Source organism: Phocoena phocoena, chromosome 8 (genome assembly GCF_963924675.1).
Source record: "Phocoena phocoena chromosome 8, mPhoPho1.1, whole genome shotgun sequence".
Classification (NCBI taxonomy): Eukaryota; Metazoa; Chordata; class Mammalia; order Artiodactyla; family Phocoenidae; genus Phocoena; species Phocoena phocoena.
In genome coordinates, this window is record NC_089226.1 from 12,991,086 (window position 1) to 13,277,229 (window position 286,144).

Here is a 286,144-nt window from a genome sequence, read left to right on the forward strand (position 1 = left end):
TACATATGAATTAAAAATCATTTTAAATGCATAGATCAAAGTTGTAGGAAAACCTAACTAATTTCTGAGGTTTAAACAATAAGAGCTATTATAACTTACTGAACTCTTTAATGTACTTAAGTACATTCTCGTTTAATCTTCATGACGACGCTAAAGGTAAGTGATATTATTCCAATTTTTACAGATGAGAAAACTAAACTGTTGTTCAGAGACGTAAATTTGCCTAAGGTCTTCCGGCTTGTAAGCAGAACAAGTCTGACGCACCAAAACCCAGGCTCTTTTCTCTACATCATCCTCGTTCATTTCCCTTTTACTACTCCTCCCTTACAAAGGCTAAAAAATTAAAATTTATATATATATATATAATTAAGTGCTAAAATAGCTTTTCCTTTAAAAGCTACTTTTAATCTCTAACGAAGAGAAAATCTCAAAAAGAATTCTGCCAGGGAAGTCAAAATTAATATAATTACTAATATTTATTAATAGATATATTTTAATTAATTCTTTTTTTGGAAACAAATTATACCTTGTATCCTGTTATGCAATAATTGCATGGTAAGAACCTTCTCTCTCTCTTTTTTTTTAACTATTCACATCCATTTACTAACACACCCAATTTACTTTTAATCACTGTCTCAAGAATTCTGATCATGTAGGGCTTCTGGATAAATACACAAGAAGCACAAGTAAACACAAATACATAAGTTACAAGAAACCACAAACCGTTCCCCAAATTACGCAATAAACAAATGCAACTAAAATGCAACCAAAGTGCAAGTATATTATTCTGACAAAGGTACTAACAAACTATTATCTCTGAAAATGAATGTTTTTCAATCATGAGACAACAGAAAAATAATATGAAAAAAAGGCAAATCAAAGAGTTATTCTCCATGGGAAAAAACTGCTTATTATTATTTTTATTAAAAATAGACTGTATTGCCCCAAAGCCAGAATCAATCCAATGCCAAGAAAAAATCAAATTTAAATAAAATTTTATGTGCAAATCAATGATAGCCAATTTTCTACTTCAGTCACTACATGGATTCTGAAATGAGATTAGCAATAGAACTTAATTAAAGAAAACGAAAACTACTTGGATACCTAGAAAGACCAATTTAATCTAAGTATTTCTAGGCACAGTGAAAGAAGCCAGTTAAGAAAACATAATTAGATAACACTATACTAAAATAAACTATTTTCTTCATGTTCTATATAATAATTTATTCACTAGCCTGCATAAATCCTCTCTGATCACCTCACTGTCACCTGCCAATCTACAAACTGAAGAAGAGATTATATCGGTTTAATTTGATTCCCACTGTTACATAACTCCCCCTCCCCAAAGTATGTCCTGTGAAACTTAAGATTCTAGATCCGTAATATAATGTCTATTACTCCCATAACCATAGAAATGATAAGTAAACTTACTGTATTACACTATATGCTAGTAAAATCTATGAAGTCTTGAGTCAAAATGGAGGCTTTAAAAAGGCCCTCAGATGAACTAACCTGAGCAGCTGAAAGTGACTTTAATTATTTCTAAACTAAAATGAGACAGACTCACTTCCATACTTTTATATCATCTTAGGGATCTCCTTAAAGATTTGATAGAACCTTTCTCTGCACAGCAAACAGCAGAGGTGAATACAGAATTTTTATAAATGATTCTGATGTTCGTCTCCAGAGTAAATAACATCACTGACTGGGAACTCCCAGAAGACTCAGTGCTATTAAGGGCTGGGATTCCTTTCAATTGGCATCATTCCAACAGAGGCTCAGTGAGAAATGGAACCTCCTGCAAATCAAATCTGTTGCAATGTTATTTTTTTCCAGAGGTTAATTACCTGCTTATACCACACACACACACACACACACACACGCACTAAAGTAGAGAAGAGGAGGAATTGGAAAAATAGATGACATTCTGCTGTAAGCCTCCTCCAGAAATACTCAAAATGAAATCAAAACAACTTTCTAGCTGTCAAATCCTAGACATACTTCATGAACATCCTTTCCTACTTGACACCTGTCAGTCCACAGTACCATTACCTCCAACTAAATAGTAAGAATTTACTAAAAGAAGTTACACTTTCATATTTTATCTTTCAGAGATACTCAGTGAAATATTTATGGGTGAAATTATGATATCCAGCAACTGCTTCAAAATAATCCAGTGGAGAAGCAGGGAAAGGAAACAGATGAACCAAGATGGTCCGTACATCGAATGTTATTGATGCTAATGATGAGAACATGGAGGTTTATCATACTATTCTCTGTACTTTTGTATATGCTTGAAATATTCCATAAAAAAAAAACTTTCACATTTAACAAGCATTTATTGATCACCTCCAGTGGTAGACTATATTATTGCTCCTAATTATTCACTCTCCCATTTCCTTCCTTAAGAGGATTATACAGCCTCACTCATTATCATTTGACTTGCAATGCCACCTGTGGGAGGAGTATACATCCGTGGCCCACTGACAATGAGCGTGACCATATGACTGCTTTGGCCAAGGACACGTAAGTGATGTAATGTACACCTTGATTGAGTAGAAGTTTTAAAAGCCATTGTATGTTTGCATGAGCAGTTTTCCTGCTCTTTCCCTCTGCCACAGTAATGGCATATTGGGTTCCAAAAATGCTTCAACCAATCCACAGCAAGATGCAATGTAAGCAAGAAGTAAACCAGTAAGCCACGGATATGTGAAGGTGTTGCTATGGTAGCACAACCTAGCAAAAGCTGATAGATACACCTCCTACAGGCTAGGTACCAAGAATATTAAAATATTCTAAGAATGTTTAGGAAAGTAGACACACACAAAAATGAACTACAGTTATCTTTGAGGGGAGAGTCTGAGAACCAGAGGGTGTATACGAATAGGGCTAAGATCAGAGGGAGACTTTATATAGTATTATATCATATTATCTATCACTTGAATTTTCATGCGTGTGTACGTGTGTGTGTGTGTGTGTGTGTGTGTGCGTGTGTGTGTGTGACTTGAATAACGTCATCTGGATAGCTGGATAATTTGGGCGATTTTTTTTTCTTCCTTATGCTTTTTAGCATTAAAAGGGAATAAAAATATAGTAAAGCAGATAATAATTGATTAAAAATGAATAAGAACTATCCTCCTACCCTTAAGGAACTCGAAAATTAGTTGCAACTTAGCTTTAAAGAAAACTTCTTTCCATAAAACACTCATTGTTAATTCTTTAAAGTGGCAAAGGCTAACTGGGAAAACAACGTTTTTAAAAATTAGGAGTATAACACATGCAATTCTATCAGTTTGCTCATCCTAAGGTTTCAGCAAAGCAAATACAGGGTTTTGTATATGGGTGGTGCAGCTACCGATCTCAAAGGAAATTCTCTCAATTACATTATTTTAGTATGCCAGTTAAGCTGGTGAAGAAGCTCGCTCTAGGTGTTAAGTTTTGTGAATAAGCCTTAACCACAGACAAGCCTTAACTATAGACAAGGTATCTACTCCACTAAGTTAATCCATGTAGGGTAAAATTATTTTAAAAAGCATTAGAAGAAAAAAGAAAAGGAAAAATTCTAACCATGACTCTTGTGGTGATTAAACAACACTTGAATGGTTACAGAAGTCTCAAGGCCAATAAACTAATGCTTTACTACATGACTATGTTTTTACTTAAATTTGAGCAATAACCTGCAAATATGATTAGGGACATGTCCACACTTTTCATCTTAGGATCTCAAAGCACTTTACAAACATTAATTTAACCCTCATATCGCCTGAGAGTTAAGTATTATACAGCATTATAACCATCTATCCTGCCACTGCAAAATATTTAAATACCCCTTCAGCAGTACTTGCCCTGAGGAGGTCTTGCCCAAACAGCCAATAAGACAGGAAGTAAGCTGACAGTGCATGGCATGTGCCACCAACAATCTCTGAAAAGATCAGACCCTTACCCACAAGAACCACTTCCCCTGAGTAAACCACAGAGACTGTACAGGACAACCACAACAGATCAGCTTGTGTCTGGAACACAGGCAGAGTTTTCCATCTAAAATCTATGGAAGGATATGTCTAAGCACCTTCACAAGGTATCTTATATGTATTTAAGTACATATGTATATTTGGGGGACTTGTTACTCTTCTGGACAAGACATAGCCACCTTCTGCCTTGTATGATCAATTTCACATATAATTTATTCAGATGCTGAGAAGTCTCCAGTTTTGCAACAATAGAATAATCTACATTTTCTGAATCCACAGAAGACCTGCAAAATCCTCCTTAAGCTCAAGTGTGTGAACCTAAGATCAGCATTTAAATGTAATATTTAACCGAAACTGTAGTCTCAGAGCAATACCTTTAAAGGTCTACAATAGGCAACAAAAGACAAAGCAGTGTGACAAGTGGCTAAGAGTAAACGTTAACTAAACCAGGTTTTCTTACGTATTTCCAACTTCTTCATGAATTGTTACTCAGAGTCCCACGACAAGAAATCTACTTTTTCACTGCCATTATTAGATTTGCTTCTCTCTCAACACTGGGAAGCCACCCAGGCCTATCATGTGACTGTGATCTCAAAAACCAGGATTCAGCACTTGAATTAGTAAGAGATCCTGTTTTGGTATGAATCTAAACTGTCAGCTGCATTGGTGCATGTTAATTTAGTACGGAAAATTTAGTATATTTCTCCTTTTACTGAAAGTCACTAATGCATTCTTATGCAATTTAGGTAGGGCCTCTGACCTTTGGCACCATCATGAATTACCTCTGCAAAATCAAAAAGCTGAAAATTATTCTTGGTACTAGCTTCATAGGTTTGTCTTGGAGTTAGAAACTCTCTTATAAACTTCTTTCTTATAAGGCTATCTTGGTACTCTAGATATCCTAAGTAGAGAAAGTAAAATGCCCTAGATCTGGCCTGTTTCCAAAATTCTAAAGTTTGAGGAAACAAAATCACTAGCAAAACACAAAAGAACAAAGACATCTATTTAAATAATTTTAAACTAAGTATCAACGATAAAGGTCTACTAATACAACATTCAAAAGCTTTATAATCTTACATATATATATCTTATAATAATTTAAGTACCCACTTTTCCCTTCTGTTACTTATCATTAATAACAATTCTTGTAAATACAGTAAGAAACTAAAACATTATTTCAACATTAATAACAGTATATCTTACTCGAAAAATAGTGCTAAGCATTGAAAGTCTATTTCTTTTCACCAATATGTAGAAATAACAAGAAAAAATAAAGTAAAACCACACACGCACAAACAATGGAAAAAATGACACACAATTTAAGATAAGACTGAAAAACCACCGCAAAAAAAAAAAAAAGAAAGGAATAACAACTTACAGATGTATCTCACCATATGGTAACAGAGATTTTACTTTAAAGCTACAATCACATCTCTTCACTTACTTCTAAGTTCAGAGATGTTTCATCTTCATTTTTGATTAATTTTCAACCAAGGATGGCTTATCATTTGCTACACTTTTGACATATAACTGATAACACTGGTTACATTAGGGGCACTCATATTGGAAAGAATCACTTCGTAAACAAGGCTTTTTATAACATGAGTAATTGCTTAATTAGTCGATTTGCTAATTATGCTGTTTATATAAACCTGTTTGGTTTTTTTTTTTCGATGGTGACATCTCCCGCATCCATTCTAAAAACTATCTAAAGTAAAACTGAGTTAAAATGATCCTGAGAATCTCTTTACTCATAATTTTGGGCTATGCCGGGAGAAAACTGAAGACCCCTGTATTACAGTAAAACTAAACTGGAACTTGCTGTTCTAGCATATGGGTAAACATAAAATATAGAATATCATACTTTGCAGTAGGACAGCGCCAAAAGAAAAAAATCACTTTGCACTAGAAGAGCAGTTGGAGAAAAGTTAACAGAATATTAAGAGGAACAGGTTAATTTTAGACACGAATCAACAGAACATACAACTTGGCTAAGCAAAGAATAAGGGTGGGGGAAGGAAAGGGTGGTGGATAACCGTCTGAACCATTCACAGTCACATAAACATAAAATGGGAGGAGATCATTATTTAGCCTGGTAGAGCAAGTATATACAAGTAACAGGACAACTTAAAAGAAAAGTCTGTGCTAAAGATCAGGAAAAACTTCCTGACTACAAGATCTATCAGATTGTTGTTCAGTCTCCTGAGGAAGTGACGAGAGCTTTATCCTCTAGAGATACTTAAAATTAGAATGGATAAGGTACTAGAAAGCATCCTGTAACCGAAAAATCCAACTCTGATTTAGTCAGCTTGGAAAGTTACAAGAGAAGTAGAACAGAAAAAATATACATATAAAGACAATAATTTAAAGTGAAAAGTGGGGGACTTGAGAGCCAGAAAATGTAGGTCATATCTTGGGTCGATCCTTTGCAGTTTTATAATCTTGACCTAAGTGCTATGAGTTGCCTAAAGTGTAAGTGATGATCTGCCTCACGCTGAGCTGAAGAACTACCCTACTGTTGGATATCAATACATACATCAGGGTATTTCACACCAAAGGAAACAAACTATTTATAATTTTGCTGATTTTAAAACTTCAGTTCAAATACCACTATTCTGAAGACCCTTAATTATTAAAAGGAAAAGGAGCATGTCTTCAAATGAAGCTTTAATACATCATCCAAACCAAGTTTTAATGGTTGAGACTTAATGAAGTTAAGCTCCCTGTTTGTGAAAATGTGGCATGGTCAATTTCTAGGAGATAAGCAATTATATGATAAGAAACATTTTTAGTAACTTTGTTAGACAACCATGATGTAAAAGTGCTTCTCCAATTACCTCTGGAAAACCATTAATATATTCTGCTGCTTCTATAACCCGTATCAGTATGGTAGGCAATTCATACCCATTTCTAGACAGCTTTCAGAAGAGGCAATCACATTTTGTTTACTCAAAGATTTTCCAACTGTTTTCCCTAGAATCACAATGCTCCACAGAAAAATATGTAAAATCCACCATTTATGGGTTTCATCCATGTATGCCTCAAATATCATTTCCTAAATTGAAATTTTAAAAAAGTCGTACATGTTAACTCAATGTCATATGCTACATTTTAACAACTGGAAGCCACTAATGTGTTAAGTGGTATTACCAGGTTAACATATTTTTGTAATGATTCAAATAAAGCTTCTCTTGTCATCTCACTGAATACATATGAACATCTTTTAAATGTGCCATTTATCTGTAAGACTATAGCTCTGTACTTTTAAAAAAATTTACTTCGGACTGTACATGTTGACTCATGTAAAAGTGTACAAGTGAATGTACTACTGCATACCTGTATGAATCAGGATTTTAAACTGAACAACTAGAAGAAAAGACAGCACGAAATTGAATACGAAGCTAGCACTGTGATCCCGGTCCCCACTTTCAATTTGGTATTTATCAAATGACTGATTTTGTAAGTGAATGTGACAAATAATCTCACCTTGCAGATGACTCAAGCAGCCTTGAAGATAGCACACATACAGAATTTTGTTTTGTTTTGCTTTTTAACCAAAAGCATTCTTATATGGCAGTGTTGGCAGAAAAAGTATCATGAATGAAAACGCTAATTACTGGGTAAATGCATATAAAGCCACAGGTTTCCAGACTCACTTTAAAAACTTGCTTCAAAAAAAAACCAAAAAACACAAAGAACAAAAAATCTGCTTCAGTTAAACGAGCTTAAAGCTGACCTTACAGTGCTAAAAAAAAAAAAAAAAGCCAATATATTTAAAACCTTTATCTATAAATCAAAAACAACAAAATCCACAAGTCCTAGACAAAAGTTCATTTACTTCAACAAAGACCTTTATAACAAAATCCCACCTGTATTGTCCCTGAAAACTCATTGTTCTAGAAGATAGCCTGAAATAATTTACTCAGTCCATTGAAAAAGCATTCTCTCCTCGTATCCCTCAGAAGAAATTCCAATTGCCACACAACCCCTAAACTCTCAGGGAGACACAAGCATCTAGGAGGATCAGAAACAATTAGGATATATTTTAGGACTGAATGCAGCAATCAATGTAAACCGAACAGCAGCAATCAGATATTTCTACCACTTTTAAAGTGCTGGTTCTAAAAATTGAAAAACATAGTCTCCAGGTCTCAAAGAAGTTACAGAGCAAGACACTGGATGGTATTCAAAAGCTGGTTAGATTTTATTTTTTTTAACAGTTCAGATACACTACATAAAAACAGTAGCTACCGTGAACACACAGTTTGAGTTTTAAATTGATAACTACGCCTTTAAAAGGGGGGCTGGAGAGCCTGAGGAGTAGAGGATGAAGAGGAAAAAAATGGTAGTAAACAAATGTGTTAATTTAACTGCAAAATAATAACAGGATATAACAGAGTTCTGAGTATCCAAAGTAACCAATCAGAGCCTAAACATAGCTGAATTCCATCCCAGCCCCAGCACGTCCCTAACACAAGAATAAAACCCTTCTTATCTTGTTCAGCCATGTGTCGCCTGCCACAAACTGCAAAACAGAACAACGCCCAAAACCAGCTAGTCTGATTTCAACTGAGGACAGACAGACTCTGTAGTCAGAAGCACCACAATGAAAGAACTCTAACTCACACAGCTGGCCTGGTGGGTCAGCACACTCTACAAAACAAAGCCACACCACACACAGTACTTCAAACTTGAAAGGACCTTTAAAAAGGCACTGTTAATTTGCCAATAGCTCTAGAATCAGCAAAATATACCTACAGGTCACTGGAGTCAGACAATGAGAAAAGAGGATGAGGTAGGTAAGGCTGAGAAGAAGCTAGGAACTATTCTACACTCATAACTTTATTAAGGCATCCTGGCACAGAAATAACACTAAACCAGTACTTCCAGATTTCACCCCTACCTATGTTCAAATCAGGGACAGCTACTCTCCTAAGAGCCAATGGATGCTTGATATTTACAGAATAAGATACGTTTAAAGAAAAAGCAATGGTCACATAAGAATAAATCTTGTGTGTGGTGGGGGGAACTAGTAGTAAATTCCAAAGAAACACAAATCTATACTGTCTCAGCAATGCACATTAAATTAGGTGGCTTTTAAAGTCTTTCTTCTTTTAAAGAATATGTGAAATCAGGCAGCACCTGAACTCATCCAAGAATATTAATACCCAAACCAATTTGCAGATTCATCTTAGAATATTCATCTCGTAATCCTTTGTGCCTAGCACAGTGCCTGGCAAAAAACAGGCATTAATTAATTTCATGCTTATTGTACATTTTTATCTCATCTAAGTTACAGAAAATACAAATCCCAAGATTTTATTTCCAAGATAATGGAAAGAGGAAGAAAATCTCTGAGAAGCAAAGAAGAAACGTCATTACTTGGGGGCTTTTAGGTGATTTTCATGCGGAATGAGCTAGTGACCCTAGGTTCTGTTTCTACAAAATTAAACACCCCTACTATTGCAATGAAAACTACCAACACCACATTAGTTCCTAATAAGACTTGTCTGCAGGGTCAACAGAGAAGGCAAGAATTGAATGAACAAGGAAAACAATTACCCACACACCCATGAAAGTGATTTCTCAGAGGCAAAAAACACCCTGAAAGGAAAAGAAATGGGAATAACTAGAAGAAATCAAGATAAGCATTGTTGCTACTCGTATTAAATGTACTCTGAGAAGCTGAAAATTAAACACAGTAAAAAAAATACACAAACAAAGAATAAATAGTTTAAATATTTAATGGAATCTCTTAGGTGAACATTCACGTGATACTGAAAAGCATCAACAGGAACAGGAAATTCTGTTTCTGGAGTAGCTGTTATGGTATGACAATGGAATTTGGCCCTTTTAAAATCAACAAATGAGTCTTACAATTGGGTGAAACTCTCTTATTAGGAAATTCAACTACTTTCTGCTGGAGTACTATTGTTGTACTTCTCATCAAAGTGCTTTCTTTGGGCCCTTACTTCAGTTATTTGATCTTTTTTTTTTTTTAATGATGTAATAGTTTGAAGGTTGACCAAAAAAAAAAAAAAATAAAAGCTGACTGAAACTTGGGACCTGGATACAATGTCATAATTAAACTGATAAATAAAATATAGTAAAGGAATATGCTTTTATCACTTAACCTAATATTCCAAAGAATAACTCTTAAGAGTAAGGGAACTCCACTGAAACCACAAATGGTTTAAGCTCAATTCACCAACCACCACCAAGCAACACAGTTAAGTACTATAAAGGACTCACCCAACTCAACAAATCCACCTGCCAGCTTCTACTACATAATTCGCTTAGGCTTTACACCCCTTAAATGCAAATGTTTCTGGAATATGAAATCCTAAAAATGCAATAATTAAGATCAAGCCCCATGATGTTCCCGAGCCCTTTTTCAGTTCCTTGATACTGTTCCCACCAGGAACCTGTGATTTACTAGTACTTCCAACATTCTGGAAAACTATTAGATAATAAACACTGTGCAAGTCAATGCTTCAAGGACATCAAATTCATAAATCATGCGGCAGTCTCAGAGTGAAGTTCACAAACAGAAAGTCCTAAAATGCAACAGCCTCTAGAGAACTACAGGACAGGAGTAAAACTGACGATGCACCAATACCCCAGCCGACATCGGGCACTGACCTTCACCCAAAATGACCTTCCTCTCTCTGGTTCCAAGATCAGTACAGAATCCTAATGCACACTAAGGGCAGAAAAACACAATCGTGGCTTTACCTACCCCTCCTCCGAGAATCTGGAGAAAAGTTTCTCTCCAGAAAAAACAAAACAAAACTACGTTTCCAAATTCAATCAACCGGGTAACTTGGCAGCAACGCCAGACTAATTGCAGAGCTCGGAAATAACCCTCTGTCCGCTGCCTGTCAACTTCACTCGGCAAAGGCAATCAGCAATCACCGACCCTCCTGCTAGGTCGGGCCCCATCCTGGGAGGCTAAGCGCAGGGGGAGCTTCATACCAACCTGTCGGTGATAGTAGACTGTGTGCCACTCATTGGGGCCCTTTGGCGAGAGGTCCTCCTTTTATCCAACTTGCATTTTACAGTAACACCTCCACCCCACCCCCAGCGCTCTGGGATCAGGCCCGACTCCGTAGGGGACACAAGAGTCCAACTCAAAACTCCATTCAGTCATCTAGAACGTCCGACTGGAAGTGGTCAAGGAAAGGGGATGTGGGTGGGAGCGAGGCAAGTTATCTCCCAAATCAAGCCGAGCAAGTCCGCCAGCAGGCGAGTTCTAGAGCTAAGGAGCGATCCTCCTCGGGAAGGCACCGGAGAAAACTTTGTCACGGAGGGAAGTCGGCGAGCCTCGGGGAAGGCGGCCCGGGAGTCCCTCCGGGGCCGGGGTGGGATCCGCTCGGGGCTGGATGTCGGCTCCTCCTCGCGGCTTGGGGGCCTGAAAGTCTCCGCGCCGGGCCGGGCCCGCTGGGCTCCGCTGTCTATCTGGGGCTGCCGGCCGCTCTTGGCCGCATTCTCGGCCGCGTCTCGGGCCGCCCCGCGCCAGGCGCGCGCGGCTCCATGGCCCCGGACCGGGGGACACCGCTCGTTCTCCTCGCCGCCCCCACCAGACTCCGGGCGCCGGGACAAGCGCGGGTGCTGCCGGGCAAGGGGTGGTCCCGCAGCCGGAGGTGACAGGAACCTGGTCTCTCAGCGCCGCGGGCTGCTACCCATCCCTCGGAGGCCCGGGCTCTTCCGCGGTCTGCACAGACGGCGGCAGCGGCTCCTCCCCGACGCGCCGGTAGGCGGCGGTTCCCGCGAGGGGCGGGAGGTTCCCGTCCGACCCGGCCTGGAAGCACCAGCGCCGGAGGCCGGCGGCGACTCGGAGCGCAGGACCGGCTCGCCGGGTTCTGGGGCCCTCGCGGGAGCGCGCGCGGCAAGCAGAAGAGGCCGCCAGCGGTGGGGGCCGCGCGACAATCGCAGGCGCGCGCACGGGTTCCGGTTCCGGTTCTGACTTCCCGGCCCCGGCCGCATCCAGCGCGAGCTCTCTCTTCCCCTCCCCCGTCCACTTTTTTGGCCTCCTCCCCTCTGACTTCGGGAAGCCGTCTCACCCGGGATCCCTCCGCGGCGCGCCGAGCCGCCCCCGCCGCCCGCGCGACCGCGCTCGCTGTCCCGCGTACCGCCCTCCGCTCGCCGACCGCGGGTGTGCGCCGCCCCCGCGCGGACGCCTCCGCCGCAGTCTTGTTGGAGGGAGCGAAAAAGTAGTTCTGCGGGGCGGAGGGAGGTGGGTTCCGTCTGGCTCTGGGAGTTCCACCCGCCAACCCACCGTTTTCCCCAGGTCCCCGGGAATGTCGGAGATCTGTACTTTGGGGCGTAGTTTGCACCAACTCGGCTTTCGCCTGAGACCGCCAAAGAGCACGCCCCCAATCCCAAGGAGTTGTGGACAAGAGGCTTTTTGGAAATTACCCACCCCCTTGTCCTCGAAACTTGTATTCTTTAAGGGAGCATACTTGTTTTCCTTTTCCGATAACACGCACAGACTGCTTTTGGCCGATGGAAGCGAACTCAGATCCGGGTTGCCGGACTCCACTCCTCTCTTGTGAAACAAACCCCAGCAAAGAGTGGTTTTGGCCTTGCACGCTCACCTGGGGCACCTGCTGGCCACATCCCAGGGCAGGGGCCGCCGCGCACCAGTCTTGGCTGTACGCAGAGTGTTAGAGGATGGAGGTGTATAGGGCTGGGGAATTGGAGCCAGGATTTCTTCGTATAATGTTGCTTTTAGGCTGCTTCTGCCTTGGCAAAATGATATGTATTATTTGCCAAATTGAGCAAGCATGGTGCTTTCCACAGCGACTTAACAAGCTTGTTGTGGAAAGAAATGGGAGCAGAAAATAAAATATATTTATCCAGTAAATAGCATTACAGTTCTCTTTGAAGAGTTCCCCAATAATATTTTTTTTCCTGCTGGTTAGATAGATTTAGATAACTGTCCAGTTTTGATTGCATAATTCAGGATTACAGCGATTCAAGTACCATGTATAATGTATTTCTTCAATTCCGCCTGCAAACATCTGAAGTGGCTGTCTCTTTATCCAACTATTTTCAGACTTTTGAGTTCAAACCTGTATTGATGGGTAAGGGTCTTTAGCCTCTTTGTGGAAATCAAGTGGCAAAGCAAATCTAACAAACAGTGGACGTGGAGAGGGGAAACAATTACTTCTTAACAATGCTGTTTCTAAAAGTCAATCCGCAACAGTGCATAAAAGGATCATTATCCCTGAATAGATGCATGAGCTAAGGCTGACGTTAGAACGGGTAAAAAAAAGAAAAAGATAAACAGAGGCCAAAGATGACTCTTTATTGCTTGATTTTTTTTTTTTTTTAAGTTCAGCACACAGCCAGCTAATTTTGTAATGTTTATTTTGGGAAAGAATAGAAGCCGATTAGGGTTCCAAGCCACTTTCCTAATGATCCAACCAGGACACATTGCCACCTGCTGGTGTACCCTAGCATGATAATTCTATCTTGAAAACTCATAATCGCACATTTTCTATATGTAACTGGAAAGAGCTCCATCAATCTATAAAAAATGACCAAAATGCAAACCTTATCCCCAAACGTTTGTCTTTCTTAGACATACTAAATATCTTTTTGGCCCTATTCTAATAATTTTATAGTGTGGGTATCAAATTAATTGGACCCAATGACTCATCAAATCATGCATTTTAAAAATGAGTTCCCCTCTTCTCTTCAAGAATGCCTCACTATACGAACTTCAGGAATAAAACAAACTGGGAAAGTTTCCTAATTCACCTTCTCTTCCTTGCATACAAAACCTCTTGGCAGGCTGCTTTCAAGATCTTTCCAAACTTAAACAGACCCAAAGTTCTAGCTGTGAGCAAAGAGGGCATTTGCTGTGGGAAAGCTTCAGAAGATGGTAAGCAAAGGATTTAATTAAGTCAGTGGTTATTCACTCCAGAGCTATTTTTTTTTAATGATGAAAATCTCTATATTCAGGCACAAAGCTCTAATGGTAAAAAATGTCCCTGAAAGCTTCTTTACAGCCGTTGATAGCTCTAGACTGTTTTAAGTCTGTGTATAGAATACCTTCAGAAGAGTCACACCAATTTAAGCAGAACACACGCCCCAGGGACATTAGTCCTTTACCTAGAAAAATGACATTGGTGACACCATCCACTGTGCATGCTCTGTGAGAACATTTTCCAGTGGGGGGTAATTCTAAACTACATCCTCATGCTTTCATCCATTCTTTCCACCTGCATATTGAGCACCTACTATGTGTCTAACACTGTTCCAGGCATGGGAAGCAGAGTCCGAGGACAGCCGAAGGGCCTGTCTTTGTGGACCCAACTGGACATCATCATTCTGAAGGCAACTGCTCAAACAGGTGGCAAAAAAAGAAATTAAGTTCTTCCTCCTTCTTTTGGCAAACTGTTTTCTATATGTAGATTGTTGCCTCAAAAAGTAAGCAGTATTAGGAATGGTGGATGATAAGAACAGCTACGAAGTATTTTACCGATAAGTATAAATATGGGTCAACGTTTCTGCAAGCCAAAAGCCTTTTTTTTTTTTTTAAGCTTCTGGCAGAACCAGAACAAAGACATAAAGCCAGACTCTGGGTTGATAAAAAGTTGTTTATTTTTATAAAATTTAGTACAAATCTCACTGAAATATAAATCTTTCTCGAGCAGTGTTAATGACTATTACATAGTAATCTAAATGCAAACGCGTACTTCACGTGTCCAACCACACCACATGTTAATTAGCCCTTCATGTGCCTCCTCGTGAACAGACTCAGCATCTTAACTGCTGAGCCACCTTCATTTCACATTTTTCTCTCAGCGAGTTTCCTTCAGAGTTTTCAGCTACAACAGCAAGAAAAGCTGAAACGAGGGATTCTCCTTCCCTTATCACTAGATAGGTTTCTCGAAATTCAAGAAACCTAAGTACATTCCCCTAAAAGAGCAAGGTCTGCAATCCCTTCACTTCTGAGGTGGAAGGAGAAAAGAATGGTACCAGATTAAGTCTATTCATTTGTCTGGTATGGGACAGCTTGCACTGTGCCAAAACTCAAGAGACGGCTTTTTCCTTTTCTTTTTTTTTTTTTTTTCTTTTGTGCCAAGCCACTCTTTTTTTTTTTTTTTTTCTAACCAGGCTTTTGCTAAAATCAGCATTCCCCAGCATCCTACTTGGACCACAATTTTGTTGGAAAGAAGCTAACCAGCATTTCAGGGATACTGATAATAGAAAAAAAGAGATGGAGATGCTACTGTCAGATTATTCTCATGTCCAGCAAATCTCCTTAACCAGAAGACAGTCATTTTAAAAGACCCACGGTTAACATGCCTTTAAAGCCGCTTTTCCCAGAGCAATGATGACCTCATGCAGTTCCAACCACTTGGTCATACCTAGACAATGACGTCCATCTTCAAGACCACTCATTAGGTTAGGATTACCATCGAATGGGCTGATACTTCCTACTCACATCCAGCCTTGACTTCAACATCCCCATACCCTCGCTCATCAGCTGAGCTACTCGCTCACCACTGGTCTCAACAAGGCAATCAAATGAATAAATAAACAACAAACAAACAAATAAATAAAACTTCCCTTTTTTCCCATAAAAGCCCTACGTTAAAGACCTGCATTAATAAAACACCACCTAATGTCTCTGTGAAATTCACAACGGGGTATTTCCTTAATTGACAATGGGGTTTAAACTGAAGCAGAGTAAACAAGTGACCTGCCCAAATGATCTGGCAGGTGAGTAGCCAATCTAGTTCAAAGAAACGAAGAATTCTCGATTCCTAAGCCCTTCCTCTACACTTACGTTCTTGCTTTTCCTAGCTGAGAGACTACTGATTAAGAAATATTTTTTCCTTCCAACACGGACCTTGTCATAACATATTATCCAGAGAGAGTGGCACCTTTTCCAGAGAAAAAGTAGTAACAGGATGAACAGGTAATGCATCTGAAATGGAGAAAAGAAAACAGCCTCATCACCCTGAGGCCAGGACGTTTGGTCTTTGGTTCCGGTTTGCAGTATGTATAGCAGAGCTGAAACCTGAACTGGCATCTCAAGCCCAGTGGAATCCACATGGTAAATCCCTGTGGAATTCAGTCACAGCCTCTCATGCCTAGGAGATTAATGCGCAAAAGCCCTGAGAACTGGCAGAGTTTTCCTGGTAGGGCAGAACCCGTACAACAGGGCCCGGTAAATCTGCCCACACCTCATTCATCTCTCATCCAAAGCTCTAGCTCTATGGTTTTTGTGCAGAAAAGAGTTAATATAGTAGGCCTGGAAAGGGCTGTTTGCAAGGTTGGCCCTTGGCTGACATCTGAAGACTTCGATTTCATTGGGAAGGTTCCCACATGAACTGATGAGACTGGCTCACTGGCTCTAAACTGTTTCTGCAAACAATGTGGTTCACAGTGAAAACCTCCTTTCCTTCTGGGAGTCAGGAAAAGACTGCCTACATGACCAGCCCCCCATTAAAACCTTGGGTACTTAGTCTCTAACAAGCTTCCTTCTAGACATTTCACACATATTGTGAATAAATCGTTGCTAGGGGAATTAAGCACATCCTGCATGATCCCACTGGGAGAGGGCTCTGGAAGCTTGGGCCTGGTTTCCCCTGTACTCTGCTCCAGGTGCCTTTTCCCTTGGCTGATCTTCTGTTGTATCCTGTTGCTGTAATAAAGCAAAGCTCTAAGTACAACTGTGTGCTGAGTCCTGTGAGTCCTCTTAGTGGAGCACCAAGCCTGAGGGTGATCTTGGGACCCCCAAGTACAGGGAGTCCTTTATGGTATATACCAAGTATACGGTATAGGGAGGCTCAGTAAGTAGCCCCCCCCATCACGGTTTCACCCACATCCTTCTCTCATCCTTCTGTCCCCCCATTCAATTTCCTGATCCAATGCTCAGAATGCCAAAGGCATGTATCTTCCTGAAAGTTCCTCACTTTATAGTAAATGAGGTGCATTTCTTTAAGCTGCTACACAGAAAGTAGGAATAAGTATTTGTTGAAGGAGTCACTTCAAGAAACAGCACTAATGCTTTTTGAGTTCCTTTCTAGGCTGTCTGATCACCAAGCCTCCCAGAGACAAAGGAGCCAGGGTCACCACAACTTAAAAGGAATGCAGCATGCTCACCTCACAGTTCTGACTTACAGCTACTGCTGGTAGTCTCACTTTCTACAACTGCACAGCGGCAGAAGTTAGTGTTTTAATACTGGGATGTGTTCCGCTCCAAGACTGACCAAACGGATGGATAAATTTAGCCCTTTTTAGAAACCTAAGCTCGTCCTAAGCAGGATTCTGTAACAGCCATATCTCCAACCTGGTTCCCGTGGCTGACTTAACCCAATCCATCGTCTGGAGCAAGCCTTGGCTAGTGCGTCTTGAGATGTCCATTGTGTTTTACCTGCCGCTCCTCACTCCGCCTGCTTCTCCAGGTGTGGTACTTCTTGCTGCTTTTCCTCCATGCAAAACGCCAGATGCTAACCATGAAACACCAAGACACAGCATACATCGCAACTCCCCCGACCTTCACAAACCACTTGGGCTTGGGTGAGACCATTTCACAGAAGAGGAGGTGAGCTCCTACGCCAATCCTCACTCCAGTGAACAGAGCTGCAAAGAGGAAATCCACCACGTCTCCAGTGAAACTATGGTAATGGCCTGTTTCACGAAGAAACCAGCGCATCTGTAGCAAGGGATTGGTAATCTCGCTTCCAAAGAGGACTGCATTGACCTCTGTGCCTGACTCTCCAAGCACCAGGGCCATGATGATGCCCAAGATACTCAGTGTGTGGTGAGCCAGCATCAGGGCCCCCTCAGACTGGAAGTAGATACACCAGCCCAAGTCGAAGATGAAGTAGCCCAAGGTGAAACACAGAACGTGCACTTGGAGAGGTGTATTGGGTGAGCCTGAAATAAACCAAGACAGAAGCAAATTGAGTGGCTGGGAATCGTGCTACCTCACGCAGAGATCCTGGATTGCTCTTTCTCAAGCTTTTCTGAATCACTGAAAACAATTGCAGGCACGTGCTTTTTAAAGGCAACCAAAAAAAAAAACCAAAACACTAAAATCTAAAACTTTGGTCTTTATCAAACCAATGTTACAGGGCCCAGGAAATGCTGTTCTGATGCACCAGATCTCAATGAGTGATTTACGCACCAGCAATTATCTCAGCGTCCTCTCTGTGTAGCAGCATAAAATCCAGTTTTTTTGTTCTTTCAATTAAAATCCTACACACTCTCTTTCTTGTCTTTTTTTTAACCAGCTAAAGCTCTGTTTCTAGACTCTTTTAGTTATTCTCTCCCACTAGCAGCAGATGCTAACTATTATATATAGAATGGACAAACAACAAGGTCCTACTGTATAGCACGGGGAACTATATTCAATATCCTGTAATAAACCATAATGGAAAAGTTATTCTGTCCCAAATGTCAGATTAATTTCTTAGCTTAATGGGTTAGATTATTGGACATTGGTGGCCCTAACTCGTCTTGAAAGTGGACTCTGGAGAGAACCCCAAAAGTTAGTATGTTCCCATGTCCAAGAACATAGGGTGCAAGGACCTGACATGTTTTGAATCCATTAAGAGCCTTCATATAAAATATAAAGCTTAAGAGTTGCTTCCTATCAGTTTGACAGTTTGGGGGAAATTTCAGAAGCTCAATATGGGAATCTAAAGAAATTATAAAAAGAAAGAATCTAAGGAATTAAAAAAAATCATATTCTAGGGAACTTATGGACTGAATTATGTCCCTCCAAAATTCGTATGTTGAAGCCCTAAACTCCAGTACCTCAAAATGTGACTATATTTGGAAATAGGGCCTTTGAAGTGGTAATTAAGTTAAAATAGGGATGTTAGGGTAGTGTTCTTATAAAACAAGGACATTAGGACTAGGATGTAGATAGGCACAAAGGAAAGACCATGTGAAGACACAGCAAGAAGGCAGCTCTGCACGCAAAGGAGCAAAGCCTCGGAAGAAATCAAACCCGCCAACACCTTGATCTTGGACTTCTAGCCTCCAGAATTGTGAGAAAATCAATCTCTGTTGTTTAAGCTACCCAGTCTGTAGTATTTTGTTATAACAGCCCCAGCAAACTAATTCAAGGGGATATAGGTTTTGTATTCTAAGGGAGTAACACTTGTATCAGTACATCTAGCAGCTTAAAAATTAATATAGCTGCCCCCAAATAATGAGGCATTGGTTAAATAAAAGATAGTAAATGCATACAACACAATATTATATAACAACTGAAAAGGATAAGGAAGATCTATATATATAGACATGGAAAGATGATGTCCTTTGAATATACAATCAAGTAAAGATTGCAGGTTACCAAAAAGTATGTTTAATGCAGTGCATTAGTGTCTGTTTGGGGCTGGTGGTAGATGTTGATATTAGCTTTATTATTTATACATTTTGGTCGATTAAATTGTAAAAAGCAATCAAGATTTTTTTAAAAAATAGAGAGTTATGAAAAGCAGAAACAATAGGTGACACATACAAATCAGCATTAACAATGAAGATGAATGGAGACTCCCAAAGCACATTATAATAGTAATTATTCTTCAATATTCTTCAGTATTATACAAATTCTGTGGAAAAGTCCCATCCTTCGAAGACTACCCCCAAATCATAAATTCCTAAGGGAAAATTCTCTAATGTCTCCCACCTACCTGGGTGGGTAAAAGGCCAAGGGCCATCAATGAAGCCAATATAAGCTGAGAGACCTATCGAGAGGACTCCGTGGGTGAACGTAACCAGCCGGCAGCTCCACTCATAGCTTCGGTGATTATTCAGGCGACAGAAAGAAATGTAGAGCGAGAGCCAGCCCCCCAGGCTGCACAGCGCCTGCAGACACAGAGCTAAGGCCATCCTACGATGAAAAGACCAAAACCAGAAAAACAACGGATGCACCCTAAGAAAACAGCATTGGGTCATTTTGTGTATACGTCTTCATTTCTACTCTAAGACAGTACAAAAATATTGCCTTCCCGGAAACACTTTTTCCTTATCTACAGAGCCAAGAATCTTCTACTGAAGCGTGGCTGTATTTCTGATTGCGTGTTCCTTAGAGATAACTGGTCAAAACTGTAAACCGAAAAGCAGGAACTGCATTCTGAGTTAGCAGATAGTCTAATATGGTATATGTTGTTATGATGAGTAAATGTCAATAACCTCCCAGTGATGACTGACCTTGGACTACAATACACAAGTAATTTAATATGTGTATTAGATAATGTGTTCATATTTCAAAAATCTCAATAAGAAGCCCTCACGGAAAAACACCTCCACCACTTGTGGTCTCTGCTAGAAGTCATATGACACATGGCAGTTTAATGTGGTTTTAAGCTGATACTAAACTCAACTGAAGTCTGGGTTTGGATCATGGGTTTATCAGTCAAAATCAAAACTTGAGGTAAACCTAAAGACAGAACTAAACAAAGACCTAAATAGTTTGGAAGGGAAAAAAAATAAACTCCTAGTTCTATTCAGTTCTGAAATCCAACTCAAAGATTGACCAAGGGGGAAGCAGCATTTTGAGGTACAAGTGGGGAGTTTTTGTTAAGATATAAAAATATCTTTAAGACAATTATTTAGTTAAAAATGAAACAACGTCAGAAAGCCACTGACTGAAATTTTTACCGGTGATAAATATTTCAGGACAAGAATGAGTGTAATGGAGTCAATATAGTCAGATAGGACTAAAATCTGAAAATAGCCAAGATGTCCTTATTAATATTCATTAGCTCCTCTATTGAAAGTACAAATAAAGAAATAAAAAACATTTCACATATCTGTCTCATCTCAGCAGGAATTTTCTGCATGGCTACACTTATTGCTTAACCCTATTCTGACACGCGAAATAGTATCTGTGGGCCAACACACTTCAATACACAAGCCACTCCCAAGAATGCTATCCAGAGAGGGCTTTATGAAGGTCAAGTGCTGTACAGCTTTCATCTGAAATCAGATTAGAAAACAGCAGTCGTCAGTCATTGACCTGAGTTCCAGTTCTGTCTCTGCCCCTAAATAGCCATAAGAGTGTGAACAATCACTTTCACCTCCTGAGCCTCAGTTTAAAAAAAAAAAAAGAGAGAGAGAGAGAGAGAAAAAAAAGGAAAGAAAAAAGGATTGAAAAGAACTCTATGATCCGGCCCAGTTCTGACAAGGAGTTCTGAGATAATTTCGTAAAACATCCAGGCCAATTTTCAGAGCAAGGGCCAGAGGTACAAAGGACCCAGAGTGAAAAGAACTGTCCTCTCCCACTTCCTTTTAAAGGCCAGGGTCACCGGCCAGTAAAGCGGATCAGCTCATTTGGATATAACGATTAGTATTTTTAGAGTCCTCTTCCCTGAATCCTAATTCCCTGGCAGAACAGAGGACACGGTAGCCCATTTACAAACAAATAAAAGAATAGACATTTATAAATGGCAGATACAACTCTGTGACCTTGGGAAAGTCACTCCATCTCCGCGTTTCGGCTTTTCACTCTTGGGTGAAAGAATGACAGGGTATTTAGATGGCCGATGGCCGTTCCAGCTCAGAATTCCAAGGCTCCTGTCCTTGCTCCTCCCGGTCCAGGGCCAGATTCGGGAGGAGGAGCGCTGGGCGGGCCCACCTGGCTCTGGGCCTCGGAGCAGGCGTGGCCGGAGCGAGCAGCAACCTCGGCGCCTGGCAGGCACCGCGAGCGCATCTCCCCCGGACGCGCCTAACTACCCTGTGGTCACGCCCACCTACCCTGTGGTCACGCCCGGCTTGGGCACACCTGAGCCGGACCACTATGCCAGCATCCCACCCGGCGCCCGCGCCGGCGCCCAAAGGCAGAAGGAACTCCCCTCCCCTCAGAGGCCAGGCCAGGCCATCTGCCCGCTTCCTTCCCCCGCAGCGGACCGCGCAGGCCGGGCCATCCACGTCCGGAGCCCATCCCGGCCGCGGGAGCCGGGCGGTCCCCGCCGCGCAGTTACCTGGCCGAGCGCCCCGGGAAGCCTCGGGAATCCCGGCCCCGGGGCTCAGGGCCCGGATCCCGGGAGCAGGAAGCAGCGGAAAGATGGAGAGAGGACGAGGCTCTGACGGCTGTAGAGGAGGAGCCGGTGGTCTGGGGGCACCTGCTGGCTGGGAGGACGGAGCGCACAGCCAGAGCTGGACGAGAGACTGTTCAGAAAGCGGGCGGGAGGGTCCTCCTTCTTCGCGCAGGCCTGAGGGGGCGGGGCGGTGGTGGTGAGGGGGTGATGATGACCTAGTGGTGACGTGAGACCTGCAGGCTGTTGCCCTTGCTTCTGTGTTTGTTTGTTGTCTGTTTGTTAGAATAAATATCCATCCCCTCCCCCCACGATGGGACAGCCCATCCCATAACCAGTTGTAGAGCACCTACTGAGTGCTTGCACCCCTGCTAGGCACTGTGTGAGATGAAAGACATAGTCCCTGCCCTCACACCTGAGTCTAAGTTGTGAAACAAGCACACAAATAACTAATTTCCAGGGAAGCGCTCAGGCCTGAAAATTAGAGTTACATATTCCTTCTCATGTCAACCCTGTCACCAACTTGGCAGTAGAGTATAAGGCTTGAGGGTAAACCTGGCTCTGTTACTGACTGTGTATCTTTGGACAAGTTACTTTTCTGTGCCTCCGTTTTCTCATTCATAGAATGGGGATAATAATAATAGCTGTCTCATAAAGTTATTGCAAGAATTCTACACATGGTACATGTGAAAAGTGCTTACAGCAATGGCTGGTGCATGGAAGTCGTTATATGAATGTTAACTATTGTTGTTGTTACCTCACTTTGGGTTAACCCTCTCTCCTCTCTGGATCTGTTTTAATACCAGGGAAAGTAAGTTTGAAGAGATAACCAAACATAAGTGTGGAGATGCAAATGGGGTAAAGAGAGCATCTGAGTTGGTTGATCAGGACAGGCACAGGTAGGATGCTGAGGGGCCCAGACATTCTTAAGAAGAGAAGACCTTGAGCAGAATTGTGAGCATTTAGGCCATGTCTGGGAAATAATAAATAGTCTTGTTTGCGTCATTTGTCTTGCCAGCCCTTTAAGAGTAAGGATCACACTCTTTTCATTTTTGTTTCCCTAGTACCTGGTACAGAGGCAGGTGCAATAAATGTTTGCTGGTTGAATGAATGGGCAATGAGCCTGGAAATGTATACTGGAAGCATATTGAAGCTCCTAAACCTTAATGACCATCTAGACCACTTTGGAAGTGTTTTCAAAATACCCTTTGTTCAGGCCGCACCTTGAAGGTTGTGCTTTAGTAAGCTTGGTGTGACGCCCAGGAATCTGTATCTTTTAAAATCTGCCCATAGATCTTCAGATGATTAGTCACATTTGGGGACCACTGATGTTAAAGGACCTTAAGTGACTGATGCCAGCCTAAGATGCCAGGCTGAGGCATCTTATTATGCGGATAATAGGAAACCTATGATGATATTGGGCAAAAGGAATAATTTTACCATGCTCTCCAAGTCCTTGCTACTGAAAGTCTGGTCCAGGGACCAGCAAAATCTACATCACCTGAGAATTTGTTAAAAACACAAAATCTCAGACCCTAACCCTGGATCTACTGAATCAGAATCTGCATTTTGACAAAGTCCCCAATGATCTGTATGAACATTCACGCCGTGGTTCTCAACCTTGACAGAACGATAGAACCACTTGAGGAGCTGTTTAAAATCCCAATTCCCTGGGCCACATCCCAGACAAAGTAAATCAGAATCTGTGTGAGTGTCAATTTTTTTTTCAAGTTTCCCAGGTAATTCCCTTGGGCAACCAAAGTTGAGAATCACTGCCATATAGAGACTCAACGAAAATCAGTATAAGACTAGTTGGAGAAGACAGCCTGTCACAAGTGGGTTGGAAAAGACCAGATAAGAGATAGTAATAGCCTGCAGGAAGAAAACAAGGAAAGATCCATTTCACTAAATGAACATATAGTATGCACATCTCAACTTTTTCCCCATTTGTTTTTGTTGCAGTGTTGTTTTTTTCTTCTAGTATCTGAATCTGGAATTATCTTCTTGCTGCCACCATTTCCCAGGAAAGAACAGAGTACATATTAAAGGCTTCAGGAGTCTAAAGACTGAGGGGATAAGGGAAGGTGCTAGTTCTTCCAGTGGAGCCTTTATTGGGCCTTTATCCTGGGGTGACTGGGATTCCAGGTTCAAGCTCCATTACTTGGGATTAAATTTTATTAATTCACATATCTTTGGCCACAATCCTTGTTCCACCAAATCATATGCTTGTCAACTGTGGTGTCCCCCAGGAAAGTTCTGGGCTGTTAGAGCAGAGGACAGGAAACTCTCCACCAATTTATTTGAATAACAATAATATCATAATAGTCAGGATAATAACAGATAACACTTATTAATGTATCAGGCATTGTTCCAAGCACTTTACATATATATATATATAATATATATAATATATATTCATTCATTTAATTCTCACAACAACTGTACGAGATGGATACTGTTGTTATCCCCATTTTACAGGTGAGAAACTGAGGCACAGAGCACTTGAGGAAATTGCTCAAGGTGACATGATTAATAGGAGGCAGATTTGGGTATGAACCCAGGCAATATGGCACTGGAGGTCATGCTCTTAACCGTGAAGATAGTCTGCCTCCACTACAGATGGTACTATATTTTTCTGTATTCATAGCTCCTAAAATCAGTGAAAGGCACTAGAAGTTGTTTAGAGGTTAAAAGAAAGCATTCAACTTTTAAAAACCTGAATTGCGTATTATGTACTAGTCGCAATGCTAGTCATGGGAATACAGAGAAGAAGACAGACTCAGCTACAAGGAGCTCCCCACAGTCTAGCACTAGAAGCAGGTGAGTCAGCAAAACCGGTCCATGAATGTAGCATGGGGATGCAGAGTGCACAGGGAGAAGAGGCACTGAACCGGCAACCTGGGGCCTCAGGACAGGATTCCTAATTTGAGTCTCCGACTAAACTCATTCTCCGAGTTGGACCAAAAGCCCTTAGTATTGGGCTCCCACAGCTGGGCCCACCAGTCTTGAGTCAACTAAAGATCGAAGTTTTGCGTGTTCAAAAAAGCAGCGGCAACAATTCTTTTTCCCTTTCCTTCCTCCTAAACAATGACTGGTTGTTGCCCTTTGATTCTCTTGTGCCTAATTAGATGCTGAAGAAGCTGACCAGGCTTCTGTTAAACTTGACTGGAATGATGAGTTTTACAGAATCTTGCAGACGTGAAATGTGAATTGGTACCCACCTTCAGGTTTGACTCTGTTCAGCAACTGTCCAAGGCAATGGACAATGGAAGTTACGGGAGGCTGAGCAGTTAGACTGTAATTGTGTTTATTTCTTTCATGAAAACCATGGTCAAATAGACCCCCGTGAATACAGTCAACTGATCTTTGACAAAGGAGCAAAGGCAACACGATGGGACAAAGGTAGTGTCTTCAACAGATGGAGCTGGAACAACTGGACATCCACACGTGAAAAAATGAATCTTGACTCAGACCTTACACCATCACAAAAGTTAACTCAAAATGGATCACAGACCTAAATGTAAAACACAAAACTATAAAACTCCTAAAGATAACAAAGGAGGAAGCCTACATGATGCTGGGTGCGGTGATGCCTTTTTAGATACAACACCAAAGACAACCCATGAAAGAAAGAATTAGCAAGCTGGACTTCACTAAAATTAAAGACTTCTGTGAAAGACAATATCAAGAGAATGAGAAGTCACAGACTGGGAGAAAATATTTGCAAAAGACACATCTGATAATGGACTGTTACCCAAAATATACAAAGAACTGTTAAAACTCAACAGTAAAAAAAAACAAACAACTTGATTAAAAAATGGGCCAAAAATCTTAATAGACACCTCACAAAGAAGATACACAGATGGTAAATAAGCATGTGGAAAGTTGCTCCACATCATGTCATCAGGCAAATGCAAATTAAAACAAACAATGAGATACCATTATACACCTGTTAGAATGACCAAAATCCTGAACACTGACAACAAAGGCTGGTGAGGATGTAGAGCAACAAGAACGCTGGTAATGTTACTGGTGGGAATGCAAAGTGGTACAGCCACTTTGGAAGACAGTTTGGTGGTTTCTTACAAAACTAAATATTCTCTTACCACACGATCCGACAATCACGCTCCTTGGTATTTACCCAAAGGAACTGAAAATTTATGTCCACACAAAAACGTGCATGCAGATATTTATAGCAGCTTTATTCATAATTGCCAAAATTTGGAAGTAACCCAGATGTCCTTCAGTAGGTAAATGAATAAATAAACTGTGGTACATCCAGACAAGAGAATATTATTCAGCATTAAAAAGAAGTGAGCTAGCAAGCTCGTGAAAACACATGAAAGAAACTTGAAGGCATATTACTAAATAAGCCAACCTGGGAAGCCTGTATACTATGATTCCAACCATGTGACATTCTGGTAAAGGCAAAACTGTGGAGACAGTAAAAAAGATCAGGGCTTCCCTGGTGGCGCAGTGGTTGAGAGTCCACCTGCCAGTGCAGTGGACACAGGTTCGTGCCCCGGTCCGGGAAGATCCCACATGCCGCTGAGCGGCTAGGCCCGTGAGCCATGGCTGCTGGGCCTGCGCATCTGGAGCCTGTGCTCCGCAACGGGAGAGGCCACAACAGTGAGAGGCCCGCGTATCGCAAAAAAAAAAAAAAAAAAGATCAGTGGTTGTAAGGGCGTAGCAGGGAGAGAGATGAATAGGTAGAGCACAGAGGATTGTTAGGGCAGTGAAAATACTCCGTATGATACTCTAATGATAGATCTACATCATTATACTGTTGCCCAAAGCTGTAGAATGTACAACACCAAGAGTGAACTCTAAGGTAAACTATGGACTTTGGGTGATTGTGATGTGTCAGTGTAGGTTCATTCTTGGTAAAAAAAAGTTTACTTTCTCGTGAGTCATGTTGATAATGGGGAAGGCTACGAACGTGTTTGGGCAGGAGGTCTATGGGAAATCTCTACAGCTTCCTCTTAATTTTGTTGTAAACCAAAAAAACTGCTCTTAAAAAATAAAGTATTTTTAAAGGGTCAAATGAGTGAAAACCAGCCTCATGGACAGTGCAGGACATCAGCTTTCAGCACTCACCTGAGCAAGATGTCAAGGTGGCCAAGACTGCTGCAGGAAAGCATCAGCTCCGGCACCCATGAGTATGCAAGGGACAGTGCATACATACGTGTGTGTGTGTGTGTGTGTGTGTGTGTGTGTGTGTGTGTGTGCACAGATATGCACAGCTGGGCTCATGGGTGGCAGAGTAATTTCTTTACATACTTTAATTATTGCTGCAGGCTCCTCTTATCTCTTTGACACATACCAAGCCCCTTTCAACTGGATCTTTTCTTGACAAAGTAACCACTACCAACAGGCTTTCTTCCACTTCATGACATGAAATATGAGTCTTAGTATAAGCCCCATCCAAACATGAAAAGCACTTAACTTACGGTTATTTAGGTATGGATTTCTCCCTTGGATATTAGTATTTGCAACAAATGTTTAGTGCCAATTTTAGTTTCTTCCCTTCAGTCATTACATTTTTGAAGGGCTTCCCTTTCCCACCACAGGTCAATGTTTGTCTCAAAAATGGTAACGCTTTAACTTTTTATTAACCCAAGAAAAACCACAGGGATAGCTTCCTTGCCCCTCAACCCTCTCGTCAAAAGTCACAGTGCATTCCAAAGCCAAATAGATTTGACTTTTGAATTATCCCTTGTCTCAAATATCTATCACTTTCCATTGCGAATAATGAATAATTGACCTTCAGGACATCCTGAGATATGAACTATTAACCTCAGCCTTCACGTCTTAAAGTCTACAAATGACTTGACCTTAAACATTTTCCATTCTCCCACTTACAAAATGAAGAAGACAATCTCTTACCTACTCTGTCCTCAAGGCTGTTCTGTCAAAAAGGGTAGAAACTCTGAACTCTTTGGAGTCCTGTATTAATGTATATCATCTTTAGCATCAGTTCGGGAAGTCACAGACTTAATCCACCAATGTGAAACCCTTTCTCCATCCCGTTTCATTACACGCACTCACATGTCCTACACAAAAAAAGACCCAGAATAATCTAAACCTCTTCTTGCCAATAGTGGAATACTGTATATCATCACCATACAAATTTATTTAGGAACAGAGAGATTCCTTTGAATCTCATCATTTTCTTGGACATGCCGTCTCTAAAAAAAAACGTTACCACTTCTGGAACGGCTTCATGTTACATGTTTACACACTGGACCACAAAGAAGGAGACTCGAGAAAGAATGTTCCCGCAGAAATCAACAAGGATTCCCAGCCCACGTGGGAACTCTTGTGGAAGCTAGCATGGTATTTCACACTTTGGTATTGTTTTTCCTTTCTTTTTCTTTCTTTTTTGTTAAAGAAGATAAAATATTACAGAGATCTTCAAAATTCACACCTGAGTTAAATATTTTGCTGGAAAATTCCACACTAAGGAGAGAAGAACATAATGCAAAAAAAGGAAAGGGCTACATACAGGTATTTGCCAGCATAATTGTTGCGTGTGTGCTTTTGTGTTCTTCCTTCTGCACCAGGAGAAGGGATAGAGGACGAGATAAGGAGAAATACAGGAAAGGAGAGAAAGAACAAGCGTTTCCGAACTCTGGGGCAGACAGAGCAGACAGAAGAACACCTGTGGGCAGAGCAATGTAACCAGGGGGCTGAGTGCGCCTCAGCGTTCTGTAAAGAGGAGGGAATTCGGAGAACACAATCATGAATGGATGTGGTTCTGGAAAAGGGGCGGGGCTAAAGAGAAAATAGGGTGACGTGAAGACTCAGTCAGAAGGCTTTGCTGAACAGAGTAGACATCAGAGCTTTGGTGGAGACATCAGATTCAAATCTTTTCATAGATTCTAGAATCAGTTCTAAGTTCAGAGTCAAAACCTTCTCACCCCTCTGGTGGTTTGGCACCAGGCAAATGGCTGTGCCCAGAATGAGCTGGAGATGAGCTGGAGAATAACGGCAAGAGGTCCTTTTTTCCTGCGGTACGCGGGGCTCTCACTGTTGTGGCCTCTCCGGTCGCGAAGCACAGGCTCCGGACGCGCAGGCTCAGAGGCCATGGCTCACGGGCCCAGCCGCTCCGCGGCATGTGGGATCTTCCCGGACCGGGACACGAACCCGTGTCCCCTGCATCGGCAGGCGGACTCTCAACCAGTGCGCCACCAGGGAAGCCCAAGAGGTCCTTTCTGAAAGACCACTGTTGCAGTGAAGCCATCTGACATATTTGGAACGAGAGGAGAAGGGCACAGGCAAGGAAGGTAAAAATGGTCAACTCCTAGGCGGGCTGTGCATCTCAAGAGCACTAGGGAGCCAGCACACGGTTCGGTCGCAGTTTGGATCTCCAGAGGCCCTTGCTCCTGAACAAGGCAAGAGTTTGGGTTCATTGATAGTGGAGATTCTCTTCTACTGTGCTGAAAGTAATCTGTCCATACAGAGAAGGCGTGACTCCCTTCCTTCCAGTGGGGAATACAGGGCCAGGTGGCATAGGAGAAACTTTTTTGGTCTCAGTGGAGGTAGGTGGGATGGTTCCATCGGTACCAAGATCTAGAAGGAAGGAAGAAACAAGTCAGTTGGACAGCTTCCAATGAGGAGGGAAGATGGGAATGAGCAGTGAGTGTTAGCAGGTAGGTATGGGGTGGGGGGTAGTGAAAATGTTCTGGAATCAGATCGTGGTGACAATTGCACAAACTTGTGAATAAACTAAAAAGCAGTGACTTGTACACTTTAAAATGGTAAATTTTATGGAAAGTGAATTATATCTCAAGACAATTCTTTAAAATGTACATTATATGTTTTTCTCTCTCTCTCTTTTTTTTTGGTGGAGACAGCTGAGGAGCTCCAACCTTTAGGGCTGTGCAACAATTGGCCCATAAGAGGTGGCTGCCTTGCTGAACAGTCTGGGTGTGGACAAGCGGGTTCACTTCTTCCGACAAGCTCAGGTCTTCAACCCATCGCCTAACTTGCAAATCTCTGTTTTGTTCTGAATCGGGAAAGGATCTCTCGAGGCATCCGCTGAGAACGCTTCTTAGAGTAGATTCTTTCCTTCATTAATCAAAGCTTGAGAGGCTGCTTTTCCCGCTGCATCCCGGGTGGGGGCATGAGGTTACGGGGTAGCACCCTCCTGCTCTCACGGTGTCAGCCACGCTGGAGGCTCAGGCTCGGGGCAGAACACCCCAGAGCAGAGGCGCTGGCCTGGAGGGTAACTCTCCTCAGCCCAGTGAAGGACCTGGCCCTTTCTGACAGGAGGGTTTGGAAATTTCCACCCTCCCAGTGAGGAGGGAAATGTTGGCTTTGTTGACATCAGCTCCTTGCCAGGACTGCTCACTGGCTAAGGCTTCTCTTTTAAATCCCACTCCCTAGGGAGAGAGTCCAGTCTGGCGCTCCACCCTGCCCCCTCCCTGCCCCCCCATTCCCCTTGTCCAGCCCCGTGACAAGCTTTCCTTCCCAAGGTGTTGACCCAGACGCAGCTTCTCACATGTCCCTCGGCCCCGCTGAGGTATCTCTGGGCTTGCCCCTCTGCCTCACCCTGAAGAGTTAAAACTGGTGGAGGAGTTCACAGCCGTTTTGGAGTTATTTTGAGATGCAGTAGGGCTGCCGTCGTGGAGTCCTGGGCCAGGAGACGAAGGCCTGCTGTTGTTCCCAGAGGGGCAGGATGACGTTACTGAGAACAAGGAGAGGCAAAAACAAGGGGGAAACAATGAGGCTGGGTCTGGGGACGTCGTGACATTCAGACACGTATCCTCCGAGGGGGCTCACCCTGTCCCTACCCGCCACCCATCTGCCCAACTCCTACCATGTTAGCATCGACACCTGGCCCCAAAGGGGCCCTCCTCATACACGCTCTCCTCGGCCCGGGCCCTGGAGAGCGGCGTGGCTGGTTCTGCGAGTCCCAGACTAGCCGAACGCAGGAGATACAGATGCCAAAATCATCCTACTCCAGGACACGCCCTGGGCTGGGCATACACAGCCCCGGACCACGGGGCAGGATGAGCAAAAGAACCAGACGCCTTGGAAAGGAAGAGAGGAGGAAAGAAAGCAAAGTGCTCGGGGAGGAAAAGAGAAGCTGAGAGCACAGGTAAAGACGGCCAGCCTCTCTAATGTTGCCATCTCCAGAGGGTTCGTGGTCTTCCAGAAAGAACACAACCAGGAGTGAGGAGTCCTGGGCCATTCACTAAGCAGCTCTGTGGCCTGTGGCAACTTGTTTCACTTCCCTGCATCCCCTTGCATCCCCTTTTCGACCTCTGTAATATGGCAGATTTGGATTAAACTGTATTTGAGTTTCCCAAACAGCATTCCGTGGAGAAGGTGACATATATTTCACCCTCCAAGCTAAGATGCTTTGAAGGGTCGAAGGCACTGCTATTGATAATTATGTCAGGACAAGGGACTGTCATATGGTCATCCTCTCTAGCTCTTTGAAATGCTTTGGAATACTCTTTGAAAAATAGAGTTCTGTAGAAAATTGGTTTGGAAAACCCTGCCTTCCATACAGCTCATTTGTATGGAGAAACTGCGACAATTAAAACAAAAACAAACACTTGTTCAAACTTTGCCTACCCAGCATTTCCCAAACTTACTTGATCACAGAAGCCTTTTCTTCCTAGCACAGATTTTAACATCTTTTGAAATACGTTTTCGGAATGCTGACTTAGGTAGGTACCACTCAGTTCTAGTATCCCATTATTTAAAAGAATTCTGGTACTATTCAGAAACCTCGTTTTTAGAGCTCACCTGTTCCAGGCATGGTGCTGTGGACAGGAGGGACAGAGAGGGGCCCCAGAGACCCAGAGGGAGACACCTGAAAGGCAACAGAAGCTTATAAATGTCCACTTCTGCTTCCTTCTCCCACCTCTGGCACTTCTCCCAGGATGCTGGGCCCCAGACTCTGCAGAGACAGGGCTCAGCTTCCTGGATGATTTCCTAGTCCCAAACCTGCACTCTGTGCCTTGTTTCACAGGAAGGTCTCCGGACCACGCACAGCACCCAGCTCTGGCTCTGCCCTGCTCCCGCGTCTCCCTGCTGCTGACACCAGGCCCTGCCCTCCCTGCTGCGTGTCCCCTGGCAAGGTCTCTCGGGCACTGCCAGGCTGAAGCTGCCCTGCTCAAGTGCTCCGGTGATGAGAGGGGCATGTCTCCTGGACCCTGCTGTGGCTGACACTGCTGGATGGCTGCCTATTTTCCAGTCCCTTCTTCTTCCTTTTTAAAAAAAGTATTTATTTATTTTATTTATTATTTATCTATTTCGGCTGCACCGGGTCTTAGTTGCGGACTTCTTAGTTGCAGCGTGCGTGTGGGATCTAGTTCCTCGACCAGGGATCGAACCCTGGGGCCCCTGCATCGGGAGTGTGGAGTCTTATCCTCTGGAGGACCAGGGAAGTCCCTCTTCTTCTCTCTTAAAAGACCCCTGCACTCGCTCAGGGCAGCAGATCACCCAGCCCTAACCACCCTGTTTCAGGCTTCCCATCTTGATGCATGAGTAGACCATCCACTCTCCCGAGGTAACTGGACGAGATGAACTGCGGTCTCTGAAGCCTTTCATCTTGCCCTGGATACTTCACAGCATCATCAACTCTGAGTTTGGAAGGGACCTAAGATGATTTGGCTTAACCTCCCACACAGTTCAGGAATCCCCTCCCTCAGTATTACTATCCTAGCACAACCTGGAACAAGATATAATAAAAAGAATAGACATTGTGGCCCAGCAGATCTGGGGGTGAGCCCTGGCTCCACCACTGTCTGTGTGATTTGGGCAAGTTACTTAACCCCACTGAGATTTGGTTTGCTCATCCGTAAAAGAGCAGTAATACCTCCCTCATATTTTCTTTTAATTAAGATTTAATGAGATAATGTCCGTAAAGCTTCCAACTCAATGCCTGGCAAACAGCGCACGGCTGTTAGCTCCCTTCCTTCCAGCAGGAAGCTGTCAACTGTTGTGTGTTTCCAGCTAGAAATTGTTTATTTCTTCATTTGAGCTGAACCCTGCATACTTTTCCTCCCCCTTATTCTTCTCATGCTGACCTGGGACGCTCAGATCAACCCTTACAAAGGACCTTGCAAGGAAGTTCTGCTCAGGGAGCTGGGATTGGCGATCCTCCCCTCCCCAGTCTGGAACATCCCATCCCGACAGGATGCAGCATGTACTCATTTCCTAATTAATCAGCAATGGTTCTGCTGCTTTCGTTTACCTGCCCTTTTACAAGGAGCGTCCTCAGTCGGCTGGGGCCCACCAAGGGTGGAGACAGGTGTGGAGCAGCGTGGTAAGAGGTAAGAGATGTTATTGATAACCTCCCTCCCTCTTCTCCTCCGCCCCTCCCTGCTGCCACACCCCCAGACATTTGTTGTTGTTTTTAAATAAATAATTATTTAGTCACTGCGACCAGCTTCTTCTGCTTCCTTCTGGAGACGGACTATACATATGCAAGCAGACATAGATATGGTTCCTTTAATATTTTGTATATAAATGGAAGCATTCTGTGCACACTGGTCTGAATAATTTTGCCTTTTTCTTTTCCTTCCTTCTCTCTTTGTCTCATTCTTTTTTTTCCCCTTAACTGTGTATCTTAGAGATCATTTCACATCAGAAGCAGAAGGAACTATGTCTTAGTCCCACGGACAGTGTCCCAATGAGACCTGAGGAGAAGACAGGAGTAGAACATTTTCTCTCGTCTTCCTTCAGGATGCCACAAGTATTAATGTGATTGTTTATTTAACATCTTTCTCCCCCACTAGGCTGGGGAATTCATGAGGGCGGGATGATGCCTGCGTGGTTCCCTGCTGTGTCCTCAGTGTCTACTGCAGTGCCTGGAACTTTGCGGGTGTTAAGTAAATATGTGTTGAATGCATGATGAGAACCCATGACACTCCTTTACGGCACCTCCATGCCTCCCACCACTTTCCTCCACGTTGGTGTCCCAGGCTGGGGTTGAACCAAAGTGATAACTGCCTCCCATCTATTCTAAACAAAGCCCCATCTTTAAAGATTCTGACTCTCTTATGACATGGTTCAGGTTCCTTAACATGGTCTACAACGTCCTACATGATTTAGCCCCCGCCTACCACTCCAGCTTCCTCTTCCACACACTCTCTCTCACTCCTCGGGTTCCATTCCAACCTCCTTTGCTTCCTCTCCCCACCCACCCCAGCCTCAGAACCTTTGTACACAGTTTCCTCTGCAGAGAATGTTCTTCCCGACACTACCTCCACCCTTCCGTCCTGTCTCCCACCGCAACTCAGACCTTTTCCCCATTCAAGTCTACTCTTGCTTCTGCTGTCAATTTCAGCATCATTCCTCGAGAAGCCCCTGACGTCTGAACTAGGTTAGGTCCCTCAGATACCCACACATCTTATCTGGAGGCTTCATCACAAATTGCATTTGTTTAATGTCTGTTTTCCTTGCTAGACTCTCAGCAGAGATCACCAATAAGTATCCTGTGTACCACCATATCCCAGTGCCAAACAGATGGTGGGTGCTCAGTAAGTATTTAAGATAGGAATGGTGAATGAATATCACATGGTCCCCAACCTAAAACTGTCAACGGTTCTTCATATCTTTGAGAGTAATTTAGCATCCACGACCCACCATGATCTAGCTCTCATCAACCTCTCTATCTTAGTCCTAAACCCTTAGCTCCAGCCAGACCAAAAGGCTTGTGATTCCCCAAATGCATCACGTTGTTTTATAATTCCATGCCGCTCACACACTGTTCTTTGCGCCAGCTATGCTGTTCTTTTTGCTAACTCCTAATCTGTTCTCCAAACAAATCAGGGGGTTAGCCCTCCCACACCCCATTCTGATTTGGGGGTCTTTTATCTGTGTTCCCAAAGCATTCTTGCAGGGCTCTTCACATCTGTATCACCCCTCCATATACTTCATTGCATTTTTTTGCATTTTCTGGTTCCTCCTTCTCAGTTTCTTTCCTTGGTGCTCTCCCTTTGCCCATCCCTCAAGAGCTAGTGTTCCCCAGGGTTGAAACCTCAACTTTCCTCTTTGCTTCCTCTGTACAAACTCCACAGGTGAGCTCCTCCTTACCCCGGATTCCAACTACCACCTGTGTGCTTATGACTCCCAGCCCATTTCTCTACCTTAGCCTTTCCTCCTGAGCCCCAGACCCATTATTCCGAGTGCCTGGGGCATTCCCACTTGGGTGTCCCACAGGCCTCTCTGTATATCATAATGATGTAAAGAATTGAAATCATCATTTTTTCCTGCTCCTAAGCCAGCTCCTCCCCCTGTGTTTAATTGTTCCATCTACAGCACCAGCTTCTACCCAATCAGCCCAGCCTGAATGCTGAGAGTCATCCCAGAGTATTCTCTTTCCTTTATCGCTCTCCCTGCCCCACCCAGTTTTCAATTTATTAACCAAGACCTAATAATTCTACCTTCTAATTATCTCCTGAATCCCTCCCATCCCCTTCATTCTTACCAAATGGGTTTGCTTCAGCCCTTATAATGTCACTGCTGGATAACTGCAGTCACATCTAACTGGTCTCTCTGAAACCAAATGTGATGCCTCTCAAACCACCCTTTATAACTACAGTCAAAGTGATCGTTCTAAAAAGCAATCAGATCACACTAATGCCCTACTTCACGTCCTTCAGCAACTCCTCAGGGCTTCAAGTTCCTTAGCCTCGCTCATAGCCCCTTGTGTCTGGCCCTTGCTGATCTATCCAGCCTCATCTTTCAACATTCCTCCACGTGGAACCACCGGCCATTCCGTGCACGTGCTCTCTTCTCCCTCCTCCATACCACTGTTCTCATACTATCCCCCTGGGGGAATTCCACCCCTCACTTATTTGCCTCTTCACTCCTCCTTGTCTTTTTAGACTCAGCTCAGGTATTAATTATCTCCTTGGGGAAGCCTTCTCTAACCACCACCTCCCAAGGCTTTGTTAGCTGCTACTCCTAAGTTCTCCAAGAGAAATCATCGTGTTGTTTATCATTTGTTTATTTGTCTGTCTCCTCTGCTAGGCAGTGAGGTCCTCTGGGACAGGGAACAAATATTACTTCTTTGTGCATCCCCAGCACTCAGCACAAGGACCAAAACATAGTAGATGGTCTATAAATGTTTGGTGAAAGAATAAACAATAGTATAGTTTTATGAAGTCGCTATGTCCCACCCAGAACGAGGCTGAATTTCACCCATCCTTGAGTACTAAAAGACAGAGGACAACACCATTATCCCTAATTCCCTTAACCTTCAACCACCCCCATCCCTAGGGTTGAAGAAGAACCTTCCCCCTCCCCGCCCCCACAACCTCCAGGCACCATCTCTCTCCTAGATGGAGAAGACATTGCGTATCCTCCAAACTTCCCATTCTGCCTGAACTTCAACTTATTGCCAGCCCTGACTTCTCCCCTTGAACCCCAGAATCACAGATATAACTGTCTGCATGACCCTTCCTCTTGGATGCCTAGGAGGTAAGTCTAACTTAATAGGACCAGCTCTGAATACTTAGTCTTTTTTCCCCCTCAAACCTGTTCCTCCTGCAGTCTTCATCATCTCCGAAAATGGCAGCACCTTCCAACCAGCTGCTCATCCTGGCCTCATTTCTCACACTCCATATCTGAGCTAACAGCTCATCTTGTTGGCTCATGGTTGAAATACATTCAGAATCCAGCCACGTCTCCTCACCACCATGATCTCCACCCTAACCCAAGCCTCCACCACTCTCAGCCTGATGGTTGTTAATTCTCAGGCTGGTATCCTGCCTCTACACAAATTAATCTCCACATAGCAGCCCATGTCAGCTCTCCAGTGTCTCCTTTTTTCACTCAAACTAGGAGCTAAGGTCCTTTCGATGGCCTCCGAGACCACGGTGAATGGCTTCCTGTTACTTCCCCGTTACTTCTCGGACTTCACCTCCCACTTCTCACCTCCTTCCTCACCCTGCCCTGGCGACATTGGCTTCCTTGCTGTTCCTCAAACATGTCAGGTCTTCTCATTTTCTGGTTTCTCTACCTGGAACACTCTATCCCTCAGATATTTCGTTCCCTTTCAATACTTAGATCCCTGCTCAAATGTCACCCTATCAGAGAGGTCTTTTCTTACCCCTCTACTATAAAAGCATCTCCCCGTAATCACTTTCTATCTCCTTATCCTTCTTTGTATTGTATATATTTTGTATACAGCCTCTCTTTGTTTATATATTTATTCCTTGCTCCCCAACCCCCATCTTCTTTAGGACGGGGAGGACTCTTTGCCCTCCAGGCTTCATCTCCCCCAGTGCTTGGCAGGCAGCTTGGCTCCTGGCCACTCACCAGCCGGGAACTGTACATGGGTGATTTGATGGGTGTGGCCACAGGGCAGTTGATTCGCTTCTCCTTTTGGCGGCGGTTGCAGAACCAGACCCTCACCACCTCCTTCTCCATGGACAACTGCTCTGCAATCATGGAGATCTCCTCTGAGCTGGGTTTGGGGTTCTACAGAAACCAAAGGGATAGAGTAGTCAGGAGGAGAAGGGAATAGGATCAAGAATTGTGCGTGGGGAACAGATGTTCCGAAGAAGCAGGATAGAACAATAGATGGAGCAGAAGCTTTAGAATCGGACCTACGATGGAATAGTGGCTTGAGCACTTACTCTGTGGCCTTAGGAAACTTTCTGAACCTCTCTGAGCCTCAGTCTTATCTATGAAATGAGAGAAATAATGCCTCCCGTATAGGGTGATTATGAAGATTAAATGAGAAAATGTGTATAAACTGCCAAGCACAGGGCCTGACACAGGGTGGAGGCTCTTCTCCCGCTCCTTCTTCAGAAGTTCTGAAAAGAGGAGCCCACTGATGAGTTAGGTAGGGCAGGCAGAATCCCCAGAACACACACTCCCTTCTGTTCTTTCCTCAGAATCTGATACCCTTCTCTTGCGTCATTTCTTGCTGCTTACCTCAAAATACGAAATGATAAAGTTAAAACATGAGGACCCATCAAGACTATAAAGCACATCCATCACTCCTTTGTTCTGACCCCTCCCACCCCCACCCAGTCTTTGATCTTAGCTCCCTTCTCTCCTTTCTGCACCCTCCCTTACTCTTGCTGCTCTCAGAAACTTAATCAGAAGGAAAAGCCAGGTCTTGTCATCCTGCCAGCAGGATGCAGCCATCAAGTCCTGAGTCATATGTGCTGGAGAGTCTGCTGGAGAGACGGGAGTCCTGGAGGTCTGGGGCCTGCAAGGTGGAACTAGGCCACAGGCGAGCCCTTTAGGGGCCGTGTGGTGTGGATGGAAGCTCTGGAGGCTGGTATCTAAGGCATCCTGATTAGAGGCTGTTTAGACCACACCTGTTTATCCCTCTTCTCTTCCCCAGCTCCCCCGGGGCACATAACTGGTATTATTAGCGTCCACATATTGGCTCAAGAATATACTTTTGCTGCAAGTTCAAAAAGGTGTCTATGTAATATGACTATAAATATTTAAATATACATAGAAGAGAGAAACAGAAGGACGTGCATTTAGATGGCGTTTGGTGGTGGATTTTTTTCCTGCCTCCCTGCATTTTCCAAATTGTTTACAATGAGCATTTATTATATATATAATTTGAAAAATACAGAACAATGCAAAGAAAATAAAGAATTTATATACAATGCCCTGGTTTTGCTCCCTTTATCTCAACTGGATACAGAGATACACTCTCCTCTGGGATTCTATACCCCTGTCTTTAAATCTCCCGAGGGACAATGGGCACCAAACAGAGGTCAGGGCGAGAAGGGTCAGTGGGGGAGGAAGTTTCTGGAACCCAGCCTCTCATTCAAACACCGGGGCACCCGGAAAGGGAGCGTGTCTCCGTGTCCCGACCCTTTCCCAAGGCAGGTGTACGGGGGCTCAGGGGTGGCGCCGGGGGGCTTGTGTGCGTCTGCTCAACCCCCGTGCAAGTCGGCCCACCCATCGCCACCCAAAGGGCCCGCTCACATCTTGAAATCTCTTCTCCAGAGTCAGGCGGATGCTGGTCTCGATGCTGGTCCGCTTCTTCCTCTTCCTCCCGAACACTTCACTGAGGGTGGGGTAAGAGCTGGGGGTGCTCACGGAGGGGTCTGATGGAGAGGATTCTGTGGGGAGGGGAGAGCAGAGGAGGCTCAGGGAAGGGAAAGCAGCTGGTTCAGGCTCTGGCTCGATGGACTTGGGGTCCAATGACCCTTCCCGGCAGGTTCTGCAGCCCCCTCCCCGACACAGGGGAACCAGACAGACCGAGAATCCTGCTTCCCCTCGTTGCTCTGGGCAAAAGGTCCTCTATGCCTCTCACTGCCGTGCCTCCAGCGTTTGCGGTCATGGTTCGGGGACATCCAGACATCAGCGGCGCGTGTGGGTGTGAGTGGGGGCAGGCAGAGCGCCTACGAGTGGCGCCCATGAGCCTGTCTTTTACGAGTAGGCCTGGATGCGACTCCCGAGGAAAATGAGGACTGGTGTTTTGAGCTAAAGGCAGTGGCACTTGGTGACGGAATGTTGGTGCGGAAGCCACTTCCTTTTCAGTGTGAGTGTTGGGGTTGAGGCTGTATGAGGGGTCGGCGGGGATGTCCCTTAGGAAGGATTCAGGCGCAGCCAGGGAATCGCACAAGAAATGATCCGCAAGATCCCTTCCCGAAGATAAGACCTTCTGATCACCTCTTTCACTTCGGCGCTCCAGCAAAAACCGCCGAACGATCAGCCTTCCACGGGTGGGGGTGGGGCGGGGTGGGCTGGGGAGCTTCCTCACCCCCTCCCTTGTTTCCACGTGGAGCAACTTCCGAGAGGGTCACACCCTTGGCTGCCCACCCCCCGCTTTCTTCTCTCTCCATAGTAACCACTGACCCACATTAACTACAGATGAGAGCCCAGCCCTGACACTGGCTCTGCTCCTAGACCAGTGGTTCTCAACCTGGGGCGAGATTCTGTACCACCCTCACTCCCCCAGGGGACATTCGGCAGTATCTGGAGACATTTTTACACCTGTCAACAGGGGGTGGGTGCTCCTGGCATCTAGTGGGTAGAGACAAGGGATGCTGCTGAATAGCCTACAATTCATAGGACCGCCTCCGCCACAGATCAATATCTGGCCCAAGCTGTTGCTAGTGCCTTGGTTGAGAAACCCTGTCCCATGCTATGCCATGACACCAAACTCTTCCATTCATTATTGCAAACGTTTTGCCCTCGGCTTACAACCCGGACCTCCTGGCCCCCCACGCCTGACTGAATCCTCCTGCAAGCCCCACTCTTGCTGTAAGCCTTTCCCAACCAGTCTAGCTTGGAGTAACTCCCTGCCCTCTGAAAACCTACTCAAGAATTCGCCAGGTGAAGATCTTGCATTGTGCCTACTGCCTCCTCCTCCCAGCCATGAGACCCTAGAGAACCTACTTCCCTAACCCCGTGACCTAGACCTAGTCCAGACAGCATTCTGGGTAAGTGTGTTTGCTCTGCAGACCCGAGCTTCGTCTCTGGCGAGCTGTCCTACGGTCTAGGCTGGGTGTGTCTCGGGTAGGGAATAAAATGCGGCAAGTCTTCGTGGCCACAGACCTAAAGCTATGTCTTCCATGCGCTTTATCAGTAGTGAAGCTGACATTTTCATCTCTACTTGGCTGTCTCCTGTGTCTTATTTCTCAATTGGCTCCAGACTCAGGAGGAGAGGAAAGGGTGCTATGTATTGACTGCCAAAAGCCCCAACACAGAGGACTTCCCCGGTGGTCCAGTGGGTAAGACTCCACGCTCCCAGTGCACGGGGCCCGGGTTCCATCCCTGCTCGGGGAACTAGATCCCGCATGCATGCCACGACTAAGAGTCTGCGTGCTGCAAGTAAGAAGCTCGCATGCCGCAAATAAGCGTCCATGTTGCAACTAAAAAAATATATCCCGCACGCTGCAACTAAGACCCAGCACAGCCAAAAATAAATAAATAATAATTTTAAAATGTTGTTTAAAAAAAGAAAGAAAGGAAGAAAGAAAGCCCCAACACGGACCAGTCACCATCCCCTTCCCTGCAGACCTTCTAAGGCTCCATCCATCCTCGTGTCCCTGAGGCCTACCTGCATCATTCAGCCACTTCTCCAGCAGCGGCTTGAGCTTGCACATGTTCTTGAAGCTCAGATTTAGAGCTTCAAATCTGGAGATGGTAGTCTGGCTGAAGTCGTTGCCGTACAGCTTTCCCATTGCCAGACCCACGTCTCCCTGCACACGGGGATGGAGAGGGAAGAACTTTGAGAGGTAGGCCCCTTCTCTCCTTTGTCCACATCCCTCACCATCCTAGCGCCTATCCACACCCAGCGAACCTTTGCTCACCCTGGCTCCCTTCCAGTTTCTACCCTCTAAGATGGAGACTGGGTTATTTCTCTCCCTAGACTCTGAGTGCGCTGTGCCCTCGTGCCCAGCTCCTTGCCTGGCTCTCATTCCTCTCCCCTCCACCAGTGGTGTTCCTGTTTTCCCTACCAACGGCAACTGTGCCCCATTCTCAGGGGACACAGGAACACGGTGGGTTTGCCCCAAACACAATGAGCTCTTAAAACCTCCACTAGGGAACCCCAGTCTCTACTCACTCGACCCAAGTTCTTCCACCTCCTTGCCCCAAACCGAACCTGTGTGAAGCCCAGCTTAATGCGCCTCTGCTTGAAGGTCTTGGCAAACTTCTCCAGCTCCTCCAGGTCACCGGGCTCATCAGCTCCTCCAGAGCTGGGGAGATGCTTGGGGACTGGGAGATGCTGGGATGCTTCCAGATGCGGTTCTAAAGAGGATCCTGGCACCCCAGGGCACCCAACTGCCTAAGAGCAGACACACACCAAGCCAACGCACAAACAGTCAACAGATCAAACGCATTTCCTGATATTTTGTACGAATAGGCCCACTTAGAGGATGACAGACTGGATTCCTATGATTTCGATGGTGTGCAAGTGGAAACTGGAGTCTCCATGAAGGGACTGGCAAATAGCTGCAGTAGCTGGGGTAGAAACAGTAGGAGTGCGGGACAGGGAGGTGGCCTTTCCGGGTTTTAGTCTATGACTCACTATTTGAGTCTGAGCAGGTAACTTCCTCCTTTCAGTTTTCTACCATAAAAGGAGCTAGCAGACTCGTTTACAAAGATCCCTGAGACAGATCTCAGAACGGGACAAGGAAAAGGTGGTTTGCCTTGCCTGTTCTTTTCCACAAAGCAAAGTAACTGAGGTGTTCAACAGGCATTAACTGAAGACAACAGAGGGCATCTGAAATTCACCGCATTAATGGAATTTCCACAAAATTCCAAACTCTTGTGACCGCCATTTTATTTTCTAAACAATCATCTTCTTTCCGGACAGTATTTTGTTTTTTGTTTTTTTTAATCAAAGGTATTCCAGTGCTGTCTAAGTGCACTTTGGTCTCATTTGTGCTTGTCAGGAGATATTCTTTCTTTAGTTTATTTTCATAGGAGAACAGACCCTTATACCTAGAATCCATGTTGTGCCCATTTGGGGTCAGGAATAAATCCAACCCGTCCACAGAAAAGAAGCAGAAACCCATCAGGCTTGGGGTCCTAATGGGCTTGTGTCCAGGGCAGGGGCTGCTACCGATGTGGATGGCGTGGCCTAAGTCCACCCTCTTCTCACTCCTTTCCAGTTTACTCTTTTCCGAGACTGGGGTTAACTTTACTCCTTTCTTCCAAGACATTCAGGCTTCCCATTCAGACGGGCAGCCTTGTGATGACCAGAGAGAAGTTAAGGACTCTTTTCCCCCGAGGGAGGGTCTTTTAGAGCAGAATGATTTGAAACCACTAAGCTTTGATCCTGTTCCGTGGGAGAGAAGGCGGCGTGGACCAGACCCTCAGGACAAGGCCTCGGTCCTCTCTCAGCCTTCCTTTTCATGAACTCATTTGTTCTTTCACCCCACAAACATGTCTTGAGCTCTCTGCTAGACCTTCCCCCTACTCCCTTCACATCCGACCAGCGGCGTAATTGCATTGAGTCAACTTCCCCAACATCCCCTGTCAGCCCCTCCTCTCTACCCTTATTGCCACCAGCCAAAGCCAGTCCCTTTGCTGCTGCTCCAGGATGATCTTAGTAACCTTCCAAACAGTCTCTCTGCTACTGGTCTCGCCCGGCTCTCGTGTTATAAGACACGAGAGGTGATCTTGAACCCTCTCTCAGATCTCTTCCAGATCTAAGTCTGTGATGATGCGATTCGGAGACCAGTCAGGAGAAGGTCCAAGAGCTCAGGACTCTTGGTGTCCCCATTTCTATTAGCCACTAGGGGGCACCCACCCCCTTCCAGGGGCCTCCACTGGACTCTAGCCCTGTAAAGCCAGGGCCCTGAGTGATCCACGGGGATCTTAGCCCCGAGAAGGGACATTAGGGTCTCTGCAGTCATTCCCAACTGTTCCACACGTCCGTCTCTGCAGAGGCACCTCATGCAGCAGTGCAGGCATTAACTGCACCGGGTCACCCAGATAAGGGGAGGAGTGGCATCTCCAGTGTAGCTCCTGTTGCCCTCGCCAAGCCACACTCCCTGGCGTGAGGCCGCGTCTGGCCAGAGGAAGAGGTGCCTTTTTTCTCCCTGGAAAACAGGTGCTGTGTGGCACCACGGCAGCTCTGCAAAGGGCCCTCTCGCAGGCCTCCGTCCTCCTGACCCATGCTTTGTCCCCTCCAGGAAGCAGTCTAGAAGAGCAGTTCTTAAGAGAGGCCCAGAGATGAGAGGCCCTGGCTTGGTGTTCTCAGAACATCAGGTCTCTGGGCCTCTGGTCTCCCCCTTGGCGCTTGAGAGCACCTGGGCAGGGCTGGCAGTCACCTTGGCGTCGCTAGAAAGTTGGCTGATCCCAGGTTCTCAGAGGAGAGATGCCAGGGCCTGACTGGGGCGGGAGTGGAATGCCTGCACACAGAGCAGGCTAGCCCGGGAGCTGAAATCTCTGGCTTCTAATTCTGGCTCCACCAGTGATACTGGGTCCCTCATTTCCTCTGGCTGTGGCTTGAATTTGCCCCCGTGCCGACTGGGATAATCCCTCGCGATTCCCTCTTCCCAGAGGGGTAAGTGTACCGTAAAGTGGGTGGGGGAAGCCTAGGAGCTTAACTCTGTCAGGAGCTGAGACAGGAAGAACGTGGGTGTTTACCTGGGACGCCAGGCCAAGCCCCGTCTGTGGGAGGAGGAGAGAGCTTTGCTGCTGTGGAAAGGAGAGAAGATTTGACTGCAGACCTGGGTGAAAGGGGAGGAACAAAGGAGCAAACGAATCAAATCCAGGCCAGCTGAAAAGACATGCTCTACAGCTTTGGAACCATGAAAACTGTCCCCGCCCCACCGCCCCACTACCTAATCATGTCCATCCACCCTGCCTCCAGCCTTGTGGAGAGGCCCCCATGGGCACTGTCAGGATTGCCACACGCAGGTGGAGGCGAATCAGACACAGGGATACGCAGATGTAAACAGCAGTCCCCAAACCAGTCCTTCTGCCTGCCCGCCTGCCTGGAGCGGTGCAAAGGCTGAGGAGGGTCAAGGCAACCTGCTCTGGGATTTGAGAACCAGGCCTGGAGAAACCCAAGGGGGAAGGAGATGTGGGGATGACTACTAAGAATTCAAGCTGGAGCTGAGGGTTTCCGTTTTGCCTGCAGAAGCACCTGGGATGGCTACAAAGGCCTAGCCTGATGTGCAGAGATGCCGATCAAGGGAATGGTGCCATACAGCTCCAAAGGGCAGCAGCCAATCGGCAGAGGCTCTTGGCAGGACCCAGACATTGAACACTTGGGAGGAAAGGCTGAGAGAGAAGGGAAGAGCAGGGGGCAACTCTACCTGGTGGTATGGACTCTACCTGCTCATTGCACGGCCTGAGGATCGCTTTCTCCAGGAAAACTGTCCATGAAGGGCTCTGCCTGGATGGTGGTCGTGACAGTGGCCTCCCTCTAAGAAGAGCCACAGCCAGGAACTCTCACTCTCACTGTGGGAATGGGGCCATCAAATTACCGAAGCACACGATGAGGCAGGTCACCCCAAGCACTCAGCACACAGCAGAACTTTGGGCTCTCTGTCGTCCCTAAGCTGTTCTGGGTCACTGATGTGTAGATCTACTGATGCTGACCGTTTTGCTCCTCAGTCTAAAACAACCAGGGCTTAATTTTTCGTTATTAAAATACATAGGCAAAAAAGCTCTTGTAAGGAGCCCTGTACTGGGAGTCGGAAGCTTGAGTGCTAATAGTAATCTGACACTGACGTTGCCTTTTGAAATGTACAAAGCCTTCTCACATGCATTATTTCAAATAACTCTCAATAACCTTGTGAGGCAGAGTTTTACTATGATGCCAGTTTTAGGGAGGAGAAAATGGAACCTCAGAGAGGTTAGGTAAGTTTCTCAAGGAGACACAGCTAGCGGGGGACTTTTTTCTAACCAGTGAGTTTTTCTGATTCCAAATACTAAACTGTTTCTTTCCCCCTGTGTCATACACTGACCTCATTGGTTATATGCCTGGGCCAGTTTCACAACACCGCCTTTCAAAAAGAAACAGAGTGAACTGTTACCTTCCCTTTCCTATTCCAGGAGTATGATATGTACTGTTTAGCTAAGATAAATACTCACAGGTTCACATATGTTCTCGTTCATCATCATGAGAACACTCTGAGATGACTTGGTAACTAAGGATGACTATAACTTGGGCAGGTGCTAAGGACAGAAGGCAGAGTTACGTTTTCTTTGGGTTCTGGGTTTCCAAAGCCTCTCCTCGGGATTTGTACAATGGAGGGAAGCTTATACTTCATCACTTTCAGCCCTAGTTGGTGGAGATGGGAGAGGGAGAGGCAGTACAGTGCAATGCCAAGAACGTGGGTTTCCGACAGACTTTTATGGAACTTTCTAGTAGGTCACCGGTGACATAATATGACTACCTACCACACGAGGTTATTTTGAAAGATGTCAGGAAAATCACTCCGCAGAGCTCCTGGCATATCATGCTCAAGAAATGTTAGCTATTATTGTGAATATTCTAATCTGTTTGTTCTTGGCCAAGGAGAAGTTGTCTGTGAGCAACTTCCCTGCCAAAGAAAACCTGAAAACGCTCTCCACAGCCTGTGGGCGGCACTGCCGCTCTACCCAAATGGAATTCCAGCTTCCCAAGGGTGGAAGTCTGAGTCCATGTCCACAACCTGGGGAGATTTCCAAGGATCTGGGACTTATCTGGACTGTGATTCCCAAGGAGCTCCTCCTTCCTTGTTCTGCCCCAGCTCCTGCCACCCTTGCGCCTTTGGTCTCAACTGGCCATGAAATTGAGGATGATGGGAAGGGGAAGCAGAAAAGGAGACTCAACCTGGAGGGCCACACCAGGTCGCTTCCTCGGGCCCTGAGGTGGACAAGCCCTCTTAATACTAGAGGGTGAGCCAGTCAGCCACGCCCCACACTTGGGTCCCAGCAGGCAGAAGCATATCCTTAGCACACTCATCTATGTAGAAGTCCCCAGGGTTTCTCACCTTGCTGCCCAGGCTGGGTCTGAGATAGCAGGAACTGGGAGACAGACTGTAGGTGTCCGGGAACCAGCACAAGCTGCTGGAGCTGGTGGAGGGAAGCCATGTCCTGTGCAGGGAGATACAGGCATCACAGAATTTACAAGCTGCAAGTGTGGGCTCCATCTGCCCGCCACCCATCTGTCCTGTGGGTCTCCATAGGGACCTTGCCCTATGCCTCTGTATCCCTGTGTCTGACACATAGCAGCTACCCCATTAATGATGGTGTTGTTACACCTCCTGCACTCAGCCAAGCTGTGCCTCGCTTAAACCTTGCCTTGTTATTTAACTTTTTTGTGTATCAGAAAGGTCTCCCAGCTACAGGTAATGCCCCAAAGGCACAGACTGTGGGTATTATCCATCTCTCAGAGGCTTATCCTAGAAATGACACGCAATCCCAATTTTCTAATTTTTTTTTTTTTTTTTGTGGTACGCGGGCCTCTCACTGCTGTGGCCTCTCCCGTTGCGGAGCCCAGGCTCCGGACGCGCAGGCTCAGCGGCCATAGCTCACGGGCCCAGCCGCTCTGCGGCATGTGGGATTCTCCTGGACCGGGGCACGAACCCGTGTCCCCTGCATCGGCAGGCGGACTCTCAACCACTGCGCCACCAGGGAAACCCCCAGTTTTCTAATTTTTTAAAAAAAAAATCTCACGCCACTTGAGATGCTAAAAGCCGCTTTTGTCTTGGCCATTTCCTGGTCCTGAACCTTTCCTGGAGGAAGAGGCACGTTATTCGTTCTTAATAAAACCACTTTGATTAAACAGAAAGTCCATTTCCCTTGGGTTCCTCCCAATAGCCCCCAAAAGGGAAATACTACTTCCCAATACCTGGGGGATCTGGGAGTCCTCTGCGACCTAGACCCCCAGGGTTCTGTGACCCCACAGGACTGAGCTTAGGTCTGTGCACAAAGGAAAGACTTGGTAAACCCTTGCTGAATAAAGAAGTGAAGGAATAAATGCACGCTCTAGTCTTAAATATTTCCAGGGAAGGGTCGGCTCTTTCCTCCCCTGGGAATCCAGATCGAGAAAGGGGCTTGCCGCGTGGACACCCGCCTTCTCAGACATTTGTCGTTACTATTTCAGGTGCCTCTTTATTCCTTCTAGTATGACAAAACCTTGGGGGAGGAGAATGGGCTTACTGGTGATGGAGATGCTCTGTAACCACAGCAGCAGCTGTCATCATGGGGTTCCCCTGAATATGGCTGGCAGACCCCAGCCCCATTGTTGGGGGCTAGCTAACCCCACCGTAGGGGTTAGCTCCATCGTTTTGGCAAGATTGACTCCTTTTTCTTCCCGAGAGGTGGAGACCTCCTTCTTCCCATAACTAGCCAGGCTTCATCTTTCAGAGGATTTTTCTGTAACCCAGCCCCCCTCCCAATGCAGGCCTCCAAGTTTCCCTGCAGGGGATTTTTTTTTAGCCCAATCTGCATTCACTGAGAGCCAGATCTAGAGGTGAAGCATTTTGCAGGAGGCTTGACTTAAACTCACTGGCCCTCTGAGAATATCAGGGCTTCCCGACTCGGGCTGCCATTTACCCCAGACATTTGGTTTCCAGGTATCATGGCAGGTCCTTGACTCGGGTGGCATGGCCGATGGGAGAGGGTCTGCTGCAGAGAGTCACTGAGGTCCTCGGTTTTAATCTGTAAGTGGAGGCAGGGGGGAGAGCATCAGTTCTGGGCCTCCCCAGGCAGACAGAATTAGAAACTTAGAGAAGACCGAGGCAGGAGATAAGTGACAAGCCTGGAGAGTCAAAGAACTAGCTCAGCGTCTGCTGGGCTGCAGCTTGACTTTCCCGCCTGTGTGAGCCCTTCGGGCCGGGGCAGCTGGTAAGGGACAGAGGTGAGAGGCTCTCTGGAGTAACCATCCTCGAGATGGGGAATCCACCTGGATTGGTCGTTCCCGAACACCATTCCGGGGCACGTGCTGGCACATAGCGCAATATATGCTCTTCCTCACTGAAACGCCAAAAGACGAGGAATTTTTGTAGTGACTTTAGACATTTCTTTTAGATTCCAAGGTGATGTTCTTTTTTCTTGGGGGGTGGTATGTTAGAATTTCTTTTAGGAAATGATGGTGATCCTAAATGGTATTTTAAAAACTCCGCACTTTCACAAATTAAAAAAAAAAAAAAATTGGCAACCCTTTACCAATCTCCTTTATATTATGTTTTTTTATTTTCCTGGTCCACGAAATCCCAAAGTCTGGGAGCCAGTTTCCCCTCCGTCCCCCCTTGTTTTCCACACTTGTCTGCCCTCTGCGTGCTGAGCTACCTTTGCAGCTGGCCTCTTCACCCATGTGGCTTAGGTGACAGTCCTTGCCTGTCTCCCTACAGGCGGGGACATGTCTCCTTCACAATCACTGCTGTAGTTGCAGCCTGAGGGGACTGTGGTGGTGTGCAAACCCTCTCCAGCCTCCACCACCCTTCGGTGGCAGCACCAACCACCCACCTGTGGGCTTTCCAGGTGTCCAAGGGCAGGGCAGGAAGCACTACTCCTCCCACCCTGAGAACAACTACAGTAAGTCCCCTACATACGAACCTTCAAGTTGCAGACTTTCAGAGATGCGAACATGCATCTGGTTCCAGCAAGGAACCAGAACTGGTGCCATCGACGTCAGGCGTGAGTGAAATTGCAGCTTGCCCTCTGTCTCCTATCGCTGACGATCCGTCAGCTCTACCATCTCCCACCTCCTCTCCCTCCTCCTGTCAGTAACTCTTCTTGCCTGTTCACTTGATGCCAGCCCCTGTATGCCAGCGGTTGTATTGTACTACTGTACTTTTCAAGGTACTGGACTGTAAGATTTAAAATGTTTGCTTTATTTTTTGTGTTTGTTTGTTATGTATTATTTGTGTGAAAAGTATTATAAACATATTACAGTACAGTACTATATAGCCGATTGTGTTAGCTGGGCACCTAGGCTCTCTTTGTTGGACTTGTGAACAAATTGGACTTAAGAATACGCTCTCAGAATGGAACTCGTTTGTATGTAGGGGACTTACTGTACCGTCTTGCAGCGTTTCAGGAAGTCCATTGTGGGGATGGGGGCGTTGGGTAGGGAGTATGCAAGTGACTTTGGATTCATATAATATGGCAGGGAGCTTGGGATCTAGACCATACCTTATAAAAGACATTGGGCGACCCTCTGATGGAACCTCCTGGCCATAGCGACTCTGGCTTAAAGCATTTTCATGGTCTATACAGGGAATATCACTGACATCCTGGAATCTTTTCTGTATCAGTTTAACCCAAGGTAAAGGTTCAGACTAACGGTTCTACTTGTGTTTAATCGCTGTGGAAGAATGGTACTTTGGATTACTCAACCAAGAGTTCCCTTTGGTTGGAGAGTTAGGAAGATCTTGTTGAGTGACAGAGACTGAGGAGGGAGCTCACGTCCTAAATATGGTGCCTTGTACATAGTGGGAACTGAATGCGTGCTAACTGAATAAAAGACATAATCAGAATCCACCTCTCCATCCTTCAGCGGGATACAGCGAGGAAGACATCAAACAGGGAGCTAGCACTTGTTTCCAGTCCTAACTCTGACTCTAACTGACCATGTAACCTTGAGCAATCATTTCATATCTATGAGACTTGGTTTCCCCATCTGTTGTATGATTCTACATCATTTTTCTTTCAGTCCTAGAATGGAATTATAAAATTCCAATTCCGTGGTGTATTTGGCAGAATCTGGCTAGTCCATGTTGCTGTAGTGTTCTTAGATAAAGCAGATCTAAACAGCACTAGGAAGTCCTAGTTGCGCCCAAATTGGTAAGAGGATGCTGCTTTTAGGGACAGTCTTTACAAATCACTCCTCTCTTCTCTCACCTAAGGAGGCTATTCTGGAGTCTTGGAAGCAAAGAAGAGGAAGGGAGAGCGTCAGGAAGTAGCACAATGGGGGCAGAGAGTTAGACATCAGGAAAACTCCAAAGGCATTGCCCCCCAGGAGTGATCTCCAGGACAGCCGCCATCCCTACCCCCAGTGCCCTTCAGCTCTCCCCACCCACACTTGGTATCTCCATCTAAGAAGCTTGCTGTCCTAGTTCTTCCCCCAGAAATTAGAGTTTTCACATCCTAGATTCCAGGGAAACATTTGTTAGCAGGTTTTAAAAAGCTCAAAATAGACGGTAAACTACTTATTTCAAACCACCACCAATCTTAAGCTTTGCTCAGAGGGGAGATTTTACTTAAGGGAAGCCTCCCTCCCCCACATCTCCCTTCTGCAACCCCCTCCTTCTCCTGGACGGCCCTCATCCCGAGTGGGGATAGGTGAGGCAGGATGGAGGGGGACGGAGGGAGAACATGGAAAATTGGAGCTCAAAGCACGCTGGTGGAACCACCGCAGGCAGCTTGGCACGGCTCCAGTTCAGAGGCAAGTGGCAGGGTTCCTTTATAGACTCATTATGCGCAACGGGGAGATAAAGGGGTGCAGCTATGACACAGCTTGAAAACATGTGCTTTGCCTCCAACCTGGGTGCTATCTGTTAGAATCAGTGCCAGGTCTTCCTGCAAAACTTAATTTCAGAAACCAGCGCCATCATGAAAGAAAACTCACTCTTTCATCTGCTTCCTGGATCAATTGCCCTCCAAACTCTTTTAGGGGCACTGCCGACCTCCCACTTCTGAAAATGAAGTGTCTGATAGCAAAAATAAATCCCTCTGGGTGTTAGCCTGGGGCGTTTTGACAACTCTGTGTGTTCCTCTTCTCAGTTCTTGCTTTATTAACCTCTTACTCTTTCATTTTTCATAATTCATTACCCCTTGTGTGTGAGCTGCTGACGGTAAACCCCAAAGGAGACAAACCTAAACAAACCAATCTGAAAGAGAGTAAAGCAGACTACTTCTCCTGTGACAAATTCTAAAATCTCCAGTTTGGTCGGTGAGTCTCAGAAAGAGCAGAGCTGAACTAGGAGGAGGAGAAGATACAGCAGCAACTCTGCCTGCCCTCCCGACCCCGACACACTTCTCCGACGATTCTCTGAGAGTTCAGGGGCTAGCGAAGACAATAAGAAATCAAGTCCCTTCCAAATCCAAAAAGCTCTTTCACAGCTGTCGAATGGAAAAGATTGGAGCCTTTCCAGGCAACTGGGTGTTGGCTGTGGATTGGGAAAATGAGACAGACTTCTGTTGGATCTCATTGACTTCTAATGTGAGAACCGGAGGCAAATTGGATGAAGACCCAATTTCCCCCGTACTTGTGAAAACCCAACCAAACCCACAGCCTGTCTGGAACCGTGAAGATCATCTCCAGGGTCCCTTTGGAGCTTCTTCTCACGCAAGTGAAATATTTCTCCAGGCCCTGTTTGGGATGGACTAATCCCTGGGGATGTGGGCCACCACAGAGGCCTCTGCCTGGTCACAGCCATCGGTCATCCCGTCCGTATGTTAGACATGGCTTGTTAGTTCAGGATCTTCTCCACCCACCGAGCTGTGCAAAGGTGTTACACTGAGTCTTGGGCAGTGACCAGGGAGGTAGAAAGGTATCATGGGTGATTATCTTTTCTAATCCCAGCGAACTCCTTGACATCACCTGCTTTAGAAAGAAATAGCCTCATTCTGGGAAGAGAGAGCCCGTTCTGAGGAACTGGAAACCCTTCATACGTTCCTTACTTGGCTTCACCGCCCAGCCAGGAAGTGTGAGGATGAGTATTTATCTTCCCATCTCACAGAGACCAGGAGTGCTTCAGAGATGCGTGTAAAGTTACACGACAAGACACTGGCTAAACGCTACAAGAGAATGGTCCTCTGACACTCCCCAGGCACTCTATCTACAAAACAATACTACAAACATCTCAGGGATGGGAGAGAGAACAGACCATAGGTGATGTTCTGGCCCAGACCTACACTTGGACCTCCTTATTAACCATCTGTTTGGGGTCATGCAATGGGGCTGGAATACTTAGCCTTAGCCCCCTCCCCGGGACATTTCACATGGCACTCTCTTGGGGGGAAAACAACTCAACATTAATGAATATATCACTGGCGATGAAAATGATCAAAGCTGTAGTGCCAGTTGCATAACTCGTTTGTGGAAAGTGTTTCATAAACATTTCACAAGAAGGAGAATTTCAAAGCGTGAACATCTCCCAACCTGCCTTCAATTACAGGCAAGGTTTTTTTTCTTTCTCCCCCCCTTCTATACGTCTCCCTAGCAGTGAGGAAGAGTTTCTGTTTCGTAACTGATCTATAAAAGGGTTGACAAACGTTTTGCTCATGAAAAGATCCTAAAAATATATTCCAAGCGGTAGAGTAGGGCAGGCTGGTTACTTATCTCAGATGAACAAGGCTGAGAGCCCCCTAAGAGACGCTGGCTGTATTTTTGCTTGGGGGACTCTCCTTTCTCCATGGCTCCTGGCCGCTCCCTATGAGTCCAAGGCTCCTGCCTCTTTGGATGCTACCCTGAATTACCTGGGGAGATGGCCTCCTCCAGTCCCTGGTCTCTAGTCAGACCTACGACAGACCAGCCTAGGCACACCTTTGCCCATGCACGTTGGGATCTTCTGGAAAGCATCGAACTTCTAGACAAAAGAGTGATGGAAGTGAGGAGACATGGGGCCCTTTAATAAACATATGGTTTCTTAGGAGGCTGGAGCCACTTAGAGTTGTTCCCTCCCGAAAAGAAGCTTTCCAAAGAGGCATCCTTGTTTTTCCTGCTTGTACCTCCTCTGGAAAGGCAAAAAGCTTGTCAGTCATGTTATTTAATGCTTTGGCTTCAGTTCTTAGGGCACAGCACAGCTAGTGCTGACACATATCTGAAAAAACCCCATCATTTTAAGCCCATAAAAATTTTCTTCTCCCTTTGGCATATAGGTCCGTGCATTCAAGTTTTAAAACTCTAGGAAGGAGCTGTGCTCTCTTTGAGGACACATCCTCCCAGATATTTTTGGTGCCCAGGACTTGAACAGCTTTAGCCATTGTACCACTTCCCAACCCTAGGGAGATGCCAGCAGCGTCTGCTTCCAGTGAGGAGCTGGATTGATGCAAGTTCTCTTTTTTGACCCAGATCTTTTTTTTTTTTTGGCCACGCCATGCAGCTTGCAGGATCTTACTTCCCTGACCAGGGATTGAACCCCGGGCCCCAGCTGTGAAAGCACCGAGTCCTAACCACTGGACAGCCAGGGAATTCCCAACCCTGATCTGTCTTGAGTCAGAGTCTTCTGGTTTTCCTGGTTTCCTACCTGTTGGACAAGGGCACAGAGCTACCTTCTCTGGTTCTTTGGCTGGGAAGGAGCGCCACACAGAACTGTTGATTCGCCCACATAGATGGCTGTTCTGCCCCGCAAGAAGTGGAATGGCAGGAGGTGGGGTGGGGTAAGAAATGCTGAGCATGGTCTCAGAATCAAACTCTGAAAACTGTTCGCCAGTGGCTCTTCTTGGGAATCATCTTGTGTGTGAATGCTGGCTGTCATCACACTGGGTTCTTTTGTATACATTGGGTTGCCTATCACGGGAAGACTCTGTAATCCTTTTTAGAGCAGGGAATGGAGAAAAAAAAAAAAAAAAAGACATCCAGGAAACAACTACAAGGCTCAGAATCAACCAGGAGACCTGACTTCAGGCTCTGTCCCTGCCTCTAAAAACCTGCATGATCTAATATTTATTTACTTCATTCATCCATCTAGGCCTAGAATATGCCTCCACAAAAGGAGGAAAATAGATGAGATGGAATCTACTTAAGAAATTTGGAATGTATAGAAGAGAGAGTGGGCGTTGGCTTGTGAGCCTACAAGTATGTTTATTGTGTCACTAGACCCATTTTGCAGATGAAAAGACTGAGGCTTGGAAAAGTTAAGAAACTGGCTGAAAGTTACACTGCTGGTAACTAATAGATCTGGAATGTCAATCCACGTCTATTTGATTCCATAGTTCTTCTACATAAACCTGACTACCATGTGTGATAGAATCATAGACTCTCCAAGGTAGCTTAGCACGGATTGTGTCGGGTGCATGCAAGACATTCAACAAGTGTTGATTCCCTTCCTTCTCCATAGAACTGGAAGGAAATGTAGATATCACCTGGTTCAAATGGCTCATTTTACAGCTGTGACTCCTGATGTCCAGAGAGGAGAAATCACCTGCTCAGGGCAACACAGCTAGAGCTGCAGCCAAGCCAGGCCTGGAGACTAAGGCAGGGCCCCTAAGGACTGGTCTCCTAACTCTCCACCCAGTATTTGGTCCATTCCGTTGCACTGCCGCATGGCTCTGTCTTCTATTTCTATCACTCTGATGTTGTTGCCTATTCTGGCTCCTCAAGTAACTCAGTAGTAACCCTAATCCCATTGCTCTAATAAGATTTAATCTCAGTCCCGATTCAGAGCTCTCCATTACTACACAGGGTAAGGTTTAGACACAGATAAAGCACACATCTACTTGGTGTGTAACCTAATACACTTGGTTTGAGAACGAGCATTGTGTATTCCCTTGACTCTCACATGGATGAATTAACTCCAGGGGGTTGAAATTTGCTTTTTTCCTCCCTAATCACGAGGAAGAGAGGTAGAGAGGGAAAGACAAGGCTCAGCCATGCCATGAAATCCTCACGCCAGTGTACATTTTACTCTGGGGCCCAAAGGAGACTAATGAAAGGAAGGACAGATGCCTTGCTCGTCCCGGACACACAGGCACACATGCACACACATGCATGCATACACACCAACCTGCGACTATGAAGCGCTATACAGATTAGCTCCAAGAGCATCAGTTCAAGAAAGGGAAAAAGGAATATTTTTAAAGCATTTTAGAAACTAAAAAGCACTTTCAAAAGTATCATCATTTATTCTTCATGATGATTCAACGAGGGAAAAAATCTTATCCAACCATTTATACAGATGTAGGAACCAAGAGTAGGAGGAATTAATATGTCCATCACACAGCCAGGAAAAGCAGAGCCTGACTTTCTATTTGGGTCTTTGGCCTCCAGGCCCTCTTTTGCCTATACCACTCTGTAAGGCGGCCCCACTGGGTTGCCACCCAGAATTTCCCACGTAAAAATGAGCTTGTTGACCTCTGCCTCCCCACGTGCCATGCTGTTTTCACATGTGGTGCACAGTTGGTGTAAACATTTCCATCTACAAGTGTAGCCTAGGACTTTTACATGGATGTGAGGCTGACTTAGTTATCGAAAGCAAACTTTCAACAAGTCTGAATGAGATTCTCTTTGGCGTCCCCTGGGGAACTGCCTGTGACCTGGAAGCCTGTCTCTGAAAGCCTGAGTGTTGGCTATAAATGCACGTAAAAGGCTTTTCCCTGGTAAGATTCATATTTGAGAACAGTCTTCTAAGTAAGGCTGAGGCCCTTATCTCTTGTATTCTTCTGGTACCCCAAATAAAACGAGGCACCTCTGTGGCCCTCTGACACCAGGTCTGCTCCAACAGCAGTTGGAGTAGACAGTCCTCCATGTGGCATGCTTTAAACAGAGGTTTTCCTGCCCCATAAAGGTCCCCTTCCCAGTTTAGCTCAATAAATATTTGGTATACACCCATTGTATACCAAGAGGAACTGGGACACAAAGGTGAATAGGACCTTCCAGATTAATTAGGAGACCGCAAGTAAAAAAGCAATTACCTAGAGTGCAGTACTTACAGCAATGGGAAGGCGGTACAGTGGTCACGTGGAAAGGTTGTGATTTGCTTTGTCAGGGCAGAGGATAGATAGAGAAAGGGGAATGAGGTAGGAAGTCTCCACGGAAGAGAAGTGAAGCCTCTGAGGAGCCCTGAAGGACAAAGACAGTTTCACCAGGAGAAGATAAAGCAGGGCATGCCAGGAAATGGGAGCAGCTTGTACACAGTCACAGATGGTGAAACAGGGCTTCATGTTCAGGAGCGACAAGCTATTCAGCGTCACAGCAGCGTGGGGTGGGAGAGGCCTGGGCAAACAGCCAGGGCCTGACGACAGAGGTCCTGTGGGTCACACAAAGGAGTCGAGGCTGGACTCGGGGGCAAAGTGTAACTCAAGTAAAGGGCAGGGACACGCGAGAGTTTTGTTTAGTTCGATTATGTTAACAGCTGTGTGGAATATGGATTTGAAGAGAGGACAACTGTAAGTGGGACAGCTAGTTACAAAAGCTGTTTATTGCAATAGTCTAGGTAAAGAACTGATGAGGACATGCCTAAGGCCAAAACAGTAAGAACGGAGAAGAGGAGACAGAATGGCAAGTTTTTAGGATAGAAAATGTATTTCCACCCCTAAAGGCTTATCCTTTATAACAAAGGACTATTTCAGGAATTCTCTGTTGAATGCCTGCAGGACTGAAAGAACTAACACAGAAAAAATTCTGAAAGAACATAATCCAACTGCTAATAAGAGATGGAGTGGAGGGTATTTGGGGTTTCAGAAGGTATTCACTTTCTAAGTCAAATATTTCCGCAGTGTTCAAATTTTTAAAGGTAATTATTCATTTTAAATTAGAAAAAATTAAGATTAATCTTAATTTAAAATTAATACTAAAAATAGTAAGCACTCAAAATTTCATTAGTCTGTGTGGAAGTTCTTAGTTTATGAGGTATTCAAGTTAGTTACAGTTCCCTCCTTTACCTGGTGAAACGGAAGTCTTGAGAGGTTCAGGGGCACATTTTCTAAATAAACACACATACATGCAGATATGTGTATCCTGTGTGTGCGTGTGTTGTGTGTGTGTGTGTATTTTTTTTAGCAATAACTGGGAATCCATCTCCTTCTTCTGCCGCATCTTGAGTCATTGTCTACCAGCAGGCAACACCTGTAGGTCTGTGGCCTGCAGACCTCACTTATACCTTTCCATGATGTTCTACAGCTTACAAAGTACTTTCAAACATATCAGTTTGGTCTATTTTCAGAATGTTCCCATGAGATTGAAAAGGCAAGTGATGCTATTCCTGTTTTACTGTTGAGGAAAACAAGGTTCATGAAAGGTAAATGATTTATCCAAGGTACATGGCTGGCTAGCAGGAAAGCTCTGATTTGAACTCAAGTTATCTGATTTAAAATTCAACACTTCTTTCAAATTTCTAGGATTTTCTGAGGAAGTTTCCCAATAAGTGGATTTTCAGTCACTGAAATATATTTCTTACATCTCCAAACCCTTTATTTCAGTTTTGGATAGATACTTATTGGTTTCATTTTTGAATAGAGATCTTGTATTTTATACATCTCTACTTGCCCTTAAAGAGTACTTGACAAAGATATCACAAATAAAGAAAATTACAGGCCAGCATTACTGATGAACATAGATGCAAAAATGCTCAACAAAATATTAGCAAACTGAATCCAACAATACATTAAAAATATCATGTACCGTGATCAAGTGGGATTTATTCCAGGGCTGCAAGGATGGTTCAGTATTCACCAATCAATCTGCGTGATATACCACATTAACAAATTAAAGAATAAAAAATTATATGATCATCTCAATAGATGCAGAAAAGGCTTTTGACAAAAGTCAACAACATCCTTCTACAAAGATTCTCCACAAAGTAAATATAGAGGGAACATACCTCAACATAATAAACGCCATATATAACAAGTCTACAGCTAACATCATACTGAATGGTGAAAAACTGAAGGCATTTCCTCTAAGATTAGGAACAAGACAAGGATGCCCACTTTTATGCAACACAGTATGGGAAGTCCTAGCCACAGCTACCAGACAAGAAAGAAATAAGAGCTATCCAAATCAGAAAAGAAGAAGGAAAACTGTCGTCACTGTTTGCAGATGACATTATACCATACATAGAACATCCTAAACACACTACCAAGAAACTGCTAGAGCTCATCCATGAATTCAGTAAAGTTGCAGGATACAAAATTAATATACAGAAATCTGTTGCACTTCTATACACTAACAATGAACCATCAGAAGGAGAAATTAAAACAATCCCATTTAAAATCACATCAAAAAGAATAAAATACCTCGGAATAAATCTAACTAAGGAGGTAAAAGACATGTACTCAGAACTGATGAAGGAAACTGAAGATGACACAGACAGGTGGAAAGACACACCATGTTCATGGGTTAGAAGAATTAATATTGTTAAAATGACCAAGGCAATCTCTAGACTCAATGCCATCACTATCAAAATACCAATGGCATTATTCACAGGACTAGAAGAAATAAAATTATTTGTTGTATGGAAATTTGTACAGAAACACAAAAGACCCGAATAGCCAAAACAATCTTGAGAGAAAGAACAGAGCTGAAGGTATCATGCTCCCTGACTTCAGACTATATTACAAAGATACAGTAATCAAAACAGTATGGTAATGGTACAAAAACAGACACATAGATCAATGGAACTGAATATAGAAACCAGAAATAAATGCACACACTACAGTCAATTAATTTACAAAAAAGAGGCACGAATATACAATGGGGAAAAGGCAGTCTCTTCAATAAGTGGTACTGGAAAAGCTGGACAGCTACATGTAAAAGAATGAAATTAGAACATTTTTTTCACACATATACGAAAATAAATTCAAAATGGATTAAAGACCTAAACGTAAGCCCAGAAACCATAAAACTCCTAGAAGAAAACATAGGAAGAACACTCTTTAACATGAATTGTAGCAATATTTTTTGGATGGATCTGTCTCATAAGGCAAAATAAAATTTAAAAAAATTAAATTAAATAAAACAAACAAGACCTAATTAACTTAAAAAGCTTCTGTGCAGCAAACAAAACCATCGACAAAACAAAAAGACAGCCTACTGAGAATATCTTCTCCTATGGGAGAAGATATTTGCAAATGGTATGACCAATAAGGGGTCAATATCCAAAATATATAAACAGCTCATACGACTCAATATAAAAAAAAATCAAGCAACTCAATTAAAACCTGGGAAGAAGTACTGAATAGACATTTTTCCAAAGAAGACATAAAGATGGCCAACAGGCACATGAAAAGGATGCTTGACATTGCTAATCATTAGAGAAATGCAAATCAAAACCACGATGAGATATCACCTCATGCCTGTCAGAATGGCTATCATCAAAGACCATAAATAACAAATTTTGGTGAGGATGTAGAGAAAAGGGAACCCTTGTATGCTGTTGGTGGTAATGTAAATTGGTGCAGCCACTGTGGAAAACAGTACGGAGATTCCTCCAAAAACTAAAAATAGAACTACCATATGATCTAGCAATTCCACCACTAGGTATATATCCAAAGAAAATGAAAACACTAATTCAAAAATTCTCCAATGTTCATTCAAAGTCCCCAATGTTCATAGCAGCATTATTTACAATTGTCATGATATGGAAGCAACCTAAATGTCCATCAACAGATGAACGGATAAAGAAGAAGTGGTATATGTATACAATGGAATATTAGCCATACAAAAGAATGAAATTTTGTCATTTGCAACAACATGGATGGGCCTGGAGGGTATTATGCTTAGTGAAATAAGTCAGACAGAGGAAGATGAATACTGCATGTTATCTTTTATATTTAGAATCTAAAAAATAAAACAAATGAATGAATATAACAAAACAGAAACAGACTCACAGACAAAGAGAACAAACTAGTGGTTACCAGTGGGGAGAGGGAAGGTGGGAGGGACAAGATAGGGGTAGAGGATTAAGAGGTACAAACTACTATGTATAAAATAATCAAGCTACAAGGATATATTGTACAGCACAGGGAAATAGCCAGTATTTTATACTAACAAATGAAGTATAATGTATAAAATTTTTGAATCACTGTGTTGTATGCGGAAACTAATATAATGTTATAAATCAACTGTGACTCAATAAAAAATCATTCAACACATCTTTCAAATTCCTAGGATTTCCTGAGGAAGCCTCCCCAAATAAATGGATTTTCAATCGCTGAAACTGATCTCTTGTAGCTCCAAGTCTTTATTTCAGTCTTGGACAGATATTTATTGGTTTTGTTTTTGATATTTACTAATGTATTATATACATCTCTTCTTTCCCTTGAATAGCACCTGAAAGATAATTTAGTCAATGACTCAGTCTTAATTGTGAACTCTTTTTAGAAGCAATCACGCCCTCGGGGACACTGAAGTGCTTGGCCTCTCGGTTGGCAGTAGCACTAAATGGCCCCGAATTGCCTCTTTTTGTTTTTGCAGCTCTGCTTGATCCAGGTTTTCTGCCTCCTTTCTCACAACCAGGTTTTTATCCTACTGTTGGTATCCTTGCTTCTAGCAGCCCCTATTTCAGCTCAACTTCGCAACTTCTATTTGCTAAGGGCTAGAAAAAACAGATAGTTAAGTTTGTTATAACTGTTTCTAAAATAAAAGTTAGAGGCTCTGAGAAAGGGTTTGGCTCCAGGTCTCATTCGCTTCCTTCTTATTCTCAGCTGGATTCTAAATTGGTGAGGCTGCTGACTCTCTGGATAAGTGAGGCACTGCAGTGGCTCTGTGTAGCTGTTTGACATGGGGCTCGCCCTTTGGCTCAATTTTTACTGACTACGTATCAATCCTGTTACCCTTGTTGGCCTGCGACAGGGCTCCAGGCACAATGGTTGGCTGAACCCACACAATTGACAGTGTAAGCTAAAGTCTCTAAGGCTGAGGAGCAGTTACCAAATTTATTGCCAAAAGGCGGAGTAAACTTGAGCCAAGGGACTCTCTGACAGTATATGTTTCCCTACTTATAAAAGGAAAATCATCTCTGAGTCTTACCCAGGTCTCAAGAGTTAGGGCTAAATGTCTAACAAAACCTATTCTAGGAAGAACTTTCCTTGCTTTTGTCACCAAAACGATATGAAGTTAATGATCCTGCACATTTATTACCTGGGACACCTGTCTTGCTTGTCTGTCACTTAGTAAGTGCTTAATTAAATAGATGCAGAATTGATGTATAAATACTTTCAATAATCCTTGAATTTAGAAAACTGGGTCTCAGAGAAGTCAATGGATTTTCCAAAAGCCATACAGCTAGAAAGTGGCAGAGCTGGAATTTGAACCTACGTCTGACCAGATCCAGAATCAACCCTCTTTCTATTGTATCACACTGACTTAAAAAGGCATGCCAAACTAGGCTCATTTCCTTTTATACAGGGTTCTTAGAAATGAGGATCAAGTGAAGGCTGCAATTATTGTATGTATACATATATACATGTCCCTGGAGGTCAAGGTGGGGTCATAAGGGCTGAGACAGTGTTAGTTAATGAATCAATGCCATCCAGGAGGGATGTCTCCGATGGCATGTCATGGGACTCTCTTCATCGTCCAGTCTTGTTAAGAATGTTATCAGTACCTTCGAGTATGATGATGTATGTGCCCTGCATACATCTCTGTATGACGAGCAGGGCTAGCTAGTACCTTGCACAAAGACATCAAGGTTAAAAACAAATCTTGAAATTGTGCAAGGAAGGGAAGAAAGTAATAAGATAAAACATAAGAGGAACTGTAAAAATCTTTTACTAAGAATATGAAAATTAACTGTACAAGTTGAGGCAACAGTGCAGATTTTTTAAAAAAGACTTGAGAGGTGTTAACTGACCCTAAGAGCATGTAAGTTGAAAGTGTGATACAATTATCTTTTAAAAAATCTGTAGGGTAGGCTGTACCATCCTAGTACAGTAGAGTATGGAGGGAGGTTCCCCTACTTAACCATGCAAGTTCAGGCGGAACAAGGCCTGCCACTGTCTTACCTGGGCTTGGAAAGAAATCAGGGCATGATAAAGATATGGTACCCGCTCCACCAAGTTTTGTTGAATGAATAAATGGATGAATGAATGAACCGAGGGTCCCACTGTGCTCTGGCCTAGCCAGATGTCATCTGGGTATTGAAAGTTGTACGCTTGTGGATACTACACTTAAAGAGGGTGATTGGAAGACCAAAACCTATACATATAAAGGCATCAAGGCGCAAACAAGTTCAAAGAGTTTGTATAGCATTGTACAAAAATACTTGAAGCAACCTAATGCCCGTTGATAGGGCAATGGAACAGTAAAACTACATGGAAACAGTAGAACAGTATGTGGTCATTGACAACAATCATAATCAATCCTATACGTACTGCCATGAAACAATCTATAAATCTTATTTTTAAATTTCAAAAGGAAGTCTCAAAAGAATACACACTGTATAATTTATACCTACCTACATATGTACCTATATATGCATTTTTAAAACTCCACGTATATCTATACATTTCCGTTTGTATTCATATCCATGTACGTGCAGAAAGAAGATTCTTCTAAACACATACACACCACACCGATAAGAGGCGTTTCCTCTGGGAAGAGGGCTGAGGCTGAACAGGGAACAAAATTCTTCTTGTTTATCTCTATTATTAAATATTTTCACAAGCAAGTATACATAGCATTCATGTACTATGTGTGTAATTGCTTTAAACAAGGCAATCAGAAACCTGATACGTGAAACTATTGAAGGAATTCTGGATGTTTACACGGAAAAGGGAAGACTTAGGCGTGAGAACTCTTCTCAAATACTGAACGGCTGTCAGGTGAAGGGGATGGACTCGGGCCTTGGAGCTGAGGCAGGCAGAGTGATGACCACGGGGGGACCATCACAGGGAGGTTGATGGGGTCTATCAGGAGGAAGAATGGCCAAGCATTGCAACCCGCTCAACCCTGGAGGGGGCTGTCTTCTGGGTGGTGAGTCCCAAATTCCTGGGAGAGCTTTGGCAGAGGTGTGGAGCCAGCGTCCATCTGTCAGGGGTGTCAGCAGTAGAACGTGTGCCCCAGGAGGTGGGTTAGGCTGGAATCACACTGGTTCCTAAGCTTTTGAGGCTCCTGACAAGTAAATCTTTTTTTTTTTTTTTTTTTCAGAGTTCAGAGAGTACTCTTTTATTTTGCCAAATAATATTAAAGTAACCAGTATCACCTACTCAGGTCATCATTTCATTACATACCATTAATATTTTAATACCAAAAAAATGCAAAATCTCAGACTGTTAAAATTGAATACATTGAGCTTTATAAAAATTTGCTGTTTTCTTCTTTTAAGATGTCACTGTGGATGGTGAAAATTTAGCCATAAGATGTAATATTATGAATAAATAAGTGTATCGACAGACAGGATAGGAGAAAGGAAGAAGAAAGCCTTGGTGCCAGACTGCAGAGATCTGTGGAACCCTTCTGGGAACAGGGGGACAGGTGCTAAGGGACCCTTTAGCCCTAAGGGTTTATGTGTCTCTAACTCACTCTAGAGTTAGAAGCTCAACCCATATTTGTCTCCACAGTTGACGAAAAATAAAGTCACAGTGATATCAGATGTCACTGGATATCCCCAACCATACTTTCCATTGAAGTGGCCAGGAGAAGGCAGTCCCAGGAGAACCTCAGTCCTGTCTTCCCTAAGGGGCATTTGTAAAGGGCCTATTCTGGCTTGAGATATATAGCTTGGTACTGAACTCTCAACCTCAAAGACTTTAAAAAAACTAGGTTAGCCAGAGTCCTATGTGCAGACCCTGGATCCCTAGAGGGTAGGCCTTGGCACCCAGCACCCACTGAGCAAACAAGCTAAGGAGCCTCATCCAACAACTCCTGGGGCCCAGCCAGCAAGTGGCGAAGTTGGGAAATATTTACCAGAGCTGACTGGATGGCGCCCACCACACAGGCTACAGGCAGACACCCAGCAAGCTCACCTCCCTGGGAAAAGCGGTGCGTTTCTGCGGATCGCTGGCTGAAAGACGACAGGGGGCAGAGAAGCATGAGGAGCGGAAGGCCCTGAAAAGCAGAGAGATGGGAGTTCCTGGCACCCAGGATGGAGGGATGGGCGGATAGGTTCATTCCAGCTATCCACCAATCCATCTACTCAGGAAACACTTATTGAATGTCTGCTCTGCACCAGGCACTGCTCTACCATAATCAATACAATATAGACTGTTTCCTCAAATATTTCCCATCTTCTGGAGGGCTACCTGGAGAAGAAGACATTTGAGCTGAGTTTGCAAAGATGAACGAGGGGCTGGCAGGGCGATGGGGAGTGAGGGGGCGGGGCGGGGGCGGGGGGTGTGTGCGGGTAGAGAGGCCAGTCCTAGGGCTCATTCAAAACAGAGTTGAGCTGGAGCTGGGTGCTTTGTGACCGCCTGGAGGGGTGGGATAGGGAGGGTGGGAGGGACGGAGACGCAAGAGGGAAGAGATATGGGAACATATGTATATGTATAACTGATTCACTTTGTTATAAAGCAGAAACTAACACGCCATTGTAAAGGTGCTGCCTCTTCCTTTATTCCTCTCTGCTTCCATCATTTCAAAGAGGCTCATTTCCCGGCGGTACTTGTAAGTCCTTAGGACGGGGGAAGAAGGGGGCCTGGGGTTCCCTTGTGAGGTTAGACTCCCCCGATCCTTCTCCCACCCACGCAGGATGGGGCAGCCCACACTAAGAGTGCTGGGCCCTTGCTGAGTGGCCAGATTCTGGGCAAAGTCCCAAACCCCAGGTCCTGCCATTCCCCACCCTGCTTCATTGCGGAAAAGTGTCTGTCTCTTCTAGGCCTCGGGCCAGGCCAGGCTGGGGAGTGCCCTGAGAGCCAGGAGGTTGTTCTCTGCCCCGCCAGGCCCAGTGTAAGGGGAAGCACCAAACCCTCAGAAAGGAAGTTGGCTCTGGTTCACTGCAGAGAGGAAGGGACTCCTTGCCTTTGGGTGGCTGCACTGCTTTCTCCTCCAGAGTGGTGTTAACCCTTTCTGGCCTGGGGGCTCTTACCCTAGCAGCCTCACCTCTGAGAGTCCCAGCCCGGGACACGGGGCACAGAAACACTCCACCACTGGTCCCGGCACGAATCAACATCTATCCCCAGGGACTGGGTGTCCAAATCTTTCCGGGCCTCAGTTTACCAGCTACCCAACTGGCCTGCAAACCCACTTCCAAGTCCTCAAGTGAGCCAGTCCACAGTGATGGGGTAAAGTTTAAAATTTTCCTTGTTAGGATCACACACTTTCTTTGAGAAGATGTCATCGAGGGAAAGCCAAATTGATATGTAACTCACTTTAAGCAAACCCTATAAATGATGCTTGGCTCCAACTGACTGTAAAAGGGCATGCTTTATTCTCTGAAAAGATCCAGTGTAACATTTCTTTAAATAGCAGGCTCTTGGTGGAAAAAAAAAATAGAATTTAGTTGATAAAACTTTGACTTAGGTACAATATTTCGGGAACCACCCTTTTAGGTATGGTGAGGCATGCCTGTGATTTACGCAGCACCAACTGAGTCTGGCATATTTTTCTTATTATTCCTCTAGTAACAGGCTGAGTCAGGTACAAGGGCACAAGTAAGAGCACTCAGAGGGATGCCAGCAGTTGAGGGGAAAATGAGCAGAGCTGCCATCTGGAAAACGGTGAACCTCCGGCCTTCAGAGGATCCCAAGGGCAGAGCTAAGAGGAAGCACAAGCTGGAGCCAGGCTGATGTGAAACGGGGCATCTAGAACCAATACTGTTGCAAGAGCAACAATAGCCCAGTTTATTGAGCACTTACTATGTCCTGGACAGTTTACACTCAAGATTGCTTGTAATCCTCCTCCTAACAATACTATTAGGTTGACGCTATGATTTCCCCCTTTTTCACAAAGGCAGAAACTGAGGCTTGGGGAGGGTGAGTGACCGGGTTCCACAGCTTCTGTTGGTAGAGCTGAGATTCAAATCCAGGTCTGTGCGACGCCAGAGCTGGACCTCTGACCACTACTACACTGCCATCTGCAAGCCTAAAACCAGACACCCTGCAGCAGTCCATGCCAGTGAAGTCTGTGGAGAAAATGTTAGAAGATGCCGGCTCAGGGGAGGGGCTGCCAAGACAGAAAAACAAAACAGGGTGTGAACCAAGGATCCTTGGGGGTTGGGAGCCAAGGGTATTTTAGTGGCCTCGCAGGGGAGAGGGAAGGGAGTCCTGACACTGGATCTGAACAGAAGCAGCAGAGGCCCAGGCGGCGATGGGGGCGATGGGGTCAGCCGATTAGTAGAATAAGCTGGATTTGGAGACAGCAGACCAGCACTGGACACAGCGCCTATTATCAAGTAGACACTGAATAAAGGTAACATTGAATAAGTCCTGGCTCTGCCACTTAATTGAAGTCACTTTATCATTCTGAGTCTCAGTTCCCTTGTCAAATGAGAATGATAACACTTGTTTAATAGCTATTGTTAAATAAGTTAAAACTTATTGGCTTAATGGGGTCCTCTGTAAGTTGTCAAGCAGAGGGGGCCGTGAGATGGGATGTGGCCTGGTAGGGAACTGAGCAGCTACAAGGAAACAGCTCCTGAGCCCTAAGCGCGGCCTCCAAAGCCATTCTCAGGCTAGACTAGGAGAGGGAAGTCTGAGGTGGAAAAGTTTATTTTCTGCCGCAGCTGTGATTCTGGGAGAAGGAGAATCTCCCAGGTACTAGAGCTGCCTCGACAGCCCTCTGACAGGGGGGCAACAAGAAGGGCAGGTCCCACCCCCTGCCCTGCAGGCACACACACAAGAAAACGCCCCTCTCCTCCCTGCACCCTTCTCACGCACAGGCCCAGGGAGGCACTCCTCCACTTGGGGTAGGGGAACCCTCTGGGTAGGAACCCTTCTTCGCCCCACCCTTCCCCTGGCAGCCTTCCCTGAGCCTGCAGATAGCATCTCTGCCATGCGAGCTGGCAAGCCCCGGCCGCGAGAGGTCTGCGGTGTGAGCATGAGGGCTTGGGACCTGTGGAAAAGTACTGTGCAGACATCAGATGAGGGGCTCTGGGCAACATTAGGGCTTGTCGATTTGCAGGATCTCTCTGTCTCTCGCAAAAGCAGCCTGACACAGTGTAGAGTCAGACAGGCCTGTTGTATATCTGAGCTCCACCTTGGGTAAAAATTACTTAACCTCTCTGAGCTATAGTTACCCCAGCTATATAATGGGAATAATCATGCTTACCTCACCGGGCTGTCGTAAGGATGAAGTAATATCAAGTAAGATATGACTTTAGGTAAAGTGCCTCGCACATCCCATCAGCCTTGGTTTGAATCCTGGTTCCAAGCAAGTCTCTTGACCTTTCTGAGACTCAGTTTCCTCATCTGTAAAATGGGAGTTCTAAAAGCTACTGCTCTAGGTTGCTGTCAGATTTCAAGGAGATACTGCTTATGAAGGGCACGGCCCAGTGCCTTTCAACTCAGGGTGGTATTAACTTCTTCTGTCACTGGGGCCAACTCCAGTTTCCTTTTCAAGACCCCTGCTCCAAAAAGACTCCTATGTGAGAGGGGGATGAACTGGCCCTGCTTTACCAGAATCTATACCCACCAAAGGCAACTCATTAAAATCTCCAAAGAAACCCCCCTTTTGGATCCCTGCAGAATCAGGGAGAGGGTTCCGACACTTCCCTCCTCCTCTAGTGCCTCACCACTCTCCACCCCACACCTGAGCCGAGAGGAACATTCGGTCTCCACTCCCCATCGAGATGCACTGTGGGCTTGTGCCCGTGCTGCAGCCTGAATGAGCTGGCCTGACACCCAGTACCCCAGAGAGGCTTTGTACTGGTGTTGTGGGTAGCTGGGTCAACCAGGGTGTTCGAGGGGCAGGGCTCCCGAGAACTCCAGCCACTCCCATTCCTACCTGCTCCACACCGTGCTACTCTCAACAAGGCTCAGTCCATCGAACGTCAAGCCTGCTGCCCGGGCCACAAACAGGACACAGTTGACAGCTGAGCCCCAGGCCAAAGAGCAGAGCATGATTGGCAAAGGAGGACAAACTTCCACCTCTCCAAATGCGAAGACACGCATCATTTGCTTCCCACCCAAACTTGGGGTAGGTGGGGGAAGCTTAGATGGAGAGATCGTGGATCTCAGAAAAAAATTTCCTTTCTGATAACATCTAAACACCAGTTTACATGCAGCCCATCTAAACTGGTGCAAGCCCAGTGCAGCAGCCATCCAGGGAGAGAAGGGGAAGAGAAAATGATGGGTTCTCATTCATCAGAAGTAACAGCAGCTAATGTTTATTGGTCGATGACTGTATGTCAGAGCCTGTTCTAAGCTGTGTATCTTATCTATAATTAACCCTTACAACATGACTGGAAAGTAGGCTCTATGACTGTTCTCACTTTTGGATGAGACTGTGAGACGCGGAGAGGTTGGCCAACACAGACAGTCGGCTCAACTGCTACGTGGAACCGCCTCCTCCAAGAGGAGCAGGGCCATGGCGCGGGAGAGCCATGGAGTCTGGAGTCTGGCCAGCCTGGCTTTAAATTCCCCACTTATGGATGGAGTGATTGTGGGAAAATTCCTTAACCTCTCAGGGTCTCCGTTTTCTCATCTATAGAATTGGAATAATCCCAATGACCTCACAGTGTCGCTCTAAGTAATAAATGGAACAATAAACGTGGAGCGTTTGGTGCTCAGTGCCTGCACACAGGCAGGACCCAATAACTATTTCTATTGTTATGTTATCTTGACTACAATGGGGAAATCACTTTGGAGAAAGGAATCATTTCTTCTCACCAATGAGCTCCTGCCTGAAAATTCTGTTCTCCATCAACCCTGTTACTCAATCAGCCCAGCTTATTCCCTTTTGAAGCTGCACTGGTTTACATATCCCTTGTTCTGACATTTTCAGACCTGTCTCCTTCATTGGACAGCAAGTAAGTTCTCTGAGGGCAGGTCTGTGTGTATTATTTGGGGGTGCCTCTTCCCAGGGCAGGGGAGCCTCCATTTCCACCGCCTTTTCTTTCTGTGTGGAAGGATCACAGCTAGAGGAACATCTCGCCCTCTGCCTCCTGGTAGAAGTGACTTATGTCCCTGGTGAGTCTAGGTCAGCTGTCCTCACTGGGGATGACAGCAAACCTGAAGGTCATTCTCTGAAATCTATGTGATGGTTTTTCTGTCTTAATAATTAGGAGGCTCTATTTGCATTTACCAGGCAGAGGACAGGCATTCGAGACATCCTGCAATGCAGAAGACAGCACCAGACAAGAAACTCTTGTTCGTGTCCTGTACAACTCGCATCCGACTTTCAAACGCCCCACTGGACACTCGTGTCAGTAAAAAGCCTGCCTGTATCACATGAGCCTAGAACCCAGTTCCAGTTTTTATGCAGGCACAACATATCTTTGGCACACTTCTGATATGCACTGACTTTTTCCGGGATGCCATTTTCTGTATAAATTGAGGAAAGATTATATTTTATTTTGTTTGGAAGTTTACCAAGAGTTGTTTAACATTTTGGAAAATCATGGCTTTTCAGCTGCCGGCAGAGCATACCAATATCAGTCTGTACTTGTGTCTGTCACCTTCATATAGGCGCACGCATCCTCCTAGCTCATCAAACCTTCCAGAGGAATGTGCCCAAGCATCTCCTTGCTGAAATACATATTATATCATTTTAATTTTTTTCATTCTCCTTTGAATCCTTATTCAAATTAGAGTATCTTACCGATTTTTATGTATGTTTTCTATAAATTTCATTCTAGGATATTAAAGGGGCTTTAGAGCATCCTTGTTACAAGGAACATTCGGTCTGATAAGGCTAAGAACACAGGTTTAGAAGGAAGCGGGTGTGTGCGACTTGACACCTTCTGAGACCTGCCTGTTGGCCAGGAGGGTACTTTACGGTCTGTTCTCCACCAGCTCTATCTGTGCCAGGTGGATGTATTTAATTCTGGAGCAAGGCCTTGGAAAGTCCGTTGTGGCTACACATCAAAGCCATGTCCCCCAACAAGTTAAGTGAATATAAGTTCTGGCCTGTTGTTCAAGTGCAGCCTCTTAGAACAAATTGTACATTTTTAAAAGGGTATCTCCTAAAAACAATATTTTATTGCTCTCCTCTTCTCTTGTTTGACAAAGATATAAGAGCTATGTTTTGATGTCCACTCTACATTTTTTGTCCATCTAGGCTTTCTGGTAGAATTATCCACTATCTTTGTCATTACTTTGTCTTTATAATTTTATTGTTAAATGATTTTTATAGCAATGTTTCCTAGGGTAGCCGTGTCACTTGCTTTTTGGCGATAAAAACATTCTAAAAACAAACAAACAAAAAACCAACCCAGTCCCCCCTGCAGCTCTATCTGTCAGGCTCCTGTATCTATTTTTTTTCAACTGCTTTGGTACCTTGGAGGGGGAAAGAAGAAGGATGTTATACGTCAACACTCCAAAACCCAACCCTACCGCTTAGGGTTGAGCAAAGTGTGGCTTGCTGGCTCTGCATCCTCTTCTCTTAGTCTGCCCATCCACCCTCAGTAATCCTGCCTCAGCCCGGAAGTACAGGACCAGAAGAAGGATCTTGCAGCAGAGGGAAACAAGCCTCAGCGGGTCAGGAGTTTCGCCATCCTTAATTCTCATCCTCCAAGGTCTTTCACAGGGAGGTCTCAGAGTCTCCCTCTGGCTTATTGGGCCAACGACCCCTGGCTCCCCTAGACTCACTGAACCAGCCCCATCGGGTTTATTACAGTGTGGGGGCCCTCCCTCCCCTCCGCAGCCTCTGCTGCATTTTCTTCCCACCAGCTGGGAGCTCCCGTGGGCAGGGGCCACGTTCTAGTCCCCTCTGACCCCTCACAGCTAGACACAGGTTTGCGCAACTAAACGGTCAAATGTGGTCAATTAATTCCCTCCCTTGTCCTCTGGTGCTCAGCTACTGCGGTGCCGGCCCTCCTGGGGCTGCTCCCTGGGTGCCTGGGGGAGGGGCTCACTATGTCTTCACTGCAGACCTTCACTTGAGAGTCCGGTCCTGCCTCCCCTGTGTCTCCGTCATGGGCCTCCCCGGAGAAGCCTCTCCGTCATTCAGAATCCTCAGAGACCTTTCCTTAGTCTGAATTTTGTTGATTTTAGAGAAGATGTCCCATTGAGCTGATTAAACACTACAATCAACGCATGCCAGGAGCAGCCAGAATCCGTGGGACTGACATGTACACACTAATGTGTATAAAATAGGTAACTAATAAGAGCCTGCTGTATAAAAAATAAATAAAATAAAATTCAAAAAAAAAAAAAAAGAGTCCGTGGTAGCTCACAGTCGTGAAAACGGCGAAGGAAAATCCCATTTGATTCAAAACCAAACGCTCTGTGGGAGCGCAGTGGGACCACTGCTCTGGACTAGCTGGACGGGTTCCCGAGAGAGGCACTGGAGGGCTGAATGTTGCGGCCGTAGCAGAGCTGAGAATGCTGCCAGGCCTGGGGCTGAGATAGAATCCCAGGCCACTGGGTCTCAGCTTTGGGGGTAGGAAGCTCAGGGACAGAGACACCTGCCAGCTTGCTTCAGACTCTCTTCTGGCCTCAGAGAACTTTTGTGAAGTCTTCTAGCAAGACTTAGCTTTCAACAGCATAGGTGGAGACATCGCTCTGATAGGTCTGGTGGACACCCACAGCCCTGGATGACGAGGAGCCCAGAAATCACCGGCACAGAGCAGGGCAAGGCTCCCCAGGTGTGCATCTGTCACTGTGGACTCTCCAAGCCCCTTTAAGCCAATGATACTTCCTAGTGTTCTTCTGAAGTTAGCTGTTGGTTGAAAGAGCAGGAAACGGGGACTTCCCTGGTGGCGCAGTGTTTCAGAGTCTGCCTGCCAACTCAGGGGACATGGGTTCGATCCCTGATCTGGGAAGATCCCACATGCCATGGAGCAACTAAGCCTGTGCACCACGACTACTGAGCCTGTGCTCTGGAGCCTGCGAGCCACAACTACTGAGCCCGCAGGCCACAACTACTGAAGCCCACACGCCTACAGCCCATGCTCTGCAACAAGAGAAGCCACCACAATGAGAAGCCAGCACACCACAACAAAGAGAGTAGCCCCCACTCACCATAGCTAGAGAAAGCCTGAGCTCAGCAACGAAGACCCAATGCAGCCAAAAAAAAAAGAGCAGGAAATGGAAGTGGAGAAACTGTGAACAGGAGGCTGTCCCTCAGGCTCCTGACTTCACCCACAGGGCACTCAGCCTTTCCTCCCTCCCTCCCTCCCAGAAGAGCCCTTCTCTTCTTCTAGGCTAAACCCTGCACCCATGCTCTCTCTTTTCTGTCTCCTCTATGGCATCTCCTATCTCTCCCCAGGCCCACAGCCCACCAAAGTCTCCCTCATCCCCAAAACCTTCCCTTCACACTGTCTCCATTTTCAGCCAACATCTGCATCCCTTTATCATCCCACTCATTGAAACGGAATTCTGCAGTCCTCGTCTCCATCATTTCCTAACTTCTCCTTACCCCTCGACGACAGCAATCTGGCTTCTGCTCTCACCACAGACGCTAGAGACGCTACGATGAGGCCACCAGTGTTCACCTCGCTGCCAAACCGTGGCCACTTCCAGGCTGGGGCTCTACAATATCTCTGCGTGCTGTGATGCTGTCTGCTATCCCCACCTTCATATGAATATCTCTCCTTTGTGGGTGTGGTTCTCCTCCCATCCCTTTAACCACTCCTTCTTGGTCTCATCTATGGGTGCTCATTCCTCAGCCTGTCCCCTACATGTTCCTTCTCTCCAGGTCTGCCCTGGGTTCTCATCCCAGTCTGCGCACCTTCCCTGTAGGTGACCTCACTCCCTCCCATCGCTTTGGTTAACACGATTCGATGGTGACTCCTCAGTATGCATCCTGACCTGTCTGCTGGGCTCCAGGTCCAAATTTCTCATCACGTATTGAGCGCCTATTGTCCATTATCTGTTCTTTGTCCTCTTCCCACCATCTGGACAAACTGGCTGGACCTCCCGTTCTCTTGATCTCTGGTTACAGTCCCACTAATGCTCAGTATCCCAAGCTAGAAACCTAAGAATCCTGCTGGACCCTTCCCCTTCCTTAGCTGTCCATATCCAAACTGTTGACAAAATCCTCCTGATTTTATACCAAAAATCTCTCTCAAATCTGAGTCTCTCCATGCTTTCCTGACACAGGAATAATAATAGCAAATACCTATACAGTTTACACGTTCTAGACATTGTCTAAGAGGCATACACACGCATGCACACACGCACACGCACACACGCACGCACGCACGCATGCATACACACATGCTAACAACAGCCCTGTGGGATAGGTACCATTATTCTCCCCACCCGTAAGATGAGGAGACCGAGGAACACAGAATTTGAAGAACTTGCCCAAGGTCACGCCGCCAGGTAGTGCCAAGCACAGGAGTCAAACCCAGGTCGTCTGGCTCTAAGTCTGTGTGCTTAATCCCTCTCCTTGGCATTGCCAACTCCTCCTACCGCAATGGCATCCCATCAGGCCTCTCTTGCATCAGTGCGTCATTCATCCTTCCTTCCCTCCGCACCCACACCCCCTTCTAAGGCTCTTCCATTAAATCAAACGAGTTATGCTTGAAAATGCCCACAGGATAAAATCTAAACTTCTTGGGAATTCCCTGGCGGTCCAGTGGTTAGGGCTCTGCGCTTTCCCTGCCGAGGGCCCGGGTTCAATCCCTGATCGGGGAACTAAGATGCCACAAGCCATGCAGCGCAGCCAAATTAACAAATAAATAAATAAACTTCTTTGCTGGGTATTCAAAGGTCTGCACGATCTGGCCCAGCCTCATCTTCCGCCATCACACCCCATGCTGACCTTCTCACGGTTCCCTTTTACGTAGTGAGGCTTCACCCTTACTGTCTCCTATGCCTGGAATATTCTTTTTTTTTTTTTTTTTTTTTGCCTGGAATATTCTTGCCTCCCCTCTCTGCCAGTCAGTCAAACCCCCTTCTCTTCCCTTGTCACCTGCTTCAACACCATCTCTTTGGTGACATCCTTGGGCCCGATCTCAGAGCTCAGTACTCTTATATCTCTTACAGAATGCACTGCAGAGTTCATTGCCATTTATCTTCTTACCAATGACACACTCTCTCCAGCTCTCAGGAATGACTAAATATTCAAAGAGTGAATGTTTGGCCCTAGATCCAACCTGCTGGGTCCTCCTGTCTCTGCCCCTTGAATTTCAAAAGATTCTTTTCGCTGGATCACACAAGATCATGAAGGCTGGAAAGATTCCATGTGACATATTTCTCCTCACTCTCTACAGCTCAGGGTGAAGAAATGGACACTCTCTTCCCCATTTCTCTTCAAAGAAAAACATGAAAGGAAAGTGGAAGCAAAACCAAACAGAATATGTCATGAGAATATTGATGGGACCATAACGTACAGACTGCAGGGGCCTTAGCAATCATCTCAAGCAAGTGTCTTCCTTTTACTCATGAGGACACTAAGGCCCAGAAAGGGGAAGAGGATTGTGGTGGGTGGAAACAGCACTGGCATCCAGGACCTCTGATTCCCTGTCCAGGGACCTGGCCTTGTTCGGTTGCCTCCCAACTCCGTCTTAAGCTTTCCTGGGGACTGAGGGGTGGCCCTGTTTCTGGGTCGCTGGGTCAGCTCACAATTATCTCCCAAACAGGCTCAGGCTGCTTTCCTGGGACCAGGAAGTGAAGAGGCTCAGCATGAAACTTCCTGATGAGGCAGCGTCCCTCGCTCACGCAACCTTAGGACAGCAACCTTAGGACAGCAGTGCGCCCAGAGCCTGGCTGTAGTTCCCAACTGCACCGACTGGCTTGGGGCCTTCCAGTGTGAGCCTCACCAAGGGCAGCGACTCATCCTTTGCTCTCCTGCGTCTGTCACCCCGCCTCTGTACCAGACACAGAGGCCGCTCCTACACAACACTCCTTCTTCCCCTCCCCACTCCCTGCACCTCCCACTGCCTCCCAGTCAGTCATGGTGAGGTCACACTCAGCCGCCGGCCCCCAGGCCTCTCTCTAAGGACAACGTGCGTGTTCAGGAAGAGGGCAGTTGAGAGACTGCAGAGGCTGCTGCAAGGCATCATGGGAAAAGTGAGCTCTGGAGTCAAAGAGATGTGGGTTCAAGTCCTGGCTCTGCCAGCTGACCGATCGGAGTGACCTTCAGCAGATTACTTAACCTCTCAAATCCTTTGCCTAATCAGGTGGGGCTGCCTGGGAGGCGATTTCCTTACCTGTATAAGGGGGATAGTAACACTCGGTATACAGTGAGAATCAGATGAGATAAAGTGCCAACAGCACTTTGCCCAGTGGCTCGGGGTCGCCAACTTTGGTTTACTTCCCTTGTTATGAAGCACAAGGGTATCACCGTCAGTGCAAGGGCCTGAGAAATCCTGGCGCCCACCTGCAGGCCCGCAAGTGAACTGGTGAGAATGTGAGGGTGCGGGCCTTGGTATCTGAGGCATCCGAGAGACAGTGGGAGGGAGCGAGGAGGGCCTTAGGGAGGGCGTGGACATGTGTGCTTGTGCACAGAGAAGAGCTCCAGTCTAAGTGTGTAAATGAGCGTGACCAGCTGAGCCTCTCTTCCTCCAAAATTCCAACGTCTTTAAAGAAAAGATCTTTATGTGTCCGTTCTTGTCAGTAATGAGAAATCCAAAAACCCTTCCCAGGGGAGGGTGGAACTGCCCCCTTCCCACGAGGCTCATCGAAGGGAAGTGAAAGCTAGTGAGGCCCTCCCCTGACAGAAGCCAGGAAACTTTCTCCCAACTGGTGGGGAAATCATACCTCAAAGGATGTTCAAAGGGCCAGGGTCTCTCTGTAGGCTGCTGGGGCCAGAGGGGCTGTCCCTAGCCTTGTCCTAAGCACGAGGGTTTCCCAAGCTCTAGAAAGATCACACAGGCAGCCAAACCCACCGGGCCTGTGGAGCGGGCCACCTCCGGGCTGGGCTGGTGCCACCACGTCTTGGTGTGGGATGGGTTCCTCCACGTGCATCTCGTCCAAGGGACCATGAGAGGCGGACCCTGGGCTGGGACCCTCGGAAAGCACAGGCAACAGGCCACATCCCAACCTGCCGAGGGCTCCTTCAGGATCACTCAATCCTCGGGAATGTCCTCCATCCTCCTGCCCTGGAAACAAACCTGGCCAAACTATCCCTTAGATGAGAATCTGTCTCATCTTTAAAGACCCTGAGAGAGAAGCTGATTCCACAGTCTCCCTCCCTCGGTAGCTTTTCCATTGTTTGATAAGCCACATTGGTTACAAGTCCTTCCTCGTAGCTCACCTAGATGTGTCTTTAACCGAAGCCTACCTCTGTCTTAGGTCTTGAGGGAAGAGGGAGAGTAGTTGGCCTCCATGTGTTAGCAAACTTCCCCAATGAACACAATTGCAGAAGTTGCCTAAGAGGTTTTGGGTTAGGACTCCAGATTGTTCCTCTCCAACTGTGAAGGATGTACCCAGAGTTAAAAGCCTTTCAGGAAATGTTAGTAGGGACTTCAAATCACTCTACAGATAAAGGAGGAGAAGAACATATGTCTGAGTTTGACCTCCACCCCTGACTTGCTTCTAAACTTGGACTCTGGATATGAGTGGGAAGGACCCCCAGTGAGTACCAAATGTATCCCCAAATTGGGGTTGTCTTTCCTTCCCCCTGGCTGTCTCCTTCTCTAGCCCACTCTTCTCTGCTTGACAAACTCTACTGACTCTTCAGAGCTAGAATCAAATATCACCTCCTCCGTGAAGCCTGCCCTGAGCTACCGGGAAGAATGAAGTATTCTCATTTCTGTTTGACACCATGCTTTTTACACGCCTGCAATAAAGCATGAATGAGATTGTATTATAATTATCCACTCAAGAGTTTCTCTCTCCCCTCCCCTCTCCCTCTCCCTCTATCTCTATCTCCTCCACTCCTCAATCTAGACTGTGAGCTCCTCCAGGGAAGAGATCATGTCTTAATTTTCTTTGTATTCCCACATCTGGCACAGTACATGTTCCCTCCCCCACCCCAAATTTATGAAATAAATTAATTTTTCAGCTGAGAAAACTCATACTAAAAATATTAAGTGACTTGACCAAACTTATACAGCTAGCTGGTGGCCCAAACAGGACCCAAACTCAGGCTTTCTGACTTTGTTTCTAATTCTCACGTCTCTGCCTCACTCTAGGGCCCAGTGTTCCTTCCTGCTTGTCTCCAATTTAGACTTTGTCCCCCCAATGAACCCTCCCACCATCTGCCTCTGACATCACACCTTGTCTTCACCCTCAGCCCCCAATCTTCCCATCAGCCTCTAACTTCAATGGAAAGGTCCTCTCTTCATTCACCCTCCTCTTTACACATCCAGCTCTATCCATCCTTCAATCCATCCAACACCACCTTCCCCTGCCTGAAACCCTCCCCGACTAACTTGAACTCCACCCAGCTTGTTCCTTTAAAGGCGCCCACCTTGTATCTCCATTGTCTCACTGAGCTGGGTTACATCCTCCTTCCAGAGCTCTTTTTGTCCTGGCTCCCCTGTTCTGTCCTCTATCTTCTTTTAAATCAGGAGTTCCTTTGGCTATTTACAATAGCCAGGACTTGGAAGAAACCTAAGTGTCCATCGACAGATGAATGGATAAAGAAGATGTGGCACGTATATACAATGGAATACTACTCAGCCATAAAAAGAAATGAAATCGAGTTATTTGTAGTGAGGTGGATGGACCTAGAGTCTGTCATACAGAGTGAAGTAAATCAGAAAGAGAGGGTTTCCCTGGTGGCGCAGTGGTTAAGAATCCGCCTGCCAATGCAGGGGACACGGGTTCGAACCCTGGTCCGGGAAGATCCCACATGCCGCGGGGCAACTGGGCCCGTGAGCCACAGCTACTGAGCCTGTGCGTCTGGAGCCTGCGCTCCGCAACGAGAGGCCGTGACAGTGAGAGGCCCGTGCACCGCGTTGAAGAGTGGGCCCTGCTCGCTGCAACTAGAGAAAGCCCTTGCATAGAAACGAAGACCCAACACAGCCAAAAATAAATAAATTAAAAAAAATTTATTAAAAATCAGAAAGAGAAAAACAAATATCGTATGCTAACACATATATATGGAATCTAAAGAAGAAAAAAATGGTCATGAAGAACCTAGGGGCAAGACGGGAATAAAGACGTAGACCTACAGAAAATGGACTTGAGGACACGGGGAGTGGGAAGGGTAAGCTGGGACAAAGTGAGAGAGTGGCATGGACATATATACACTACCAAACGTAAAATAGATAGCTAGTGGGAAGCAGTCGCATAGCACAGGGAGATCAGCTCGGCGCTTTATGACCAGCTAGAAGGGTGGGATAGGGAGGGTGGGAGAGAGGGAGACGCAAGAGGGAAGAGATATGGGGACATATGTATATATATAACTGATTCTCTTTGTTGTAAAGCACAAACTGACACACCATTGTAAAGCAATTATACTTCAATAAAAATGTTAGAAATAAATGAATAAATAAATAAATCAGGAGTTCCCTGAGGAACCCAACCCTCCATCTTTTGTACCTCCACAAATTCCTCTACACAGTCAGGTCATGCAAACAGACTTGCCCAAGAGGCAACTCAAGCTGAGCTTTGATGGGAAAAGAGTTGTGGTCTTAGATTCCAGACCACATCCAGCCTACAGATAATCCTAAATAGGGCTGCGCTGTCAGTACTCTTTTGAGGACATAATGAAGAGGTGACCCCAACGTTGGATTGTGGATTGGGGGAGGGGTTGGATGCAAAAGCCCTTGAAAGACCCCTTTCAATTCTGAGAGCTATGAGTCTCAGAATAAACACCCTCAAACTTCCCTTAATCTTCTTTGTGTCCCCACACCTAACATAGTATGAATGACCCCCAAAATTTATAGAATAAAGGTTTTCTTCTGAATGTCCTTACCTGCCTGTTGAAATCTAAGCCGTTTCGATCATTTCCTGGAAGAGATTAAAAAAAAAAAAGAAAACATTAATAGCTAGCAGGATTGGAAGAGACTGAAAGTTAGTGGAAAATAGGATGTTGGGATGGGCTTATCTTTATTTTGAAAAAGAACAAAATGCCTGCCCTGTGGCCAGAATCTTCTTGCTTATCCTGTTTCCTGGAAAAGTCTTTGGAAAATCTCCTTCAGGAAGGTAGGTAACCAGGGAAAGGAGAGACTGACTTGTCCAAGGTCACATAGAGTCTAACTGAGATTAGAACTTGCCACACCAGATTGCTTCTGCCAGATGCCCTCAGACAGAAGCTGTGATACATGCTGTAATGGAAAAGCAAGGAATGGCCGGCCACAAATCCTAAAGGAATTGCCTGAAGGCAGGAAGGCCTCCCGCTATCCCAGCCCTCCAGCATTGATGACACCTAAATCATGTCAGATAGATGAGTGTCACCCCTGTTTCCACCCACCCCCAACTTTCATTCTTGGTTTTATTCATCTTTTTCCCTTTATAATAAATGTTGGGTTGAAAAAGTAAATGTGTGCTTAATAGAGAAAACTTTTTGGTACAGAAAAAGTAAAAAGTAGCAGAAAAATCCATCTGCAGAGAGGCAGCTGCAATTAATATTTTTGTATATTTTATGGTCTTTTTTATGCGTGTTTTTCCTCATTGATATACATCGCTCTGTATAGAGTTTTTTTTTTTTTTTACTCAATTTTTTTTTTTTTTTGCGGTACGTGGGCCTCTCACTGTTGTGGCCTCTCCCGTTGCGGAGCACAGGCTCCGGACGCGCAGGCTTAGCGGCCATGGCTCACGGGCCCAGCCGCTCCGCGGCATGTGGGATCCTCCCGGACCGGGGCACGAACCCGTGTCCCCTGCATCGGCAGGCGGACTCTCAACCACTGCGTCACCAGCGAAGCCCTGTATGGACTTTTTACCCTGCATTTTCCAGTGAGCGTCATAATCTTTCTCCTACACTATTAAGGAACGTCATAAATCTTTCTCCTATGTTTGCAAAGATCATTTTTAATGGCTCCATAATATTCCATTTATGGAGATACCAAATCTGCTTAAACATATACCTGTTATTAGGGAAACTGCTTCCATTCTTTGCTGTAACTAAATTTCCTATTCATACAGCTCTTCAGGGCAGGAGCTGACAAACAACCTTCCTTTGTGCCCCATGGATTATTGGCTCTATAATGGCAAGAAAATGATATTAAATACCACCCAGAGCCTAGCACTAGGCTTAGTGTATAATAGGAGCTCAAGTTATATTGGTTGAATGAATGGATAGATGAACATGTGAATGACTTCAGAACTTCCAATCAGAAAATTCTTCTGCTTTCCATCGGTTCTTCAGTAGCTGAGGAATGAAGTCCACATTTCTTAGTATAACATATAAGTCCCTGTATGACCTGGTTTCTGACTACCTTCCCTGCTTTGTCTGCTGCCTCTCATGATCTCACCTCCCTCCCTCCCATGTACCCTGTGCTCCAGACTCACGGAAAGCTCGCTCATGCCCAAACGCGCCACACCTCTCCCGTTTCCACACCTCCATGCACTGTTCCCTTCCACAGAGTCGGTCCCCCTTCTCTCTGGTCCTTCAGGCTTGTCTACCAGCCGCATGGCACATGTCATGTAACTCTTTATTTGTCTGCATGCTTCTCTCTCCCTCTAGTCTATGAATTCCTTGAAAACTAGGAGGATGACGTTCATTTTTCTCCTCGATGGCCACCACAGTTCCTAACATGGGGCAGAGGCTCAAGAAACACCTGACAGATGAGTGAACGGGGTCCAGGAGAATCCTCTGGAGCTTTAACCTAAGCCCCCTTCCCTCTACTCTGTTCTAAACAACGGGTAAGTGAAGCCCTTGCCTGTATGATTGGTTGTGAAGCATCTCCGAGAGCAGCTGGGCCAGCAAGATGACAGCAGAAGTTGAGGGCTACAGGATTCCGAGAAAGAGGAAATTAGTGAGACGGGAAGTCATCTTTGAATAGCAGCCTGATTTTGAGACTAAATAGATAATCTGTGAGGGGAGTTAAGATGGGAAGGGCCCACAGACTGAAAATTTTGTGTGTGTGTGTGTGTGTGTATGTGTGTGTGTGTGTGTGTGTGTGTGTAGACTTAAAGATAAAATTGCTTTTATATTAAAAATTATTTCATGACATTGTAAAGGTGGCCTAGTAAGGAGTGATTTTAAAATTTGACCAAAAAGCAAATTCATTCATTCCACAAGTATTTGCTAAATACACTCTCTAAACCAGGCACTGTTCTAGGCACTGGAAATATAATACTGGAAAAGACAGACAGAAGTCCTTGACCACACGGAGCTTCTTTTCTAGTTGAAGAGACATGAAAGGAATAAGAAAACAAATATATAATTTCATTTAGAGAGAGTTACTATGGAGAGCAATAATACATGGTCAGGGGAAGAGTGTGTCAGAGGCTGTCCATAAGCAGGGTGGTCTGGGGAAGATCACTCCAGACAGGGGGATCGGGACCTGAGGGAGGCAAGAACAGGCTTGCCTGCTGAGGAACAGTGACGAGGCCAGCAAGGCTGCAGACATGTGGATGGGTGTGACCAGGGGAAAGATGCCGTGGGTCTGGCAGGCGGGCTGTGCGGAAGACTTCAGCTTTCATGCCAAGGACGTTGGGAAGTGATCAGAGGGTTTTGAGCAGAGGCGTGACATGATTTGACTTAAGTGTTTATACCTGCGGTGCTCAGCTGTCGGGATGAGCAAGGAGGAAGGGAGAACAACCAGGAGGCTATCGCAGTGGGTCAGGTGAGAGGGGGCGGTGTGCAGGATAGAAGGGCACCCGTGCAGGTAGTGAGAAGGACCTGGATTTTGAACTGATAGCTGACAGGGCCAGCTGATGGCTGCAAGGAGTGGTGCAAGGGAAGGAGAGGCAGGTGATTCCTAGGGTTGGGCTTTCTCCATGGAGTGAGTGGTGGAGTCATTCCCCGAGATGGGGGTGACTCGGGGAGGAGCTGGCTGGTGGTATAAAATCAAAAGTTATGTTCTGGGACGTGTTAACTTTGAGATGCCAGTTAAAGATCCCAGGAGAGACAGGGAAAGGAGTTTGGACTCAGGATAGGTGTCAGGTCAGAAGTACAGGGTGGGTAGTTCTCAGCTTATCGGTGGTATTTAAAGCCATAGGACTTGATGAGTTTACAAAGGAACTGAGTCCAGAGGAAGGAGGATAAAAGGGTCAAGGTTGGGAATGATGGGGAAGGGCCAGCAAAGGAGATTAAGAAAGAGTGGGCACTCAGGTAGGAGGAAGACCAGGCAGGTATGGCGTCTGGAAGGCAAGAGAAGGTGTAATATCATTACCTCCAGAAGAGGTAATAACATACATGTGAATGAGACCTAGAAAGGGAGAGAAACCTTGAGGGCCAAAACAGCCTATCCTGGAGAGGTCGTCGGGATTGTGAACAATTAAGAAAAGTCTTTACTTTCGATATCTGCGGATGCCGTCAGAATGTTGTTTGTGAGATCCACAAAACGCAAAAGATAAGCAAACAGCACGCAGAGATTAATTTTAAAACCCACCAGCCAACAAGAGAACAATTTCTCTTGTCCAGGAGTTTCTCCAGGGTCTTTCTCCAGAGGCCTCTCCCCTTGAGGACGCACCTGCTGCGCTTGGAGCCTGACGATGGAGTCTCCCCTTCTCATCAAACTCATCCTGGCCTGCATCGGTATCATTATCTAGTCCTCCTGGAGTCCCAGGCTGACTGAATGGCTGGACTGGAGGGGCCCAGGCCAGCCAGGGCCTCCCAGGAGACAGACCCCTTTACTCTGGGACAGCAGAGAATGGCACTAGTTCAGCACTGGGAACTGAATAAAGGTTCCGTCCCCCAAAGTGACTTCACCTCCGATTCTGATTCCGCTAGGCAGGTCACAGTATTCTCAGGAGACATGGCTTCCCCCGGCTGGGGAGAAGGAGCTCAGAGCATCTGGGGGCCTAGGTGGAGACAGCATGACACAGTCTAAAACAGGCGTTAGTTCATTTCTGGTGGCACTGTTGATTCTCTCTCCAGATCTGGCTGAGGGGAAACGGCCTCAGCCCTCATTTTACTGCTGCTTCTTCCTGCTTCTCCCCCATGTTCATGGACCTTGTTCCACCTGGAACCTCTCCCCACCCAGCCTCCAGGAAAGGCCTGGGAGGTGGTGCCTGGGAACTCTGGGACAAGATCAAGCTCACCGGGGTTCTGCTGCTGCCCTAATGCTCTCGGTTGAGAGGTGACCGACAAGGATTACCCAGGACCCAAGTTATTCATTTTTGAAACAGCGAGGAGGGCACCCCTCTTTCCTAGAGAAAGAAAGGGATGCAGTCACCACATTGTGGGAAATACTGGTCCACAATCACCAGAAACTTGTTTTCTACCCCTTTAAGCTGAGGTGTGTAGGAGTAGCAGGGCATACTTGAAACAGTCCTGGACTTGAAGTCTGAGAATTAGGGTTCAAGTCCTGGCTCCATCGCTCCCAAGCTGTGTGACCTTGGTCAAGACAGGAAGCTCCAGAGCCTCAGGCATCTTGATGGCAAAATAAGGTCATAGTTTCAATTCCACCCACTTCCCAGGAACACAGTAAAGCTCAGCTATATGCTGGGAAGCACTCTCCAGTTGCCGGCTGGGCTCCACACGTCCCGGGCCACTCCTCCGTCAGGCTAGCCTGCTCCTTTGTCAGGGACTTTGCACATACTGTTCCCTCTGACTAGAATGCCCTCTCTCCCTAGAAAATACACATTCATCCTCCAAGACCCAACTCAGATGTCACATCCTCCATGAAACTATCCAAAGCAAAATGAGGGATTTCCTCCTCTATGCTTCCGCCTCTCTTACTTATATCTCTTCCAGCACCTACCACATTTTTTAAATGTCAGTGTTTTGTGTGTCTGTTTCCCTCATGAAACTGGGAGCCCCTAGAGGCCAGGGTTATTACATCTTATTCATTTTTGTACCCCAAGAGCCTAAAACAGTGTTTAACACATAGTAGGAACTGAATGACTATGTGTTCAATTGATCCAAGTCACTAAGAAACTGCTACAGAAACGAATCTTCTATTCAGATCTAAGACATCATAGGTGCCACCAGCTGCAGAAACCTGATCATATTCTATTATTCAAGTTCTGGCTTTGAAAGATGGCAGCCACTTGCAGAAAAAAAACAAAGCAGGACAGACACACAGAGGGGCCGGAACGTTATTTTCAGCATTGGAAAGACACTGAAGTCCAACCTCAGAGGGGAGCACCTTGCGGTGGTCACACAGCCTCAGAGACCTTGATTTCGGACTAAAGCTTGGATTTTGCAACTCCCACACTCATACAATTTTCGCAATAAACCCACGGCACCCCAAGTCCAACACAGAGAAAACCAAGTATTAGACTGTAATCAACAGGTCAGGCAAATAAGCAGTATTGATGCCCGTCAAATCTGGAAGTGATTTAAGGCAGAGAGTGAGATTAATTCAGACAACTGGATGATGACATCAGGATTAGAAAATATTTTGGTCGATTCTAATAAGAGGCCAAAACCAACAACATAGGATGTAACAGGAATAAATCTAAGCCCTACATTTAGGTTAAAAAAGGTCAATTGTATACATAAAAGATAGAGGAGGCTGAAATTAGAAATGATTGAGGTGGTAAATTTTATGTTTAAATTTTACATTTTATGTTTAAATTTAATATTTATGTTTTTTACCATCAAAAAAAAAGGAGAAAAAAGTAAAGAGTTTTTTTAAACTTAGAGAATTATGTTTTGACAACTACTCTAACCCAGAAAGCTAATTTTCTACCTCATACTGGGTAAGCAACTAAAGTAGTCAAATTGCTCAAAAGTATGCCCTACCTTTAAGCCTATCTGCTACATATGATCTGGCAATCCTACTCTGGGTGTATATCCACAGGAAATGAAAACAGGGTATCAAAGAGGTAGCTTCACTCCTTTGTTCACTGCAGCATTATTCACTATAGCCAACCTAAGTGTTCATCAATGGATACATGGATAAAGAAAATGTTATATATATATAACTTGTTACATGGTTACATTCAGTCATGAGAAAGAAGGAAATCCTGCCGTTTGCGACAACATGGATTGACCTTGGGGGCATTACGCTGAGTGAAATAAACCAGACTGAGAAAGACAAATACTGCAAGGTATCACATATGTGGAATCCAAAAAATAAAAATAAAAAAGAGTCAAACTCATAGAAACAGAGAGTGGAAAAGTGGTTGCCAGATGCTGGAAGGGTTCCGAAATACGGAGAAGTTGGTAAAAGGGTACAAACTTTCAGCTATAAGGTGAATCAGGTCTGAAGATCTAATGTATAACATGGTGACTATAGTTGACAACACTGTACTGTATAATTAAAATTTGCTAAAATAGTGGAACTTAAATGTTCTCTCTCACACATATAAAGATAAATATACAGGTGATGGATGTGTTAATTAACTAGATGGTGGGAATCCTTTCACAATGTATACACGTATCAAATCACGTGATGTACATTGTAAAAATCTTACAATTTTATTTACCAGTTACACCTCAATAAAGCTTAAACAAAAGACTCTGGGCTACAATGTGAAACCTGATAAAGAGTTTTTTCAACAATACCAATAACCAACCTCAAACTAGAGCAATGGACTAACACAGCAGATAACATATGTGATTAAAAATTCAAGTGTGCAAAATTTAAGATACTTGACCATCAAAATATCTATACTCTGTATTTTACATTTTCAAAGAGGTTAAATCTCCTAAAGAAATATATCTCTCCCTCCCAAACAAAAACAAAAAAGTGATTCCTGTTTCTGTTTATTGGCAGACAGTATCTGGAAATAAACAAACTGCAGTTCCTTGTGGGGAGGGGAAGAGAGAGGAGGCTGGCGCTAGTGAAAAAGCGCATGTGAAAAAGAAACCCAAAAAGGGTTTCAGTTGACTGAAGCCAGTATTGGCCTGAGTGTACTGCACAGGTGTGGTGTAGCTGCTTAAAAAGCTAACGCTATCCTGTGCCTTAGCAGGCATGCAGACCGCTGCAGATCTCTGCTGAGAGCATCACGTCCAGTTCAGGGCAACATTCTTTAAAGGGACCCTGATGAACTGGGCTGCGCAACATGAGGACCAAGACGGTAAGGGGCTTAGATGTCACACCAAATGAGGAAAGGATATTTAGCCTAGAGAGGAGAACACTTACCCTTCGATGTCTTTTACGTTTTAGACACACATACTGCCATATTTAGGATTGAAATGTTGTAACGTCTATAATTTACAAGAAAATTTACAAGAAAATTTACAAGAAAATATTCCAGTGACAGGAATGGCAGAAATGTGATGGTTGTTGAGAGTAGGCAATGAGTATATGGGGCTCATCGTTTTCGTGTCTACCTTTGCGTGCGTTTGAAATAAAAAGTTAAAAATAAAATATTTCTCCCCAAAAAGGATGAAACCAACATGGCAAGATGTTAACAACTATTAAATCCAGGTGATGGGTATATCGCTGTTCGTTGAGCTGTCTCTTCTCTTTTCTATGTATCTGAAGTTTTTCAAAATAAAACATTTTTAAGTAATTCAATGAGGGAGCATTTGAAAGATCTACTTGGCATAGTGCCTGGCGCATAGTAAGTGCTTCAGTCAATGTCAGTGTACTCTTCCTTCCTCCCCGGATATTGGCATGGATGTGAAACCGGCTTAGTCCGCAGTTGCAAAGACCCAGCTCCACAAAGGTCATTGGTGGAGGCTCCTGGGAAGCAGGCTTCACCTCAGTATAAGGAAGAATTTTGTGAAACGTGGAATTGTCCAGCAGTGAAACCCACAGTTTCATATCAACAGGGCTCCCCATTGCTAGGAATGCTCAGGCAGAGGCTGCTTATTTCAGGGATGTTATAGAAGTGGTATTTGAATTGAGGGGCAATTTGATAATATCAAGAGGGGGATCTCGGGTGATCTCAGGGGACTGAAAATTCCTTCCATCTCTAAAGTCCTAGGATTCAACGCAGCGGATTGAAATGTACCAGGGCTTTTTCTTCCCTTCCCAGAAGCTGGTCACTGTGTAGCATTTGCAGAGGGAGGCAAGGAAGGACCAAAGAACTCTCCCCACCGTTTCCCTCTGTCCTGTTTGTTCTGCCCACAACTAAAAGATATGAACACAGAGGGCAGAGATGGGGCAGAAAGGGCTCACAAAGGAAGCTTCAGAATCCTCTCTTTGGATGTCTTGGGGCAAATGGGTAAGAACTGTGCCAAGCTGGAAGGGACACCAGCTAAGGTCTCTCCAAGCCTCTTTTGGTCCTCATGGTCTCCTGGGAATCTCTGGACCATGAAGCTTCTAGCAAGAAAGCCAGAGCGCAAACACCTTGGAACTATGGCTCACGGGGCTGGGAGGGACCTGAAGAGATGATCAGGGCGAGCGCTCTGCCTTTGGGAAAATGAAGCACTATTATTCACCCCCATTTTACAGTGAGAAAACTGAGTCTCAACAAGGTTAGGTGATAATATGTACGAAGTAACAGAGCTTTTAAAGTATGGGCATGTGTTGGGAATGATCCTCAGGGGAAGACAAAAACCCACGTCTCCAACCCCAATGTGGTACATCCTTCCCACGCTAGCGTTAACGCCACTGCTAGCATCTCTAAAACTCAGACAATGTCTGAGGACTCCATCCAAGCTCCAGCTAAATGGCCCAACTCCTGAATCTCCCTGGTCCCACACGGTACCCAGAACTGTTCATCTATACCAAAGAGCTCCAGACAAAGGAAGAGGCCGAGAATACAGTTCGAAGGATTTGGGTTAATTATGAAGACAACATCCCAGTTCATAGAAAATGGGATTTAGTGACCAAAAGAGGGTAAAAGGCACCTTGAATTGGTGGGGAGACCCGGGATCCTGGATAGAATTTCCTTAGGCCGGGATGGCCGTAATACCCAATGGAGTCCCCATGAGAAAGGCCAAGGATCAGTCTGTAGGAGGTGCGCAGGGGTCAAAGGCAGCTTCCACCTCTGCCTCTCCTTCCCTGGCATCTGGTGGGCACCAGGTCAGCAGTCCGAGCCACCTGGCAAGGACCCCTGTCTGACAGTAGACAGGAGGAGCCGGCGCCAGCCCTCTGCTTTCCCACCTCTGAGCCACAGCCTCACAGGCCCGCTGATTTGCATGCGTTGGCAGCGCTGGGATGTGAGTTTGCCTGGGGAGCAATTCTCTGGGTGAGGGAGGTGGAAGCACAGGAATCCTGTTCCAGCAGGATTTTCACTCCTGCCTGGCAAACATGCAGAGAGCATTCTGCAATACGGCTGAACCTCTCCCATTTCCGGGTTGCTTCTCTTCTCACCAGCTCCGCTCCCAGGTTAACCCAGCAAGACTTCCACTGTCATTTTATGACCACTTGGCAAATGTGCCGGCACTTCCTGGGATAGCAATGATCAAAGCAACCAGGACCTTGGAAGCACTGCTGGGCAGGCAGCCGCCAGAGCAAACCACGAGACTTCCCAGTGAGGTCATTCAAACCAGTCAAAACACTTTTCCCCAAGACCCCGCAGACACTATGCGTACCTTTTTTGTTACTTGAGATCCCTCCAAGGAACTGGGCACTGTTGCCTAATGGTCAGAGTTCTGTACAGAGAACACACTGTACACTGAGGTTGAGGGTTACCTCAAAGGCTGTTTTATGCTGGACCTTGGGCAAGTTGCTTGATCTCCATAGCTTCAATTTTCCTTACATGTTAAAACAAAAAATTCTGCCTATATTCCTGCCACCTTCTTCGTAGGAGCAAAGAAATGCCCAGGAGGAAACTGAGGCTGGCCCCTGAAGCCACCTGCAGAACAGGACACAGGATGTCCTTGATGGGCTGTGGGAAGAACACCGGCATAGGGGATGGGAGATCTGAGCTTCAGGTCTCCACCAGCTGAGTGTCCCCGGCTGTGGATAGCAAATGCAAAGATGCAGCGTGTGAGCCATGCCCAGGGCAGACATCACTAATGGACCACCTCACTTGCTTCCTTTTCCTAAACTCAGTGCATAGTGACGACCACCGATGATCAGAAACAGCTCTCCTGAAGAAACCCACTTGCTACCCCAGGACGGGATGATCTTACAGGGTCCCTCCACCTCTGACCATCTGTGGCTTTGGGGATTTTCATGAGTTAAAGCTTCTTCCTCTCTAGAATGGCAGAGTAAACGCGACTGACCTCGGGGCTTCCTTGCAACCCGGCCTGTGTGAGCGTTCCAGTGAGTTTCTCCACCTGCACAGTCATGAGGCTGAACCCCGCAGCCTTGGTCTGCAGGCCCTTAACACAGATGTCAGGAGCGTGGGGCTGAGGAAGGCACTCACTGCCCACCTTTGCTAAAAGGGAAGCCCAGCCTCCTCCGACTTCCCTTTATTATCTGTCATCATTCTTTGATAAATGAAAGGCTCCTCACCGAGGTCTTCAAATTTTTTAGGAAATAAAATTCCTGTTTCTTCTCAGTCTGAGCTATAGATGGGACTCTCTGGGGCCCCCTGCATTGCCCCTGTACCTCCTGCTGGCCTCACACTGAGGCCCAAAGTGGGCAGCATGGTCAGAGGCTATGCTGAAGAGGCCAGGGACTCAGGCCCCCGCCTGGAATGGGGCCAAAGGGCCAGGTTCCCCAGCAAAGTCTCCACTCATAATCCGCTGACCCTAGAAAACAATAAAAATCCAACTTCAAAGGAAAAACTCTGTTAAAGAAACCCAGGGTTCCCATCACTCCTAAATAAGCACAGGTCAGAGAAGCACCTTGGCCGCTATTTTTCTATCAGAACTTTCTTGTGCTCGAGGGGACCACACAGACACTCCCAGTGCAGCACCCACCACTTACAGGTAGGGGATCCTCCCAGAGAGGATGAGTGATGAGCTAAAGGTCACACAGGTAATACATGGCAAAGCAGGAACAAAGCCCGAGCTCCGATGCCCGGACTTGACCCTCCACCATAGCCCAGGGGTTCCCTAAAGGTCACCTCCAGACCAGCCCCTTCTCTACTCCTTGCCCATCCCTGAGAGGGGAAGAGGTTCAAAGAGGTTTAAGGTTGGTAAGAGACACTTTGCCACCCCCTTCCCGGGACTGAGTGAAGTGGGGGTGAGAAGGGTGGGTGGGGAGAGCAGGAATAGCTACCGAGAGGGGCGTGCAGCCGGGCGCTGGTCCTCACGTGGGCACGTCCTTTGTGCCGCTCAGAGGGGCACGTGTGTGGTAAGAAAGCTTACATGGGAGATGCTATCTCACATTTGTAGAACAACCCTCACTTCTGAGAGCTGCCACAGATACACTCTTGTTTCATTCCTGCCTCACAACTTGTTTTACAGATAAGGAAACTGAGTCTGGGCCATGGCACCTGAGTTGGAGGAAAGGAAGTTGGATCTCAGGGCTCTGGCTGCAGGGCTGGTGCGCTGGCCAACACGTATGGGTCTTGGGGCGTGCACTGGGTTTGTTCCTTTCTGTGCAGTGCACTTTCATATCCAGTCCTTATTAGAGTCTCGCCCGCCTGTGAGTTCTACAGGGCCGGGATTCCAGAACTCCTGTTTCACCAGTGAGTTCACTGAGGTTCAGAGAGGGCGGGGCTGGTTAACATCACACAGCCGTCTTCCGCATCCAGACACCATGCCATGCCCTTTCCCTCACGCAGGGTAACGTAGCTTCCTCTCCTTCTGGGGCCTGTGTTCCTAGGGCTGGAGGGGCCACTTCTGAGGGAAGGGTGATGGGGAGGGGGGAGACTTTGTCCAACAAAACAAGGAAACAAAAGCAAAAGACAGAGGACTGCCTCTAGGGTAAGGAAAGGGCTTTTAAAGAAACAGGGATCTCAACCCGTTGCTGTGACCTTGAGAAAGTCATTCCTCTTTTCTGACCCCACTCTCTTTCCCCATAAAATAGGAGAATGGGACTAGATCAGAGAATTTTCAAACATTTTGGCAGGAGAACACTATTTTCAAATAATAGGGATTAATTAATAGTTGACATTTATTGAGCATTTACTAGGCACCAAGCTTTGTATTAAACATTTTATACACAGGAGAGCATTTAATCCTCACAACCACCCTATGAGTAGGTGCTCTTATTATCCCCATTTTACAGATGAGGAAACTTGAGGCTCAGAGAGGTCAATCAACTTGCCCAAGGTTACGGATTAGTACATTGCTGGGTAGGAACTCAAGCCCACGTCTGTCCACCAGCCAAGGCTGACCACACCACAGTATATACTGACATACTATCTCCAAATGAAAACACACATGGAGTTGCCACAGAAACTTGAGGGGGGAAAAAAAGACCTTCAGATTTTTCCAGAACTATAAACATCATCTAGTCTCCTTGAATCTGTACCATCCCTAAACATTGGGTCCTGGGAGGAGGGGTCTTTCCACCAACTCCCTCTCCTTCTTCCGGCCATTTCCTGATCGCCTGGAGTCAGTTTGTTTGAGGGTCCTTCACCAAAGCACGCTTCCCACTCCCAAGCGCAGGTGGATAGGACAGTGTGTTGGCCATGAGTGAACGAATTCACAGGTAGGTCTACTCAGGAGACAGCCCATATTCCTAATAGAGGGTCCCTAGATTGGCCATTGGGTCACGTGTGGACACTCTGTCCTTCTGATACTAATACTGGCAAATGGCATTACTGTATGGCAGGCTCTGCTCTAAGCATCTTACACACGTTGGCTTATTCAGTCCTCACAGCAGGGGCTTCCCTGGTGGCACAGCGGTTAGGAATCCGCCTGCCAATGCAGGGGACATGGGTTCGAGCCCTGGTCCAGGAAGATCCCACATGCCGCGGAGCAACGACGCCCGTGTGCCATACTACTGAGCCTGCGCTCTAGAGCCCGCGAGCCACAACTACTGAAGCCCGTGTGCCTAGAGCCCGTGCTCCGCAACAAGAGAAGCCACAATGAGAAGCCCGTGCACCACAACGAAGAGTAGCCCCCGCTTGCCGCAACTAAAGAAAACCCGCGTGCAGCAACGAAGACCCAATGCAGCCCTAAATAAATAAATAAATAAATAAATTTATTAAAGAAAAAAAGCCAAAAAAAAATAATAAAAAAAAGTTCCTTACTCTCCATAATATTAAAAAAGAAAAAAAAATCCTCATGGCAACTCTAGGAGCCTATCCCTGTTATTACCTCCATTTTACAGTCTAGGAAACCGAGCAGAGACATTAAGTAACCAGCCCAAGGTCATATAACTAGTAAGTAGAAAAGCTGGGATTCAAATACAGACTCTGGCTCCAAAGTCTATGCGCTTAATGCCTCCGCCTTGGTAAGCTGGGGGCAGCAGTGCCTTTCCTAACACGTTACAGGAACTGAGAGGTACAGCAACCCCCATCTTTCCAATAATAACCAGTGAGCACAAAGGGTCAGCATGTGCTCACGGATCTCAGCATCTTAGAGCCGGAAGTGATCTTAGAGACTCTCAAGTTCAGACCCTCCGTCCAATGCACGAACTCAGGCCTGAAGAAGGGAGGTGACTTGCTGACACAGGTTCATGGTAGAGATGAGTCCAGATTCCATCTCTCCTCACATCTCCTCAGCCAAACGAGAAGGTGCAGACTGTTTTTCCAGTTTCACTGGTAGAAAAACTGAGATGACTAGTCTGTTGTCAGCAGAGGGAGACAGGCCTGAGCCCAGGACCAGAACTCACTCAATGGTCCTTAAGAGCCCAAGCATCCTTATGACACTGGGGTAAACTGAGTTGGGGCTAGGTGGGGATGGGGACCCAGCTGGTTCTCCCGAGAGGCACAGGTCACTAATACCCCACTCAGCCAACCACCCTCAGGCCTCCAGGGGCCTGAAGGGAGGGGACAGGGACAGGGTGGGAGCAGCCAGCCCAGTGCTACCTCCCTTTGATACCTTGGAGTCCAGAGCAGACATTTCCCAGCAGGCTTAACCCTTTTTGTGCGTGCTTCCCTTCTCAAGAGAACCTTAATCATCCTCATTTGAATTTCAAATGACCTCTCCCCTCTCCCCACTCCCTGCCCCAACAGGCTTTGAGGCAGGGATATGGAAATTCACCCAGCAGTATGGAAATCATTGCCCTATGCAAATTGGGTGCCAGGACCCCATCGTCATAGCAACCACTGGGTTTCCTCTCCTTTTGGCCCCTCTCTGGGCTCTCTGGCTTAGATTTTTTGTTCCTCTTCCCAGCAGGCAGGTGGGGCACCCCTCACCGAGGTGCCCAACGGGGCCCAGACCCGCCAGGCTTCCTGCCTGCTTCTCTAGTGCAAATCTGGACCCAGATTTGGTCTCACCCAAGCGAGACCAACCGCTGTTTTTTTCTCAGCCTAGCCTAATCCGAGGATGGGCTAGATGGTGGTGAGGAAGTTCTGGAGTCTGGAGGACACAGCGATGCTCCTAGAGGGGGTGACAGGAGAGGAGAGACCTAGAGGGCTTCGGTGGTGCCAGTGATAGGAGATGGAAAGCAGGGCACGGAACCTGTATGTAAAATGCCATGCAAATTAACACCTATTATTTTTTGAGTCAACAGCACTAGTACTTTCTGGGGAGATGCCCGCAGCTCTGTTTCCGTGCTCCGAGCTTGGCACAAAGGCCTGCCCTCCCTGAGTCTCCCAGGGCCCTGCTGTTACCCAAAAGCTCCCCCACAGTCAGCTCTAAGCCCATGGAGAATCCAGGAGGGGACTTTGAACTGTCCGTGGCTGAAGTCCCTAGAAATGAAATTCAGCCTCCTTTGAGGACTCTGGTCATCCGCTCAGCTTCCCCAGTCCTGTACTACCAGACCCTCAGGCTCCAATGAGAGGAAAGCAGCCCCAGTTGGGTTGACCTCACGCGGCTTCCCTTTTAAGGACATGTCTGCCCCTCTTCCCCTTGGCTGTGGGGAGTGGGGAGTGAGAGGAGGCAAGGGGAGCTGCACCTGCTTCTCCCCTCAGCAGCTCTTCCTAAGGATGGGTCATCCTGGGAGAGCCCTTCCCTTCCCGAGGGGGACCCACTAGCAAATGCGGGCAGAGACTCCAACTTCCGTCTCCCCTGCCCCTCCTGTAGTTTCACAAACACCCCCGACCACCCCAGCCTGCCTTTGATAGAGCCTTGACCAGAAAGGAAGACTGTCAGTGGGTGTACCCCACCGCCAGACTGCCCACCCTGCCCTGAGGGCTTCGAGGTGGGGATCGTGTGAGTCCTGTGTGTTTGCACGTGAGTGTGAGTTGGGCGTGTGTGTGTCTGTGTGTTTGGGAGTGGGGCGGACGGAGTGTAACTGCATTTCAGTTGTCCGGATTGGGGCTGCTCCTCAAGCCCTAAGACGTAACCCTAATTTGGCTGTTCATTTCTTTTCAAATTCTTTTTCCACTTGTTCAGCATTTTTCCACACCAGGTGTTCATTGCTGTAACTGTTTCTTAAGGAGGAGGGTGGACCCAAGAGACCAAAAGCATTTACTCACAGCCTATGAGGGAGGGGGGCTGCAACTTGGGCGCCTTAGTGAAGGGCTAAGGCCCAGAAGCTACAGCGTTGAGTCTCTGGACGCTGCTCAGGGCCTCTGTGTGTGTGTGTGTGTGTTGGTAGCGGGTGGGGGGTGGTTGTCATTTCACCCCTGGAAGCAAAGGATAGCCTGGGACCGACCTCTCCCGCTGGATCTCCCCATCATTGCCCCCACGGCACCGACAGTGGGAGTAGGAGGGATGCTAAGAAGGTCATAAGATGTATCCATTGCCCACGGGATGCCAAAGGAAAGGGGCATTCTTATGTACACTCTTATCCTCTAATGCAGGGCACCTCCAAGTGTGGTCCAACAGCCAGGCTGGTCTGAACTGTTCATTAACGTCGGAGACCAGATGCGTCCAAACACAGAGAGTAAGAATTTAGAAATGTTCACAGCACCCCAAGTACGTCATTAGTCATTAGTGAGCGCTCCCTGTGGACGCAGTGGGGACAAGTCTGGGCCCTGTTGAATGTGTGTGGTGGGTACGAGCTGCATACCAGTCCTGCACGGTGGGACTGTGGACTGCTCTGTGACAGACCGGAAGTAAAACGACCGGTCCTGCAGCCCACATTGTTTGAAGCGGTGCCCTAAGGAATGACGGCTGATGAAACCAAGCGGAACTCCAGATGGTAAAAGACAGCACACAGGTGCCTCCCCCGACCCGGCCCCCTCGCTTTGTTCCCTCTTAGGCTAGAGAGAAAAGGAGGTCCATGTTCTTCTGGGGGCTGCAGAGATGGCAGCTGGGGTGGGGAAGGTGGCCTTCCTTAAAGAGACCTCCGAAAGGAAGAGGGGCGGGTGTCAGGCAGGACTTGGCTCATTTACCTGCTCTGGTGCTAAGGTTTAACATAATTTTATATTTACAAACGTACCTGCTACCCAGAGGCAAGTATTAATTTAGTCCATATGGACTGTTACCCCTCTTGAGATTGTGACATACACACTCGTAACACACTCATATATAGTATGCTTAGACTTTAAAGTATCTTGACCCATTTCGGGACATGAATGTGTTATAAACCTCCTGATTTCAAGCAACATATAAAAAAACACTGCTATTAAAAACACTTCACAACACTTTCACCTGAGCAGCATGGTCCTGCCCTGTGGGCTTGGGTTTGGGACTAGATGGGCGAGAAAGTGTGGCACAGGTGGGAGCTGCTGTAGTAATTCTTTTATTTGCAGAGGTTCTCTGTGTGCTAGAGGCAGGTACCTCCTGACGTCACAGGCTGCTCTCCCGAGACCTCTGGCACACACAGCCACAGTATGAAGCCTGGATGGTGAATTAGTACCTCCTCATCTCCCTGCACAGAAACTGGAAACATGGTGAGATGGAAGCCACTCTGGTTTGAGAAGGCCAGAACCAGGGGCAAGGGGCTTATGCCAGTCGGAAAGGACTTCCGACACTGAGAATTGTATCCTACAAGAATAGGTGGCCAAGAGAAATTGTGGGGTTAGCTTTTCTTAAGGATGGAAGATAAATGAGGGGAAAATAGCTCTAAGAACAGGATCCTTTATTTTCCAGGGATGGTTTTGAAATGGCTTCAAAGGAAGAGAGAGGTATGGACAAGATATCCTCTCAGAATCCAGGGATTCCTATCAGTTCCCCCTGGACATCTGGAGGGGCTGTGGCTTCCTTTTTGTCCTCCAGAGAGGTGAGGTAAGGGAGAGAGTGGGTACAGACCAAGGCACAGGACCAGAGTCACCAGGCTTGAATCCTAGAGCCCACCCAGCTCACTCTCTTCACTTTACTCCCTCAAGCCCTCTCTCCCGCCATATTATGACAAGGAAACTCGAGTCTAAGGCACAAGCAGACTTGTCCCACACTGCTCAGTGACAGAGCTTTGTCTTGTCTCCTGAACGTTTCTGATAATTATCAACCTAATGATGGACTGTATTTGTGTGGTGACATACACTTTGCAAAGTGCTTTCACACCCACTCTGTTATTTAATCATAAAAGGGTGTGTGTGTGTGTGTGTGTGTGTGCGTGCACACGCGCGCGTGCGCCCGTGTGTCTCATTTAGAAAGAGCTGTCGATAGGAGACTGTTCTGCACCTTCCCCCAAGTCTCACCTCACCCCAGGTACTTCCTAGACTTCTCTCGTCCTCTCTGTCATTGAAAGAATAGTTTTATTCCATAAACATTTGGGTTAAAACCCACACACGTCTCTAGAGCCTTCCACCCGTTTCTGCCTGGAACTGCACCTCTTCGTCGCAGTGAGACGCAGTTTCTTTATCCTTAGCTCTTTTCTTGGGGACTCAGTAGGGTGGAGATGGCGAGGTCCCAGGAATGAACTGACCAAGACGGGGTTTCTCTTCTTGGGTCAGTTACTCATTATTTCTTTGGGCCTTAAGGAGAATCACTAACCTCTCTGGGCTCCCCTATATAATCGTGTCCATTCTGTCTTAAAACCATGCAGAAAGTTGCCAGATTTAAGTGAGGAGACTTTCTGCAAAGGGTCCCCACACAGCTAACTCCCCTGGATGGTCCTTCCAGACGGTGGGACACGGTGAGCCATTTCACCTCTCAGATAGGCAACTGAAGCAAAGAAGAAGGGCAGCAGGAAGGGATGACTGAACAGAGTCCGGTCCCCACCCCCTTCCTTCTTGCTCCCCTTTTCCTCCCCTGGGCTCCCCTCGTGGAGCCCTTCCTTCCCAGATCTCTGAGCAGGACAAGGGTCCTAAGGCGTCTGCTCCACTGTCATCTGGGCCTGCAAACCCCCACTCCACCAATGACAACTGAGCCTGCAGAATGCGGGGAGCTGGGGCTGGTGTGTTGGTGAGGCTGGCTCAGGATGAGAGAAGAGATGGAGACAGTTCTCTCCAAGGCCAGATTCTCACTCTCCACAGTTCACCAAAGGGAGTAAGTGGACCCCAGCTCTTTCCCTCTCTTCCCCAGCAAGCACATTTTGGCACCAGACAAGGCTTCTGCCTCTTGGATGAGACCAACCCCCCCAGCAGGGGCTTGGCTCTCCTCTGGCCAAGGAGGAGAGCCAAGCCCCTTGGCTGGAGCCACCTGCCATAATTTTGGCATCTCCCTGATGCTGCCACTCTCTTGTGTCCTCTGTCCCTGGTTTCCTGTGCTGGTCCCCAGTCTTCCCACCACCATCTCTGGGTAAATAGTCACTAGGAAGACCCAAGTTTAATTCTGTCATTTGCTAGATACAGAACCTTGGGGAAATCAGCTAACCAGCCTCAACTTCCCCGTCTGCAAAGTGGGATGGTGCCATCTACACTCACAGAATTGTTGTAAAGTCCAAATACACTGTTTGAATGTGCTCTTCCAAACACAGGTTGGCCCTGTGATCCACTCCACCATGAAGCCCTGGAGGAAAGCTCCTGGAAGACAGGGACTGTTTCGTCATCTTTCTGAGCCCAGGGTCTGACACAAGCGAGGACTGCCAGCGAGGTCAGAGAAGAGGATGGAGCCTGAACAGAGCAAGGCAGCTGGAGGTGTCAGAAGGAGAGCGGGCTGAGAAGGGTGGTGGAAGGAGGGGATATAGGGGCTGAGGGAGGTGACGGGGTAGACGGGCAGAACTCAGGGCTGAGGAAGTCCCCACACAAATGCACGGTGTGGGAACTGATGGCAGAGAATATGGAAAAGCAGAACTGCATACACATCTTTAAAAATTCAGCCCTTAGAGGCTATCCAGCCCGAAACCCTCCTTAATGGGGAGGAAAATAAATGTATGGGTGGGAAGACATTTGCCCAATAACCTGCAGGGAGTTAACAGCCTGCAGTCAGGACTGAGCTTGATTACTGGTTAGAAGCTGTGTGATTCTGGGCTAGTTAGTTTCTCATTCTGAGCCACAATTTCCTCATTGATAAAAATGGCAATTGTAAGAATTAAAGGAGGTAATGCATGTACAGTTGGCTCCATGGGCCTGAATATGGGAAGGAGGCTCCGTGGATGTGACTGGCCTTTCCCTTCTTCTTCTCAAGCCCACCGTATTTGTCCTCCCCTGTGTAGGAGGCTACACTGTGACCAGAGTGGTCAAAAGTCACAGGGTTATCTGCTTGGGTGCTTGGGGATGGTCAGTTATGGAGCTGGGAGCTTTTGAAATGTGGGTAAGGCTATGTTCTTATCAACCACTCAGTTGAGAACCGGAAAAAAAAAAATTGGTGTCAGCCTCAAGAAGGAAGGAAAAGTAAAAACGGGAAGTAAGAGGAAGGATAGAAAAGCTGATAGTTCAGAAATCTAGAAACAGCTTGGCTTCAGTCTTCTGCAGGGTGTGGAAACAACACTGGCCAGGGGGTCGGGAGCCTTCTCTGGTCCCGAGCGCTGTCACAAAGCCACTGAATTTCTCCTCTGTCCACCCATGCCTCGGCTTCCTCATAGACCGAAGGAAAGGAAAGGATGAGCTAGCTGCCCTGCCAGGTCTCTACCAACCGGGAGGTCTGTGTCTGGACTAGAGAACGCTCTCCTTTGCAGTCCTGGCCAGCGTGGAGGGGAAATTCACTTCCCTTTCCCAGCTCCCACCTCGTGCACCTTGGGGATTTCACACAACACAGAGGGTGCTCTCAGGGAGCTGGGGCTTTCTAGGTCACCCTTCTTTATAGTTTCTTTAAAACCCAGAGACAAACCGCCCCTTAATTCAGGCACTGTTGGGAAGGGGAATCTGCCTTTTAAAAATCCAAAGGAAGCCATTAAACCAAGTTGGTAATCGCTGTGACTCACGATAAGTTTTCCTCTGTAAAAAATGAGTCAGAATGACTTTCCAGGAAGCTTGGTTACTTTAATTAGCTGCCTCTTTTTTTCTTGCCCTTAAAAACATGCAGTAATTTGACAGTCACCTAAGTAAGGATGCTACCAGCCACCAAGCTGAGCCGCTAGAAGTGAAGGATCTGGGAATGGAGGCGTTCTGACAGATGAACTAAAGGGTCTCTTTGGAGTTGAGGAGGACCCACACAGAATCTTTCCCTGAATGGTGGAAGGAACAAAATCAACCTGTAGGGTTGATCCACTTGGCCTGAGTGAAGGGGAGAAGGGCACCCCAGCTACCTGCAGCCCCAGAACACTTAGCATCAAGTCTCGTTGTGTATATTACAGAATCTTAATGATGCCATTAGAGGAAATGATGACAGCAGCTGTCATGTGCCAAGCACTGTGCTAAGGGCTTTAAATATCTCAGCTAACTCTCAACCCACTCTCTAAGATGGACATTAATTGTCCTCTTTAGAAGAGATGAGGTTAAATTAACTCATCAGATCACATAAACCAGTCAGCAGCAGAGCTGTGATTCTCACCCCAGGTCTGTTTGATTCTAAATCCATACTCTTCAAAGGTCATCGGTTCCTGCCTCCTAGGGAAGCAACGCGGCTGGCCCAAGGTCACATTCTGAACTGGCAGACACTGAGATGACACTCGTATTCTGAAAGTCCCAGTTTATGTTCAGACTCTTTCTCCTTCAACCTTTCTCCTTCAAGCTCCCACAGTCCCAGACAGGAGGCCAGAGCTTGCTGAGACTGCCTGTAACGCCTTAACCTTCTTAATCCCCACCCAGGTTCTGAACTCCCTCTGTCTCCTGGATCGCTTTTCAGGGTTTCATGTAGGTCCTTCTCACTCCTGACACAGTTGTCTTGACTTGGTCCCGTAACTAATAACAGAGCACCAGAGCTATCCTGTTAAGTGTGGACTTCCACCCTCATGGACACTCTCTTAGCTGTATCACCACATACCTGGGGCAATATACCTGGCTCAGGTGAACAGGGTCGGCTCTAGCCAGCCTGCTACTGGGAAAGGGTGACTCAACTTCTGAATCAAGGCTTCTGGACTCTGGTTTTTCTCTAGGGAAGAGTTCAGAGCAGAGATGTACCTATTACTACTCATCAGGTGAACTGATATGAAAGCCTTGCTGGAGTTCTGGAGATCAAAGGGAATTTTCTTCACAACTGGGGAGAACAGATACCCCACTCCACAGACCTTTAGTGAAACATACTCAGCTAATAAATCAATTGACAAATGGTTGCAATTGGCCCACTCTCTCCAAGCTTAACTGTTCCCAGACACAAAGCAAAGTATAAAACGTGTACCACTACCCGTGTAAACAGACAGTTTCAATGCTAAATGGAGGGCGGAGGGGCAGAAGAGTTTACGGTAAATGTATGCTGCAGGTGTCTCCACAAGACCCCCAATTATCGTGTCCCTGATCCTGAGTCTTTTAGCTTCAAGAATGGAACTAGACTGCACCTGAAGACGTGGGAAAAGATTTTAGCTCTGGGGAACATCGATTCTCTTCCACTTCTAATTTCTATGCCTCTAATGGTCCAGATGAAAGACTAACTGAGGTCTTGTTGGGATACTATTAAAGTTATTTGGTGGTGTTACAATTTATGCTCATCTTTCTTCAAGTTGTTTTTAATTATATGGAGCTTTCAAAGCAAGGTTTGGACTATGGAGTTAAAAGAGAGAGCTAGGGGCTTCCCTGGTGGCGCAGTGGTTGAGAGTCCGTCTGCCGATGCAGGGGACACGGGTTCGCGCCCCAGTCCAGGAAGATCTCACATGCCATGGAGCGGCTGCGCCCGTGAGCCATGGCCACTGAGCCTGCGCGTCCGGAGCCTGTGCTCCGCAATGGGAGAGGCCACAACAGTGAGAGGCCCGCGTACCGTAAAAAAAAAAAAAAAAAAAGAGAGAGAGAGAGAGAGAGAGAGAGAGAGCTATGAAACTTTCTTCTCAACTCTTCCCTCTCCTTTTCCTTTTATTCACAAAGCAAAGTCATCTACAGGCACCAAGCCCTCCTTTCTGGGTCTGTTTGCCACCCACATGCATGTAATTTGGAAGAGGAACACTTGTACATGGGCCTCTTTGATTAGTTCCTTGAGTAGGATTATTGAGAAATCTGGGGTTAAAAGGCCTTAGTTCCCATCTACCAGAGACACATTCTGCCTTCTGTCAGTCAGTAGCAGCTGGGAACACAGCCTGCTGCTTCTAGGGGTCTTGAAAAAAAAATGGTACTGATGAACCTAGTTGCAGGGCAGGAATAAAGATGTAGACATAGAGCATGGACTTGAGGACACGGGGTGGGAGGGGGAAGCTAGGGCGAAGTGAGAGTAGCATCGACATATATACACTATGGAATGTAAAATAGTTGGCTGGTGGGAAGTAGCCGCATAGCACAGGGAGATCAGCTCGGTGCTTTGCGATGACCTAGAGGGGTGGGATAGGGAGGGTGGGAGGGAGGCTCGAGAGGGAGGGGATATGGGGACGTGTGTATGCGTACGGCTGATTCGCTTTGTTGTGCAACAGAAGCTAACGGTATTGTGAAGCAATTATACTGCAAAAAAGATCTATTAAAAAAATAGTAAAAAACTAAAAGCAAAAAAACAAATGTTACTTAAAAATGAAAAAAAAAAAAGTGAATCTCCTCCCTAACTTCTTGTTTGTTTCTAAGGATCTGGCCCTTTCCTAGCCTAGTGTCAGAGGCTTTGTTCCGTTGTATACCAATGTCTACTGTTCAAAGGCTCCAGGGTCATACCCCCTGTCTCTAGGGAATCCCTTCATTTCCTAAGACCCAGCCTTTGGGTCTGATTGGCTGAAAGACCAAGCCAGAAGAGGTACCACGTTATTCCATTATTCGATGAATTCCAGTAACTATGTCCTGCCCTTGCTTTTCTGTTTCATTTCCCAGAAGAGGAGACCCTTACCTGTCTCCACCTGGCTGAGAGCACTTCGAGCAACTGTAGAATCTGCTACATCCCCACTCATCTTGATATCTGCAGGGAAAACACAACTGATTTTAGTAACAGGTCACAATTTTTCTCGCTATGACATATGTGGCTTTAACTAAACAGCGAAGATGAATGTGTAATTACAACAAGCATCAGACTTTCAGATTCCTGATTCCTAAACATACAACTATTAGAATATTCATAAGCTTGGGGCACATATCCCCTCATCCCAGACTTGCCTCCTTTCCCCCTTCCTCCAGTGCTACTGCAGGGTCTCTCCCCTTTGCATCGTTCACGGCCACTTCCTTCTATCACCAGGCTCAGTTGGTAAAAATTTAACAAGGGGAAGGGTACAGCGGAGGGAGGGGAATGGGGGAGAACGCTCCTCATTCTCCATCCTCATTTCCTTTGGGATTTGGGGAATGTCTGTTATTTTTTAAAGTAGCGTAAGAAATATCCATCTCCCGTCCTCCCCCTCATAATAACTCTACCTTGAGAGATAAGAGCACCCTTGAACCAAGGCTTGCCCTTCTCATCTTTTTTAGCCAATCCTGCCTCTATTCTCTGCCTGATTCTCAGAGGTCAACCCACTGTCTGGTGATCAAACCCTAGTTCCTGTGTGGCCCTCCTTGGGAACCCTTACCTTCTCTCCTACTCCTTCAATGTTCTCAGTTAAGAAAGGGACGGCAGGCGGGTCAGTGTCCCGCGGAGAGAGAAGACCTACACAAGGCCCCCTGTCTCAGCCCCCAAGTGCTGCGGGTCTGGCCTCTCTGCCCTGCTTCATTTCAATAAATTAAACATTTACCCACAACAGACAGCTGCCACTGCCTAAGAGGCCCCTAAGTCTCCTCAAGGGTCAGCAAAGAGAAGGAAAGAGACAACTTTGAGCTAACTCACTCTCAGCTCCTCTCCTTATGAAACCACCCAAATACTGAAGCCGTTAAAGACAGAAGAATATTTTATTCAAATCATGTTGACCCCCCCTGCCCCCCCCTTCTCTGGGGCAGCACTTTAACTCTTTCAAACCAGATAAAGTCTTGGTGAGCCAATTTGCATACCCGGCCCCCCCAGCCAATCCCGGGTAAGCAGCCCGTCTTAATTTGGGCCACGTAGTTGGGCAGTTGACAGTCTGGATGCCTGAGGTCTGGAGATGACCAGGATGAGGGAGAAGGGTGGACCTCCGCCCCAGGAAAAGCAGGAAGAAACCGACTTTTATTTCTTCTTCTTCTTCTACTTTTTTTTTTTTTTATGGCAATGATATGTGTGGCTCTTGCAGAGATTTAAAGTGTGGTCCCAGGGGATGTAGTGACTGCAGTGCACGAGGGGTGACTGCCATGCCAAGCAAGACAGAGATGGGGAGTCCCGAGGTTCTCCAGCCCTTGGAACACCCCAGGAGCAGGGGAGGGAGTAAGCAACCTTGGGAGCCACTGTAGTTTGAGGAATAGTTTTGAGACCGGTCAAAGTGATGACTCCCAGGTAAATACTTGGAGCTCCGTACAGCCCTCCCCAGACATCCACGCTGTCCTGCGTGGTTACAGACCTCTAGGGGAAACCCTGCAGCCACACTTGCCACCCCTCTCAGTGCACTACATTTAAGAAGGCATTTCTCCAGCCTAACCAAAGTCCTTTCTGCTGCAGTTTGAAACTTTTTGTACAGTCTGTCATGCATGAATATGCAGAGTAACTAGTGTGGGCCACCTGGACAGGTCTGCAAAGGGCTTCTGCTACTCCACGCTTTCTGCTCCAGTGGGGAAATGGGCTTAGCTTCGTCCCACCCATGAAGTGCCACGCTGGAGCTGGGCATTGCCTATTATAGATCGGCTCAGTTACACTTCCCCATAGGGATCCTTCGGCAGTGCTGAGAAAACGTCAGAGACTGCTGGGAAGGGGCGGGAGGGGGTGAGTGCTCACCACCTCTCCCGTTGCGGAGCACAGGCTCCAGACGCGCAGGCTCAGCGGCCATGGCTCACGGGCCCAGCCGCTCGGCGGCATGTAGGATCTTCCCAGACCCGGGCACGAGCCCGTGTCCCCTGCATTGGCAGGCGGACTCCCAGCCACTGCGCCACCAGGGAAGCCCTCTCAGTGGGCTTTTAAACCTGCTTCAGTGGCGCCGGGAATTCAGAGCATGGGTTTTGACAGCAGACAGACCTGGATTTAATCCCAGTGCCATCCTAACTAGCACAGGGGGACCCTGGCCACATATTTGAACCTCAGTTTTCTCAGCTAAAAAAAAAAATGAGAAAAATGATACTCCCCAGAGTTATAGGGAGGAGCAAATAAGATACTGAATGAAAACCGCCTGGCACAGTTCCTGGTACAAAGGAAGCACGTGATAAATGAATTAACTAAACAGATACTTAGGCTTCGATCGGAGTCCCCTTCTCCCATTACAGTAAACAGCTTTGGTTTTTCTGTCTAAGCAGTATCGTAATTTGTCCTTTACCTGGGAAGCCATCTGCATTCTCCCAATTCTGACTTCATGGGAAAAACGCTCATGGGGACAAGAAGAATTTAAGAGGTAGTGAGGGTGGGATGATGACCAGGTATTCTGAATCAACTTATTTCAAACATCTGATGTTTAAGAAGGGTGATATTTTAGCTAAACCATAATTCTATGCTTGTAACCCAAACACTCCTCCAACACCCATTCCCTGTACCACCTTTAACTCTACCCAAAAGCCATCTCTCTGATCTTTTAAATTAGCATAAAAGGTAGTCCTAATCATGTCTAAAATTAACTTTTGAAGGAGTCAAAGGCTCCACACTCTTCCAGGACATCTACTCATTGGATGTACCCATTATGGGAGCAACATTGTGACACTTTGGGATTGGACAGGGATTTGAGTCTGAATGGAGGGTCAGGCTGAGATGATCTGTAAAACCTCTTAATTCCCATAGGGTGTTAAGACACTGAGAACCTGTTCCTGTTGGGTAGGAGGCCGAGGCTGATGGGTGGGACGAGCTCTTGGGTCTCAGCCTAAAAATGGGCCAACACCGAAACTCGCCGAGACGCCATAACCCTTCGCCTGTCGGACAGCACTTGCCGGAGGTGAGTGAGAGAGGTGTGGGGTGCAGTCAGGCTTCTCTGCTGTTCTAATCTCAGCTGGCAACTGAGGAGGCTCCTTGCCATCACTCCCTTCCCTGGGGAGGCTCAGCTGGTCTGTGTAAGAACCCAGATACCAGATGCAGCCCCTCATCTGCTTCACCGGCACTGTCACCCTCTGAAGCTGGAGCGAAATGTTGGCCGCTGGCCTTGACCTCCCTGTGCCTTGGCGTGACCCAGCAGCGACCCCTCCTTACACATCTGTGAACCAGGATGTGTGTGTGAACCTGCAGGAGCAAAGTCCAAGGGGCAGCACTTCCCCAGGCTGCAGGCTGAGTGTCCACGATGTCCTGGACCTCCTGGGTCCAGGCTACGCCAGGAAAACAAAAGGCCCACTACTCTCTCTCCTACTGTCCATCTTCATCTCTTCGGAAGGGACTGGAGCTCCCTCCTGACTCCCACACCCACTGCTGCAGGCACTTCTACCACAGGGAATTCAAGGGGCCCACCGGTCCTACTTCTGAGCTAGCCAGGCCTCCAACTCTCCCCTGGAGGAGATGCTTCTGGCCTCTTCTTCAAGAGAAATGCACTTCCTCTCAAGAGACCTTCGAACCCAATGGTCCTGAGCTGGAACTGGTATCAGTCTGTGAGACTCGATCCTCCTTTCCCAACGCTGATAGAGAACAGCTCACAGTGAGGAAAAGGGCAAAAAACAGATGCTCTGGGACTAACCAGGTGTCCCCCTCCGGCTCGTTTCCCACTGTTTCCCACTGTTTCCTCCATCTCTTCTCTCCCTCCTGAGCTTTCTGTCTGACTCTTATCTACCTGCATTGGGCCTGGGAGGGAGGAGCCCCTCCTTAGCCTGGGTGCCCCTGTGTCTGGTGACCTCATGCCTGCTCAGGTGTTTGTGCTCCCGCGTGAGAGGTGTTCTACAAAATACAAAGTGCTGAGGTCCCAGGCCAACCTGAATCACGGCTGGTACCCAGGTTATCAAAGCAAAAAGATGGGCTGACTCAGGGGCCGCAGTGCTTGTGGAGCTGCTGAGTGGGGGACCTTACGCATTACTTTGTGTGCCCCTGCTCTCCCTCCAACCCCCCCAAACTGTTGCAGTAGATCCATGGAGGGGGAATCCCCAAGGGCCTAGGACTGGGGATTTACAGGGCAAGTGCTGTTTATAAAGCATCCACAGGACACAGGATCACTGGGAGGGGAAAAGTAGGGCTCAGAAGAGACCAGATTTCCACAGAGAGGATCCTGGACTGAGAGACACTAGAGAGGGGCCCCCAGGGAGACACTCCATAGACGGATCCTCCCTCAGAGACCCCACAGCAGGGCCCTTGATGAAAGACCTTACAAAGATGACCCCGGACTAAAAACCCACTGAGAAGACCCAGCAAAGGGAGCCCTCAAATGGAGACCTAGTTAGAGAGGCCCCACAGAAAGTCCCAAATTGAGCGATCCCTTTGAGGTCTCCAAAGGGGAACCAGACACCACAGAGAGGCCAGGAAACCTCACAGGGAGGCCAGGCAGCCCTGAGGGGAGATAGACTACAGAAGCGGGCTGGGAAGCAGTGGCAAGCAAATGTAGAGAGATGACTCAGGTCACCCACCCGAGGTAAACAGGTGGACGGAGAACTCACCTGAGGAGTCAGCGCACCCTGGGTTTAGCTCAATCACCCCCTTTGTGTCTGCCTGCGGGGGACAGGGCTGGGGGAGGTGCCCGGGCTTCTGAAAAGCGTCAGCCTGGAGCTTCCTCCCAGGCCAGGCACGGAGGGCTTGGCCTCCTCACCTCAACCTCACCCTCTCTTTCCTGCTCTCAGCTAGATCCTCTTAGCCCCCAGGTGGCCTCCCTGCTGGGTCCCAGCTGCCCCCCCACTCCTCCCACTTCCCCCAGAGCAGGAGCCTCCAGTAGACAATGAGGTGGAAAACCCCCAGGGAGTCTCTGATCTTGGTCCTAAAGAACTTCCCACTGGGGGGCATGCCTTCAGGTTTTGCTCCCATGCACACCTAGGCCTTCTTGGTGGAACGTGGAGGAAGGAGAACCCGGGACCTGCCCCCAGCTATGTCCAGCTCCATGCTGGTGCTACGAGGTCTGAAAATGGACTTCCCCCAACCATTGGATGATACCCAGTTGGATGATTCTTTCCGCCACACCGAGCCCTCCCTGGCATGTCCTGGCACCTGGGGATCCGCTCAGAGCTAACACCTCACCATCTGCTGGTTTTCACTCAGCCCCACCAGGACTGCGTCTGGGAAACTGGGTCTCCCCCGTGCACCCACTGCTGCTTGATTTCAAGGATTGGCGGCTCCAGCAAGGGCCAAAGCCTCCAGCCTACCCTGCTCCTTGGGGTAGGTCCTGAGAATTGACTCCCTCACTCTTCCTCCAGAAAGGAGAGCAGGTAACAAAATTCCTGTCAACAGCTCTGAAGTCCTTAATGAAGGTCATTCATTGGGTGTTGCCCCCTTTAAGAGGCAAGTTGCTGGTTTGAAATGGCCAAATCAGGCTCAGCTTTCTCCACGTCAGTCCGTCTCTGCTCAGGCCCTCAGACCTCCAGAAGGCCCACCCCAACACCAAGTCCAACCTCCAGGATTAGTAGCTCTGGTCTTTGCCTGGCTGTGGAAGGAGGGATCAGCAGGGTGAATGGAGGGGTCTTGGTTCACTCCATGCCCATAGTCCTTTCACGCAGGGGAAACTGACTCCCGGAAAAGCATTTCCATGGCCTAGGTTCCCACTCCTGAGGAGAGGAGGGCTTGGTATCTAAATCCATGGGACATGGAACACAGAGGGTGTATCTCTCACTGCCCCCCCCCACCCCCCAGACGCAGAGATGGAAGCGCTTTCCCACAGGGCCCTGTGCAGGCTTCTCCTCCTGTGCGTCCCACAGAGCCCCGGCTCAGCCCCCGCACGCGGACTCCCCAGCCCCGCCGCGCACCAGCCTACGGCACTGCCTAGACTCACGGAGCAGGGGAGCAGGTACACCTTCACGGGTGGGGTCTGCTCCACCTCCTCTCCCAACACACATGGGGACAGGTAGACTCACCTCTGACACACACGGACACATGCTTCCCTAGGCCCTGATCAATACATGTGCACCATGGCACCTGCCCCAGGTGTGCCTCTGTAAATGCCCAGCTCCACTCACTTTTCCTAGGCACCCCCTAGACCTTACCAATATCCACTCTCCCTATACTTCACGTAAATGCCTGGGACACCAAACACGCAACATGTGGATACACGTATTTCCCTCACTTCTGCACTCCAAGGTCCACACCCCTGGCTGAGCCAGTGAGCCACCCTTCTGCAACCAGTGAACAGGGCAACTTCCCCGAGACTACCACAGCTCAGCAGGCCCAGGTCCCACAGGGCTGCGGCTCTCCAGATGCCAGCGCTCTCCAGATGCGAGGCTTCAGAAGCCCTCCCACCCTCCACCGTAGCCCCTACCTTCATTCTTCCCCAAAGTCCCCCAGACGGACCCTGTGCCCGCCAGCTCGGGGCGACCCGCTATCCACACTGCCCTCTCCTGGCCGCTGGGGAACAAGACCCCCCCCCCCCCCCCCCGAGAGCGGCGCCCCTGTCATTCGCCCCTGCCCGAGCACAGTGACACCTGTCAGAGCTCGCGCCCTCCGCCCCTCACCTGGGTGCATGGGTTCCAGATTCACCATCCTGCCCCAGGCGGGGCCAAAGCCAGCTTCCCCCCAGGCCCCTCGCGGCTGCCCCAGCCGGGCCTCCGGGGAAGCCAGGGTCTCCTTCCTCCACGCCCCCGGCCGCCGCCGCCGCGGGAGCCGCCGCCGGAGCCGTCGCCGCAGCCGTAGCGCGCTCCGCTGCTCCCTCCCGCCCACCCGGGCAGCACTCGGCGCGGCGGGATTGCCACACTCCCCAGGTGAGCACGCGGCGCGGCGGGGCGGGGGCCTCGGGCCACGCCCCCTGGCAGGGCCCCCGCGCCTGGCCCCCGGCCCAGGCAAAGCAGCGATTTGCATTCGGGGAGCCGGGGGCCGGGGGAGGGGGCAGGCGGTGCTGCCGGGGCGGGTCCTGACCCTGCGGGACACCTGTCCGCCTCGGACCCGCCAATGGCCTCTCCCCACCGCGCCCGGCCCAACAGCTTGCCCTACTGAGGAACCCCTGGCAGATTAACCAGCGCGGGGGCGGGCTAAGCTTCCGTCTGGACAGACACCCCAGCTCTGCGAGGAGCTCTGGAAGTGTTTGGAGAAGCCCCGGGAGTGCGCTAGGAAGAATCTGGTGTTGGAATCCTACCTCTCTGCCGCTTACCGGCTGTGTGACACGAGACAAGGCTCATCACCTCCCTGAACTCAGTTTACTCATCCGTAAAACGGGGCAGGTGTTCATCTTAACTGGCATCTATCTATCTGAATTTAGCGGGTGGTCAAGCTCACCTAGGGGCCCCGTGCATCCTCACCACATCCTGGGACTAATTATCACATTTTCTGGGTGAAGATAGTGTCTCTTGCCTGCCCTGCCAGGTCCCAGGTTGCTGCGAGGCTCTATAAGAGTATGATGTGAAAGCTCTTTACTAGTGTCAGGGGCTGTGGGAACAGCCACCTCCTCATTTACAGAACTGGGAAGTGACTTGTCCAAAGGCACACAATTCCCTAGCGATGGAAGGAAACTGGCTGGGATCAGGTCTCTGGACTCCCACTCCAGTGCTCTCTGCAGCACCCATCATAGACTCGTCACCTGAGCTTCCCCCACCCTTCTCCTCCACTCTTCAGGTCCCAGGAAGAGGTGCCGAGGCGAAGAGACCACCTGTGTATAAACCTTGAAAGCCGTGTGCCCACAGCAGGACAGACCTCGCCTTTCTTTCCAGACAGGTCTCCCTCTCAACCTGCTTACAGAACAAGTCCTGGGCTTTTCTGCCTCTACACCTTGTTTGCGCTGTTCTTTCCAGTTGGTGTGTCCACCCACCATCCACCCCAATAGTCCCCATTAGAACATCCAGCATTTATTGAGCTTTCAGTGCATCAGGCACTGTGCTAACCAGCGCTTGAGAGGCACCTGATCTTGTTTAGTCCTCATAACAACTCGAAAACTGGACTGTTACTATTTCCATTTTACAGATGGGAAAAATGAGGCTTAGAGAATTTAGTGTGCCCAAAGTTACCCTTCCAGTAAATATCAGGGCTCCTATTCCTAAACTCTGCACTCTTCTGCCTTCGTGCGCAATTCAAATGCCACCTCCTTCTGAAGCTGGAAGTGATCTGATCTGTTATTAAATTACCATAACGTTTCAATGTTCGTAACAGCCCTGTGGCTCGCTCTGCAGGACTTTTCTTATCCCACCCCCTGGCTGTTAACTGATTGGCTGCCCCCACGGCACCAAACACAGTGCAGGGTACACAACAGGTGTCAGAAAGGGCCCAGTGGGTGCCACAGTGGCCCTGGAGGGAAAATGTTTAACAAGTGCTTCTTCGGGTCCACACAAACCACTCTCCCCCAATCGCACCAACCTTTCTTCCGCCCACTCTTAGCAAGAAGGGAGGAGACTTTCTTCCTGTTTCTTCTGGCTGAGGAAAGAGATCAGTAGCTTTTCAGAGGCCTAGTGAACCCAGAGACACACCCCCCCACACCTTGGCACACTGCCAGACTGTCCCTTCCTTCCCTCCTCTTTCCTCTACTTTCCCTCCCTTCCTCCACTTCAGGTTTGGCCCCAAGCCTGAGGCCATTTCTTATCTACAACTGCACTTCACCTACCATCATCCTAGAAAAATGCCTGCACATAGTTTATATACCCCTGTGCGCTTGTGATTTCCATATCTCTATTTGCATAGCATTTGTATAGCCATGTTCCCCAAGGGTCTGATTCTCTGACCACCAGTATCTGGAACCTGTTTCTCTTTTCCATGTGCAAAGCTGCATTTCTTTTCTGGGCTTTAGTTTTCCAGAAGCCAGAGGAGCATGTACCTAATGATTTCTAAGGGTCTTCCAGCTCTAGTAGCCTAGGATACTGGGGTCCTGGGGATGCGGGTGGGGGTGGAACCCTTGGAGATGGGGCCCACTGGGGAAGAGATGGGGCGTTATAGCTTCAGAGTTGGAAGGACAGTTTTGGGTTCTGGACCAGGAGAAGGGGTGATTGGGGGAAGGATGGGAAGGTGAGAGGGGTCGGGGAGAGGTAGCAGACAGGACCTCATCTTCATTCATTTACTCATTCATTCAATCCATATTGATTGAATGCTTCCTATAGGCCAAACAAAGTGCTACGTGCTGGGCATGTACCTTTTCATTCAGTCATCACACCTTTAGGAGGAACATACAATTTTTAGGTTCCTTTTATAGATGAGGAAACTGAGGTTCAGGGAGGTTAATGCAGCTAGTAGATGGCAGAGTTGAAATTTAGACCAGGCCTGCCTGACTCCAAAGCTGGTACTTTTAATCCTGGCCTCCAGTGTCTGAGCCCGAGTCTCCTCTTCTCTGCTATTCCCTTCTATGAGCATACAACTCCAGGTGGAAGGAACCTAGATAATCGTATGAGGGACCAGAGGTCCACAGGGGGTGGGACTTGCCCAAGGTCACACGACACGGCAAGCAAAGGTAGAGCAGAGACCCTCTGTTCTCTCTGCTCCTCCTTCTTCTGTTCTTTCTGGGCCTTTGAAGGGTGGGTGGGGCAAGGGGCAGGGTTCGATGATTTTTATTCCTTCCCTCTGTGACTTGCTTGATGACCATTTCAACTAGATGAACTGGAACAGGAGTCCACAAGACCCCTTTGTCCCTCCCTCCTTCGTGGAGACTATGAGTGCTTCTATGGAGCACTCATAGTCTCCATGAAATCAGCTCTTTGAGTTCTGGGCAGATGGGAGGTGGGGAAGGTGCCACTTCCGTGGCCTAATACTCCATTTCTCTGTTTAGCCAGGAAGAGAAAAAGCTGTGGGGAAGAGGAGAGAGATAGGGAGTTGCCTGGAGGTTAGAAAGGAACAGAGGAAAGAAAGGGAAAAAGAAGCAAAGACAGGAAATTTCAGTGCCTTTGGACATCAAAAGAGCACCATGCAAATCACATACAAATGATATGCAAATGACCCATCACTTCCTCCTTTACCCCTTACCCTCTCAACAGCTGGAGGGCTTTTTCAGAGAGCAGCCAAAGCCTAACTCCAGGATCCTGTTGTCCCCAAACTGTGATCAACGTGGATCCCTCCTGGGGGTCCTTCTGGTCCTCCTGGGATTACGTCTGATCCCCTAGGAAGTTACGAGCCCCCCCCAGGCCCCATTTCTATGTGAGCATGCTAGCAGCTTCTTTTGCTTCAAGGACGGAAGGCTCTAGGAGTTAAGCCTCCCCGTCCAGACACATTGCTGGAAACAGGTTGTAGCCCTGGAGGAGGTGCTCGGGGAGCGAGGTGGGCCCGCACCCTGTTCCCTACCTCAGCAAAGTGGATTTCTTGGCCGCAGGCCTTTCTGCTCACCCTCATTTCCTGTCATGTCAGCTGGTGTGAGTTGTCAGGATTGGGAGAAGGGTGGAGAGCCAGGTGTCCTGGAAGGCCACCAAGTAGCAAGTCCTTTCTAGCTCTTTCTGTCTGCCAGATGGGCTGTAGGGCCCAGAGCGGGGGGATGTGGGGCGGGGGTCAGCTCCCTGCCTTGGGGTGACCTCAGGGACTGAATCCGTGCTCAGGCTTCCTAAAAGAGCAGATGGAAGGAAGATAGAGGCCAGGGAGAAATTCCAGGCCTCTTTTAAAATCACACCTCAGAGTCAATCTGATGGCACCGTTGCCAGGAGGAGTATTGCAGAATGGGGGTGGAGGGGGTTCGTGTCAGGGTGACAGAGTGAGAGGTGCACTGGGAACCAGAATAAAGCAACTTTCCAGGGAAGTGGATGGGAGAGGACACAGCTGTTTCCTGCCCCTGATATCCTTAATGCTGAGCCTCAACCATAGACATCCCACCCCACCCGTCTAGAGGGAGTACAAACAAACTCATTGCCCATTTTGCTCTTGAAGGTTTTGAATAATAGATAATAATATATGTATTTAATTTTAAAACAGCGTAACAATCCCGTCCTCCGATGAACTCTTTTGACCTCGGGGCCAGCATTGGGCCTGGGTCCGGCCACTCTAATCACACCTTGGGGCAGAGCCCTGCCTCAAGACCAGCCTCTCCCCGCCCGGTCCCCCTGCACGCTCAGGGCAAGTCTAAGCCCAGGGCGCCCTCTTGTGGTGACAGGCGTGTATGATCCTGACTTGAGTCCCCACGCCCACCCTCACCTCCACCCCGCCCCCCAACCTCTCCTTCCAAGCGGTCTCGCCGCCACTGTCTCCTGTGGTGAGTGGCGGTCCATGTCTGGGGGAACCACAGGCAAGGGCCCCAGTTCCAGGCCAGCTGGAGATATTGAGTGTTAGTTTCAGGCTGCTGTTGGGTCTTCTGGTCCGTGCTCCCCATCCAAGGCCAGACTTTACCATGGAAGCCCAGTTTTGGAGTCACCCAGTCACCGCCTTGACGGGCTGTCAGTCCTGTTGCCGGACAGCTCTGCTGGTTAAAACGTCCTACCTCCCACACTGCCCTCCGGAGCTTCTGAGCTCCACGCCAATCCTACACCCGCACACATAGGAGGACAGCGTCATCGGTCCATTCATCCATCTGGAGCTGGGAATTGAGTACCCATCGGAGCTGTGCATTGGGCTAGGGGCAGGGAACGGAACAGAGACCAGGCAGTATCCCTGCCCTCAGGAAGCTCACAGGCTGGCGATGCTTGCGGACCAGCGAACAGTAAGTCCGTTATCCTGGGGCCTGTGCTGTACCAGGGAAATAGGGGGGACTATGGGGGCCCACAGTAGGGCACGTCTTACCTGAGTCTGGGGGTGGGCATCAGGAAAGCCTTCTTAGGGGCAGGGACATCTAAGCAGAAATCCCCAGGAAAGAGGTAGTAGGAGGAAGGGAGCCTAAGCTGTACAAGCAAAGGGAACAGCATATGCCAGGAGGGTGCGTGGCACACTGGAGGGAGCCCACACAGTACAAGGAGGCTAGATCACAGAGTACAAGAGGTGGAAAACCACGAGTGAGTGAAGGTGATGGTATGTGCACAGGGAGGACCTTGAATCTGGCCTAACTTAGGTGGAAATAATTCACCAGTTTCAGGAGCAGGTGACTTTTCCTGATTGCATCACAGCATAGGCTTGAGTGCCACGGCATGGGGCGGCGGGGGGTGGGGAGGAGGGGAGAGGAGGGGGAGTCTGGCAAGAAGTTTGACTGTGAGGACACAAGGAGAAATAGGGCAGAGGTGGAGTGGGACTTGGGTTTGAGGTGCTTTTGATTGCACTTTTTAAATGGGAAAGATTTAAACACTCTCAGCACAGATGGGCAGGAGGCAGGAAAGAGCGAGATCCCGGGGTAAGAGCGGAGAACACTTCTCCAGAGAGGAAGGGGAAGGGCTGGGATTCAAAGCCCTGGAGTCGGGGAGAAGGGACACTTCCCCACCATCAGGATGGGTGGGAATCCTGAAAGGCAGGTATAGATGCAGGGGGTAGAGAGGTTTCTGCTCCTGGGATGCAGGAAAGGAGGGCACTGAGGGTACAGTGTCCCTTCATCCCGCCCCCCGCTCCCCTAGGAGTCAGGACATTCTCCCAGCGGGAGACCCACAGCGGGAGCCAGGACCACTAATTTGCCACCCCTGAAAGGCTCTGCAGGCCTGGGTCCTGAGGTAGCTTGTGACCCGCCTTCTCTCTCCCTTGTTTGACCGGAAGCCCCCTGAGGTCTGAACCTTCTCCCAGGGAGAAGCATGTGGGCCTCCATCCACCTCACTTTGGCCCTCTTCCCATCCACCGTCCATCCTTCTGGGTCCCCATCTGGGATGGCCGTCATCATCAGGATCTCTACAGGAAAACAATCAGCTGAACTCAGAGGGCCTTTAATGAAGTATTGCTTATTTACAGAGGTGCCGGCAGGGTTACGGGACACTGAGAAGCTAGGGCTGAAGAGGAATGAGTAGTTGTCCAGGAGTGCAAGGAGGTCTGGAGCCTTGGAGGAAGGAAGCCAGGGCCAGACCCGTGGTGCTGAGGAAGTAAGGGGTGGGGAATCCAAGCCCCAGAGTCCCTCTCATCCTGCCCTCTGACGTCTGGTGCTTCTCCTGGCTGAGCCAGAGGTGAGAGAGCCCAGGGGAGACCAATCCAGAGGTTGGAGTCCTGGGGCACAGAGCAGGGCAGAGGGAGGTGGAGAACGCAGGGGGCGAGGGGCAAACGGGGAAACAGCACGGCCAGTCGCCTCTCTATGGTCACTTGTTCATATCGGAGGATAAACCCTAGAACGCGTTGATGCTTCCCACGGTCAAAATGACCAACGCTTGGTGATAATATAAAGTGATGGCAGGTGTGGTAGTTAATTTTCTCTGTCAGCTTGGCGAGGCTATGATGCTAGGTTTTGGTCTAACACTAGACTAGGTGTTGCTGTGAAGGTATTTTGTAGAAATGATTAACATCTACAGTCAGTTGCCTTTAAGTAAAGGAGATGACCCTTGCCAATGTGAGTGGGGCTCATCCAATCAGTTGAAGGCCATAAGAGCAAAAACAGCTTTCCTGGAGAAGGAATTCTGCCTCAAGACTTCACATAGAAGTTGAATCTGAGTTCCCAGCTGCTGACCTGCGCTACAGATTTCAGACTTAAGGCTGCCACATCAACTTCTGCCTAACCTGCCAGCCGCCAGCCCTTAGCTGCCCAGATCCCCAGTCACGTGAGCTAAAATCAATCAGTGTGTGTGTGTGTGTGTGTGTGTGTGTGTATTCTGTTTCTCTGGAGAACCCTGACTGATACAGCAGGAATGTGTGGAAACAGGGCCTCTCACACACTGCTAGTGAGAATGTAAACTTGGACAGCACCATTTGGAGGTGATTCGACAGTATCCACCAAATACCGGCCACAGGAGCCAGTCCATTGCCCATCAGTAGCCAAATGGCTAAAAACCTGCAGTAGGATACCAGGGAGCAGTTACACGGTGAATGCCAGTGTCGGGGAAGACAGTCTAGACAAGCCCTCTCTCTTAGGGGATGATGGAATTGGGGGCTTGGAAGGGGAGGTGACCCACCCAAGGTCACCCAGAGGTGGGACTAGGCCGGTACCCACATTCCTCACGTGAATTTTTAGCCTCAAGTTTTGCTCCTGGGGAGCGGCCCCTGCCCCACTTTTTGCCAGATTCCTTGACAGCTCCACGCACCCTATCCAGGTCCCGCGAAGGCCCTGGGCAGAGATGCTCCAACTGTAGGGCTCCAGTTTCCCCACCTAAGACATCCGGTGGTTAACAAGACCGCAGGGAGAGGAGCCTGAAGAAAACCCACAGAAAGTACAGGCCCGGCCGTGCTCGGGCGATCCTGCCGGGGAGGCCTGCTACCACCTTTAGCTCCTCTGGCTTGAAGAGGCACTGCTGAGATCTGGTCTCCTGGGCTCCCACCCGAGGGCCTTGCTTACCTCGGCCAAGGGAACCAATCAGAAGCCTGTTCCTGCCAACATCAGTCCCAGGGGAGCTTTGGGATTTTTTTTTTTTTTTTTTTCGCCCCCCACCCACCCAGTCCTCGGTGATGGCTACTGCAGGGCTGGCCCTGCTCACCCTCCCCCGGTGCGCCGTGCTGAGGTTCCGGTGGGCCCATCCGATAAACCCATTTGGGTTGTAAGCGTGCGTGGCATAAGAAGGCTGGGTTTGGATTCCTCACTACTCTCGGACCTTGGGCAAGTCACATCGTTTCACAGGTGAGCCGCATTCATAAAATGTCACAGAATCGCTGAAAGAAGCCAAGCGAGCTCATTTATATGAAGGCACTTTGTCAACCCTGAAGAAATGAGAACTATTGTAGATATATGACCTCTCGCAGGTGTTTTCTCACATCCACAAAGGACTTTTGAGGACAGTAAAGCCTTATCTCTCGAACAGCTGACCACCTACATCTAGGTAACAAGCTCTGAGTCTGACGCACACAAATACCACACTTCCGACTGGAGGCACCGTGGCAGAGCCAGAGCTTGGCTGGGGAGGTTGGGAGGGTTCCTTGGAACGATGGGAGGCGTGGACTTCGTCTGAGCATAGGGTCAGGCCAAAGTCACAGGGAATCTTAATTCTCATCTCCATGCCCTGAGACAGAGAAGGGGCCCCAGGCAGGGTAGTCTGTAATGACAGTTTCCAGCAGGCCCCTCCCTGCAGGACACAGGCAGGCTTGGAGGTGCTCATCCCCCCCTCCCCAAGGAAGATCAGAAAAACACTCCAAGTCTTGAAAACATTACTTTTTAAAAAAGTATTATTCTTGGCTATTTGGAAGTGAGTAGGGAAGGCATATGGTTTGGGGACCACCACCCCCAGCAATGAAGACACACCCACAGAGTTAAGAGGGGTGGGAGATGCCTTCTCCAAGTAATCCCCTCCCTCACCCGGAGCAGGGGCTGGGCAGGAGGTGAAGGAGAAAAACGCTTGGGGAGGAAGGCCTCCCCAAATTGCCCCCCAGCACGGCTGAAGCTGGTTCTTGAAAACAGGTTCAGAGAGAGGCACGCCCACTTGAAAAGGATGTCTCCCCATTCCCCTACCATTAACTTGACCATCAAGCAAGCCCAGCTCCCAACTCACCCCTCTGGCCAGCACAGTTCAATGGGCAACAGCAGCCTGTTCTGGGGGTGCTGGGGAGCAGAGTAAGGGGGACAGCCCTGCCAGCCCCTTTTCTTCTCCAAGGCCTGTGAGGAAGGCTCTGACTCCCAGCCTCCTCCCTCCTAAGGAGTTGGGACCCCTGGGACTTGCCCAACACCTGAAAGACTCCAGTCTCTGCCCTGTGCTCACACAGTCCCCTCCACCTTGCCAAATCCCGACCAGCCTGCAGCCTCGACCCACGTCCCATCTCGTCCAGGAAACCTTCCCCAATCAACTCAGCCTGTACATCCCTCCTCCTTGGAAGTCCTCAGTGCTCAGCCCGGCACTTCATATTACAGCCTCTTTATACTAGAAGATACTCTTGAAGTGAAGAGGCCTTCAGGATGTCTGGCTCCATTGTGTCGGGTTTATAAATGAGGAAACGTCTGCTCTTTTCACTAACGGTAACAATATTAATAGCACCTAACACAGTGAGCACTGACTATGTGCTGGGCACTTGACACGTATAAATTCACTTCAGTCTCACAACTAAGCCCATTTTATAGCTGAGAGAGCTGAGGCACAGAGAGGTAAAGTAACTCAAGATTGCACAGCAAATAAGAATCATGGCCAGCAACAGGGCCATGAAAAGATGCTCAACCTCGCTAACAGAGAAATGCAGATCAAAACTACAATGAGGTATCACCTTGCTCTGGTCAGAATGGCCATCATTAAAAAGTCTACAGATAACAAATGCAGGAGAGGGTGTGGAGAAAAGGGAACCCTCTTGCACTGTTGGTGGGAATGTAAATTGGTGCAGCCACTATGGAGAACAGTATGGAGGTTCCTCCAAAAACTAGAGTTGCCATATGATCCAGCAACCCCACTCCTGGGCATATATCTGGACAAAACTCCAATTCAAAAAGATATTTACATGCACACTTATGCTCATAGCAGCACTATTTACAATAGCCAAGGCATGGAAACAACCTAAATGTCCATCGACAGAGGAATGATAAAGAAGATGTGGGACATATACACAATGGAATATTACTCAGCCGTAAAAACGAATGAAACAATGCCATTTGCAGCAACATGGACGGACCTAGAGATTATCATAGTAAGTAAAGTAAGTCAGAAAGAGAAAGACAAATACCATATGATATCACTTACATGTGGAATCTAAAATATGACACAAATGAACTTATCTACAAAACAGAAACAGCCTCACATAGAGAACAGACTTGTGGTTGCCAAGGGGGAGGGGAGGAAGGGGGTGGGGGAAGGATGGACTGGGAGTTTGGGACTAACAAATGCAAACTATTATATATATGTATAACTGAATCACTTTGCTATATATCAGAAACTAACACAACATTGTAAATCAACTATACTTCAATAAAATAAATTAAAAAAAAAATCATGCCCAGGATTTGACCCCTGGAAGTCTGGTTCCAGAGTTTTCACCGTATCTCACGTCTCAGTCTATGTCACGGGGTCTTTTACTGCCTGGCTTGCCCATCTATGTATGTCTCATCTTCTTAAGCGCAGAAATTTTGTCATATCTTTTCCTAATAATACCCACCCCCATCTACATCCTCTCCCCCCAACACAAGGCTGAACACACAGTAGGTGCTTTAGGAGTTGTTGTCCCAAGATGGGTCACCAAGAGCACAGGGACACTTCTCCTGACGCCGGGTGGCAGCATTGGCCAAAAGTTCTCTCAGAACTCCGAGTATAGAGCTATCAGCCAAGTAAAAATTTAAACTTTTATTTCTGGTACAAACGATAAATACTTTGCATTAAAAATCTGGGATTCAAGTTTTCCTCATACTTCATGCTCCCTCCCTGCCCCAAAACCTTACAAAAATATTTCTGCTTCGAGGGTGCAAGCCGACTCCAGCTCCCTCGGCAAAGTCCAGGTCTGCGGAAAGGCACCTGTGGTCTGTCTCAGGGTAGGGGGGCCCCCAGCTGGCCCCCGGGCAGCCTCAGAGGCCAGTAGTGAGAAGAACATGTTGAGATCCGCTGTCGGCGCTGCCCCCTCTCTGGCGCAAGGATCCGCCCCACTGTTGGGCAGTGGGAAGGTGCACAGGGGCCAGCTCCTTCTGGAGGGTGGGGCAGGGGGCTGGGCGTGGGGAGGTGGGTGTCACAGGCATCGACACCTTCCAGGGTCTAAACCTGCAAAGAGTTAAATAGAGTCACGCTGTCCTATTTTGGTTGCTTGAAAGCGAACATTTCAGGGGAGATGCAGGGGTCAAGCTTGGAGAACCCCCTTCTCCCTCCGTCCCCATGGGATTGGGAGGCTGTCTTCATGAGTTAACCCCTGCCGTGCCACACCCCTTTTCACAGTGACAAGTCTGGGGCCAGAGGCTCCGGGATTAGGAGGAAAGGAACAGCAATAAGGCCTTGGTTGAGGGTGGCCACACCCTCTGGCGGCTGGGGGAGGAGCAGTGGGCCCCCAGCAGCTGCCTCCGGGACCAGCTCTCATCCCGAGCCGGCTAGGGGTCCTCATCCCAGAGGCACAGCTGCCTCTGAGGCACGTAGAAGTTGAAGCTGTAGCTCTTCTGGCAGCTGCGGATGCCACACTTGTAGGGCGTCGGGCGGTCACGGCCATGGCAATACTTGAGCATGCAGGGGTACCAGGCCAGGCTCAGGCCGTAGCGACAGATGCAGGGCTTCCCGCGGTCCCCCACCTGCCCACAGCGAGGCAGCAACATCTGCTCTGAGGCCTTGGGCAGGGCCTTGAACACGAAGCTGTCCACACCTGGGGGAGAAGGCGGAGGTCAGGGATGGGGGAGGGGAGGGGGCGCCCTGGCATGGCCCCTTCAGGCATCCCGGCACTCCTATGGGCTAAGTGTTATCATCCCTGTTTTACAGGTGGGAAAACCGGCCCAGAGAGGTTTAACCATCTGGCTGAGGTCACACAGTAGGTAGGGGAGTCAGGACTGAATCCCAGGTCTGTCTGACTTCAGGACAGTCCTGGGAAAGGTGACCCAGAGATGGGCCAGCAGTGAGGTCCCATAGGCTGGGAAGGCAGGGACCATGCAAAGATGGGAAGCGCTCTCAAGGATCCTGGGAAGGTGTGAAGGGAAAGAGAGGAGCTGATTTCTGAGAGGTGGCAGAAGAGGTGGCAGCTGGGAATGGGCATCTTTGGGCCCCATCCAGACCCTGGTTCCTGTGCCCATGTCCGACAAAAGGTTCCATCTGTGTTTTCACTAAGGGCAGGGCTGAGGGGGGCTGTGCCTGGGCATTCCCTCCCCGGGGCCTAGCAGAGTCACAGTTCTCCACGTCCCTACCTGGAATTGGTTCCTTTCATCTGCTGACTCCTCTCAGTAAAGAGCCACACAGGCATCACTTCCTCCAGGAAGCCTTCCCTGACCAGTCCCAGCTGGGTTTAGACCTCCCATATCTTGTCATTGCTTCCCATCATATCTGAGACGATACGGCAGCAGGCAGCACCCAGCTGACCTTGCTCCAGCCAGAACCGGACGTCCTCCTGGCGGGTGTAGATGGCATCCGCGGCCTCGGCACACACGTTGCGGAGATGGGGGCTCAGCAGGCCCCCCTGGCTGAAGTTCACGGTGACGTCCATGTGCATCTGCTCCAGGCCCCGCACCTCCTCAGCCTGCCGCACTGCCCGTGGATTTTTCTGCGTGGAGGAGAAGAGCCATTCCCACCCGGCCTCAGAAGGCCCCCTGCCCACCCTTTCCCTGGTCCCTGAGAGTCAGACAAGCCCACGCCGGCCCCTCCTTGGGGCCACTGGCAGGGTGGCAGTCAAGGGGCACCCAGCCCCCCTCCAACTAGCGGAGAAACTGATACCCAGGGCGCAGTAGAGCCTTTTCAGCCAGCGGCCTCCCGGGCTGACCTCTGGGGCCTGAGGGAGAATTCTGACCCGCTGCTGTTGGGTGGCGTTGGAGGTGGGCAGGCGAAGCGAACTGTCCCAGGGTCAGTGACCTCTGGGGCCCTGTATTCTCCAACATCCAGGCAACTGAGTCACTCCGGGAAAAGCAGGTAAAAGGGAGGGGCCTCGGACAGCTCCTGCTGGGTAGTTCAGGGAACCTAAATGAGGCCCGGGGAGAAGCCTGGGGTCCAGGAAGGGACCGGGAGAAGGGCAACAGGCTGAGGGTTTCAAAGGCCGCACTGAACACTTAACATGCACTCTCCCACTTAATTCTCACCATAACCCATCTCTCAGTAAGAAAACAGGGGTTTTGAAGGCGAGGCGGTGGCCCTCGGCCTGGAGGCAGATCCGACCTGCCTCCATCATAAACGGGGAGGAGCTGAGATTAGGGGACTGGCAGAAGCTGGGAGATGGGAGTTCAGGGCAGATTAGGGATCTGGGGTTATGGGGTCAGGTTTGGCATATTTAAGGGGTTCAGGACTACAGGGTAAGAGTGGGGTGCCAGCGATCAGGTGGGAGACTGAGGCTGGGGTAGGGTCCAGGCCAGGGTCAGCTGCAGGGGAGAGGGCTCTGGGGCAGGTCCGGGGTGGGCACTCACCTGTCGGAGCTTGGCCATAGCCTCGCTGGGAATGATCTCATTGTGGTGCAGCCGGGTGGCGAAGCAGAGGGCCTGGAACTGGCTCTGCCCCTTCTCCAGCTCCCCTAGGATCAGGGCCCGGAAGATCTTCACATCCTGATGGAGAAGAGCAGAAGAATGGGAACCGGCCAGAGGGGGCGGGGCCTCCTCACCAGCCCACCCAGTGCTCAGTTCAGACCCTGCAGAGGACACAGGCCTGGACGTTGCCCTGCAATAGATGCCTCCCTCTTGCCGGCATGGAAAATTTTCTCTTTCCCGTTTAAACCTGTGACTTAAAAGAAAGAACATACCCCAGATGTTCCAAAGCCTCCTGGAAAATTCACACAGGGAACTGCTGGAAAGCTTTCCAAAACAAAATTGTTTACAAGTACAGAACGTCACCTTAAAGGAGACAGCACCCCTTTCGGCTCCTGGTTCATTCATAGCTATAGCTGATGCTTCCCCTTGGTGATACCCCCATATCACCCTGATCAGGGTGAGTGAGGGCCCCTTCAACCACCCGACTACGGCATCATGGGGGAGGGCTGCATTTTTACAAGTACAGATTCTAGAGTTTCTCTCGCTGACTTTCCCATTCAGTAGGTTTGGGGAGAATGCCCCCGGTGCTTCTGGTCAGCCAGGCTCCTAGACACCTGCATCTCAGATGGAGGTAGTGGGGTCAGGGTGGGGTTAAGGGCAAGACACAGCAGCAGCTGTTGCGGCCTTCTGGCCTGAGGGAGCTGGGCTGGCTCACCTTTCCCCTTCCCTCTCCACTTCCCCTTTCCCCTAGGGGGTTACTAATGGCATTACCAGCAGGCCAAGGGCTCTTTCCTGTCACTGATTCACTGCATGAATCAGAGAGGCTGGGGGAAGGGGGAGGGCAGAAGGAGAAGGGAGAAGGGCGGTGGGATCGGGTCCCCTTCCCAGTCTGGCTGCTGGAACCCTGGGCACCTGAGGTGTCCCTTGCTCTCACCCATCTCTGTGCCTTGGCTAACAGCTCGCGGTGAGAAGTCAGCAGGTCCCAGTCAGAAGTGGTCTGAATATGTCAAGAGCCCCCCTGCCTGGGAGGGACCCAAGCCACAACGATGGTTCTCCTCCAGGAACCCCAATAGCCCTGCACCAGCACGGAGGGTATATAGCCCTGTGCAGCTATGCATCCTTCAGTGTCCGTGCCCTGGCCTCGCCCACTGAGAGCCCCCATTCACTGAGCACTTACTGTCCATGTGCCAGAGTGAAATGCTCTGAGAACAGGGTCTGAGGGTCCCCCTTGGATTCCAGTAGAGGCAGTGAGGAGCCCAGGGTTCCACTCCAAGTCTACACTGTATTAGCCGGCATACAGGTCTATCTCCCATCTAAGCCTCATTTGTGAAATGGGGATGATGCCACTTTTTTTTTTTTTCTGGTACGTGGGCCTCTCACTGTTGTGGCCTCTCCCGTTGCAGAGCACAGGCTCCGGACGCGCAGGCTCAGTGGCTATGGCTCACGGGCCTAGCCGCTCCGCGGCATGTAGGATCTTCCCGGACCGGGGCACGAACCCGTGTCCCCTGCATCGGCAGGCGGACTCTCAACCACTGCGCCACCAGGGAAGCCCAAGGGGATGATGCCACTTTCACCTGGAGGCTTATGGTGACGACTAAATGAGTTAGTGTGGAGGGAAAGCACAGCAGAATGTCCGCCCGGAGTACGTGCTCAGCGGTGCTAACCGGGGCCACTGTCATCACTGCAGGTGACCAGCAAGTGTCCCAGGTGATCTGAAACTAGTCAGTGCTGTCCTCACACAAACCCCCATGCCCTTTGGAAGTCCTCTGACTCTACAAGGACATTTCCCTACTTCCTTTCACTGTAAATGATCTCTGGAACATTGAGGGGTGGGAGTGTCCAGGGAGATTTTCCGCCAAGATTGCAGCAAGGGGAACTGAGACCCAGCTGGTGAGAAAGGTTCCATAAGGTTCCTCATGGTCCCAGACTTAAGGGCAAGGTGAATCAGAGCTCGGATAACCTCAGCTTCCTCTCCACAGGAAATCCACTCTCGGGCCACGAGGCTGGGATCTGCTTGTCCCGCCAGCCTGGGCCATCCAATCTTCCACCCCCTCAGGTCGTTTGAGGAGAGACTGGAGGCTGGTACACTTGTGTATTTTCTGTTCTGGGCTCAGTTCCTGCCAGGTGAGACTTGATACTAGACTTTCCCTCCCGGGGCTGAGTCAGGCGGATGTCCCTGGCAGGACCCCCAGGCAGGATCCAAGTTCCACCTCCGGGGTAATTTCAGCAATGACCCTTTAAAAGAACCCATCTGGTATACTCACAGCATCTTCTCCAATACCACAGGCACGTGTCACCGCCTGTGGTCTGAGGGATGCCCCAAGTGGCCTCATTGCTTGGATATCACCCGTCTACCATTAGCAGGAGAAAGAATTTGAACTTTCAGACCAGACCAGGGGGCGAACAAAATCTGTTAGAGTATTTTCCCTGCCTCCGTATTAAACAACGTCAACAACAACAACAAAACGCTACCAAAATGGGAACTTGACTGGGTGTGAAGCGAGGGAATGAGAATCTTTTTGTTGAGATAGATTTCCTCTATATCTCCTATTTATTTGTGTAGGACAAAGCTTTATTGAAGTTTATAACTGGAAGGGACAAGTCATTGTTACCATGAGTCAAAAAGGATGTATTGTCCGGTTTAAAATCTTTATAACAAGAGGAGATAGGAACTATGATTATTACCGAGTTTGGAATGGATAACTTGCTCAAGGTCATGGGACCAAGAGGAAATGTAGTCAGAATTTTAACCCAGGCAGTCTGACTCCAAAACCCAAGCTCTCACCACCACAATGCACAGCTGCGTCCTAGATCAACGAGTTCAATTTCTTTGATGCCCAGTTAAAGAAACTAAAGCTCAGGCCCAGAGAGAAAGTGTGGTCTGCCATAGGCCACAGAGCTGGCGAGTGGCAGAGCCAGGACGAGAAGGCAGCGCCCTCTTCTAGCTGTGCCCGTCGGCGGTGGTCTGTATGTCCTCTGCAGACCTGCCCTGGGAACGTGGAGGCTCCTATTCAAGGCCCTGCGTGACTAACAGACAACAGCATCTGACGTAAACATCAGGGTCAGATGAGGCAGGATCACCCTCCTAAGCCCTCTGGCTGCCCTGCCCAGAGCCTCTTTAAACCCTGAATTCTCCAGCCTTCTTAATCCTATGTCTCCGGGAAACCATACTCCATGTGCTGAGCCCCGGGAGGGAGACAAGCAGCCCAAGCATCTGGATCTCTGGCTCCGTCATCATGACCGGTGTCCCTCCTACCTTCTACTCCCCACACATCAGACTCACTATTAAGGTTCCAGGGGCCCCTTTCCCTCCAGCACAGAGGGCAGGGCAGGGGGAGAGGTCTCCCTGCTCCAAGGAACATCTGGCCAAACGCTAAGCCCAGGCCAGATGGATGCCTGGCTCCCAGGTTCCCTGCTCGCCCGAGAGCCCCCTGGGATGGTCCACCCAGAGGTGCCCTAACCCCCAAGGCAAGACCACACAGCTGGGGAAGAGCCCATGGCAGGCTCCCCAGGCCCAGGACTCAGGCTAGGGTTCCCAAGATGGGCAGTTTCTATAAGGCTTCTTCTCCCACGAGCTCCCAGGAAACTCCAGCCCACCAGGAGCCAGGCCACCAGGAAGAAGTGGAGTGGCCAGTACTAGGGCTGAAACTGGGCCACACAGAGCATATGGCCACAGAGAGAGCATTTGCTGAAGTCCTTTGGGGGTGGTTTTAAGGTTCCCAAAGAGCACGGTAGTTAAGAGCAAAGGCTCTGGAGCCAGTGCTGGCCGCGTCCAAATCCTGGCTTTGCTGATATGAGCCCTGTAACCCTGAGGGATTTACTTAACCTCTTTGTATTGTAGTTTCCACATGTGTAAAATGAGTACAACTAACAATACCTACACCTCAAGGGATTACTGTGAGGAAAAATGAGTGAAAGGTCTCAGAACAGAGTGGGCGGGATTCCTTAAGTTTCTCTACTATTGCTGCAATCCCTGGCCTTGCTCCAGCTGTGATCTACTCCAGACCTGTAGAGGCAGGACAAAAAATTTTTCTCCCAGAGATGTACCTGAGGCCCAGAGAAGTCAGGTGGCTGCTGGAGCTTGCAGGTAATCAGCAAATCTGTGGGAGAGCACTGATTACATAGGGCAGAGCCTTCACAGGCACCAGGGAGGGGCAGGGGACTGGGCATGACCAAGGCCAAGGCTCCTGTCTTTAAGGGGCTCATAGGAGAGGCTGACCTACAACTGACGTAGCGCACTATTATAAGGCCTAGGGTGAGGTTTATGCAAAATGCTATAGGGCAAAGGATGGAGGAGGGAGCGTTTTTTGTCCCCTTAGGGATGGGCCTGGGAGGGGTGGAGGGAGGGAAGGCTTCCTAGAGCGAAGGACATTTCAGTGGTTCTGGACAGTCAAAGGATGGGTGGCTTTCTAGCAAAGAGAGAGGCATGTACAGAAGATGGGAAGGTGGGAAGGTACCAAGGCCTCTTAATGCCCCCACCCCATCCCTCCCTCCATGCTACTGTCTCACGATCTGGCCCAGTGCCCTTCCAAGGCTCCTTTTGTCCTCACCATAAAATGTACCCCACAGAGGCTGGCATCCAGATCTTTGCTGACAGCTCTGAGCATTGAACCAAAGAGGTGGCGGTTCCCAGAATGAGCGAGGCCATGAGCTGATGCCTCTGCCAGGGATGAGCTGTCCCCTTCTGCCCATCATCCTTCAGGACTCAGTTCAAATGCATCCATCACCCCTGCCCTCACCAACCCTCCAGCAGAGTTGGCCAGGCCCAACCCCTAGCCTCCAGAGCACGAATCCCACTGTGTCCGCAATGATCTCTTTCCTTCCAGACTCAACCCCTTGAGGCTGGGAGAGTATCTTATTTGCAGTGTATCCCCGCCCCCTGAATACAGCAGGCGCTCAGTACCTATCTGGAAATGAATAAATGAAGCACTGAGTGGGCAAACAAGAGCAGGCCAGGGTGCTGAGGAAAGTGAGGGGGGTACCGGGGAGGGGAGGGCTGAGTGTGGAAGGAGGAGGCTGGCCGGCAGGAGGGCAGGGCACAGTGTCCGAGAGCCCAGCCAAAGAAGTCTGAGCTTCATCTAGCAGATCACTGGGCGTCATGGCTGGGTTTTGAGCCAGGGTAGGACATGAATGGATCTCTGGCTTAGAGCTGAATCAGAAACTTGAGCTGTGCTGGGCCAGCGCGCATCTGACCTAAACGCCTCGGCAGAGGCCCCGTCCTCATGCGGCGTCTTCTGCCTGGGCAACAAGTGCCCCAGCCCCAGACAGGGCTCCGCTTATTTATGCAGTATCCTCAGAGTCTGGCCCAGAGCTGAGAGAATGGACCAGTGCTCTGGGGCCTCCATCAACCCCCTCGCCTCCAAAAAGAAGACGGCTCTTTCTTCTTGGGCTTCCTTGTAACTGGGCTTCTGCAGGCTGGTCGTCCTACAGCTGTAATTTGGGCTTCTAGAAGATTTAGGGGATCATTTAGTTCATGCTCCAGTGAGGTTCCAGCAGGGGACGTGACCTTCAAGGTCACACAGCTGCAGAGCCAGGCCCAGGAGCCCAGATCTCCTGACTCAATCCAGTGATCCTTCTGCTCTTCCGAGCTCCCCCTGCCCCGAGCCCCTTCCTAAATATTCTATTCTTCTTTGCGTCCACTCCCAGCCACGCTGCCAGAGATCCACTGTATCTCACAGAGAGAAGGCTGTTCTGGGAAAAGCAGGGGGCAGCTCTCTGCACTTCCAAGAGCAGACAGTCCGTGCCAGGCCTCTGCTGCTGCCTTCCTGGGGAGAAGCTCCAGGGAAACCTCAGTGTTGGGGACGGGCGGCAACCCCACAGACGGAGCCCACCGGAGCGCTGATGACTGTGATGCGGTCATATCAGCCCAACTGCCGGCTTCCAGCCTTAGATAAGACTGAAAGGGGGAAACGAACTTCTCTCTTGCTTCGGCTGCTGTGGGGTTTTATGTTACTCGCAGCCGAGTCAAATCGTAACTGTATGCACAGACAGACACTTGCTTTCCCCCATTCATGGGTCCCGTGGCCATAATCTTTCACCCAGATGTGCTGATTCTCCCACCATCTCCTACCCCTCACCCAGCGGCACCCAGGCCCCCCAGGCCCCTCCCGCCAGGGCCCACGCTGTGGCTCGGCTGTACCGTCCCTTCTCCCTCACACCGTTGCTCCTATGAGCACGTTTCCTCCCTCACAGCCTCTCCCGGGGGCCTCCCCACCTCCCCCTTTCTCTCAGTCACACGTGGCAGCCCTCACAGATTGTCTCACAGGCCCACCTCCTTCCGACAGTCTCTCCCACACCCTCCCTCCCTCCTTGAATTCCCCCAAAGTCTCACACGCCATGTCTCACACCCCATCTCACACACAAGCCTCTGCACACATGCTGTTACACTCCCCTGCCTTGCACACCCCCTCGTGGGCATCCTCTCCTACGTTCGTTCGCTGCCCCAGCCTCAGCCTGGCCGACCTCCCCTCCTCCTCTGCCTTCCCGTCACCCTCCCAGGGGCCTTCCTCAGACCCCAGTGGGGAGCGGTGGCGGGGGCTGTCCTGTCTCAGACCTTGCTGTCAGCCCAGCCTCGCACCACAGGGGACCTGAAAACTAAGAGGGCCTGGTGGCGGAGCTGCCCTTCCCTCAAAGCCCCACTCCCAGCCCACCTCTGTGCCACGGTGGCTGCACAGTCCAGGCTGAAGGCCACCTCTCCAGGGTCTCCACAAAGCACCAACTCCCCTTTCCTCTTTGCCCTTGGACGGCTGATGCTGTCTCCTGGGAGTTTCCTCTACCATCTTGGTCTCCTTCCCGTCGTCACACCGGACTGTGTGATTCTGAGGCCCGGGCTGAGCCAACCCAAGTATTTATGGCACTGGGGCTGCTTTATGGCTAGAGAGGAGCGAACTTCACTGCACTGGGGAGGTGAGGGGTCGCCCTGGAGGGGCAGCCAGGAACCAACGCCCTCTTCTCCCCATGCTGGCTGCCCCGGGGCACACTCAGGGGCACCTTGGCCCCTCTGCCCTGTCTCTCCAAGCAGGTACAGAGGCGAATGGACTCAACCCAAAGCCAGGCCAAGCACATTCCCTGGCCGGTGCCCAGGACATAGGCCGCCCCCATTACGAGATGCCTGCAGACCCTCAGGGCTAGGCCTGGACAGAGGCTTCTTGTTACGGGACATCAGTGCCACCACCAGCTGGGGGCAGTGCCGCCTGCCCCCTCCCAGTGCTCTGTCAGCCAAATCCCAGAGGTTGCCAGTGTCCCGACTGCCCCTGGAACAATGTGTGGCTGTATGTGGATCAACTGCGCCCCAATGTCCTGCTGACTCAGGGCTCCCGAGGTGGGGCGCCACGCTTCCCTCTCACCTGCATTCCCAGCCCCAGCCCCGCCCCCAGCCCTTCGTGGGAACCTCGGGGGCAGCCACTTCAACGCTTGCCAGCTGAAAGGACGGGAATCCTAATAATGCTTTGGTCCCCAGAGCAGGAACCATCTGCTTAACGGCCTGAGGAAGCAGGGCTGGGGCCCCGGCTAGAACTGCTATTTCTCTTCTTACGTGCCCTCGGTGGCCTCTGCTTCGCTGAGGCCTCTTACTCACTTCTCACAACACGCCTGCAAGCATCACACTGTGTTTGTGTCATGTCTGAACCTGGGGCTCAGAGAGGTTAAGTGATTTGTCAAGTCACACAGCTGGGAAAGGGCAGAAAAATGTATAGTGAGTGCTCAGTAGTATCTGTGAGATGTTTTAAAAATGGTCCCCTCACCCCCACCCCCCATCTCTCCAGAGGCCATGGCGGGAGGGAAACGGGGAGTGTCTCAGGCGCAGTGAAGGGCTCAAAACTTAAAATTCGTGGGAGGGGTGGGGTGGGGGAATTGTGATGAGCCTGGGGGAGGGGCGCAGCCCAAATCTGTACAGAGGAGGTTTTCTCTGTAGATTTGTTCCTCTGCACCAAGGCTTTTTTCAGTCTCCTCCTTCCCTCTCCTCTCCCCCATTCAGGTTTCTTCAGCCTTCTAGAAGGAGCCCACTTATATGCCATAGTAGCACAGGCAGTCAGAATATAGTGGAAGGCCCCCCGGGTCCCAATCTTGGATCATTAGCTATTGATCTCGTCCAAGTCACTTCATAGCTCTGAGCCTGTTTGCACATCTGCAAAATGGAAGCAATACCTGCGGCATGATGTAGCGGTGAGGATCGAATGAGGCCAGGTGTGTGAAAGCAACTCAGTGTGTGATCTGACAGCTCAGATACATGTGATTCTTACCTCAAAGCTGGTCTCTGTTGTTCCACCATCACCACCTCTGCGTACCTTGGGAGGCCTCGTAGGAAGAACCTCACTTCTGCCTCTCCCCGTCATCCCAACAGGCCACTTACTTGACCCAGGTGGCAGTCCTCACTGCCTGACCCGGGATCTTTTGCCAGGACTCCATCTGGACATAGGCATTCGGCGGGTGGGAGATGCTTGCCAGACTCCAGGAGCTGGGCTGAACCTCGGGGCAGGGCTGCTGATCCCTGATGCGGGGAGGAATTCCTCAGACATGGCAGAGGGACTGCTGTTAGACCGGAGGGTTCCATGGACACAAGCCGGATCATTCTTTCTGGTGACTTCTCGTGAACTGCCAGGGTGGGGAAATACCCTGGATACCAAAAAACTCTGGGCCTCTCCTGTAAGCACCTCTACTGCCCTCTGTTCCCCCAAAAGACATCCTCTCCGACAAATACCCCTACTACAAATCACCAAACTGCAGGGACCGAACACAGGCAGGGTAGGGGGAGACTGGACTCTAAAAGCTTGTCCTGCCTGACAAGCCCATGATGTGATATCGCGTTAGAATAAACAGCCTCAGGCAGCAACATGGCCATTTGCACATTCCACATCTTTGCTGACTATCTCTCACAGGCTGAAGCTGCTCCCCCCACCAAGGCGGGGAGCCCCAGGGCAGGGACGCTGGTGCTCTCTGGACCATCGGGGCCCAGAGCAGGACGCAAGTTTCCAATCTCTCTGGGTCCCTCAGAGTGACCTCAAGCTCACTCACCCTGTTATATGGCTCCCCTTATCTTGGCGCCAGCCCGAGGCCCCTCTTGACCCCCTCCCTCTACACACTTGGATGTGGCTCCTTCCTCCCGTTGCAGCCATGACCCCCCCCAACCCCCACGCAGCTGCTCATGACTTTGTCTTATCTTTCAGCCCCACCCTCCCCGTCCAGTCAGCACCAAACCGCTTGAGCATGACTCATCCCCTCCCACAGCTTTTAGACACTCACAGTGGGAGACAGAGGGGAAAGAGATACTTGGATGGGCACAGCAGCCTGGGGGACGGGGACCAACAGGGCTGTCAGACCAAAAGCCGGGATGGTGCCATGCCCGCTATTAATATGCCCAGTAAGTCTGTACATCCGGGTATAATAACATACGTAGGCTCTGGATTCTCAAGAAGAGCACTGCTTGTTGACAGTGTGTGATGAATTTTAGTTCCTGCACTGAGGGCACGGAGAATTAAGCCCAATATGCTGTTGAAACACATTAGGGACTATTGCGGGTAGAATGACAGGTTTCAACGAAGTGACTGAGTTTGGGATCTACCTTCATTTAACAGTCTAACCTGAAACCCCCTGCAAGCCCCTTCTTCCCTGGAGCAGCTATGCCAATGCTTCCCAAACTTTGCTGCTCATTGGGATCACCAGGGGTTCTTTAAAATTCTGGCTGCCTGGTTCCTAGCCTCAGACAGTCGGACTTAACCAGTCTGGAGTACAGCCTAGGCTTCGGGGTTTTCTAAAGCTCCCCAGGCGATTCAGATGTGCAGTGACGTCTGGGAGTCGCTGAGCTCTGGCACTTCTGAGAGCTGCAGCCTGACCTGCCTGACGGGCAGCAGCCTGTGGGCAGGGCTTACAGTAACTCACGATGGTGATTCGGTAGCTCCAGGCTGCTTGTGGAGTTCGTCATCCTTGCCCGGGCTCCAGGCTACATACGTGTCCTAGAGCAGCTTGATTACTGTTACAGCTTTACTGGCTTTAGGTCCAGTGCGGCAGTGTGGGGAGGGCCAGGCCATGTTAGAGACCCATCCCAGCAGAGGCAAACAGGGAGGGTGGAAGGGGAGGGGGGGTGGGTTGTGTGTGTGTGGGGGGGTGTGGGTGTGGGTGTGTGGTGAGATCATCCAGACAGAGGGCTGCACTGCATCCAGCACAAGGGGCCTCGCTGCTGCCCTGAGTAGACTGACAGGACAGGGATGGCTGCTCCCTGCTAGGGGGCTGGCCAGCAAGTTTGGAGTGTGATGGTTAACTTGATGTTTCCACTTCACTGGGCTAAGAGATGCCCACATAGGTGGCACAACATTATTTCTGAGTGTGTCTGTGAGGCTGTCTCGGAAAGATATTAGCATTTGAAGTAGTAGGCTGAGTAGAAGGTGGCCCTCACCAGGGTGGGTGGGCATCATTCAATCTGTTGAGGGTGTGAATAGAACAAAAAAGGTGGAGGAAGGGCAAATTTGCTCTCTCTGTGTGAGCTGGACATCCATCTTCTCCTTCCCTCAGACATCAATGCACTTGGTTCTCAGGCCTGTGGACTTAGACTGGGACTACATGGGCTTTCTTGGGCCTCCAGCTTACAGACAGCAGACCGCGGGACTCAGCCTCCATAACCGTATGAGCCAACCCCTCATAATAAAATCTCTTTCTGTAGGTCTGTATTTCTACCCTATTATTTCTGTTTTTCGGGAGAACTCTGACTAATAAAGGGAGCTTCAAAGAGAATCTTATGATGAAGGATTAAGGCTCTTCCAGGCTCAGTGCTGACCTTCCGTGTGACTTTGGGTCGGTCATTCAACCCCTTTGCACCCAGGCTTAGCAGGGAAGGTCCATGTTGAGATGCGATGTGAACCATGATCATGAAAGTTACTGGCTTCTACTTCTGGAGCACTGAGTACAGCAGCTGACACACAGTGAGTATTTCATATGCATTGCCCTGTTTAGTTCTCACAATGGCCATGGGATCGGTACCATTATTATCCCCATTTTACAGATGAAGAAATGAAGGCTTGGACAGATCAGGTAGCTTGCCCAGGGTTAAACCAGATCTGTCTCATTTCAGTCTGGACTGTCTCCCAAATGTGCAAAATGGCCAACGTCACTATTCCCAAGTGGACTAGGGACTGTTTCCAAACCACCCCAAATGGATTTGGTACATGAAACAAAAGAAACACCACATCCAGGACTTTTTCCTACAGGAAAAGTCATTACTTCTAGATAGAAGCTTCTCGTGGAAAGCTGCCAGAGATCTTGAGGACTGGGCGGGCAACAAGAGAGGTGACCCACCCCAGAAGGATCCCGTATAAAAGCTGCTCTGGCCAATGGAGACAGTGGACTGGGGTGGAGATAAACCCCACTCCCAGCCTTCCCCAACTCCACCCTGCTCCAGGCCATCTGAGAAACCCAGAGTTAGAGGGGACCTTGGAAAGCTGGTTCCCTTTCCATACTTTCCACTCCCAGTTCCCTCCCTTGCTGATGAAACTGGAGATGCCAGGGGTGGGTGTGAAATGCCAGCTTCTGGGTCAGAGGCTAACCTGAAAAGCACACTCTGGAAACCTGGGTGGTGGTTTGGACCGCTGTGGGGATTAAAATGTGGCTCTTAATGCCATTTGCAGCATGGATGGACCTACAGATTGTCAGACTGAGTGAAGTAAGTCAGAGAAAGAGAAATAATGCTTGTATGCGGAATCTAAAAAAAAAATGCTGTAAGTGAACTTATTTAGAAAACAGAAACAGACTCACAGACTTAAAGAAGGAACTTACGGTTACCAGGGGGTAAGGTTTGGGGGGAGGGATAGTTAGGGAGTTTGGGATTGACATGTACACACTGCTATATTTAAAATAACTAACAAGGAAAAAATAAAATAATAAAAAAATAGCAAAAATGAGGCTCTTACAATCAGCTCTGAATCGATTCTCTAACTGGGCAGTCAGCCCCCTACTCCACCCTCAGCCCCAATCCCCAGGCCTTCACCCCACTGCCACCCCGCCTCTCCCCTCCCCTCACCCTCAGGGTAGAGCAATAAAATCTTTCAGGCTGCAGCTAGAGGCTATAAAAGCTGAGCTCTACCCCTTGACTCTTTCAACCGGTGTCCTAGCCACAGCCTTGGCTGCCAGAGAGGTGCCAGGGTCGGGGAAGTCTCTCTAGGGTTTCAGCACAGCCACAGAACAATGCGCAGTGGGCAGGAAGGTGGGAGACTCATAGGCTGGCCTGAGGCTCACTCACAAGGACAAAGAGCTTCAGTGGAAGGTCAGAAGGGAAGATTAGATCCCTGTCTCCTGGGGAGGGTCCAGCCACTATTTGGGTTTTCTAAGAAAAGAAGAGACTTGACAAAATTCCCCTGGAGTTTAAGTGGGGACTCTGGGGGTGTTCTGGCCCTGTCAGCTTCCCTCTCTCCACACACAAACTCACCTGCCCCTACCTGAATTGAGAACCTAGCTTGGGCCTGCTGAGTGAGGGAGGGTCGCAAAGTCCTCCCCATTGTGACACTCAACCGCCCCTCCCCCAACAACCTGCCACCCGCCCGCCACTGGTCTCCCTACATCCCTTGTCAGTGAAAACTCAGTAGTCCAGGGACAGATCGGGCTGTCAAGCCCCACCTCCACCGTCCACAGAATCACCACCCACCCACCTGGTACTATCTTCCGGTGATTCTGCTGGGTCCCTAGCTGACACTCCAAACTCTACCCTCTCTCTGCCACCCCAGCTCCCAGTCTCTAAGAGGAAGGAGAGAGAGATGGCTCAGGCAACAGTCCCACCGCCCTGGGCTTCCCCAGCTGCTGCCTATGCCGTGGGCCTCACCTCTCCACTCCCCCAGAGACAGAGCCTCACAGGGCCTCTTTATCAGGAGAGGGACTCGGGGAGGGGACTTTAGGTGATCAGGAGACTCCCTTTGTGTACCTACACCTCACCCACCTTCCTCCCCTCCAGGATTCCTGCTGCTGGGTCACCGTTAGTCACTCACCGCCCTTCCAGGCCCACTTCCTGATAAGCCCAGCACCTCCACTCTCTACCCCAGCCCCAATCCTGGGGGGCCAGGCCCACCTACTGGTTCCCTCTACCACACACACACACACACACACACACACGCACACACACACACTCAGGAGAGGCTGTCTCTACCCACTTCCCCACAATCTAGGCCAAAACTGGGGGTTGGCCAGCCCTCCTGCCAAGCAGGGTGAGAGGTGGCACCTCTCCCATAGCCTGGGGACCTCATCTGGGGCCTCTCCCCAGGTCTTCTGCTACAAGTTTCCCAGACTTTTGGACCAAAGAGGAGAAGTGGCTTGGGAGGGACATGGGACAAGCAGCTCTTCCCAGGAACCCCCTCCCCCAGCCCAGGAAAGTGAAACAAGGAGAAGTGGTACATAGCCTCCAAGATGTCAGGGCTGGGAGGCCTGGCGCCACCGGCTTGCTCTGTACAGAGGTGAGAAAGGAGGCCCGGAGAAGGAAAGAGCTTGCCCTAGGTCACACAGCGAGAACCCAGGACCTCTGATGCCTGGCCCAGGATTTTTCCCTGATAGAGCCTGAGAAAATGACTCCAAAAAGGGAGACGGGGTTACTAACATTGACTCCCTTGAAGTAAGGTCTGCACCTAGAGGGCTCTCGGAGAGTGGAGAGTTGAAAGACGAAGTGGGGAGCTGGTCTGGTGGCCTGGGCACCCAGAGAGAAGTGAAAGTCTGGAGGGGAGAATCGGAAAGGCAGCAGAGCAGTTCGTGGGGGAGAATGAAGGGCCGGGTCTAGGCGCTGGGGAACAGGGCAAAGAGGTGTGGATAAGAGCCCGGCGTGACCTTGGCTATGTCGCGTCCTTCTCCTGGCCCAGTCTTCCGTCTGCTGGCCTCGGTGCGACTGGGACCCCGGAGCGCTCAGGCACGCAGGTCCCCCCGGGGCGAGCGAGGGTGCCTCACCTTCTTGAAGTCGGCGGTGAAGGAGATGAGGGTGCCGTCGGGCTTGCGCAGCTCCAGGCTGATGCTGTCGGCGTCGCTGTCCGCCTGCAGGCTCTCCTCGGTCACCTGGCCGTCGGGCAGCCGCACGCGGACCCGCAGCTCAGACGGCGCGCCAGCCCCGGTCCCCGCGCCCTCGCCGCGCGGCGCCCCCAGCAGCTGCATAAGCACCGGCAGCAGCAGGAGCAGCAGCGCAGGGGACGCCGGGGGGACCCCGCCGCGGCCGGGTGGGCGCATCCCCGGGGACCGCCGCCGCCCTCGCGGTCCCGGCGCGCCGCGGGCGGGCGGGGAGCGGCTCGGCCAAACTTCGCCCTAACTTGGAGGCTAGTTCGCGGCGCCGGGGCGCGGCTCCCCGAGGGGCTCTGCCGAGGGGCGCCCGCGACGCGGCGCCGACGCACGTGGGCTGCGCTCCGTCGCGCGTCCCCCGGCGGCTCCGAGGCGGACACCGCGCTCCCAGGGCCCGTCTGCCCCCTCGGCCCAGTGCCTTGGCTCCCACGGCCCCCGACTCCGGCGCTCCGAGACTCTGTTTTGCACTTTTCATTCAATCCCACCCCCCCGTCACTTCCTTCAGAAAACAGAAACCACCAGGACCTGCCTTAAAGAGACCGCGCACCTCTCGGCCCTTAAAGGGCCCGCGGAGGCTCCCCGCGCTCGGCGGCGGCCGCGGACGGGGACGGCGCGGGCCGAGGGGACCGGTGCTAGGCGGCCTTGTGGGAACAGGGCTTTCTCAATCGCCCTCCCTCCCCGCCGCGCCCGGCAGCGACCGGGCTGGCCCAGGAGTTGACTCTCCCAGCAGGGGCGGGACGGGTGACTCTTCCCCCGCCTCCCTTTTTTTGGCTTGTTGTTGTGCCACGTGGATGAAAGAATCGGGCTTGGTGTTCTAGGGGTTTTGTTTGGTCTTTTAGTTTCTCTGACGCAGCGAATTTCTACAAAGCTTCTGCAAAATCAGACCTCGCCTCGCATTCAGCCTTTTGACTGCCCTGGGTCGGGAGAGAGGGGCTGGGGTTCTGCTGGCGCTGACATCCGTCAGGAGAAGTCTTAATCAGTCGGGGCACCTCTCTGACGTGGTGGCCCTGAAAGCGCCCGCATTCTGTGAACCCCTGTGCAGTTTCTTTTCTGTCTCGTTGCCCTCACTTTCCCCATTCACGACCTTTCCCCAGTCCTGCCCACCTCCCCAGACCCCCATTCTCTCTCCCAGTAATAGGCCAAGCAGATTCAGGGAAATGTTACATTCCAGGCCACTCTGGAGAATGTCTGGGGATTCAAGATGCTCTTGACCATCAGAGGCTGTCCCACAAGCCCCAAGAAAGTAAGACTGCCCTGCCATGCACCCCAACAATGAACTGGGCGAAGGCAGGAGGGATCTGGATTCCTGCTTTCTCTGATTAACTGTGTGCTTTAGACACATTTTAAAAATTCTTCGGGCCTAGGTGTCCCCCTGGGTATAGTGGGAGTTGCTGAGACGTACAAAGTCCTGCCAATCCCGGAAGAGACTAACCTCAGAACCTGGGCTTCCTTGATGTCCATTTCACTTCTGTTTATTCTAGGGCCCCCTATTCTTTCCAAGATCTTGATCACGGATGGTGAATACCCTCCTCTGCTCTGCAGCCTCCTTCCCTTCTAGGTTTTCCCCAGCCCAGGGTTCTTATTAGTACCGAAGATGACAACAGGTACTCCGGCACCCAGGGACCTTGAAGACACCAGCAGACCAGATGCCCTTAGACTGCAGGGTGGGGCCCAGAACCCACCTCCTTCCTGCTAACCCAGGGCTCTTCTTACTACACTTTGCTACCTGAATTGAAGACGGAAATCGATTCAAGAGGTTATCTCACTTGATGTTTTTCAAATTTGCCTTATCAAAAGAATCACCTAGGTGCTTGTTAAAAACACAGCTACCAAACACAGATAGCTGGATTCCTAAATCTAGTCAATCAGACTCCTTAGGAAAAAGAACTGAAAATTTGCATTTTAAACAAACGCCCAGTGATGCTTGATATCGGGGATGGATAGCTGGTACTTGACAGCCGGTTAAGCTTAGAGGATCTAAAACAAACAGCATCTTTCCTGGGGAAACATCCTGGTCCCAGAGGAGTTTATCTCTCCATTAGGGAGATAAGGCAGGCAGTCAGAGAACAGTGGATTAGCATAAAGACTGCTCCCCTAGGGCTTCCCACTCTGAGCTGGCATGGCTGGAGAGGTGCCCAGGGTCTCAAAACTGGCCTCCTGCCTGACAGGACGCTCATCCCAATCCAGCCTTAGAGATAGGTCTTCTCACGTGAGTCATTAGGGCCTCACCCACATTTCCTAACTCTCTCTGTTTCAGATCCTGTCCCCCATCCATCATCAACTCTGCCCCCAGCCATATTCCTAGGCCCCTTCCTCTTCGCCCCAATGAGATCCCAGAAGAAGTAAACAAAGAAGCCCTGTGTTTGGTTTCTTTTCTAGGTGTAGGTTGTCTTTGTCTCTATTCAAATTCTGGGTTTGGAAACAAGGGTAGAAGACCTCATCTCTTCCTACCACCTCTTACCCATAATCAATGTCCTTGTTGAGTTCAACCACAGATCAAACTAGATTTTTCTTTTAGGATAGAGAATTTGTAGTCTCACTCCACTATGTAAGCCCTCCCTCTGTCCCTCTCCTTCCTTTTGATTTTACCTGACCAACTCTTCAAGATCCAGGACAAAACTTGAGTTTCCCAGGGAGACTTTCTCAGCTACTGACCTACAGCTCTGCACTATTCTCTCCCGGCTCTGAACTCCAGCAATAACAATTGTCGTAGCAGCTACCATTCACTGTGTTCTTATTATGTCCACGTTCTGTGGCAAGCACTTTACATGTATCATCTTATTTAATTTTTGTGGCAACCCTCCAAAATATGTTCTATTCTTAGCCGCCTTTTACTGACTAGGAAACCGAGGCTTCCAGAAGTCACACAAGTAGGGGAGCCGGCAGGGATTCAAACACGAGGCCGCCTGACCACAAACCCCTTGCTTTTAACCACAATAGCATCTGCCTGCCTATGGCCCTTGCTTTCTTCCACCCCATTCGGACATGCATCCTGTGTTATCTTCTTCTGTAATCTAATGGTTCCAAGTGTGGCAATCTTGTCCCCCAGTGAGGCTGTCAGTTCAAACAGGACAGCTCTGTGCTGGGAACAGAGACTGCTTCCCTTAAACCAGCCAGGCATAGAAGCATCTATTCATCTTACACGTAAAGGCCCTCAGAGGAAGAGCTCTAACAAGCCCAATTACTCTGAGTACAACCAAACAGCCCTCATTGTCAGAACATTCTTAATGCCTAATCTCAAGCCCTCTGCCACACCATAAACCAATTTCCTTCCTTTCTGATCCCTAGTCCTAGGAAAGCAGTTGTGAGTCGTGGTTCAAAGCAAGGGCGTCAATCCTGGAGCTTGGCCACTCAGGAGCTGTGTGATTCAGGGAGCCTGTTTCTTCATCTGTAAAATGGGTGCATAAATGCTTGCCTCGCTGGGTTGTTTTAAAAATTAAATGAAACATTATGTACAAAACACTTCACAACGTGTTTGGCATATAGTAGAGGCCCAAGAAATGGTGGCTATTATTATTTTAAACTGTTTACTCACTCCTCTTATATCAACTATTAAGTCCCCGTTTGACCTACACGGGGTCCCCCCTCCCCGGCCCACACTCCACGCACAGGCACAACTCCCTCCGGAATACTTTTTCTATTTATTCTCTTTAGGTCTTCCAGTTTATGCTACCGAGACCACTGAAACTGGGAAGTGGGCAGCAACACCTGGGCAAGCACCTCCCCTTTGCTTTTCGATCTTAGGGTGCCTCAATTTGGCAGGAAGAGAAATGCCATGCCATCTCCCGATCCCTGTCCAAGAAAACAGGTGCTGACGGAGCCCTGCAGAAGGCTGAAAGGGAAACTGAACCAGTGACCTCTATCTGGAGATGGGGAGAATGCGATAGGGAGCTTGACTTTGCAACAGTGGTGGGATTTTTCTTTTAATTTCTTTCTGTGGCTGGCGTTCGGGTTGGGTTATGGTGCAGTTGCTCGGTGCTGGGCACTTGCCGATGGGACTGGTCATTCGTGCTTTGAGTCTGAGAGCGACCTGGGGATGGGGTGAGGTGCTCGCCTCTACCTCTCAAGGCCACTGCAAAGCTCCAGTCACTGCTCTGCCCAAGCAGAAGTGCAAATTAGTTTTACAGCATCACACAGCTACTTGGTTACATAAATCCAAGGGCATGGTGGGAAAGTGAACTGGAGAGGCAGCGGCCAGGATAGAGAGCGGGAAGGGCAGTGGGGCCAGGACTGCTGGGTGAGCAGCCATTCTCCCCAGGCAGAAAATCGGGCTGAGGGGAAGTTTAGATGAAGTTGGGCTGAGTCAGTGACCTTTAGGAAGGAAAAGGAAGCCTGAATGATCGGAACTGCCAGAGAAGGTACATCTCAGCTCATCGATTCTAGACCAGGGACCCTTGGAGTTCTCAAACATAACCATCTTCTTCTCCATGCTAGTTCTTTCCGGGGGCCTTTCTTACTCTCCTATCTGGATACTCAACCATCCAGTCAGTCAGCCCGTCAGTCATCTAGTTACATACTCTGCTAGATGCTGTGGTCACAGCGGTGGAACAAAGCAGATGCAGCATTTCCTTATCCTGAGATGGAACCTCCAGCTGCAAGGCAACTAGACATTAAAAAAAGAAGTGCAGAAACAAATATTTAAATTATAATTGTAACTGGTACTGTGGAGAACTAGAGGAGACTCTAGCTTAGACCCACAATGTCTAGGTTGACTTAAAAGATGAATCAGGATTGATACGCAAAGATGATATTCCAGGCAAAGGGAATGGCTTAGGTATGGGCCTGAGCCTGGTGGGCTTCCCAGAAACTTTACCAAGTGCCTGAATTGAGATGAGGGGAGGAGAGCTGCTGGAAATAATGCGGGGCCTTGCAGGCAATGTTAGGATGTGAGTATAGTTTTGTTTTGTTTTCCTAAGAACAGGGGGGCAGTCACTGAAAGGTATTATATAAGGGAGTGACATGAGCAGACTTGTATTTTGAAAAGGTCACCGTGGAAGTGGATTGCAGCAGTCCAGAGGAGAGGTCATGGTGGCTTGGACCACGGTGGCGGCAGCAGGTGAGAGAGGTGTTGGACTTCAGCTGCATTTTGGAACTAGAATTTGGAAATAGGATTTGATGTTTCTTTGGACTTGGGGTGAGGGAGAGGGAGGGTCAAGGCCATTTGGCTTGGGCCATTGGGCAGCACCATGCATGGAGATTGGGAAGCCTGGGGAAGAAGCCCTTACATTACTTTTTTGGTAGCTTTTCTGGCACTTTTCACCCTTTGCCTTTTGTTTTAATGATTCCACAGCATTTGTTCTTGAACCAAAAGGTAAAAAAGAACTGAGGGGGAATTCCCTAGTGGTTAGGGCTCCGAGCTTCCACTGCAGGGCCACAGGTTCGATCCCTGGTTGGGGAACTAAGATCCTGCATGCCCTGCAGTGCGCCCCACCCCCCCAACAAAATAAATAAATAAATAAAAGAACTGAGGCCCGCTATTAGTGGCTCTGCTCAGATTAGAAGCCAGCTTTAGCCTCCTCTGTGATGCCACACAGGGTTTCCCTTTCATGGCTGGGGCAGGGTGTACTGGCTCATCTTCGTATTCCCCTTGAGCCCAGCATAACACCTTGTGCACAGAGGGTTTCAATAATGAGGTTTTCTACAGCCCTGTGTACCTGGCACTGTGCCGTGCAGTGAGGACCTGAGGCATAGTCCTTGCTCTCAAGAATCTCACTGGTCAGGTGAGAACAGGGCCCACTCGGGTAGCAGGCTGGGCCACGTCATCAAAACGGAAGCCCTCGGGCCATCTGCAGAGGCCAGCACTGCTCCCTACTGCTGGAAAGCACAGATGGAGGGAGATACAGATGTGTGTCCCTGAGGGCATCCTGTCCCCTCACGCACCAGTAACTCCATCACCATGGGGCACCCTTGGAGACCTTGCAGAAGAGGGGCCTTGCTTCTGCTCTGCGGAGCCACACCTTCAGCTCCAGCAGAGATCTTAAGCAATAAACCTGCAGCAAAATGAGGGGACCTGGCAGGGTGTATGCCTTGCGTTTATTACATTTTTCATGGGTACATATCCTTTTCTTTATGCAAAGCCCTGAGGAAGTTTATTACTAAAAAATGGAGAGACTTCCCTGGTGGCGTGGTGTTTAAGAATCTGCCTGCCAATGCAGGGGACACGGGTTCGATCTCTGGTCTGGGAAGACCCCACATGCCGCGGAGCAACTAAGCCCATGCACCACAACTACTGAGCCTGCGCTCTAGAGCCACGAGCCACAACTACTGAAGCCCACGCGCCTAAAGCCCGTGCTCTGCAACAAGAGAAGCCGCCGCAATGAGAAGCCCGCGCACCGCAACGAAGAGTAGCCCCCGCTCGCTGCAGCTAGAGAAAGCCCGTGCACAGCAACAAAGACCCAACGCAGCCAAAAATAAATAAGTAAATACATTTATTTTTTAAAAATTAGAAAACTCAGATTTTTAGCCAGGTTTTTACTGCTTTTACAAAATGAATGTACCTGTTATGGCTCTGGGTGAGATCCTGCTTCTCATCAGGGAGCTGAGTATGAGTGAGCTGGGCCTGGACAGGGGCCGTATCTGCCCAGAGTCATCAGCTTTCCCATCACAGGTGCTGCTCAGGGTCTATAGCATCTGTTTCTCTGGCTCTGATTAGATTGAAAGAGGGAAGGTCAGGTCCTAGCTGGGGCCAGAAGGGTGGGGAGGATCACATCTCTTCCTTACATAATGGAATAAAGAACATCCTCCTTCCCCAAACTGGGGATCTCAGAACCACCATCAGTGTCATGACTTTATTTATTTATTTATTTTTTTGCGGTACGCGGGCCTCTCACTGTTATGGCCTCTCCCGTTGTGGAGCACATGCTCTGGACGCGCAGGCTCAGCAGCCGTGGCTCACGGGCTCAGCCGCCCCGCGGCATGTGGGATCTTCCCGGACCGAGGCACGAACCCGTGTCTCCTGCATCGGCAGGCGGACTCTCAACCACTGTGCCACCAGGGGAGCCCTGTGTCATGACTTTTTAAAAGAGGTTTATTTTATTTTTCTGAACAAATGGAAAAATACACCATGGCCAAACAATATGATAACAATACATACATTTAGTGCACTTTCAATTTTCTCAATAGGACTTTAAAACATCTTTCCAGTAGACTATTTTTCCAGCGATTTTAGGTTCACAGCAAAACCGAGTAGAAAGTATGGAGTTCCTGTATTCTCCCCGCCCCATACACACAGTCTCCTTTACTGTCAGCCTTCTGTTCCAGAGTGGTACCTTTTTTACATCCATGAACTTCCATTGACACATCTTTATCACTCAAAGTTTGTAGTTTACATTAGGGTTCATTCTTGGTGTTGTACATCCTATGGGCTTGCACAAATATGTAATGACATATATCCACCATTACGTATCATAATGGTGATATCATAATGTATCATACAGAGTATTTCACTGCCCTAAAAATCCTCTGTGCTCCACCGATTCATCACACAGGGGAATATATGTATATATATATATATATATATATTCACCTATATATATATTTGTCTATATATTTTAAAATGCATACAATGGTCCTGATCAATATTTATTTCAAAGTATCTTCTGAGCTTTAGGGCTTTTATGAAGCTATCAGGGCAAGCTTTGTGTTTCCTGTTCTGCTTTTCTCAACATCATTTCATACCTGTATTTCCGTATATTGACACAGTTCACATGTCATTCTTAATAGTTATGGAGCAGGCCATGTCCAAACAGTTGATAGCTCTCACTAATCATTTATCATTTTCCTCCTATATGATATTGCGAAAAGATTTAAAAGGAGATATGAATATGATTCTAAGATGCACCACTAGAATATGAATAATAACAGTGCTCTTTGCGAAGGTTGACTCCCTGGACATAAACATTAATTCATGACTCCAGCCAGGGCATATACAGCAGCCTCTGAAACGGAGTGTTCCACCTCTGTTTTAATGTCTGTGAAGGGAAAGGATCCCATTATGTCCTGAGGGGACTCATTTACTACTGTGTAAATACAGGATCTTAGCCAGCTTTCAACTAGAATGTTCTTTCTAATGTACAACACAAATCTCTTTGACGTGAATTTAAGCTTTCTACTCTTCCTCAGTGTGGACAGTTTCTCTGACCTGCGTATAGCACCCCTGTGCAAATCAGAAGAGTCTGATGAGTTACAGGAATCACTTATATGTACTAATATTCTGCTGGAGGATGGCAGAGGCTTTTCATGAGTTCTCATCAAATCCTGAACAACCCTTTGAGGTAGGTACTATTATGATTTCCATTTTACAGATGAGAAAAGAAGACGATTCAATCAACTCCCAGCTTTAAAAAATTATTTCCCAGGGCTTCCCTGGTGGCGCAGTGGTTGAGAGTCCGCCTGCCGATGCAGGGGACCCAGGTTCGTGCCCCGGTCCGGGAAGATCCCACATGCCGTGGAGCGGCTGGGCCCGTGAGCCATGGCCGCTGAGCCTGCGCATCCGGAGCCTGTGCTCCGCAATGGGAGAGGCCACGGCAGTGAGAGGCCCGTGTACCGCAAAAAATAAAATAAATAAATAGATAAAAATTATTTCTCATTTTACATGTCTCCTAATTGGAATTTCAATTTACTTCTCCCAAATACCCACCTTATTAAAAATGAAGTGGTGAGAGGCCCTGTGACTACTCATCGATTACTTACTGTGAGCCTGGGAACTTTGGATTCATTTTCTTACTTAATTCTTATGATATCTCTGGGAGGCAGGTATTATTACTCATTTAATAGGTGAGGAAATTGAAGCTCAGAGAAGTGAATGTACTTGCCCAAGGTCACATCAGAAAGGAATGGGACTCGACCTGGAACCAAAGTCCAGCTCCAAGGTCTTGGGCTTCCGGCTCTGCCTACTGTCTTCCTAAATGTCCCGGCATCTCTCTCATCTACACAGAGTCTAGATCTTCATTTTATTTGTAACTTTCTGCCTCTTCCTGGAAATAGGGCATCTGAAAATCCCTCTGTGTGTATGTGGCTGCCCTGCTGCCCCTGAACAAGTCAGAGGAGACCAAGCAAGCTTACAAACCCAAGACCTTGCGTGGGTGGGGGTGGGGGACCTGGTCAGGGCCCTCAGGGTGAAGGCAGAGGGGAAGGAATCTCCTTCTCACTGTCTATTTGGATCCTCCTTCTCATTTCCTGCAAATAACCGAAGGGAAGCTCGGAAAGGGCTGGCGGTGGCACCAGAGGAGGACAGAGCAAAACTGTCCCTTGAGTTTGCAGTTTGAGACTGTCCCAGTCCCATCGTTTAAGGACCATCGCGGCTTTGGTGTTTGTTAGGCCTGGTTTTGAAATCTTGGCTCTGCCTTTTCCGGGCTGTGTGAGGTTGAGCCAGTGATACCCCTCCCCCGCCTAGTGAGTCTCCGGGCCCTCTGTCACACGTGAAAAGGGGATAGGAATTCCTGCTAGTGGTTATATGGAGGACTAAACGTGATGAGATGCACCAGTAGCCCGGTGCCTGCTTTAGAAAAACTTCTTTTCCTCTCCTTCCTTTACTGCCTTCCCTGGGACACTTGGGTCACCTTAGCTGCTTCCTGCCCCGTGTCTGTCAGACCCTCAGCCCTGCCCCTGCTGCCCTAGCTGCCCCTCAGCTCTCCTGGAGCGATGGAGAAGGAAGCAAAGAAACCCAGGCCAAACCTTGGCTTCCTGCCCACCCCTCTCCCTGGGTGGGGGCAGAGCCCTGAATGCCTCTCCCTCTGTCCAGACACTCCTCCGGGCCCTCCCCTCCCCTTGCCCACCTCCCAGCAGTTAACAATGACTCGCAGATCAAAGGATGCCCCAGCAGGAATCCTTAACCACGGAGAGCTTCAGGATCCAGAGCTCTGGATATTACAGGCAAATCTTTGCATGTATTTGCATTTTTCTGGAAATAGAATCTTGAGGGATCCCTGACCTCTCTGGTTAGATTTGAGGTGGGGAAAAGGACTCTGTGGGTTTCTTCTGCGTGGACTAGAACTTTCCTTAGAACTTGGACAGCCACTTGCAACTTCAGCGGAAGAAATCTGGTCCCACAAAAGGGAGTGAGACAGAGAGGAGGGGCCCACTTTTCCGCGAAGGAGGGAATTCCTAGAGGAAGGCAGATCTTCGGTTATAGACCCTACAGATACTCAGTCTCCTTCTATTCTGCCCACTCACTCACTCACTCATTCATTTTATTCTTCAATCAGCATTTATTATTGTTGCCTACTGTGTGCCTGGCTTTGAACTAAGTAATATTGGACATACAGACATCAGACCGGCGTTCTCTAAAGTGTGGTGCTACAGACCAACCTCATCAGAATCCCCTGGGTGCTTGTAAAAAACACAGGTCCCATGCTTGGTGTCAGTTTATTTAACTCTTGTAAAAATAAAATACAGTGTGCGTGTGTAAAAAAAAAAAAAAGAGTGAACTTCCAGGAGTGAGATTAACAAATTAAAGGAAAGAACTTTTTTTTTTTTTTTTTGGTACGCGGGCCTCTCACTGTTGTGGCCTCTCCCGTTGCGGAGCACAGGCTCCGGACGCGCAGGCTCAGCAGCCATGGCTCACGGGCCCAGCCGCTCCGCGGCACGTGGGATCCTCCCAGACCGGGGCACGAACCCGCGTCCCCTGCACCGGCAGGCGGACCCTCAACCACTGCGCCACCAGGGAAGCCCAGGAAAGAACTTTTTGTGGCACTACTCATAAATGCTTTCCAAAAGTGTTATATGTATATGCAGATTCCTTATAATACTATCAACTTTGGATGCTATGTTCTTGCAATTTTGTTACTATAATAATGTTACATAGTATCTCTGGATTTTAAAAATTTATCTTTTCTAATGATTAAAAATAAATAAATAAATAAATGTTATTTTTCATAAATAATTGTCATTAAAATGAATATCCCTCAATAGCAAAAAAAAAAAAAAAAACAGGTCCCTGGACCTCAACCACTGAGGGCATTGCCTGGGACTCTGCATTTCAAACAGGCTCCCCGGGCTCATTAAATTAGTTGAGAGCCATTGCCAGAGACTGGCATCTCTCACAGCCCTTGGCATTCATAGCATGAAGTGTGTTAGCTGGCCTGAGAACATGGTCCCGACCCTTTCATAGGAGATGTAGCCCCATCCCTGCCTCTCCCCTGGCTCATCCCTGCCCTTCTCCATGCTGGGCCCTGTGAAGAGGAGGGAGGGGAGAAGCTGCCCACCCATCCACCCACCACAGCCACTCTGGGGGTATAGTCTTGGGCAGATGGTGAATCTCAAGGGCAGAGAGGCTGTCGCAGCCTGCACCACTCCATCCTGACTAGGCAAAGATCTGATAGCATCAGTTAATGCCAGCAAGGCTCCCTCACTGCCTGGGCCTGTCCCGAGGCTTTGCTAATTAATACCTCTACGGTCCCTTGGGTCCCTGGGATGAAAGGTTTGGGAAGACCTGGGGAAACGGAATGGTTCATCTGAAAGGATCTTTCTACCTATCACAAGTGTAAGGAAACTGAAGCTGGAATCAGCAGTGGCATGGGAAGTGGAATCTAGAAACGTACCAGGTAACATTTCTGGAGCTCACTACAAAAGCTTTAAATACAGCATCCCATCAATAGCCACTTGCACTCCAGGTGCCCCCCACTTTGTAGGGGTCACAGTGAGACACGGTGTTCTGTCCAAGGTCACGTAGTTAGCGCAACAGAACTAGGGCCACACCCAGGCCATCTGACTCCGAAGTCTGGGCTCCCACTTATATTCTCCAGGGGCTTCTGTGCTACACAGCCCTGGGTCCCACCCAAGCCGCAGCCTCTTGCCCAGGGCCAGATGTGCCCTGTGTGCTCGGCCCCAGATGGGGAGGGCAGGGGTGATGTCCCCGCTGCTGCAGCCCTTGGCTCCCACTCCCAGCTGAGCCTTTGGACCTGATCATCGACTTCCTGTTCCTGGGGAGGATGAGGCAACAGGGAGTTGGGGAGGGCGGGGACAGGTCTTTCCCCTCTCCAGGGTCAAGGGCCTCTAGGGGAATCTACACCCTGGGCCTTCCTGGACAGTGCGGCTTCCCTCTCTAAGGCCACTGGAGAGCAGACTCCACCTCCCAGGAGGGCACGGGGGAGGGCGAAGCGGGCTGGAGCATTATAAACACATGGCCAAGGTCTTGCCCCAGGGAGCCTGTCTTCAGCATGACTTTGGGGCAACTTTGAGCCAACTTGAGCCAACTTCAGATTTCTAAGAAACGTTGGGTCTTGGGCAAATGCCGTGGCTCCAAAGTGGGTGGTAGAGCATGGGCAGTGGAATCAGACAGCCGCAAGTCTGAACTGTGGTTCTGCCACTTTCCAGCTGTATGGCCTTGGATGTGTAGCTAAGCCTCTGAGACAGAGAGCCTCAAAAGTAATAATTCCTATCTCATCGGGTTGTTGTGATAATTTTTAAAAATATTTATTTATTCATTTGGCTGCGCCGGGTCTTAGTTGCAGCATGAGGGATGTTCGTTGCCACGTGTGGGAGCAGGTTTTCCATAGGTGCTTAGCCATTGGCAATGTTGCCTCCTATCTATTAACTGGAGACAATGGAGGCCAATTTGGGGTGACACTTTTAGACCCCAATCAGAAGGCACTGAAATCCAGAAATAATTCCAGGGCATCTCAGGCACTCCTGCTGGGCGTTCCGCTTTCCCAGTTCCCCTCCGCCTTTCCCCTCCTCCCTCCCCCCTCTCCCTCCCCCCTCCCACCATCCACATCTGGATTCAACTAGAGAACAATAGGCTTTCTGTGAATGCCTCTACCTTCCCCTGCCCTGGGTCCTCCAGTTCAGAACTATGGTTCTCACAGGCGTGGAAAGGGGAGAAGTGGCCAGAAAATCTGAGAGATCTTGTTTCCCAAACCTAGAGTGCACGCCCTCCCCGGGGCCCCATCCTTACTGTTCCCTGTTGTCCCAGTTCCAGCCTGGAGCCCTAGTTCCATGCTGCGGCCGGCTGTCCCCAGGCATGAGGAGGAGATTGCAGTCCTCCACCCTCCACCCCCATCCCAGGCCACCCCTCCTGCCAGGGAGAAGTCCTGCTGTACTCCTGGAGGCCAGGCCATAAATTGGAATGCAGCAGTCACAGTTGAAGGCGGCTGTAACTCTCATTAAAGTGACATCGACCCCACCGCAGGAGCATGCTGTAAATCCAGGGAAAGGGGGCATTTATCCAGGGAGAACCGCAGGAGCAAAGAAAAAACCCATAAATAGAGGAGACATGGTGTCTGGAATTAACGGTGGAGCCCTGCCCAAGGCCATGCTGAACTGGGGGTGGGAGGGGCTCCCTGGCTGAGGAGGGCTGAGGGTCCTGAGGCGGGGGCTCAGTCTCAGTGAAGTTAAAGGGCGCAGCCAAAGCTCTTCCCTGTAATGATTCTCCACTGCCCTTTCTGTCCATTCTCAGGCTGGCACTGGGAACAGAGCTGGCTTGTGTCCCTGGGAGAACTGCTGGGGACATATCACTGTTCATGGGCTTTCTCGGGGACAAGAGGAGCTGTTGGCATTGGCCATTAGGATTTTTTTCATGGGAAAGATCAGTCGTGGGTCAAGCTCTGGGCTTGGAGCTGGCCGTCTGGGTTCTAATTTGACTCTGCTCCTTGCTTCCAAGCTGTGGACCTTGGGAGAGTAACTTCGCCCTTGGAAGCCTCGATTTCCCTCCATCAGAAAAATGGAAACAGTCACCTCTACCACACAGGCTTGGGTGTAGATGAGCTTGTACCGAATCAGGCAGGCCGTAGGTACTGTTTGTTGAATGACTGAATGAACTGACAAATCCCCGTAGCCTCAGAAGCTGGGATTCGCATTCAGATCAATTTTCCTTCTGCCTGAGTTTGGGTTCAGCCACTAACTTTCTGAAAGACTTTGGGCAAGCGACCTAACTCTCCAAGGCTTTGGGTGTTTCCTGGGAAATGAAGGGGTTTTAAGATGTTGACTCTGGGGGGTAGGGGATGGTGCTGCCTTGGGGATCTGTGGAATGGCCCAGGTCTCCAGGTCCCTAGGAATGTTGGGCTGCATTCCAGAACCTTCCCCTCGACTCCCTCCTCACCACTACACCAGGAACCTCAGACACTCTGCTGGGAGGCCACACCCACCTGTGCTCTCCAGTCCCGGTGGCAGTGGTGCTAGTGGTTGGCCTGTTCTGAGGTAGGGTCAAGGCCAACCATACTCTCCTGAGGTTGATGAAGGGGGCTTCCTGCGTGGTCTTCTTCGGAGGGCATCAGAGTCACCTGGAGGGCCTGTTCAATGACAGGTGGCGGGGTCCCCCTACCCAAGTTCTGTTTCAGCAATTTTCAGGTGAGGCCCAGGAATCTTGACAAGTTCTCAGGTGACGCTGCTGTTGCTGACTGGAGTGGTCTTGCCAGAATTCAGGCTTCCTTTCCTCTCTTACTGCAGACCTGCAGCTGAAGCAAATGGGCAGCTGAGGCGGACTCCAGAGGCCAGTGTGCTGACTTCCGAGTCACCTGGGTCCCTCCGAGGCCAGCCTTCACTGATGCGCAAAGAGCTGGTGTTGGAGGCCTTAGCAGAACACAGATCCTGAACTTTTAACAAGCTCCTCGGCCACAGAGGGCACTGGCATTGGAAATTCAGTGTCCTTTGAGGGTCCCCCTCCCTTCTCCCCACCACAGAGACTTAGAGAAAAAGGGGGTGAGGAGAGAAAAGAAGCAGGAACTCAATTGGGTAAAATGGCTTAGATGGAGGAGTCCAGGCACAATCAGTGGAAAGGAAAAGCATTATAACCAGGCTTCTGAAACACCTAGAAATGATGCCCAAAGCTGGGCTTGGGGGAGAAAATGTGACTCACCTCTGTCGAGGGCCAGACAGACACGGTGTGGCTAGAAGCAGCCTGCTGATTTAAAGGATGTTTCTGGGTGCATCTCACTCCCAGGGAGGGCAGCTGATGACGGATGCAGGTGGTGGCTGAGACTTCCCAGCGGTCAGGAGCCGACCAGGAGGGCCACCTGCTCCACCTTCAGGACCAAGAAACGAGGCACTCCGAGGAAGCGCCCCAGTGCACGGCATCTGCTGCCTCCTGTCCGGGCACCACAACACTGTCCTTCAGCCTCTTGGAAAAGCCAGGCCTGAGCCCAATCCCCCAGCAAAGGACAGTGTCCAGGGGCTCAGGGCCCTGCTGTCCGCACACCCAAACCAATTCGGGTCCTGCAAGCAACACCTTTGTCATTCCGCTGCCCTCCGGGTGGGCCGTGGCCGGGGTGATCCACGCTCCACGCCTCAGAGAAGGACACACAGCCCGACAGGAAGGCATGAGCTTATGCGTGCACAAGTAAGCATAACTGGAATTAGGACTGACTCTGAATTTATGGTCTGTGTGGGCGCCATGTTGCAAAAATCCCACCGGCTTCAGAGCATTTCACAATTTGCACGATGGCCTTTGAAGCTCCCGCAACCCCCTAGGAAAGGCAGAGAGGTGAGCAGAGCCTACTTAAAGATGAGCAAACTGAGGGTAAAGAAATGAACGAACTTGTCCAAAGCCCCACATTTAAGAGTTTGGGCCCAAAGAGGAATGGCGGCCTTCTCATTCCCAGCCTGTGTTCGTACTAGAGTGAATTTAACTCACTTCTTGGAAACTGGTATTAGGTTTGGGGCAGGAGGAGAGAGCTGAGAGGCTGTAGGGCGAGGTGTTGCGGTGCGCAGCCCAGCGCCCCCTCTAGGACGGAGGCGCTCATTGCTGCCCAGAGTCACGTCCCTGCAGAATTGCCCTCAGCCCAAGGGGGCTGCACTGCCCAAGGTCATGCCCCTTCCTAGGTTGGGGGATACCTTGCATCCAATGACCAGCTGCCGTCGGGTACAAGGCTTAGCCCTCTTGCCTCAAGGTGGGTCATCTCTGCAGGGCCACCCCAGCTCCAAAGCTCCCAGTGGGGTCGGCCGAGGCCTTGGAATCACAGACCAACTTCTCCCTCTACCCAGCCCTGCGTCCTTCACTCGCCCACCAGCTTCATCCCAAGAGCACGTCAGTAAGTGTGTACCAATCTCTTAGAGTCTGTTTCCTAGGACCTTAAGACAGAAGAAGAAGGGGGCGACAACAACTGGGTGCTGGGTTTTTTTTAGACTGTCTTATTTAATATAAATCTGTAAAATAATATTTTTGCTATTTTATTGTTGTAATGACCAAATAGTTCATATCTGGCAAAGCTGGGACTCTAAGCCAGATCCGCTTTGACATTGAAAGTGCCCAGGGACCCTGACCTGTGGGGTCTCTAGTGGAAAGAGCTGGCCAACCAAAGACCTGCCTAACATGCTCAGCAGGGATGTAAACACCCGCGAGAGGGGCGTTCACACCTTGGGTACCAACTGGGGGGAAGCAAGGGAGGAAGATCAGTGGCCGCACGTGGCAGTCTCTGATGGCTAAGGGGGCAGCAGGAAGCCCAGGCGGAGGAAGACCTCAGGCTGACCGTGGGTCCCGGAGCTGAGCCACAATCAACGCTAAGCCGCTGCCAATGGCAAACCCCAAACCCGCTCCCCACAGGCCAGGCATGGTGGGGACTGCTGGCTCTGCATCTGCTCTGGGGTTACAAAGAGGGGTCACCCGTGCCCAAGCTGGATGGCAAGACCCAGGCCCGATCCCGTCCCAGTGGAGGACGGGGGCTCCCTGGGCTTCTCTCCGGTACGATGCTCTCTCCCCTGTCTCCACACAGCCGAGGGCTCACCCTTGCCTGGACTCTGGGGCCGATCCGCTGGTAGTCAGGGGCAGAAGAGGGAGTTCCAGGTTGGCTTGCTGCTGGAGCAACAGGCCTGTCTTATAAATTTTCCCTTGGGCTCCAGCCCCCAGGCATCTGGAGACAGTGGGAAGAGGATCCTTCCTGAACTTTTGTCTCTTGAGGCCTGGACCAGATTCTAGAGGGAGGCTTAAAGCTAGAGCCATCCCCCTGAGCGGCAATGGCCCTGGAATCGCACCTGGGGAAGAGAGCAGGCACGTTGGTTCTGGCGCTAATTGGCAGCCCCTGTCAGCTTTGACATCAAACCGGAGAGAGGCTCATTGGGCCGGTACTGTCGCTTGGAGATTCTGAACTTTTTTTTACGGTTCATACAAGTAGAAACAAAAATAGCTTACCTCCTCCTATTAACCAGGTCCTTCTGCTGTGACCATGAGCCGCAGACAATGCAACCCTTCCCGTGAAAGTGGGACCCCAGGCGTCCAGATGTGACACCGGCTGAATACTCCCTCGGGAATTAAACATCTCTCATTTCCCTAGGATGCTTGACCAGCGTGGGCGGAAACTCCCCTCGCCTCAGTGACGGATGAGTGCCTTGAAATGAGAAGGCAGCCTGGATCAGGAGCTGCGGTGCGGGCTTTGGGTGCTGGCCAGCCTTCACCCAGGGAAGAGTGGCGGCCCGGCCCTGCCCAGCCCAGCTCCAGGCCTTGGTTTTCTCACCTGGCGGGGAACGTCCTTTCAGCCGCTGGAGGAGGTATGTCTGTGACTGCTTTTTCTTTTCTTCTATTTTTTTAATTTTTGTGAGAAAACCCTCGTGGTTCCACTTGTTTTCTCGGAGCCGTTTTGTTAGTTGAGGTGTTTCCATGCTGAGCGACACACACTCATGTTTTCCTCCTTAGCAAAACATTAATTATCCCACCCGGGAACATTTCTCTCTGGCATTTTTTTTTTTACCACCCCCTAAGCTGTTGGGCACCAAACAATTTCTCTATTTTCCCATCACTGCAGCAAGCCGACTGCGTGTCTGGGTAAGAGCTGTCCCATGTGGCCGGGGGCAGGCCCACCCTGTGCCCCAGGCACCCGGCTGCTCTGCCAGCCCTCCTCACACCAGCCGGGAACCATCTGTTTACATCTCGTGTGGTCTCCTCACGAGGCTGTGAGCGGACTCACTCCTGTATTCCCCACACCCAGGATGGCACCTGGCACGTTGTATAAATGTTTGCTGCAGAAACAGGTGAATGAATGAACATGAAAGATGGAAGAAAGAAAGGATGCTCAGCACAAGGTGCCGGGGTAACAAATGGGACTCCCCTTTGGCACCCCCAGCCCCCCATCTTTTGCCTATATCTGCACGAGGAGCGCTGGAAGGCTCACTTATGGTCCTTTGCTGTCCCATCCCCTGTGCTATCTGCAGCCGTTCTCAGCTGCCAGCCAGCCGGCACCTTCACTGGAAACCCAGTTTCCTCTTCCGCAGGCTCCCCTCGCTGAGAGCAAGATAGGACAGAAGGGAGAATTCTGGAGTCTGGGATGGAGGGACGGGGGGACAAAGGCAGGGCTTAGCAGTCATCTGGCACCAGCTCCTCCTCTTTCAGGTCAAAGAAAAGGCCCAGAGCGCCGAGCTGTCTGGTTCAAGGTTCCCTGGCTGGTGAGTGGTGGTGCTGGGACTCAAGACTCCAGGCACGTGTTGAGAAACAAGAGCGTCCTAATTAATTCTGGGTGGGGGGCCTTCTAGTCTGTCCTGCTACCATGTACAGCGCAGAAGAGGGGAGGGAGCAGCCTGATCCGCCTCCTCTTTCAGGTCAAAGAAAAGGCCCAGAGCGCCGAGCTGTCTGGTTCAAGGTTCCCTGGCTGGTGAGTGGTGGTGCTGGGACTCAAGACTCCAGGCACGTATTGAGAAACAAGAGCGTCCTAATTAATTCTGGGTGGGGGGCCTGCTAGTCTGTCCTGCTACCATGTACAGCGCAGAAGAGGGGAGGGAGCAGCCCGATCCGCCCCGTGCATGCAGCACAAATGCCTTTCTTCTCCTGTCTCCTTTCACCTACACAGCATCCCTCTGCAGCAGGCAGGTGGTGATGGTTGTCTCCACGTCACAGGTGAGGAAACAGGGGTGCAGAAAGCAGAACTGACCTGACCAAGACAGCAGAGCTGGTCGGGGTTAGAGTTGGGGCTGAAGTTCCCTTTATCTGACAAGTCCAGAGCCTGTGCCCTCACCCACTCTGTCTCTCCTGTCTGGTCTGTTCTGCTGCTCTGCCCCTTCTCTCCAGGACCCTGGGTTCTCTGACTTGCCCTGGCTCTGATGAGAGCGATGAGAGATGCCTTGCTTCAGAGGGGAGTCCTGGGGGTCAAGACGAGAACCCAGGATCCCTCCTTCTGGCTCCGGGCCTGGACGCTGTAGACAGTGCAGCCTGCCCGTGCAGTGCTGGACCTCTCGGCTCTAGGACGGGAAGCAGGAGGGCTGGGGGGTCTTCAGTACACAGGACAGCAGACTAACGTGCTGAAGTTGCCAAAGGGCCCCCCTCCTGCATCTCCAGGCCTTCCTGGGTGACGTTTGCTGAGATAAAACCTCCCTCCAATGGGAGAAAGTTTAGAGTGAAACCTCCCCAGAGCATTTGTCCTGCCCAGCTTGGGAAAGTGGGCAGCTGGCTCACACAAGGATTCTCTCTCAGCTCCCACCTACCTTTCTGGTTCTAAAATCGAGCGAGCTGTTCCCCAGCGAGAGTAAGACCCTGGGTGCTGGCTTGGTCCACACTCTAAAGGGTGGAAAGGGGCTCCTAGGACAGGATGAGTGACTAAGCCACTCTCCTCTCGGAGAATGCCCGAATTCCTCCTGTGCTCTAGATGCAGACAGTGATATGGCTGCTCCATAGAAATGTGTTTTCTCCAACACAGGACTTTTGCATCATAATCCATCTCAACACAGGACTTTTGCATCATAATCCATCTCCACCTAGGACTGATTTCTGTTGGCTGGTCTGAGGGAGAAGCTAAGGAGAGAAGACTTATCTGCTTAATCTTTTGGCCACACTGCATGGCATGCAGGGTCCTAATTCCCTGACTAGGGATCGAACCCACACCCCCCACCCCGGCATGGGAGATGTGGAGTCCTAACTGCTGGACCACCAGGGAAGTCCTGAGTTTATCTTGTTTATTTGATAATCTGTTTTGGTCTGTCCTACCCCTATAATGTAAATTGTAATGCCGTAATAGGTTTATACAGAACCCTATAACGCTAAAGGTCATACACGCGAATCCTGCTACTGTATGGAGTTTACGTGTCAACTGGCTCCCTCTGAGACCCAGATGCCCCGCAGTCAAAATCATTTTGCACTCTCCATAGCTGGCCCAGGTGAAACAGAGCAGGACCCTGTGGTCCTTGCCTGCCATGTCCTCAGCCTGCCTTTTGTCTGTGGAAGAACTTTAGCTAAAGAATAAGTTTACTCGGAGAAGTGAGAAAATGCAGAAACAAAGGAAAACAGTCCAACAAGATTAAATAATATTAGTTTAGTCATTAAGCAAAGTCAAGGACCTTTAGGTCCTCCTCAAGGGCTATAGATAATATTCTGAGCCACATCCTGTGAGCTGTCTTATAGATACTGAAACCCCTATCAGGTGGAAGAAGTTACTACATGATGAGCGGACTGTAGCCATGACATAAGCTGCTACAATTCTGAGAATTGGCCTCAAAGAAATGGGAACAAACCGGCCCTGGAACTGAAGTTAATTGTACTTAAAAAATGATCCAGTTGACGCTGATCCGATGATCACATGACCAATCTCAAGACGACTGTCAGAGCTGACCCTGCCGTTTCTGCACGTAGCCCCCTCCCTCCGCCTATAAAAGCTCTTGCCCACCGATTGTCAGTGGTGGGGTGCGGGGGCGAGTCGGCCTTTGGACAGTTGTCCGCCCTCCCCCTGAGGTTGCCAGCCTCTGAAATAAAGCAAACTTTCCTTTCCTCCAGCCTTGCCTCTTTATTGGCTCTTGAGTGGCGAGCAGCTGGACGCCACTTTCTGTAACACGGGGGCTCACTGGTCTGTTCACGTCAGTGCCCTGCTCCAGACCTAATGGCTTCCTCAGCCTGGCCTTCAAGGCCCAGCACCATCTTCCTCCTGTCACACCATGCGTTCCGTGTCCCTGTGTGCTGGCATGAGTCTCTTTCTTTTTTATTTTTTTTTGAATTTTATTTTATTTACTTTTTTATACAGCAGGTTCTTGTTAGTTATCCATTTTATATGTATTAGTGTATACATGTCAGTTCCAATCTCCCAATTTCTCTCCCTCCCTTTCTATCTTCCTTCCATGTTTTAAGGAGCACCAGACCCCTTTTGAAGTGCAATGGGCTTGCTTTCCCTTACATTACAGGGGTGGACAGATAAAAATAGATATTCAAATACGCAAAGTAAATTTAGAGAAGTGCTATATGCATACACTACAACAGGGTGATGTGCGAGTTCTGTGGGGTGGGAGTGAGGCCACATGTCTTGACCTACTCCTACGCGGGCAGAGGGAAATGCCCATGGGTAGAGGCTGCCCACAAGCCACTATCCCAGGAAGTCCATCTGCTCTGGGGGGCTGGCAGCGTTCTCTCCCACCTGTGGAGTTTATCCCTGTTTCTGACACGGTGTCCTGTGGCTTCATTACAGTCCATGCCCCATCTGGTGCTGAGCTGTAAGTTCCCTACGGGTAGAGAAAGCATCTCTTCCGGTCCTGTGCCTCTCACCTGCCCCACGCATGCAAGGCACAGAGTAACTGCTCCAGGAGAGTTTGCTGGGTAAGATGTGCAAGGATGTCTCCCACCTCAGAGGGCAAAGTCAGAGGGGGCCCAGCTCAGGGTCAATGCCTAGAAGAGAGCCACTTCTGTGCCCTGGAGAGGGACGAGGAAGGGGTATAGTTGAATGGGAGAATTCATCCCTGGGGGAGGGGGTTTTAAGCAGCGCAGGTAATTGTGGGACAGGAACTAGTCAAATTCTTGTAAAGCTTTAAATGGTTTGCTCTGATGAAGAGGCTGAGAACAGTATCAGGCCTATTCCTTGGCTTGGAAAGGTCTGGAACTGCGTATGGGGGCAGACTTTGATGAAGAGTGGGGAGTGGGTGTGCAGGATCACTGCTTGTGGAGGCGGGTGTGTATGGTTTGGAGTGTGGTCTGGCGTTAGTGCGCAGTGGGGGGGTTGTGTGGTGTCTGTGATGGTGGTTCTGAAATATTGGCACAGGATGTGAGGGAGGATGTGTGTGTGTGTGTGTGTGGCCAGGTGTGTGGGTGGCGGTGCCGTGGTGGCTGGGTGCGTGTATATGCGAGGTGCATCCCTGGCACACAGCCCATGGTGTGGAGGGGATGGAGGTGTGCTGGTGTGTTCTCCCAGAAGACAGTGGGGCACTTGCCCAGGGCCCTGCGGGGACCCTGCTCCCTCACGGAGAGGGGTCAGGAGAGGCGGAGTGGCAGTGGACTGGGAGCTGGGGGCCAGCATCCCTGGTGGCTGGAGACATCGCTCTCCCAGGTGGTACCTGGGGCCCTAGAGCTGAAAGCCTTCAGACTCCTGCCTTGCCCCCAGGCCCCACACTGGCCTTTGGGGGATGGTCTTTCTTCTTCAGTTTCCCTGTGACCTGTAGTCCCTCCTTTTTGAACCTTATCCTCGAGCCCCATCCCCATTCTCTATCCTACTATCCAGAGCAGACACCAAAATATTTCTGCATTTCCTCTGGAAAAATCCTGGGAGGTCTGCATCAGAGCAGCCCACATCTGTGCACAGTTCAGCTGGGACAGCTGGAAACCCAGGCACCGGAGTTGGCCGAAGCTCGGAGCACATCAGTGCTTCCCCATCTCTGCACGACGAGCACGGCAGAGTGAGTTCACGTGCCTACAGCTAGCCCTTCCCTGCTCCCTGTGCGCGCACACCCGCGTAGGCAGACACGCTCCTGCACACAACAGATCTCCGTAAGACATACGGAGGCTGGACAAGGACACACATGAGCACGCAGGTGAGCAGAACATTCTGAGAACCACCTCAAGATATAGAGGCCCGGTGCCCTGGGGCCTGTCCCACACGTGCAACGCCTCCCTCCCTCTGATTCAGCACGCCCAGAGGCGGACATGCAATGCACATGGAGGTGTGATTCACTTTCAGCCACCTGGAAAGCCCTCCACACCCAACCTCAGGCAACACCTGCCCTTTCAGGTGGACAGGCCTGCCCTCCCCTGGGAGAGCTGGGTACTCCCGACCTGGCGAGTGTCTCTGTCCTTCCCCATTTTCTGCCCTTTCCCCGACAGAGGCTGCCCGCACCTCCTCTTGGGCCTTTTGCACCCTGGATCTCCTCCTCACCAGGTGATCAGGAGCTGCCCCTGTGTGGCTCTGGGCCTCAGTTTCCTCCCTGCAAAGGAGGGGCTGGACTGGAGGACTGCTAAGTCCTGTCCATTCTAACCCTGGGCTCTACGCCAGTTTCTCGAGGCCCGACTGGGCTGGGAACAGGCCACCCTCCCAGGCCAAGTGCTCAGGCCATCTGGGGAGAGAGGACTGCCAGCCTCTCTGGGAGGACTGGAATCAGGGACCTGCCCGTGTGGAGGAAACTGGGGACAGGGAAGGGGGCAGCCTCTAGGAGCTGGCTGGGCAGGCCGCAGAAGGCCACCATGTGCCAGGATGCTAGGAAGTGTGCGAGGGAGGGGGCTGAAACAGGAGGAAGCCGCCCAGCTGTGCAAGGGTTAACCTGGGCTGGCGGAGGGGGAAGCCAGCCAGCCCTGCTGATGGGGCCTCAGAGTGTTGTTAGACGCAGGCCTGGAGAGGGTGAGGGCCCCAAGTGAGCACCCCGAGTCAGAGCAGCTGCTGTGCCTGGCAAGGCCCAAGGCCGCCGGCTTGCCACTGACGTTTTGGTCTCCCCTGGGCTGGGCCCCTCTTCTTGACTTTTGCTATCCATGGCAGCCTAGACCAGACGCCCTGGGGGCGCTGAGCAGGACTGGAGGCTGGCGTAGGTGGGAGTGCCTCCCCAGCTGCCCCCCACTGCCATGGTCCCCGCTGGAGGGCAGGGCAGAGAACCTGAGAACCCCCTATCCTCCACTCCACATCTCTCTGGAAGCCAGGTGGGTTCCGGGGCCAGTTGTCCCACCAGCCCCCCTCCCCCTGCCGGGAGCTCCCCTCTCCCCATTGCTATGACCCCTCCTTCCTTCAGTCCTGCTCTTGGATCTGCAGCCACTACTGCCTCTTCTCCCTTAGCCAAACCAGGCCTCCCAGATTCCAGTAAAGCTTTCTCGGTCAGGATAGGAATTTGCTCTTTAGGGCAGATGGGGGGAGGGGGGAGCAGGCCAAGGAAGGGGGAACGGGGAGAGGGCAAATGGGGAATGAAAGGTGGAAGGAGACGAAAAGAACTGACATTTGCTTGGGTCTCAGAAGGAAGGAGGGGCGAGTTAAGTGTGGCTGCAGGATGCCCAGTGTGTGCGTGGCCAGGCAGCAGGTGTGGGGGGAAGTAGGGACCGAGCTCTTCAAGTTCCCTTGTTCTGCTGGGGACCCATTTTAAGGCACTGCCTGTTCCACATGGGGACAAAACCTGTGTCCTTGGTCTCTCCGGCAATGTATCCCAAAGACCTGATCTTCTCAGGCCAGAGCAGGATTCTCCGGGACTCTTGGAGGTGTGTCCTGGGCTTGGGGTGCACTTTAACGCCCTTCATCCATATACAAGGCCATCTTGGTGGCTTCCGGGTCCAAAAGAATATCCAACCTCTTGGACCTTCCCAGTTCCCCTTGGGACCCTCCCTCTGCATATGAGCCCAGGCTGTACACAGACCCTCACTCATCCTTCTGAGCTGGAACATCACAGCTATATTCAGCTTTCTGTCCATACTCTATGAATAATTCTGGAATGTTCTAACTCAATCATGAATTAACCGCCCCTCCCCCCACAAAACTCTACTGGAAGCCTTGAGGCATTCTCCACCCTTCATTTCATATTTGTGAGGTCTGGGGCAAGTTTCTTCAAGGCTTTGCACCTCAGTTTCTTACAGGCAAAATAGGGACCCCCCCGCACCATCCCCCAGTAGGACAGTTGGGCTGTCAGTGTCTCCTGGGCACCCAGCCCAGTGCCTGATAATAGCAGGAGGCCCTTGATCAGCGTTAGTTCCCCTCTCCTTCCTCCCCACCCCCTTTTAGTATTCTGACACCATGTAAGCCCAGGAGGAGCAAGCTGACCCCACTGCCCTGGGACAAAGGAACGATGGCCTCCATTCAAGGGCAAAGTACAGGAGTTTTTGATTAACTCAGAAACACCACTGGCTTCCAGCAGCCCAGCTGCTGTGGGATGGGGTGGGGAAGGGAGGGGATGTTGTTGAGGGAAAAAATTCAGAAATCCTCAGAGGACATGAGGGCTGAAAGGCTGTGCCAACGCCCTCTCCCATCTCTCCTCTGCAGCCCTGGAAGGCTACAGCCCAGGGGCAGAGGCTGAGGCCCTGCACTGACTCCACCGGGAACCTTAGTGAGAAGGTGGATTCCTGTGGGACTGAAACGGCTCCTATGTTCCCGTCCTCTGCCCCAGGCTCCCTGCCCCCAACCCTGAGTACGTCAGATGTGTTTCTTTCTGGACTTGGCTGGGGTGAGGTCACTCTGGCTTTGGAGGGGAGGAGCTATGCAGCCTCTAGGTCAGTGCCCCTGTGGAGCAGGGACTTGGCCAGAGGGCACTAGGTGCGGAGGGTGGAGGTGTTGGTGGGACCCAGAGCACAGAGGGCACAGTGCTCCCTGAAGAACCCCGGTGTGCTCCCATCAGAGGGTCTCCTGGGGTCAGGGGGCCCCTCCACTGCCTCCAGGCCAAAGGACTCCCCACCTACCCCAGGAAGCAGGCCAACTCTGTCCTCCAGACAGAACATTCCACATGGAGGCTGTCCTGGTCTGCACAGTCTTCCTGATTTGTAACCTAAATCTTTCCTGCTAATCTGATAGAATTCTTTAGGTTTCAGGATATCAGTTTGTTTTTCCCCCTGTAGATAAACAAAATTTGGGGAAGATTCAAAATATCTTCACCCTCTTTCATCCAGCTCACACCCTCCCAGCTTCCTCCCCACCCAAGGACATGGGAAAATCTCCAGTTAGCCCTCCCAGTCATGCGAATGAGACCACGAGTCAGAGGCAGTGGGCAAGACGGAGGCCACCCAGAGCAGCCCGAAAGAACCAGCCCTTTGTGCCGGACTGGGGTCCTTGGGGGATGAGTGCATTTTTGGCGTATTTGGAAAGATTTCTTTTTTATAATGAGGAGCAGAGTGGGAGAGCCAAGGGAGAGACAGAGAAGCCAAAGGCAGGACTTGGGAAAAGAGGAGGGAGGAGGAGGGGGGAGGGCCGGAGCGAAGAGGGCCAGGGAGGGAAGCTGTAAGAGCACATGGAGAAATGTAAAAGGAAGCACAGCTCCAGAAACGGGAGACGGGGCCCAGCAGGGCAATTCTTAGGACAGATGGAAATTGCCACATTGCCGAAACAGAGAGCTTCTGAAGAGAAAGGGTGTTTGTGTCTGGGGGCAGAGGGGTGGAGGAAATGCATGTGCCCAGAGAGGGTTTTACTTCCACTTTACACGTGGGAAAATCAGGCCTCCAAAGGGAGGCAGGAGTCGGTAGCCAAGCTGACCGAGCCTTCGCACCACACCGGGCATAGGGCATCGTGCTTCACAAGCAGTGGCTCGTTTAATCCTCACGACAACCACACGTGGCCCGGGGTCTGTCATCACCCCCGCTCTGCAGGAACTTTGAGAAGCCGGGCACCTTACTAACACCTAAAGTGACGTCAGCCAGGTGAGAAGCCATGGTGCTGGTGCTGAGCCTGCAGAGCTCCTGGATGCCTCATGTTGCTGGGTGGGGCGTGGTGCGATCAGGGGTGACAGAGACACAGAAGCGGGTGGTGAGCACGCCTGAGGTGCCCCCTGGCCGGAGACGATACATAAATTCCAGCTTAGACTCCACGCCTGGTCCTTCCTCAGGCGAGTTCAGAAGGTCTCGTGTAGCTTTGACACGATGCATCATCTCCCTCCTGCCCGCGAGCATGTCCCTCCACCATCTGACTCCCTTTGAGAAAAAACTGTTTTTCTTTTTCTTGAAATGCTCTGTGCTGTGGGGGGCCTAGGAAACACCTTTCCTCCTTAGCTCTCTGTAGAGCAGACGTCATGAGGCCTCCTGCCTCGTGAGCCCATCCTCTCCCGCCCGTGTTTTCCACTTGGCCTGCCTCATTGCCAGTCCTCTGTTCACACATTGTTTTCCCAGGGACTGCCTTTACTGAAAGCCCGACGCCTGGCCCTGCGCCGGACACAGCCGAATGACGAATGACGGTGCGGGCATTCCACAAATACTCAGGTTCCTGCATTCACACACATTTCTAGAGCATCCACTCTGCGCTTGGAGAGTGCAAGGAGTTGGGGAATGAGACATAGTCCTTGTTGTAGGGGCACCAGACCAGAGCTGGGGAGAGAGATGAGTGAATCAGTGACTACACAGCCTGGTGATGGAGATGATGGCAGAGGCCCTAGTGTGTGAGGAGCCTGGGATGGGGTGGGGTGGAAGGAAGAGGGCAAGTCCCTGAGGGCTTCCTGGACGAGGTGTGGACAGAAAAGAGTCTTAAAGAAAGAGAGATCCTCAACTCCATCAAATTCTGGAGGATTCTGATTCTCTATTCCCCTTTACCCACTCTTACCATCCATTAAAAAAAAAATAGCAATAGTTCATTCATTTGTTAATTCATTTGAAAAATACTGCCGGCCTGATGTATGTCAGGCCCTGTGTTAGTCTTGGGAACTCAGCAATGACTAAGAGCTAGTCACCGCCTGGCCAGAAGCTCCCAGATAAGTGAGAGCCGACAAGCAGGCAAGCAGTGACCCCCACGGGGCCCACCGTGGAGTCCAAGCCAGGGCAGCCCTGTCACTTGTCCCTCCCTCCCACTGCCATTCACATGGGCTGGTGGCTTGCCCAAGGTCATGGGGCAAATAAGTAGGGGATCTGTGTGTGACCCTTCCTCAGTTCTCAGGCTCCAAGACCCTGTTCTTGGCTCTTACCAGTCTGGTCCCTGCAGGAGGAAGGGGCTGAAGGTGGGCTGGCTACCTGGGGGTGACCGCTCGTGGGGTTGGGCTGCTGGGTCTCCCCTGAGAAAGTGGAACAGTGCCCCTTTCCTCCTGGGCGACCTGTGGAAGGTCTGGTGCTGGGTTGAGAAGGCAAAAGCTCTAGGGGGTGTCCCCGGGGGGTGTGGCTGAGCTGGCCGGTCAGGAGGCCCCTCCTGTACCTCTGCTCCTTCTTCCTGCCCCTTCTTCCTGCCCCTCCCCATCTTCCCCCTCCCCTCCCCCATCTTCCCCTCCCCCTCCCCATCTTCCCCTCCCCCTCCTCCATCTTCCCCCCTCCCCCCTCCCCTGCTCCAATAAGTCCCCCTCCTCCTCCTCTCCCCTTCCCTTCCTGCCTGTTTTCTCCCCCCACCGTCCCCTCCTCTTCTTCCTCCTCTTCCTTCTGCTTTTCTCCTTCAAACTAATTGCTTAAGGGGTGAAGACCAGGTCGACTTGTGAAAACTCTGATCCATCGCCATGGTGATGCTAATTCAAGCTGAGTTCAAAGGAAATTGTTCCAGTTAAAACTAACAAGCTGGAGCTGGGGCCCCAGGAAGGACCAGTGCCAGGAGGCGTGAGCCCTGCGCACAGAGAAATAGGAAAAACAAAGCCAGAGTTGGATCCTCACACACCAGCTCTGTTCTGTTCTGAGCCCTCCCTGGGCTTTCAGATCTACCCGAGATGAGAAGGAACCTGAGAGGTCATTGCAGGGAGTCCCCTGCCTCCAGCCAGACTCCACCCAAACCACCGCACACAAGCCAGTGCATTGAAGCCCTCCCTTGAAGGCCTGACAGGGTCTCCCTCACTCTGTGGTTCCGGGTTGTAACCACCTTTGCTTCTGGGGAGTTCTCCACAGTTCACACGGTGCTTCCCAGCACTTTCTACTAAACGTGGATTTGAAAGCAACAGGAGTAAAGCAGCCAGTACTCCAGGAGTGTCTGCTCTGGGCTGGGCTGGTCCAAGCCTTCGTGTCTGTGCTGGTACTATTACCACTCTTATCAATACTTTTCGGGTTTCCAGGCATGAGAAAGCTGCCAGGGGAAGCACCTGCTTCATTTGAGCTTAGCCAGGTCTGGCTAGTTCAAGGGATGGGCCCTGAACTGGGGGAGATGCCTGACCGATGGACGGCAGAAGGTCTTGATTCCCAGGTACAGTGAGCGGCCTCTGTGCTTTGAATTGACCAGACCTCCCCTTCCACCTCCAGTCCGCACAGCACGTTGCCTGGACCCTCCTGCATCCCGGCTCGCGTCCCTTTCAGTCTGGGTGGCTGCGCGTGTTCTTCTTGACTCTGAGGGCAGGAACCGTGTCTTCTTTGTCTGGGGCCCGTGAGCGGCCAGGCTGGGTCCAGGTTAACCCTTGTCTACCCATTGGAATGCTGAATGGGCTCCTAGTCCCTCTGGAGGGGGATGCTTTGAGGCCCGCCAGGTGTAGGAGGTTTGGGGAGCCCCCTTTCGTGGAGGCCAACTGAGGACCAGCAGGAGACTTTCTTGGAGGACTTGGTGGTTCTAATCCGCTGGCAGAGGCCAGCACTGGAGCGCATCCCTTGGCAGCCCTCGCCTCCCCACTCTGACCTTCCAGGAGACCTCACTCTCTGGCTCATTCTCCTGTTCTTTTTCTTAACCCTGAAGTATCCAGTGATTTTCCAGGCACTGAAGAGGTGCTGGTTGAGCACGAGAAGACATTCCTTAAGGCCATGCCCCTGCGGTGCCTCTATCACAGCGCCGGCAATACAGAGCACAGGGCTGGGAAGCTCCTAGGAGAGCCTCAGATTTAAAAGAATGAGTAACTGGGGTCTGGCTGCCCTCTGCGAGGAGGACGCTAGGGGGCAGAAGGCTTCAGATCTGCTCTCCCCTCAGATGTGCCCCGAGACCTTGAGAGACCTCTCCAGCTCTTTGTTCCTCACTTTCTTCAGTGATCCACCTCCCTCTCCCAACCACATTCAGAGGGCGTCACGAAGCTGTAAATGCGTGGTAGCATCCCCACTAGCATCAAGGCCAGAGCACCTCCCTCCCTTCCCAGTGAATGCAGGGTCATGCCTGGCCTGTGTGCCGCACACACTCTCTGGGAACACCCCATCCCCCCTTGCCCCCTCCCCGAGCTGTCCTGAAAGGGGAGTTTGGTGTCTCTGGATTACAGAGGCGAAATCCAGCCAGGATGGAGGAAGTGACTCAGGACAGGGGCTGGGGAAGGCCCAGGGCCAGGTCTCCCACTCCCAGGACAACTCGCACTGTGCTTTGTACTCAACCCAGTGCCTTTCATCCCAGCATCTCAAAGCCCCTTTCAAGCGGCAGCAGTCCTGGGAGTTGGGTCATGATCTCAACCAACACCTCCGGCTTGGGTTGCTGACTCAGGCCATTGGGTTGACGTCCAAGGACGCCTGTGGCTGCAGACCATCCATCTCATCGATGCCAAGCTTCTCTCTCTGGCCCTTGTTGCCTCTCTGGCCTCAGACACCACCTCCCTCTCCCTTTGTCTTTGAACGTGGCTCTGGACGTAACCAGGCATATCTGCTCGATAACCTCAGTATCTGACTCTCAGTCTTGCCCTTGACCTTTGCGTAAGCCCGTAACGTGAAGGCAGCGGGCCTGGCCCTTTCCCCACGTGGACCTTTTTCAAATCTTTGTTCGAGATTGAGTCCTCCGAGTCCTGCCATTAGCTTCCCTGCCTGTGAGCCTGATTCGTCTCGGCGGCTGCTGTAGCAGGGCAGTGTGTTGCAGAGAGGCCAGCTGTGGCCAGGAGGCCCAGGTGCGCCTCGGGTTTGCACGTGGGTTGGCTTTCTGGGCCAGGAGTGGGGGGCAGGTGAGGAGGACAGGCAGTTGGGAGCATCTCCCGCCAAGTCTGGAGGACGGTGAGGGTGGGATGGATGGAAAGGGTTCCGAAGAGGGAGGGGAGCTGGGCTTGGTATCAAATCATAAGGAGAAAAGAATTTGAACTTTCTTCTGGGGTTTGAATTCTAGAGTGTGGTTTCTTCAATATGACCTCTTCGATCCTTATCCGAGGCTCTCAAACACCTTCCCATTCCGGCCTCCCTGACCCCCTCTGATCCAAGTCCCCTATTACACTCACTTCTAGCCTCAGGCTCAACATTTTTCTGGAGGTTTTTGCAGTCTTTGGATGGGTATAAATTCCTGCATTTTGCAGATGGAAAAACGGAGACTTAGAGAGATCTGGTGATTTACTTACAGACCCACAGCCAACAATGTTAGAGCTGGAAAAATGACCAGGTCCACCTGGCTCCGAAGTTGTGCTCCTTCCATTACACCCTCATACAGATGTGCAGGGTGTGTGTGTTATGTGTTCATGTGCGTGTGATTTCCCAGAAGTCCTTGGAGGATTGTTTACTGACCTCTCTCCCCTCCCTCCCTCCCTCCCGCCTTCCTTTTTTCCCTTTCCTCTTCTCTCTCTCCCTTCTGGATGACGTAATGGGCTGTCTGTGTTCATGACATGTTTTCTTCCCACGTCTACAAGGATCAGAAATGCTGGCATTGGTCTCTCCGCACCTTCAGGACACCCAGCATCTAGCCCTGTCTCGGGAAGAGGCAGGTGGTTTTGTTACTCTTCCCTGGCATAGCAGCAGTCTTGGCACCAGTCTTGGCTTCTAGGCGGAAACATAAAATTAAAAAAAAATGTAAAGTGGAGAAAGCAGGAGGGTCAGGGAACCTGTGTGCTAGGTTTGACTCAGCCTTTTACAGATTGTGTGACCCTCTGAACTTCAGTTTCCTTAACTGTATGATGCTATCAGCCTCCCAGGAGTTGGATTAGAAGGCATACTGTGTGTTATCATGCTTGGTAAACTGTAAAGGGTCAGGTCCACTAATGTCAACCCAGAGAATCAGGGATGTTTGGACACGCTCCTCCCGTGTCATTCTGACGGTGACATCAGGAGACCAGCATCCTCTCCACACCCTTGTCAGAGACAGGACCTACTTGGATGGACACTTCTTGATGATAATTCTTATTGTGGTGGCATGAACTACTTGGTGGCCTCTCTCCCTTTCATCAGGGGGGTGTTAGGAGTTAGGACAAATCTAATTAGAGTCATTCCAGATGCTGAGAACACTTAACAACTGATGTGGTGATGCTTCAGGAATGAGTGATGCTTTCTTAGATGAATTGATGCTGGGGTTATTGTTTTATAAAGGGCAGGGTCAAAGTCAGACAAAGAGGAGAAATAGCCCTTCCCAGGAAGAGACCAGGCTGTGTTGGCTCTGGGGAAACGTGAGTGCTCCCCACGACTGGAGGCAGGCTTGCTTCTTGGCTAATGAGGTACTCAGCCAGTGGGAAGCTGAGTGGAGTCAGGGAGCCCACCGTTGCTCTCCTGAACTAACCACTGCTGCCAAGAGCAGAGGCTCCATGAGCATCTGGCCAAGCTCTAGGCCATAAATAAGGGGACTTTCTGCGGGGAGAGAAAGAGTAGGGACACTGGTCCAGGGAACTTGAAAGAAGGGACTTTTAACAGAAGGATGGGGAATTGAGGAGACAAAGAGCTAAGAGCATGGTCACTGCCCAGAGGAGCAATTGTTTGCTGAGGGTTCATCGCAGCTGGCAAAGGGCAGGCCCCGGAATTCCTAATCATCAGCCACGAAACCTTTTCCAAAGGAGCAGGTGAGCAAGCCGGCCCTTCTTTGCCTCTGTCTGAACCTGCTCCCTGCCCTTCCCTTGGGTTCCCACTCCCCTCCTCTCGGGTCCTCTCAGCTTCCACACTTCCTTATGGAAGTGAAGGCGGGAAGAAGTGGGCTGAGCAGTGGGACAGGAATAACCCTTGAACTCAGAGCCTCTCTTGATTCATCAAAGAGGGGCTATCTGGTTGCTGGAAGGAGTGGGGAAAGAGAAGGGAGGGAGAGCGCTCTTCAGGCTGGGAAAGATCCAATCCAGAGCTCCCATTAATGTCTGACACCTCCGATAAAAGCTGCATATTCCCCAAAAGCAAGTTTTGAAAATCCTAGACTCTTTGAAGCTTGGCGTTTAACTGCCACTCCTTCCCCACTTAATAGGAAACCAAGCCCCTTGGCTTGCGCACAGGGCTCCCATCTGGGGCGATTTCCCTCCTCCAAGCATTTGAGGCCCTTGTGTGCTTCTTGCAGCTGGGCATGAAAGGGATGCCTTGATCCTCACGGAGTGAAGAGTAGCCACCCCGGGGGCAGTGGCTGTAGTGCAGACAGGCTTGGAGGCTGGAGTGGGTCAGGGCTGGGTGGGAAGGAAGCACGGCTAAGACTTTGGAAGTTGGAAGGCGAATGGAGTTGAGAAATGGGACTGAGCCCAAGCAGTTATGTTTCTAGACTCTTTTTCTCCCCTTCATTTAACTGAAAAAATTAGCACATATATAAATGCTAAAATAGGAAGATACTGAAAAGCAAGTCCCCATTTATGCAGACGACCTGCCTCTTAAACGGCCTCTTACACTACAATGAACAGCTTTTTGGGTATCATTCAGAAATTTTCTATGCTTAAATGCATTTACTTCTTTTTTTTTTTTTTGCCATCAGCAGGAACATATGATACCCACTCTTCCATATATGACTTGCTCTTTTATTTTTTAATTTAAAAAATTTTATTTTTAATGTTTTATATTCATATTTATATGGCCATATATGACTTGTTCTTAATATAACTTACAGATCGTCATATAAATCTACTTCATTTATATGCACATATATTTCTTTATATACACACATATCTCCTTCATTCTTTGGCTGGTATTGTATAGCATAGATGGACCATAATTTATTTACCCCACCCTCTAGTGATAGATACTTAAGTTCTTTTTAGTTTTTAGTTATCATGAACAAAACTGCAGTGGACAGCCTTATACATACACGTCTGTGCAAATATCACTGAGGGGTACATTTCTAGAAGAGGAATTGCCGTGTCAGAGGCGTGTCCTTTAAGCTGACAGACGTCGCTCGGTGGCTTTCTGGCCAAGATTGCATCCAAAGTGTGGGGAGAATTGGCTGTCAACCTTCCATCTCTCCCCCACCTCATCTGGGAATAAGGTGACCCCCAGGGTGGGATAATGCCCTAGGGGATGATTGAGAAATCATCTCTGTTTGGCTTTGGGATGCAGGAAGAGAGGTGTTTTCTGTTTGGTTTTTTGTTTGTCTGTTTGGAATAGTCTGTCCTCTTCATGATGTTTGCTTGGTGGAGGGCTTCTTGCTTTCCCTGAGCAGCGCTGCACTGCAGAGGGACTGCCAGACTCAGGGGGTGTCAGCTGGGCTCCCTACAGAGTAGAGGGGCCAGCTGGTCTGCCCCCAGGGAACTCCCCGGGCTTCCCAGCCTGTTCACCAAACTGCAATAATGTTGCAATCATTTGCCTGATGGATTTAACTTTTCAAAGACTTTTGTAGCCAATGTTTCATTCCATTTCAGCTGTGAGGGAGGCCAAACAAATACTCTTAGGTCAGGTGAGGAAACAGACCCAGAGAGGCTGCGTGATGGGAGTGTGGTCATGAAAAGGTACTGGGTTGTGAGCTGGGACCCCCGGGTTCAAGTTCAGCACTGAGGTGTTAGCGCGGTGACCTTCTGTGGAAGCAGTTGGGTGGGATGGTCTTCCAGCCCCTCCCCATCAAGGACGTGGTTTGATGACTATCTAAGGGCCTGAAGTTAGCTTGGGGGCAAGCTGGCCCTTCATGATTTGTGAAACCCATCCTACAGTGGCTCCAGGCTGGTACCACATCCTGATTTGGCTTCTATAGAGGAAGCAGAGGGTCTCTCTCCTTTGGGTGATGGCACATCCTCCAAGACTCCTCAGGGGTGGGTTTGGTGGGGCGTGTGGAGAGGGGGCAGGAAGCACAGCAGTGGCTGGAGCTGATGTAATTGGGCCAGGCTGCTAGGGAAGAGGCCCTGCACCAACACCTTCCAAAGGCACTGTGGGTAGAGCCCTGCTGCCCCATTAAAGCCCCTATAATTCATGCCATCTGCCCCCCATAAAACCAACCAATCTCCAGAGTCTGACCCTGCAGATAGCTTTGGGACCTAATCAAAGCCAGACCGGTCCCTGGTCTCCTCCGCTTCCACTGGTCTGTGAATAGCCTTCAGCCATCCTGGCTCCACACCCCCTTAACCCCTTCATCCCTGGCTTCCTTTCTCTCCCCCAGGATCTCTGTTCTGCTGCCCTTTCACCCCCTTGGACTAGGGTCACACAGAGGAGCCCATTCCAAAGCCAAGTGTGATGTCTTGAAAGAATCTAGGTTGGGATCAGGAGGCCAGGGCTCCTCCCCTCGGGCCACCACTGACTTGCTGTGTGGCTTCCAGAAAGTCATTTAACCTTGTGGGGCCTCAGTTGCCCTGTCTTTGGCAACCAACATTTATATTTTAATAAAGAGCTTTCAAAATGTTTTTCACCTACATAGCCCCATTTAATGTTTCAAAAGGAGATAATTATGCCTCTTCTAATTACCATCACAGGGAGAAGTTCGTTAGAAGGTGGGTTGTGGAGGTTAGGAAGCAATACCTAGGTCACCAGTTACCCTGCCAGACTGCGGAGGGGTCTCCACAGAAGATGGCACAAGCCTCTCTGTACGCCGGTCAAGGCCTTCTGTGGGAGGGGCCAGGATTTCCTAAACACCACCCAGGGGACCACAGCATGTGGGTCCACAAGGGAAGCAATTCCTGCTCCAGGCCACTCGGCTTAACCCAATGAGGCGGAGGTGTGGGTAGTGACAGGCCTTGCACTTGCCAACAGTCAGGGCCTGTCTCCCCTGAAGGCAAAACAGGAGGAAACACGCTAAATAGTAAGGGAAGGATTGAGGACAGACCCACGAAGGGCTGTGTCAAAGGGAGCCGCGGCCTGGGGGGCTGGTTGAGCGGGGTGTGGAGACACCCTGTGGTGGGAATGAGGAACCACAGTCTGGTTCCCTCGGAAAGGTGATGCGGCTTACTTGAGTTTACACCTGTGCTGGGCAGGTGCTTTCCCCAGCTGACCCTTGAGTCCCCAAACGGCCCTCTCCTCTGTGTTCACGCTGGTGTTCAAGGACACCTCCTCTCTCCTCAGCTTTAAGACGAACTTCCCTGGGCCCAGGGCAGGAAGGAGAGTGAGGATCCAGCCTTCACCACCCTTCAGGCCAGAGCTCAATGAGTGAGCTAACGACAGCAGGAGGGATTGTAGTCGGATACCAGAAGGGACTTACTGGGTGGAAGATTGTTCCATGGTGGCACAGAAATCCTTCTGCCCCTGCCAAGTTCAGTGACAGAAGGTAAAGGAAGGGGATAGACTCTTTCCCAGGGTACTCAGATGACCACTTCAGAGGCTGGTCCCATTGCCAGTGGCCTGACATTGTTGTTCTGATGGACAAAGAGGACACAGCAGGTCACGTGGGCATTGCTTAGTCCTCGGCTCTTAAATGCCCAGGCCAAACCCCAGCCGTCCTCGGCGCCAACTTGGTGTAGCCAGTGAGACTCCTCCAGGGTCCCTGCACCATGGGCTTGCTGAGGACACTGACTCAGGCTGGGAACTGACTATTAGGGGAGAGCTGGGCATCTCATGTTGGGTGAGGGTATGGCTGCTGAGCCATGTGGGTTATGGGGGGTGGTGGGTCATAGTAACAAGAGCTAAGACTCACCATGCATCTTCCTTGTGCCAGCAGCTGTGTGTCCACAGTCCCTCCCAGCGACCCTATGTGGTAGATCTGTCATTTCCTCCATTTTACAGGTGAGGAAAATGAGACACAGAAATTAAGGAACTGGCACAAAGCCACACAGCCGGAACACAGTGGAGCCAGGATCTTAATGCAGGCGACTGGACTCCACAGCCCACTCTCGTCACCATTACACCTGCCTAAGGGGTAGGATGGTCGGACTGGACCGAAAGTGGGGCTGCGAGGTCAGTGGGGGTAGGGTTGGAGCAGGAAAGGGGGCTCCAGATCCTGGGGGGTGTGAGGGCTTAGGGAGATGGGGGCAGGCTGTGAGGAGGGGAAACCCAGCCGTGTCATTGGACCTCCCTGTGAGAGGCAGAGCATGCTTGCTCAGAAGGGCTAGAGGTTGCACAGTGCCACCTGCCCAAGAGCAGAGCTCCCATCTGGGGGCAGGGCACACTGATGTGCTGGGAATGAGTTACAGGTGTTCTAAGACAGAGATCTCCTCCATCCGATCCTCCAAATGGTCCCAGTTTCCCGGGGCATCTGCCACCCCCTCCCCCAGCTGTAGCCTCTGGCTGAAAGCAGCCCCTCACTTTACTTCAGTGGGTCGTGCCATGCCATGTCGTCGTTTTTCTCATGTGCCGTGCTGTGACAAAGTTTGGGAAGCTCTGTCTCAGACAGGAGCTCACGCGGCCTCTGAATCCTTCCAGGAGCTCAGAACATGAGATGCTGCTTCAACAGCTGCTAGTACTGCTTGTCCGGGGCCAAGCACAGAGAGCCATCCCTACACTGGAGTGCTTGGGGACCTGTTGGTGGGGTGGCCTGGGCCTGGCTGCCAGGCTGGGCTCTCTGACCTGGAGCTGGCTGGTGGAAGCCCACGAAGCTCAGGGAATCTCCCGTGGGAAGCTCATGCATCCATCCAGTGCCTCTGCGCCTGCTTGCTTCTAGCTGCATGGCCCTGGGCAGGTGACCTCCCTGGGCCCCAGATTCCTCATCAGGAAAATGAAAATAATAAACGCCTCCTCGCCCCGCCCCCCAGAGGGTGCTTGTGAGCATTACATGAGCGCATGTACCTCTTCAGCAAGCCTTTCCAGTCTTGCTCTGGGCCGGGCAGTGGCTGGTGTCAGGGATGGGAAGTGACTTAGTACACCGCAGCGTCTCTGGGCAAAGAGAGGAGGGGACCCAAGGGCAGGGAAACAGACCCAGAGACAGAAACCCAGATACTTAATAAATGGGGCTGCGCACAGAGCCCATACAAAACGCACCACCAGTAAATAACCTGCTGGACTTCCCTTTAGAACAAGAATGATCGCCATCGTCCCGGTGACCCGCTGGACGTTGGACTTCAGAAGCGCCCTCTGCCTCGCTGCTCAGTTTGGTCCCTCCCCTCACTCACCCCAACCCCTGGGGGGCCAGAGAGAACGTCCTGGAGCCCGGGTCCCTGCCACCCTCAGAGGCTCACTGGGCAGCAAACTCAGGTCCCCGATTCTCCGGTCGCGGGGAACCCGCGGGCAGACACAAAACCCATTGCATCGTTGGGCATGAAACAGGCCTTTGTGCCTGGCGGGAGCAGCCATCAAAGCCGGGCGAGCGAGCGAGCGGGGCCAGCCTGGAGCGCTGAGAGCCTGGGCGCCGCTGGTTCCCACCGCGGCCACCGCTCCCACGGGCGCCGCCGCACCGCCGCGCCTCTCCAGACACGCGTCCTAGCCCCTCTGCCTCCTCCGTTTCCATCCTCCCACTTTTAACTTCAGTGATGAGGCCGCTCTTACTTGCGTTGCACGTTTACAGCTTTGGGGAGCACCTTTCACTCCAGTTGAGTCATTTGCTCTGCATCACAACTGAGGAGGCATGAGGGGGCCACTCAGAGCCGTCAAGTGGCTCCTTTGTTCGGTAAGCACCTGCTGTGTGCTAAGCTCTGAGGATACAAGGGCAGGGCTGGACTTTGCAGGGCGTTGGGCCATCTTAAGGACGGGGGTCTTATTCCTGAGAGCTGTGGGGTGCCACTGGAAGAATTTAGGTAGGGCCAGCATGTGAAGAAGGGAGGAGATGGCAAGTTCAAATTTATGTTTCAGAAAGACCCCCCCTGGCTGCTGCATGGATAATGCATTGAAGTGAGCCAGAGGCATTGTGGGGAGAGCAGCGGGAAGCTCCTGAGAAGGCCAGGCTGGTGATGGGGACAGGGTCACACAAGTGCAGAATTCAATGAATGACAAGTGTTGTGGGATTCAGCCCTTCATCCAGCCCCTCACACAAAATTCAGGGTAAAGCTGTTTGTAGGGTGAGAAGAGGGAGGGGTATGGAGACATTTCAAACTAGAAAGATTCAGGGGAGGCTCCCCATCAGTCGACTGTGGTAAGACTTGGGTATTGAAGTTGATTATTAGCCACAAGACTTTGGGCCAGTCACATAATTTCTCAGTGCCTCAGTTTCCTACTGTGTGAAAAGGGATAATACAGTTCTGGTTTCTAATAATGGAAGAATAGCTTTGTGGGACTTACCCATCCACCCACCCCCCAAACAGTCCCCGGCAACAGATAACAATTATAAAATCTGGGAAAGTATTAAAAAAAATTATTTGAAGACACTGGGGAATGACTAAAAGCAGGCATAAACTGAAAGGGTGTCTACCTTTGAAAAAAAGTAAACTGCAAGGAGTGAGTTTGTAGCCATTTTCTAATGACTACTCTAATACCCACATGGATCTAGTGTAGAATCTGCAGCCTCACTAATTCGGTAAGGGCAGAGCAACCAGAAAACTGAGGGGGGCCTGAAAAGGAGGGAACTGTAGCGGGGGTGAACCCCCAAATCTACATGGAAAATCTGTTCGTATTCTCTGTTGATTTTAAGTTATTAAGCTAAACTGTCAAGCATTAAGGAGATTCCAGGCAGCCTGGCAAAAAAGCAGTGGCTAGAAGCTGAAGGAACCGAGCAAAGATGTCAGATGTTACTCACCATAGCGGAGACAGAGTTTGGAGTTTCGGTCCAGCTAAGTTAACTGACAGCTTGAATCAAATTTACCCTTCAAAGAAATACAACACAATCCAGAGTCCATACCATGTCATTCATAATGTCTAGTATCTAATCAGAACTCAGTAGACATTCAAAGAAACAGGAAAACATGACCCATTTTCAATTTAAAAAAGCAGTCAGTCAACCCACAACCCCCATCCTGAGATGATCCAGATGTTGCAGTTAGTAGACAATGATTTTAAAGCAGCTATTATGTTTTCTTAAATTAATTAATTTATTAATTTATTTAATTTTTGGCTGCATTGGGTCTTCGCTGCCGCACGCGGGTTTTCTCTAGTTGCTGAGAGCGGGGGCTACTCTTTGTTGCGGTGCGTGGGCTTCTCATTGCGGTGGCTTCTCTTGTTGTGGAGCACAGGCTCTAGGCGCTCGGGCTTCGGTAGTTGTGGCATGCAGGCTCAGTAGTTGTGGCTCGTGTGCAGGCTTAGTTGCTCCACAGCATGTGGGATCTTCCCTGACCAGGGCTTGAACGTGTGTCCCCTGCATTGGCAGGCAGATTCTTAACCACTGCACCACCAGGGAAGCCCTTGTATAATATGTTTGAAAACTTAAAGGAAAACAATTGGGTTATGAATTAACGGATAGGGAATCTTGGCAGAAAAAAATACTATAATAAAAGAACCAAACGGAAATTCTAGAACTGAAAGTTACAAAAAATGAAATAGAATGTTTACTGGGTGGGCTTACAGCAGAGTGGAGAAGGCAGGAAATAGAGTTAGTGAACTTGTACACAGACCAATAGAAGTTATCCTATATGAAGGACAAAGAGGAAAAATATTAAAGAAAAATGAAGAGCACCTCAGAGTCCTGTAGGACAACATCAAGCAATCTAACATGAATGTATCTGGAGCCCAGGAAGGAAAGGAGAGAGACAGAATGGGTAAGAAAATTATTTAAAGAAATAATAGCTCAAATCTTCACAAATTTAGTGAAAGACATCAATTTAGAGATCTTAGAAGCCCGGTGAACCCCAAGCAAAGTAAACATATAGAAAACCACACCTAGGCACAGATGGTCAAACTGCAGAGGTACAGAGAACATACTGAAAGCTTCCAGAGAGGAACAATGGTACAATGATGGCCAACCTCACAGCAATGATGGAAGCCAGGACACAACTGAGCAGCATCTTCAAAATGCAAAAGAAAAAAAGGAAAAAAAATCCCTGTGAACTCAGAATTAAAAATAATTTTTTGATCTTTGTTTTTCAGAATTCTATATTCAGCAAAATTATCTTCAAAAATGAAGATAAATTAATTTTAGGAAAAACGAGGTGAATTCATTAGCCATCACACTTAACACTACAAAAAATGTTAAAGGAAAATTTTCAGACTGAAGGGAAATGATACCAGATGTTAACTCAGATTTATAGGAAAAGTGAAAATCATCAGACATGATAAATATGTGGGTAAATATAAAAGACTATACATATTTTATCTTTTCTTCAATTCTTTAAAAGACATGACTATTTAAAGCAAAAATTACAACACTGTAGTGAGGGGTCTATTACATATGTAGATTAATATATATAGGACATGCAGTGAAAACTATGATGGCAAGTGTAAATGGAACTGTCTTGTGGCAAGATTCTTATATTTTATGTGAAGCAGTACAATATTAACTCTGAGTAGATCGTGGTAAGTCGAGGATGTACATTATAATACCTGGAACAGCTCCTACAGATGAAAAATATATAGCTATAAAACTAATTGAGGAATCACAACAAAATATTTTATTAATTCCAAACAAATCAGGAAAGGAAGAACAAATGAACAAGGAAACAGATGAAATCAATATAAAACAAATAGGAAGTGGCAGACCTAAACCCAAATTTATCAATAATTACATCAAATGTAGTTTTATGAATTATTGATGAAATTGATGGATTAAACATTTTAATGAAAAGGTATAGATTGTCTGACTGGGTCTGACAGGACCCAGATATGTGTTGACTCTAAGAGGTGTACTTTGAACCCAAAGAGACAAAGTGAAAGTCAAAGGATAGAAAAATATATACCATTTGTGATAATTAGTTTTATGTGTCAATTTGATTAGTACCCAGTTATTTAATTAAACACTAATCCAGGTGTTGCTGTGAAGGTATTTTGTAGATGTGATTAACATCCACAATGAGTTGACTTCAAGTAAGGGAGATTATCCTCTGTCATCTGGGTGGGCTTCATCCAATCAGTCGAAAGGCCTTAAGAGCAAAATTAAGGTTTCCTAAAGAAAGTAGAAAATTTGCCTATGAACTACAGCTTCAGCATCTGTCTGAAAGTTTCGAGCCTTCCAGCCTGCCCTACCCTACAGATTTCGGACTTACCAGCCCCCACAAGCACATCAACCAACTGCTTGAAATAAATCTCTCTCTATCCATCTCTCTTTTTCTTTTTACACATAAGAAAACATGGATAGATAAAGAAATATTGTTATAGATCTCCAGTAGGTTCTATTTCTATTAGATCTCTAAGGCAGCATTTAAACAACACATAGGAAAGCTGGAGTAACTATATTAATCTCAGACAAAATGAACTTCAAGTCAAAGATTATTACTGGAAATAAAAGGAATATTTAATAATGATAAAATGGTCAAAACATTAAGAAAGCATAATAATTATAAATCTGTACTAAGATATAATAATACTTAAAATAATTGTTTATAATCTGTACTAAATCTAGTAACAGAGCTTCAAAATACATGAAGCAAATACTAACAGAAGAGAGAAATAGACAAATTCACAATCATAGTTGCAAATTTTATCACCCTTCTCTCAGAACAACTGGACAAAAATTTAGTTAGAATATAGAAGATCTGAAGGACACAATAGACTCCCTCAGTCGAATTGACATTTATAGAATACTACCCATAACAATTGCTATACACATTTTCCCCCCAAATGCCCATGGAGCATTCACTAAGATGGATTATATGCTAGATAAAATAGCATCTCAGTAAATTCCATAGGACTGAAATAAGATTGAGGATGTTTTCTGAACAAAATGGGATTAATTTAAAAATCAATAAGATATTTAGAAAAATTCCAAATATTTGAAAATTTAAAAATACAGTTTTAAATAACTTGTGGGTCAAAGAAAAAACTAAAAGGGAAATTTAAAAGTATTTTGAACTAAATAATAATGAAAATACAACATATCAAAATTTGTAGCATGGTATTTAGAAGAAACTTTACAGTTATAACTTCTTCTATTAGCTAAGAATAATGGCTTAAAATCAATCACCTAAATTTTTACCTTCAAAAACTGGAGAGGAGAAAATTAAACTGAAAATAAGTAGAAGAAAGGAAATAATAAAGGGCAGAATCAATAAAATAGAAAACAGATGACAGAGAAAAACAATGAAACCAAAAGTTTTTTCTGGAAAAATTAATAACATTCATAAACCTCTATCAAGACTAACCAAGAAAATATCAAGTACCAGTATCTAGAATAATAGAGGAATATCCCCACAGATCCTATAGGACATCAAAAGGATAATAAGGGACTATTATGAACAACTTTATGCCAATAAATTTGACCACCTAGATGCAACAGGCAAATTCTTTGAGAAAAGCCAACAGACCAAAACGGACATAAAAGAAATAGAAAATCAAAATAGTCCTATACCTATCCAGTACATTGAATTTGTTATATAAAACTGCTCTGCAAAGGAAATTCCAAGCCCAAGTAGTTTTACTGTTGAGTTCATTACATATGTAAGGAAGAAATAGTACCTGTGGTCTTTCAGAAAATGTAGACGAAGGAACACTTCTCAGTTCTTTTCATGGGTCCAACATAACCTTGAGCCCAAATTTGACAAAGACAAGAAAATTATAGACCGGTATCTTGCATAAACATATATACAAAAACCTTTAACAAATATTCACAAATTGAATCCAACAATATTTTAAAAGGATCATATATCTGACTATATGAGGTTTATCCATTTCATACTTGTAAATCTGTTATTATAATCCACCTCGTTTATAGAATAAAGGAGAAAATTCATATGATTATCTTAACAAATGCACAAAAAACATTTGACAAAATTCCACTCAGTCATGATAAAAACTCTCAGAAAACTCGGAAAACAAGAGACTTTCCCAGTCTGATAAAGGGCACTATACAAAACCTACAGCTAAAATCACCCTTATTAGTGAAAGACTGAACACTTTCCCTGTAAGATCAGGATGTCTACTTTTATTACTTCCACTTAACGTTGTACTGAAGATCATAGTCACTGCAACAAGGCAAGAAAAATAAATAAAAAACACAAATATTTGGAAAGAAGAAGTAAAATAATGTTTTCACAAATGACAAGATAGTTTATGTGGATAAACACCTTACCAGAACTAATGAATGAATTTGGCAAAGTTGCTAGATACAAGGTCAATATATACACATAAACTATATTTCTACATACAAGCAGCAAACAACTTGAAAACTTCTACTTAGTGTTATAAATAACAAGATACTTAGGAACGTCTTTAACAAAAAATATGCAAGAACTGTGCACTGAAAATTACAAAATATTCCTGAGTGAAATTTAAAAAGACCTAAATATATGGAGAGCTATATAACATTTATAATTGAAAGACTCAATCTTGATAAGATGTAATTTTTGCCAAGTTAATATGGAGATTTAATGTAGTTCCATTCAAAATCCTAGAAGGGTTTGCTAATAGCATTTTATAGGCTATTCTAAAATATATATGGAAGTTCAAAGGACCAAAATAATCCTAAAAAAGAAAAACAAAGATGAAGAGTTTATGGTAGATTAAGATTTATTATAAAGCTGCAGCAGGGACTTTCCTGGTGGTCCAGTGGTTAAGAATCTGCCTTCCCATGCAGGGAACGTGGGTTGCACCCCTGGTGGGGAACTGAGATCCCACATGCCGCGGGGCAACTAAGCCCGTGTGCCGCAACTACTGAGCATGTGAGCCACAACTAGAGAGAAGCCTGCGTACTGCAACAAAGAGCCAGCATGTCACAATGAAAGATCCCACACGCTGCAGCTAAGATCCCATGTGCTGCAAATAAGACCTGAAGCAGCCAAAAATAAATAAATAAATAAATATTTTTTAAAAAGCTGCGGCAATCAAGACAGTGTTGTATTGACATAAGGACAGACAAATTGATCAACAAAACACAATAGAGATTCTAGAAATAGACTTGCACTCACACAGTTAGTTAATTTTGAACACAGGTGTCAAAGCAATTCTATGGAGAAAAGAAAATATTTCAACAAATGGTCCTCAAAACAACTGTACATGTTTATCCAGAAAGAATAAGCCTTAACATCTGAACTTTATATCATATATCAAAAAATTAGAGTTGGATCATAGACCTAAATGTAGCAGCTAACACTACAAAGTGTTTTGTTAAAGCAAGCATAGGAGAGAATATTTTTGAGACCCAAAAGTAGGCAGAGAGGTCTTGAATAAGACCCAAAAGTCAATAACCAAAAAAGAAAAAAATGATAAAGTAGGCTTCATTAAAATTTAAAAAAAAAAGACAACTTTTGCTCATCAATGAACACTTCTGCTTTCATCATGACGGAGTAATGGGGACCAGATCTACCCTGTCACCTTAAATAAATAGAAAATTGGAAAAAATATACGGAACAACGCTTTTCAGTTATTAGATAATAGCACGGGGCTCTGATCCTTGAGAGAATGGAAAAAATGAAGTGAGCCCTTCAAATACCTTACTTTATTGCCTGGAGGCATTTTCTAGGTCACAGAACAGGGAGAGAGAAGCCAAGCAGTGCCTGGTGATCTCACTGAATTGAGGAGAAAGTGACTGGAGGTCAGGGAAGCCAAGGAGCCAAACTTGCAGGGCAGGGTACCAAAGAGGAGGGAGCTACAGAGGAGAGAGAGCTCTGGAGATCTTCAGAGGTGTCCCTTGAGTCTTTGACTGGTTATTGATTTACAATGTATGAGAGGAAATGACCCAAAGCTAGGGAAAGGATTCCCAGAACGGAGTGGGCAAAACAATTTCTAGAGCCCACATAGAACTTGGAACTTGTGTTCTTACCAGCCAGAGTTGAGAAAACTTATAATGCATGGGACATTGGGTTAAATGCTCAGAAAGGTATTGCCTTAGGAGTGGAGCTAAATCAATTCTGGTCTAAAGGTTGCTGTGGACCCACTTTAAAGAAACTAGACACAAGTCTTGAAAGGCTTCAACTGATTACAAATCACTTACCTGTGCATCAGAATAAAGTCCAGCACTTAAAGGAATGCAACAAAATTCAGCACCCAGCAGATAAAATTTACAATGCCCAGCATTTAATAAAAATTTCCAAGCATGAAATGAATTAAGAAAAACATGGCTCATAATCAGGAGATAAAGTGGCCAATAGAAAAACAGAGAAAATAAAATGAACAAACAAGAGTGTTAAAAGCATATTATAAATATGCTTCATAGATTCAAGAAGGTAGAGGAAAACTAACGTAATGTGAGAAAAATGGATTATATAAAAGACCCAGATGGAACTTCTACAGATGAAAATATAATATCTGAAATAAAAAATACTTTGGAAGGAACTAAATGCAGGTTAGACACTGTGGAAAAAAGGAGTAATGAACTTGAAGATCCAGCAATACAAATCATACAGAATGAAACACAGAGAGAAAACTATTGGGGGAAAAAATGAACAGAGCTTCAATGATCTGCAGAATAATGTCAGGCAATCTAATATTCATGTAATTGGAATCTCATAAGGAGAGAGTGGGGCAGGGCAGAAAAGTTTAAACCCAATGCAAGAAATAAGAAAAATGAGAGCAGAAATTCCTGAAATAAAAAGAAAAAAATCCAAGAAACCTAAAGCTTATTCTTGGGAAAATGTTTTGATTTCCTCCTATTCACCCAGTTGGTGAGACGGGGATTCTTGCCCATGAGTTAGGAAAATGGTGGAACACGTAACACCTGACACCAGACAGATGCAACTGGCAGGAGTTTATTAGTCACATATACTCACAGTCAGGGGGAGGAGGACACTGCATGCCATTCAGGGCTGCATAGGGGTTGCGCTTGGGAACAGAGTGAACACCAGGGGCTGTTGGGAGGCAAGCTTTGTAGTACCAAGAGGTTGAGGTGCCCCATCATTCCTAGGATGTGATTGGTGTGTTTGAATAATTCCACCAGCTGTCAGGAAACTGAAAATTACTATTCAGGGACAACTAGGAAGTGCACCTGGTCTTCTTGATAGGGTGGGTTGTTTGGCTAGAGGACCTCATTCACGGGAACAGAGTGGGAAGGGGAAGTTGAGGTTGGGCCAGATGAGGCCCTCCTGATTTCACTAGGTGTCAAGGCAGCACATAATATTGGACCTGAATTTTCGGCCTTACTCCATAGAAAGATCAACATAATTGATAAAACTCTAGCCTGACTGATCAGGAGAAAAGAGAGAAGACCCAAATGACCAATATCAGGAGTGAAAATCTCTATAGATTCTACAGACATTTAAAAACCTAAGGGAATATCATGAACAACTATATACCAATAAATTCAGCAACTTAGATGAAGTGGACACATTCCTTGAAACACAAGCTACACAAGTCACACAATAAGAAATAAATAATTTGACTATCCCTATATCTATTAAATAAATTAATAGTTAAAAAAAAAAAAACCTTTCTATAAAGAAAACCCCAGGAATGGCTTCCCTAGTGAATTCTACCCATTGGTGTGCTGGTAAATGTTTCACCTGTGATTTTCCAAAGGGAAAAAAATTCCCTGGTTTGTAGCATTTGCCAGTTTCCATGGTGTAAATATTCCCACCATGACCAATTTCAGGTTACCAATGTGATGTCACTGATCATGGAGCTGGGGAGAGATGTGTAGTAGAACACCACACGGATAAAATAGTCATACATGTTCTCAAGAGCTGCTACTAATAAAATGTAGCAAAAATAGTTAAGAAGTGATGCACGGTCATTCAGGATTTATTACCTTTGTTTTTAATATAATTTATTTAATTTTAAATAATGGCTGTGTTTAACAACGGTTCACAAAATTCCTAAAAATTTAACAGTAGGCTATCGTGAGCCAGTACAAGCCAGTTCTGGTATACCGATGATTCTACTAAACATTTAAGGTAAAAATAATACCAATTCTATAAATACTTTTATAGAAAATAAAAGAGGAACGAACATTTCCAAACTTACTTTAGGAGGCCAGCGTTACCTGGATACCAAAACCATACAAAGACATTATAAGGAGAAAAAAAAACCTTAAACTACAAACCACCGTCACTCAAGAACATAGATACAGAAATACTTAACAAAATTTTGGCAAAGAAATTTCAGCAATATGTAAAAAGGATAACAAATCATGACCAAATGGCCTTTTCCCCAGGAATTCAAGGTTGTTTTAATATTCAAAAGTCAATCTATGCTTTATCATATGTGATAGACAGAATATCCATTTCTTAATCCCAGAACCTGTGAATATGCTGCTTTCTGTAGCTTAAGAGATTTTGCAGATGTGATTAATTTAAGGATTTTGAGATGGAGTGGGATTCTCTCCTAGGGCCTCCAGAAGGAAGATAGCTCTGCTGACATCTTGACTTTAGCCCAGTAGGATCCATTTTGAACTTCAAACCTCCACACTGGTAAAATAATAAATCTGTATTGTTGTTAAGCCACTGTTTTTAAGCAGCAGTAGGAAACTAAGTAGAAAATTAACGCATCATTTAAACAGTCTTAAAAGAAACAACATACAATCGTGTCAATTGATGCAAAGGAATTTTTTTGACAAAATTCTACATAGACCCATGACAAAATTTTAGCAAACTAGGAATAGAAGGGAACTTACACAACCTGAAAAGAAAGGATGTCTATAAAAAAACCTAAATAAAGATGTTTAAAATTTTTTTTTAAAACCAAAGAACAAAAAAGAAAACAAACAAACAAAAATCACCTACAGCTAACATCATAGTTAGTGGTGAAAGACTGAATGTTTTCCCTCTCAGATCTGAAACAAGGCAAGGAAATCTGTAAAAATGATTCCCCCCTCCAGTTTTATTGAGATATACTTAGCACATAAGATTGTGCTAGTTTAAGATGTATGACATAATGATTCGATGTATATATTGCAAAACGATCACCACAATAAATTGAGTTAATTTATCCGTCAACTCACAGAGTTACATTTTTTGCTTGTGATGAGAATTTTAAGATCTACTCTCTTAGTAACTTTCAAATATACAATACATTATTGTTAACTGTAATTACTATGCTGTGTATTACATCCCCAGAACTTATTAATACTATAATTGGACATCTTGGCCACCTTCACCCATTTTTCCCATGCCCACCCCCCTTTTATAAATATTTCTATTCAACAGTGTACTGACGATCCTAGGCGATGCAATAATTCAAGAAAAGGAAATAAAAGGCTTGTTGCTTTGAAGGGAAGATTCAATATTGTCTTTGTTTACAGTCAACATGATTGTCTATCTAGAGAACCTTAAGGAATCTACAGAAAAGCTAGGGTACTAGAACTAATAAGTAAGTTTGGCAAGATTTCAAGATACAAGTTCAATATGCAAAATGAATTGTATTTCTATAGACTAGAAACTAACAACTGGATATTTACATTAAAAATAACATTTATAATAGCATAAAAACATGAAACATTTAGGCCATGTTCATGAACCAGAACCATTGATATTGTTAAGATCTCAATTCTGCCCCAAATTAATCTATAGATCTAATGTATTCCCAGTCAAAATCCCAGCAGGTTTTTTGAGAATTTCACAAGCTGATTCTAAAATTCATGTGGAAATGGAAAGGACAATAATAGCTAAAAAAATTTTATGAAAAACAAAGAACAAGGTTGGAAGAATTATTACCTGATTTCAAGACTTACAATAAAGTTACAGTCATTAAGATAGTGTATTATGGTGTAGAATAGAGATTTGGATCAGTGGAACAGAATAGAGCGTCGAGAAATACTTACACATATACAGTTAATTGACTTTTCACAAAGGTGCCAAGCTAATTCAATGAGGGAAATGGCAGTCTTTTCAACAAATGGTGCTGGAATAATTGGATGTCTATATACAAGAAAAAACAATGACCCTTGTCTCACACCGTAAACAACAACTTGAAATCGTGGGGCAAAAGACCTAAAATCTTTGTGATCTTGAGTTAGCCAAGATTTCTTAGATAGGACACAGAAAGCACAACCTCTCTCTAATGAGAAAAAAAAAAAATCAGTATATTAGACTTCATCAAAATGAAAACCTTTTGCTTTTTAAAAAAGACATTGTTAAGAAAGTGAAAAGGCAAGCCACAATGGGGGGAGAAAATATTGCAAATCATATATCTAATAAAGGACTTAGATCCAGAAAATACATGGAAAACTCTTCCCACTCAGTAGAAAGACAAATAACCTGGTTAAAAAGTGAGCAAATGATTTGGAGAGACATTTCACCAATAAAGGTAAACAGAGCAAATGAACATGTGAAAAGGAGCTCAACATCATTTGCCACTAGATAAACACAAATTAAAATTACACTGAGATACCACTTAACAACCAGTGGAATGGCTAGGACTTCAGGAGACTGATTTTACCACGTGTTGGCAGGGTGAGGAGAAGCTGAAAGTCGTGTGAGTTGGTGGGAATGAGAAATGGCATGGCAGTTTTGAAAAACATTTTGATTGATAGTTACTTATAAAGTTAAACATCCTCTTATTACATGACTCAACAAACTCACTCCTAAGCATTTTCCCAGGGGAAATAAAAAGAAACACATAAAGACATTTATGTAAATACTCATAGCAACTTTATCTATAACAGCTGCAAACAGAAACACCCAAAAGTCCATCAAGTGGTAAACGGATAAATTGTAGAATGTCCATACAATGGAATACTATTCATCGATAAAAAGGAATTATTTATATAGGCAACGATGTTAATGAATCTCAAAAACGTTATGCTAAGTGAAAGAAGCCAGACAGGAAAGATTACAAACCGAGAGACTCAATTTGTAGAAATTCTGGAACAGGCGAAACCATGGTGCCAGGAAGCATGTCAGTGATTTCCAGAGCCTAGGGGGATTCGCTATAGAGGAGCACAAGGGATCTTTTCAGAATGATGGAGCTACTCTAGATTATCCTTCTCATGCTGGTTATATGACTGTACACGTTTGTCAGAATTCTTTGAATCGTATACTGAAAACGGGTGAATCTTATCTAAATTATGCCTTGATAAATCTGATAAGAGGACACCATTAAGAAAATTAATAGGCAGGCCACCGATTTGGAGAAAATATTCAGAAAACATATAACCGACAGAGGACTGAGTGAGTACAAGAATAAACAAAGAACTCCTATGATTCTATAATGAAAAGACAAGCAAGTCCATTGAAAATGGGCAAAAGGCTTGAACAGATACTTCACAAAAGACGTAGGAATGCCAATAGCACATGAAACATTGCTTGACATCATTAGAATAATGCAAATTACAAGCGGTACATACCAGCCAGTATGGCTAAATTTTAAAAGCCTGACAACCACCAAATGTTGACGAGACCATAGAGCAACCGGAACACACACACGTTGCCGGTGGGAATGCAAGCCAGTACAACCGCTCTGGAAAAGAGTTTGACGGTTTCTCGTAAGCTTAAACATACACCTGTACACCTACTCTTTGACTCGGTAATTCCCCTCGTAGGTATTTATCCAAGAGAAGTGAGAATATATGCCCACAGAAACAAATGTTCATGGAGGTTTTATTCACAATAGTAACATACTGGAAACAGCCCAAATGCTCATCAACAGGAGAATCGCTAGACAAATTCTGACACATTCCTACAGTGGAGTACTGGCCAGCAATGGAAAAGAAACCAACTACTGATGTATGCATCAAGATACAAGAGTCTCAGAAATAACATGCCGTGAGAAAGGAGCAACGCGCTCAGGAGTACATAAGGTATGATTCCACTTATGTGAAGTTCTAGATTAGGCAAAACTATTGTTAGCTACCAATTAGATCAGTTTGGGGTGGAGGTAGGTGGTGGGATTGACTGGGAATGAACATGGAGAACTTGCCCGTGAGATGGTGATGTCATATTATGACAGGGATGCGGGTTACTTGGATATAAACATTTATCAACATTATACAGCTATATTTGTACATTTTTTTAAAAATAAATTTATTTATTTATTTTTGTCTGTGTTGGGTTTTTGTTTCTGTGCGTGGACTTTCTCTAGTTGCTGCGAGCGGGGGCTCCTCTTCCTTGCGGTGTGCAGGCCTCTCACTGTCGTGGCCTCTCGTGCTGTGGAGCACAGGCTCTACACGTGCAGGCTCCGTAGTTGTGCCTCATGGGCTTAGTTGCTCCGTGGCATGTGGGATCTTCCCAGACCAGGGCTCGAACCCGTGTCCCCTGCATTGGCAGGCAGATTCCTAACCACTGAGCCACCAGGGAAGCCCATATTTGTACATTTTAACATATGTAAATTTTCCTAAAAGTAGTCACGTCAAAAAATAATAAAAATTGAGTGGGTGAAAATATAGTGAAAGGAAGAATGGCACGGTGAGATAATTGTTACAGCGAGGCGATGTGTGCACAGGGATTTAAATTATACCATTATGTCTACTCTGTGTACTTTTGAAGTTTTCCATAATAAAAAGTAAAATAAAATAAAAGGAAAGAACAGGATAATGATACCTTCTGGAGCTGTTGTGCGTTCATTGAAGCAGTGCCGGGGAAAGGGTTTTGGAGTCTGGGAAGTGTGTTTTGACACAGGCTTTCTCCACCAGATCTGCCTTCCCCTCCCTCTCATTTACTCACTCTAGTTCTTGCTATCTGCTGCACTCTTGTTCTGTTTTGTCCTTCTTGCCGCTCTGCTTTCTTTTTCTTTTCTTTCTTTTTTTTTTTTTTTTACATCTTTATTGGAGTATAATTGCTTTACAATGGCGTGTTAGTTTCTGCTTCATAACAAAGTGAATCAGTTATACATATACATATGTCCCCATATCTCCTCCCTCTTGCGTCTCCCTCCCTCCCACCCTCCCTATCTCACCCCTCCAGGCGGTCACAAAGCACCGAGCTGATCTCCCTGTGCTATGCGGCTGCTTCCCACTAGCTATCTATTTTACGTTTGGTAGTGTATAGATGTCCATGCCACTCTCTCACTTTGTCACAGCTTACCCTTCCCCCTCCCCATATCCTCAAGTCCATTCTCTAGTAGGTCTGTGTCTTTATTCCCGTCTTACCCCCTAGGTTCTTCATGACATTTTTCCCCCTTAGACTCCATATATATGTGTTAGCATACGGTATTTGTCTTTCTCTTTCTGACTTACTTCACTCTGTATGACAGACTCTAGGTCCATCCACCTCACTGCTTTCTTTTTCATTTCCCACCTGCCTAGCTCCCTCCCTTCCCCTGCCTGCCCATCGCCCTCTGTCGACTGATGCCTCCAGATCTGCTGCGTTGGGGCTCTGGTGGCTGCAGACTGGGTGAGGGCGGTGTCTTGAAGATGTGGCCGCACAGCAGCAGCCGGCTTGGGGAGGTCAGGGAAGGTGCTACTTCTTGCTTTCTCCTCTTGCAGCCCGCAAGCTCGGCCACCCTGTGTCTCCCAGGCTGCTCTGCTTGCCTTGCAGCCTGAGAGCCAGCACTCTAACCAGACGGACAGGCTGCCATTGCCCTGACAACGTCTCCTCTACTTGGCTTCCCTGAAAAGTGTCAGATTTGAGGGAATTTTTTTTTTTTTTTTTTTTTGCGGTACACGGGCCTCTCACTGTTGTGGCCTCTCCCGTTGCGGAGCACAGGCTCCGAACGCGCAGGCTCAGCGGCCATGGCTCACGGGCCCAGCCTCTCCGCGGCACGTGGGATCTTCCCGGACTGGGGCACGAACCCGTGTCCCCTGCATCGGCAGGCGGACTCTCAACCACTGCGCCACCAGGGAAGCCCTTGGAGGGAAATTTGAGCCAGTTTCCCAAGCCCTAAACCCCAGCTCATCTCCTTTCTGGAGCCGCCCTGCCCTACTCCGACCTCCTCGGTGTAACTGCCTTCCGGCTGCCGTCAACATCTCAGCCCTTGTACCTTGATCTGTTCTTGCCAAGCCCCAGCTGAGTGCCTGGCGATGCTCCGGAAACTGCGGGCTTCGGGGCAGGATCCACAAGATGCCTACAGTCTGCTCTTTCTTTTGTTCTGTTTTAATCATCCGTTAACTCTACAGATATTTATCAGGCCCCCACTGTGTGCTGGGCACCGAGTGAGACGCTGATGGCTGTAGAGCTGGCCTGGTGGTGGGAGGAACGGAAGGTTACAAGGCAGGGAGCGTGACCGGGTCAGCCACCAGGGAACTCGGAGGAGGGGGGTTGGGGGTTGGGGGTTGGGGGGAGCGGGAAGGGAGGGGTCGCTCGGCCTGGATTGGGGTGACGGGTGTCAAGAAGCAGTTCTTGGAGGAAACGCCAACTAAGCGAAGACCCAGAGTGGGTGGAGCGGCAAAGAAGCAGCGTGTGAAACAGCCCCAGGGTGAGTGCTCCGTGCAGGGCCTTCCGGGAGCTGCAGAAAGTTCAGTCTGGTTAGACTTTGGGTGTGAGGGGGGGGTCCAGCCCGCACGTGAGGACTGGAGGCCCCCCTGCTCCCCGGTCAGAGCTGCCAACCAGCCTCCTCGGGTGCCCCTCCCCGGGGCGGTGGTGCTTCCGCCTGGGCCAGGACTCCAAGGTGGCTGGCGCCGGCCTCCCCTGAGCAGCACAGGACGTGAGTGGGGCGGTGTCAAGCAGGGGCCTGGGTGCTCCGCAGCTGCCCCCGCTCTTCCTCAGCGGTCCTCGCCCCCTGAAGCCCTCAGTGACTCAGGCCGAGCTGGCCTCGCCTCCTTCCATGTGACGCACGCCTTGTGCCTCTGTGGGGTCAGGCAGCCTCCTCTGTCCTCTTTGCCTTTCAGGAAATGCTCTGGCTTCCCTTCCAGTTCCGGTTCCAATTCTCGTTCAGGTTCCGACTCTGGTTCTGGGCTCAGCTGTACCCACAGGTGAGGCCATACACAGAAGCCAGGCCTTGCCAGGGCCAGGAGAGCCGATTCTGACCTCAGAGCCTCCTCCTGGGGAGGGGCCTCCTCCATCCCTGAGCCAGGATGGGGGCAAGGGCGGCCATGGGGTGATGAGACAGACTGTGGATGAACTTCCCAGAAGTGGAGGCTGGAAAAACATGGAAGATATGGAAGGAATTTTTAGTGACATCACAAAGGTAGCCGTTAGACTCTAAAATCAGTTAGCATGCTTGGCTCAGAAGAAAAAAATTTAGCAGTATAGTTTAAGGGATTAGAAGGAGAGCTCTGGAGTCAGATTACGAAGAATTCAAAACTCAGTTCTGCTACTTATTAACCTTGTGACCTTGGGCAAGTTACTTAACCTCTCTGTGTCTCAATTTCCTCCACCGTAATGTGGGAAGAATGACAGTACCCACCTGGTAAGATTATGGGGGGGGTTGAATCAGATAATTCATATTAAGGATTTGGCCTAGTGCCTGTTACATGGTGAAGGCTTCATAGATAATAATAATTAAAAAAAATAATGCTATTTACTGGTATTATTCTCTGCAAGCCCTCTGATAGATGGGTGAGTGACCCTGGCCTGGCACCCACTGGGGGCTTCACAAGGGTTTACTCCCCCCTTCCCCCACCATGGGATGAGAGAGTGGCAGAATGGGGGTTCTGCTAGGATGTATGCCATCACTGGTTAACAGATGAGTGACTGAGGGCAAGTTGCTCAACTTCCTGGTCTTAATTGGTCTTAATTTCCTGATCAGTGAGATGGGGATAATGCTATCTCACTTGTAAGTAGTAAAGTTTGTATGGTATGGATGGATGGCACAGAGCTGAGTGTCAGCTCTGCTGTGTGAACTTGGGCAAATTGCTTCACCTCTCTGGACCTCTGTTTCTTGGTACTACGCACCAGGGAGAGTTGTGAAAGTGGGGATAATCTGTGTAATGTGCCTGGCAGAGAGTATGACTTCGGTAAAAACTAGTCACTAGTATTGTTATCCTGATGATGAAGGTGGGGAAGAAGTTCAGGGTTCTGGGAGGGAACTGGTTGCTTCTGGGAGGGAACTGGTTGGATCTAGGTGTTCCTTGGGAGAGAGAGCTACTTGTCGCAGCCTTAGAATGAGATGTGCGTCTTGTTTTCCTTCATGTCTTCCTGAGATGTAAGCACTGCCTGAACCTGGGCAGGTTCACGTTCAAGCTGTGTGGAAGGGATGGGGAAGGAAGGTGACCTTGGAGGTCTTAGGAGCAAACCCAAAGCAGAGGCTTCTCTGTAGCCGACCCCCCCACCTCACTTTGTGGGGCTCGTGCTGACCGACCCCCTCATCCCCTCCAGGCCTCCCTGGCTGACAGTCCATGCAGGGCAGCCGAGCGATGCTGGACCAGCCCTGCCACACCTGTTCCGTCTCTGCTCTCCTGTTTGTTTTTTTCCTTTCCTCCTATCTTACAATTCTGGGGAAATTAGTTTCTAGAATTCAAACAGCTGGGAGGAAAGCCGGAGATTATCCAACACATTTCCTACCACAAGGCAGGTCTGCAGCAATCCCATCCCCCCCATCCCCCTCCCCCAACCCCGCGCCCCCCAAGTCCTCTAAAGGAGACGGTATCTTGGGCGAGGCAGACAGCCTGTGGTCTGTCTGACCTCAGTCCCTCTAGCTGGGCTGTTAGCCTGTGCCCTCTTGTTTGGCCCTCTAGAGAGGTGGAAAGAAGCTGGCCAGCCTACATCCAAATAACCCTCCCGAGGTTAAGAAGGGTGTTATTAAGGCATCCCTTCTCCAGGCTAAATAATCCTAGTGCCTTTAACCCTTTCCTCTCAGGTTCTGTTTTCCAAGTCTTTAATTATTTTCATTGCCCTCTCTGTAATTTAGGATGCCACCCTATAATCATAGAATTTCAGAGCTGGAAGGTTCCTAGGAGAGGTGTGGAGGACAGCCAGATGCAGAGGGTTCAGGCCTCTCCTTGCCCAGTTGCCGGAACGGGAAGGAAGCCCAGTAGGCTCCCTTTCACGATGCCCTTCCCCATCCCTCTTCCAGCAGGGGAGAGCCCTGCTCATTTGTCCTTAAATCAAAAATTGATTGAGCCGTTCTGGTGAGCTGTGCGCTGTCTAGGCATTTTCAAAATTGTGACCTCCTTAATCCCTCCACTGTCCTGCCGGGGAGCCTCATTTTGTAGGCAAGGAAACTGGCTCTGAGAGATTAAGTAACTTACCCAAATTCACACACGAAGAAAGTCGCAGGCCCCTCCACCCAAACTCCCTTCTCCTGCTACACTCACCCCAATCCCAGTGGCGCCCACAGAGTCAATTCCCATTGGCCTTTATGGAAGCATCTCTCTCCTGGAGAGTCTGTCAGGCTCCAGGGAGGCCAGAGCTGGGCTGCGGCAGGAATTGTCAGGATTCTCTCTCTCTCTCTCTCTCTCTCTATATATATATAGATAGATATATCTTTATATATCTATATATATTTATATAAAGAGATTCATTTATATATCTTTATTTGTATATGAAGACATTTATTTCAAGGAATTGGTTCATGCAATTGGGAGCTGGTAAGTGCAAAGTCCAGAGGACAGGCTGGCAGGTTGGAAATCAAGCGGGATTTGATGGCACAGTTTTCGAGGCAGAATTTCTTCAACAGGAAACCTCAGTTTTTACTGTTAAAGCCTTTCCACTGATTCGAAGAGGCCGAACCACATTAAAGAGGGTAATCTCCTTCACTTAAAGTCAACTGACTGTAATGTAACCACATCTACAAAATACCTTCGCAGCAATACCTGGATTAGTGTTTGATTAAATAACTGGGTATTATAGCTTAGGCAAGTTGACACAAAAAGCTACCTATCACATGCTCCTTTATGGGTGTCGATGGGGAGAAGTTGGCTTGATCCGGTGGGCCTTTTCCCCAGAGTCCCAGGCAAGTGCTGGGAAGGTGCCAAGGAGGGCAGAGCCCTCTGCGGACCTCCCCATTATGAAGGTGCTAGGTCCCAAGGTCAGGGTTGTCCCACCAGATCCACACCAGAACGCTTTCCCCTGGGGATGTGCTGCCTTCGTCTGCTTGAGAGCTGCATTTAAGATCCAGGGACTTTTCAGGGGGCAGAAGGCGTAGAAGGCACAAAGGGCAATCCTCGGAGTAGGAGCAAGAGGACTGTTGCCTGAGTCCGAGGGACCAGGTAGGCCAAGAGCCCTTGAGGGTGCGGACCGCGTCTTATCTCTCTGTATCCCAGGGTTGGGACTATGGCCCACGGGAGACATGCTACAAATGTCTGTTCCTTTCCCTTCATCAGCCTCCCTGGTAGGTGCCCAAAACATTCTAGCCAGGTAGAAATCAGACCTGTTTTTAAAGTTCTTCCAATAAGAACATTTACTGATAACAGAAATAGTATTTCCCAGTCTAGAGAGTTCTCCTCCTCCTCCCCCCCCCCTCCTCCCCTCCCCCTCCCCCTCCTCCCCTCCCCCTCCCCCTCCTCCCCCTCCCCCTCCCCTCCCCCTCCCCCTCCTCCCCCTCCCCCTCCCCTCCCCCTCCCCTCCCCCTCCCCTCCCCCTCCTCCTCCCCCTCCTCCTCCTCCCCCTCCCCTCCCCCTCCTCCTCCCCCTCCTCCTCCTCCCCCTCCTCTCCCCCTCCTCCTCCCCCTCCTCTCCCTCTCCCTCCCCTCCCCCTCCCCCTCCTCCTCCTCCTCCTCCACCCTCCCCTCCCCTCCCCTCCCCTCCCCTCCCCTCCCCCTCCCCTCCCCCCTCCTCCTCCCCCTCCCCTCCCTTCTCCTCCTCCTCCTCCTCCCCTCCCTTCTCCTCCTCCTCCTCCTCCTTCTTCTTCTTCTTCTTCTGGTCAAAGGGTATAACCTTTTCGTTTTAAAATAAATAAGTCCTGGGGATGTAAGGTACAGCATGATGACAATAGTTAATAATGCTGTATTGTGTATTTGAAAGCTGTTAAGAGAGTAGACCTTAAAAGTTCTCATCACAAGAAAAAAAATTAGAGAGTTCTTCTCAATATAAAATCAAAACCCCCCAGTTTCAGGTGAAACTCTGTAGGACTAGGATAGCAGAAATGAGTAAATGAGACTTCAGAGATTTTATTGTTGCTCTCAAGTTTGAACCACCACAGCCTTCTGGCTGCTGTTTACAACTAGAGGCACACCAAAGGACAGAGATACCAGCAATTCAGAAGACCCATGCAAGCACTAAGTTTGGACCAGAGCCCTCCTCTCACAGACACAATTGCCCCTCATCTTGTCTTTCGCAGGGCTTGAGGCTCAGAAAGACTCAAAGAAGAAGTTCCTGCAGCAAACAGTCCTAAAGCTTGAAGTCAAATGGCTAAGGGATCTTGTGAAGTCTCTTTCTTTGCAGGACTTTTAGAGGATGTTTCTAGATATAGCATTTCTTAGAGGCAGGGAGTGGACCAGCTGGCCGCTCCCTCTCAACCCTGGGATTCCAAGGGAACAGGAGGAGTTTTCTCCTTTTTTTTTTTTTTTTTTTTTTAAGTTTTTTGTTTTTTTTTTTTTTTTTTCGGTACGCGGGCCTCTCACTGTTGTGGCCTCTCCCATTGTGGAGCACAGGCTCCGGACGCGCAGGCTCAGTGGCAGTGGCTCACGGGCCCAGCCGCTCCGCGGCATGTGGGATCTTCCTGGACCGGGGCACGAACCCATGTCCCCTGCATCGGCAGGCGGACTCTCAACCACTGCGCCACCAGGGAAGCCCAGTTTTCTCCTTTTAAGGGGTTTCCTCTTTCATCTGGAGGTGGTTGGTGAGAGAATCAGGTGTTACCAGGGCACAGCAGTGGGTGGGTGAGGCTGCCCCACCCGCTGAATCAAGGGAGGCTTCCAGGAGGGGAATGGCTTGGAGATGCCTCGTGAAACAAGCCTGGGAGGAGGCTTGGAGTTGGCTGATAGGTGGGTATGGGAGGAAGGGACTTGGTGGGGGCTGGCTGGAAGGGCAGGCCTAGTCTGAACAGGCAGGATTCTCCCCAGCTTCACGGGAGTCCTTCTCTGGAAGCCATACCTGTCAGCTCTTCTTACCTCCTAAACCTTGCAAGGGATGGGGATGGCAGCCAGTGACATTCCACCATCACTTGGTATAGGGAGAAATGTTGCAGCAGGAAGGCTTTAAGCTAGACCAGAGGAGGAACTGGATAAGATGGGAGATGAGTGACTGAGGGGCTCCAGGGGCCCCTTTCTTTCAAGGCCTTTAAAAACAAAGAGGCTTCTTCTTTTCCCAGCACCCCCTCACCTCCAAGCCACAGTGATGGCGATGACAGCCTTTGGGGGCTTTTTGCCAGTTTGCACGTAACACGCAGGTTCTGTGAGCCATCAGGAAATGCCCTTTCGTGGAAACTGTGCAACTAGATTTGGGATTGAAGAGCAGGCAGACCCCCGCAGATAGTGTAGAGTGTAGATGGCAGAACTGGAGTGAGGGGTTCGGGGGAGCTCTGGGAGCAATCATTCACTCATGGATGATCCACAGTGTCCACACCGGACCTCAGTACTCCAGAGGCTAGAAATCCTTGTCTCTCTCTAGTTCAGCCCTGGGACTGGTGGGCATGGAGTCATGGGGTCCCTGGAAGGACAATCATTTCTTTGGCTTCTTCCCTTTTTCAGCCCTTGGATTCTGGAGATTGCCAGGAGACTCTGCCTAGAGTCCACCGTGCCTTTGGAAGGAGCACCCACACCAAGGGAAGGAAGGGCCTGAGGCCCTTATCTGGGAGGGCCAGAACGCCGGTAAACCAGCACTGACACAATTCAACTGAATAAATCTGCTGAATCAAATTCAATGCTGCTTCTGTCTGGCCAGGGAGGGTGCTTCTGTGCATGGGAAGTGAGCCATGCTCAGCCCGGTGGGAGGGACCAGCCTCTCTCAGCAAGGCCTGGGCCCTCCCTCCCCACCCTGGGCAGGCCAAAACTCTCACATGGATTTCTCTCATTCACGGACATGCTAGATTCAAATGACTGACTCACTGGTTTGTTTTCCCACTGGACCGTGAGCTCCCCAGCCGCGAGATCTGGGACTCATTTACGCCTGTGTGATCGGTCTCTTGTTTAGAGCCTGGCATATGGTAGGAGGCTGGAGAAATATCAATGGGAATGAGTGAGTAATTAACCCCATTGGGTGGTCTGAGCTAAATACCTCTGAGTAGGACAGACAGCGATGTAACAGGGTTTCAGAGGAGGGAGCCATCACTGTGGGCCTGGGTCAGAGGGAAAGCCTCGTGGAAGAGATAAAGTAGCCTTGTCTTCTATTGCCTTAAAATCACTTGAGCCCATTTTGCTCCCTCAGGACAACTGAGAGTTGAATTCTCCAGCATCCCTTTTTCTATCCTCCTTCCTACATTAATTCATCTACCCCAGTCACCCGCTGACCCTCCGTGATGTGCCGGAGTGACTCACAGTGGCCTGGGGGAGCTGACTGTGTTTATCTCTTCCCAGCACACCTGACGCTGGTAGCTTGAAACTGGCCAGGGAGGGAGAAATTGGCAAACACTATAAACCAGTGCTAGAAGAGTTAGCTGCTAAACGTTTACCAGCACATTTGCCTACCTACGACCTGTCCATCTACTACCTGTCCATCTCCTTCCTTCCTTTCTCTTCCCTCCTCTTCCCTTTCTCCTTCCCACGAATCTTCCTTCCTTCCCTTTTCCCTTCCTTTTTTATCAATTCTTTTATCCAGTTCCCCACCTACCTACTCATCCGTCCAACCACCATCCGTCCACCATCCATCCATCATCCATCCATCCATCCACCCATCCACCATGCATCCATTAATCCACCATCCTGCCACCCACTCACCTATCATCCACACATCTACTATCCATCCACCCATCCATTTCCCACTTGGATCCACCTAACTTTTATTTCTTTTATTCATCCATCCATCCATCCATCCACCCACAAATGCTTTCTGAGCATCTTCTCTGTGTCGGCCTATTCCCCAGGCTCAGAATCTTTCCCAGACTCCTGGAAGATAGGTGCATGAAGGACTAGTCCTTACAAGGACTAGCAGAGGTCTCCCAGTGCAGCACCCCAGGGTCAGCCGGCACTGATGTTGGGTTCATAACTAGAACACTCTGGTTTTCCCCTTCTGCTGCTCTTTGCCCCTCATAGCCTGTTCTCACAGGGTCCAGGAGACACTAGCAGGGGAAGGAGAGGCACGTCCCCATCTCTCACTCCCTCCACACCTCAGGCAAGAGCCCAGTGGAATTGGGCCTGACTTTGAGAAAGGGTTTCCTGCCCCCAAAGTCCCCACGAGCTCTTAGACAACTTACCAGTGAGTTCAAACAAGATGGGGCTCCCCTGGGGCCTGAGAACAGAGACATGAGGTGAGAGGGAAGCCCCATGATGAAGCAGCACCCTCTGCCCCCAGCACCCCCCTGCCCCTTAAAGCTCTGGCTGCTCTGTGAACCAAGCTTGTCTCTCGTTCCCAGAGGCTGTTATTGCAAAGGGTTTGCTGTTCAGCCTGGTGAGCCAAAGGGGCTGTAGGGCTCCCAGAGCCCGACCTGGAGTCGAGGGGAAGGGAGGGGAACCCACTCCCCTGCACGCAGTCCGGAACCTGCCACCTCAGCCACGCCCATCTCCTGTGCTACGCCATCCAGCCCAGCCTGGGAGAGGCACAGCCCTTTACTCTGTGCAGGGGTGTTGGCTTCCCTGGACCATGGCAGAGGGTCGTAGCCCAGAGGGGACCAGGTGGCATGTCCTGGCAGGAGTGGAGGGTCCCCAGAGTTCCTGCAGGAGGTCAGAGAGAGGAAGTGGCTAGAGTTGTTTTTTCTCACTTCTTCCCCTGAGGTCTGTGTTTACATGACAGTCGTACCCAAACGTCTCACTTCTGAGGGTATCTGAGTCCACACTTCACTGGCTTCTTTTTGGAGGGTATTGCCTGTGGCCTGGAACAGAGAGGGCGGGCAGATTTTGTTCTGAGCCACAGAGCATACCTACTGTGGAGACAGATGAGAGTGAAGTGTTTGGGCCCCGAGGATGCAGCCCCCTGTCCTGGCACTGCTTGCATTCCTGTCCCTCGCTACTATTTCTCTGTCCTCTGGATCCAAGCAGTTTATTTCTACCTGCTCTGAGAGAAATAACATAAGGCTGTATGCACCTTGTTCGTGCTTCTGGGACAGACGTGACTTTCTGAAGCTGTCTTCCATTGCAATAGTCAGGTGGCTGACGGGACCTTAGCATCTCAAAGGCCTTGGGTTCAAATCTCAGCTCCACCAGGACTCAGCTGACTTAGGCCAGCAAGTTACCTTCTTAGAGCTTCAGGTTTCTCATCTATTAAATGGGGATAATTGAACAGGTTGCTGTAAGGTTTAAGTGAGCTCATACAGGTAATGTACCTAACACAGTGCCTGGAAGTTGGCATACAGGGTTAAATGATCAGTAGCCACTTCCCTCCAAATCCTAAAATCCAAATCCTAAAATCCAAATCCAACTGAACCCATCATCCCCTTCAAGATGAGAAGCAGCTCCATTGTCTCAGGGCAGCGGGGCATCTTCCTCTGAAACCTGGGCCCTCACATTACAAGGTTATTTGGCTTGTGTGACCCAATTAATAGCCCTCTGTCCTGTGGGCCTCGCGGGCACCTCGCCTTCTGTCCCGGGGACTGCTCACCTCAGTGAAACCTGTGAGGACAGACGCTCCCATTTCCTGATGAGAAGAAAGTGAGTCAGGAGGAAGCAGCCCAACTTGTTGCTGAGCTGTGGAAAATAGTTAAACTGGGGGAGAGAAAAAACACTTGTTTAAGAAATCAGGCTAGGTATGAATGTGTAGGGTGTGGCCCCCTGTGTGATTGGCTGCTCTGCTGGCTCTGGGAGCTGCCTGCCTCTCCGGGCCCGTTGAGTCAGGCTCACCTGCAGCCTCTCCTCTCCACTCCTTCTCCCCTCTCCCCGCAGGTGTATCTCCGGCTCTGCGGCTGCCTGTCCCACTCCTGCCGAGACGCAGCGCGAGAGGTCACCCACCGCACCTCCAGCGAGCCCGACACAGACCAGCCAGGCGACCCACAATGGAAGCTGCCGATGCCTCCAGGAACGGCGGGGCCAGCCCGGAAGCCAGGGGTGCCCGCAGCTTGCTGGGCCCCAAAGGCAGCCTGGAGAATGGGGCCAAGGCCGAAGGCAAAGAGGCCAGGATCACCAACGGCCACGGCAGGGAAGCGGCCGAGGGCAAGAGCCTAGGTGGCCCCCTGAAGCCAGGCGAGGGAAAGGGCTCCCTGTTCTTGGGCAACAAGGGGCGGTGCCCCATCATCCAGTTTGTTGAGTCTGTGGATGACAAGGGCTCCAACTACTTCAGCATGGACTCTGGAGAAGGCAAGATGTCCCCCTATGCCAGGCTCCAGCTGGGGGCCACCAAGAAGCCACCTGTCACCTTTGCTGAGAAGGGGGAGCCGCGCAGGCCCATCTTCTCGGAGCCCCGCAAGCCCACGGTGGCCGTCATGGAGCCTGGGGACCTTCAGCGGAACATCTGCCCCCGGGCCGACTCGAGCACCCACCTGCACTCCAAGTTGGGCTCCGAGGAGGTCCTGTGCGACTCGTGCATCGGCAACAAGCAGAAGGCCGTCAAGTCCTGCCTGGTGTGCCAGGCCTCCTTCTGCGAGCCGCACCTCAAACCCCACCTGGAGGGTGCCGCCTTCCGTGACCACCAGCTGCTCGAGCCCATCCGGGACTTCGAGGCCCGCAAGTGCCCCCTGCACGGCAAGACCATGGAACTCTTCTGCCAGACGGACCAGACCTGCATCTGCTACCTCTGCATGTTCCAGGAGCACAAGAACCACAGCACCGTGACCGTGGAAGAGGCCAAAGCCGAGAAGGAGGTAACAGCGGGCCCCTCCAGGTCTCTCCTCCCTCAACGCGTCCCCCCACCTCATCTTCTCCCTGGGGTTTCCCAGGGTCTGGGGCTCAAGTCTCTTGCTGTCCCTTGTCCTTTCAGAAAACAGTTCTTTCCCCTCCCGCCCCCAGGCTGGGAGTCAGAGACGGTTCCCCAATCCTCCAAGGCCTCAGGAGACCAGGCATCTCCTAGATGAGCAAATGGGGGCTCAGCAAAGATGCGGGGCTTGGCCAAGGTCATAGGATAAATTCAAGTCAGGTTAGGGAATCAGCATGCAGTCCTGGGCTCTGTGTCTAGCTGGGTCTTTTCCTTCTTTCTCCCTTCCTTCCTTCCTTCCTTCCTTCCTTCCTTCCTTCCTTCTTCCTTCCTTCCTTCCTTCCTTCCTTCCTTCCTTCCCTCCTTCCCTCCTTCCCTCCCTCCCTTCCTCCCTCCCTCCTTCCTTTCTTTTCTTTTCTTTCTTTCTTTTTTACTTAAGGGAGAGAGAATTTTTCCCACCTGAGCAGGGCTGGCTCCTGGGATGAGTCATGGGTGAGGAGAAGGGAATTTGAGGACCGCTTCAAGGCCCTTTTTTTCTAGCTTCAGAGTTGGCTTTTGCAGTCCAGTGGCTCCTTCTTGTTCTATCTGATCCCCCAGCCAGTCTCTTGACTCTCCCAGTGGCCTCCTTTATCCTTCCCTCCGCTGGGCCCCGTGTGCTTTGTGTGTGTGGTTGTATGTGGACATACCTCTGCCTGTAGGTGGACACTCTTGGTGAGGGTTGGAGTTGGGGGGGGAGGGGTGTGTTATATTCATATGTGGATGTTTGCATATGACTGTATGTGTGATACATTAAGTGTGTTTGTGTTCTGTGTACGTGATCCTGCATGTGCCTCTGTGGGGAGGAGCAGGGGCGTGTGGAAGCCTGTGAACGTGGACACCTTACACCTGGAGAGGGTGTGCTGGACCAAAGGCTCAGCTGTGGCTGCCACTCCTGACTCCACAGATGCTGGGCTGGTGCCCCCGCGGCCACACAGCTCTGTGACATGGGCGGTCTCCAGCCGGTGGTCAAGGCAGGCACCCTGCAGAACGGGGCAGCCCAGGATACCCTCTGGGCCCAGCCTTCCTAACTGGGAGTCTGTAGGTTACTCTCTCCTACCCATACCCCTGGGCAGGAAGGATGAGTCAGCGATGAGAAAAGACTCAAAGATCCTTTTCAGAAGCCTCATTTGGCCCAGGAAAAAGGTGACCCCAGTTTCCCTAACTCCCTGACCCCAGTCTGGCTTCAAGCTTCAGATAGGGAGATGGAGATGGGGCAGGGGCCATGGTCCCCGCCTCCAGGACCTCACCTAGGAAATCGAAACAGAACGAGGGGCCTATCACCCTCAGCCACCGCAACCAGGAAATTGCAGAGCCCCAGGCTATGTTTTAGGAGACCTGACTTCTAGTCCTGGTTTTTGCCTCTAACCAGCTGTGAGATGGTGGACAAGTCCCTTCCATTCTCTCAGGCTTGGTTTCCCTTCATGTGAAACTAAGGGATTGGACTGGATTGTAAATTTTCAAATGACCCCTGGAGCCCTAGGATTCTTGAGAATGTCTTTGAGGCATCAGGGATGAGGCAGGGGGCTAATTGGTGCCAAGAAGTCAGGGGACCCCTGTTCCCACCCCCAGTGCAAGCAGTGCATGCACTTATTTATCTATAGGTTTGGCCCCAAATTTCATCTGAAACAAGGGTATCTCCACTTAAGAAAAGCCTGAGTGCCGCTGGAGGACAGGACGGTCTTAGGCAGTTTTCTCTGGCGGCACCTGGGACTAGGACTTCATGTTCCAGTACTGGGACAGGACTCAAAGACACAGTTCTCACCCTTGAAGGCTCGTGATGTAGGTCAAGAGGCAGAGCTCAGACACACAAACCAGTCTGGGGCGCATCCCACCAGTTACACAGCAGTGGCTGTAAGTAAACCTCAACTTGCAGAGGACAGAACATCAGACTGGAGCGTTAGCAATCTTGTCAGTCCACCTTGCATGGGGACACAGGCCCAGAGAAAGGAAGAGACCTGTCCAAGCTCACTGTTTGAGGAAGAAGTTCCCTGAGTCCTCGACCAATGTTGGGGAGCAACTTAGGGGAAGGGTTAGCGTTCCTTTGAGGGGGATGGGATTACAGGGACTCAGGGGAAAATGTCTGATTCACTGGAGTGACTTTAGGGGTGGGAGCTTCAGACTGTGTGTGTGTGTGTGTGTGTGTGTGTGTGTGTGTGTGTGTGTGCACGCATGCGTGTGTGTGCACCAGCAGTGTAGGTAGGCAGGGGCGGGTGGTGCCGAGCGGCTGAGTGGAGATGGAGCTGGAGTGTGGCACTTTGTCCCGGTCTGGCTCAGCTGGAATGTCAGACGTGAGGGATGTTGGCACAGAGCAGTGTTAGATGGGTTGACAGATCAAAGTGGACTGGCGTGTCAATCCTGGCATCCTTTGGAGGCAGCCCCTGCAGACTCAAACATTAGGGCCCCACACAGCTTTTTGCAAGGAGCCCCGTCCAGAACCTGTTCTGCAGCCTGGTTGGTGAGGCCCGGGTGAGGTGATCGCTGACCTATCTTGGTTACTTGCACAAAAGTGTAGACAACACCCAGGGCTGCAGTGCTCATCTCTTGGGCCTCAGATCTCGCTACAGACTCGGAGCAGAGGTAGTGCTGGAGAAAGGCCGCTTGGTGTACCAGCATGACAATCCTTCCTCTGCTGACCCAAGATCAGAAGGTCTCCAGTTCCACTCCGAATGTCACAAGGATGGTCCACAGATGTCCTGTGGTCCACCCCTCTGCCTCTGGGCATTTCCCAGGCTGGATTAGACTGATGAGATGTACATAACAATCCTTTCCTGTGTCTCGTGGCCCTTCCTTCTGCCTATCCCGAGTGCCTTCTGCCCCACCGGGTCAGGGTGGAGGATTCCTGGCCATGGCTGCTTGCTGCAGGGCGGCCTGCCTGTGGATCCTCTTGGGCTCTGGGTTGGCAGCCTGGCAAGGCGCCGGGAGGAGTGCTCAGGCCAAGCATTGCTCTGGAGGGCGAGGTCCTAGCTCGTCAGCGCAGCTCAGATTCCGTGCGTCGGTCGTTCTCCTGACGCCATCATTTGGCTCGGTTCCTCTCTGTCACCATGGCCTGTGGCTTTGCTTCTGGTCTCATTGCCCAATTCTTCCTTGAAGGCTGAACTGCTGGGCTGCTGGGCATGGGCAGTCGCTGCTCATTGAGTTTTGGGAGCTGTGCTGGTCTGGGCTTTTGGGACTCTTTGCGTGGACAGCCATGACCGGGGTTTGGGAGGATGAGCCAGGCGAAAGGCCTAGGGTGCAGTGGCAGGTGCTGGGACCATCCTCCCCAGAGATCCTAGGGGAGAACTTCTGCTCTGGGACAGGGTGGGTGAGACAGGAGGTGGGATGAACTCTGTGGGTGCTGGGGAGGAAAGGACAAAATAAAAAGAGGTACAGAGACAGGAGGCAGGGAGGGAGAGTGCCAGGGAGGCAGGCAGGAGACACCCCTGTCTTTATGGAGTACAGCTATGTGCCAGGTGCTAGCCTGAGCCTTTACACGGTTAGTTCTGACGACGGTCCCACGGGGTGGGAGTAACTGCATCTATTTTATAGGTGAAGAAATGGGCTCAAAGATGCCAAGAAACTTACCCAACGTTACAAAACTGGGAGGTGGCAGAGCTGGGATTCAGATTCATTGTGGCCATAGCCCAGCCTGTTTTCTCTCCACCATTTAAAATGTTGTTTTTATAGGGTTGGCAGTGGCTCCTTGGGGTCACCTGGGTGGTTCTGATTCAGGGGGTCGGGGCCTGGGATCTGTACTTTTAAGTTACCCTCAGGGATTCGAATACGTAGTCAGGTTGGAAATCAGGAATCTAGTCCAGTTTTACCAGGAAGAAACCGAGGCCTGGGAGGTGGGGTAACATGTCAAGGGCCCGATGCTGGTCTGGAGACAGTCTGGGTGATGCTCTTCCCACCCTGTCTTGCCCCTGCCCCGTCCTGACACCCAAGGAAGTAGAAGGAGCGGTATGCCCCAGCTAAGCAGAGTAATACTGGGCTGTTTGACATCTGTGTGGAAATGGGGAAATCTCTCCAGCATTTCAGATTCTTATCCATAGAATCACCATTTGTCTGAAAGTACAAATTTGGCAATTAACTGGCTCATCTGGCAAATGTCACAGCCAACGGCCTGTGTGGTTAATTCAGACCAGGGGAGGATCCCTCGGGGCCCCGTCTCCTCTTCTCTGGGGGCAGCGCAGGCACCTGTCCAGGTGAGTGCTCAGGTGAGTCTGCACCTGAAGGTCCCGTCTGTCCGGGCCGAGACACCACCAGCCACTGGCCACCCCTCTGCTCCCCCAAGGCCGGAAGGATTTCAAGACTGTGTGGCTTACACGGGCCCGTCCCAGGCAACCGAGCGAGAGGCAATCGTCATGGAGGAGTGTGGGAGAAGGGAACAAAGAAGGCATTTAGGGACAGGCCTGGGCAGGGTGTAGGGAGTGAGCTGGGGAGAAGGAGGAAGTCAGTCGGGAGGGAGGTGTAGACAGGGGTGGAGCTGAGGGGAGCTGAGGCCCTGTCAGACATCAGGAGATTTAATCAGATTTCAAGGGAGGAGGCAAAGAAGGAGAAAGTGTGGCCTCAGGGGGTGATGGGGAGGGTGTGGGGAGGAGAGGAAAAGAGGCAGAATTGATGAATTGCCCCATCCGTGAGGTGGGGGAGCTTGGGCAGGGGTGAAGGGCACGGATGATGTCCTGGAAGGTACAGAGAATAGCCCAGAGGTTGAGGCCATGTAACAGAGCTGAGTCCTGTTGCTGTGTCGTGGTCTTCCCACTTCCTCGCTGGGAGAACTCAGGCAAGCTCCTCAATGTTTCTGGACCTCGGTTTCTGCATCTGTAAAATGGGGATAACACGGCTTGCCTCCCCAGGAGGCTTTTGCAGATGAAAGGAGAAATGCGGGCACATAGTGGATGCTCAGTAAAGCAGTTAGGGTCCTTCCTTCTAAGGTTGCAGGAGAACCCAGTACTTTGGAGCCTTCCTATGTTTTATTGTTTCCTACATCCTGCCTTTTCTGGCTTTTGTGTAACCCTGCCAGCAGGGAAAAATTGCCAAGGGCTAAACAGATGCTGGACATATCCCCAGAGGTCTCACCCCAAACCCTCTTCTCCTGACAGGGTAGCACTCATCCCAGAGGTGAGAGCAGACCTTTCTAGTAGCACAGAGTTCCCAGCCCAAGGTCCCTGGTGCCCTGCAAGTCTGGCCTTGCAAGGCCCCCTCCCAGCCGATGTTGACTTCCCTGGTGCCCCAAAGAAACCAGTAGCCTAGTTTCTCCTCCGCCCTGACTGATATTTCCGCCCACTGCTGCAGACAGGGCGGCTCCGCTTTTGACCCTTCTCTCGCCTGTTTCCAGATCGGCTGCCTCTCCCTCCGGCCCTCCCAGGTCACTGGCCGACACCTCTGGCTCTCTTCTGTGCACCCCCCGCTAGCCTCCCTCTTCCCTGCCTCTCTTGCTCAGGATGGACCCCAGGGGCTGGCTCCCGCTACCCTTGGCCGAGGCTCTTCATTGTTCTAGAGCCCCTGGACTCTCCCTCCTCTGTACTCAGTGCCTCTTTCTCCCTCTTGGTCAGTGAGTCTGTGCTCTGCGGGTAAGACCTTTCCTCACCTTAATGCCCCATGCCCCACAGCTGCCAGCAGGTCCCCCGAGCACCTCTGCTCACTCCGCTGGTTCCTTACCTTCACCTTCTCTAGGCAAACCTTCTCCCCTCGCGGAGGGGGTTAGCCTGCCTGCACCACCCCCTTTATCCCACCACCTTTCCGCTTTCCCCAGTATCCTCCAATCTTCAGTTCCCCACCATCTAAGCCTCTACTTTGTATCTGCAGCCCAGTGTCTTGACCTCCCTCCCCTCACCCCCGGACGATTCACTCTGTATCCCGACTGTGTACGCACCACCCCTGGGCCCCAGCACAACGGCACACTCCATCCACACCGCTCGCACCTGCCCACTCCCCTCACTTACCCGTGCCCTGTGGGCCTGCCCGCCACCCTGTCCTCTCCCCTCCGAGCTCGGGTCCCGGTCCATGGAACGCGCCCCACCCAGCAGTGGGGATGGGACCACTCGTCAGCGCTTTCTCTGTGCCAGGTGCTCTCTGAGAGCCTCACTTGCCTGGTCCCAGTTCATCCCACACCTGGCTGGGAGATGGCCTTCATACTACCTCCACAAAAAATGGAGTCACCGAGGCACCAAGTTTGGTAACTTGTGAAGGCCACCTGCCTAGAGGTGGTGGTAACTGGATTCAAAGCCTTGGAGCCCCAGTCCTGGGCTCTGGGTGGGCTCCCTCCTGGATCCCCCAGGCTCATTTCATGGAAGAACTGCCCTGCGCCTGCCCCCTGGCCCCCCAGACCTGGGGGTGGGAGTGAATGTACTTTTGTTCTCTGCTTTCCTTGTGCTGGGTGCAGAGGTCAGGTGAGAAGCCCCAACGCCAGCCGCTCTATCGCTGAGCTGGTGAGGACATCTCAGCTGCGGAGGGAGGCAGCTTCCGGCGTCCCATCCCCTTGGGGCCTTGCTTGCTGGGGGTGAGGGGCTCTCCAGGGACAGGAAAGTTGCCCAGCACAGACCCACTGTCCGGCCTTTAGGCTTCTTCCTCACAGCTCAGACCCACCTACCAGTCCCAGGCTTCTCAGGAACCCTCCAGGCCACCGGCTCCTCCAACCTCAGAGTTCGGGGCTCTCGGCTCTGCCCCCGCAGAGTCTCCGCTGCCCACGTGGGGTCTGGGTCCCTTGACTCTCCAACCTCCCACCGCTGTGTCTATTGACAGCTGGCTTCTCCCAGCCTTTGTCCAGAGACCAGGCCAAACCCTCATCTTCATCCACGTCTACTCCTCCGCTTAAACGTTTTCCATCCCTGGCGATGGCATTTTCCGTGTTGTGAGATTTCCAGCACGTAGCTCGTGGGGCACATGCTTTCTGAGAAGAACTTAGAGTCTCTGGCCTGGGGAGCCCAGGGGTGTGGGCAGAGCGGGCGGGGTTGGAATCCCGGGCTGTCTGGCTGGGGGCTCTGCATCTCCTGCTCTAGGCCTTCCCACCTTCTCCACCAGCTTCTCGGCTCTCTGGGCACTTTTTCAAGAAAGCCAGGACACTCTCTCCTCCATCGATCCACTTCCCTGGGTGTCTGCACAGGGACCCACCAGCAGCCCCCTGGCCTGGGAGAGTATCCAGGAGCTGTGACGTGTGCGCCCAGCTGCTCAGGACTCCTTGCCAAGAGAGCTCACGTTCCTGGTGGTTTGTGGCTTCCACATGTTGGCTCTTCTTGTGCTTCCTCAAGGAGATGGCTGGAAATGGGTGGGACTCTGTGTTCAAAACCCAGTGTGGTGGGGAGACCGGTGAGCGCTCCGGGGTGTTCTCAGATGGCTTGGTCTTCCTGCCTTCAGGTGGAGATCACCCACCTGTCTTCTAAGCTGGCAGGTGCTTTGGGAGCACTAGTGGGGAACCCACAGAACCAAAGAGGTGCCTCTTGGCTGAACTGGATTGACCTCTCTCCTCCCCCAGGGACCCTGGATAAAGTCTCGATCTTGCCCAAACTGCAGACGGCACTCCCTTTCCCATAAACAGGTTTATAGCTGTGCCTGCCCAGACAGAGTCCCCGCTGGCGGCAACCCAGGCTCTTGCTTGCAACACAAGCCTCACGTCATATCATAGAAACGCTGCACGCTTGTACTGCCACGGGACACTCCCTGGGCTGGGCTCTGCTGAGCTGGGCTGCGTCCCCTTTCTCCCCTAAGCTGCTCCCTGATGGCCCCAGATCCATTGAAAGGAGTGGGAATCCCATAAATGAGCTTCCTTCCTGCTCACGTTGGGTGGAAGGCCTGGCAGAGGGTCAGCCTTACGAAGACATGGCTGGGCTGCCCAGCCCCAGAGCCCTGAGTTTACAATGAGATGGCGTTTGACTTGTTGCTGGATCCTCAGTGACTGGTGTGGTGCCTGGCATATCCGACGGCCTGATGAGTGTTTGCTGAATGAACGGCTGAAGGGCTGAGTGGTGGACCCTGCTCGAGTTTGCCCCCTGGGTGGACCCACTCCTTGACTCTCTGGTTCTCTTCCACCTCTTCCCCCTGACTTCTCCTCCAACCCCGGCTCCTTCCCTGCAGACAGAGCTCTCACTGCAAAAGGAGCAGCTGCAGCTCAAGATCATCGAGATCGAAGATGAAGCTGAGAAGTGGCAGAAGGAGAAGGACCGCATCAAGGTAAGCCGCCCCCAGGGCTCTCCCCAGCCTGAGCTGCCCAGAAGAGGCAGGCCTGTGCTCCAGCTCGAGGGCTCAGTTACAACCCACACTCGTTTCTTCTGGGTTCTCTTGCCCCCTTTTAAGTGTGGGCCAGGCATCCATGTTGTCCAGCACCTAATGCTCGTTTTACATCATCCCAGCAAATAAAGACCCTGGACCAACTTGTCCTCCAGTGTGGTTTCCAATGTCCACCGGTGTCTGTTCTGCCCACCAGGCTACCCAGCCACCAAATGCGTGCTATTTTCCCTTTACTTGTGTCAGTGTGGCTAGATGTATGTCTGTCGTGGTTTGAATGCTTGTAAACTGCAACCTGAAATCACTGACTCTTGACCCTGGCTACATAAACAGCTCATTAATTCACTTTCTGAATGATGTTTGGGTCTGGTTGAAGTTTCAGTGGACACACCCTGACTCATCTGGGAACTTTTGGGCCCATGGAGTTACCCAAGGGTAGAATGATGGTTCATGTCAACCCACCAAGGGGGAGGAGCTGCTGATAGATAAGGAAAGGTGGGCTGTTAAAAAAAACCCTGGCCATCTCTATCAAGAGATGGCATCCCTCAGTGATGCCTTTGAATGAGATTCTTGGTTGAACAGGCTTGCAGGGTCAGGGCAGTAGAAGTGCCCTGACTCTATGTTGGGGACCTAAAGATGCACCCTCTAGGGAGATTTTTAATTACTGAAACCGTCCTTCCTCTCTCCCCTCACTCTGGACGCAGAACTTCACCACCAATGAGAAGGCCGCCCTGGAGCAGAACTTCCGAGACCTGATGCAGGACCTGGAGAAGCAAAAGGAGGATGTGAAGGCTGCACTGGAGCAGCGGGAGCAGGACGCTGCAGACCAAGTGGAGGTGATCGTGGATGCTCTGGATGAGAGGGCCAAGGTGCTGCGGGACGACAAGCAGACCAGGGAGCAGCTCCACAACATCAGCGACTCGGTGCTGTTTCTGCAGGTAACAAGCAGCTCCTCTGTCATTCAATCCCTCACTCCTTCTATCCACACACCCAGACCCTCATCCAGTGTCCATCTGTCCATCCATCCATCTATCCACCATCCATCATCCATCCATCTATCCATCCATTCATCCCTCTAAGCTCTATTCCATCTGTCTATTTAATTTTTCCATCCAAGCCATTTCCTTACCTACTTTAAAGATGGCACACAAATATCACTTTGTCCCAACTTCAATTGATAAGCACAAATAGTGCTCCAGGCTCAGTAGGAAACAGTTCTGTGATCGATTAGTGATGCCTGCACTGGGTATGGGGGTGTGTGACATATGAGCGCTGCGTATTTGTTATCCTTCATCTTGTCTGTCTGTCAATTCCTCCATCCATCCTTCCACCTGCTAGACTGTGTTGGGTACTGCATGTACCCAACAGTGAATAGAAAGGTATAAGACATGGTTATTGCCCTCAAGGAGCTCCAATCTTGCTGGGAAGATAAGACACGTACAATTAGAGAACAATATAGAAGAGAGTGTAATTAAGTGATAAAGCCTATGGTTCAGGAGATAAGAGCCTGTGGAAGCTCTGGGATGGGCAAACAGGCTGGAGACAGCTTTGTGGAGGCGGTGGAATTTGAACTGGGTCTTGAAAGCCCATTAGGATTTGAGATGAAGGGATTCTCCAGTGAGAGGGAAGGGAGGTGAGAAGTGCCAAAGTGTAGAGGCAGTGAGTGGGCATGTGCAGAGGGAGAAACCACCATGACTGACCCATACGCTAGTAATTCCTTGCCTTTCTTTGGTGCTTTCACGCCCAAAGACTTCACAGCTTGTGTCACACCCATAAACCCCCATGAGGTAGGCACAATGCACCCAGTTTAAGAGACGGGAACCACGGAGTCACAGGTCTCGGTGCTAGTGCCATTAGGGATATTAGCATCTAGTGGACTTTAGTTGAACCCTTTCATTTTACAGAAGAATAAGAAACAAGTGCCTAGTGGGAAAAAGTGGGACCAGTTAGTAGCAGAGCTAGATCTGGAACCCAGCTCCTCTGCCTCCTGTGCTGGGTCTTCCAGCTGGACCATGAAAGCCCCGTGCAGAGAAAGGTCCCCATAGCTCCCAAAGACCCAGAAAGTTAACGGCTTCTTTCCTTTCCTGGTAGGAATTTGGTGCCTTGATGAGCAGTTACTCCCTCCCCCCGCCCCTGCCCACCTACCATGTTCTACTGGACGGGGAGGGCCTGGGGCAGTCGCTGGGCAACTTCAAGGACGACCTGCTCAATGTATGCATGCGCCACGTTGAGAAGATGTGCAAGGGGGACCTGAGCCATAACTTCATCGAGAGGAGCCACATGGAGAATGGTGAGTCCCCTCTTGTGGGCAGGCCCCAAGGCCGTGGGTGTTTCCTCCCAGGTCAGTTCCTGCTGCCTGGTGCAGGCCGACATCGAGCCAGCTGGCCCCTCACTGTTCCCAGCCCCCCATCCCACTTAAGGGCGTCTGGACTAGGATTCAGGGATGGTACCCCCCTCCCTTGAAGTTGCTGCCACAGTTATGCAGCTATTTACAAGGGGCCTCCAGGGCAGGAAGCATCCCAGGCACTGGCCGCACAAATGTCCTCTCTGTGGGTTGTCCGTCAAACTCAGGGATTGGTTTCATTCAGCTCTGCGTCTGCTTGGCGGACCCAATCCAGCAGCTGTGTAGGTGCTGCAGCTTGTAAGGGCCAGACTCCAACCTGGTGGCTTTGCAGGTTCCAGTGCACATGACCTAGAACTGCATGTGTGCTTGGGGGGAGAACTTGCCTGTCACCATGGCCGTGCTCAGCAGTGTTGAACCCAGAGGTGGACTTGGCCTGGTGGCCCGGCTGGAGATGGTTGGGCCCAGCGTGTCTCCGTGACTCACCAGCTCCCCTGAAGTCAGCTTCTCTACTGAATCACTCTGTCCTCTGCAGAGGCGACTGAATCATCTCACAGCGTCCTAACATGAGAAACCGCCCCATTAAGTGCTTTTCCACCAGTCCCAGCCCAGTCCCTTTAGGGCCTGAAGCTGGACACTTTCCCCAAGCCCCACCCAGTGGCCCAGGCCTTGAGGTTGCAGCCTAACTAATGACTTCTAGCCCCAGCATCCCGAAGGCAGCGACCCTGGTCTTTGGTCTCCGAAGGGAGCATGTGATTCTTTGAGGGATGAGAAGGGGGCGATAGTGTGCAGAAGGGCGGGGACTCAGGGGGCAGCGTCTGTATGTCTTGGGGATGGTGATGTCGCATAGTGTCCCCGTGAGATGTGAGGGACATTCAGTCACTCCTGAGGACAGATAAGCCATTTCAGCAAGACCATCATTGGGCTTCAAGTGGCACCTGGGTCCTGAAATCCTCCTAGCGACCATGGCGGCCATCCTGAGGGGACGGCTCACAGCGATTGGGTGCTCCCTGGACGCTGGCTTTGTGTGAAGGCCTCCCTTACATTATCTGAGTCTCCCTGTGGGTTGAATTGCACGTCACAGATGAGAAGGCTGAGGCGTAGAGAAGAAGCTTTGCAAAGGGCACACGGCTAAGCAGGGGGCGAGCTGGGTTTCACGGTCCGCTGTTCAACGCCTCCGCCCGGTGTCCTCTCATCTGAGAAGCAGCTGCTGCCGGTGGCCGTGCAGAGGAGCTGGGAGTGTGACGATCACGAGCCCTGGGGTACCCGCCTGGTACGGGAGCCCCTCCGCTGAGGCCTGGTCGGACAGATGAGGACAACCCCGAGCGGGTTGGGGCGCCCACCCCTCCGCCTGCAGCCTGCCCACTGTGCCATCTCTAGGTCATGATAGTGCTGGCCACGGCCTCTGTGCAAGTGGGGCCCTGTGCCCTGTCCAAGGTGTGCCGGGAAGCAGCTGCCAGGAGAGGATGGGTGCTGCTGATGTCAGCAGCCCTGCACCTGTGCCTGGGGCCCCGGGCCTCCATGTTGGCGTTCTGGCACTGCTGTGTGCTCGGGAGTGTGTCTGGCTGGAGGAGGTGGGGCGTGGGTGGCTGGTGAGTCAGACCCTGGAGTGACCGTCTTCTCTCCCTGGATTGCAGTCTGCCCACCGGACAGACCAGGGACTCAATCCCCACCATCAAAGGTGGGGTCTGAGACGCACCGGAGCATCTTCCTCCTGGGCTTGGTGGGGACGGGGCGGGGCCGACATCAAGAAGGGTTTCTATTTGTCGTGAAGTGCCTATTGTGTGCCAGGACGCTGCTTGGCACACGTGATGGAGATGAAGGATGAACATCCTCACTCCTGCTCTTGCCCGGGAGAGAGGGAGACGGAAGGGCAGAGGGGATGTAGGAGATGGGGAAGTAGCAGGAGAACGGACTGGGGCAGAGGGCAGCTGGGGAAAGGCGAACTTGTAGCCGCAGATTTGTTTGGGTTCAAGGGGGTCTGCCGGTGGGTGTCAGGGGGAGTCAGCTAGAGTTAGCTACCCCTCCTGAGTAGCTCACTCTCCCCTGCACGGCTCCGCAGCTGGATCCCTGGCCGTGGAGGCCAATGCTGGGACTTCATTCCATCTCCTTCCTGGGCTGCCAGCAGTGGCTGAGACAGAGCCAGGAGACGGGAGTGAAGGCTCGAGCCCCACATCTGCCCTTATTGGCCATGTGACCTGGGGCAGTGGCTTCACTCGCCTCCTCAGTTTCCTTATCTGTCACCTGGGCATCTTCATATCAGCCCAAGGCTTGACGCACACATCAAACGAGATGAAACTCAGTAGCACCTTGTAAACTGCAAAGCGCCTTGCACACGTCTTCCTCATGGGGGCCAGTCCCAGGGAGGGTGGATGGCCCGCCACACAGACCCTCTCTCGTCCCCCAGGAGCTCAGGGCCGGAGGGGATGTTGGGCAGGGAGCCCCCTTCTCCAAGGTTGGGGACCTCGCCTCTCCCTGGGGCAGAGGGGCTATAGGCTGCCTCGGCGACACCCTCAGTGGCTGAGTTCATCCCCCCCACCTGCCCCTCTGCTGACCCGACCTCTCTGCTTCCCAGGGGGTGACCAGCGCTACGTGAACAGCTACAATAACAGCTACACCAGCGAGTGGGGTGCTCCAGACACCGTGAAGAAGTACTCCATGTACCTCACATCCAAGGGTAAGTGAAGGGAGCAGATCCTCCGCTGAGGGGATGGTCCAGGAGAGACGCAGCCAGGTTCCCCTGGGGAGTGACCCTCGCGGACAGGCCTGGGAAGGTCCTGGTGCCTACCTGGTTCCCAGTGTAAGTAGCAGTACCTCCTCTCGCCCTCCGTCTGGCACCCACCCCTCAGCTTCCCTGCCCTGTGCCCACCCCTCCCACCCCCACGCCTCCAGCCCACACCCTCCTTCTCTTTCCTTCCGGAGGGGCTCCTGGCTGCTGGCCTCAGCCACTCCCATCCACCGGGCTGAGCTGGGTTTTGCTTCTCCTGAGGTTTCTGTGGTCCTGAGGGAGGGCCGGCTTCTCCAGAGCCATCCCGCTTGTCCAGGCAGGGGGACTGATGGCTGCACTTTTAAATTCCTCACCACCCCCCCACGCATGCCAGCCCCTCAGCCCTCCTTCCCAGGCCCTGGCGAGGCGCCGCCTGAGGGGCGGCAGCCCAGCTGGGCGTGGGTAGAGACCAGCGCCTGGCTGTCCTTGCCCTGTGGTAGCCCATTACATTCTTTGGCACCAGCAACAAACCACAGCGATGCCCGTGACGTAAGGGTGGGTGTGCCCGGTGGACAGAGGGGTGTGTGCACGTGCGTGTGTTGTGAGGGGCCGGGGTCAGGACAGGAGAGGGTGTGCAGAGAAGGGGGAGAAAGGAGACGTGGGGAAGACGCCAGGGCCTGGAGCGGGGAGCCTCGAGGCCCTGGGCACTGATCCACATGCCTCAGACACGTGCACACACACCGACCCGGTGGGAGGGGCCCAGGGGAGATGAGCTCAGCAGAGAGGAACCTTGGCCGCCCCACCCAACTTGAAAACAGCACCTGGGCTTCCGGCAAGGAAGCTGGACCTGAGTACCCGGACCTATGTTCCTGGTGGGGGCCCGGGCCCGACGGGTCCTGCTCGCTTCCCTCCCCCGGGGCGCTCTCCTTTGGGTCTAGTCCTGTGAGAGGGTAAGCTGCGTTAACCAGCCCCATTCCAGCATTACTGGCCCTGACCCAGACCCTTCTGGCTCCCCAGCTTCTGAGGATCAGACCCTGGGGTGGTATCAAGTCCCCCGACTGGCCCCTGCTTGGCTGGCCTGCTCTGTAGAAGGCAGAGGGGAGCGGAGCAATAATGGGGGATTGAGGAAAGAGCATGGACCCGCCCAGATGTCACCCGAGAGCCCGGGCCTGGTGACCTTGGGCTGGTCACTGCCCCCTCAGTATCCTCATCTGAGAAGAAGGAGCTTGGACTCAGCTGTTAGGAGAGCTTCCAGCTCTGTTACCATGAGTCAGGCTGTGACATTTGTAGGGAGAAGAAACAGATTCCTCCAGTGTCTCTGCCCCTGCACTGGGGACTGGAGGGAGGAAACCTGGGAGCCTCGGGCTCAGGGTAGAGGCAGGGGAGGGGCCGAGGGAGTCAGCAAGATCAAGAAGCAAGGCCACCAAGGGACAGTGGCCTGAGTTTGGGAGCTTTGGGGCAGTGGGACTGGGCGGTGAGACTTCCAGGAGAGATTAGTTTCCAGGCTCCCTGCAAGAGGGGCCAGGGGCTCGGTAGAGAGGACGTGGCTGTGATGGACAGAGGGCGCAGGCGAGAGGGATGCACTGCAGGGGTGCGGGTTTAGAGAAGGACCAGCTGGTGCTCGGCCAGAACGGGAGTGGGGCTGGTTAGGCGGGAGGGCAGAAGCCGATGGAGGACTCTGACCCACGCAGACACACGTGGGGGACGCGTTGTCTGCATCTGTGAAGCAGCCGCGTGTGGATCCCGTTCTTGCCTTCCTCCCAAGACTGTGTGGAGCCCGAATGGGGGAGGGAGGGAAACACCTGTGCCATGTAGAGCTCACCCCTGGGGAAAGCATCCCTGTAGTGGGGGAGGTATTTTTGGCACAAGCTCATCAGGCCCCTGCAGGTGGCCGCCCTCATTCGGTCAAGGGCCCTACACCTCTGCCCCATGGTGGCCGTGGCCCAACTTCCTCATGGGCACCCCATTTCCCAGCCTCTGGGGTCTCAGTCACACAGGGTCTGGCTCAGGAAGGCTCTGTTGACCCTCAAAGCCCCTAATTAGGGCAACCATACATCTAGGACTCTCCAGGTTTACGCCTGGTACTCTCAGCATGACTATTCATAGCGCCCTTTCACGCTCAGAACCTTTCTGATTGGAAGGGTAACTTACGTGGTCACCTTATCCTAGACCCAAGGGAGCTGTCTTGGTGGGGGAACAGGCCCTGGCACAGGCAGAGGCCGCTGTCTGGGGGCAAGGAATCCTGCAGTACACCCCTCAGGTCAGAGCCACAGGCCCCCGACTGAGCCAGGTCCCCCTTTCTGTGATGACAGCCCCTCCTCGTGTGCTTCACAGGTGGGTCCAGGACGTCGTACCAGCCGGTGTCCCCCAGCCGCCTCTCCAAGGACAAGACCTTCAACAATCTGTATGGCACCAAAGGTAGGAGGTGGCTCAGCTGGGGGGTGGGCAGGGCCTGTGTGGAGGCCACACAGGAGGGGCTGTGGGCTGGCTCATGGGCAGGGGGCCTGGGCTCCCCACGTGAGGTGAATGTGGGGAGCTGGAGTGGGGTTGGGGACCCAGAGACGCTTGGCGAGGGGTCCTAGTGGGCTTAGGGCGTGTGCGCATGTATGCGCGTGTACGGGCGTGTGTGTGCGTGTGTACGCGTGTGTGTGACGTCGTCAGGCTGAGGAAAGGCAGCCGGGCACCTCGGCATCCCTGGAAATGCCTGAGTCCATAGGATCTTCTCCCTGAAGTCTGAGTCAGGGGGCAGTGAACACCAGGGTCAGGTGTGGGGGCTTCCCTCGGCGGATGTCGGGGCAGGGGCCCACAGAGGACCTCTCCTGATGTGTGTACTCCTGGGTCGGAAAGCCACAGAGTGGTTAAGACAGACTAGGGGAGCAGGAAACGGGAAGTCAGGCATGCTATGAAATGGGCCATCCCTGGAAACCCAGGAGGTGTTGTTGCCAGGGAGGTGTGTGGGCGACTCGTCCTCCAGACCCGGGAGGGGTGGGATGGGGGTGGAGACACGGCTTCCCCAGGGAGAGCTGCTGAGCGCAGGGTCCCCTCTGCCCACAGCACTGAAGGCACCGCTGCGCCGAGGGCAGGGCCGAGCCTCGATGAGCCCAGCTTCTGGGGGCTCCTGCGGGGGGGGTGCCACATGTTGTGGGGGGGAGGGGACCGGGCCAGCTCTGCCAGAGCCCCCCTCGGACACAGCACCGGGACGTCTGAAGAGACGTGGAAGGGAGTCGGGGCTTGGTAGTGAGGACGAGGCCCCCGGAGATCTGGAAGGTCAGGGGCACCGTGGGCAGGGCCGTGCCCAGGCCTCTAGGTGCAGGACTGGGTTCACCACCAAGCACAGGAGACTGTGAGCTCCGTGAGGGCAGACGCTGGGTCTACCCTGTTCCCCGCTGAGACCCCAGGGTCCAGAAGAAGGCGGGGCTCAGCAAACATTTGTTGAATGAGAGGAAGAGGGGACCAATGAATGGGCGAAGGAAAGGGCAAGGCGGATGGCCCCTTGGGGCCTTGGCAGGCGCACTCAGTGAGGGCCTTGCTGCAGACTCTGCCCGAGGTCCCTGTGGGAGGGGGTCCACGACGGGGCAGGCCACCCGCCCCAGCCCCACGTGACCGCCGACCCGGCTCCACCCCGCAGGCAGGAGCAGGAGAAAATCGCCAGGGCTGGTGGGCTCCACTGCGGAGTGAGCTCAACCCAGGGGGGGTCCCCCACGCTCTGGGCTGCTGAGAGGGTGCGCTGCCCACAGGGGCTCTTGAAGGCCCTCGCGGTGCCCCTGTTGTCCCTGCCACACCGTCCCCACGGCCTCTTTTCTGTCCACCTGCAAATGGACACTTGCAGCCTGTTCAACCTGACAAACAGAATTTCAGGACTTGTATCGGCTGCTTCCGCCTCCGATTTTAGCCTGTGTTTGTATTTATTCGCTCCTTTACTCATTTGTCCATCCATCCGCTGTACAATGAGCACCTTCCAGGAAGCAGGCTGGGTGCCAGGCACTGGGTGTGATGCTGGGCCAGATGCCCCCTCGGAGCCCAGTGGGGGACGTGGACCATTAAACGTGGAGTTACAATGCGATACGGGGCATGGGGCTGAGACACAAGCAGACTTGGGGGAGGTGACACGGAAGCTGACACCTGAATTTGCTAAGCATGGGGGAGCAGGTGGGCTATTCTAGGCAGAGGATCTGGCCTGTGCAAAGAGCCTGGGGCAAGCGAGAGCCTGGTGTGTGTCAAGCGCTCAGAGTGCAGCCTGGTTGGAACGTTGAGTGATGGAGGCCCAACTCCAGGCGAAGGCAGAAAGTGGAGACCGTGGGGAGGGGGGAGGGCCTCATGAAAGAGCTGAGGACTGTGCTGAGGACTTTGTACCTTAATCTGAGGGCAGCGGGCTGTTAGGTAGGGCAAAGACCAGGCAACACTTGATAGTTGAGAAGGACAACTTGATGGCAGGAAGGATTGGCCAGAAGTGTGACGGGGGCCCAGCAGTATCCTGGCTGGAGACGTGCAGGGGCTGGAGAGATTCACAGAAATGGCCACGTCCCGGCCTCCATCCCCCATGCTAAGCTGTCCAGGGCTGATGCCTCTTCCTTTCCCCACCAGGTAACTACACCTCCCGGGCCTGGGAATACGCCTCCCCCATCCAGAGCTCCGATGACCTCCCTGCCGTGCAAGGCAGCTCTTCCTTCTCCCTGAAAGGTGAGCCCACCCCATCCAGAGTGCCTTGGACTCTACTCACAAGCTCTTACCTTGTAAGGATCAGAGCCCTGCCTCCTCGTCTCTGCTGTCAGGAGGGCTGGGCCACCACACGCCAGTCCCTCAGGATGTGCTATGATACAGGCCTCGGTGTCAGGGAGGTGCGGACACACGACACCCTCTACACCCCCCACGCCAGGCATCCCCAGGATGCTTCCATCAGGCACCGAATCTTCCTACTGCAGAACGTCTGTTTAACTCAGTCACCCAGTGAGTCCCAGCCTTGGTTGACTCTAGAACCCTGTGACCACATAGCACCTGTGAGCATCCCATGGAGCCAGAGTCCTGCCGAGTCCCTGCTGGGGGAGGCAGATGAGATGATCTCTAAGGCCTCCCAAGTCTGATTCTGCCCCCCAGAGCTCAATGACAAGGCTGAGCAGCCGGTGCCTCCTGTCCCCTGGGGATGGGGTCACCCTGAGGGACAGGCCTGAGCCAGGCCCCAGCTCACAGTGGGGCCCGCAGCCCTCCCATCTCTTCTGAAAGGTGCATGGGGCATCTATGGTGGGCTGAGGTGGGAGCAGGCCTGTCTGCCTTCTGGCTTGGAGACATCTGGCCTGGGAGACAGGATAAGCAGTTTGGGTGAGCTCAGGTGGAGGGGGTGGGAAAGGGGCAGGCGGACCTCCAGGCAGTGGCCTCGGATGGTGGCTTTATCATCCAGCATTCCCTTCTGGGCTGAATCCCAGCCTATACCCAGGGCTGGGATTCTTGGATCTACCAGCAAGGAGATATGACTAGAGGATCCCAGCCTGCAGGACTCCCAGGCCTGGGGAGTTCTGGGACTCGCCTTGGCCTGCCTGGCTTCCAATAGATCATCCCTGCTCTCTGGTCAAGCTTGGATCAAAGGCCACCCGGCAGGGAAGACAGCCACCCTTAGGCGTGATTTGGAGCTCTCACGCTCCCTAGCATCTCCCCGTTGGCCTGCAGTCTCCCCAGGCGAAGGCCTTGTCCTAGGAGAGCCTCTCCTCAAAAACACCAGGACCTCGGGACACCTGTTGTCACCTTCATGCGGATTAGCTCCCCAGATCTGCTGGGAATGGCCTGTATGGGGGTTCTGGTCAGGGGCTGCCTGCCTGGGAGGACTGACCCCACCTACTCTGGGGCGGGGGGAGGCAGGGAGTACACTCAGGCTGCCAGGGAGGACTGAGTGAGGGCTTTGAGAGCGGCCGTGCCCATGGGACGTGTGAGTCCCTCTGGCCCCTCCTGGGACCAGTGCTAATGGCTCTCTCTCCCGGCAGGCACTGGAAAAGTCCCCTATCAGTTCACCACCTTGGGACAGGCTACCACAGAGTTTTCCAAACCACTGGACAGCAGTGGGCTGTTTAAATATCATCCTGGTACCTGCCTGTTTTACACCCCCCCACCACATTTTCCCTCCCACAGCAGGGCAAATGGGACACCCTATGGGGCTCTCTGCCACTTCTAGGGTATCCTGGTCCCTCCTCCCCAGAGCCCCCTGGAAGAGGATGCATGCCCCTCACCCCCTGCCATCCCTAGCCCACCTGCCCCTGGATGCTGCCTGCTATACAGGCTGGTCTCCTAGACCACAGCCCTGCCGCATCCCCGTCCCCACTTCTCTCATGGCTGGCTTGGGATTTTCTTTCTGGGAACTGAGAAGTGAGACCTGAATTCCCCCCTCTCAACCTCCCACTCAGGACCTGAGGAACCCTCTCTTTCCAAGGCTGCCCCCATTCCCAGATGCAGGGAGACAGCCGGGTTCTCTGCTCTATTTCCACCCCCTTGCCAACCCGGGGAAGGGCCGGCCTCGCCGGCAGCCTGGCAGTGCTACAGGTGGTTTCTGGGCCTGACCAGCTCCTCCGCCTTTGAGCAGGCCAGCCTGCCCAGGGCTCCAGCCTGCCCCTGCCAAGGACAGACCCTGTTTATTTCTTGAGCTCCTCCATGGCCGGGGCACAGCCTGTTCCTTGCCAGGCACCACCGCCAGTCCCTGCAGGCTGAGGGCTGACACTGAGAGCACTTTTCACAGGTCTGTGGACTGGAGCTCCTTACAGACCCGCTGGGCTGAAGGGGAGGGCTGGGGAGGTGGGCTTGGGCAGCGCTGCCCCGGACCAGCGCCTCGAGGACCCCAGGCCCAGATGACGCCCATGTGCTCCAGGCCCCCTCGGGCTCGCTGTTTTAACCCTGGACCGCAGCCACGTGGCTGCCCCTCTCTGGGCCCCAGCCTCCTGCTTGTGAAGCAGGGAAGGGGGAGCCAAACTAGGCAGACAGAACGCGAGGATGGGTTTTGGAGTCCAGCAAACCTGGGTTCTGATACTGACCATTGATTATTAGCTATGCAGCTCGGGGCAACAGAAACAGGGGAGACCTATGCGAGTCCCAGCACAGCGCCTGGCACGAGTGCAGCCAGTACACGGGGAGCCTCGTGCACACAGTCGGCAGGGGTGGGAGGAGTTGGGATGAGTGCCTAATGGTGGAAATCCTGGCAGGTCGTGCTCATAGAGTGGCTTCCCTGGGCTTTGGGGAGGGGAGAGGTCTGTGGGGTGAGCCTTCAGGGTGGGTGGGGGAAATCCCAGCAAGTGGTGGGATCCTGACCTGGATTTGGGGTGACACTCCCCTGCCGCCTGGCCCAGCCCACCTGGCCCGTTCCTCCTCCTTCTGTCTGCCTTGGTGCCCCCTCCCTTTGGCCCAGGATTTTCCATGGCAACCCTCCTGGCTCCTGCATGCCTCCTCAGGGTTGGCTGCACTTGGTCATGGGCTGGATGGAGCTTGGCAGTCACTTTGGAGATGGTGTCTGTGCTGCTCTGGCCCTGGGCCCCTGACCGACAGCCCATGCTCCCTCTGACCAGAGCCTCTTGTCTCCCCAGGCTATCCTTCCATGCTCAGGAGCCAGAGCCCCAAGGCCCAGCCCCAGACTTGGAAATCCAGCAAGCAGAATTATCCGGTGAGTGAGGAGAGCCTGCCGGGGCATGAGCATATGCAGAACGGGCACTGAACGGGGCTCCCAGGAGCAGCTGGTCGGGGCCTGTGGGAGGACGGTGACGTCTCTGGGCCATGGGATGGAGGTGGCAGTGGCCTGAATACCTGCATGCAGCAAAGGGTAGTAAAGAAAGACCCAGGGCTAATAGGCAGGGGGCCTGGGTAAGGATATACTTTTTGGGCCTCGGTTTTCTAATCTGTAAAGTGGGCGGCCCAGGATTCTTTTATGTGCAAATGGTTGTTTGCTGCCTATGCTTGTTGAATGGTGGCCAAAATGCTGAGTCCAGGGGACGGGCATCCTTGAGATGAGTCTCGCTTCCCTGGCGGCCAGCTCTGACAGCAGAGAAGCCTTTGGGCTGATAGCGTGGGTAAGGCAGAGGCTGCAAAGTTAGGAATAGATATATTTAGGGTTCGATAGCTAATGACCCTGAGCTGGGGCATCAAAGAGCAGCACGAGAGGAAGTGTGGTCTTGGGGTCCAGCCACCTGCTGACTGGGGTCCTGAGTGAGTCAGAGCCCTCTCTGGGACTCTATAATGCGGTGCTGAGATGGGGTTGGACTCTAATACCTGTAGACCCGACATGCCTGAGCCCTGCCCGAGACCTCAGCGATCAGGGGCTGTCCTTCATATGCTGTGCTTTCACTTCCCCGCACGCTCTCCTCCAAGGCCCATGCCAGGCCCTGCTGAAGGGGTCGGCCAGCTGCCTTGGGATGGGGGTGGCATCAGCTGGGCCCAGGGGCTGGTGCCCCCCGCTCCCTTCTGTCTTTGCATTTGGAGGTCAGAGCATGGAGAGGTGATTTGCTTCAGGCCACAAAGAGTGACTGGGGCTGGTTTGATTGGAGAGAATCTTTAATTTGCTGGCGATGGAGCTAAGTGATGGTGTGTGTAATCTGAGTCAGGTCCAGGCCCACCGCAACAGCAGGGCTGCAAAAAGCAGATATGGAGAGAAAAAGGAAGCTTTCTCTTCCTGGACTCGGTCCTTCTCCTCCCTCCCACTACTCTCCCTCCCTCCCAGAGCTCTGATCCCAGCAGAGACGGTTCATCATCGCCTTGAGATGCCTGGCAGGGCGGGGTTCTGGGGTCCCCAGCTGGCACCCAGCACTCGGGGAATGGAGGCAGGTGCTAGTGTAGGAAGAGGCTGGCCTGGGGTCTGGCCCCAGTCCTCTCACCAGCTTGCCACGCAAGTCATTCTTCCCCTGTGTCTCAGTCTCCCCATCTGTAACATAAGGTAGATGGCCTGGATGCTTTCATAGCTCTTCCAACTTTCATGTGCTGTGACCCTGAGCCAGGGAGGGAATGGGGCAGGGGATGGGGGTGTGTGTGTGCAGGGAGCACCCTGCCCAGGTGCTCTCTTTGTGCCCGCCTACCACCCTGGACTCTTGACAAGACAGCACCATTCACTGACCTGTGATCTATTTGATTGACCCAGCCTTCCTGTAAGAAAGGCTTCAGCCATTTCTGGGCCTATTCACTTTGCCTTACTGACTCCTTTGGGGTCCAGGCTGGCACCTGGGGATTAGGAGACCTGGTCCAGGCCCTGCTCTGCCACTGAGTAACTTTGGCTATGTCTTTCCCCGCCCTGGGTCTCCATCTCTTCCGTTGTTTAATAAGTGTTTTAACCAAGGCCTGAGCTAAGTTCCCTCAGCCCCCGCATTCCACAGGCCCCCAGTCCTGCTGTGGACCAGATGTAGGCAACGAGCTACTGTAGATACAGGTTTCCAGGCAGGCAGGGCCAGGGCAGGGGCTGGGATCACCCTTGGGGTCTCCTGTACTGGGGTCATTGAGGTGTGAGGCGGGCCCAGGCTCTGACCCAGCTCAAGGGCAAAGCCACTTCTGGAGGCCGTCTAGGGGCCAAGGGTGCTCGCAGGGGCAAGCAGCGGCTAAAATGTGCTCTTCATTGCAGGCTGGAGGGCGATTTCTCAGGGCCCTGATGAAGTGATTGGGAAGAGGAGGGAGTGCTGATTTTGTGAAATAGCTGCGGGATATAACACACAGGCTGGCAAGAAAGTTGTCGCTGGCTCTGTCCTGAGAGATGCGCCCTGAATCCCTATGAGGGTTCCGGGATGAGAGAGGCGGAAGGTCTGGGATGGGAGGCTCCCAGTAGGTGTTGGGCTGGGGCGGTGGTTTGCCCTCTCTGTACCCCTTCTGTCAGGGAGAATTATGCAGAGAGAGCAGAGACCAAGTCTTGAGACTCAGAAGAGGTGCATTGACACGGGTGGGGCTGGGGGTTGGGCTCTGGAGCCAGGTTGCTGGGTCTCAAATCCCAGCTCCTCTGCTTGCCAGCTGGGTGACCTTGGGCAAGTTGCTTAGCCTCTCTGTGCCTTGGTTTGTTCATGTATAAAATGGGTATGATAAGAGTAACCCACTTAATTGGGTAGCTGTGAAAATTCACTGAGTCCATCTATGGAAAGCCCTCATACCAGTTCTGTAGAGTAGAGAACACCGTATTAACGGGAGCTACGCTGGTGCTGGGTGGGGCTTTCTGGGAGTGGAGAGACCAGTTGACCAGGCTGAAGTTCAAGCTCACCAGTCGACTGATGGAGTGAATTCTAATTAGGATGTGAACCCAGAGACTCTGATAATACTGGGGCCCAACTCCAGTCCCAGGGTAGATGGAGCTTGTGGGTTAGGCCACAGGCCCCTAGAATTATCGGGGTTCAGACCACTGCTGCTTCCTGGCGGAGGTTAGGGGGTGGGCATCTGGCTGGTGAGCTCGAGTGCCCTCCGACCTCCCTAACAACTCCTGTTTCCCCCGCAGTCGCACTACCGGCCCTTCTGCGTCAACAAAGGCAACGAGATCAGGTCCAGCGAGGCCCCATGAGTGCCAGGCCGGCGGGAACGAGGGGCCACCACCCCTGCCCGCCCCAGCGGCCCTGCTGCTCTTGCTGTTCTGCTCATCTGGGTGGGAGGGGGCCCGGCCCTCCCCCTGCCCCGCCCCGCCCTCCCCTGCTCTCTCAGGGCCGCCTGGCCTCCCCCTCTTCCCCATCAGCCAGCTCCATCCAGGCCCCCTCCTGCTCTGTGACTAAGGATCACCATCTTTCCTGTGCTCAGAGGCCAACCCTCATGCGGGTGAGAGATAAGGCTTTTCCCCCCTGACGCGCCACATTCCCCCTTTTGGGTGGGATCCTTGGGGCCGGTAGTGGGTGCCCACATCGTACCAGCCTGCTTCCCCGGCCCAGGCCCCTGCTGTCTTTCAGGCCTGTTGGCCATTTCTCTCCAAGGCCCCTTACCCCGTGATGATGTCAGTAGGTGCCTGGCCATGACAGCTGCCCATCTCCCGCCCACACGGGCCCACTTCTTCCCAGCAGCCTGGCCCCCTAGGAGAAGACTGGCCCCATGTGCCCTGCTCTGATCCTACCTACCCAAGCTCAGCCTGGCGGGGCCTGCAGCCCTCGGCCACCACAGAGGAAGAGCTCTCAGTGTCTTGGCATCACCCTGCCCGGCCTTGGGTCTCCCCACATCCACCGCGAATCTGTGGTCCCTGAGGACGGGCTCTCCTGGCTTGGCAGGATAATCTTCACCAAGATATTCCTTTCTTCTACCTGCTGAGATAAGCGGTTCCCTTGATGTGATACACTCCACCCGTGAAAATAGCTACCAGCCCAGCTGCTCCAAGGGAAATGTTCCATTGGTTTCATAACTGTGTTTCTCCCCGACAATGGGAAGTGAGCAGGCTGGCGAAAGTGTGGCTGGGCTGGTAGCCGCGGATGCTTCTTTACAATGTGCCTTACACCCTGCCCGCACCTCCATCTACTGCCCCCACTAGGGTCTCCCTTTTCCCTCTGACTACCCTCCATGTTACATGTTGTCATGGGGCCCAGGGCCTTGAGATGAGCTCACACCAGCAGCACAAAGGTGGGGTCATCCCTCTTCTCGCTGTCCCCCTCCCAAGGGCCTATGGGGGCTACAGGGAGGGGGGCCAGCTGGCAGGGGTGGGAGAGGGAGGGAGGGATGGGGGAGGGAGGGAGGGAGACATTCAGCTTGGGCTTTCCCTTCCTGAATAAACCACTGATCACTCACTTCTTTGTACTGAACAAGCGTTTCCCTGAGGGTCACCAGAGGGGCTGGCTGCAGTTCTTCTGAACACACTTTTTCCACCTCTGATGAGTATGTTGTCATCTCCCCTCTTTCCTCCAGAAGACGTGGTTCCTTTGGGTCTCCCTCCCACCCCTCCCCACACCCACCTGAGTCCCTAGTGGGCAGTGCAGGACACTGGACCTTTCTGAAGCGGCCTCGGTTAACAGTGAGCAGAAGGGAGGATGGTGCAGGTGGGGTCCGGGGGATCACCTGAATACCCCGATGGCTGTGAGCTCAGAGCCCCTGGCCAGCCTACCTCAGAGTCCCCAGAGGGGAGCCGGGCCCAGGAGTGGCTACCCACAGGCTGGGGTGGAGGCCAAGCAGAGTCTTCAGACCTGAGAGCCTTTTTAGTAGGGGAGGGCTTCCTGGGCAGGGGAGCCCACAGCTGAGGCCTGGCAGGGGAGCCCCGCTCCCGAGGGCAGCGCCATCCTGAATTTGGGCCATGGGGAAAGGAAATGAGGCCTTCCAGTCCCTGGGAACCCAGAGAGGCCTGGAGAGGCAGTCAGGGAAGTCTCCCTGGAAGAGGCAAGCAAAACAGAAGGATGCATGACTTGGGAGGGAGGGAAATAGGGTGCAAGAAAATTACACCCCTGCCCCGGTATGGCTGGGACGCACCCCCCCCCAGGCCCTTCCATTCTCATGTCCTTCTTTGCTCCCCACCAGGGGCCAAATGATCCCCGGGGAGCAGCCCCACGCACCTCAGTAAAAGAACCTCAGTGAGCTCACTGATGGTCCATCGTGGAGGGGCAACACCCTCCTCTTCCCCTCCCTACCCTGCTGGGCCAGGCAGCTTTGGGATGCCAGCCAGCAGCCAGATTTCCCAGAAGGGGGCTCCTGGGAATCAGGAGAGATAGATAAGAGGATGACCGGGAGGAAAGAGAGGAAGGAAGGAAGGGAAGGTGAAGGGAGAACCTTCTGCCGTCATCAGGAAGCAGAGCCGACTGTGCGTGGGACGCTCTGCCACCTTGGTGCCCTCCCTTGAGGTCTGGGAGCAGTGTCCTCGGCCTTGGCTGTGCTCCCCACAGCCCTGGGTGCTGGTTCCATGAGCAATGCCCTCTGAGGAGTGTTCCCCTCCCAGCAGGTCCATCTCAGTGGCACCCAGTGCCCCGTGGCCTCCCCTACCTTCTTTAGGACCTGCAGTCCCTGTGGCTGTCTTGGTGAAGAGGGCCACTGCCCCCGCCCCCAGGCTCCAGGGGCTCCCAGATGCTCTGAGAAAGGGCCTGTCTGCCCACATTTTGGGCCCTTCCCCAAGCCCGCCAGCTCGAGGAGGGGAAATGCACCACGGTCCTGCTGAATTCTCTGGGCTGAGAGCCATGGGGGCGGCCGGCCCCTGCCTGTCTGAGGCCTGGGCCTCCCCAGGAGCGGCCACCTGCAGCCTGGAGGCCCTGGGCCCTCTGCTGGGACCTGGGTGGGGACGTCCCCCAAGCACAGTGCTCCCACATCCATCCCCACCAGTTCCATTACCGCCAGAGCCGTGATTATAAAGCAATCAAGGGAATGCTTTCTTCCCACTTCTTAGAAAGCCTCCCTCCTCAGCGTGAATGAAAACATTGGGACTATCGCAGGCCCCACGTGGCTCAGGGAATGGGAGGGGACATGTCCTTCCCCAGAACGGGAGAGAAAGGAGAGAAGCAAGACTCCATTTCTATTCCAGTTTCTCTCAGATCCATGCTCCCCTGTGCCCTGTCCTCGCAAGCTCTGTGCCTTAGGCGATTCCGGGGGTGCTGTGGGTAGCCTGCCGGCACAGGGCGGAGGACCCATGGGGTCTGAGCTGGAGGAGGCAGGGAGCTGGGCCAAGTCGTTGGGATTGCTTTTCCTGACTCCCTCACTTCGGGCTGTGTGATCTGCTTGCCCTCTCTGGTCCCGACCTTCCCCATCTAAAAACTGAGGTGTTTTCACTGGATCGTTCCTGGGGCCCTTTCCCAGCTCTGTGCCGCAAAGATCATAGCGTGAGTGGCTGGATGGACGGGACTGAAGAACGGAGCTTGGTACCCGCTTAGGGCCCTGATCAGGACCTGGTCGAGAGCCAGGTGGATTGGACTCCTGACTCCCTACGCCTCCCCTTACCCACCCGGCTGCCCCACCTCACCTTTAGACCCCGACAGTGTGGGGCTTGGGCCTTCCCTGAGGAGATGCCTTTCCTGGTCAGGAGCGGGGAGGTGGGGGCCTCAGAAGCGTGGAGCTCTGCTCTGGACCTGCATCTTCAGGACCCACTGGAATATGGACTCCGTGATATCAGGGGTTACTCTGTTTTGTTCTCCTAGAGGAAAGTGGGCATGTGGACAGGACTTGGAGGTGGAGAAGCATCTATCTGGGGGGAGGGGGTGGCAGCGGGGAGATGAAAGAAAAAAAATAGGGGAGTTGGGGAGAGGTCCAGTGAGGGGCTATCTGGGACATTCCATCGGGTGGGGAACCGAAACGTGGGCTTCGGAGTTTGGAGTACAGAGTCTGGAGCCAGACTGCCTGAGCGAGTCCCGGCTGTACTGCTCAGCAGCTGTGTCACCTTGGTGAGCTCCCTGGCCTCTAGGAGCGTAAATTCCGTGAAGGCATCGGACAGGATTGTTGGGAATGTGTGAAAAGCAGCTGGCACAGCAAGCGCCCAATAATTGATACACGATAATACGACTGTTGTGAAATCAACATCCAAACCCGAGAGCAAGCTCGGGTTTCTGGTCCTTTCAACCTTCTGCAACTGGACAGGGGCTACTGGCAGGTGCTGGGCAGTTTCTGGTCTCCTGACCAGCCCCAGGGCTCCCTGCAGTTCTGAGATATGGCCAGCAGGTGGCAGCATTTCACCACAAGTTAATGGGCACTAAGCCTCCCTCCCCTAGCCCTGCAGTCAGGAACAGCCCCTCAAAGGGAGCCCCTTTCTTCCCTCTTTCTGCATTAGCTAGATAGACCCTGAGGTCCTAGGCTGTGGAATGCATCACGACAGCTGAGCAGGAAGGAGGGGCTTGCTGTTCACCCCATCAAACCCTGTCCAGCCTGGCATGAAGGTTGCAGCGTGGTGCACGGGGAGGGTCCCCTCCACATGGGCACTGCTGCCCTTGCACTGTCTTTGCGGGCCTGAGGAAGGGGGCTGGGTGGGCTGGTCAGGGTCACTTCTGCAGCCCCCGAAGGCGGGACTCTGTACAAGGCAGACCCCCAAGTGAAGTGCGAGATGGAAAGTCAGAGCCCTTGAAATCCAAAGTGAGAAAAAAACGAGGGGCTGCCAACTGCAGAGCCCACTGATGTCTGTCATCCTCAGACTTCCTGCCCACATGGAATGGGGGGGATCTTGTACATTCCTCCTGATCAACTATGTGGGGAGGGCAGAGGCCTCAGGAATAACTCTGGGGAGGGGTGGCAGCTTGGAGGCAAAGATGTGGGCTGAGTTCCTACCCTGTCCTCGTCTTCTCACCAAACCCTCACATCACCTCCCGGGAGTGACCCAGGCAGGTTTACCTTTCTGAGTGTTGACTATTAAGTTTGAAAATGAACTGTTGTCCAGGCACACGATCAAGAGAGATAAACGCTAATTGCTGGATGGGTGTGCTAACTCCTGGCTTCTAATTCGTCACCTTGCCTAGGCTGAAGCTGAGAGAGGCAAGGGAAGGAGGAGGCGCTGGGGCCAGGACCCTGGGAGCCACTAGACCCTCTTGCAAGAGGATGTGGGTGAGTGAGCCAGGACTCCCTCCCCAGGGGATGAGAAAGATGCCCTGTGTCCCTGAGCCTCTCCAGGGAGGACAAGTAGCCAGGTGAGGGAGGGGGAGGTCTTCGGCGAGCTCATGCTTATTAGGAAATTAATCCCAAGTAGACTGATAATTTGTTTCCCCAGTGATCTTGCGGTTGGCCTTGGGGAGCAAACTATTTCTCTGAGGTTGGTTGCCTCCTCATGTTAAGACGCTCAGTGGGCTGCAAAACCCATGATTGATTGGCAACTTGCTGAAGGCGGATCTGGCAGTGGAAGGTGTGGGACTCACGATTATTCCTCGAGAGGTGAGGTTGTGGGTCTTTGGTGGCTTAGGTGGGGACCTGCCTAGAGTAGGATCTGGACTAGATGACCTGGCGCAGATCCAGGTGAGAGCAGAGGGGTGGGAACGAGGATTCGTGTGGCAGCAGCAGGACCGGTGGGAGCTCCTTCGCTCATTCCCAGGATCCGTGGCATCTCAAGATCCTGGCCCTTAGTTTTCTCATCTGTGAAATGGGGCTAGTAATCACAACCACCTGTGTGTTTTGTGAGAATTAAATGAAAGGAAGTAAGTAAAGCGTTGCCACAGTTCCTGGCACCTTATCCCTCGAGAAATAAATGTTCAGTGAGTGGGTGTCGGGCTTCGCTTTCTGACCCTGCTTTTGCTGCTGCTGGCGGCAGAATCCAACCTCACTATTCCAGGGGAGGGCCTGCCCATCCCTTAAGACAACCCACTCTGGTTTCTGGGGACGAGATGAGTCTGGGCCCCTCCTTCCCCGCCTGGGCATGCAGCCACGGGTCCTCTGGCTGCATCTGGCAGGGAAGGCAACCGCGCACGGGAAGGATGGAGGCTAGTGCGTCTCCTCCCAGCATGTGGGGCTGGCCGCTACATGCATGAGTGGCCGGGGTAATTAATTTACACATTTCATCCTGCTTAAACTAATAAGCTTCTATATCCTCCTTCTCCACTGAGCCTAAGCCTGAGCCTTCATGCTGGGCTGTCATCCTGGGCCCAGGGAAGCTGTCACATTCCCCACTGCCGTCCCCTGGGCTGGGCCCAAGGCTTGGAGGCCTAGTGTAGGGAGGATAACGTGTATCCTATTCTGTTCCGTTAAGAAAGGGAGAGACGCATGTGCGTGTTTGCTTGCGGGATAAAGCCTGGATGGGTACCCGGGAGACTGGCTGCCCCCAGGGAGGAGCTGGGCTGCGGGGCAGGCGGAGGGAGACTTTCACCCTTATCCTTCTGTACCTCTTGAGTCTCGAGCACTGTAAATCGTCACATATTCAAAAAGCGTCAGCTGTTCGACAACAAATACAAACGTAATGTAAAAGCCCCGTTTGTCTCCAGCATGTTTTACGGATACTCTGGTGTGCCTGGTGGTGAGGCTGCGGGAGGGTAAGTCATGACGACCCCTTCAAAGAAGGGGCGGGGAGTGAGGAAAGTCCTGGATGATAATGACTGTGGTGAATGGAATGCCTGAAAGCCCTCGGGCTCATGGACGAACCCCAGTGGGTAATTCAGGAGCTGCCTGGAGGAGGGGGTCTTGGGCCATTTTGAAGGTAGTGTAGGAGTCCACCAGATGGAGAGGAGAGAGAAGGGCTGGACGGGCTTGAAGTGTGAGTTCCTATTCTGACGGCAAAACCCTGGGGTGCATTCGGGCCCTAGCGTTCCCATCTGTAACATGGGAAGAATCCACTCGGGGAGCCAGTAAGGAAAGCGATTCCAGCCCCTAGGACCTCAGTGATCACCATCCCCTTGTGGTCCTGGAGTGGAGGCTGTAGGATCCAGGTCTGTGCATCACAGAGAGGCTTTCTCCTTAGCTGAGGACGGCGGGCCACCAGCTCCTTCTGACGGCTTCCTCCTACTTAACGGATTCCACTTGTATGCTCCGATTCCAAACCCTGCAGGATTTAATATCCACTCTGTAATCTACTAGCACCACTAGCATTATGTAACTAAACCTTAAATTGAAAATGCTAGGCTTCCATTTTCCCCACGCTGCCGGGAGAAGTTGGGGCGCTCCTCGTCCGACGTGACTGACTCTTGCACTAATTAAAGTGCTGTCCGTGCAGGCACACAGCCTGCTCCCGGCACACCCCACAGCACAGCCTGAGGTGACCAGCCAAGGTAGGGTCCTGGGCTGGCCATCCTAGTGGCTGCAAGATTGGCCCTGTGTCTACCCCAAATATCACTTGCTTTAAGCCCATTTCATTTCCAGCTCACTGGCTGTAATGACCATTCACTCACTCACTCATGCATTTATTACGCACTCATGACAGGCACAGAAGTAAAAGACGCTAACACATAGTCAGGCTCTTCTCACCTCCTTCCCTCTTTTGCTGTGACATCTTCATATAATGCCAATTCCCAGGCCATACCAGTTCATAGAGGAACCCAGAGGAACGGATAGCAAGAATACCTAATGTTATAGATGCTATTCTTCTACAGATATCTTCTTCATGAGGTAACTCTCTTTTCAAAAAAGTAAACTTTTAATTTTGAGATACCTGTAGTTTCACATGCAGTTTTAAGAAATAACACAGAGAGAGAGAGAGCCCATGTGTCCTGTGTCCAGTTCCCCCCATCTTGCACAACCTTAGTACAGTATCACACCAGGGATACTGACAGGGATACGGGCAACATACAGAGCATTTCCATCAGCAAAAGGATCTTTTCTGTTGCCCTTTATAGGCACCCTTACCTCCCCCTTCCTCCCTCTTTCCTGATCCCTGCCAACCACTGATCTGTTCTCCATTTCTATCATTTTGGTATCAAGAATGCCAAATGAATAGAATCGTAGAGTGTGTAATCTTGTGGGATTGGCTTGAAGGACTCATTTAATCCTCACCACACCTCAGCAACATAAGCATCCCTATTCCCATTTCATAGAAATGCAAGTTGAGGCCAGGGAAGTAACTTGCAGAGGCAGGATTCAAGCTTGGGTCATCCTGACCCCCAAGCCAGCCTCTCAGCTAATACGGAGCTGCAGGAATTGTTGGAAACAAGAGCCCTCGGGTCTGCTCATGTCAGGGGAGCTCCCTCTGCATCCAGGACACAGCTGGAGGTCCTGGCCCTGGATGCTGGGGGTTATGGTCCTAGCCTATCTAGCGCAGCCTGAATTCTCAAGAGCAGGCATAAGGGAACCCCACCGCAGGACCCCTGCTGTGGCGAAGAGACAGAGGTGGGGCTCCCTCCTTGTCTGGAGGGGCTGGCAGAGGGGCTCAGGTACGCTGTCCCGCCTGACGGCACGACAGGCTGATTGCACTTCTCGGGGGATTTTGGGGGGGGGCTCTTGCACTGAAGTCCACCCCTGCTACCCCCGAGGCCTCCCAGCCCACTGGTTGGGTCAGCCTTGGGGCCACAACAGGTCAGCTCTGAAGCAACGTCACTCTCAGAGCTAACCAAGCGTGGGATTGCTCAGATTGCTGGGATGAGCAGCTCCCCGTGTACACCCCTCCCACCAGCCAGCCACAGGCTCATTTGGCTCTCGCCCGGCTCTCGCTGCTGCCTTAACCCGACCTGGTCTCAAAGCCACATGGCTCCCACATCACAGTTGACGAGGGCCTCATCTCCCTGTGGAGGGCTCAGCCCCTGGTTCCTGGGGAGGGGAATCTGGCTCTCTCTGTATCCAGTGGGAGGGCCGGATGGACCAGTGCGAGTGGTCACTCCCCAGACTCAACCCTGGAGCGTGGTCGGCAGGGCAGGGCTGGGGCCCGTGCATGAATGTGGGACACAGGGGGCCTCTTCTGGACCAGGGCTGGAGTTAGCAGCAGTGACCCAAGCCCCTACACATCAGGAGTCCGCTAGAGGGCAGAACCAGGGCCAGTGGGAGAGGTTCTGATGAGGGAGGCAAGTTTTACTCAATGAAAGAAAGAATTAGCAGTAACTAGGAATGTCCAAAAGTAGAGCAGACGACTTTGTGAGTAGTGAGGTCCCCGTCAGGGAAGGCATGCATTCACTCATTCATTTAACCCCTGTCAATTGTCTGCCTCGGGAAGGCAGTACACCGCTGTGGCTCTCAGCACTAGAGTCCCCCAGATGTGAGGTCTCCCTGCTCTGCCACTCCACAGTTTTTAGCAAGTTCTCTGTGCCTGTGTTGCCGCCCCTGCAAAACAGGAATAATAACAGCTCTTTACCTATCTCAGTGGGAAAACTATAAAGACTCTCAGCCCCATGCGTAGCACCAGCTAAACATGAGCAGCGCGTGTTATTTCCCAGGTGCCGTTACCGCTATTCTATAGATGAGTTAAATAAATTCTCTGCGACTCAGTGCCTGAGTGGGGATTTGAACCCAAGCTGGTCTCATTTCAGAGCCCATGGTCCTCCCCCTCGACCATAAAGCTTTGCCAGCTAGGTAGGTGTTAAAATCTGAGACTAAGGGACTTACATCTAGAGCATATAGGGAACACTTACAAGTCCATAATAAAAAGACAATCCAATTAAAAAGTGGACAAAGTATCAGAATGGATATTTCTCCAAGGAATTACACATGGCCAATAAACACATGAAAAGATGCTCAACACCGTTAGTCATCAGGGAAACGCAAATCAAAACCGCCATGAGACGCCACTCCACGTCCAGTAGGTTGGTGATAATCGAGAAGACGGATGATAGCAAGTGTTGTCAAGGATGTGGAGAAATTAGAAGCTCATACACTGCTGGTAAGAGTGTGAAATGCCTCAAGTGGTTAAACATAGTTACCGTATAACCCAGCACTTCCACTCTTAGGTATATACTCAGGAGAATAGAAAACATATATCCACATAGAAACTTGTACGCCAACGTTTATAGCAGCTTTCTTCATTATAGCCAAAAGGTAGAAACAAGGCATGTTCACCAAGTGATGAATGGGTGACCAAAATGTGTGTTTCCACGCAATATCATCCAGCCGTGAAAGGAATGGAATCCTGACACATGCTACCATGTGGATGAACATGGAAAACCTTAGGTGGAAGAAGCCAGTCCCAGAAGTCCATTTAGTATGCAATTCCGTTCCTACAAAAGTCCAGAATAAGCAAATCTGTGGGGACAGAAAGTAGGTTAATGGCTGCTTAGGGACTTGAGTGGGGCTGGGGGGATGGAGGGGTGATGGCTGAAAGGTACGGGGTTTCTTTTTGAGATGATGAAAATGTTCTAAAGCGAACTGTGGTGGTGCTTGCACACGTCTGTGAATAAAGTAAAAACCATTCAATTGTAGACTTTAAATAGGTGAATTATAGGGTATTTGGGTTGTAGCTCAATAAAGCTGTTCAAAAAAGGGAAATAAATCCATAGAAAAAAACTGAGGCTGAGGGGCGAGGTATGGGTGGAGAGAGAGGCTGTGGAGTTGCTAACGGAGAGCTTGGTGGGGGGATGACCTTGCTCAGGAAGCGTTTCCCAAGGGATGGATGATGGACCCTGAGGGAATGCCTTCATGGAGGAAGAGGTGTCACTCAGGCGGGTGAACCCCTGGGAAGTGCTGGGCAGAGGGCTGAACCGGTGACCTCTGGCGGCCCTCAAACCCTCCAGCAGGAGAGGGCTGGTCGGTATTGGGTAGGGGGGCTGGGGTTCTGCTGAGGTGCCTGCAGCTCCAAGGAGCAGTGGCCCTGCCCACCCATCTACCTCCAGCTGGAGGTCATCACACCACTGATGTGACCTTGTGCAGAGGGACAGGACTTGACCCAGTCAGTGCCCGCATGGGTGAAACACAAATGATGGGAGCTTGAGTTTGGAGGCAGAGGGCCTCTCTGACCTCAGGCTCCTTAGCAGTAGTCTGGGGTGGTCATTTCCCCCTCCATGGGTTGCCCTGCATGAAATTAGATGCTGTGTTGAAAGCACCTGGTAGGAGTTCCAGTGATGGGTGAAAACTGATCTCAGTTGGTCTTGGCATCAACCCTGTGAGTAGATGGGGCCGGTATTACATGAGGTATCACAGAGGTCACGTGTCTTGGTGACTCGTCCAAGGACACATTGCCGAGAGGGAGGGCAGAACTGGACCCTGCCTCTGGGATGCCTTGCCCCTGACAACGCAGCAGAGCTGACACCTCGCAAAGCACTGTGGGCAAATACTCTAATTTCACCTTCAGGACAAGCTTCTGTGTAAGTAGGATGGGTATCACTAGCCCCGTCTTACAGGTGAGAAAACTGAGAGTCAGGGATATGTCTCCAAACATTATTCAGAGCACCCGGACTCCTGCTGGCTTTAGAGCCATCACACCCATGATCCTGGAGGCTTCTAGACTCCAAGATGCAGCAGATTAAAGGCCTTGCAATGAAGGTGGAGCCGGGGGGAGGTGCTGAGGCTGGAAGAGGCCGAGAGGTGGGTCTGTGCTAGGCCAAGTGTGGGTAGCTCTGGCAGCCCCTTCCGTGGACCTGTCCGCCTCTCCCTGTTCTGGCGGGAGGGAGGAGACAGGAGGCTTCTGTGCACAGGGAAGGTGGCTGCGTGTTCAACGGGAATCACACAAGCACTCTTGATAAACAGCAGGTAGCCCCGCTCCCGCTAGCTAACAGGATTAATCTAAATGCACACGGACGCAGCTGGGCAAAATCAAAACACAGAACCCAAGCTAAATTACACCACTTAGTGGCGGGGCCCTCAGAGCCTCTGAACGTGTCACCTGAGTCGCTCACCTGCTGCAGGAAGAGGCCACGAGTGATGCTCATGTGAGGCACAGGCGTCAGGGGGACCCTGGTGGAGGGCCGGGGGCCGGGGCACTCAGGCAGGGCCGTCTCCGAGGGTCCATAGCCTCAGGTGGGTGGTACATCCTGGAAGGCTGGGGCAGCTTCCAGGCCTGAAGAAAATGGAGAAGCCGGGATGCTCCTGTGACCAGCATCCCACCTGCTGGTCCTGCTTGATGAGAGTCCTGCCTCCCAGGGAACCTGACCCCAGGATGTCCACACAGAGAGCGTCGGGTAGCTCTGCCCAGTGGTCTGGCATCCTAGGCTTTATTCTGGCCTCCACAGTGAGGGAAGGGAGAGGGAGGGGAACTCCTAACCACGGTAACCACATTCAATCCCCACTTTGGCTATTATAACCCCACTTTACAGATAAGGAAACTGAGGCAGAGTTAGGCTTCAGATCTGTTGGGATCCAGAGTCCACGCTCTCGCACTGCCCCAAGCTTCTTCCCCGGTCATAGCTTTGATGAAGAACAAATCTATCCGGGGTCTGCCTTGGGCTCAGGTGGGCTCCAAGCCCAAGGTCAGGGCAGAAGCTGATTAACTCCCCAGGGTCTAGAGCCCTGTTTCCTTCGCTTTAGCTTAGGACACCTTGGTAATGTCCTCTGGCTGTGGGCGTCTAAGCCCCAAAAGCTGCACGGGCAGGGGACTCTAGGGGAAAATCAGAAAGGCTGTGAAAATAACTTTCTGGGCCCATCACCCTGGGAGGGAACTGGGGGGTCATTATGTCCATCTCTTGGCCAATGAGTGGCAGGCAAACCATCAGGGCAAAACCCCTTCCCTTAAATCTTAGGAATGATAAATCCATTGCTCACGTCAATTGAGCACGTACTCTCTGCTAGGAGCTTTGCTAAGCCCTTTGAATCCATCCTCTCTCCTAATGCACCCAGCAACACTAGGGGGTGGGTATTATCTTCATTATAACAAGGAAGTGGCACAGACCCCAACGTCCTGTGATCTCTCTCCTTCCCAGGATTCGGTCATGTTAACTGGGTTCTCCCGTGTCACCCACAGAAAGGGCAAGGTTGGGGTGTAGTTCCTGCTCCCCCCAGCTACCTGGTTCCATGGTCTCGGGCAGCCCGGGGCTTCTTTGAACTGGGAATTCCTGGCTTGTAAAACAAGGAGAATGCCCTCCACCCTACCTGCATTCCTACCTTATTGTGGGAATCACAGGAGAGAAATACACCCTGGTTTTCATGCTGTGAGGCACTACATAAACGTTAGTTATTGTTCCACACCCCAGAGCAGGCCTGTCCCAGAGCTCTGCATGAGGTTGTTTTTGTTTTAAATTAATACTGTTAGGAATGAGAATTACTACTAATAAGCCCACTGCTTTTCCACGTACGTCTGCATGGGGACCTCGATGTCCCCAGGACACAGTCTCTGCCCAGGGTCTAAGAGGAAGGGATCGTGCTCCCCATTCTGCAGTGGGGTAAACGGAGGCCCCTGGCAAGAACAAAGGGCGGCCCCAGGTGCCCCAGGCCTCCAGGGGAATGGAGATTTCACGTAGGATCCGGGATTTCTGGTCTTCTCCCTCTCGCTGTGAGGGCTCCCAGGCCTCTCCGAGAGTGATTTATGGCAGCAATGTGCACAGCCAGTGCTGTGTCAGCGCCTCCCTCCCCTCCCGCCTCCCACTCTGGTCTCTCCCCAACCCCCATTTCAGCTTCTCACCTGTTTCTCCCAATGCTGCCGCTCACCTCTCACTGGTTCTCCCCTCCCTGAGTGAGTTGCCCAATGCTGAACTGGGCCTACTTTCAACTCCTTTCCGGGCTGAGCGGTCCCTAGCAGCTGAGAGATCCGAGGGTGGGGGAAATGCTAATGAGGAGCTCCCCCTGCCCTGCCCCACCTCTCCCGTGGTCCCAGGAGAGCTGCCCTGAGGCCCTTGGTGGAAAAGGAGGGAAGGGGGCCTGGAGCCTTCGCTTCCTGTCACCTGTTCAGTGGCAGGACCAGCTCTGAACCTCGGTCTGTGGGACTCCCAGGCTTATGTTTTCCCCATCTCCAGGGCTGAAAAAGCCTGGACACTGGGACTGGGGGCATAACTGGCCCCTCAGGGCTATGCAGACCCCTGTGCGGAGGTCCTGGTGTTTTGCCACCAATTGCAAGGCACCGGCTGCCGCAATGCAGATTCTAGATCCTGCGGGAAAGGAAAATCCAGGGGGAGTGAGCTTCTGGACTGAGCAGTCAGGGGATGGAGGCTAGAAGCAGACACTGAATCCCTCTTTCCATGCTCCTATCAGAGCTAGTGAAGCAGGAGACCAAGGGCTTCTGGGAAGGCAAACAGGGCCCACGAGGGGGTACTGCCCAGAAAAACATACAGATCATTAAATAGTTAAAAACAATAGAAAATTTATGAAAACCCAGAATTTAGTGTATTGTTAACTCGTTTTCTGACATGGAGAAAATGGAAACTCAGAGAGGTTCTTTAACTTTCCCAAGGTCACACAGCTAATGGAGTCAGGAAATACAGCTCTAGGCTGGTGGGCTCTCTGTCCTGTGCACAGAAGCTAGGGTGTGGGCCAAGCTCTGGCCAGTCCCTGGCTACACTCTCCCTGCTGCCCTTGCCCCTTCCAGCATCCCCAACTTCAGGAGGCTTGCTCTGTCCTCAGCTTCTGAGCTGGGTCAAATTCAGAGCGACCCCACCAAAGGCCTCCCTGGGGTTTAGGACTACACACTGCCCCTCCCTCCACATCCAGGACCTGGGTGGGCCTGGGGAGGCTGGGGAGGGCCTGGCCTTGCTATCATAACTCTCACTTCTGGGACCCAGAGGGTCAAGTAGGCATTTTGGAGGCAGTGATTGGTAGAGAAGGAATTTGGGGAACAGAACCAGGATGCTGATGACTTAAGGGGGTAAAGGGGGCTGTCCTCCCAGGCGTAGCTGGTATCTTTGGGGGCTACCTCCTGCCTCTCAACCCCTCCCTTGGCCCCTAGCTCATTCTTGGGACAATGAAACACTAGTGCATCGGGCCAGCAGGCCAGACACTCCACCTAATTCCCTTTGGCCTGAGATCCCCACATGCTGACTTCATGACGAGCCCAGCCAAAGAGGCTGGCCCTGTCACATCTTCCATCCTGTGGACAAACTTGTTATTTACGTTGATTGGTGCATGATTAACAGCTAATTTGTTCATCAACCACAGGCTATGCCACTTAGGTGTGGCTGTCTCTCCATGGAAATCCACCAAGGTCCCATCCTGAGAGGCTGGCCTGGCAGCTGGGGGAGCAGGTGCTGGCAATGGGGGTGTGGACTTGAGGGTCCCTCCCGTCCACAGCCTCTATCGACTCTCCCTGCCCTTGTATGAAACTTCTTCTGGCTCCCTGGGGTTTCCACCATCCTCCCCTCACCCCATACCCAACACCCAAGGCCACCCTCGCTCAAGGCCATCAGCTGCCAGGTGCCTTGGGCAAATCACCTCACCCCTCTGAGCCTCAGTTTCCCCATTTTTGGTCTCCCAGTTGAGAAGATGGGTGATTTCTGTGAAAGCACCATACAGTCAGTAGGGTGCCAGAGCTGGCTAGTATCGACTCACAAGAGTCAGTTGTTAAACTTTCAGTGATTTTTGCCAGCTGGTTGATAAACGTGGCCATTATTAAAAATTAAACTATATAAACTTACAATTAAATAAGTTACATTGAACACAAAGGTAATAAATACTCAAAACTCATTACTTCTTAATTACTTTACTATTATCTGTGCTCTTGAGGTTATTTACGTCGATTGTATCTTGTCTATTGGAAATGCTATGAAGCATCTCTTTCCAGCTCCACATTCAATGACATCACCTTGGTAGCTTGAAATCAGCCAGAGTGGGGGGATTCGCAACATGGAAACTGGCAAATGCCGTTAAGTCAGGACTTCATTTATTGTTTTGTTATTTGTTTAGACTTAAAAACAGTGATGGAGAAGATCTTACTGATGCAGATTAAACCTAAAAGTATGTGGTGTGTGTAGCTATTACATTGTAAATAGCACAAAAAAATTGAGGAAATATTCTTGCAGCAAAGAAGCCACATCATTGACGAAGGAGGTACCCACAAGTGTCTTTGTCGTTTCACGTTCCTTTTAGCCATTAAGGTAAATGCAAATATTAACCAAAATTCATGTGAGAACTACACTCGTTTGTCAATTGCAGCCATAGGTTGGCTACGGATAGAAGAGTTCTGCAAAAATCAGCAGAAGCATTCTGTGAAAACCAATTGGATATGTGGAATTTACAATAAAGAGGGTTGTATATTTTATTATTTTTGTAAAATATATGCAGTGCACCCTTTATATCAGTAAAATCACAAACACCCATATTCACACACTTTTCTTTTTTCCTGGAGAGCCAGTTGTTAAAACTTTACCAGCACACCACTGACTGCACTTATGGGAGATACCCTCATCCCCTTCCTCTTTGCCCCTCACTCTGGCTCTAGGACTTGTATGGTGTCACCAGCCTTTAATGGCTGCACCAGATGTGGAGGAAGGAGCTAGAACTTGGCTGTCTCATCCTCCTCCACAGCCCCCTCCAAAGAAGGTGGATTCCTAGTTGCGCCCCAGGAGAGAAGTTGTCCTTGGGACACATCCCTGGGCAGAGAGAGGAAGGACCCAAGACCCTGGAACTTGCCTGCTCTGCTTTCAGGGGTGTCTCCACCTGTTGGCTGACTCCATCCAGAATCAGACCTCTGACACTACCTTGGGAGGGGCCAACATCATCTTTGTCTGGATTTTGACAAGAGCCTCCTAACTGGTCTCCCCATTTCTAACCTTGCCCCCTTTACAGTCTCTTCTCAACAGCCAGCCAGAGGGATCTTGTTAAAAAACAAAATCAGATCATGTCCTCCTCCACCAGAAACCCTGCCGTGGCTTCCCTTCAAATCTCGACAACAGCCCTGCATGACCCAGCCTCCTGCTACCACATCCCTGTGTCCTGCCGCTCTGCCCTTCTTTACTCTCTCTCTGAGGCAGCCGAGCTAGCCTCTTTGTGGTTCCTTGTGCTCACAAGCACCTCGCCTCTTAGGGACTTCGCACTGGCTGTTTCCTGTTTGGAATGCTCTTCCTTCAAACATCTGCTTGGTTCGCTCCTTCACCTCCTTCAGATCCACTCAAATCTCGCCTCCCCATCAAGGCCGTCCTTGATTCAACACTCTCGCTCCCACTCCAATGCACCTGATCCCCCCCCACCCCGCTTGATCAATTTTTAATTTTTTCATAGTATTTCCCACCTTGTAATATACTAATTTCCTGATTACATCTGCAATGGAAACTGAGTGTCACGAGGGCACGGATCTTTGCTTCATTCACTGACATACTCACACTCCAAAAACAGTGTCTGCCATGAGGTAGGGGTAAGTAAATATTTTTGAAGAAATTCTTTGTGGGAGGGAGGGCAGCTTCTCCAAGGAGTCTGTGCAAGAGCAGACAACCCTTCCTTTCTCTATTGATGTGGGGATGGGAGGCCTCCTGCCTCAGTCCAGCCCAGTTTTCCAGCTCATCTCCTAAATCAGAGCCTGTCTGAAAGCAGTCAGGATTCTCCAGAGAAACAGAACCAAAAGATATATGCATAACTATAGCTATAGAGATATAGAAGGAGAGTTATTATAAGTAATTGGCTCATGTGATTATGGAGGCTGACAAGTCCCAAGGCCTGCAGTCGGCAAGCTGGGGACCCAGGGGAGCTGGTGGTGCAGTTCCAGTCTGAAAGCCAGCAGGCTTAAGACCTAGGAAGAGCCGATGTTTCCATTCAAGTTCAGAGGCAGGAAAAAAATGAATGTCCCAGTTCAACAGCCATGCAGCAGGGGTTCTCTCTTACTCAGCCTTTTTGTTCTATTCAGGACTTCATCTGATTAGATGAGGCCCACCCACACCAGGGAGGGCAATCTGCTTTACTCAGTCTGCAGGTTCAGATGTTCATCTCATCCAGAAACATCTTCACAGACACACCCAGAATAATGTTCGGCCAAATATCTGGGCACTCCATGGCCCAGTCAAGTTGACCCATAAAATTAACCATCACAGGCCCTTCATGTCACAGAGCAGAAGGAGAACAGGATGCAGCAGATTGAGTAACACACAACCTTCTACCAGCTGGGCAATGCTGCAATTAACATGGCCTGTTAGTACCACCGGTTCTCTTCTCCTACTCTCCAGGGACCTAGAACCTGGGTAATGAGGAGAGGAAAGGAGGCTTAGAACAACATTTGTGGCCTTGGCCTAGCCTCTGTTTTCTCATCTGTAAAATGGATTTATACTGTATTACGCATCTCACAGCTGTAAGGCTCAAATGAGAAAAAGCTTTGTCAAATATAAAGCCTTTTGCAAGCCCAAGGTATTTATCTTGCAAACTCACTCCTACTCATCTCTGACAAGCCCCTATCCCTGTCAAGGGAAGGGTTAAGCCCGCCTTCTTTTTTATTGTTTCTCGTGTCCTAAGAGGGAAGTGCACAGGACAAGGCATAAGTAGGGCCAGGGTCTTTGAAAACAGGGTCAGTAACAGCACATGTATTTGAGAGGCTAAGTTGAGGATTGGTGCTTTCTCCATCCTGTGGCAGGAGAGGGTCATCAGACTGTTGGTTTTCTCCACTCCTGTGCCATTGCCCATTGGGAAGGTCTGCAGTTCTGAATGTGGCTGATGAGACATTTTATCAGAGGAGCTTTCTGTCTCGGGACCGTGGAGGAACAGGTCTGTCCTGGGTGAGTTGTGTGCAGGCGAGCCTGGCAGCAAGGGGATGAATGGGGATATCTGAGCTCCTATCTGCCCAAAGAATGTCTCCTCTTATTGGTGTTTCCCCACCACCATTAGCACACCCCTTTCCCTTGGTCCTGTATGGTTGGGAATCAGAAATGAGAAGGCACCTTCCTTTGCCTAGATCTCCATTCTGGCTCCTCCATCCAATCACTGGCAGAGCCAAAGTTCAGGTAGAAACTTGTCTGCCTGCATTGCCAAGATTGCCGTGGCCACCCACTGCCCGGCTCTGACAGCTGTTTGGCAAGATGGAGCATGGATGCCAGTGCTGTGGTAATGGGTGCCGAGTGGCACAGGGTATTCCCAGCACAGGGGCCTATCAGGGAGACATGTGACTGATGGGAAACTCTCATTGGGATGGGATAAAGTAAATATCCAGGAGACAGGAAGGCAGGCAGTCTTTGCTCTCCCGTCCCCTGCTGACAGCAGAGAACATGGGCATACCTCACCCTTGCCCTCTGGGAGTGCCATGCCCCGATGCCCATCATTGGATACTCTCTGTGTTTGGGGCTTCAGGTCAGGGGGTGGATATGGAGCTGATTGGTTTCATGAAACAGTTACGGTGGAGCTGATTCATTCATTCCTTCAACCATTCACTTATTCAATAGATATTTATTGAGAGCCTCTTCTCTGCCTGTATGCTGGCACTGTTTTATTTTTTTGTTTTATTTATTTATTTTAAAAAATATTCATTTCCTTTATTTTTTTGGCTGCGTCAGGTCTTACTTCCGGCGTGCGGGATCTTCCGTTGCGGCGCGGGTTCTTCGTTGCGGCGCGCGGGCTTCTCTCTGGTTGGGGTGTGCGGCTTTTCTCTCTCTAGTTAATGTGCACAGGCTCCAGAGCGCGTGGGCTCTGTAGTTTGCGGCACGTGGGCTCTTTCGGTGAAGCATGCGAGTTCAGTACTTGTAGTGGGCAGCCTTAGTTGCCCCAAGGCTTGTGGGATCTTAATTCCCCGACCAGGGATCCAACCCGCATCCCCTGCATTGGAAGGTGGATTCTTTACCACCGGACCGCCAGGGAAGTCTCTGGCACTGTTTTAGATGTGAGAATCGAGGTCCCTTGTGTCATGGAGCTTACAATCTAGGTGGAGAGGCAAGGGCATACATGTGAACGAGTATAAAGAGGAAAACTGGATAGATCTGGGTCTGAGCCTTAGACGTGTCATTTACTAGCTGTGTGACCTTGGGCAAGTCACTTAACTGTGTTGAACTGCAGTTTTCTCATCTTTAGAGTCAAGATGATGATAATACTGGTTTCATAGGGCTGTGAAGATGACTTGAAAGAAAGTATATGAAGTACACAATGGAGTACTGACTCATGGTGGACGTACCCATGCATGCCTTATTGTTACTGTTATCGTGGATATTACACATTTAGAAATAGAAGCAGGAAACCTTTCTTTCAGCAAAGTGACACCCTGGAAGAGGTGATTCCAAAGCTGTATCTACTGCGTCACAACATTTAGTTGGTAAAAGATCAATTCAGCCAGCTCCTTGAGTGTTTGGTCAACAAAGGCTCTAACCACTGACATTTATTTTTTTCACTGGTGGGATCAGGTAGTTGTTTGAATTGAAGGAACCCATTGGTTGTTCTAATTGGATGAATCAGTTCATTGTTCCGGCAGCCTGGTGACCCAATCTAAGAATGGTCGTGATTTTATCCAAGACCCCGGGTGCTTTCTCTTTCACAAGTGAACTTTTGGCCTGATTTTGTCTTCATTTTATAACTGTTAAAAACATGTGATTGAGCGTGAAGACACACACACACACACACACACACACACACACACACACACACAGAAGCCAAGCCAGTTCACGATTATCGCTGCTGAGCTGGGTCCAAGAGAACCCGAACTTTATGTTTTGCCAACAGCTTTTTACCTCTTCTCAGCCAGTTCTTTTCCACGGCACACGCCAAAGAGCCAAATGGCATAGTCTGAGCTTGGTCCCTTTCCTGCCAGTCATTGGGCAAGGCTCTGGCTGTTGGCACTGTACCCTACTGTCCATTGTGAGGTCTCATCCACTCCGCCTGGCACGGGAAGGGGAGAGCTGGCATTGCCCAGCAGGTAGGTGCTTGAGGCAGGAGGCCGAGGAGGCTGGTTCCTGGCAGGCAAACCTGTTGCCACTAAAACTTGGCACGTCTGGGCGGCTTTAGCAGTCCAGACAGAGAATTAGCACAGAGGAAGTGCCTGTTCCGCAACGCCGGTCTGGCTCCTTGGTACTCCCTGTGGAAAGCACCCGTGGTGCTACCCATGCTCTCTTCCTTGGTCGCAAATTTATATGACGTGGGGTAAAGAGAATCCCAGCATGACTATGACCCCAATCATCTGGGAGTTTCCTCCTGGGACATTTTGCCGAGTGCCTGGGGAGGGATCCTACATTTTTCTGAGCCTTTCCAGCTGAGGTAATGAATGCCATTTCTGAACTTTTGGAGATTGGCCAGCTGGTGATGTCTTAAGGATGTTTCTTGCCTGCTCCAGGAGTACTGTCTCCCACTGTCACCCCAAGCCCTTGATGGAGTCCGTGGCCGGGGCACAGGCTGCTCAGCCAGGTGCCTTTCTTTCCACCTGCTGGCAGATGGAGGGCACTGCGTGTGGAGCCAGGAGACAGGCATCTCAGGGCAGCACTGCCTGGCACAGACCGTGTGGAATGTGGACAAGCTGCCTAACTTCCCCGGGCCTCAGTTTCCACGGGCCTTATCTATCGTCGTGAGGATTGAATGCGGTGATGCAGATGAAGGCAAACTATACACGGAGAACCCTCAAACACAGGCAAGGCATAGATGACGGCCCCCACGTGCAGCCTTCCACCCGACCAGCGCCGTGGGATCATTTTTCTCATTCGATTTTGTTAGAAAGCTGCTTGCTTGGATAAAACTCTCAGGAGGAGCAAGAAGTCCATCCCTGGGGAACCCTACTCCTTCCTGGCCTGTCTTGATTCATAGATTTCTGTGTACTCTGAAGCTCTCAGCCACCTCCAAAGCAGTCCCCGGGCAGGCACGGACTTGACGAGGGGAAAGCTGCGCGGGAACAGCCACAGAAACGAAAGATTACGGATTCTCTTTCTATTCCTTTCTTGATTTCCTGTTCTGAGATGGGCGAAGCAGCCTGATTTATTTTTGACAAACGTATCTGCATTATGAATTATATTGGGGATGGAATTGTTACATTAAATCAATGTTAATTTTTGACTTCTGTTCAAGGCGCCATAAATAATCAACTCCAGGGTGAGGTTATGGACTGAAGTCGCCCAAATTATGCTAATGAGGATGATTAAATTTTTGAATTCTAAGTTTCTGTAAGAATAGCAATCAGTTAGCATTTACATTTCTGCCATGCCCTAGGATTTGCAGCTTTTTCTGAAGCTGCTATTAAATATAAATAACAATACCAGGTTTTAAAGCCAAGTTGGGCCCTTTGGGGCATATTCTATTCTCTTTCCTGATGCTCTGCTTCTGAGGCTATGGAGAGGGGCTTAGGTTCCGTGTCTGAGGCTAGCAGAGATGGAAGGGAGGATGCCACAGAGTGCCACAGGAGCCGGGCAATTTGCATTTGATTTGGAACTGCAAAGGCACGTTCAAGTTCTAAAAGAGACAATAGTTCAGTTTTGCATTGGTCCATTTGGTGAGGAATGCCGGGAAGCCCCAACGGGCTTTAGAAGTGCTACCCCCAGTGAGCAATGATTTCGGAGGGATCTGAACTTAGGATGGGGGACCAGTGCTTAGCCTTTCCTGCCTGTGTGCTGTGGGTCTTTGGGGCTACTCCATTCGCTTTTCGTGCTTTGTTGTCCCTCCACAGGCTCTAGGGACCTTTCCTAGGATGCCACTCGATCCCCTAGTTTAGCTCAAGAAAGGGCAAAAAGAGCTAGTTGATTTCCAGCGTCCTGTTTAGCCACCTGTTATGAAAGCTGCCCAGAGATGCTCATCCCCTGATGTCTGCGTGAGGCCCAGGTGGCTACCATCGTAATGACGGGTCAGCTCTTAGGTTAGGCTGCTGGCTGAGTGGCTATTGTTTATCCCAGTTTCAATTTCATTGTCATGGCAACCCACACAAGTCACCGTCTGAACCGATGCCTCTCGCGAAGGTATGTGAGAAACGATCCTCTGGCTCGCCCCGCCTGTGGACCAGGACCCATCTCTGCCCTCCGGGGGCGGCTCCTTCCTTTCCTCCATGTACACAGGGTGATCTTATTTTCTCCACCACTTACCCAGAAATTGTCTTTGAAAAGTGTCTCATTTCAACAGAATTTGGTCTAGAGTGATTGGGAACACTGCTAGGCAGGGTTTGTGGCCCAACCCTTCACGCGAGCATTCTCACCGCCATCCTTAGTCCCACGGGTTTCTAGAACTGCTGTGGCCACTGGTGGGAGGGGTGTTGGCCGTGGGTGGGAAGTCTGCCCACTTGACACTCATGGCATCAGAGGGAAGGCCTCTTGAAAGTTCTGTCCCATAACCTGGTGTGATGTATCTCAGACGTGAAACCTGCCTCAATGCATCTTCCCAGCTAAGGGGTGCCCCCTCCTTGATAGTTTCAAGAGACAGATGGCTGGAGCTTCTGTTTTGCGCTATTGCTCTGAGAAATCCTCGTGTCTGTGTGGGGCTGTTTAGGCACCAGCTCTTGATGTTAACGTCAGTGAGGCTCGAAAGAACTGCCTTGGCGGAATGGGACTGTCTGGTGAATTTCTCTTCCGTGTCTACAAGTACTTTACGATTCTGAAAGCATACACGTCTTTGACTGAGTCTCAAAGAGGGGCTCTTCTTCGAGCTGGCTCTGTGGTGAGTGTGTGGAGAGGAGGTCTTGGCCAGGGCTGCCCACTGCGAGGGTTACGAGGGAGGCCCAGCACCAGGAGGAATGTTGCCTCCTCGTCAAGCCCTCTGCTGGGTGTGCCTCATGATCACCTATTTTGGCCAAACCAATGGCTTATTTCCCTAAATAAAATAACGAGGGATTTTCTCTCTTTCTTTCTCTCTCTTTCTCCCTTTCTTACTCTCTTTCTCCCTTTCTTTCTCTCTTTCTCCCTTTCTTTCTCTCTTTCTCTTTCTTTCATTCTTTCTTTCATTCTTTCTTTCCTTCTTTCTTTCTTTCTTTCTTTCTTTCTTTCTTTCTTTCTTTCTTTCTTTCTCCCTTCCTTCCTCCCTCTCTTCCTCACTCCCTCCCCTTCCTTCCTTCCTTCCTTCCTTCTTTCCTTCCCTCCCTCCCTTCCTTCCTTCTTTCTCTCTCTCTCTCTTTCTTTCTCCCTCTCTCTCTCTTAGATATTGGGGTTTCTCTGCCTGAAACAGAGAAGCGATGAGGGACTGGAGAGCTAATTAAAAGTCTCCAAATCAAGGGAGATTGTTATAGACACAAGCGAATCCACTGCTCTGGGAAATGCTGAGGTTACTTCCACACGTCTTGGCCCCTCTGTTGTCATCGGCATGGGTCAAAGTTGAGCCGGGCAATGGGAGAGGCAGAAGGCATGTAGGGAGGTCAGGAGCCAGGGCTGAGGCAAGCAAGCCTAGGGCAGGAGTCCTGTTAGAAGGTGGTGGGATTTGGGGCGAATAGTCTCCACCTTCTTCCCCTTCATTCATTCCACAAACCTATTTGGAGTATTTACTCTGTGTCTGGCTCTATTCTAGCTCCTCATGAGCCAGTGGTGAGTGAAACAGACAAAAATGACGACACTGCTAGAGTTTTACTTTCTACTGGGGGCCCCAGATAGTAAGCAGATCATTGAAGCACTTGGTGTGTCAGATGGTAATAAGGGCTACATTAGGAAAGGGGCAGAGGGAGTGTGGAGGTGCTGCAGTTTAAGACAGATGGGCAGGGCAGGCTTTTGATGATGCTTCAGTGAAAAAGTAAAGGAGTGAGGGCTGGAGCCATGGGGATGCTTGGGAGAGGAAGACCCAGGCAGAGGGAACAGCAAGCCCAGAGCCCATGGGCCTGGTGTGCTGGGAGAACCGGGGTGGGGGTCTGCATCACTGGAATGGGGTGAAGGAGGGGAGAACCACAGAGGACAAGGTCCAAGAAGTAACCAGGAGCCTGATCGCCCTGGGCTTTGCAGCCACTGTAGGGGTTTTCTGGGTGCAATGGGAAGGCATGGGGAGGTTTGACAGGGGAGGGATATACTCTATAGGCTCTTACAGGATCCTTCTGGCTGCTGTGCTGAGAATATTTTAAATTTTAGACCTTGTCTCCTTAGATTAGGTCCTCACTCGTCACTGGACTGGAGACGGTCTGCATGACTATCAGATTAAACTCTACTAGGATTGGAATATTTCTAGGAAAACAGTGAATTGAATATGTCATAAATTTGTACCAATGAGCAAAGTTAAAGAGAGACCGATTTGGCCCAATCTGGATTGGCCATGTGGGTCTCAATGCTATGAGAGGGGCTGGGCCCACGTGACCCAGGATCCGTCCCCCTATAGCATTAAATGAATATGCATAATGTCACTCACTGGTGACCAGTGAATGGGAACTCACTCTCCTGCTTTACAGGGATGGGTCCGGAGATGTACTTAGGGATGCTCCTAACTGCATTTCTTCCACACCACTGATGACAAGACTTTGTGAGTTACCGACTGAGGAGAGATCTGAGCTGGCAGAATCAAAGGCAGTGGGTTTAGGAAAGGGTCCAAATTACATTGAGGAAGATCTCACTGCTGTTCCAAGCACTCTAATGCCGCCTTTTGATTGAATAGGCTTGTTATTAAAAATGCATTTTGAAAAATGAAATCGAAGCAAATCCCTTCAAATAAGATTTCAGCCTTGTCTCAAATCCAGGGGTTTATTTGGAAGTTCTATCTTCTCACACTTTGTACAGAGCTGTGTTGGAAAGATCATAGCCTCCGGTGCCCTGAGTGTGATGAATCAGGAAGGTCGATATCCATCAGGTTTCCCGAGATGGCTGTGCAATGTCCCTTTGCTGCTTATTTTCTGGGCTACTTACATGGGGCAGGTGGTCACTTGAACTGTGTTAAATGTTGCTCCACCCAAATTCCTCATTTCCCTAGAGGACTGAACCTGAGTTGATTTGGAATCTGTGACTCAGGAGTAGTTTCCTACTAACTCCCACCCCCAGGAGGCTTCTGCTCCTCTGTCTACTCCCTCCCCTAAACTCGGGCCACATTGTTGCTTCCTGCATGTCGGCCAGATTGGGGACCTCCACACTAAGCTACATTCATAGGAAGCTATTCTTTATTGTATTAGGAAAAACACCACATTGCTTCCCTATGACCTGTCCCCTCTCTTCATCTGCTACCCTGTGAAAGAAAGGGATGGGGCCAGGGAGGTATGCCAGCCAGGACAGCGTTAACTTTAATCCTATTTAATTCTAATTCCATGATGAAAGGCTCACTTTGAGACTTGATTGAGGTGAGTTTCGGTCAAATAAGAGGAGGTTTCATTCAGCTCCACAGTCAGTTATTCATCAAACAATCGGAGCCAGGCTCAGAGCTTGGGGCCGGGGGTCAGAGGAACCATACTTGGTCCCTGCCCTTTAGAGAGACAAACAGAAACAAATAGGAAATAACAAGATGTGCCATCAGTTCTGAAGTAAATGTATGTACGAATGCTGCAGAGAACAGATGAGAGCCCGTTGGGACTCTGGAGCAGGGGATCAGGGACGAAACTGACTCTTACGGTGGGTTTTGAAGGCTGAGTGATAAACTCATGGAGATAGAATTATGGAGCTCATTACCTCCTGGAGAGATTACTAGCAGGAATTGTACACGGATTCTGATAGACGGGAGAGCATATGTGGTTATTATGAGAGGGAAGCCTAGACTTGACACCTGGAGGTGAGTGTCCGGGATGTGATACCTAGTAAGTTACTCACCATCTTTGTGCCTCAACTTCCTCATTTATAAAATGGGAAATGAAATAACGATGCCTGTCCTGACAACCTCATGGGGCTGCTGGGAGGATCAAGAGTACCAGTGCATATGAACATGCTAGAAAACGGTCAAGTGCAAGGCAAATGGAAAGCCATTTTTAAGCATTATATTTGGAAAGAATTGCAAACTCGCAAAAAGTTGCAAAACTAAAAATCACACAAAGAACATCTGTATACACTGTACCCAGATTTACCTACTGTTTACAGTTTACCCCATCTACTTTATGATGTATTTTCTCTCTCATACACACAGTTATGTATGTCTATACATAATTTTTTTCTGAACATTGCAATAAGTTATATACATCAGAGCTCTTTATCCCTAAACACTTCAGTGTATATTTCCTAAGAATAGGAATATTCTCTTACATACCACGGTAGAGTTATCAACTTGATTGATGTACATTATCTAAACTGTCAGCCATATTATAATTTTTTCACTTGATCTAATAAGAGAAGTTTTCGCTCCAGTGTAGGATCCGGTCTAGCGTCAGGTATAGCGTTTCGATTTCATGTCTCTTTAGCCTCCTTTAATCTGAAACATTCCCACAGCCTTTCCTTTGTCTTACACGATATTGATATTTTTGAAGAATACAATGCTCCATTTTTAAAATAGGATGTTTCTCATTTTGTGTTTGTGTGATGTTTCTTTATGATTAGAGTGGGGTTATGCATTCTCAGTAACAATACAACGTAGGTGATGATGTATACTTCTTGGGGTATCACATCTGGAGGCATGTAATGTCCATCTGTCCCTCGCAGGTGATCTTAATTTTGTTTGTCCAGTCAAGGTGTTACCTGCTTTCTCCACTGTTAATTACCATTTTCTCCCTCCACTGCAACTAGTAAGCAGTTTGTGGGGAGACAGCTTACCATGTGTCATCAAAATTTTCTGCTAGATTTAATATCCACTGATGATTCTTGACTGACCCAATCTTTACCATGATGCTAATCTCCCGACTCCAGCATTTACCAGTTTGCCCTCAGCATTCTAAGCAAGAGCCCTCCTTTCATATCTGTTTATCTATCTATCATCTATCTACCTATCTATCTATCTAAATATATAGTTTTGCTATGGGCTCATAAATTCCTATGTTTTCAGTGGTTTATAATCCATTATTCTAGCTCATTATTTTGTTGTTTAAATTATCCCAGATTGGGCCATTGGGAACCCCTTCAATGTGGTTCCTCTGTTCTGTGACATGCCCCATTATTATTATCATTATTATTATTGGAGCAATCCTTTACTTTGTGGCATAAGATGTTCCAGGCTTGTCTTGTAGCTACTCTGCCCTCGTCCTGGAATCAGCTACTTCTCTGGGGAGTCATGGTTCCTTTTAGTGGAAAATAGTATTAGAGACCAAGATCAGGGGGCTAGGTGTGCTCATTGCTACAGGGGTATCTTTGCTTCTTGGCTATTTCAGTGGTTGAACTAGGAAATATATGCACGTGTATACAAACGCACATACACACGTACCTAGATTATACACGTGCATGTGAACATTCATATACGTACATACTTTAGAAATCAGGAGTTCACACCAATACTTCCCATTCAAGTCTATTTCCACGGGGTTCTTGCCTTACCCCTTCCGTATTTGCACATCCCTTTTTCATCAGTAAGAACCCTGCAGTTCATTCCACTACAATAAACAAATCTCCTCTAAAGAATCCAGGATTTGTCTGCACTTCCTCCCCTCCCATCCTTCCCCCACCCCAATACACGCATACATATATACACGCCCTATCTTACCCCAGACTGAGGGTATGTGGTCAAATACTACTTTCCTAAGTCACTTGGATTAGTTCTTTCCCTCCCCCACTTCTGTGTGGTTATAATCCTCACTTGAAATATATAGTTTCATTTGTTTCAGTTTACTTTCCATCTTTTCTCTGTCTCCAGTCTTACCAATTTAATTTGTTTTTAGAATTTATAGAGTATTGACTTGCTTACAAAAGTCAAAATTATTTTAAAAAGATATACTCAGAGAAGTCCCACTTCTTCACATATCCCTTCCACCCCATGTGTCCCTGTCTGTTCAGGTTACTATAACAAAATAGCATAGGCTGAGTGGTTTATAAACAATAGAAATTTATTTCTCACAATTCTAGAGGCTAGAAGTCCAAGATCAAGGCCCTGGCAGATTCAGTGTCTGCTGAGGGCTTGCTTCCTGGTTCACAGACAGCTTTCTTTTGGCTGTAATGTCACATGACAGAAGGGGAAAAGTGAGCTCTGTAGGTCCTGTTATAAGGGCACTAACCCCATTCATGAGGGCTCCACCCTCATGACCTAATTACCACCCCAGAGGCCCTCCTCTTCCAAATACTACTCCGTTAGAGATTAGATTTCAACATATGAATTTGAGGGGACACAAATATTCAGTGTATACCAATTTACCCTTGACCCCCCAAATTCATTTCCTTCTCACATGCAACATACGTTCATTCCATCCCAACAGCCCCCAAAGTCTTAACTCCTTCCAGTATCAACTGTAAAGTCTGAGTCCAAAGTCTCACCTAAGTATCATCTAAGTCAGGTATGGGTGAGACTCGAGGTACAATTCATCCCGAGGCAAATTGCTCTCCAGCTGTGAATGTGTAAACCCGAACAGGTTATATCCTTCCAAAATACAATGGTGGGACAGGACAGACATTCCCATTCCAAAATGGAGAGATAGGAAAGAAGGAAGGAGTGACTGGTCCTGAGCAAGTCCAAAACCCAACAGGGAAAACCCCATTAGCCCTTAAGGCATGAGAACATTCTACTGCACCCACTGGGGCAGGGGTCCTGCCTCTGCAGCTTTGCTAGACAGAGGTTCAGCACCTGATGTTCTGGGTAGCCCTGCCCCACCACTCCACTGGGCATTGCCCTTGTCCCTGCAGTGGTTCTGTCTGGGCCCTGTTCCTGCCGGCTGGGATCCCAAGCAGTGGCTCTCCTGGGGTGGGGTTCTGAACCTATGGCTCTGCCAGGTAACCTTAGAAATCTAGGTGGGGGAAGCCATGCCTCCACGGTTCGTGTACTCAGTGTGTAGGCCCCAGATGGTCCTGTAGGGAATCTGCCAAACTCTGTATCTAGTGCCCTCCAAGAAGTGCAGCCACCAAGGCTGAGCTGTACCAGGGCCTAAATCACCCTGGAGGTTAAGGGGTTCATTCTTCCACTATCCTGAGCTGACTAATCTCCTTATCAAATGGTCATTTGGCCACCTTCTTAGTGTTGTCTCCCTAACAGCCTTTCTCATTCTTTTCAGTATGGATAGGCTGAGAATATTACACATCTTTAAATTCTGCTTACATTTTGATTAACAAATGGATGTCTTTTTTCTTTCTTTTTTAAATTGAGATATAATTGACATATAACAGTGTATTAGTTTTAGGTATATAACATAATAATTTGCTATATGTGTATATTGTGAAACGATTACCAAAATAAGTTTAGTTAACATCCATCGCCACATAGAGGTACAGTGTTTTTTTCTTGTGATGAGAACTTTTCAGATCTACTGCCTTAGCCACTTTCATATGTGCACTACAGTATTATCAACTATAGTCACTTCACATACGTACATATGTTTGTAACATCCCCAGGACTTATAACTGGAAGTTTGTACCTCTGGAAGCCACCAATCTGTTCTTGGTATCTGCGGGTTTGGTTTTTGTTTTGGTTTTGTTTTTTAAGAATCCATATGTAAGTGAGATCATACAGTACTTGTTTTTTCTCTGTCTGACTTGTTTCACTTTGCATAACGCCCTCAAGGTCCAACCATGTTGCAAATAGCAGGATTTCCTTCTTTTTTTATGTCTGAATAATGTCCCATTTGTGTGTGTATGTGTATAAATAATATAGATAATAATTTCTCTTTTCTTATATTTCACGGTAAGCGGTAACGAGGAACCAGGCTGTTCCTTCAACATTTTGCTTAGATATTGCCTCAGCCAGATATCACATTTCATCGCTCACAAGTTCTACCTTCCACAGAACACAATTCAGCCAAGTTCTTTGCCACTTTATAACAAGGATCTCTTTTCCTCTACTGTGCAAGAACATGTTCCTCATTTCTTTCTGGGACCTCAGGAGAATGGCCTTTACCGGCCGTGTTTCTACCAACACTCTGCTCAGGGTTACTTAGGTATTCTCTAGAAGATTGAGACTTTCTCTATAGCTCTCCTCTTTTCTTTCTGAGCTCCTGCCAGGATGAGTCTCTAATGGTCCATTTACGGCAATGCAGGCTTTTTTTCAGCATGTGCTTCAAACTCTCACAGCCTCTACCCTTTACCCAGTTCCAAAGCCACGTCAACATTTAAAAGTGTGTTTGTTACAGCAGCGCCCCAACATCTGGGTACGAATTTCCATCCCAGTCTGTTTGGGCTCGCATAACAAAGCACCATAGGCTGTGTGGCTTATAAACAACAGAAATTTATTTCTCACAGTTCTGGAGGCTGAGAAGTCCAAGTGCCCTGGCAGAGTTTGATGTCTGGAGAGAAGCCACTTCCTGGTTCATAGACTGCAATCTTCTTTCTCGTGTCCTCACATAACAGAGGGACGAGGGAGCTCTCTGGGGCCTCTGTTATAAGGGCACTGACCCCAATCATGAGGGCTCCACCCTCGTGACCTAATTACCCAAAGGCCTTACTTCCCAGCACCATCACGTTGGGTTTAAACATATGAATTCTGGGGGGATACAAATATTCCAGTCTAAAACACCATTTCTTCCTACTCCTTGTAGATAACCGTCATTATTTTTTGCTTTATCTTTCCTGTGTTTCTATTTGTAATCACAAGCTGATATAGGTACATTTTATTATTTTCCCTTATTTCTTACACAAAAGATAGCATGCCATCTGTGCTCTCTTGTACTTGCCTTTTTCACTTAATAACATCTGGAAATCATTCCATATCAGTTCACAGTGACTTCCTCTTTTTTTTTTTTTTTACAGTTGCATCGTGCTGTGTGTATGTACCAGAGTGTATGGAAGCAATTGCTTCTAAAGATACTTTATTTTTCAAGATGTTGACACTTTCTCCACCTTTGCAAGCTAAGTGCACATTATGTGCCACAGGACGTTCTGAGCATCTTGGTTTAAGCTAGGAGTCAGTCCCACCACCCCTCATATTAAGGTTGGTGTTTCTGCTAATTGGAGTTGTTGAGCAGTACCTCTCCCAGTGTGTATGCTGATTTGCGTGAGGAACAGGGAGCTGTCTGGGATTATAAGACAAATCTTGGGTACTGTTGGGGCATAGACACGTCTGATGGAGGGGGAGCTGGAGGGAGCAGTGGGTGGGATGAGAGCCAAAGGAAAGCAGATAACATGGGAGAATGACGAGGGCACACAAAATGCACTCACCTAAGTGAGAAAGGCGTCTAGAATAGGAAACCTGGCCCAGTCACTGACTGCACTCTTCATAGGGGAGTGTTTGCACCCCATCTTCCTGTCCCAGCCCCTTGGTGACTTGTGTGGTTTGAGATAAAGGGGCTTTGTGTGCCTGTGAACTGAAAAATCTGGAACATGTAGCTAATCAAAACTCTTTGCTGTGTGACACCCTTGTCTGCGTGAGATGAAGCATTCTCCTTGGTTGCAAAGTCAGAGTTGCCCTTGGGGTAGAAGCAGGGGGTGGTTCATTGGAGTCTGGACTGTGAAAGCTCTGGCCATGGTGGAGGCCCACCCCCAGCCTGTTTGGGGGAGGAGAAGAGCTGTTGACCAACTGAATAGCATTTCAGGTACCAGCCTTTTTTTCACTCTCTGTGCTCTGAGCATTTCCCTTTTACTTTGCAAGAGTGACAACACCAGTAGTGGCAAACTCATAGACACAGCCTTCCCAGTCACTGACTTTGGGCTTCACTATAGAGTCATGGACCTGGCAGTGGCAAAATAATGGCAGTACAATGAGGTCCTAGAAGTGATACATCAGGGATGCTGTTGGGCCTGGTACTTGGTTGGTGGGAGTAAACAACAGGGCAGGGAGGCTTTGTGTCACCTGGGACCTCCCTGAAGCATCTCAGGAATAGACAGAAGTTACTCCCTAAAAAACTGGACTTCTTGCCACCACACAGCTGGGCACTTGCAGCACCAAGGTTTAGGCACAAATGTTAGTGAGACCAGCTTTTCACCTTCCAGCTGGGGAAGCCTGGGACACTCAGGATGTACTTGTGATAGAACTGCCGTGGAGACCACTGCTGCTCCCTCTGGCCCCAGCAGCCTGCCTGACAGATGGTCAGTGTGCTTCATGCTAATTGTCATTTGTTGTTCTGTTTCTGTGTGCACGCTTCATGCCCTTCCTAGTGTTCTCACCCCATCCCCCTGAAGGCAGTGGCTGTCTCTTCACTGTCCCTGTGTCCCCACACTGTGCCTCTAAACTAGGAGACAGGTCCTTTTTGCTCATCACTCCGAGTGACGGGTGCTCAGATCTGGCCTGACACCTGAGCTGGGGAGGTAGGAAATGGGGTACTTGGCAACTAGTTCCCTCCTTACAGAGACCTGTGCTGACCCCCGCCCCCATCGAAACAGCACCCCTGGTGCCATCCACCTTCTTAGCTGACTTAGGTTTCTCCATAGCACTTTTCACTCCCATATTTTCCTGTTTGTTTATGATCTCTCTCCCCCATTAGCACTGAGCTCTACAAAGGCAGGAGTTTCTGTTTTGTTCACTTCGAGTTGTCCATGCCTAGAACAGTGCCGGGCACATAACAGGCCCTCGACAGGTAATTGTTGAATAAATAGAACACTGGTGCCGTAGATAAAGATGCTGATGGTGAAAGATTCCTGAGTCGTTTTAGGCCCTCGCTGCCAGAAACAAAGAAATACAGGCATTTGGCCTTCTCAGTCTTCAAAAAAATCAATCCAAAAGTTTTTCTGTGATTTGAAATTCACTGGGAAGATGCCCCTCCTCCTGTTCTCACCCAGGTCCGACTCTCGGGAGGAGGGGCTTCTTAAGAGGCCACGTGGTTGTCAAATCTGGGGCCTCACCTGGAACTCTGTGTGGTTCAGTGCTCTCAACAGTGTTCTTGAGAGGAGAAACCCAGTGTGACCTGGACGGGTCTGGCTCCAGGCCTCAGCGTCCTTCCAAGTCCTGACACAGCCCCCCTCACATGAATCCTGACCCCAGCTGGAGGGAATTAATAGTTCCACCTTGGTGCCCAGGGATTCTGCTTCAAGTTATGCTGGCTGCCAATGAGGCCCTAGCCTGCCCCTCAGATCTGAGAACCAGGCACTTGCTGTGGCATGTGTTCAAATCTCATGCTTGGCATGGCACACGGAGTCATGCCAGTTTCACTCTTTCCATGACCCAGTCACGGTGCCTGGCCCCTGGAGGCCACCTCCGAGTCCCAGTGCCTGGGCTGGACTACAGGGTAGCATAGGAACTGGTGTTGGAGGCCCTGTGGTGAAGTGGCAAGGCCATAAGTTCAAATCCCACCTCTCTAGCTGAGAGACCTTAGACAAATATTAATTAACTTCCTGAGCTCATCTTGAAGAGTTGTTGGGGACATAAAAAGAGAAACATTGAAACAAAAATGCTGAACAGTAGCTTTTGTTATTGACAATGGCTGGCTTCCTTGACACTGGACTGCTTGCTTGTCCCACTTTTCTCCTGGGTGCCATGTCCCATCAAAGCCCCCTCCCCCACCCTCAGTCACCAACTCTTCTGTGTGTCTCCACTGCTCCTCACCCACCACTTTGGGCTCCTCAGCCCAAATCAGGGCTCTTGCCCTCCCAAGGCTCTTTTGATTTCTAACAAAAACTCACTCAAGCTCCTGCCAGAGTGTATACCGTCATTTCTAATGCACGTTGCTGTGGTTATTCACCTTGGCTAATAAAGAAGGGCAATTAACCATCAGCTCATACCTATAATGCGAGTATTACCATTTAAAACAAAGTACAAATAACACATGTGTTTTGGTTGGCAAGACCTGAAAATTAGAGTGTTTTGGGTCCTTGTGTGTCCCAACTTTGTCTTCCAGAGGAAGATAAAGCAGTTGAGCCAAAAATAGTTAGGTCCTCACATCTAAAGAGGGGATTAAAGGGCAAAAAACTGTGGTGTGGTAAGGTGGGGCAGTGGTAGTGGTCATCCCAGATGCCAGCAATAGGATGCATGCTGTCTGCAGAGAATTTAGAAACACCAACACCGAATAAAAATCAGTCAGCTTTCTAGTACCATCATGCAGTGGAAATTCTAAACATTGGTGATAAAATACTCCCTGGGAAGTCTCCTGTTGGCTTAAGTTCTAAATAATTTCAACAGTTACATTTGAGTGTTAATAATGTATATGTAAGCCTCAGAGTAGCCAAAGCAATCTTGAGAAAGAAGAACAAAGCTAGAGGCATCATGCTTTCTGATTTCAAACTATATTACAATGCTATAGTAATCAAAACAGTATGGTATTGGCATAAAAACAGACATATAGATCAATGAAACATCATAAAGAACCCAGAAATAAACCCATGTGTATATGGTCAATTAATTTATGACAAAAAAAGCCAAGAATATACAATAGGGAAAGGATAGTCTCTTTAATAAATGGTGTTGGGGAAACTGGATAGTCATATGTAAAAGAATGAAACTGGGTCACTCTCTTAAACCATACACAAAATTTAACTCAAAATAGGTTAAAGACTTGAACCTAAGATCTGAGACCATAAAACTCTTAGGAAAAAAACATATGGGGTGAGCTCTTTTTTTTTTTTTTTTTTGCAGTACGCGGGCCTCTCACTGTTGTGGCCTCTCCCGTTGTGGAGCACAGGCTCCGAACGCACAGGCTCAGCGGCCACGGCTCAGGGGCCCAGCCGCTCTGTGGCACATGGGATCTTCCCGGACTGGGGCACGAACCCGTGTCCCCTGCATCGGCAGGTGGACTCTCGACCACTGCGCCACCAGGGAAGCCCAGGGTAAGCTCTTTGCCATAGGTCTTGGCAATGATTTTGGGGGTTTGACACCAAAAACAAAGGCAACAAAAGCAAAAATAAACAAGTGGGACTACACCAAACTGAAAAGCTTCTGCACAGCAAAGGGAATCATCAACAAAATGAAAAGGCAACTATGGAATGGGAGAAAAAATCTTCATTTTTCCAAAGAAGACATTCAAATGGCCAACAGGTACATGTAAAGGTGCTCAACATCACTAATCATCAGGGAAATGCAAATCAAAACCACAATGAGATATCACCTCACACCTGTTAGAATGGCCATTATTAAAAAGACAAGAAATAATAAGTGTTGGTGAGGATGTGGAGTAAAGGAAGCCCTTGTGCACTGTGGGTGGGAATATGAAACAGTATGGAGGTTCCTCAAAAAATTACTAATCATCAGGGAAATGCAAATCAAAACCACAATGAGATATCACCTCACACCTGTTAGAATGGCCATTATTAAAAAGACAAGAAATGGGCTTCCCTGGTGGCGCAGTGGTTGAGAGTCCGCCTGCCGATGCAGGGGACACGGGTTCGTGCCCCGGTCTGGGAGGATCCCACATGCCGCGGAGCGGCTGGGCCCGTGAGCCATGGCCACTGAGCCTGCGCGTCCGGAGCCTGTCCTCCGCAGCGGGAGAGGCCACAACAGTGAGAGGCCCGCGTAACACATAAAAAAAAAAAAAAAAAAAAAAAAAAAAAAAAAAAAAAAGACAAGAAATAATAAGGGTTGGTGAGGATGTGGAGTAAAGGAAGCCCTTGTGCACTGTGGGTGGGAATATGAAACAGTATGGAGGTTCCTCAAAAAATTAAAAATAGAACTACCACATGATACAGCAATTCCATTTTTGGGTGTTTATCTGATGGAAGTGAAATCACTATCTCCAAAAGATATCTGCACTCCTATGTTCATTGCAGCATTATTTACCACAGCTAGACATGCAAACAAGTGTTCATTGATGGATGATTGAATTTAAAATGTATAAACATGTATTATCTATCTATCTATCTATCTATCTATCTATCTATCTATATATATATATTATTCAGCCATTACAAAAGGAGAGAAATCCTGCCCTTTGCTACAACACAAATGGATCTTGAGAGCATTATGTTAAGTGAAATAAGCCAGACAGAAAAAGAGAAATACTGTATGATCTTACTTATAAATGGAATCTGAAAAATATGAACTCATAGAAATAGAGAACAGACTGGTGATTATCAGAGTCCTGGGGCTGGGGGGTTGGACAAAATGGGTGAAGGTGGTCAAAAAGTATGAACCTTCAGATATAAGATAAATAAATCTGGGGATGTAATGTGCAACATGGTGTCCATAATTAACAATATTGTATTGCATATTTGAAAGTTGCTAAGAGAGTAGATCTTAAAATTTCCCCAACAAGAAAAAAATTTACAACTATGTATGGTGATGGATGTTAATGCAACTTATTCTGATAATCATTTTGCAATATATATATATATACATCAATTCATTATGTTGTACACCTAAAACTAATACTCTGTTATATGTCAGTTATATCTAAATAAATAAATAAATGTAAGCTTCGAATTAGCACAATTTTATGATTTATTCTTTAATAAACATTGTATGCACATGGAAGTTAATTTGGAGAATTTCTAGTGTTCAGTCGCCTCTTGACACACATGGACTCAGTTTTACAGGTCAGTTCGTAATTGTTTGGGATTGAGTTTGCTTCAGGTGGAGTTTGTCTCCAACCCCTGGGGTATGACATATTCCTGCACTTAAACGGTAGACTCTCAATCAACAGTGACAGCACAGCAATTTTACAGAAGAGCCCAGATCTTGAGTTATTTCAGTTTATGTGACCACTTGGAATTTTTATTTGTGTTTAAAATTTAAAACAATGAGACAAAGTGCAAGTCATGAATTGTAACGTTTTTGTTCGGCTAAGTGCAAATTTTCGTTCACATGTGAAATATTTTGCTTAATTTAAATAATATCTTTAAAATTAAAATTTATTTTTCTTTTAAAAGTACTAATTGTTTTAACGCTAAAGAATGATTCCAAGATATAAAATATAATATCATTGGTGCGATTTAATATTGCCTAAATTGTGCCATTTGCAAATGCTTGGGTTTTATTAAAATTCAATTATTAATCATTAGAAAATTATTTACCTAAAATATTATTTTTTTATTGGCATGCTTATATATATATGAGGTTTAATAAAAGAACATTTTCACTGTGTTTCTTTTCTGGCCATTATTATTATTTGTTTATTTCATGATTATTACTGAAAATAACCTTGTTGAATAGAGGAAAGGACTTTTTAAAAAATGCACTCTGAGTGTGGAGTATGCTAGGATGCCACCGCATAAGCCAGTGGGAGCCAGCACCTGCTTCTGATGTCCTGCCCCTCACAACAAGCACCTGTGAGGTGCAGGACCTGCTCTCATGGACAGAAGGGATGTGTGGGAATCTTCTAGAGGGGTGGGGTTGAGCCTTGCCATAAAGTAGGACAACTGTGCTGAACATACCACTGGTTGAAAATTGCACTAAAACCCTACAGTTAAGATATGGATTCAGCTGCAGTAATGCTATAACAAAATCCAAAATAAGAGTGGCTTATACAAAAGAGTTTATTTCTCTCTCCTGCAACTGGGCTGGAATAGTAGCTCCATGGTGTAGGAACCCAGGCCCCTCTACCTTGCTGCTCTGGCATCGCTGGAGTTGCCCTTCATGATGATTAATTTTATGTGTCAACTTGACTGGGCCATGGGGTGCCCAGATATTCGGTCAACAATATTCTCGGTGTTTCTGTGGCAGTGCTTTGCGTGAGTTTAGCATTTAAATTGACAGACCGAGTAAAGCCAACTGCTCTCCCAAATGTGTGTGGGCTTCATCTAACCAGTTGAAGACTCGACTAGAACAAAAGGGCTGACCCTCCCCCCAATAAGGGAATTCCTCCTGCCTGACTGCCTTCAAGCTGGAACATTAGTCTTTTCCTACCTTCAGATTTGAACTGGGCCTTGAACTTGCTGGCCTTTGGACTAGAATTACATCATTGGCTCTCCTAGTTCTCAGGCCTTCAGATTCGAACCGGAACTGTACCATCAGCTCTCCTGGGTCTCCAGCTTGCCAACTGCAGATCTTCAGACTTGTCAACATCCATAATAGTGTGTCAATTCCTTATATCTCTGTATATATAAAGGTGAGCATGTAAATATATAAAATAAATATATAATATATACATATCACACACACACACACACACACACACACACACACACACACACACATCCTATTGGTTCTGTTTCTCTGGAGAAACCTTGTTGGTGTGGTCCAAGATGTCTCACCACCAGCTCTGCATTCCAACCAGTATAGAAAGGGGAAAAAGGGGTAGAAAGGGCACACGCCTTTTCCATAAGCCCTGATCTATAAGTTGTGTACATTACTTTTGCTCACATCCCATTGGCCACAACTTAGTCACATGGCCACATCTAGCTGCAAGGGAGGCTGCAAAATACATTCTTTATTTTGGGCTGTTATGTGTCCAGCTAAAAATTCTATTACCACAGAAGAAGAGAAAAATGAATATCTGGGAACAGCCAGGGTTAATGCAGTGGTTTCTACCGCTGAAGATGATAGCCCAGCAGGAGCTAATTCAAGGTCCTGGAAGTGTCACTGATACCATATCCATCCTGAGGGAAACTGTTCCAACTGTTAGAATATCTTATCTTGGGGCTGGGATGAATGGAGGGGATAAGAAATTTGTGTAGCTGCCTTTTCTGCCTGGCTGTACCCCAAAATGGGCATTTTCCCTCTTTTTTTTAAGCAATGTGGTGCTGCAAATTCAATTCACCTGACTCACACAGAAGAAACAGGAGGATGGGAGTAAACCAGGGTCTCCTTAACTTGCCATAAGTCCACCCTGGGTGTTTGTAAAAAGTGCCTATCCCGGCCCACCGTGGAGATACAGATTCAGTGGTCTGGGAAGGAACCCAGGGGTCTGTAGGTTTAACTGCCTGTGTGATTTTTAATCAGGTAAATTTAGGACACACCGTGCTGTTTCCCCAGCTTCTCAGGAGCCTGTCCAGAACATGGAGATTTATTGCAAGGATATTCATGATTACATCTCAGGACAGAAGCTGTGGCATGGGGCTTAGACAGGAAGATGGGGTGAGGTGGGAGTCCAAGGTAGCTCTCAGGCTGTGGTTCTCCGAGGACCCACAGCAGCCAGCGTTTGTGACTCTTCCCTCCAGACGCTACCACCAACAGGACTCATCTGTCTTCTCTTCTGTGGCTTCTTACTTCTCCTGTGCCTGCCAGTGGCTTTATTCTTTCCTTTTCCAAAAAGAGAGAGAGCCTGATTGGTTGAGCTAATTGCTTTCTGTACCTGGTCATTTCAGAGGCCTCTGGTCAGCCTATGAACTCGTTGCCCTTGTCTGGTGCCCAACCCCATGTTCAACCAGGTCATGTGGTTCTAAACAGGGGACAGCCTGAGGCCAAGCCCCAGCCCATTCTATCCTGACTCCAGTCCCCCAGCTTACCATCTTGCCTTCCAGACCCGTCACCATCTCAGCTGTCCATCACAGAGCCCTGGGGGGTGGGGGATAGGGGTGGGAGTTGCTCCCTCCTTTCTGAAGTCAGGCAGCTGGGTACACAGGCCACAAGGCAGCCCTCCGAGCACCCATGTCAATGCTGAGATTGGCAACAAGTAGCAGACCCTTCCTCTGGTCAGGATCTGTCTTTCCCAGTCCATTAACGTAGCACATGCAGAGCAAGGTTAATGGAACTGAGACAGAGCTGCCAGGAGAGGGACAGCCCTTGGCGACCATGCAGCCCACCTCCTGTCACTCAGCCTACTCTTTCCTCCTTCTCACCTCTGGGCACATCCGGGGAATGTGTCCACCTGGGCACCTTTGCTTCAGAGAGACATAGGGAAGGAGGGGAAAGGGGCACAGAGGCGAGGGGGTCAACATTCTCCAGCACTCTTACCCACGGAGCCCTGAGGGAGGGCCGCCATCAGCTCAGTTAAGGGAGTCATTAGGAGAGAAAATCCATTTTGCTGCTCATAGGCAAGGTGGCGTGATTGAACTGTGGGTGTGTACAGAGGCAGGCTGCAAATCTCGGAGTGCTGGAGCCTCTGTGTGTGCTAGGTGAGGTCCTGAAAGGCCGAGAGAGAAGGAGCACGACCACCCCTCCCTGGGGTGAGTGTGCTGTTCCCATCAGCCCAGCTCCCTGGAACCATCATTAACTCTTAAGTGGAAGGAAATGGCTCCAAGAGATGCAGATGGGTCTGAGGTCTGCCAGCATATAAGATGCACATTCAATTGGAGGGAAGAGGTGAGAAAGTTCCCCATCTTCAGGGAGGATATGAGGTCAGTGGGTGCAAATTTCACAGGTAAAAATGACACATTTCATAACCCAAGTTCTGGGTGGATTTTCACACCCATTCATTTGAAAAACAGTCAGAGCTGCTCAGATGACCTTCCTTCTGATGAGGAAACTGGAGAGACACTTCTGGCAGTCTGGCTCCACTCTGTGACTTTTGGGGTAACGGGGGTGCTCCCAGAATCCTGCCTTCCTCCACCTCACCAAGCTCAGGTCCACTTACAACTTAAACTGTAGCTGTTTCAGAAAGAATGCAGGGGGATGTAAGGAAGGACTTGGCAAGCAGCTGTGAGACAAGGGCAGCTGTTCCTTGGGAGAGCAGCAGAGTTCTTTTTCCTGAGGACATTTGCAAATAGGACTGTTACTGACACCATCCGAGAAGTTACGCTATAGCTCACCTTTGCATAGGAGCTGGCAGGTTAAAAGCATTTTCAATCCATTCCCATTTGTTCCAGTAAGGTATCAGATTCCATTATACTCATTGTACAGGCAAGGGAATGAAGCTCATTGGTTAAGTGACTTGACCACGGTCACACAGCCAGTAACTGGGGAGTTGGAGCCACAGCTGAGCTCTCTGGACCCCATTTCTTCTCCATCTACCTCATGCTGTGTCTGGCATTGCACGTGAAACACTGCTGTGGATGCCTCTGGAAGGTTCTGCCCAGCAGAGAGGATGGGAAACCTGTCTCAGAGCTTCCCCACCTCCTTTGGATCTATATTCTTAGCCCAGGGCCCTCCCACCGAAACCAAAATTAAACCCAAACTCAAGAGGTAGGCCTGGAGCCAGCTAAAAGAGGATGCTGCTGGCTTCCTAGGGCAGGAGGGGCACTTTGTCTCTGTCCTCCTGGTTCTGGCAAATTCTTCCTAGACTCCTTTTTGGGCCATTTCCCAGCAGATGCTAAATGGAGAAGGTGGAAAAGTGCTCCCTAACTCTTGATTCATGGGGGTATTTCAGTCTTCAGGGCTTGGAGAGGTATTGAAACCAGTGGGGTGTATGTATATGTGCACGTACGTATGTGTGTGGTTTGGGAACAAGCAACTTCTCCTTCATAATGAAAAAATAAAAGCTTGAAAGGGATTTGTTAAATCAACTAAAAGGGGGCCCTGGGATCTCTGTCTCTCTTATGCACAAACCCTTTCCCAATGTACAAATGAATCAGGACTACATGGATCAGATTTCACTCAGAGACTGTGCTGGTTCATAAATTCCAAAGAGGAAAATCATCAAAGGCCACCTTTGTTTTCATCTCTCTGTCCGCACGCTCCCAGAGGCTTGTTCTGGTCTCTCCACCCTCTGGGGAGATGGGATGTTTGCCTATTTGGGTAGGAAGAGGATGGAGAGAGGTTCTCATCATGCATTTCTTGAGTCCAGGCCAGGTGAGCTCCTGGAAAAACTGCAACTAGGGGCTGTGGGTCCTGCTTTTGAGACACAAAAATTCAGCCTGGAAAATGGAGGGGAACAGATGTTTACATCCTCGATGAAGGGGCTCAGCGAAGATGGGAGAGTATCTTTGTCCTCCTTTCTGTCTCTCCAGGTCTTTCTCTAAGGGCCTGCTTACCAAGGTGGTGTGCAGGATGGGGCTGGCCAGAAAACAGCCCACTCGAAGGAAGCCTGGGGTCCGCGGAGTGGCCCACAGATGTGCATTGGGGAGATCTTGGAGAAACCCAAGCTCAGCCCACACTTGGTCCTCCCTCTAAGGACTGCAGGGTGATGATGCTGCAAGATGCCTGTGGTCTAATAAAAATACATATCTGATCTTTGCACCAGGTTCTTAGCAAAGTGTTCCTAAAACCCAGAGTATCTCCTGAGTGATGAGTGTCTTGTGTGCTAATTGAATGACTCTAGTTCGGTTGGATGTGGGGTGGGGAGGGGGACAGATAGCTTTAGGATGAGGGTAGATGGCCAGAAATACCCAGTCTGTATCATCAGATTAGAACTTTCAGTTCTATCCTGATAACCTCCAGGGAGGAGAGAGGGGCCGGTAATTAAACTCAATCGCCAATACCCAATGGTTTCATCAATAGCTCCTAGATGAAGAAGTCTCCACCAAAACCTGCTATCCATAGGGTTTGGAGAGCATCTAGGTTGGTGAATATAGTGGTGTGCTTGGAAGTTGGCACACCTCAGGAGGCATGGAAGCCCTGCCACCCACCCCTCCCCCCATAACTTTCCCTATGCATCTCTTCCATTTGGCTGTTCCTGAGTTGTGTCCTTTATAATAAATAGGTAAACATAAATAAAATGTTTTTCTGAGTTCTACAAGTCATTCTATGGAATTATCGCGCCTGAGAGGAGGTTGGGAGAACCCCTGATTTATAGCCAGGCAGTTGGAAGTACGGGAGGCCCCCAGGACTCGTGATTGGGATCGGAAGTGGGGGCAGTCTCGTGCAACTACACCCTTAGAACCGTGGGGTCTGATGCTAACTCCGGGCACTTAGTGTCAGAACAGAACTGAACTGTAGGACAATCTTGGTATCAGAACTGCAGCATTGGTTGCGGTGTGGGAAAACACACATTTGGCATCAGAAAAAAGACCCTACATCGCAATAGAAAACTAATACATATATTTGTTCCAATAAATCGTTCAAGAAATATGTATTGAGCTTACCATGCGAGTATTGGAGATGGAATCATGATCAGGCAGCTGGGTCTCTGTCTCAGGGAATTTTAGCGATTGGTTGTCGTACTTTCCAAGTCAGACTCCTTGAAAGGCAGGGTCAAAATCTTATCTTCTTACTTATCTCCCATAGTACCTAGTACAAGGCTGGTGCTCAATTCACTCTCACACATTGCTTAAATTGTGAGCCCCCTGAAAGCAGAAACAGTGCTGTTTTATAGTTGCATGACCCTGAGCAAGCTACTTCTCACCTTATGCCTCGGTTTCCTCATCTGTAGAACAGGAATGATAATAGTACCTGCATCTTAGGGTTTTTGCGAGAATTAAACACGATAATTAATATGTGTGAAATGCTTAGAGCAGTGCCTGGTCCACAGGAAGCTCTGAATAAGTGTTGTCTTTTGTTATTCCCTCCTCTTTCTCACCCCAGAGTGCTGGGAACAAACCACGGTGAAGCAAGGACTCTGTCCTTGGCATTGTTGTCACTGACTTACAGGCGGAGGTTGGGAGCTAGTGTAATGGGCTGGGGTCTGACTGGGCCTCTTCTTGGTCTGCAGGGACTGTAGGGGGAGGGCTAGCTCACCCCATGTAGCAAAGGGTCTCTGTCACCCAGGGGGAAACAAGCATACCCTCAGCTTAGTTTCCAGGCGTCCAGACCACCCTGCTCTGAGCAAACCTTCTGATTTGGGGGAGAGAAGCCTTGGTGACCATCTTCCCCTGTAGACTCCATCCCCATTTCTCAAGCCCTATTCCAAGGGCTCCCAAATTGAAGCCCAGACAAGCCATGCAGCTTGCCCAAGATCACACAGCGTATAGTGGCTGTTTCTGGGCACAGATGCAGGTCTCCTATTTCCTGGAAAAGTGTTGAAGCCAAAGGCCAGGCTGCTTCTCCCCTCTCTAGGGGAACATGGGTTGTCCTGGCGCCTCCACTGCTTCCCATTTCCCCAGCTGCTTGGGTGCCTGGGTCCTCTGAACTTCTCAAGGAGTTACTTGGCTTCATGATGCCGAAAGAAAACTCCAAAATCAAAATTAATACGTGTTTGATTACATGTCTGTAGAACATGTCAACTAGCCAAGTGCCACTTAATTTAACTCCTAGTCATATCTAAATTATAGTTAATGTAAAATGTGTATGCAATTTGAGATGATTGACGTTCCGTGTGGCCCCCAACTGTCAGACTGAATAGAGTATGGTGATCATAGAGTGACCCCGTCCTTCCCCATCTCTGCTTGTGAATCAGAAAGCTGAAGAGGGACAGGAGACAGGGAGCTCCCGGGGCAGGAGCCCAGCTCTGCTCCTGACTCAGGGGCTCCTGGACCAAGGAGGGGAAATCTAGTTCATGGGCCTCCCTCTCCATTAAACTTTAAATAGCTCCCCATTTTCCATCTTCCTGGACAACAGAGCTATATAGTTAATTCAAAATGAAGGCCAATCCAAACAGCATTTGAAGTTGGCTTAGGGCAGTATCACACCGAATACCCCTGAGTTGGACCCCTAACTTTCTTAGACTCAGTCCACCTGCAAATGACCGGGGGTACCAGTGGGGTGGTGAATAGTCCATATTTATTCAAAATATTCAATAAATTCTTGTGCCAGGCATTATGTCAAAAGCAGGGTGTGCAGAAGTGAGCAAAACAGACCCCCTTCTCTCATGGAGGTTAGTGTCTAACGCGTACCATTGCCAGTTTTGTACCATAACCTTTTCTTTTTCTTTTTTTTTTAACATCTTTATTGGAGTATAACTGCTTTACAGTGGTGTGTTAGTTTCCGCTCTATAACAAAGTGAATCAGCTATACATATACATATGTTCCCATATCTCTTCCCTCTTGCATCTCCCTGCCTCCCACCCTCCCTATCCCACCCCTCTAGGTGGTCACAAAGCACCCAGTTGATCTCCCTGTGCTATGCGGCTGCTTCCCACTAGCTATCTACCTTATGTTTGGTAGTGTATAGATGTCCATGCCACTCTCTCATTTTGTCACAGCTTACCCTTCCCCATCCCCATCCCCATATCCTCAAGTCCATTCTTTAGTAGGTCTGTGTCTTTATTCCTGTCTTACCCCTAGGTTCTTCATGATATTTTTTTTTCTTAGATTCCATATATATATGTGTTAGCATACGGTATTTGTCTTTCTCTTTCTGACTTACTTCACTCTGTATGACAGACTCTAGGTCCATCCACCTCACTACAAATAACTCTATTTCGTTTCTTTTTATGGCTGAGTAATATTCCATTGTATATATGCGCCACATCTTCTTTATCCATTCATCCGATGGTGGACACTTAGGTTGTTTCCATCTCCTGGCTATTGTAAATAGGGCTGCAATGAACATTTTGGTACATGACTCTTTGAATTATGGTTTTCTCAGGGTACATGCCCAGTAATGTAATGGGATTGCTGGGTCATATGGTAGTTCTATTTGTAGTTTTTTAAGGAACCTCCATACTGTTCTCCATAGTGGCTGTACCAATTCACATTCCCACCAGCAGTGCAAGAGTGTTCCCTTTTCTCCACACCCTCTCCAGCATTTATTGTTTCTAGATTTTTTGATGATGGCCATTCTGACTGGTGTGAGATGATATCTCATTGTAGTTTTGATTTGCATTTCTCTAATGATTAATGATGTTGAGCATCCTTTCATGTGTTTGTTGGCAATCTGTATATCTTCTTTGGAGAAATGTCTATTTAGGTCTTCTGCCCATTTTTGGATTGGGTTTTTATTATTGAGCTGCATGAGCTGCTTGTAAATTTTGGAGATTAATCCTTTGTCAGTTGCTTCATTTGTAAATATTTTCTCCCATTCTGAGGGTTGTCTTTTGGTCTTGTTTATGGTTTCCTTTGCTGTACAAAAGCTTTGAAGTTTCATTAGGTCCCATTTGTTTATTTTTGTTTTTATTTCCATTTCTCTAGGAGGTGGGTCAAAAAGGATCTTGCTGTGATTTATGTCATAGAGTGTTCTACCTATGTTTTCCTCTAAGAGTTTGATAGTTTCTGGCCTTACATTTAGGTCTTTAATCCATTTTGAGCTTATTTTTGTGTATGGTGTTAGGGAGTGTTCTAATCTCATACTTCTACATGTACCTGTCCAGTTTTCCCAGCACCACTTATTGAAGAGGCTGTCCTTTCTCCACTGTACATTCCTGCCTCCTTTATCAAAGATAAGGTGACCATATGTGCGTGGGTTTATCTCTGGGCTTTCTATCCTGTTCCATTGATCTATATTTGTTTTTGTGCCAGTGCCATACTGTCTTGACTACTGTAGCTTTGTAGTATAGTCTGAAGTCAGGGAGCCTGATTCCTCCAGCTCCGTTTTTCATTCTCAAGATTGCTTTGGCTATTCTGGGTCTTTTGTGTTTCCATACAAATTGTGAACTTTTTTGTTCTAGTTCTGTGAAAAATGTGAAAAAAAACCCTTTTCTCATTTGATTCTTGAAAAAGCCCTGGGACCAGTCAGGGTAGGATTAGTTTGGTTTTATCACCTTTTATAGTTGAGAAAACTGGCGCTCAGAGAAGCCAATCAAGCTGTTTAAGGCGGCAGCGACAAAGCCTGGACTGAATCCCTCAGGGGCTGTTTCCAGATGCCTAGTTCTTTCCCTAGTGCCACCAGGCCTCCCAGTGATGGTCATGGGGGCCGTCCAGACAGCTAAGGAGCAGCTGTAGTCTGCGCAGGCTGCTGTCTGAGGCTTCTGGCTTTGGGACTGACTCTGGGGCTGAGCTCGATGACACCCTGCACATGCGAGAGGGCTTGTCCAGCAGCAGCGAGGTGGCTGCGTGCCCACCGCGCTGCTCCGCGCGCTCTCTGAGCTTCCGATGCTATTTGGAACCAATTAGCCATTTATTTCAGCCAATTCATTATGTTCTCTTTGAACCACATTTCCTTTTCCCGGAGAAAATCTGCCTTGAACTTTGAATGTTGCGGGCAAAATGTGGTCGCGGGCTTTCATTCCGGAGCCAGCTCCGCACGTCTCCACGCTGTCGCTGCGCCCTCGGCCGGGATGGATGGGCTCAGCCCCGCGGCTCCGTCCCCCGAAGCACCGGTCCTGCCGCTCCGGTTTTCCAAGGTGCTAAATCACCCCTCCGCCCCCGCCCCCGGGGCCGCGGCCGGCTATCTCCTGCATCGAAGTGTCCCCTGTGCTCCATGAGGCTCTGCAGCAAATCCTTCGTCTCTGGCTTCAATCCCTCCTGAGCCGCTCTCAGCGCCCGGTGTAGCGCTGCTCTAGCCCTCCCCGTGGGCTCTTTCACCCGCCCTCACCCTGCCCTGATCATGCCATCTGCTCCACCAGCGCCCCCTCTCCCACCGCAGCCATCCCAGGGGAACATCGACTGCCTGGTGTCACTCCCGCTGGTCTCTTTCCCCACCCGCCCGCTCTCACATCAGATTTTGCCACCCAGCGTGATTGGCTGGCCCATCCTAGCCACTTTCTGACTCTGGGTGAGGACAGGACGTCAGGGTTGTGGGAAGGTGGGAGGGATGGGCGGGGGGGCTTTCTTCCTTTCAGCTCCAGACTCTCCTCAGGTGCTGGTCACGGTGGGGTCAACTCAGCAAAGCAAGCTGGGAAAATCCCCAGGAGCCTTGGGTCACTGTGGCCTGCCGCTCCTCCCAGCTTCTCCCCAGCTTCAAACAGTCAAAACCCCAAAGAGTATGGTTTCACTCTAGGACACTGTCTCCTGGTAAATGCGGTAGTCTCACCTTGGGGCTGTGCCATCTGGCCTTGGGAGAAACAGAGCCATCTTGAGAACGTATGTCGTCAGCAGCTCCCCAAGATCACCGCGGGGGGCCCCCATGTGCCCTGCCAGGGAATCTGGTTGCTATGGCAACAGGAAGGCAGCCCCCACAGGTGCAGAGGGTAGGGGCCTGCAGAGTGCAGGGGGACATAACACTTGACCACTGTGGCTGTCTGTGTTGTGCTTTCCTCCCCCATCTCAAGGGAAGTGGCCCTCCAGGAGCACAAGAGGGAAAGTGTCCTGCGGGGGCTGGGAGTGGGGGGGCGAAGGATGCTGCCTTGTGGCAGAACTGGCAAGGGAGCAGTAGAGGGGTGCCACTGCAAATTCAGCCTGTCGTCCTGGGGGATATGGGGGACCCATGGGATGTGGAGCACAGAAATAGAAGAATTATCCTCTGAGTCCAAACCCGTGATACATCTGTCTGGCCAGAGCTCGCCTGTGACAGTTTTTCCCAGACCACTTCATGGGAAAGGCTTTATCCTAGAAGCTATCAACATCAGAGTCATGTCCCAACACCTGCCACTTCCCTAACAGCCTGTTGAGAGCTAGCGTTCATGAGTGTCCTAAACCCTTCCCTAACCTATTTGTACTTTCATACTGTGACACTTCTTAGGGACCTGAGCTCCCTGAATTTATTCCCAGCTGGTCTGAGGAGTGTTCCCCTCTGATCTGCCCTGTAACCATCTGACGTAGGTGTCAAAGGGATCTCCCAGGTTCAGGATTTGGAGATTTGGTGAATTACTCTTCATCCCACCCTTCCAACCCTCATGATACTATATACTTTAATTTCAAAGATTAATATTTCGGAGTGCCTGCCGTGTTCCAGGTGACTTTAAAATATTACCTCATTTATCCCTCAAGACCTTATGAGGTAGGAATTATAATCCTCATTTCAAAGATGAGAAAACCAACGCAGAGACAAGAGTCGACTTGTCCACCAGTTAGCACAAGGCAGAGGTGGATTGGAACAGGTCTGACGACGCGCTCAGCGTTTTTCCCATGAGGACCCAGCTACTTTTGAGCCCATTGGTCCCGGAAGGGTGAATATAAATTAAACTAAGAGATTTAATCCTCTTAAGGGAATTAAGGGAGGAGAGAGACATCCTTCCCCCTCCTTTTAATTTCAGAATTTTTTTCTCTGTCCTTTTCAAATGTACATAAATCTTTATAATGGTTAAGTAAGTTTCTAACCGGTCTCACAATGCAGGTATTTCCTCAAGGACCCAAAACCATCTTTTTGAAATGTAAACAACCAGAGAGATAGCGCCCTCTGTCCCAGTTCCCATGGGAGGGTAGGCACCTAACTTTGGTGGGAGCCTTTCTCCCATTGGCAAAGCTTCCTCCTGTCATAGTTATGAGTTTGTTTTTCCTCTAGATAAAGCCAGTAAGCTAAAGCAGATGTCACCCCAGTTGCCAGGTAAAGGCAGGATGAACTCTGTGTGACAAACGGTGCTGACAAGACCTCTCAGGCAGGGGCTAGTTCTTGCTTATCTTGATGTACAAACAATGGCTATGCCTGTAATGGATTATATCCGCTTGGCTATCAAGGGCGGGGCCAGAATATGTCACCCCAAAATATGCCTTTTTGGCATATGGATCATTTTTGAGCTGAAAGCCTTCGAGGAACAACAGATGCAGGAAAAGCTCTAAAAACAGAGCATAGGTTTCCCTTTTGTCAAGGCAATTTCCATTTGTAAAAGTGTCTCCCTCCAGTAGCAAGGAAGAGGAGACTCTTGACGGCTCTTATCAAAGGAGAAGGCGCTGACTTCAATCTGCATAACAAGTCTTACTAAACAACCCTAGTTTACCCTACACTCATTTGTCACCTTCCCATAACTTTCACCTCCACGCCCCCCAACCCCAAACCCCTTTTCCTTTTTCTCGCCTCAAATAATATATAAGCCCCTAAATTCTGGCTGCCTCTTTAAGCCACACTTTCTTGGTGAGTTTCTGTGCGTGTGTGTGTCATTAAAACTTTTTTCTCTTGTTAATCTGTCTCTTATCAGTTTGATTCTCAGGCCCCAGCCATTGAACGTAGGAGGGTGGAGGGAAGGAGGGTTATCTCCCGTCCTCTGTGTAAGGGGGTGAGATTTCATTCTGTCTGTGCCATCTCTTAGCGGATTGCCTATGATGCCCATCGCATTCTGGTTTAACGCTCATCCAATGAGAAAACTGTTTTCTGTCTCCACTACCTTCATGGAGAGGTTTTCTGTGTTGGGAGAAGATCCCTTTTTCTAATTCTATTTTCCCAACAGTCCCCTTGCCTTGCCTGGTCTTTCCAATCATAGATTTCTGCCTTTTGACTCCATTCTTCTCACCCCTGACTCCTCCAAGACTCCAGACTCCCGCTGACCCCCATTTTCCTATTCTGTGGGGTGTGGCCTCTGATCTGCATTAAGACTTGCTGGTGTGTTAATAGATGTCAGACCACAGCTAAGGGTGTTCCCACCGGGCCTTCTTAGGAAACCGTTAGGCCAGTCCACATTTTAAGGGAGGTTTCAGCAGCTATAGCTTTAGCCCCCAGAGCTGCCCCCACTGATGTTACTTAAAAACATTTGAGGTCTAGGAGGTAAGGTCACAACTTAGTCATGTAGGGACCCCAGAGGCTGACTCAAGCCTACCTTTCCTGCCATACCTTCTGCTGCTCTTCCAGTTTTATCTCTCGGATCCTCCACCCCGCAACCCCCATAGTCCACTCACAATGCATTCACTAAACTGACCTCATTCCCTCTGGCCTGAAATGTTTCCTCTCTGCTTTCCACCCAGGCAGAGTCTGTCTATTCTTCAAGGACCTCTACTGCACACCTCCCACTGCAGCAAGCCCGGGGCCATACCTGGATGCATGAATGAGCTTCCAGGCAGCCCCAGCCTTGGTGGGTCCTGCAATCTCAGGCCTTGGGCTGCGCGGTGCAGGGTTTCCAAAGAGGAGCTGTTAAGGGAGTTACACTTGTTCCTCTGCAGTCTGAGGGTCACTGACTCTCTCTCAGCTAACCAGCGGGTGGCAATGTAGCCATCCCACCTGGGCCACCCAGCGCACAAGACCTTCTTGCTCCCCTTCTCTCTCCAGAGTAATAAACAGAGTCGTTACCAGGTGCCTCTTGCAGCCTCCTGTGTTGGCAGGTTATTTATATGTAAATTTGCCTGTCTGTGGTTGTGGCGGTTCAGAAACGCGATAACAGAAGCCTCTGTAGGAGCTGGGATGTGAGGGAGCGGGGGCGGGGGGTGGGGGGAGGCCCTGTAGCTTCTTCGGGGAGAGTTAATATGAGATTAGCTACAACCAATTAGATGGTATCAAACCCAAAAGGATATAGCTGTTTAGCTAAACTGAAGATCCGCTGAAGGAGGGGGCTGTGGCTATCAGGAAGGCATCCGGCATTGGCAGAGCCATCCCCCAGGAAGCCAGGCTTTGGGGCAGAGCCCAGGCCTCTTGGGAAGGGGCTAGGGGCGGAAGGGCATCACCTTGATCTTACACTGGTCCTGGCATCCACAGGTTGGGGGCGGGGTGTGGGAGGGGAAGCATCCCTGCCCAGGAGGTGCAAAGGCATTCATTCAGCCCATTCAGGCTGCATGCTGTCACGCTCAGGTACCTTCACACACACTGACCCCTACTCTGCCTGGTAGACTGCAACTCATCCTCTGGGACCCCCTGAGATGTCACTTCTCCTGGAAAGCCTTGCTTAGCCCGTCCCTGCTCTGAGGTCCTGTGAGACTTTGTACATGACTGGAGTACCACTCATCTCACTGTTCAGTTTATGTGTCTGTCTTCTGTCCATCCTGCAGGTGCTTGAAGGGCACACATAGCTTCATTGTCTTTGACTCCGCAGGGACGTAACAGTGTTTGGCACAAAGTAGATGGTCAATAAATAGATTCTGAGAGACTGGAAGGGAAATACAAAGAAAGCCAAGGATATTTGGGCTTAAATGCTGACTTGTGGTTGAATATACCACCTCATAATATGCCTCTTTGGCATAGGGTTTATTAAAGAGTTAAGATCCATTAAGAATCAGCAGATGCAGGAAAAACTCTAGAAACAGGGAACAAGTTTTCCTTTTGGAAAGGAAATTTCCACTTGTAAAAATGTCTCCCTCTCCTATAGCAGGAAGAGGAGACTTAACAGCTCTTATTATTCAGTGGAGAAGGCACTGACTTACCGCATCGCTAACGTCACTAAACAACTCTGCTTACCATATTGTTGCTGGCCACCTTCCCATAACTTGCCTCCTCCCACTCCCCCTGAAGCCCCCCTTTCCTTTGTGTAACCTAAGATGGTATAGAAGCCCAAGTTCTAATCACCCCTGAGGGTTACTCATCATTGGGTGCTCCCATGTATGCATGCATATTGTACACATTAATTCACTTGTTTGTTTTTCTCTTGTCAATCTGTCTTTGGCCAGTCTAATTATGGGGACCCAGCAGCTGGAGAACTAATGGGTAGAGAAAAGTATTTTTTTTCTTTCCTACGTACTGCTTTTGTGATCTTGGGCAAGTTATTTCACTCTTTGAGACTCAGTTTCCTCATCTGTAAAATGGGGATAACAGTCCCTCATATGCTATCCTATGTATGGAGATTGTAAAGCCTGGCCCTTGAGAGTTTGCTCAAAAGTTAGTTACACTTCTCTTGCCATTAACTTCTTCCCTTCCCATCCCTCCAGGGCGTCAGACCACAGGTCAAATAGTCTCTTTTCTCTCAGGGGAGTTCAGTCCCTGGGGAAGGTAATCAGAAAAGAATTCAGCAATCAGGAAAGCAAAGACTTGTGGATAATAGAGCAGGGAGGGAGAGGAGAATTGGTTGGGAAAGGGAACGGAAAATGAGCCACAGCCTCTGAAAGTGTCTTTTTATTGTAAGGGTATCCCTGAGAAGTGGCGGGAAGCATGGAAGAAGCTGTGGGCTCAGAGTAAGGGGTATTAACACTGGTCTGCTTTCTGGGCCAGTAGCGAGCAGGAACTAGAGCCTGCCCCATGCCAGGCAGCCCTCCTACACCCAGCAGAGGAGATGAAGGAGGCAGTGGAGAGAACGGAGGCTGCCCTCAATTTACTTACAATCCAGGGACCCATGGCCAGGCTTCAAGCTCGCCCTCTAAGAATCCTTCCCTGCTGACCCTGGGAGCTGGGGGTGGGGGTGGGGGGTGTCTGGTCACGTCCCCAGGCAGCTCTGTGCATTCTGCTCCATCTGGCACTGGAGCATCCACACAGCCTCACAGAATGTGCTGGCCAGAAGGAGCTGCGTGGAACATCAGGTCCAAAGCACTTGTCTTACCAACAAGGAGAAGGAGGCCTGAGAGTCCATAGGATGCGCTCCATCTCACACTGCACCTGAGTCCCAGGGAGCTCTCTCGGCTGTTTCCCATTGGTGCGAGGAGGGGTCAGCTCCCTTCAGCACTGGCCTTGGAGGTCCTCTTACTGGTCAATGGCCTGCCCAGGCAGGAGAAAACAAGAGGGCCGTGGAAGCACGGCAGCCACGAGATTTCCTCCCTCCCCAGGGTTGTCGGCTCCCAGTTGAAGCAGGAGTCTAGACTCTGTGCTGGTCACCAAACACAAGTTCATGTGTCCAATGCACAGTGCGGCCAAACAAAATGAAATGTTGGAGTTTGGAGCAGAGAAAGGTTGATTGCAGGGCCAAGCAAGGAGAATGGGTGGCTTGTGCTCCAAAAATGCGAACTCCCTGATGGTTTTCAGGGAAAAGTTTTTACAGGCAAAATTTGGGGTGAGGGCTGCAGAGTGTGTGACTTTCTTCTGATTGGTTGGTAGTGAGGCCACAGGGTGGTGCTCCAGGAATCTTGTGCTTAGCCTGAAGTTACCATCCTCCACCTAGCGGGGGGACATAAGTTCCTGTAGAAGAACTCAGAGATATAGTTATGTATATCCCTTGATGAGGTACCAAGATCCTGCTTTAACTCCCTGCACTGTAGTTTATGGATTGTTCCTTCTTTGTTTCTGCATTCCCTTATTTCCCTGAGTAGCCACTGTTTGAATCTGCTCGTTGGGACTCAGAGAGGTCTAGGGAGCTAAAGATTTTATCCTGCAAATAAGAACCAGGGGACACAGAAAGGCTTTTGTTCCCAGGAGGACCCCACAGGGTCCTGCTCAGTTACATGCTTATAGCTGTTTGCTGCCCAGATCTTTGGGGATACCTTCCTCTCCACCCAGTGACTAGTCCCACCATCCATCTTTCTATTAGTCCTGCTGGAATCCTGGGAGACTGTCGTGGTTCCATTCTCTCCTAGCCCCCATACCCAAGGGCTAGAGACCTCGGCTTCTCTGGAAGACCCCACATATCCCATAACTTCTCTGAATCTAGCTGTTTCCCTCCTTAACTCTCAGCACAACCTCGACATTCCCTGGCTTGACCAAAGCCTTCTAAAACAAACAGGCAGACTGACCTGGCAACCTGGTTTTTCTGCCATAAAACACACAGATATTGTCAGTTCTCCCTGTGCGTATGAAAAGCCCAGGCCTCAAAGGTACGATGGCTTGGCTTCCCTGCTGTGGTGGGAGTGAGGAGGAAGAGGGGTGGAAATACCTTTCATTCTTTACCAAGGAGCCTACAATGGAGAAAACAAGACACAGCTAGTCTCTCAATAGGCTATTCTGCCACATTACATTCTTAACAAACCACCCTGCTACATTTCTAAGACAAATCTGATCATGTCTGCTCTCTGCTTAAAATATTTCAGTGGCTCCCCACTGCCCTCTGGATAAAACCCAAGCCTCCCCCACCACATAAGAACATCACGATCTCGGCTAGATCTTACTTCTCCAGCTGGTACTACCGCTCTCCTCCCCGCTCCGCTGTGGCCAGACTGATCTAAAATTTGACTGTGTGTTTAACCCTGCTGGCCTGGCCTAGAATGCTCTCTCTCACTTGGTTCCTTGGACCGGCTGTTCCTTCAGCCTGGAACACCTTCCCCATCTTCCTTTATTCCTCTTCATCCTCCAAGATTCAGCGGGTGGGCCTGGTGCAGATGTGGATATGCTCACTAAGGGTGAAGTGAATCCCACCCTCTGAGATGCCCCCAAAATTCAGGATCGACCACACAAGTGTATCCAAGGTATCATATGGCTAGTTTATACTTGATGATTTAGCTTAAATATCAGGACCTGCTCAACTCTTTTTTATGAGATTCATAGTTTCCTATTTTATCTTTAAAATGATTTGATGGAGGATGTGTCAATTCAGAGGCAGCTGGATCTGTAGCCTTTGTTCCTAGTGAGGAGGTGGGTGGATGCCCCCGTTACTGTCTCTAGTGAGAAACATCATGGAAGCCCAGGGGCTCTCTTAACCCCCAAGGGAGGCCTCCCCAGCATCCACAGTCCACTGCAGTCCCCGGCTCTGGAGAGCACCGGGTCCAGCCTGAGGCCAGGCCCAGATTTGCTGGGAACGTGGTGTTCCTGCCTCCTGGCGCCCAGATTCATCCAGGTCCAAGGGAACAGTTTCCCAAATTCTTTTCATCATCTTTGTCTTGCAATCCAAACCCATCCAACCCATGAGGACCCTGAGAGAGAAGCAGACATGGAGCATCTGCAGGGAGGGCGCTGAGGGGCAGTCCTGTTTCACATAGGCGATAAGCCAAGTGGACCAGAATCCTGCAGGGAGGCCCTTGGGGGTAGGGCACAGTGGAGGGTCATTATTTAGTTACACTGTTGCCGTTGAGATTAGCACCCTCCTTCCTCAAGTGCTTAAAGAAATCCACTACATTCTCTTTCTTTATCACATTTCTTGATGCTGGGAGGTGGGCAAGAGATGAAGGCCATGTCCATGGCTGAGTATGGTTCCAGCAAATGCTGACTGTCAGCCGTGTGTGGTTGCCTGGAGATGAGCTGCACTGTGGCCCTGCTGTGTCCTGCTTCAATGCCAGTTGATAGGACCTTTGCTGCTGGCCACATCACAGAGCTGACCCTGCATGGGAAGGAGCAGCTCATTTTGCCCTCAGCGACAACCTCATAGCCCCCGTGCACCAGATTAAAGTTGGTTTGGCCGGTCAGAGGGTCTTTAGGACACCATCCATCCAGTCATGAACACATCCTTGGCACTGCGGGGAAGGGGGGTGTGGCACTATGAACTTGAGAGCTCATATGCCTAGGTGTGTGGGAGGAGCCTGGGATAGAAGACCAGGCACTTTGGGATTGCCATTCTCACAGCACCTTCTCCAGAAAGCATTCCTGAACAACCCCACCAGACACACTTTACCCAAAGGAACCTCACCAGACAGTGGTCTTAATAGCACTTCCCTTCTCCCAGCTTCCAGGGCCCAAAACCTTGGAGTCAGTTTTCTCTTCTTTTCCATGTCTCCTTATTGAGTTGGTCACTAGGTCATTTCCATTTCTCCTAAGCAATGTGTTTGAGGCCATTCTTACTCTGGTCAACCTGGTCTGGGTTTACATCCTAGCGGGCCTTCAGACTTCAGGCTCTGGTCCCTCTAATCCACTTTACATACAAATGTCCGAACGAATCTTCTTTGCATTCAGCTGTCATCCGTGCCTCCCCTATTATTAATCTTTCATGGCTCCCTCTTTTCTAGTACATAGAAGCCAGTGTATTATCTAATTTTCTTCTCTCTCAGCTGATTACCAATGACCTTCCCATATACAAATCAATGGTTCCTTTTCAGTCCTTACATTTGCTGAAACTCTCTTCACCCCAGACTTCCTTAAGACTACTCTATCCCATTTCTCCTCCTACCTCCCCTCAATTCCTGCCCAGTTTCTCAGATCGTTCCTGCTTATTTCTTTCCGTCCAACTCTTAAATATTGATGTTTCCCAATTTTCCATCCTTGGTGCTTTCTTCTCTCTCCACGTCCATACTCTCCTTATGTGATTTTATCCAACTGCAGAGCTTCAGCCACTACTTATTTGCTGTTGATTTATAAATCTAGATCCTTAGTCTAGACTGGTGGCCTGCAAGAAGCTATGTGCTACACGATCTCTTGAGGTATAAGAAGAAAATATTGTTTTAATTTTTATCTAAAAAGTAAGAAAGAGGGCTTCCCTGGTGGCGCAATGGTTGAGAGTCCGCCTGCCGATGCAGGGGACACGGGTTCGTGCCCCGGCCCGGGAGGATCCCACATGCCGCAGAGCGGCTGGGCCCGTGAGCCATGGCTGCTGAGCCTGCACGTCCGGAGCCTGTGCTCTGCAACGGGAGAGGTCACATCTGTGAGAGGCCCGCGTACCGTAAAAAAAAATAATAAATAAAAAAAATAAAAAGTAAGAAAGAAAATAAGCTTTATAAGTATATAATATACATATTGACATACATGCTAATTATATATGTTACTACATAATTTTGAAAAAAAATTATGTACAAATACACATATATTGGGGGGGTATGTACTCAAAAATGTTTTACTAATGGGGTATGTGGCAGAGATTCCTAGCCATCCAAGAATATATGTTTTCCCCTTCTTCCGTAGTAACAATAAACTGTGCACACGGCTGCCTGGAATAATATGCTGCCCAGCCTCCCTTTAACCCTGATGTGGGACCAGTTCCTGGGATGTGAGCAGAGTCGTGTGTGCATCTCGCAGGGTTATGTCCCTAAAAGGAAGGGGCTTGCCCTCCCCTTGCCCAGTGCCCCTTTTCCGCTGGCTGGAATGCAGATGGTAGTGAGTCATCTTGGACAATGCACATACAAGACAGGGGGAGCCGGGTCCCTGACCCCTTCGAGCTCCACATCAGCCCTGGATTGCTAATGCTTATGAGAGAGAGTGAAACCTCATCCTATTTAAGCCACTTTTATTTTGGGTTTTGTAACAGTAGTTGAATATGTATCCTATCAAATATAAGACACATGGTCTAGATTTCTCTTCTGAGCTCCAAACCTGTACACGCACCTGGTATCTATGGCATGGTGAGCTCAAGAAGTCTGAGTCAGAACACATTAGATCCCCCTCTTACCACCATCTACTCCTCCCCTTCCCTGTTTGGGTCCATGCACCTCTGTGACCTGGAGCAGGGCTCCCAGGCCACTCCAGGCTAGGTGCAGGGCTCAGCTACTTAGATGTTTGGAGGACTGGGGCCCCTGGGTATATTAATTCTCCCTAAGCTTTTTGTTTTTATGCTAATAGAGGATGAGAGAAGTTCTTTTTAAAAATGAGTCTTCAGAGAGGTTGAGGGGACAAGTGGAAGGAGGTGATTGGGACAATTGTGGGGAGGATGGGTTAGTGGGAGTGGGAACTGGGATGGTGAGAGGGTTGAGGCCTGAGGCTGAGGGAGCTGCTTCCATAAGCACAATGGTTTTTGAAGCAGCAAACCCTGCTCCGGTGTCTCAAAGACAGATGGTGGGGAGCATCAGGAGATTGACCTTTGTGTGGACATTGGTGCTCTCATGATGGGGACCACTGGTAGGGCCAACTAGGAAGGGGCCTACGGCAGAAACGATGCTATAAAGGCACCCAGCCCCCTAGCAGGTGATACCATTTTTCTAAGAATGTGGACAGAGTGATGTGCTCCACTCCTAGGCCTCACCTCCCTCTCATTAAATTTAGTTTCTACACTCTCTTTCTTCTGCTGACTGTACGATGCTGGGGTGACTGTGAAGCCACAGAATGGTGGCAGCGTACGGCCATAGAACCACTAAGAGGAGAACCTCCCAGGAGAGCTGCCCAGTCGGGAACGTCCCAAATGCGTGTGGTGAGCAGAAAGTAATTTTTATTATGTAAAGACACTGGGATTTGAAAGTGGTTTTGTTCTAGCAGCAACCATTAATTATCCTAGCTAACAGAGTTCTCTAGTGGCTTTGTGAGTGAAGGACACTGACAAAGGGCAAGTGAAGACCAAGAGAGGAAACAGGGACATTGTATATGACTGGAGGTGGCAGACAGATGTCCAAGTGTGAACGTGATGCCCTTTACAGGGACATCAGGGAGGTGAGAGTTTATTAACCCCTAAGTCCAGACAATCTTTCCCATAATCCTTTTCTACTTTCCGTCACTTTGGAACTTGCAGAAACCCATGCATACTTCTGTCTTTGTGTATGCGTGTGTGTGTGTGTATAACTATAGACATTATATATATATATATATATATATATATACGCACACATATACAGATAATTTACACTTTTTAAAAAGCCCATATAATCTTTGGAGTTTGCACTATGAAATTATAAACAGCATGGGATTTAAAAAAATTAACTTTTTTATTCTGAGATAATTGTACATTCACATGCAGTAACAAGAAATAACACAGAGAGATCCTATGTACACTTGTCCCCTTTACCTGGGTTCCCCTGATGGTAACATCTTATGAAACTGTAGTACGGTGTCATACCCAGAACGCTGACACTGATTCCATCACCACAAATATCCCTCATGTTGTCACTCAGCATGATTCTCCAGGTTGTCACGTGAACCCAGCTTGTTCTGTTTAGTGTTGAGTAGTGTTCCATGGTGTGGATATGACACGGCTTATTTAACCTTTCACTGGTTGAAGGACATTTGCAGTGTTCAGTTTTGGACTATGGTGAATAAAGCTGCTATAACATCCATATACTAGGTTTTGTGTGGGCTTAAATCTTTATTCTCTAAGATAAATGCCCAGGAATGCAACTGTTGGGTCATGTGGTAATCAATTGCACGTTTAATTTTTTTTTTTTTACAAAACTGACAAACTGTTTTGCAGAATGGCAATATCATTTTCAATCCCACCAGAAATATATAAGTGATCCAGTTTCCCTGTATTCTTGTAAACATCTGGTATTGTCACTATTTTTTATTTTAGCCATTCTGATAGGTGTGTAGTAAGTCGTACCTTATTGTTACTGGCTCTAATTTGCATTTTCCTAAGGGCTAATGACGTTGACCATCTTTTCATGTGCTTATATGTCAGGTGCTTATATGTCAGCTGTAGATCTTCTTTGGTGAAATGTCTCTTCATGTCTTTGTCCATGTTCTAGTTGGATTGTTTGCTTTTTCACTGTTGAGTTTTGAGAGTTCTTTATGTAGTCTAGAAACCAGTCCTCCGTCAGATATGTGGTATATCTAATAGCAAATATTTGCAAATATTTTCTCCCACTCAGTAGCTTGTCTTTTCATCCTCTTAACAGTATCTTTCATGGAACAAAAATTCCTAATTTTTTTTTTTTTTTTTTTTTGCAGTACACAGGCCTCTCACTGTTGTGGCCTCTCCCGTTGTGGAGCACAGGCTCCGGACGTGCAGGCTCAGCGGCCATGGCTCACAGGCCCAGCCCCTCCACGGCATGTGGGATCTTCCCAGACCGGGACACAAACCCGTGTCCCCTGCATCGGCAGGCGGACTCTCAACCACTACGCCACCAGGGAAGCCCCCAAAATTCCTAATTTTGATGAAGATCAGTTTATCAGTTTTTTTTTTAGTGAGTTGTACTTCTGGTATCAAGTCTTCAATCTCTGCTTAGGCATAGATCCTAAAGATTTCTGTCTATGATATTTTCTAAAAGGTTTATATTTTTACATTTTATATTTTAGTCCATGATACATTTTGAGTTGATTTTTGTATAAGGTGTGAGACTTAGGTCAATGTTCAGTTTTTTGCCTATGGATGTCATTTGCTCTAGTACCACTTGTTGAAAGGTTATTCTTTCTCCATTTAATTGCTCTCACATTTTTGTCAAAATCAGTTGGAGATAATTGTGTAGGTCTAATTCTGGCTCCTCTGTTCTGTTCCATTGATCTATGTGTCTATCCCTTTGTTAGTATCACAAAGTCTTAATTATTATAGCTCTATAGTAAGTCTTGATATTGGGTACATTGATTCTTTCCACTTTATTTTTTCTGAAAATCGTTTTTGGGGAGAACTGACATCTTTATTCTGTTGAGTCTTCCAACTCATGAATATAGTACATCTTTCCATTTAGTTGGATCTTTGATTTCTTTCATCAGTGTTGTGTAGTTTTCAGCATACAAGTCCTGTGCATGTTTTGTTAGCTTTACAGGCAAGTAATTTTTTTTGAGTTATTGTAAATAGTATTGTATTTAAAATTTTGATGTCTACATGTGCATTGCTAGTATACAGAAATACAGTTGATTTTTTGGTATGTTTTTCTTGTATCCTGCAATATTTCTAAATTCATTTATTAGTTTTAGGAGGTGTTTTTGGTAGATTCCTTGGGACTTTCTACATAGACAGGTCACCTGCCAATGGGGATAGTTTTATTTCTTTCTTTCTGATCTTATTCTTTTCATTTACTTATCTCATTGCATTGGCTAGCTCTTCCAGCGCTGTGTTGAGCAAGAGTGGTGAGAAACCACAAGCTTGTCTTGTTCCCAATTCTAGGGAGAAAGCATTCAGTCTTCTATGGTTAAGTATAATGTCAGCTGTAGGTTTTTTTTTTTTTTTGGCTGTGTTGGGTCTTTGTTGCTGCTCGCAGGCTTTCTCTAGTTGTGGTGAGCGGGGGCTATTCTTCATTGCGGTGCGCAGGCTTCTCATTGTGGTGGCTTCTCTTGTTGCAGAGCACAGGCTCTAGGTGTGTGGGCTTCAGTAGTTGCAGCACATGGGCTCAGTAGTTGCGGCACACGGGCTTAGTTGCTCTGCAGCATGTGGGATCTTCCTGGACAAGGGATCGAACCCATGTCCCATGCATTGGCAGACAGATTCTTAACCACTGCACCACCAGGGAAGTCCCAGCTTTAGGTTTTTTGTAGATGCTCTTTATCAAGTTGATTAATATGTCACCTGATTTTTCTTCTTTATTCTGTTAATATGGTCGATCATATTAATTTTCAAACATTGAACCAGCTTTGCTCCCTCTAAAATATCCCCAATTAGATCAGCTCGGTGCTTTGTGACCACCTAGAGGGGTGAGATAGGGAGGGTGGGAGGGAGACGCAAGAGGGAGGAGATATCGGGATATATGTATATGTATGGCTGATTCACTTTGTTATACAGCAGAAACTAACACACCATTGTAAAGCAATTGTACTCCAATAAAGATGTTAAAATAAATAAAATATCCCCAATTTATGGCAATTCCTTTTATTTATTGCTGAATTCTATTTGCTAATATTTTGTTAAGGATTTTTATGTCTGCACTCATGATTGATATTGTTCTATAGTTTTCTTTCTTTCTTTCTTTTTGGTATGGTTTTTGCCTGATATCAGGATAATACTAGCTTCAGGGGCGGGAAGATGGCGGAAGAGTAAGACGTGGAGATCGCCTTCCTCCTCACGGATACACCAGAAATACATATACACGTGGAACAACTCCTACCGAACACCTACTGAAGGCTGGCAGAAGACCTCAGAGCTCCCAAAAGGCAAGAAACTCCCCACGTACCTGGGTAGGGCAAAAGAAAAAAGAAAAAACAGAGACAAAAGAATAAGGACGGCACCTGCACCAGTGGGAGGGAGCTGTAAAGGA

At 49.4% G+C, this 286,144-nt stretch overlaps 4 protein-coding genes across 8 annotated transcripts; 1 reads left to right on the forward strand and 3 right to left on the reverse strand.

Annotated features, from left to right (window-relative positions):
* Nucleotides 1-14,564: 14,564 nt before the first annotated feature.
* TLCD5 (TLC domain containing 5) lies at nucleotides 14,565-20,054 on the reverse strand. 3 transcript variants are annotated; one of them, XM_065882645.1, is made up of 3 exons: nucleotides 19,954-20,054; nucleotides 19,640-19,839; nucleotides 14,565-17,873 (listed from the first exon to the last, which is right to left on the reverse strand). In XM_065882645.1, the coding sequence occupies exons 2-3, from the start codon at nucleotides 19,836-19,838 to the stop codon at nucleotides 17,335-17,337; spliced, it is 738 nt and encodes a 245-aa protein (XP_065738717.1). In that variant the 5' UTR covers nucleotide 19,839; nucleotides 19,954-20,054; the 3' UTR covers nucleotides 14,565-17,334. The 3 variants fall into 3 exon arrangements, with proteins under 3 accessions (XP_065738717.1, XP_065738718.1, XP_065738716.1); XM_065882646.1 differs by lacking the exon at nucleotides 19,954-20,054 and having other exon boundaries at nucleotides 17,335-17,443; nucleotides 17,801-17,873; nucleotides 19,640-19,904; XM_065882644.1 differs by lacking the exon at nucleotides 19,954-20,054 and having other exon boundaries at nucleotides 17,335-17,873; nucleotides 19,640-19,904.
* A 9,463-nt stretch (nucleotides 20,055-29,517) lies between these two features.
* Nucleotides 29,518-108,674, reverse strand: POU2F3 (POU class 2 homeobox 3). Of its 3 annotated transcripts, none has more exons than XM_065881365.1 (13): nucleotides 108,635-108,668; nucleotides 101,934-102,002; nucleotides 78,843-78,877; nucleotides 47,942-48,046; nucleotides 46,375-46,477; nucleotides 44,036-44,118; nucleotides 41,541-41,723; nucleotides 40,995-41,136; nucleotides 38,912-39,048; nucleotides 37,271-37,432; nucleotides 31,745-31,811; nucleotides 30,539-30,674; nucleotides 29,518-29,557 (listed from the first exon to the last, which is right to left on the reverse strand). In XM_065881365.1, exons 1-13 carry the CDS (start codon nucleotides 108,660-108,662, stop codon nucleotides 29,518-29,520), a joined length of 1,290 nt encoding a protein of 429 aa, XP_065737437.1. In that variant the 5' UTR covers nucleotides 108,663-108,668. The 3 variants fall into 3 exon arrangements, with proteins under 3 accessions (XP_065737437.1, XP_065737436.1, XP_065737438.1); XM_065881364.1 differs by having other exon boundaries at nucleotides 46,375-46,487; nucleotides 47,931-48,046; nucleotides 108,635-108,662; XM_065881366.1 differs by lacking the exon at nucleotides 78,843-78,877 and having other exon boundaries at nucleotides 108,635-108,674.
* An 11,359-nt stretch (nucleotides 108,675-120,033) lies between these two features.
* Nucleotides 120,034-136,272, reverse strand: OAF (out at first homolog). The gene is made up of 4 exons (XM_065883270.1): nucleotides 136,000-136,272; nucleotides 122,035-122,169; nucleotides 121,004-121,184; nucleotides 120,034-120,299 (listed from the first exon to the last, which is right to left on the reverse strand). The coding sequence occupies exons 1-4, from the start codon at nucleotides 136,270-136,272 to the stop codon at nucleotides 120,034-120,036; spliced, it is 855 nt and encodes a 284-aa protein (XP_065739342.1).
* Nucleotides 136,273-199,320: 63,048 nt separating this feature from the next.
* Nucleotides 199,321-224,089, forward strand: TRIM29 (tripartite motif containing 29). The gene is made up of 9 exons (XM_065881879.1): nucleotides 199,321-200,184; nucleotides 208,323-208,418; nucleotides 209,177-209,410; nucleotides 210,564-210,762; nucleotides 213,389-213,490; nucleotides 215,855-215,938; nucleotides 218,105-218,200; nucleotides 221,077-221,153; nucleotides 223,947-224,089. Exons 1-9 carry the CDS (start codon nucleotides 199,381-199,383, stop codon nucleotides 224,007-224,009), a joined length of 1,755 nt encoding a protein of 584 aa, XP_065737951.1. The 5' UTR covers nucleotides 199,321-199,380; the 3' UTR covers nucleotides 224,010-224,089.
* Nucleotides 224,090-286,144: the final 62,055 nt, after the last annotated feature.

Excerpts from the sequence above, each read along its gene's own strand:
- TRIM29 (XM_065881879.1), top strand. The coding sequence starts at position 199,381 with ATGGAAGCTGCCGATGCCTCCAGGAACGGCGGGGCCAGCCCGGAAGCC. Across the intron at positions 218,201-221,076 it reads CTCTTCCTTCTCCCTGAAAG|GCTATCCTTCCATGCTCAGG; the intron begins GTGAGCCCACCC and ends TTGTCTCCCCAG. Across the intron at positions 221,154-223,946 it reads CCAGCAAGCAGAATTATCCG|TCGCACTACCGGCCCTTCTG; the intron begins GTGAGTGAGGAG and ends TTTCCCCCGCAG.
- OAF (XM_065883270.1), bottom strand. The coding sequence starts at position 136,272 with ATGCGCCCACCCGGCCGCGGCGGGGTCCCCCCGGCGTCCCCTGCGCTG. Across the intron at positions 122,170-135,999 it reads TCACCGCCGACTTCAAGAAG|GATGTGAAGATCTTCCGGGC; the intron begins GTGAGGCACCCT and ends CTTCTCCATCAG. Across the intron at positions 121,185-122,034 it reads CTATGGCCAAGCTCCGACAG|AAAAATCCACGGGCAGTGCG; the intron begins GTGAGTGCCCAC and ends TCCTCCACGCAG.
- POU2F3 (XM_065881364.1), bottom strand. The coding sequence starts at position 108,662 with ATGGTGAATCTGGAACCCATGCACCCAG. Across the intron at positions 46,488-47,930 it reads ATGTCTGGGGTAAATGGCAG|CCCTGCACAGGACATGGCTT; the intron begins CCCGAGTCGGGA and ends ATGCCTGTATCT. Across the intron at positions 39,049-40,994 it reads GAAGTGGCTGAATGATGCAG|AATCCTCTCCATCAGACCCC; the intron begins GTAGGCCTCAGG and ends CCCTCCCCACAG.
- TLCD5 (XM_065882644.1), bottom strand. The coding sequence starts at position 19,904 with ATGACCCAATGCTGTTTTCTTAGGGTGCATCCGTTGTTTTTCTGGTTT. Across the intron at positions 17,874-19,639 it reads TTGGCCTTTTACCCACCCAG|GCTCACCCAATACACCTCTC; the intron begins GTAGGTGGGAGA and ends GGTTTATTTCAG.